The 235,457-nt window shown below is 42.6% G+C and overlaps 3 protein-coding genes across 3 annotated transcripts; 1 reads left to right on the top strand and 2 right to left on the bottom strand.

Annotated features, from left to right (window-relative positions):
• Positions 1-10,869: 10,869 nt before the first annotated feature.
• Positions 10,870-160,879, bottom strand: LOC139386878 (beta-1,4-galactosyltransferase 2-like). Its single transcript, XM_071132740.1, has 7 exons — positions 160,846-160,879; positions 133,908-134,331; positions 67,885-68,120; positions 36,990-37,177; positions 35,320-35,442; positions 26,307-26,411; positions 10,870-14,493 (listed from the first exon to the last, which is right to left on the bottom strand). Exons 2-7 carry the CDS (start codon positions 134,233-134,235, stop codon positions 14,343-14,345), a joined length of 1,131 nt encoding a protein of 376 aa, XP_070988841.1. The 5' UTR covers positions 134,236-134,331; positions 160,846-160,879; the 3' UTR covers positions 10,870-14,342.
• A 1,087-nt stretch (positions 160,880-161,966) lies between these two features.
• On the bottom strand, positions 161,967-171,201 carry LOC139386955 (V-type proton ATPase 21 kDa proteolipid subunit c''). The gene is made up of 8 exons (XM_071132863.1): positions 170,926-171,201; positions 170,115-170,163; positions 169,841-169,924; positions 169,179-169,256; positions 165,655-165,724; positions 164,697-164,748; positions 164,233-164,423; positions 161,967-164,087 (listed from the first exon to the last, which is right to left on the bottom strand). The coding sequence occupies exons 1-8, from the start codon at positions 170,990-170,992 to the stop codon at positions 164,061-164,063; spliced, it is 618 nt and encodes a 205-aa protein (XP_070988964.1). The 5' UTR covers positions 170,993-171,201; the 3' UTR covers positions 161,967-164,060.
• A 39,278-nt stretch (positions 171,202-210,479) lies between these two features.
• On the top strand, positions 210,480-233,491 carry LOC139387259 (G-protein coupled receptor 54). The gene is made up of 5 exons (XM_071133371.1): positions 210,480-210,711; positions 211,640-211,764; positions 231,335-231,470; positions 231,587-231,825; positions 232,071-233,491. Exons 1-5 carry the CDS (start codon positions 210,480-210,482, stop codon positions 232,443-232,445), a joined length of 1,107 nt encoding a protein of 368 aa, XP_070989472.1. The 3' UTR covers positions 232,446-233,491.
• The last annotated feature ends 1,966 nt before the right edge of the window (positions 233,492-235,457 follow it).

Here is a 235,457-nt window from a genome sequence, read left to right as displayed (position 1 = left end):
ACAAACATATAAATGCAACATATAAGAAAATCTGTCAATTTGAATAAATGTATTAGGCCCTAATCTATGGATTTCACATGACTGAGAATACAGATATGCATCTGTTGGTCACAGATACCTTAAAAAGGGTAGGGGTGTGGATCAGAAAACCAGTCAGCATCTGGTGTGACCACCATTTGCCTCATGCAGTGCAACTTCGCAAAGAGTTGATCAGGCTGTTAATTGTGGCCTGTGGAATGTTGTCCCACTCCTCTTCAATGGCTGTGCGAAGTGCTCAATGGGTGGCATCTCTGGTGAGTATGCAGGCCATGGAAAAACTGGGACATTTTCAGCTTCCAGGAATTGTGTACAGATCCTTGCGACATGGGGCCGTGCATTATCATGCTGAAACATGAGGTGATGGCAGCGGATGAATGGCACGACAATGGGCCTCAGGATCTTGTTACGGTATCTCTGTGCATTCAGATTTCCATTGATAAAATGCAATTGAGTTCTTTGTTCATAGCTTATGCCCTTCCATACCACAACCCCACCGCCACCATGGAGCACTCTGTTCACGTTGACGTCAGCAAACCCGCTCACCCACACAATGCCATACACGTGCTCTGCGGTTGTGAGGCCGGTTGGACATAATGCCAAATTCTCTAAAACGATGTTGGAGGCGGTTTATGGTAGAAAAATTAACATTAAATTATCTGGCAACAGCTCTGGTGGACATTCCTGCAGTCAGCATGCCAATTGCACACTCAATCAGAACTTGAGACATCTGTGGTGTTGTGTGACAAAACTGCGCATTTTAGATTGGCCTTTTATTGTCCCCAGCACAATGTTCACCTGTGTAATGATCATGCTGTTTAATCAGCTTCTTAATATGCCACACCTGTTAGGTGGATGGATTATCTTGGGAAATGAGAAATGCTCACTAACAGGGATGTTAGCAAATGTGTGCACAAAATATGAGATGAAGAATACTTTTGTGCATATGGGACATTTCTGGGGTCTTTTCTTTCAGCTTATGAAATATGGGACCAACACTTTACATGTTGGGTTACTATTTTTGTTCAGTGTTAATACAAATACAAACAAATTGGTATGAACATGAAAACTATACGCTGTTCACTTGCTTCCTTCACATCCATTTTGAAGGGACCATTGCATGGAAACCAAAAAAGGAGAGAAACTGTTCTTCTTCTGTATGTTTGTGTGCAGCATATTGGTCCATGCTGGCATGAATAGACTACATGGATAGACTACATGAATATACTAAATTGATAGACTATATGGATAGACTACATGAATAGACTACATGGATAGACTATATGGATAAACGACATGGAAAGACGACATGGATAGACTATATGGATAGACTACATGAATATACTACATGGATAGACTACATGGACAGACTACATGGATAGACTATATGGACAGACTACATGGATAGACTACATGGATAGACTACATGGATAGACTACATGAATATGCTACATGGATAGACTACATGGACAGACTACATGGATAGACTATATGGACAGACTACATGGATAGACTACATGGACAGACTACATGGATAGACTATATGGACAGACTACATGGATAGACTATATGGATAGACTACATGAATATACTACATGGATAGACTATATGGACAGACTACATGGATAGACTACATGGATAGACTATATGGGTAGACTATATGGATAGACTGCATGGATAGGCTACATGGATAGGCTATATGCATAGACTATATGGATAGATATATTATATGGATAGACTACATGGATAGACTATATGGATAGATAGATTATATGAATAGACTATATGGGTAGATTATATGAATAGACTACATGGATAGGCTATATGGATAGACTACATGGATAGACTACATGGATAGGCCATATGGATAGACTACATGGATAGACTATATGGGTTGACTATATGGGTAGACTACATGGATAGATAGATTATATGAATAGACTATATGAATAGACTATATGGGTGGATTATATGAATAGACTACATGGATAGGCTATATGGATAGACTACATGGATAGGCCATATGGATAGGCTATATGGATAGACTACATGGATAGACTATATGGATAGACTATATGGGTTGACTATATGGATAGACTACATGAATATACTATATAGATAGACTATATGGATAGATGTAGACTATATGGATAGTACCCCCCCTTGACACGCGGCTCCAGCAGTGCGCCGACACCGGCCTCGGGGACGACCCAGGGGGCGAGGTGCGGGGCGGTCCGGACGGAGACTGTGGAACTCCCACAGCATTGAAGGGTCCAACACTCCACCGGAACCCAGCACAAACCACCGACCAAGCTTCCGGCAGGGCAGGCGGAGGGGCAGGTTTCGGGTCGAGAGGCAGACCCGGTCCCCCGGTCACGGTCTGCGCTGGCGCAGCACGGCACGCTGAAGGTGAACATGGGCGGCGTCCCATGTCTCCTCCGCACACTGGAACCAGTTGTCCACCGCAGGAGCTTCGGTCTGACTCTGATGCCAAGGAGCTGGTACCCCAGTACGCACTAGAAGGGGGAGAGGTTAGTGGAGGAGTGGTGAAGCAAGTCCTGGGCCATCACTGCCGAGGGCACGAACGCTCCAGACCCTCGAAGTGAACTGGGGACCCCCGATCAGACACTATGTCCTCAGGCACCCCATAGTGCCGTAAGACGTGCGTAAACAAGGCCTCCGCAATCTGTAGGGCCGTAGGGAGACCGGGCAGAGGAAGGAGACGGCAGGACTTAGAGAAACGATCCACAACAATCAGGATCGTGGTGTTTCCCTGTGATGGTGGGAGATCGGTCAGGAAATCAATCGACAGGTGCGACCATGGCCATTGTGGAACGGGTAAGGGATGTAACTTACCTCTGGGCAGGTGCCTAGGAGCCTTACACTGCGCGCACACCGAGCAAGAGGAAACATAAACCCTCATGTCCTTAGCCAAGGTGGGCCACCAGTACTTCCCACTCAGACAGCACACCGTTCGACCGATGCCTGGCTGACCAGCGGTAGGTGACGTGTGGGCCCAAAAGATCAGCCGGTCACAGACAGCAGACGGAATGTACAGACGCCCAGCGGGACACTGGAGGGGAGCGGGCTCTGCACGTATCGTCTGCTCAATGTCCGCGTCCAGCTACCACACTACCGGTGCCACCAGGCAAGAGGCCGGGAGTATGGGGGTAGGATCCATGGGCTGCTCCTCTGTGTCATACAGCAGGGACAGTGCATCTGCCTTCACGTTCTGGGAACCTGGTCTGTACGAAAGGGTAAAAACAAAACGGGTGAAAGACATGGCCCACCTTGCCTGGCAAGGGTTCAGTCTCCTCGCTGCCCGGATGTACTCCAGATTGCGGTGGTCAGTCCAGATGAGAAAAGGGTGTTTAGCTCCCTCAAGCCAATGTCTACACGCCTTCAGAGCCTTGACGACAGCCAACAGCTCCCGGTCCCCTACGTCATAGTTTCGCTCTGCCGGGCTGAGCTTCCTCGAGAAGAAGGCACAGGGGCGGAGCTTTGGTGGTGTACCCGAGCGCTGACAGAGCACGGCTCCTATCCCAGCCTCGGACGCGTCCACCTCCACTATGAACGCCAAAGAGGGTTCCGGATGGGCCAGCACGGGAGCCGAGGTAGGGACCCTGGGCACAGGCTGGGGAATATCGCCGCCCCAAGGCAGAGCTGGAGGCAGCGAAAGCTGAGAGGCGGCGATATGAGGAGGCAGCACGGCAGCGCGGCTGGGACGAGAGGCAGACCCAAAAATGTATTGGGGGGGCACACGGGGAGTGTGGCTACGTCAGGTAGGAGACCTGCGCCAACTCCCCGTGCTTACCGTGGAGAGAGGTGGACCAGGTAGGCACCGTGTTATGCCGTGAGGCGCACGGTGTCCCCGGTGCGCAGGCATAGCCCGGTGCGTTACAGCGCAGCGCCTCGTATCGGCCGGGCTAGAGTGGGCATCGAGCCAGGTGCCATGAAGCCGGCTCAGCGCATCTGGTCTCCAGTGCGTCTCCTCGGACCGAGGTACATGGCACCAGACCTACGCAGGGTGTCCCCGGTTCACCAGCACAGCCCAGTGCGTTTTTTGTCCACCTCGCCGCACTGGCCTGGCTACGGGGAGTATCCAACCAAGTAGGGTTGTGCTGGCTCGGGGCTCGAGACCTCCAGTGTGCCTCCACGGTCCGGTCTATCCGGTGCCTCCTCCACGCACCAGACCTCCTCCACGCACCAAGCTGTCTCTCCGTCTCCTCCCTACAGGTGCTCCCGCCTGTCCAGCGCTGCCAGAGTCTCCCGTCTGTCCTGAGCTGCCAGAGTCTCCCGTCTGTCCTGAGCTGCCAGAGTCTCCCGTCTGTCCTGAGCTGCCAGAGTCTCCCGTCTGTCCTGAGCTGCCAGAGTCGCCCGTCTGTCCTGACCTGCCAGAGTCGCCCGTCTGTCCTGAGCTGCCAGAGTCGCCCGTCTGTCCTGAGCTGCCAGAGTCGCCCGTAGTCGCCCGTCTGTCCTGAGCTGCCAGAGTCGTCGGTCTGTCCTGAGCTGCCAGAATCGCCCTTCACTCCGGTGCTGCCGGAATCTCCCGTCCATTTGGAACCCATTGCTAGGGACTCCTAAGGTGCCACATAAGTGGGCCGAGACTATGATGGAGTGGGGTCCACGTCCCGCTCCAGAGCCGCCACCGCTGTAAATGCCCACCCAGACCCTCCCCTATAGGTTAAGGTTTTGCGGCCGGAGTCCGCACCTTTGCGGACTCCGGCTATCACGTTCTGACCTTAGTTCCTTTTTTATGTATTTATTTTAGTTGGTCAGGGCGTGAGTTGGGGTGGTCATTCTATGTTGTTTTTCTATGTTTTGTTCTGTTGTTATATTTCTATGTGTTTGGCCTAGTATGGTTCTCAATCAGAGGCAGGTTTCAGTCGTTGTCTCTGATTGGGAGCCATATTTAGGTAGCCTGTTTTCTATTGTGTTTTGTGGGTGGTTGTATCCTGTGTTAGTGTTTTCACCATACGGGACTGTTTCGGTTGTTTGTTTGTACTTTTGTTATTTTGTTCAGTGTTCTGTTGATTTATTAAATATATCATTATGGACACTTACCACGCTGCACATTGGTCTGATCCTTGCTACTCCTCCTCTGAAGAAGAGGAATGTCGTTACAGGAACAGAGGGTTATAAACACGTCTAATACTGAGGGAATTGAAACCAGGTGTGTAGGAAAACAAGATAAGACAAATGGAAAAATGAAAGGTAGATCAGCGATGGCTAGAAAGCCGGTGACGTCGACAACCGAATGCCGCCCGAACAAGGAGAGGAACCGATTTTGGCGGAAGTCATGACAGATAGACTACATGGATAGACTACATGGATAGACCATATGGATAGACTACATGGATAGACTATATGGATAGACTATATGGATAGATAGACTATATGGATAGACTACATGGATAGACTATATGGATAGACTACTTGGATAGAGTACATGGGTAGACTATATGGATAGACTATATGGATAGACTACATGGATAGACTATATGGATAGACTACATGGATAGACTATATGGATATAGTACATGGATAGACTATATGGATAGACTACATGGATAGATTATATGGATAGACTATATTGATAGACAATATGGATAGATAGACTATATAGATAGACTACATGGATAGACTATATGGATAGATAGACTATATGGATAGACTCCATGGATAGATAGACTATATGGATAGACTACTTGGAATAGACTATATGGATAGAGTACATGGGTAGACTATATGGATAGACTACATGGATAGACTATATGAATAGATAGACTATATGGATAGACTACTTGGAATAGACTATATGGATAGAGTACATGGGTAGACTATATGGATAGACTATATGGATAGACTACATGGATAGACTATATGGATAGAGTACATGGATAGACTATATGGATAGACTACATGGATAGATAGACTATATGGATAGATAGACTGTATGGATAGATAGACTACATGGTTAGATAGACTATGGATAGACTACATGGATAGATAGTCTACATGGATAGACTATATGGATAGATAGACTACATGGATAGACTACAAGGATAGATAGACTACTCGTATAGACTACATGGATAGACTATATGGATAGACTACATGGATAGACTACATGGATAGACTATATGGATAGACCTCATGGATAGACTACATGGACAGATAAACTATATTGATAGACTACATGGATAGACTATATGGATAGATAGACTACATGGATAGATAGACTACATGGATAGATATACTATATGGATAGACTACATGGATAGATAGACTACATGGATAGATATACTATATGGATAGACTACATGGATAGATAGACTACATGGATAGACTATATGGATAGACTACATGGATAGACTGCATGGATAGACTAGATGGATAGACTACATGGATAGACTGTATGGATAGAGTACATGGATGGACTATATGGAGATACTTCATGGATAGATTATATGGATAGATTATATGGATAGACAACATGGATAGACTTTATTGATAGACAATATGGATAGACTATATGGATAGATAGACTATATGGATAGACTACATGGATAGATAGATTACATGGAGAGACTATATGGATAGATAGCCTATATGGATAGATAGACGATATGGATAGACTACATGGATAGAGTATATGGATAGATATACTCTTTGGATAGACAGTATGGATAGATATACTATATGGATAGACTACATGGATAAATAGACTGTATGGATAGATATACTACATGGTTAGATAGACTATGGATAGACTACATGGATAGATAGTCTACATGGATAGACTATATGGATAGATAGACTACATGGATAGACTACAGGGATAGATAGACCAAATAGATAGACTACATGTATAGACTACTAGTATAGAATACATGGATAGACTATATGGATAGACTACATGGATAGACTACATGGATAGACTATATGGATAGACTACATGGATATATAGACTATATGGATAGACTACATGGATAGATAGACTATATGGATAGATAGACTACATGGATAGATAGACTACATGGATAGACTATATGGATAGATATACTATATGGATAGACTACATGGATAGATAGACTATATGGCTAGACTATATGGATAGATAGACTACATGGATAGACTATATGGATAGATAGACTACATGGATAGACTATATGTTTAGACTACATGGATATACTATATGGATAGACTACATGGATAGACTACATGGATAGATATACTATATGGATAGACTATATGGATAGACTACATGGATAGATAGACTATATGGCTAGACTATATAGATAGACTACATGGATAGATAGACTACATGGATAGATAGACTACATGGATAGATAGACTATATGGCTAGATATACTATATGGATAGACTATATGGATAGACTTCATGGATAGATCGACTATATGGATAGATAGACTACATGGATAGACTATATGGATAGATAGACTATATGGCTAGACTTTATGGATAGATAGACTACATGGATAGACTACATGGAATGACTACGTGGATAGACTATATGGCTAGACTATATGGATAGATATACTATATGGATAGACTACATGGATAGATAGACTACATGGATAGACTACATGGATAGGCTTTCTGTATAGACGACATGGATAGACTACATGGATAGATAGACTATATGGATAGATAGACTATATGGATAGAGTACATGGATAGATAGACTATATGGATAGACTCCATGGATAGATAGACTATATGGATAGATAGACTATATGGATAGACTCCATGGATAGATAGACTATATGGATAGATAGACTATATGGATAGATAGACTATATGGATAGACTCCATGGATAGATAGACTATATGGATAGATAGACTATATGGATAGAGTACATGGATAGATAGACTATATGGATAGATAGACTATATGGATAGATAGACTATATGGATAGACTCCATGGATAGATAGACTATATGGATAGACTACATGGATAGACTATATAGATAGACTACTTGGATAGACTATATGGATAGAGTACATGGATAGACTATATGGATAGACTACATGGATAGACTGCATGGATAAACTTTCTGTATAGACTACATGGATAGACTATATGGATAGACTACATGGATAGACTATATGGATAGAGTACATGGATGGACTATTTGGGTAGACCACATGGAGAGACTTCATGGATAGACTATATGGATAGACTATATGGATAGATTATATGGATAGACAACATGGATATACTTTTTTGATAGACAATATGGATAGACTACATGGATAGATAGATTACATGGAGACACTATATGGATATACTATATGGATAGATAGCCTATATGGATAGATAGATGATATGGATAGATAGACTATATGGATAGATAGACTCTTTGGATAGACAGTATGGATAGATAGACTACATGGATAGACTTAATGGATAGACTATATGGATAGACTACATGGATAGATAGACTACATGGATAGACTACATGGATAGATAGTCTACATGGATAGACTATATGGATAGATAGACTACATGGATAGACTATAATGATAGACTACATGTATAGACTACATGGATAGACTATATGGATAGACTACATGGATAGACTACATGGATAGACTATATGGATAGACTACATGGATAGACTACATGGATATATAGACTATATGGATAGACTGCATGTATAGACTACATGGATATACTATTTGTATAGACCTCATGGTTAGACTACATGGATATATAAACTATATGGATAGACTACATGGATAGATAGACTATATGGATAGACTGCATGTATAGACTACATGGATATACTATTTGTATAGACCTCATGGTTAGACTACATGGATAGACTATATGGATAGATATACTATATGGATAGACTACATGGATAGATAGACTATATGGCTAGACTATATGGATAGATAGACTACATGGATAGACTACATGGATAGACTATATGGATAGATAGACTACATGGATAGACTATATGGAATGACTACATGGATAGATAGACTATATGGATAGACTACATGGATAGACTATATGGATAGACTACATGGATATACTATATGGATAGACTACATCGAAAGACTACATGGATAGATAGACTATATGGATAGACTACATGGATAGACTATACGGATAGACTATATGGATAGACTACAGGGATAGACTATATGGATAGACTACATGTATAGACTATATTGATATACTACATGGATAGTCTACATGGATAGACTACATGGATAGATAGACAATATGGATAGACTACATGGATAGACTATATGGGTAGACTACATGGATAGATTGACTATATTGATAGACTATATTGATATATAGACTATATGGATAGATGTACTATATGGATAGACTACATGGATATACTTTATGGATAGATAGACTATATGGATAGACTACATGGATAGATAGACTATATGGATAGATTGACTGTATGGATAGATAGACTATATGGATTGACTATATGGATAGATAGAATATATGGATAGACTATATGGATAGACTTTATGGATAGATAGATTGTATGGATAGATAGACTATATGGATAGATAGACTGTATGGATAGATAGACTATATGGATAGACTATATGGATAGATCGACTGTATGGATAGATAGACTTTATAGATAGACTATATGGATAGATAGACTTTATGCCAACATCCAAGCCTTGTCATTTCAGGCTCTGATTACACCTCTCCAGTCGAATCTCCTAATGTCTCTTGATTATGTTATTGAATTGTTGTACATAGTTTGTCTTTTATCCATGCCTTTTGTAACTCCCTCCATCTGTCATTAAACACCCAATGTAAACTTACAGTAAGTGAAAATAAAGTGTCTTTGTATGTCCTTGTATGTCAATTAACTATACTGTCTACATTGTGTTGCCATTGTTGTGTAGAAGGATGTTTATTACACACTGGATGTCTTGTCAGTAAGGGGATGCCAGTGGTTCATTGTCCTATTTCCCCAAATCCCTGTTGTTGACAGTTTGGGGACAGTGCTGGCATCTCACCAATAACTGTTTGGTTTTCTGTTTAACCAAGGTGGTGTGGATTTCTCTCTGAGACAGTATGAACATAGTTCTAACACAACCTAGAAATGATCCTTTCTTTGTAATGCATCCACTGATGGGAGCGGGGCTTGGTACATACTGCTATTAGTAAATATTATATTGTTGATGATAATTCCAAAAATGTGCACCACATTATTAGAATTTGGCTAACACAAACAATTTGTAACCTAGGTATAGCCTCCCCTTAGAGGAGCAAAGTAGTTTTAGTGTTTAAATGTTTTGCCGCAATGCAGTGTGATGGTGTTTCTTAATCTCCCTCTAACAATAACACTTACTAGTCGAAAGAACAGCTCAACATTTATAATGACTGATTTATAAAAAATTAAAATACCATTTTTTTTTTTACCTCTACCAATTCCACTTTGTCTTTAAAAGCAGAAGGAGTTCTTTCTTCAGACTCAGCACATTTTCTATTTTCAATTACGCCCCAAAGACAGAGTGAATGAGAAATGTTTCAGAAGTTTCTTTGAATGCCATGGCAACTGGAAACAATGGAGGGAAAAAACTATTATCAGCCCCATTGTCAGGACCGTGGACAGATCCATCCCAATGGCACTACTATTCCCTACTTAGTGCACTACTTTTGCCTGAAGCCCTATGGGCCCTGGTCAAAAGGGGCACTGGACAAAAGTGCACTATAAAGGGAATATGGTGCAATTTGGGATGCAACTGACAACATGCATGTGAAATCTATTTTCTCATCTGGCAAGGAAAAACAAACCAATCACATAAGTGTATCTCATTTACCATCAGATTTATTGATTGTATAGAAAAAGTAGGTTTGATATGACATTATGCATTCTATATAAGATATAACATTTTCAACATTCAATGTACAAAACCTAGATAGATACAGTAAATCTTTAAAAATGCACTCAGGCTTGAAGACCTGAGGCAGTCAGTAGTTGATGTTGTTCTCCAATGCCCTCATCCTATCTTGTTCCTGTTTCAGTTACCCACCACTTCCTTTAAACAACTCTGACAATTATGGAAAAGATTGCTCAATGAGCAGTAGGTTGAAACGTATAAGGAGGAGGAAGCTGTGCAATGTCTGCCAACAGGAGATGGATGAAGAGAGAACTTCAGACACACTCCAAAGGCTGGATAGTACATTAGCATTCCACCTGTCAACTTTTCCTACTCAAGGCTGCTTCAAAAACATGGTCAACGAAAAAAGCTGATGCTCCGCAATTATACATTAGCAGGACAAACTGAAGATAATAATAGTTGACTGCAGGGAGGGTGGGAGCAAAGGGATGCAGCCAAAATGACACCCTATTGCCTACATAGTGCACTACTTTTGACCAGGGCCCATAGGGGCCCCGTAGTGCACTATGTGGGGAATGGGGTGCCATTTGGGATGCAGACAAAGAGTGCTGCTTTAGCACTGATTCATAGCTGGCGAGTTGTGAAAGAGAGAGATAGTCCTGGGAAGGATGTCTCTAAGCTTATGCTGAAAGGTCCACCTGTCAATACGCATCATATCAAATCTATATTATACAGTACCTACAATGTTATACCACAGTCACTATGTGTGGGGTAGTGGGGCAGAATACAGCCTATAGGCCAAACAAGATAATATCATGGATATACCAATATGATTCATGATTAGATTGATATAATAGAACCAATAGGATTTATTATTCCTGTTGTAGCCTACTTGGTTCATGATCTCCATATAGATATCAAGTCAACAGAGCAGACTGAGTTCTATTATACGTTTTCCTCTGTTCACAACACAAATTACATGATAATGCCTGTCCATGCACCTGTAATGATCGCTACTAGCTGTTGAGTGAGTCTACAAGTCTGATATGTACAGAAATCACATCCTGTAGTCTACCGTACACTAAACTAAATATGCAACAATTTCTTGGACTGGAGTTATGATAAAAAGCCATCATTGGCAAAAAAATAAAAATCAAGATTTACTTTAATGAAACCAGTGAATACAACTTCAGTACCAAGTTTTCTCGGGTTGTGTGCTGCATCAGTAGTGAATCTGTTAAACAGATTTTAGGCAATGAGGATGCTAGCTATATGTAAAAGCTCCTTCTCAAAGTTCCAAGTAGTATATTTAGCCTTTTGGAGAATTATTCCCTCAGCATTGAACATAAAAGCAGAAGCTTGGCAGCCTGATGAATCATACTATACTGGGACCATAGGCAGGAATATGTGAAATTCTAAATCCTGTGGTCCACAGTCATCAGAGAGCAGTGCATACACAGTACATCCATTTGACAGTTACATTTAAATAGAGTAGTGTAAAAGGACATCCGTCTCCAGTGTTGAATGGGGAGTAGAGTATTCACTTTGCGTGGTGCTCTCTTTTCCAAGGGCACAACAACTCACACCAGTAGTAACGAACTGAAAAATGAAAAAGCAGAATGAGAGAGAGAGGAGAGAAAAGAGAGAGGATTGTTGAAATCCCGCTGATATTTCTATAGAGGAGCACTGTGCTTCAGATACAGCTGTCTGTGTGTTCATCAGATGGCCAAGTACAGAGAAACATTGTGGTGTTCACAGACACACACGGCACAAAGAGAGAGATATGGCCTTGCCAGAGAGAGGAATAAAAGGCAGTGGAGGGTGTTGTCGAGAGAAAAAAGGGAAATGCACTCCATCTTTAAAAGACTCTTAAAAATAAACAGAGGGGAAACTGGTTGGTTGGAGCATCTCTAAATACTCACTGACTCAAGCCTGGCCAAGAAAACCATTGATAGTACAAAAAGATTTCCACGTCACTTCACACAAAAGGAACGTCATTAAAAAAAATCCCAAAATGCAGCATTCCTTATCATTGCCCCTCATAAAAATTCCGAAGGCATCAGTTTGGTGTTTAGGCAGTACAAAAAAAGGAGAAGAGAGTGAGAGAAGAAAAAGCTTACTTACTTAAGACGTTAAAAGGCTTTCATACACTGGTAGTGTTAATAGTAATACGATATTAGATTTGTTCTTACTGTATGTGGGCTAGTTTTCCATTTATTCTAGGGGAATCCACCCTGAGGAAATAACTAACTTCCGTTGTGTTCTTATCACCTCAGTGCAGTGTGCTTCTGCCTCGGAATGGATGGAATGAATGCTACAATGCAAATATTCACCATACTAGACTCTCCTTATCAACATCATTCACAATTCCCACCACTAGGTTATCAATGCCTTATCATTTTATTAAATTCTAAATGAAAACTAAAACAAAATGAGTAAAGAGTCTTGCATTTTGAGCAAGATATGATCCTCTTCTAAAACTGCCGGTATCCATTGTTAAACAGCAAAGGTTTAAACTCCCATCACTATCTACTATAACCTTTGTGAGTGAGAACACGTCAGAACACGTCTGATGATCACCTGTTAGAACCATGCCAGAAGTTCATCTTATGTTCATTTTACTGGACCTCTCTTCTCCACAAACAGGTCAAAACCAGTTCCTTAGATAGTCATACCCATCCACTACTAGGTCTTTATTCACTGTATGTCTCTCAAACTTGTTTCCATCCACAGATAGTAACAATTCTTTGTCACAAGCAAAAGAGACCAAAGAGAGACCGGAGTTGGTGCACTATGTCGCTCTGCTTCAGAACCATTTGTCAATGGCAGAGACATGGGAAATGGAGAAAGCCTGCGTTAGATGCAGGCACAAACAGTACACATTCATTTTGCGCCAATATAGTATGTTCTGATTGACAGATAGATTCTCACAGAGAGATCAGGGCTGCTCTTCTTGGTTCTGCTCCAGTACCTCTGAATCCCAAACCCAACCCCCAGCGTGTCAACGATCCAATGTCGATATGACTCCCCTTGAACCCTGGACATCCTCATCCCTATTGCTGTGTGTTTCATATACAGTATGCACATTTCCAGAACAGCACTGTGGCTCCAGCCAGGAGAATGAATCTGATCTAATACATCCCGCTTCTTCATCTATTCCTGAGAGTTAGTCCCCCCAGAGTCAGCTAGTCAGCATCCCAGGTTGGAGGCCTGCCGTAACCATTGAGCTGTGAGCAGTGTTGGACTGCAACAGGTGTGTATCTCCACTCAGAGTGGGCTGTGAGGGGTCTTGGCGGGCTCCTAGCCCAGGTCAGTGGGGGGTATCTGGGTCTGCGTCGGGCTGAGGGAGGTGGAGGCAGAGATGGAGGCTCTCTACTGTGCATTATCGTTCTCTGCCCCATCTCCCTCCCTCTCCATGTCCAGGCCGGGTCTCTCTATCTGTCTATCCCCTGAAAGGCCGGGGCGGGGGCTTGCCGATCTCCACAGAGATGTTGGTGTAGAGAGGGTACTTCTTAAACTGGAGCACGCGGTACGTTAACGTGCTGATCCCGTCTCTCTTCATAGTGTTCTTGGTGTTCTGGATCTTATTGAATCTGGAGAAGATGAAGGGAAAAGTCATTATTATTATTACAGGGAAATGTTATCATTGTAGAAAGCAGTGAAATGTTACTGTATGTTTTACTTTTTCATCATTGTGGCTAACATACTGTACAGGTTGGTTTTGCATGTTTCTTGTTATTCCCATATTGGACAATAGGTGGTGATATGGGCATGTATTGGAACTCAGAGGACACATACAGGAATCATACAGCTGTAACAGTCATCCATTGTCCAATGCCAAGGCCGCAATGCCCAATGGTTTTCTCAGATGTCCTTTTACTGTTTGAGAAAGCCATGGATAAACTGCCTCGGTAGCTGTGTGCAGCGCATATCCAATCTTCAAAGAAAAGTGAATGGCTCAAACAAGATGTATTTTTATGTGCTTTGACATTAGCCCACTACGACACAATCCAAGTCAACCTAAGAAGAACCCAGCAGCAGCAGCTGAACAGAGATTTCTATAGACACAGATCTATTTAGGAATCTACATTAAAGCTAAATTACTTTTAGGCTATGTGCCCTTTAAATGACAGGGTAAAGAGTGACAGAGAGAGAGGGGGGAGAGATTTATCTATAAAGCCTGACTGTGCTCTACTACTGTACTTAATCAGTCTCTCAATGATCTCACAATGAGGCCTGTGTTGGAGAGATCTGAGATATTCTCACATATTACTTAAATATGGACTGTAATAGTGGAAAACGGCATCTCTCAGAGTAAGGAGTCACACTAAAAGCTTCCCTAATTCATGTTTTGGTGCCTATTTATTTAGGCAAGGCAGCAGGCAAAAAAGCCATAAAACCACCACTTAACATGAGATGATTTATGATTGGATATTTGATGATGACGCTACTCTGGAAGGAGGAAGCCTTGTATCCACTGATTTAATATGCATGAGCCGCGGTGCACGGAGGTGTTAACTAATCTTTTGGACTTGAGATGAATGGTAGGCTTTCTTCTTTTGGCAAGCCTAATGTCTCATTACCATGTCTAAACCACATCTCCTACATCCTACTGACCAAACAGAGCAGGGTGGGGCCAGTAACAGAGCTGTAGAGGTAGGCAACATGAATCAACAAAAACATCCATGTTGGTAAACAGTAAACACTGGTCGTAGTAGGAGATTAGAACTACTCTCTCCTGGGTACACTGACGGATGCCCTGGAATGTGTGGAGGGTAAGATTGGTTTTCTAGCAGAATCTGCATAATTATGGTAAACAGGGCTAATTTGTTGAGCTAAGAGTAATTTTGGAGGCATAATGCTTTATCATGCGAGGACAGGTACAACATAATAATCAGAGTGCAAGGATAGAATAATTAGTTTTTTTCAGGAAATAAAACAGTTTTTAGAGACAGTGACTTAAAAAATATATATATATATATATTTTTTTTATTAGGATCCCCATTAGCTAACGCCATAACGCTAGCTAATCTTCCTGGGGTCCAACACCAATTAACAAGACATTACAAACAACCACAATCAAGACTTCACAAACATTTGACAAGTAGACAATACAGATAATTAAAAAACCTGACAGGAAACACATTTAACATTCAGTTGATGCTTTCTATTTCCTGTCCAGTCATATGGTCTATCACATTAGATGTTCTTTCTATTTCCTGTCCAGTCATATGGTCTATCACATTAGATGTTCTTTCTATTTGCTGTCCAGTCATATGGTCTATTACATTAGATGTTCTTTCTATTTCCTGTCCAGTCATATGGTCTATCACATTTGATGTTCTTTCTATTTCCTGTCCAGTCATATGGTCTATCACATTAGATGTTCTTTCTATTTGTTGTCCAGTCATATGGTCTATCACATTAGATGTTCTTTCTATTTCCTGTGCAGTCATATGGTCTATCACATTAGATGTTCTTTCTATTTCCTGTCCAGTCATATGGTCTATCACATTAGATGTTCTTTCTATTTCCTGTCCAGTCATATGGTCTATCACATTAGATGTTCTTTCTATTTGTTGTCCAGCCATATGGTCTATTACATTAGATGTTCTTTCTATTTCCTGTCCAGTCATATGGTCTATCACATTAGATGTTCTTTCTATTTCCTGTCCAGTCATATGGTCTATCACATTAGATGTTCTTTCTATTTCCTGTCCAGCCATATGGTCTATCACATTAGATGTTCTTTCTATTTCCTGTACAGTCATATGGTCTATCACATTAGATGTTCTTTCTATTTCCTGTCCAGTCATATGGTCTATCACATTAGATGTTCTTTCTATTTCCTGTCCAGTCATATGGTCTATCACATTAGATGTTCTTTCTATTTGTTGTCCAGTCATATGGTCTATCACATTAGATGTTCTTTCTATTTCCTGTCCAGCCATATGGTCTATCACATTAGATGTTCTTTCTATTTCCTGTCCAGTCATATGGTCTATCACATTAGATGTTCTTTCTATTTCCTGTCCAGTCATATGGTCTATCACATTAGATGTTCTTTCTATTTGTTGTCCAGTCATATGGTCTATCACATTAGATGTTCTTTCTATTTGTTGTCCAGTCATATGGTCTATCACATTAGATGTTCTTTCTATTTCCTGTCCAGCCATATGGTCTATCACATTAGATGTTCTTTCTATTTCCTGTCCAGTCATATGGTCTATCACATTAGATGTTCTTTCTATTTCCTGTCCAGTCATATGGTCTATCACATTAGATGTTCTTTCTATTTGTTGTCCAGTCATATGGTCTATCACATTAGATGTTCTTTCTATTTGTTGTCCAGTCATATGGTCTATCACATTAGATGTTCTTTCTATTTGTTGTCCAGTCATATGGTCTATTACATTAGATGTTCTTTTATTCTTTTCTTGAAGGTGGGTTTACTTTTTGCCTGAGAAATATGGATGGTAAAGAGTTCCATTCAGCTATGGCTCGATATAAGGCAATTTGTCCTTGGCTTGGGTTGTCTTAGATGCCCTGAATTTGCCTGTCTGGTTTGGTGGTTATGCGTGTTGCTAGTATGTACTAACCGGACTGAAAAATACTGTGTTTTTTTTAAAAATATAACATTCAGAAGAAAATCAGAAGACTGGATAGTAAATTGTTTTCAACGTGAAGCCATGAGAGATTCTGATGCATTTGGATAATATTCATGCGGTTAGAGCAATGAAGAGAATCTGGCAGCCCTGTTTTGAGCCATTTGGAGCTTTTTCATATCTTTCTATGCTGCAGATGACCATATAACTGGACAGTACTCTAAGTGTGATAGGACCAGGGATTGACCATATAACTGGACAGTACTCTAAGTGTGATCGGACCAGGGATTGACCATATAACCAGACAGTACTCTAAGTGTGATAGGACCAGGGATTGACCATATAACTGGACAGTACTCTGTGTGATAGGACCAGGGATTGACCATATAACTGGACAGTACTCTAAGTGTGATAGGACCAGGGATTGACCATATAACTGGACAGTACTCTAAGTGTGATCGGACCAGGGATTGACCATATAACCAGACAGTACTCTAAGTGTGATAGGACCAGGGATTGACCATATAACTGGACAGTACTCTGTGTGATAGGACCAGGGATTGACCATATAACTGGACAGTACTCTGTATGATAGGACCAGGGATTGACCATATAACTGGACAGTACTCTAAGTGTGATAGGACCAGGGATTGACCATATAACTGGACAGTACTCTAAGTGTGATAGGACCAGGGATTGAATCACCTGATTCAGTGTGCTAGATGTTACATACTCTGAAAATGTTCTTGTAACAGCAATTCCCTTACCCATCTTAATAACAATATTATCTATGTGTTCTGACCATGATAAAGCTGCGTCCTAGTAGTTTCGTTTTTCTCACTTGCTCTACATGCGTTCTATTCATCGACAAATTGAATTGGGGATCATCAGCAAGCATATATCTTGAACCAAATACAGTACATTGAGTTTTAGAAACAAGACACTGTTGTTCTTCTTGTGCATCCTTCCTCTATGTACTACACACCACAGGAGCTTGGTGGCACCTTAATTGGGGAGGACTGGCTCGTGTTAATGACTGGAGTGGAATCAGTGGAATGGTATGAAATACATCAAACACATGGTTTCAGGTGTTTGATGCCATTCCATTTGTGCCGTTCCTGCCATTATGACGAGCCGTCCTCCCCTCAGCAGCCACCTGTGCTACACACATCATAATTGACGAGTATATAGGCTTATTATGACCTTATTATTAAAACATCAGAGGCTTTAATATCTTAACTCCAGTGAACCGGGCTAAAGGCCCTAAACATACTGATCAAAGCACCTTAAAACTCCTCATTTAATACCCAAGAATAAAGAGGAAAACTTCAGCAGCACCAGCCCAGTAAATACGCTGTGTGCACCCTCTCTAAAAGGTTTGGCTATAAAAACCCAGGTCCTTTCAAGGCCTTTCTACTTTCCTCCATTTTAAAACCCAAACCTCTTATTATACGAATCAAAACACTCTTCAAATAATCCCCATAGCATTTTAATGAGGGACAAACATTTTTTGGGGGGTGGGGGGGGGGTTTCTCTAATAGGGCTTTCTCTGTCTCTCTTTCCTCTTCAAGACATGAATTAATAATTTATTAGCCCCAAACAAATTGTATACATGGCACCTGAACTTTCGCTAAATCCGAGGCTCATGGATCAGAACCAAGTCAGGCTGGAGAATAAATAAAGCTTTGTTAGAAATGCCAGTCAGCGGATGAAGGGCTGTCTGTCTGTCTGTCTGTCTGTCTGTCTGGCTGTCTGTCTCTGTCTGTCTGTCTGTCTGTCTGTCTGTCTGTCTGTCTGTCTGTCTGTCTGTCTGTCTGTCTGTCTGTCACACAGTACGTCAGTGACAGATTCAATCAACCTAGTCATTGTCCTGTTGGAAGGTGAACCTTCGCCCCAGTCTGAAGCAGGTTTTCATCAAGGATCTCTCTGTACTTTGCTCTGTTCATCTTTCCTCAAACCTGACTAGTCTCCCAGTCCCTGCCGCTGAAAAACATCTCCATAGCATGATGCTTCACAGTAGGGATGGTGCCAGGTTTCCTCCAGGTGTGACGCTTGGCATTCAGGCCAGAGAGTTCAATCTTGGTTTCATCAGACCAGATAATCTTGTTTCTCATGGTCTGAGCCGGCTGTCATGTGCCTTTTACTGAGAAGTGGCTCAGTCAGAGTGACCATCGGGTTCTTGGTCACCTCCCTGACCAAGGCCCTTTGGCCGGTCGGCCAGCTCTAGGAAGAGTCTTGGTGGATCCAAACTTCTTCCATTTACAGTTTTTCTCAGTCGCTTTGGTGCATTTCTTAGATCAAAAGTGCAATTCTTGATACTACTTGTACAAATTCCAAATCATCTAGTCACTTGTGCACATCATTAAAGCAATTTATTATTCCTTTGAACAAATTGCAATTGATAATGTACAAGTGTCAGCTTTTTTCTACATTATCAATTGCTCATGTCATGTTGATCAAAATATAGTAGATGGTTCTCTGTTGAACAGTCTTACCCCTCAAAACATCTAGGCATTAGTTCCTTGCATAAGCCTTTACATGCAAAATTGTTGAACTATTTGTCATAAACTGTCAAGCATAGTTTTACACATTTCTATTAGACCTTTTGTACAAAAACGTGAATTGATGAATCGTGCAGGTGAAATTGACCCTCACTCATGAAGGAATGTAAAGTGTTAGTTCAACCAACAATCAACCAGTTGTCTAAATTGCTCAAAGGTGCACCTCATGAAGAATCAATTGGCAAGCATATATAGACAGACCACAACACAGAGTTGCAATTTTCCAAAAATGGATGGACCAGGAAATGAACAGGGTCAACAGCCAAGAGGAGGAAGAAGAGGAGCAAGGATGCGTGGAAGGCAAAACACAGGAAGAGGTTGAAGAGGACATAGGCGCATATCTGATGACATAAGGGCCACTATTGTAGACCATGTTGTCAATCATGGCCTTACAATGGCTGAGGCGGTCGAATATTGGGAGATCAACCGTATCCTCAATAGTTCAAACGTTTTGAAGAGAGAACAGGTATGTCCACCAATGTACAGTGCACTGTTACTGTATATAAGCAGTATACTGTATACTTCTTACAATGCTTCATATTACAGTAGTCCACTTGTATTTCACAGCATACAGAAATATACTCTATACAGATACATACTGCACCTTACATGCACCCACCTGTATGTTTTACAGTAAAATGTGTGTTCGCATAGTTTTCGTCTATGTGAAAGTGTGCGATGCATCACTGCCTTTTCCCCCACATAGGACTGCAAGATTACCTCAAACCGGTGGCAGAGGACGCCTTTTCACACCTCAACAGGAGGCGGCTATTTGCACCATGGTCCTAGCAAACAATGCAATGAGACTAAGGGAAATACAAAGGACCATTATAGAAGACAACGATGTCTTTGAAAACATCCATACGGTTAGCATCTCAACCATCAACAGGGTGCTGCATAGAAACCAGATGAGTATGAAACAGCTGTACCGTGTACCATTCCAAAGGAATGAGGACAGAGTTAAGGAGCTACGGTACCAGAATGTACAGGTAAAACATATATCTATGTAATTTCTTTAGAGCAACATTTTATAGTGATACATAGTACAGTAAGCATAAACTGCACACATTTCCATTGCTGTGGAAGGAACATGCAATATATGTATATTTATGTCACTCTTCCTTACCAAAACAAATTCAACTGTGTGTTCTGGGATATAGCGTATAATGGAGTTGGAATCAAGTGAACCCTCTCACAACTTTGTATACGTGGATGAGGCTGGCTTCAACCTGACCAAATGCAGAAGTCGGGGTCGGAATATCGGGGAGGAAATATCACCATGTGTGCTGCTATTTCGGTGCATGGTGTCCTAACCCATATCCCCCTTATAGGGCCATACAACACCCAGCATCTACTCAACTTTTTAGAGGCTCTCTACAGGGCTCTCATCCCTGATGATGAGAGGGGTCTGTTTAGAGAGGATTTGCCAAAGTATGTGGTCATTTGTGATAATGTGAGTTTCCATCAATCAAACTTCATAAGGCAATGGTTTGTGACAAACCCGAGGATGCTCATAGAATTCCTCCCACCTTATTCACCATTCCTTAACCCAATTGAGGAGTTATTTTCAGCATGGAGGTGGAAGGTGTACGATCGTCAGCCACACACAGATGACCCTGCTGGCTGCAATGGATGCAGCATGTGAGGACATCACAGTACATGTCAGCAGAGGATGGATAAGGCATTCCAAAATATTCTTTCCACGTTGCATTGGAAGGGAAAATATCCGGTGTGATGTGGATGAGAATATGTGGGCTGACAGACAGGAACGTCTGGATGTGTAGAGACAGCACAACAGTGCTGCGGGCAAAGTTGTGCCTTAGGGGTGGTTTCCTGTGTTTCTTTCTAATTTAGTTTTTTTTTTCTTTGTGCCCCTTGGGTTGTCCAGTCTCTTTCAATCAATAACCCACATACAGTAATATGTAAATAGTACTGTTGAAATTGATATATGCCATAGAAGTGCAGCCTTGTGCATTTTCAATACAGTAACTGTCATCCAAACTGTAGCCTAAGTTTACATCAGGTAATACTGTCAAAGTACACAGTTACATTGACAACATGCCTAAACATTTTGACGACCTTGTTCGTGAACAATGACCCAGTGACTTATCATTCTGATGACACTGACATGATCATTGGCATGAATATTTACTTTTGAGAGATGTACTAAGGATTTTTAGTGACTGACTAGATTTAGAAATATATCTATTGTATATTGCAGTTTGTACAAGTTGTTCTGAGAAATGCACTTATTATTTTGCACATGTTAGGGATGATGTGAAAAATGCACCAAAGCGACTGAGAAAAACTGTAAGAACGATGGAGGCCACTGTGTTCTTGGGGACCTTCAATGCAGCAGACATTTTTTTGGTACCCTTCCCCAGATCTGTGCCTCGACACAATCCTGTCTCGGAGCTCTACGGACAACCCCAGGGCTTGGTTTCTGCTTTGACAAGCACTGTTAACTGTGGGAGTTTATACATTTTCAAATCATGTCCATTCAATTGAATTTACCACAGGTGAACTCCAATCAAGTTGTAGAAACATCTCAAGGATGATCAATGGAAACAGAATGCATGTGAGCTTAATTTCGAGTCTCATATCAAAGGAACTGAATAATTATGTAAATAAGGTTCTGTTTAGTCTGTTTTTTAACACATTTGCAAACATAAAAAAAAACAGTTTTCACATTGTCATTATGGGGTATTGTGTGGAGACTGATGAGGAAAAAAATAAATGTCATGCATTTTAGAATAAGGCTGTAACATAACAACATTTGGAAAAAGTATTTGCAAATGCACTGTACATACAATACACTACAAAAGTATGTGGACACCTGCTAGTCAAACATCTCATTCCAAAATCATGGGCATTACAGTAACACTGAGTTGGTCCCCACTTTGTTGCTATAACAGCCTGCACTCTTCTGGGAAGGCTTTCCGCTAGATGTTTTGAACATTGCTGCGGGGACTTGCTTCCATTCAGCCACAAGAGCTTTAGTAAGGTCGGGCACCACAACCCCAGGTGTTAGATGGAGTTGAGGTCAGGGCTCTGTGCAGGCCAATCAAGTTCTTCCACACCGATCTCGACAAACAATTTCTGTACGGACCTCGCTTGTGCATGGGGGCATTGTCATGCTGAAACAGGAAAGGGCCTTACCCAAACTGTTGCCACAAAGTTGGAAGCACAAAATCATCTACAATGTCTTTGTATACTGTAGCGTTAAGATTTCCCTTCACTGGAACTAAGGTGCCTAGCCCGAACCATGAAAAACAGCCCGAGACCATTATTCCTCCTGCACCAAACTTTACAGTTGGCCCTATGCATACGGGCAGGTAGAGTTCTCCTGGCATCCTCCAAACCCAGATTCATCGGTCGGACTACCAGATGGTGAAGCGTGATTCATCACTCCAGAGAATGCTTTTCCACTGCTCCAGAGTCAAATGGCGGTGAGCTTTACAGCCAATGCTTGGCATTGCATATGGTGATATTTGGCTTGTGTGCGTGCGGCTGCTCGGCTATGGAAACCCATTTCATGAAGCTCCCGACAACGTAGGCAATTTGGAACTCGGCAGGGAGTGTTGCAACCTAGGACAGACGATTTTTACGCACTTCGCGCATCAGCACTCGGCGGTCATGTTCTGTGAACTTGTGTGGCCTACCACTTCGCAGCTGAGCCTTTGTTGCTCCTAGACATTTCCACTTCACAATAACAGCATTGACAGTTGACCGGGGCAGCTCTAGCAAGGCAGAAATTTGACAAACTGACTTGTTGAAAAGGTGGAATCCTATGACGGTGCCATATTGAAAGTCACTGAGCTCTTCAGTAAGGCCATTCTACTGCCAATGTTTGTCTATGGAGATTGCATGGCTATGTTCTCGGTTTTATACACCTGTCAGCAACGGGTGTGGCTGAAACAGCCAAAACCACTCATTTGAAGTGGTTTCCACATACCTATGTGTGCAGGGTAGCAGGGTAGCAGGGTAGCTACATCTCTTATACATATGTTATAAGTAGGGTGACCACATGTCCTGGATTCAGTCGGACAGTCCCATATTTTGTCCCTTTGTCCTGCACCAAACAATCATGTCCCACATTTTATCAACACATTCAAACGCCACTCATTTACAAAAAAAGGTCGATATGTCCCGTATTTCAGTCAGACATTCTTACCTGCATCTTTTGCAGCAGGGAGGAAGAGGCAAAGCGAGAGGTTTCACTCTCACCAAAATTAGCCAAAATAAGCCCAACGTGTTTCTATGGGCTTATTTTGGACCTAAACTTGTCGCCTGCCTTCCCATCTTTGGGACAACCACTGCCATAGTTAGGGCGGAGACATGAGCATCTCCTCATAATAGATCTGTTTGCAGTCATGTTGCATTTTTTACAAGATGTATATCATGAGGATGTGGTACTGGGGATGTTAAACACTTCTCCAATCGTTGTTGAGATCTGATATTCTGCTCAGCGCAAGTTGAGACGTAGGCCAATGTAATATTGTCAATCAATCACATTTGTCAAATCCTTTCGGTCTAAATTCCAGCTAAACTTGGAAAGAACATTTAACTACTTACAAAAAGCCTGCTTCTGACGAAGAGCTACAAAGGTAAGTAAATAGCCGTATTATACTGAAAAGATATTAGGTGATTTCGTTCAACTTGTGTGGCTCTCCATGCTCATTAGTTGCTCATTCAACATATTTGCTGCTACTTCACTCAATCCCGGTTTCTGCATAACTACATTTTGCGCGAGGCAAAGGAGTAGCCTATAGTTGTGTTTCAACTAGCTTGTTTTGTGGGGGGGGGGGGGGGTCTGCCAAAAAATAAATATATAATGCTTTTGTCCCGCATTTGGCCAACCTAGTAATAAGTGATGGTATCAGATTAGGGACATTTGTTGCGTCAAATGGGACCCTATTCCTTATAAAGTACACCACTGTTGACCAGGGCCCTGAGCCCTATGGGCCCTGTTCAAAAGTAGTGCACCATGAAGGGGATAGGGTGCCATTCAAGATGCATCATGTTGATTGGGATTGCATGGTAAGTACTTTGATCATGTATCAACCCATCAACTTGTCACCACACAGCCACAAGCCAAACAGACAACAGCATGCTTCCCTGGCTCTGTCAGCACAGCAAACCCCTCTTACATCAACGTGTTTCAATACATTAGGCGCAGTCATAGCCGTGGGAAGTAGTTTGGGGGTGGGGGTGCTGCAATATTTTTTGGGTGTTGCTGCAGAGGAAGAGGTTTCGCTCTCGCCAAAATCACTACAAAATATATCGATCCTATTATTCTAAAAAACATGTATTACATATTTGTTTTATTCCTATTTTTTATGGTGTGCTGCAGCAACCTCAGCACTCCTACTTCCCACGGCTATAAGCGCAGTAACAACAAATTCCTTTTAATTCAGTTATTCTCTCATCTCCCATGGAAATGAGTTTATCACGCTCTCGAGCTTGCGATACAAGGGGTCTGCATTGGTTCATTATTCGTATGTATGAGGCACTCGTCAGAATGATTGTTGTTTTCTGTGGCTGTTATCTTCGCACACTGGGAGTCCTAGGGACTGGGAGTTCATGGAAAATGAAGAGTAGCCCAAGGATTAAATGGCTACCCGTGGTTTTTTGGCCTTTCTATCATGGTAAGAGCCAGCTAGGGGGTTAGATGTGATCAATAAAAGTCTGTACATTCTACAGTGAGTCCATTCATGCTATGCAATAACTGTTTTGCAAATTGCAGCTCAGCTCTGTAGGGTTCTGAGGTTTAGGAACAATCACAACTAACAGTGCTGCATATAGCCATGCTGTTATCGATCTGCTCTTTTTAGAGTCATTGATGGGTTGGCTATTCATGCATGAAAGAGCCCTCTTAGCAGTGAATAAACAGTGATGATCCATTTCTATGAGGTGTTATTTTCCTGCCAAATCTATGATATGGGGGATTTATCTTAGAGCAGCCTTCAATCGTAAGATGGTAGTATAATGTGTGAGTGTGAGACAACCTTTATCAAAAAGACAACTTTGGTAACTGAGCAAACAATAGCTAGAGAACCTACACTTTCTGTACATTCTATAGTTAGAATGAATGTTGTGTTTAGGGAGGAAAAGATAGCCTGGTCCTAGATCTGTTTGTGCTGTCTTGCCAACTTCTATGTCATTGTTCGCAAGACAGCACAAACTGATCTGGGGCCAGGCTAGTGTCTAGGGAGGAAAAGATAGGAATCAAAGGCAAACCTTTGTGGGTTGGGTTCATTGTGCTTGTCTCTTTCGTGTTTGATCATCCTGTAGCGGCCGATCCGGACGTCCGGTCGAACCACCTTCATCCCGTTGAGGGTGATCCTACAACAGAGGAGTCATGCTTTAGAAAGAATCAGTTAGAATGTGCATCCCAAATGGCAGCCTATTCCCTACATAGTGCACTACTTTTGCCCAGAGCCCTATGGGCCATGGTCAAAAGAAGTACACTACATAAGAAATACTGTCGGTTGCCAATTGGGAAGTCAGAACTGCTCCAAAGCAGCTGTAGCAATGCCAGCCATGACGAGACACTGTAATAGCAATCTCGAGTTAAGCTTCAGCTGTAATGCAACAAAAATGGGGTAAAGCAAGGCACTGACTGTAGACAACCAATCTGTACAAACTAAAGCCTATCCTAGACCTAGATGGAGGAAAATAAGAAATGATATTCATTCACGCAGCAACATGGAACCGTGTGTGTGTTTGGGTGTTTACAATGTTTGGTCCCCAAGATGGGATGAAATGGTTTTATTTCACTCTGTAATGCTCTGATTCATTCTAAATCTCCTGTGTTATTGGTGCAGCCAAGCCTGACAGTTTGTATCTGTGGGCCTCGCACTTACTGACTGACAAACAAACGGTAAAACACATTGCTTCTGCATCCCGCCATCAAAGCCTCATTAGCCCAGATGAAAAGAAAATGCCAAGCGAGTCAAAGAGAACATTTATGAAAACAAATTCAGTAGAACAGATTGAAGAGAATCCAGGCTCTTCCCATTAAGTGTCTCTTAGCTTTCCTGAAGAGACCAGCCTAAGCCTCCATGCTAACTGTCTTGGAAAACAAAGCCATTTGTTTGAGTAAAATGCTGCTTCCAGCTGCTTGATTGCTTGAAGAATGAGGTCATTATAATATCCCCCTTGCCTCTTTATCCGTGTGAAGCCCCTGGATAAAAGAAATGACCCTCCCTGCATTTGTCATTTGAGCATCACATTGCTCCAGCTGGGTCACTAAGCTAGCTTCTGCCTCTCTCTCTGAACCTCCCTCTTTCTCTGGAGTACTTGGAGATCAATAACATAAACACTGTGTGTTTGTGCGCACGTGAGTGCGTGTCTGTCTGTCTCTGTGTGTGTTTGTGTCCGTGTGTGTGTACAGTAAGGGTGTTTCTGTTGTGTTAGAGTTTGTGTGTTTTCTGCAAGTAACAACAGTGAGAAGGTTTGGTAATACATAATGCAGAGAGTGAATTCAAAATATTCCCCTTGTGTATTCTTGACCCAGAAACAATAGCACTAAGGATTGCCTGTTTAAAAAAATAGGTTCAAATCAAATGTTATTTGTCACATGCTTCAATAGGTGTAGACTAACAGTGAAATGCTAACTTACGGGTCTTTTTTCAACAACGCAGAGTTAAGATTTAAAAATAAATAAATAAAATAGATATAGTGAACCAGTGAATAACAAATAACAATGACGAGTAAAAATGACATGGATATTTACAGGGAGTACCAGTACCGAGTTGATGTATGAGGAATTTGAGGTAGTTATGTACATATAGTGGCGGCAGGTAGCCTAGTGGTTAGAGCGTTGGGCCAGTACCCGAAAGGTTGCTGGATCGAATCCCAGGTAAACATTTTGACAAGGTAAAAATCTGTCTTTCTGGCAGTTAACCCACTGTAGGGTTAAGACAGTAGCAGCAGTGGGTAGCTTGTTTAGAAGAACTGGATTGGGTGTCTGGGATGATGGTGATGGCCTTTTAAATAATTTAATGACTGTAGATGTGATTGCAACAGGGCAATAGTCATATAGGCAGGTTACCTAGGCGTTCTTGGGCACAGGGACTATGGTGGTAGGCTTGAAACAAGTTGGTATTACAGACCGGGTCAGGGATAGGTTGAAAATATCAGTGAAGTCACTTACCAGCTGGTCAGCGCATGCGCTTAGTACTCATTCTGGTATTCAGTCTGGCCCCCCGGCCTTGCAAATGTTAACCTGTTTAAAGGTCTTACTCACATACGCTACAGAGAGAGAGATCACACAGTCGTCCGGAACAGTTGGTGCTCTCATGCATGGTTCAGTGTTGCTTGTGCCACTGACTTAGTTTGGCCTTAATTCCAGTTTAGCTACAAATGAATAACTGATATGTTAGATTCACGTCTCCATCTCAATCAAAAATCTGAGTTAAAGAATAGCACTAAACCGATTCAAACTTTAAATGCACTTTAGATATTATTTAACTTATATTTTTGGTTGAGATGGAGACGTGCATCCAACTGGAATTAAAGGCACCTAAGTCAGTGGCACAGATGGAATTATCCAAGCAGAGGATACATCTCCTTCTAATGTTGATATTTGGTTGGGTTGACAAACACCATTCAATATCACTAAATATCATTACATTTGAAATCAACCAGAGCTTGAAACCCTAGGCATATTGTATTGTCTATTTTTAGTTGAATTCTGGGTTGATTTGAAACAATATTGATGACTTAGAAAATTCTATATAGGCCTAAATAGCATAATTTATGATATGAGTGATAAAATATGGTCACATTTAATGCTCTCTGTTAAACCTACCCTTTGGAATGACTTCGATAGAATCAGTGAATCTAATACATTTTTAAGTGGAGATCTCTCAACAATGATTCTCACGATAGCACAGTCAGGGACAAATATCATAGCTAAGCAGGGCTGGGTTTGGTTAAAACCCTGGATGAGAGACCAAAGGGTAGCTATAGATAGATCAATTCTCCAGTAAGAGGTGCTGCCCAGCCTATTGTATTTTGTTCTGATGGAGGATATAATGTTGAAGATCAGACATTGTTTTAAAGGTACAAATTCAACATATTTTAAACAAGGTTTGTTTATATTGAAATTTGGTTACCATGATGACATAATCCTGTGGTTGAAATTTCATCCTCAAAACAACCTGTTTACGTGGATTACTTTTTTTCAAATCCAATGTATTTTCCACGTAGATTCCATGTCACAATATGTTGACAAATTACATTAAAACAACATTGATTCAACCAGTTTGTGTCCAGTGGGATGGCTCTGGTCAAAATGAGTGTACTGTGTAGGGAATATGATGCCATTTGGGATGAAGCCTACTGTATGCAACAGGGTGGCATGTAGCCTAGTGGTTAGAGCGTTGTTCTGCCCTTGAACAAGGCAGTTAACCCACTGTTCCTAGGCAGTCATTGTAAATAAGAACTTGTTCTTAACTGACTTGCCTAGTCAAATAAAAATTCAACCAGAATAGGTATGTTTACCTTGCTCATTTAGTGCTTGGCAGAAGCTACTAAAACTAACTGGGTCTGTGTTAAATAACATATACCTACAGTACATGATGATCATTCAGTCCAGCTGGAAACTGAGCTATTCAGTGACTTATTTGGCTTCAGGACATTCTGTAGTGTTCACTGTGGTTTCAAGGTATCAGGTTGAAAAAGCTTCAACCATCTGCAATGATTTCAAGGAGATAAAGGGGCAGGCAGGGGGATGGGCACAGTCTCAGCTATATCTCCCAATCAATGGTTAGGCTTGGCTGGGTAATCCAGGTGTGAGTTAATCAATACTATGGTACTTAGTTTGCGGAGTAAGGTGAGAATGTTGGGTCCTTAAGGACCACCAAGTGTCTGAAAGAACTTTCAAAATAATTGATTTAACTAGATTATTTTCTACCAAAAGAAGAATGGACAGATCAGGAGGAGGTAAGGCATACATCCTTTTTTTTTTTAACCATTTCTTTACTTTAGTACAAGTTGAAGAGTAAATATTTGGACACGTTCTGGGAATAGTCTTCACCAGAGACCTTGAATGATTGCAAGATGTAGTGTCCATGACATGAGCTGTACTATATGAAACATGGGTCAACAACATGGGCCTCTGACAGGTCTTCTTTATAATTTACTGTTGTGTTTAGTCAAAAGCCATGGGGATCCATGTGCTGCTGCTGCACCCTTCGACTCATTAGCTTGACTTCTCTCCTCCATGCCTTCACATGCGGCTGTCTCAGCCCAGCGAGCACACAAAATTGGCTCAATCGTATTGAACAGCACTGTGCCAAGGATCTGTGGGCCCTTTCATTCTGAACCAGATTCCTTGAACTCCATCAAACCTTTTCAAAACTCTCAGAAGGGGCCATGATGAAGAGAGAGCATTGAGCGATATAATATAATAATATAATACAAAGCGTTTTTGGTAGAAAGGAAAAATGAAAGGAAAAACAACCTTTCAGGCACAATGGCATAAGATGTTCTTTGTTGAGAAGCAAAATATCTGTTTTCCTAAAATTAACATTGCCCTTGAAAGCAAAGTATTATTCAGGCTTAGAGAAAGGAGAAGAAACAGAAGTAGTAACATTATCAGTTGTGTGTATGGTTGATGTATGGTTGACATTCCTGCAAAATGGTTTCTCTCGCTCAACACATACACATTGCAATAGTTGTTCCTTTGTTGACTTCCTTTGTATTCTCACATTGCCACTGATATCATTCACTCTCTGTGTACCTGTTAAATATTGCAACAAAGAATAATTGTTTTCCTGAGGCACAGTGGTAATTTTGATACAGATGTCTGGACAGCTAATTTGGCCTTGCGTGCCCTTTTGATTGAATTAATGAAGAACTTCTCTAGCTTTTTTCCCATTTCTCTCCAGTCTTTCTTAAATGCATTAGACTCTTGGAGTCCGGGGGAATTAGAATCTGCGGCATTACCTCATCAGAACCGAAAGGAATGGAGTGCTGCAGAGAATGAAGCCATTGGGGAGAGATGAGGAGATGAGTGGAACGAACCTGAAATCGCTCATGTTGGATTGAGTGTGTGCTCTGTCTGTCTTGCTGACTGCGGTGGTTCAAGCTCTGCTGCCTGCCTGCCCACTCTCTATCCACTCCCTCCTGTCTCCCTCTAATTAGAAATAGCCACACAAGGGCAATCGAGAAATGAGAATCCTGCCAAAGCTGGCATTTTTCTCCTGTATCTCCCTCTCTCTATTAAAGACAGAACACAGTAGAGTGACACCGTGCACTATGTAAATGTAGAATAGATAGTGTCTGGACTGTTAGGTGTTTGTTAGGGAAAATCCTATGATAGTAAACGTATTAACGGACCACTTATGCCCATGAAATAGGCTATGACTTGTATATTTTTCAGTATCAGCCAGGTGTACGTCTAGGCCAGGGAGAGCACTTGCCACCAGACAGAGCCTGTCTGTCTGTCTGTCACAAGAGACAGTCGGAGCTCTGACAGTTAGTCACCTTGTAGTAGAAGTAAATATGAGGGAACTAACTGTCCCTCCAGGTCCCTGTTTCACTGCACAGATGCTGACAGCCAAGGAGTTGCCCATCCAAGACACTGGATGGATCTGCTGCTCTTCAGTTGTACGTACATGCCCAGGAGGGGTGATAGAGAGAGTTTTTTAAGTATCCTTCCATTCCAGTTGCTGGTCTCAGGGTGAATGGGCTCTACAGGAAGCAGGGAAAATAGTGTCATCTATCTGTTTCTCCAGTAATGCCACCATCACCTCCAGCTATTTCTGTCTACCCTTCCTTGCTTTACTGAATGAAACTGTATGGTGATGACGGAGCTCAGTGTCAACTATATCTCCCAATCAATGGTTAGCCTTGCATGGGTAATCCAGGTGTGAGATAATCAATACTATGGTACTTAGTAAACGGAGGATACTGGGCCCTTAAGGAACACCATAGAGTTCAATTAAGTGTCTGAATGTACATTCAAAATAATTTCATTATCTAGATTTTTTTCTAACAAAAGAAGGAGAATGGACAGACATCAGGAGGAGGTAAGCCCAAAACAGTCCATTAAAAAACGCCAGGAAAATAACCACCCTCTTCCCTTTAACTGTTTGTTTGAGTGGGGGTAAATCAACTCAGGCATTTTTCCTGAAGACCTATGATTATTTTTTTAAAGTTGGCACCGTCTGTAACATGAGGTATTCCCTCCAAGCAAATCATAAGGGATTTTCCCCTGCAGGTTCTGACAGCATGGCACAGTTCCAAAAAGCACTACAATAAACAAGGAACTCCCCACAATATTGTGCTACAGTTCACACAGCAAGGCTCTGAGTGCACTACCATGCATCACCACTAAGTGTGCTATGCTGTCACCGGAGTTACAGCACAGTATAGCCTCTGCAGTCTAACCAAGATATGATGTAAATAAATGACAAAATGGAAATGTCACAAAATGCACTTTGAGGTCTTAACACATGTTAATAGATTATGAATCATAGATTGGGGGCGGCAGGTAGCCTAGTGGTTGGAGTGTTGGGCCAGTAACCGAAAGGTTGCCAGATCAAATCCCTGAGCTGACAAGGTAAAAATCTTTCGTACTGCCCCTGAACAAGGCAGTTAACCCACTGTTCCTAGGCCGTCATAGAAAATAGAATGTGTTATTAACTGACTTGTCTAGTTAGATAAAGGTATGAAAAATCATGATTCATAAAATGTATGTTTTGTCTTTACTGCTCTAACATTAACTGTGGTTGTATTCTTGGTGACTGTGCTCTTCTGAACTACAATGTGTCAACACAGTAACACACTACTCCACTTAATCACACTAATCTGAGTTAGACTCTCTCATTGCTGGAAGATCTGTTGTGCTACATCACAGAGTGTGTGAGGCATCAGCTATTATTACAATACGGGATTGTGAGCCAGTATGCCAGTGCCACATAGTGCACTCCAGGCAGGTGCAGTCCCTGCTTTAGGCTGAACCCACTGAACCTTACTGTCACAAAGGAATCAATCACTCTCTCTCTTTCTCTACAAGTCATAGGAGTCATTCCATGTCATTTCAGCAAGCAATGACACCCACCATCTCAGATTGTTCTGAAATCATTTCTGTAGATACAAACAGGTAATATTGACATTCATTAAACATTATTTTGTTGAAATTTTATCTCATGGAAATGAAAGTTGCTACACATATTTTTAATATTTTTAATTTTAGCATTGTAATTTCAGATAATGTCCATAACATATCTAGCACTAATATTGGAATCATAGTGTTTCACAGTATTACTCACACGCCAGTGATTGTCTGTGATATTCGCCTATTGATTTCTCCCACCGGAGTGGCATTTGTTGCCAAATTGGGAAAGCTGTTATGACTTTGTGGCTGGGTTCTCTACATGACATGGTATGGAGAAGTAATACTACAAGCCATAGCTTCACACTACTTGTCAAACATAGAGAACTGGTATACTGGTTGTTGAGGTGGGATTGGCATAGGGTATGGGGTGGGTGGCTTTTGACATTTTGTTGCGATTCCTTCATGGCTTACTCATTGGTAGGAAGAAGTTAAGTCCAAATTGGATGTTGGGTACTATATTTATTGAATATTATCTGAATCCTACAAATTAAAATGGCAAATTTGGATGCAATCAATTAGTTTAATTTCTCAGAGATCAAATTATATTTAAACAAAATAATGTTTCAGGAATGCTAATTGTATCTGTCACTAACTACAAAAACGATTTCAGAACAATCTGAGATGGTAGGTGTCAAAATCCTCTTTCTTGTGTTTTTTTTTATGTGGAAGGACCCATATGCTAGCCTACAAAGAAGATGTGATTTTAAAGAGGGAAGAGTGCTGTCACTGACATCCCTTGGACCTCTGATCAACAGACTGTGGGCACGGCCTCAAAGCACTGAACAGGGACATGGATTCCCCCGAGCTGGGATTGTGTTGGCAGGCCCCAATTTGGGCTAGGATGCCATGTCCTGTAGCAGCTAGACCCAGGGAAAGGAGCCATCCCCACAGGGGCTGTAAGAGAGGGGGAGAGAAAGAGAGACACCAGCAACAGCCCAGGCCCCATCACTCACACATCACCATCTCGCTGAGTGCCTAGGGGAGAGACCAACAGCATCCCCCTAGGCACAGCACAGTCTGGGGCTGTATCCCAAATGGTACCCTATTCCCTATATAGTGCACTACTTTTAACCAGAGCCAAAAGTAGTACACTATATAGGGAATAGAGTGTCATTTGGGACGTAGCCTGAGTCTATTCACTCAGCTGCAAGCTAGCCTAACACCATCATCATCAGTCCCCTCTCTGCCTGGCCATGAGATCCAGTGTATATTCAAGGACATTTCAAATTGCTTTATATAAAATGATATTAAAACAAGTGAGCCCTGAAAATATTCTAGATTTCAATGAAAGACAACCTTTATGTTTTTTTTTATACATGCTTATTTTGGTGTCTACAACATTGAATGTAGCCTTTCACGCTCATGTATTGGCCTAAGCAGCAGCATGCAGGAGGATAACATCCCAGCGCATCCCACAACATCCACTGAAACAAAAATAGCTCTGTTGAAGGAAACATCTCAGGGGAAATCTTGATGCTTTAATGGATCAAATCTATTAAAGCTACTATCATGCTATTAAAGTTTTGACTGTCTGTGAGCTAGCAGCACTGCGAGAGAATGTGGTCGGGAAGGACAATGACATTCTATCTGGACATTCAGGAAAAAAGTATTTCAATGATAAAGTAAAGTGACAGGCCAGACATACATTTTGCGTTTAAAAAGACCTGTAGCTGTGCCTACTTCACTCTTTTAATACCTCATCTGTGCCTTTATCAGCGTTAAATCATTCAAAGCTGTTAAAGTACAGCTGTTAAAGTAGCAATGACTGATACTGCTCCCGAGTGGCGCAGCAGTCTAAGTCACTGCATCGCAGTGCAAGAGTGCATCATTACAGGCTGTATCACATCCGGCCGTGATTGTGAGTCCCACAGGGCGGCGCACAATTGGCCCAGCGTCGTCCAGGTGTGGCCAAAGTAGGCCGTCATTGTAAATAAGAATTTGTTCTTAATTAACTGACTTGCCTAGTTAAATAAAGGTTAAACTATTCTAACCAATATGCAAATTACTGTATCAGCTATGATCTAAGTGTCAAATAAAACGTCTGCACCATTCTTTTTCTGGTACTGTGCTGTGCTGGGATTGATGGGTGTTTTTTTAAATATTTCTGCCATGCAGTCCTACCTGTTATAGATATCGTCATCCTCTCCTCCCCAGCCCCAGTACTCGTTGGGGAAGCCATTGATCTTGAGAAACTGTTTTTTGCTCAGCCCAGAAACCCCGCCAAAGTACCCAGCGTAAGGAAGCCTGCAAGGGGAAAATAACTGTCAAAGCATTGAGGCGGTTGTCAGATTTGAGGTTCATTACAGATCCTGGCCTTTAAAAAAACAAGCCTGTCAAATATGGATACTCTACTGTATTGCATTCAAGACAACTGAAAATTACAACATAACACATACTATAAGAATGCGAGCAGAAGTAACAAAATAAAAATATATAAATGAACAATGTATTGTTTCTATAGCTACAGTAGCTCGGATTGCTTCAAAAGTTAAAGGGAAACAGTGTCACTTGATGTGAGGTGCTATTATTTATGCACATGACTTGAAGATATGGAGATGGAGAGAGAGCCTTTCTACAGAGCCCCATTGTAATGTTCCACGGTGCAGAAGGTTAGCCGAGTATCATGGCGGGTGCCTGGAGTCTGCCTCAGGCCAGTGGTGAGTGTGTGTGTGTTTGTGACGTCAGACAGACAGAGCCAGCGACAGGGAGCTTTATGTAAAAAGACAACAAGCAAAAAACTAATGAGGACATCTGCTGTAGCAGCAGCCTTCACACAAACAATATAGAGAAAATGTTGTGTGTGTGTGTGTCCTTGTATGCGTGCATCCGTGTCTGTGAGTGTGTGCTTGCGTGCATGTGTGTTTCTAAGCAGCCTATTTGCTGGAGGATGTGTGAGTCATTAGAGAAAGTAATGTTGTAGCCAGGAGAAAGCCCCTCTAGTGTGAATTCCATACAGTTTAGAAATGGGATTATCATCACAGTTTATTGATATTAGCAGTCAACGCTGGTGCATTGAGGGACTTGCATAAGATGTTTAGCAAAAAGGCTGCTTCGTCCACATGCACTGGATACAAAGCCTGGCTAGATGCTGAGGAATTGTGTTCAATCAATCTGTCACAAATTACACAGCAATTTTAATTGCATATCCAAGCAGGTAAAATGGCATTGGGGTGAATTTGTCTGTTAGGCATGAGTGTGTTCAGGGCTGTAACTATATTGCCAATTTGAAGGCTATCAAGTATGTGGATAGGGCTGAGTTAGATGTGAGAAAAAGCTCACTTTAACTGGCTGTGGGTGTCAGTGTACAGTAGGGGAAGGACACATTCACTGGATAAAGTTGTGGGTATTCAATTCGACATTAAAATGCTTGTGTTATCAACAGCAGGTAAAGTTATTCGTAAAATGATACCACCAAAAATATTTATTGACTGCTGACATTAACCAAAACGATATATAATAATGTGTTAGGATTGGGTTGCTCTTTGGCCCCATACAGAAAATTAAACATCAGAGAGCGCTGGGCGGATTCCAATGAAAGACAGAGGGAACGTTCATCTTAAAGTCAGTCAAATGAACTGGGGATGAGTCTCCAACAGTACTTTTGGTTACATCATCCTGTACAGATCACGTGTGCAGTCCCAAAACAATACATTCAAACTTCTATATGAGGACTATCCATTTCCAAATTAATAAGTTTAAGATGGTAGGAGAATAGGCTCAGAAAATGAATAACAGATTTATTTTAGAGTAAATATACATGGGAGTGAGAGTACACAATACAATTGACCTACCTAAAGCCAAACTTGTCCATAGCGATGGCAAAGTGTCGTGGCTGGTCGTAACAGTGGTAGAGGTTACGGTCGTCCATAGGGATGAGGTCCACGTCGCTGAAGATGAAGCAGTCATACTCTGCATCCTTCAGGGCCTCGGTGTAGCCCACGTTCAGGAGCTTGGCTCTGTTGAAGGTTTCCTCACCAAGCTGCAAGATAACACCGGGAAAAAAACTGGTCGGAAACTGATGGACACTGAGATTTAAGTGAATTCAGTTATATTTTTTGCCATTGTTCATAATGGGTTCTGAAGGATGAATTTGCAAGCCTCAATTGAACATGTTGATTGATGGTCCTGTCAGACCATGTTGTGCATAAGGACAGATTAGACAAAGGTCCATGTTGTGCATAAAGACAGATTAGACAAAGGTCCATGTTGTGCATAAGGACAGATTAGACAAAGGTCCATGTTGTGCATAAGGACAGTTTAGACAAAGGTCCATGTTGTGCATAAGGACAGATTAGACAAAGGTCCATGTTGTGCATAAAGACAGATTAGACAAAGGTCCATGTTGTGCATAAGGACAGATTAGACAAAGGTCCATGTTGTGCATAAGGACAGTTTAGACAAAGGTCCATGTTGTGCATAAGGACAGTTTAGACAAAGGTCCATGTTGTGCATAAGGACAGTTTAGAACCAGGTCCATGTTGTGCATAAGGACAGTTTAGACAAAGGTCCATGTTGTGCATAAGGACAGTTTAGACAAAGGTCCATGTTGTGCAGAAGGACAGTTTAGACAAAGGTCCATGTTGTGCATAAGGACAGATTAGACAAAGGTCCATGTTGTGCATAAGGACAGATTAGACAAAGATCCATGTTGTGCATAAAGACAGATTAGACAAAGGTCCATGTTGTGCATAAGGACAGATTAGACAAAGGTCCATGTTGTGCATAAGGACAGTTTAGACAAAGGTCCATGTTGTGCATAAGGACAGTTTAGACAAAGGTCCATGTTGTGCATAAGGACAGTTTAGACAAAGGTCCATGTTGTGCATAAGGACAGTTTAGACCAAGGTCCATGTTGTGCATAAGGACAGTTTGGACAAAGGTCCATGTTGTGCATAAGGACAGTTTAGACAAAGGTCCATGTTGTGCATAAGGACAGTTTAGACAAAGGTCCATGTTGTGCATAAGGACAGTTTAGACCAAGGTCCATGTTGTGCATAAGGACAGTTTAGAACCAGGTCCATGTTGTGCATAAGGACAGTTTAGACCAAGGTCCATGTTGTGCATAAGGACAGTTTAGACCAAGGTCCATGTTGTGCATAAGGACAGTTTAGACAAAGGTCCATGTTGTGCATAAGGACAGTTTAGACCAAGGTCCATGTTGTGCATAAGGACAGTTTAGAACCAGGTTCATGTTGTGCATAAGGACAGTTTAGACCAAGGTCCATGTTGTGCATAAGGACAGTTTAGACAAAGGTCCATGTTGTGCATAAGGACAGTTTAGACAAAGGTCCATGTTGTGCATAAGGACAGTTTAGACAAAGGTCCATGTTGTGCATAAGGACAGTTTAGACAAAGGTCCATGTTGTGCATAAGGACAGTTTAGACAAAGGTCCATGTTGTGCATAAGGACAGTTTAGACAAAGGTCCATGTTGTGCATAAGGACAGTTTAGACAAAGGTCCATGTTGTAAAGAACTCCACAGGAATAATGTCCGTCATTAAATGTCTGACAACTAAAAATAAACAATGTTAAGTAAAGAAAAATTACACATCACAACATGCTTCGCTTATTTTGATTACAGGTCCAATCAGAGTGTCGCAGGTCAAGTACCGTACCAGTTTGAACATTTGAACTCATAATCTAGTTCAACACATAATCCCTTGTAATCCTGTAATACCTGAGATGCAACCAAATAATCCTCAGGTAAAATCTATTGTTACAAATCCACTGGCACTGGCATTCCAAACACCGGGAGACATGAGGAGCACATTAACTTGGTACAAACATATCGCTGGGGACAGTTATCAGTAAAATGAGATCAACAAGGTCAACACCTTTGTTTATATATATTTGTTTGATAAGATTTCAACCTATATTGGCTTCATGAAAATCTGTTTTTAGATTTAACGTAGCTAAGAGCTGTATAATACATTAAAAACATATTGTACGTCATTAAAAAGTAGGAAACCTCCCAGGTGACGCAGTGGTCTAGGGCACTGCATCGCAGCGCAAGCTGTGCCACGGAGGACACATGGTTTTCGACCTTCGTCTCTCCCGAGCCCGTACGGGAGTTGTAGCGATGAGACAAGATAGTAATTACTAACAATTGGACACCACGAAATTGGGGAGAAAAGGGGGTAAATTAAAAAAATATATACATATATATATTTAAAGTAGGAAACAAAAACATTCTGTTACAAAAAGTTTATCCTCCCACTTCTTGCAGAGAAGATGATAGAGTGTCTCTCTTTTGCAGCCTCTGGTTCCAATCAATACTCATGTTCATTTTAATATTTTCAGTGGCACAAAAAATGGAACATTAGAGACTTGCGGCTTTATCCGACAGACAAAGACAGATAAGGTAATATATCTTTAAAATGCCAAATTGCCTTTTTTTCCCTCCAGTTGGTGAGCTCATTAAACATTATTGGAGTCATTTTTATTGCTTTAATAAGACACGTTCCCCCTGAACCACCAGGCATCGCAAACGGAGCTGTATATCTTATGTAATCACAAGGCTGTGAGGAACATTCACATCCATAACAGGGACGATAGGACTGCACACCCACCATTCTGCCACCACAGAAGAAGAGTGCTGGTGTTAGGATGATAGGGTCAGGAGACATGGGTTTTAAACAGATGGTTAGAGAGTCTGAATGGGACCTGCTAATCAAGCAAATCTCATCACTCAGCACAACAACAGAAAGTTCCTGACTAGGGTTATTCTGAAATATTAATTGTCCAATATTTCATGCATTTCAGCGTCAGATTCAGCTTCAGGTTGGAAAAGGTTTTCATGTTACTTCTTGTGCTTAAACTTCACCAGCAGACATGGATCTGTCTGTGTTGTCAATCTACAAAAAGTAACCTTCCTCGGATGAAAAGAGACTGGCAGCAGCCTTAAGGTGAGGGGATTCCTTAACTATTGACAGAACAAGGAGGAGGAGCTAGAAAATTATGTTGTTTTTTTATCATTCCAAAATTCTAACTATAGTACACCTAAATGACTGATGTTGGGGCATATGGTACTGTCCAATCCACCATTACCTTCAGCCCATACCGTAGAAACTCCACAACTTCCAAGAACAGGAGACAGAGAGATAACTTTCCCTTCCATCTTACAGTATTGTCCTGTCCTGCCTCTCTCTGGCAGCTCAATGGTGTTCTCTCTATACATGCCCTGTAAGAGGCAATCAACCCCATTATCTTTATCTGATAATCACCAGGATAACTCATCAGGGCTCTCCCTCTGTATCGCCACTGTGTTGCCACGTCGACGCTGTCTCCCACCAACTCTCCCAGCTGGCTGACCGACCGCAGTCACAGTCAGATGTACCTGGACAGTTGCTATGGAGATAGATTAGGTCCAACCCTCAGACCCAGCGATGCCTGGGTCATTCTTGAGTGATTGCATTCAGCGTTGTCGGACGGACTGCCGCTGTGCGCTGAGTTTATCAGTCCCCAGCAGACTGACCCTATCACCCATTGCTGCTATCAATGCAGGGTGAGGGAGGTCACCAGTGAGAACTAAACTAGATTGAGGGCCGTCGCTGACCGCGCGCGCGCTGTGTGTGTGTGTGTGTGTGTGTGTGTGTGTGTGTGTGTGTGTGTGTGTGTGTGTGTGTGTGTGTGTGTGTGTGTGTGTGTGTGTGTGTGTGTGTGTGTGTGTGTGTGTGTGTGTGTGTGTAAGGGAACAAGTGGCATAATAAGGTAAAGCATGACACTATCAGATAAAACTCAAATATGCACTCTGTTTTAAGATGATTCAATGTTCAATATCTAACAACTTGCTGATGTTGTTTTTGTAAACTACAGTATCTTTGATTTGGGGGCGTGATCTCCTCTTCACATCAACATCTAGAATTCTAGCACGCTCATTAAAGCCCCATTAGCATTTGCTTTCATAATAACCATATTCCACCATAGCATTGGCTTTATGAAAGGCTCTTACAAGGGAGAGGTGCTGGCTGGCGAAGGGCCAGGCTAACTCATTTCCAGTAATGAATCAGGGCTATTGAAGCAAAGACAATTCCCGTCATAATAAAGGCTACGCACTCCAGAGAATTCAATTGGAGGTTATCTTTGTCTCATCAATAGCTTTAGATCGCACATCACACTGGAGGAACATGACAAAACAGGCCATAAAATACTGTGCGAGACATAAGACATGGACAAGCACGCAATTATCTCACGAAGCCACTGAGGCACGCAGTACATGTACACACATCGATCCAACAGTATGCTCCACTCTGATGCTGTGCTGCTGCATAAGCTGCATAGCTGGTCGAATGTAAAGCAGAGAGATTAGAAGTAGCACCGGCATTCCAACATGAAAGTCAATATCAAATGGTTTGACATATTGGGCCTTTCTATCTTAAGATGAATGCATTAACTGCAAGTTGCTCTGGATAAGAGCATCTGCTAAATTACTCAAATGCAAAATGTAATTCAAAACCTCCCTTGAGGATTAAAGAGTTCATGGTACAAAACATAAAACATAGTGCATGCATTAAAGGAACTATGGCTAGGTACTGTGCAGCAGGAATGTACACTGATAAACAAGCAGACTGTAGCATTTGGAATGTTGTGACATGCCAGCATAGGTCACAGTAGCTTTATGGGAGGTTTGGTGGCATGTGTCACTCAGTGCAGATCAGCACACATCATCAGTCATCCAGGCAGCGACAGCCAACCAGGACTGTCCTTCACTCACTGTGTTGTTCTCAAATGGCTTCGGCCAACATGTCCCTGAATTAGACTGAGACAAGCAGCACTCAGGCCATGGGGAGCAGGTGGTAACTGCCACATCACAAAGGCAGGAGTCACAGGAGTCAGACGTGCCAAATGATCACGGAGGTGGAAAGAGAGGATTTACTGGACCACTCTCAACAGTTTGACAAGCTGAGCCAAGACATTCTACATTGTTGCATTATTAGGAGGATGTTCCATGTTAACTGGGCCAGGTGCCTGTGGATGACTCTCTGGGTGGGTGAGTCACGCATAGTGTTGATGGCTTCAAATCACTTTGTATTAGGAGCAATTGGGCACAAGCTGCCTCGCAATAATACTGACGGAGGCTCCTCAAATCCCCCTGTCACTGTGAGTTATACCCCCGTTCGTTGGTGTTATTGCTGCTAGGAGAAGAAAAAAACATTTGGGGCTTCTGCTGTGTAAGCATGCACGACAAGCCCTGCTAATTTGATTGCGATGTTCTCGTATCTGTCCGGATGCATTAAGCATACATGGCATGAAAAGACCGCTTATCCTGCCATTTACTTTTAAGGCAACTCTCTACATGCAACTAACTGGATCTCATGCGAGCATGCCACAAAACATTTGGAAATATCATTAACAACATCCCACAAAGAAGGACCTTTCTGCTGTAGTATTGATATACAAGAGATATTGAATGAAACAAACTACTAGCCTAGATGTGGTTCACATCAGCAAATAATTCATTTATTGGTTTTACTGTAGGTTTGTGTGAAAGCGCCTTTAATGACCTCGGATAGTCAACGAAACATGAAAAGGCTTCACCCCAATCAGAGAAACCAGCTAACATCTCTTTGATAGTTGATTAAAGAATAGATGTAACAGAACTGTAATCTCATATCCCTTTCCATTACCAACTGCAACATGATACACTAAGTATTATGAAAGAGCATATTCTACTCTTAGGGAAGAGAGAGAGAGAGAGAGAGAGAGAGAGAGAGAGAGAGAGAGAGAGAGAGACTGAGAAAGACTGAGAGAGAGAGAGAGAGAGAGAGAGAGAGAGAGAGAGAGAGAGTGGGAGACAGAGACAGACAGAGAGAGACAGAGAGAGACAGAGAGATAGAGAGAGAGAGAGAGAGAGAGAGAGAGAGAGAGAGAGAGAGAGAGAGAGAGACAGACAGACAGACAGACAGACAGACAGACAGAGAGACAGAGAGACAGAGAGACTGAGAGAGACTGAGAGAGAGAGAGAGAGAGAGAGAGAGAGTGGGAGACAGAGACAGACAGAGAGAGACAGAGAGAGACAGAGAGAGAGAGAGAGAGAGAGAGAGAGAGAGAGAGAGAGAGAGAGAGAGACAGACAGACAGACAGACAGACAGACAGACAGACAGACAGACAGAGAGAGAGACAGAGAGACTGAGAGAGACTGAGAGAGACTGTGAGAGACTGTGAGAGAGAGAGAGAGAGAGAGAGAGAGAGAGAGAGAGAGAGAGAGAGAGAGAGGGAGGGAAATTCTGTTTTGCATGGCCTCGTTGATCAACAGACACCATTATAGGATAAAGTATCTCATGGAAAAAAACTGGGGGAAAAAATGATCCAACAGGGAAAAACGACACAGGACAAGATACTCTTGAGAAGTACACAAGATGAGAGTTGTCAGGCGTTCCATTCCATTGGACATGTGATATGAATATCAATCCAAACTAATTAAACCTGTTAGTTATACATGGCCTGGTTTGAAATTGTAACAGACATTAGCAAAAAATGGAGCAGTCTCCAACTCATCGGCTGTAGTGTGATTAACACACCATGACTTCCACTTGGGCGTTCTCCCAAATGGCACCCTATTCCCTACAAAGTGCACTACTTTTGACCAGGGCCTATAAGGATCTGGTCAAAAGTAGTGCACTATATAGGGAATAGGATGCCATTTGGGACATACGCTTGGTTATTAACTGGTGCAGTGAGATACTGATAAGGCTTTTACTGGGCCGAGGGAACATAAATCACCTATTTGTAAATAAACGTGGTTGATAAAGAGATAGTGCCTGTATGATGTATTAGGAATTTTAAAACTGTTGTTTATTCATGACCATACATACAGGGTCAATACATTTTGAGACAGCAGCAGGGGCGTCATACACCCATGATTTTAGAGGGGTACAAAGTACGTAAGAACGAATGGGGTTGGAGAATTTTGCATTTTTCAAACACCTGAAACAGATTTTTCCTGCAATCTAGAGCCATAATCATAATACCTAATTGTATATAAAAAATATATGTATTTTACCTGTTCAAATGCCATTTTAATGAGGATGTCATTCTGACTGTTGTAAATCACACATTTCAATATAATGCACTAACATGCCTAGGATACTAGGCCAACCAAACAGGATGCTAGGCCAACCAAACAGGATGCTAGGCCAACCAAACAGGATGATAGGCCAACTACACAGGATACTAGGCCAACCAAACAGGATGATAGGCCAACCAAACAGGATGATAGGCCAACTACACAGGATACTAGGCCAACCAAACAGGATGATAGGCCAACCAAACAGGATGCTAGGCCAACCACACAGGATACTAGGCCAACCACACAGGATGCTAGGCGAACCAAACAGGATACTAGGCCAACCACACAGGATGCTAGGCCAACCACACAGGATACTAGGCCAACCACACAGGATGCTAGGCCAACCACACAGGATACTAGGCCAACCACACAGGATGCTAGGCCAACCACACAGGATGCTAGGCAAACCACACAGGATACTAGGCAAACCACACAGGATACTAGGCCAACCACACAGGATGCTAGGCCAACCACACAGGATGCTAGGCCAACCACACAGGATGCTAGGCCAACCACACAGGATGCTAGGCCAACCACACAGGATACTAGGCAAACCACACAGGATACTAGGCCAACCACACAGGATACTAGGCCAACCAAACAAGATACTAGGCAAACCACACATGATTTGTTTCTCTTCCAGGATGGAAGGTGGAGAGAGTTGATGGACTCCTCTCTCTGTGGTGGATGGATGGCTTGCTGTTAAACGACTGGATGGTTTACTTTCAACCATGTCCCCTGAGCCGGAAACAACTACTATGTTTTACTGTAGCATGTAGACTTGATCTATCTATCTGATGACATGCAAGTGTCTCTCTACTGTCTCTGTTTGACGAAGATGTCGGCAAAGGGATTTCCTCCCTATCTTTTCCATTTCCATTTTAGAGCATATTTTAACTATAACGTAGCTCCTCATGATACATGCATAACTCTGGATCAACTACAGTACAGTTGGTATTTTCAATTGTAATCTGTATCCCAAATGGCACCATATTCCCTAAATAGTGTACTACTTTTGATCAAGCTTTGGTAGCGCACTATGTAAGGAATATGGTGACATTTCTGACACAACCCTACTGCTAGTACTGTAGTATTCCATTTGTTAATTAAAATACTGTCCACAAGAGCTTTTATAAGAACTGCCTATTCATTCCCCTTCACAGAGATAGGAGAAATGGAATAGGGATGCCACTCTCTTAAATGAACATGTTAACTGGATAAAAAAAGGATGTTGTTATCCCCCACATTGACCACATTCACTCCCCCCCAAAAATATACAAATAGATATGTTTTGTCGTCACATAGGTGGAGTAAAATGTGTTGTTTTACAGGGTCAGCCTCCTTGCTCAAGGGCACATTGGCAGATTGAATAACTGTAGCACTCTTTTCACGTCAGTAAACCGGAGACTTGACTTTACAAATGAAACGTGGTTGGAAGATGTGTAACTATCCTCCTAGTACCTAGGGTTGCAAAGGGTCGGAAACTTTACGATACATTTCTGACATTTTTCATGGGAAGTTAAACCCTGGAATTTGGGGAATTCTGCTTAAATTCATCAGAAATGTTAGCTTACAACATTCAATCTTTTTTTGTGGGATACACATAAGGCAATTCTAGGTCTTGTGGCATATTTTGGATAAACTATCCCCAATTCAATGGAACTGCAACCCTCTGCATGCACAGTGCATTCTTCCATCACATGTACAGCTGATTCTCAAGATCTTGCAAACTAATGAGATGCTATTTAGCCCACACTACTACACTGTCTGAGCCAAGGACCACATGCTTTCTGGTAAGTTTTGATTACAATACTGGGTGGGGTGATTATACAGTGGGGCAAAAAAGTATTTCGTCAGCCACCAATTTGGCAAGTTCTCTCACTTAAAAAGATGAGAGAGGCCTGTAATTTCCATCATAGGTACACTTCAACTATGACAGACAAAATAAGAAAACAAATTCCAGAAAATCACATTGTAGGATTTTTAAATTATGGTGGATTTCTGGCTCTCACAGACCTGTAACTTCTTCTTTAAGAGGCTCCTCTGTCCTCCACTCGTTACCTGTATTAATGGCACCTGTTTGAACTTGTTATCAGTATAAAAGACACCTATCCACAACCTCAAACAGTCACACTCCAAACTCCACTATGGCCAAGACCAAAGAGCTGTCAAAGGACATCAGAAATAAAATTGTAGACCTGCACCAGGCTGGGAAGACTGAATCTGCAATAGGTAAGCAGCTTGGTTTGAAGAAATCAACTGTGGGAGCAATTATTAGGAAATGGAAGACATACAAGACCACTGATAATCTCCCTCGATCTGGGGCTCCACGTAAGATCTCACCCCGTGGGGTCAAAATGATCACAAGAACGGTGAGCAAAAATCCCAGAACCACACGGGGGGACCTAGTGAATGACCTGCAGAGACCTGGGACCAAAGTAACAAAGCCTAGCATCAGTAACACACTACGCTGCCAGGGACTCAAATCCTGCAGTGCCAGATGTGTCCCCCTGCTTAAGCCAGTACATGTCCAGGCCCGTCTGAAGTTTGCTAGAGAGCATTTGGATGATCCAGAAGAAGATTGGGAGAATGTCATATGGTCATATGGTAAAAAACTCAACTTGTCGTGTTTGGAGGACAAATAATGCTGAGTTGCATCCAAAGAACACCATACCTACTGTGAAGCATGGGGGTGGAAACATCATGCTTTGGGGCTGTTTTTTTTTTGCAAAGGGACCAGGACGACTGATCTGTGTAAAGGAAAGAATGAATGGGGCCATGTATCGTGAGATGTTGAGTGAAAACCTCCTTCCATCAGCAAGGGCATTGAAGATGAAACATGGCTGGGTCTTTCAGCATGACAATGATCCCAAACACACCGCCCAGGCAACAAAGGAGTGGTTTCATAAGAAGCATTTCAAGGTCCTGGAGTGGCCTAGCCAGTCTCCAGATCTCAACCCCATAGAAAATCTTTGGAGGGAGTTGAAAGTCCGTGTTGCCCAGCAACGGCCCCAAAACTTCACTGCTCTAGAGGAGATCTGCATGGAGGAATGGGCCAAAATACCAGCAACAGTGTGTGAAAACCTTGTGAAGACTTACAGAAAACGTTTGACCTCTGTCATTGCCAACAAAGGGTATATAACAAAGTATTGAGATAAACTTTTGTTATTGACCAAATACTTATTTTCCACCATAATTTGCAAATAAATTCATAAAAAATCCTACAATGTGATTTTCTGGATTTTTTTTCTCATTTTGTCTGTCATAGTTGAAGTGTACCTATGATGAAAATTACAGGCCTCTCTCATCTTTTTAAGTGGGAGAACTTGCACAATTGGTGGCTGACTAAATACTTTTTTGCCCCACTGTATTTTATATGACATACATTATATTTTGTTAACTAGTAAATAGTAGCCTACAGCAAAGTGTGTTTAAATCATTTCTAATTTGTTAACAATTTCTGATAGTTAGTTTTTGCTACCATGTGGGTTTTAGCTTACTTGAGCCTGCTAACTGAGGAGTGTTAATTCACCTGTTTCCATACATGTTTCATTTAAAAAAAAAACATCTTACAAAGGAGTTGTTTAGTTTAACCATTTAACTCGATCTGTACATGGAATTGTATTTGGGTTTTTTGAGACAAATTTTTCTCTAATCTTTACAGGAAAATGCCACAGGCACTATCTGATGTGTGGAGACATTTCACTGCAGCTAATGTAGAAGGAAAAGCTGTATACATTTGCAAATGCTGTGCAAAATCATATGTGAAGAATGCAAGAAAGATGTAGAATCATCTGGCCATGTGCATAAAGTTCCCTCAGTGCTCACAACAAGCAACCTCAATGGAGGAATGTAGTCAGAGAAATGCTGGTGAATGTCTTGCTCAAGCTGTGTATGGAACTGGTTCACCTCTGATGCTCACAGGCAATGTGTATTGGAAGAGATTTCTGAATGTTTTTTGCCCAGCATACACCCTTCCAACCAGACATGCTTTATCTACTCATTTGCTAGATGCAAAGTTCAATCAATTTAAAGTGAAGGTCAAGCAAATCATAGAGAAATCAGAATGTATTGCAATCATCTCTGTTGGGTGGTTGAATGTTTGTGGGCAAGGAATAATTAACTACATCATCTCCACCCCTCAACAAGTATTCTACAAGAGCACAGACACAAGGGACAACAGACACATCGGTCTCTACATTGCAGATGAGCTGAAGGTAGTCATCAATGACCTTGGATCACAGAAGGTATTTGCACTGGTGACAGACAATGCTGCAAACATGAAGGCTGCTTGGTCTAAAGTGAAGGAGTCCTACCCTCACATCACACCCATTGGCTGTGCTGCTCATGCATTGAATCTGCTCCTCAAGGACATCATGGCACTGAAAACAATGGATACACTCTACAAGAGAGCCAAGGAAATGGTTAGGTATGTGAAGGCTCATCAAGTTATAGCAGCAATCTACCTCACCAAGCAAAGTGAGAAGAATAAGAGCATCACATTGAAGCTGCCCAGCAACACCCGTTGGGGTGATGTTGTCATCATGTTTGACAGTCTCCTGGAGGGGAAGGAGTCTCTCCAAGAAAAGGCCATATCAGTCTGCCGATATGAACAGCCCCATCAAGAGGATCCCCTTGGATTATGCATTTCGGGAGAGAGTGGTAAACAGCCTGAAACTCCTGAAACCTATAGCAGTAGCCATTGCATGGATTGTGGGAGACAAATCCATCCTGTCTGATGTTCAGACTCTGCTTTCAGATGTAAGAGAAGAAATCCGTATTGCCCTGCCCACTTCACTGTTGCTCCAAGCAGAGGAAACTGCAGTTCTGAAATACATTAAAAAACCGTGAAGACTTCTGCTTGAAGCCCATACATGCCCCAGTGTACATGTTGGACCCCAAGTACTGTCTGCTTGCAAGAGCATCCTGTCTGGTGCAGAGATCAACAAGGCCTATGGTGTCATCACTACCGTGTCTCGCCACCTTGGCCTGGATGAGGGCAAGGTTCTTGGCAGTCTGGCGAAGTACACTTCTAAGCTAGGGCTTTGGGATGGATATGCAATATGGCAGTCTTGCCAACATATTTCTTCAGCCACCTGGTGGAAGAGACTTTGTGGATCTGAGGCTCTTTCCCCTGTTGCCTCCATCATCCTCCAAATCCCACCAACAATCAGCCGCCTCAGAGCGCAACTGGTCCTTGTTTGGGAACACACACACACACCAAAGCACGCAACAGGTTGACCAATACAAGGGTTGAAAAATTGGTGGGCACCCAGGCGAATTTGAGGCTTTTTGAGCCTGACAACGAGCCATCCTCAACAAGGTTGGGAAGTGACAGTGAAGATGAGGCCTCAGAGTCTGATGTTCAAGAGGTGGACATTGGTTCACAGAAGGTATTTGCACTGGTGACAGACAATGCTGCAAACATGAAGGCTGCTTGGTCTAAAGTGGAGGAGTCCTACCCTCACATCACACCCATTGGCTGTGCTGCTCATGCATTGAATCTGCTCCTCAAGGACATCATGGCACTGAAAACAATGGATACACTCTACAAGAGAGCCAAGGAAATGGTTAGGTATGTAAAGGCTCATCAAGTTATAGCAGCAATCTACCTCACCAAGCAAAGTGAGAAGAATAAAAGCACCCCATTAATTCTATTAACGACTAGAGAGAACATTGTATGAAATCATGTTCCTCATGATGTGTTCCAAGCACAAATCATCTCAATGTAGTCCAGGAAGAGAGTCCAGGGAGAGAGGAAGACAACCAAAGCTTTAGTTTCTAGATTATCATTTTACAGATGTATATTGAAAACGTTTTTGGGAGATGTGATGGATCTTTGGGGACCATTCAATATTCCTTTTATTTTGTTGTTCAGTGAAATCATCCCATGTGAAAAGTCAACTCATTTAATTAAAGTTAAATTCGTAACAAAATAGTAATTTTTTTATTTCTATTAGAAGGATTTAATCATTTGCAATTATGTCTACTTATGATAAGGTAAAATGTTTATGTTTCTGTCTCCATATGATATGGTAAATATATCCAATGCAAAAAAACATCTACATTTAATTGGTATTATTATTAATTTGCATATATTTCTGTTAATTCCCATATATTCCCATTAATTCCCATGGAAAGATTCCACCTCTGAATATTCCCCAAAATGTGCAACCCTACTAGTACCTTCAGGCCTATGCACAGATACATAATTAGAAATGCAGCTACATGTCTGTGAAAATCCTCACATTAGTCAAGATGAGAGCGTCTACACCTGGCGAGCAGCAGTCTTTGCAGGAGCACATGTAGCAGTACTATCAGAATGATACGAATGTAAATGAATACTGTACTTGGTCCCAGTGGTGAGCATTGGAACATGATCAAGAGCCTTCAGAATGCTCTCTTTCATTATTCCAAGAGCATCTGTCTCATGATGTCTTGTGTTGCTTTACACCATGTGTTGAGAATCATTGAAATAGAGAATCATCATTCTATTAACGACTAGAGAGAACATTGTATGAAATCATGTTCCTCATGATGTGTTCCAAGCACAAATCATCTCAATGTAGTCAAATGGTGTGCTGGTAAATATATCCTACCTGGGAAAATCTAAACACATTCTGTAAACTATATCATAATTGCTGTATGTTATTACTGTAAATCCAATATCGTACTGTTTATTGAATGTTTGAGCCTGGGTATTTAAACATTTTTTTTTTAATGGATTTACTCAGACTGGCAAAATATGTTTTGGTAAGGGTACAGAGTGGTGTATATAAAACAGAAACATTCTGTACTGAGTATTCTGGCTTCATACAGCACCCGTCATAAAATATTGGACATGTGAACATGAAGCTATTGATGCATTTGCTGGGTGGTTGAAGGGGGATCCTTGCATGGCAGGATTTGATTCCATTTCCTTTCTTTGTAAATTGATTCCACCTGAACTGTGTCAATTCTCAGTGCCCTGGCCAACAATGTGATTGGATGGGGGTAGCCTAAATCCTTTTATATATTTATCTCAGGTCAATCTATAATTAAAGCACGACAAAAGCTGACCAATTTACCACTGCTTTAAAGGTCAGCAATATGGAGAACAAACAATGGCTACGTCTCACATGTCATCCCAGTGCCTTTAAAGTGCACTACGTTTGACGAATCGAATGCGAAAGTGCACTTAAAGCTTCTTGTCTATGTCAACTTTGTAGTGCACTATAAAGGGAATAGGATGCCATTTGGGACACAGATCTCCTGCTGTGGCCCCTGCTGTCTATAGCAACTCTCAGTATGGACAGTTTAGATAGGTTAACCCCCAGTTCCATAGCCGCAGGAGCCCAGAGCAGTCTGCTGCCTGTGTGTCCACCTCGACAACCTCAGTGTCAGAATGGTAATAACGCAACGCCATTCTGTCCACCTACAGTAGACAAACTCACCGTCAGAATGGAGAGGCAACGGCCCTGCAGCCAAACATACTGCAGTATGGACACTTTACTACAAGCAATGGAAGGAGATGCCATCCATGGTTGGTGTTAACCCTTGTCAAATGTTATCACTTTGTTGGCATCATCATGTATGCTGCGTTTGCAGGATTTTCCTACTGATTTGTGTTTGACCAATCAAATATTTAAATACTAAATCCACTCTCTTCAGTTTAGCAGACCCCAGACATTTTTAGATGGTTCATTATTAATATCTTGCACATGAAAAAGACAAATAAACTGCATCCAACATGTGCATTAGACATTATTAACAACATCAATACATGTTCCAATAAACATGAGTGAATAAAGCTGTCTCACAATCTAAAATGTAATTTTGTAAATGTCAAAAGAAGCAACTTGATCATTCCCACATAATTGCTGTCAAACAATCACAAAAAATGGGGCACATACACTGAGTGCACAAAACATTAAGAACACTTTCCTATGTATGATTTGTCCCCCCCACTTCACTTTCAGAACAGCCTCAATTTGTCAGAGCATGGACTCTACAAGGTGTCGGAAGCCTTCGAAAAGTGATGCTGGCCACTGTTGACTCAAATGCTTTCCACAGTTTTGTCAAGTTGGCTGGATGTCCTTTGGGTGGTGGACCATTCTTGATACACACAGGAAAATGTTGAGCACAAAAAACCCAGCAGCGTGGCAGTTCTTGACACAAACCGGTGCACCTGGCATCTACTACCATACCCCATTCAAAGGCACTTCAATATTTATACTATCCATGTCTCAATTGTCTCAAGGCTTAACAATCCTTCTTTAACCTGTCTCCTCCCCTTCATCTACACTGATTGAAGTGGATTTATCAAGTGACATCAATAAGGGATCATAGCTTTCACCTAGATTCAGCTGGTCAGTCTATAACATGGTGTTCTTAATGTTTTGTACACTCAGTGTATAAAGAGAGAGGACATTAGGCAATTAAATAATTAGTCTTTGATTTCTAAATGGACCTCATTCTGCTCCAACCACCAGTAATAGGATTGTGTATTTAAACCCTGGTGTGTGTGTGTGTGTGTGTGTGTGTGTGTGTGTGTGTGTGTGTGTGTGTGTGTGTGTGTGTGTGTGTGTGTGTGTGTGTGTGTGTGTGTGTGTGTGTGTGTGTGTGTGAGAGAGAGAGAGAGAGTGTGAATAGCAGGATTTACAGTTAGATGACACTGCTTTTACACTTTAATTACCCATCCAATTACACTGAATAAAACAGGGAAGTGCACACACACAATTTAATAAATTGATGGCATGACTCCACTTCTATCCATAAATGACATGGATTCAAGAATGGCAAATGCCATTAGAAAAATCTAACAAATAAGACCCAAAGTAGTACTTAGGAGATAGAAGGATAGAAGATCCATCCGTTACAATGACACTAGGATTTCATTAATTACATGAATATGACGTAACTAGACCATTTTAGGTTTGAGCTAGTTAGATGTGTCCTTTGTTGTGGAAAAGAAACAGATCCTGATGAATTCAATGCTTAACATGGCTCCCCTTGGAGAGTATTGGAGCTCCAGATCAAATTGCTACTTCAAATCTAACATCAAACAACAAAGCATGTCAGGTATATCATAAAATACGTCTAGAAACTTGAATCATTAGTGCAGCTGTCTAGACAGAGACTATTGAAAACAAATTCATGGTCTAGGTTGTTTTGGGTTGTTTTGTATTCATCTCTGCCTTTAAAATAAGTATCTGGTGAGTTGTATTGGAAATACAGTCGTTATTTGTAGCTCATTGAGTGTGCAGACAACTGTCCTTGATATAGAGAGTGCATGGGTGATGTAAATACAAGCAGGTATGAGTAGACCCAAGTAGCCAATACTACATGAGGATACAATGCCTTGCGAAAGTATTCACCCCCTTGGCATTTTGTTGCCTTACAACCTGGAATTAAAACAGATTTTTTGGGGGTTTGTATCATTTGATTTACACAACATGGCTACCACTTTGAAGATGCAAAATATTTTATATTGTGAAACAAACAAGAAATATTAGAAAAAAACGGAAAACCCGAGAGTGCATAACTATTTACCCCCACAAAGTCAATACTTTGTAGAGCCACCTTTTGCAGCAACTACAGCTGCAAGTCTCTATAAGCTTGGCACATCTAGCCACTGGGATTTTTGCCCATTCTTCAAGGCAAAACTGCTCCAGCTCCTTCAAGTTGGATGGGTTCCTGCTGGTGTACAGCAATCTTTAAGTCATACCACAGATTCTCATTTGGATTGAGGTCTGGGCTATGACTAGGCCATTCCAAGACATTTAAATGTTTCCCCTTAAACCACTCGAGTGTTGCTTTAGCAGGATGCTTAGGATCATTGTCCTGCTGGAAGGTGAACCTCCGTCCCAGTCTCAAATCTCTGGAAGACTGAAACAGGTTTCCCTTAAGAATTTCCCTGTATTTAGCGCATTCCATCATTCCTTAAATTCTGACCAGTTTCCCAGTCCCTGCCGATGAAAAACATCCCCACAGCAAGATGCTGCCACCACCATGTTTCACTGTGGGGATGGTATTCTCGGGGGGATGAGAGGTGTTGGGTTGGTGCCAGACATAGTGTTTTCCTTGGTTGCCAAAAAGCTCAATTTAGTCTCATCTGACCAGAGTACCTTCTTCCATATGTTTGGGGAGTCTCCCACAAGCCTTTTGGAGAACACCAAACATGTGTGCTTATTTTTTTCTTTAAGCAATAGCTTTTTTCTGGCCACTCTTCCATAAAGCCCAGCTCTGTGGAGTGTACGGCTTAAAGTGGTTCTATGGACAGTGTCACATTCTGACCATAGTTCTTGTGTGTTTTCATTGTTTTAGTGTTGGTCAGGACGTGAGCTGGGTGGGCATTCTATGTTGTGTGTCTAGTTTGTCTGTTTCTGTGTTTGGCCTGATATGGTTCTCAATCAGAGGCAGGTGTTAGTCTTTGTATCTGATTGGGAACCATATTTAGGTAGCTTGTTTTGTGTTGGGGTTTGTGGGTGATTGTTTCCGTGTCAGTGTTTGTTTTCACCACACAGGACTGTTTCGGTTTTCACATTTATTGTTTTGTATTTTGTGTAGTGTTCTCGGTTATCGTCTTTATTAAAGATGTTTAACACTAATCACGCTGCGCTTTTGTCCTCTCCTTCCCAGGAAGAAAGCCGTTACAGACAGATCCTCCAATCTCCGCTGTGGAGCTTTGCAGCTCCTTCAGGGTTATCTTTGGTCTCTTTGTTGCCTCTCTGATTAATGCCCTTGCCTGGTCTGTGAGTTTTGGTGGGCGGCCCTCTCTTGGCAGTTTTGTTAGGGTGCCATATTCTTTCCATTTTTTAATAATGGATTTAATGGTGCTCCGTGGGATGTTCAAAGTTTCGGATATTTTTCTATAACCCAACCCTGATATGTACATCTCCACAACCTGTTTGAAGAGCTCCTTGGTCTTCATGGTGCCACTTGCTTGGTGGTGCCTCTTGCTTAGTGGTGTTGCAGAATCTGGGGCCTTTGACAACAGGTGCTGAGATCATGTGACACTTAGATTGCACACAGGTGGAGTTTATTTAATTAATTATGTGATTTCTGAAGGTAATTGTTTGCACCAGATCTTATTTAGGGGCTTCATAGCAAAGGGGGTGAATATACACTGCTCAAAAAAATAAAGGGAACACTTCAACAACACAATGTAACTCCAAGTCAATCACACTTCTGTGAAATCAAACTGTCCACTTAGGAAGCAACACTGATTGACAATACATTTCACATGCTGTTGTGCAAATGGAATAGACAGGTGGAAACTATAGGCAATTAGCAAGACACCCCCAATAAAGGAGTGGTTCTGCAGGTGGTGACCAGACCACTTCTCAGTTCCTATGCTTCCTGGCTGATGTTTTGGTCACTTTTGAATGCTGGCGGTGCTTTCACTCTAGTGGTAGCATGAGACGGAGTCTACAACCCACACAAGTGGCTCAGGTAGTGCAGCTCATCCAGGATGGCACGTCAATGCGAGCTGTGGCAAGAAGGTTTGCTGTGTCTGTCAGCGTAGTGTCCAGAGCATGGAGGCGCTACCAGGAGACAGGCCAGTACATCAGGAGACGTGGAGGAGGCCGTAGGAGGGCAACAACCCAGCAGAAGGACCGCTACCTCCGCCTTTGTGCAAGGAGGAGCAGGAGGAGCACTGCCAGAGCCCTGCAAAATGACCTCCAGCAGGCCACAAACGTGCATGTGTCTGCTCAAACGGTCAGAAACAGACTCCATGAGGGTGGTATGAGGGCCCGACGTCCACAGGTGGGGGTTGTGCTTACAGCCCAACACCATGCAGGACGTTTGGCATTTGCCAGAGAACACCAAGATTGGCAAATTCGCCACTGGCGCCCTGTGCTCTTCACAGATGAAAACAGGTTCACACTGAGCACGTGACAGACTTGACAGTCTGGAGACGCCGTGGAGAACGTTCTGCTGCCTGCAACATCCTCCAGCATGACCGGTTTGGCGGTGGGTCAGTCATGGTGTGGGGTGGCATTTCTTTGGGGGGCCGCACAGCCCATGTGCTCGCCAGAGGTAGCCTGACTGCCATTAGGTACCGAGATGAGATCCTCAGACCCCTTGTGAGACCATATGCTGGTGCGGTTGGCCCTGGGTTCCTCCTAATGCAAGACAATGCTAGACCTCATGTGGCTGGAGTGTGTCAGCAGTTCCTGCAAGAGGAAGGCATTGATGCTATGGACTGGCCCGCCCGTTCCCCAGACCTGAATCCAATTGAGCACATCTGGGACATCATGTCTCGCTCCATCCACCAATGCCACGTTGCACCACAGACTGTCCAGGAGTTGGCGGATGCTTTAGTCCAGGTCTGGGAGGAGATCCCTCAGGAGACCATCCGCCACCTCATCAGGAGCATGCACAGGCATTGTAGGGAGGTCATACAGGCACGTGGAGGCCACACACACTACTGAGCCTCATTTTGACTTGTTTTAAGGACATTACATCAAAGTTGGATCAGCCTGTAGTGTGGTTTTTCACTCAAAATTAGAGTGTGACTCCAAATTCAGACCTCCCTGGGTTGATAAATTTGATTTCCATTGATAATTTTTGTGTGATTTTGTTGTCAGCACATTCAACTATGTAAAGAAAAAAGTATTTAATAAGAATATTTCATTCATTCAGATCTAGGATGTGTTATTTTAGTGTATATGCACGCACCACTTTTCTGTAAAAAATAATATTTTTTATTAAACAAGTAGTTTTTTTAAATTTCACTTCACCTATTTGGACTATTTTGTGTATGTACATTACATGAAATCCAAATAAAAATCAATTTAAATTACAGGTTGTAATGCAACAAAACAGGAAAAATGCCAAGGGCGTGAAAACTTTTGCAAGGCACTGTATGCAATGGTTCCACTGAGGTTAGAGTCGGCATTTGAAAAGAGATGCTATTCTATTCTGCAGTAAAGCAAACAAGCTATTGAACTGATCTACCAAACAGTCAAGAGCAAATTCAGCCAATTCTGAGATCACATCTGAGTTCCAACCGTATCATCATCCTCATTCTCAATATCCACAAAGTCCAACAGACACCCTACAATCACAGTCAGTCATTGGTTATTCCTGACAGTCGTTTTCCATTACTGCTTGATATTTGTGACTCATGTTCTCATTTCAGGACTACCGACCATCAAGACAACAGCTGTGGCATAGCAGGCCAGATCCTGCTTCTGTCCCAAATAGCACCCTATTCCATACATAGTGCACTACTTTCGACCAGATCCCTATGGGTCCTGGTCAAAAGTAGTGCACTATAAAAGGAAATAGGGTGTCATTTGGGGGCACAGTCCCTGAGACCCTGAGAGTGTGATGAGTGAATAGAGTAAAGGGCTCTCCTCCTCTCTTCTGCTCTCCTCTCCCTTTCACCTCTGCTGGTGCATGATGGATTAGGAAGGCTGTGTTGGATCCAGGGGGCGAGTAGCCTTGTCCGTCCCTGATTGGCACTCCGATAAGCTCGGAGGCTGGCGCGGTGGAGAGGGAGAGGAGAGGGAGAGGAGGGAAAGAGAGAGGAGAGGAGGGAAACAGAGAGGAGAGGGAGATTAGGAGAGAGGAGAGAAAGGGGGACAAAGGGGGAGAGACACACCCACGGGACCTTTCTTCTTTGAAGGACAGCCCATTACATGGTCAGGGTTGAGCACTGCCGACTGGACCAGCCCTGCATACACAGTGATGTGATTGTGCTAACGCCCATAGCTCATCTCACCCCCACCCCCCTTGGTTGCATGGCGTGGACTAGCGTTAGCACCTAGCGGCTGATTGAACTGGCTTCAGGGGGTCAAGGTGCCAGACGTCCGTTACTCACGATTAGCCGTGTTCCACTCCAGCGGCTTGTAATTGCAGAGTCAGGTTTCATTGGGTTTGCAGGAGGCAGGCTCTCTATACCCCAGTGGTGAAGCCTCTAGACTGTCGTGGAAGTACAGTATATAGGTTGTGACCTGACACTCCCTCCATATTAAGAACATGTCAAGGAAGAGGATATTTGATAGAAACTTTAACACACTACTGCTCTACTAAGTTCTAGGTAGGTATGTCAAAGCCTGTTCAGGCTATGTTTTTAAAATGTAATCAATGAGGTGTAGTGGTCGAGGACAAATTGAGTTTCTCTACTGTATCTGTCTCCTGATGAAATGATTTAGATTTTATTGCCCAGAAACAAACTGTGTAATTTAGTATTAAGAGACCAGAGAGGTCACAGGGGTGTGAGGGAAGAAAGCTGAAAGGCATTGAGATTGAAGGACGTGTCGAACATCTTGACAAGATGCACTTCCCGGTGGTCTATTTAATTTTTCATGAGAGCCACATAGAGCTTCAGCCCTGAAAACAGAAACGCCAGGCTAGGGAGTCCTTGAGAATAACAATATCTGATACTACACCAATCAATGATATGAATCATTTCAGCTGAGAACTGAAAAGCTCTATTGACAGGAGAGCTTTTTCTCACAGATTAGATGTGGAGTTTTCTTTACCACTTCTACCATGAATTTAATTGTCTAACTCCACCGCTATACTGTACATTCTGTATATTATAACAAGAAGTGTTTGTTCAACACATGTGTTGATTTGAATGGAGGTTGTTTGGATGTTATTTATTTAAGGGCGCTGATAATGCACTGTATACAGGACATAGTTCTGACACTGCATTTGGCCTAGTTCCTTCCATGGAGTGTTTAACATATTATATGGGCTTTCTGCTGTTGGCAGGTCATTATTTCATCTCACTGTCGCTGCGATTCTAGAGTCCTCAAGCTTTAGCAGTGGTGCAGAAATACAATCCCGCACCACACCAGAGAGTGAGAGAGACGTCCTCCCAGCAAAGCACGCTGTGCTAAGGATTATTTTAGACATTCTCAGATAGAGGTGGGAGGGAAATACGGGAGAGAAAGAGAAAGAGAGGACGAGTCCCCTTCCAACAATACAAAGACAGCAGGAGTACCAGCCAGTATGCAATGTTTAATCTTGCCTATCCTTGGAATTACACTCCACAACCATTGGCATTACAGGGACGTAATATAATATGTTTCCTTCCATTATGTTTTATTTATGACAGGCTTAATACATTAACAATTGAGGAGGGATTGATTCAAGGCCTCGTCGTTGAAAGAGTGAGAGAATTGTTGGAAGGTTTATTACAGAATCAATTAAGTTTACCCCCGGCTTACACAAAGCCCCAGCACCATCAGCATGCTATGGTTTGCTGTCACTCCGAGTGGCTCCTATCCTGCCTCTGATAAGGATTGCTGGCTTGGCAGAGAACAACAGGCAACACAAATAATATTAATATTAGAAATTGGAGGCAGGAAGAATGAATCACCTTGGAATATGAATGACATTTTCACTAAGGTTTTACGGTGATTTGTCAATGTCATGGGAATTGGGCAGGATTTCCCTTGTCTCTTGAATAGCAAGGCTGTCAGACACAGAGAGAAGGGTGAGAGTATATAACAAAGGAGGCACTGTATAAATATCATGACATTTCAACCCAAAAGAGAGAAAGAGAGAACCTGAAATTCATAGTGCGAAGCGACAGGATTCGTTAAGAAATGTATGTAGTTAGCTAAATGGAAAACTCTAATACTTAGGCTGTCACACCCTGATCTGTTTCACCTGTCTGGTGCTTGTCTCTGCCCACCAGGTGTCTCACATTTCCCCCCATTATCCCCTGTGTCCTTATACCTGCGTTTTCTGTTGGTCTGTTGCCAGTTTGTCTCGTCTTGTCTTACCAGCGTGTTCTCCCATTTGCCATTTTTTCAAGTTTCTGTTTTCTAATCCTCCCGGTTCTGACCTCTGCCTGCCCTGACCCTGAGCCTGCCTGCCGTTCTGTCCCTTGTTGACGCTGTCTTGGATTACCGGCCTCTGCCTGTCCTGGACCTGCCGTTTGCCTGCCCCCTGTTCCTGCCTCCACTACCACTTTATGATCATCTACCATGTTCATTGAGCTCTAAGTCCATTTATTTTATGGTTGTCGACTAAACCTTGAGGACTGTTTTTCTTTCTCTCTGCGTTCTGCCTTTAATGGGACGAAGTGGTAAATAACACTCGGAGTCCTAATGGACACCTAAGAGAAAGGGAAAGGAAAGGGGGACACCTAGTCAGTTGCACAACTGAATGAATACAACTGAAATGTGTCTTCCGCATTTAACCCAACCGCACCGAATCAGAGAGTTTGGGACCTAAGTGCTCAGCCAATAAAATAAAACCTCAATTGCCTCTTTATTAATGCAGCATATGACAATAGTGTACATCAGCTCTCTTTGGGACTTTTTACAAGCAAATAAGTACCAACGTACATCATCATCAAGTCATTGGCCTTTTCTCTTCTTCTATACTAAAAGACTGATAGACATCCTCGGTCTTCAGTGTAGTAATATTGTGCTTGCTCCTACTCCAAGCCCACCAATCATTCCAAATGTTCGTTCCCTGTCATCTTTGAGAATGATTCACCTCTTTCCCCTCTCCTTCCTCTCTACTCTGAACAGAGACTTCTGTGTAATACTCTGCACTTCACTTATGAACAGCCCAGTTCAGAGTCAGACTGGCTGCTTGTTTCGCTGGGTCGGAGGGTGTAACGCAAGTAGCTTTACACTGTCTGCTCTCCGCTCTGCAAAACAGTACGAGTGGTTCTTAGAACACACAGTCACAGAGGGCCCGAAAGAGTTGCTCATAGGATCAATATCCTATTCCTTGGTCAATTGCACAAACCTCCTTTTCTGCTTTTTCAACCAGTGTGGGTTATTAGACCTGAGGAGGAAAACACACCAATAAAGAGAGGGGATAAGCCTTTCTTTAGTCTGAGCAGTTTATCAGGAGATTTCTTAAGTCTGCCTGAAGATAATGGTTACCTCTTATGGGGGTGGGGAAAAGATAAAAAGATATCTAAAAAGATATCTAAAGGCTCGTCAAATCAAATCAAATAACATTTTATTGGTCACATACACATGGTTAGCAGATTTTAATGTGATTTTTTGTGCTTCTAGTTCTGACCATGCAGTAATATCTAAAAAGTAATCTAACAATTTCACATCAACTACCTTATACTACAAGTCTAAAGGAATGAATAGGAATATGTACATGTAAATATATGGATGAGCGATGGCCGAACGGCATAGGCAAGATCCAGTAGATGGTATAGAGTACAGTATATACATACTGTACATATGATATGAGTAATGTAGGGTATGTAAACATTATATAAAGTGGCATTGTTTAAAGTGACTAGTGATACATTTATTACATCCTATTTTTAATTATTGAAGTGGCCAGAGATTTGAGTCAGTATGTTGGTAGCAGCCACTCAATGTTAGTAATGGCTGTTTAACATTCTGATGGCCTTGAGATAGAAGCTGTTTTTCAGTCTCTCGGTCCCAGCTTCGATGCACCTATACTGACCTCGCCTTCTGGATGATAGTGGGGTGAACAGGCAGTGGCTCGGGTGGTTGTTGTCCTTGATGATCTTTTTGGCCTTCCTGTGACATCGGGTGGTGTAGGTGTCATGGAGGGCAGGTAGTTTGCCCCCGGTGATGCGTTGTGCAGACCTCACTACCCTCTGGAGAGCCTTATGGTTGTGGACAGAGCAGTTGCCGTACCAGGCGGTGATACAGCCCGACAGGATGCTCTCGATTGTGCATCTGTAAAAGTTTGTGAGTGATTTTGGTGACAAGCCAAATTTCTTCAGCCTCCTGGCGTTGCCCCTTCTTCACCACGCTGTCTGTGTGGGTGGACCATTTCAGTTAGTCCGTGATGTGTACGCCGAGGAACTTAAAACTTTCCACCTTCTCCACTACTGTCCCGTCGATGGATAAGGGGGTGCTCCGTCTGCTGTTTCCTGAAGTCCACGATAATCTCCTTTGCTTTGTTGACGTTGAGTGTGAGGTTATTTTCCTGACACCACACTCCGAGGGCCCTCACCTCCTCCCTGTAGGCCGTCTTGTCGTTGTTGGTAATCAAGCCTACCACTGTAGTGTCGTCTACACAGTTGATGATTGAGTTGGAGGTGTGCATGGCCACGCAGACATGGGTGAACAGGGAATACAGGAGAGGGCTGAGAACGCACCCTTGTGGGGCCCCAGTGTTGAGGATCAGCGGGGTGAAGAAGTTGCCTCACCACCTGGGGGTGGCCCGTCAGAAAGTCCAGGACCCAGTTGCACATGGCGGGGTCGAGACCCAGGGTCTCCATCTTAATGACGAGTTTGGAGGGTACTATGGTGTTAAATGCTGAGCTGTAGTCGATGAACATCATTCTTACATAGGTATTCCTCTTGTCCAGATGGGTTAGGGCAGTGTGCAGTGTGATTGCGATTGCGTCTGTGGACCTATTGGGGCGGTAAGCAAATTGAAGTGGGTCTAGGGTGTCAGGTAGGGTGGAGGTGATATGATCCTTGACTAGTCTCTCAAAGCACTTCATGATGATGGAAGTGAGTGCTACAGGGTGATAGAGACTAGAGACAAAATAACTGACACTTTTTGTAATAGATGAGTTAGCTGACAATGCCACAAAAATGATGTGCAAGCTTCAATGGGTCAGCAGTCGTGTGTTGTGGTGATTCTGTGTGGCCAGATAGCTAGTGAAAATGACAAGAAGCTTCCGTGTGAGGAATCGTAGTTGGCTTGTTTCAGTTAGTTTCATATTGTTCTTGATACCATGACTTGTTTAGAGATGTTTTGACTGATGCCAGGTCTATGCTAATATGGCAAAAAAATCACTAGCTATCTAACCAACAACTGTAATGATGTATTTGCTCATTGTGCAAATCTATTTATGTTTTCAATAAACAATGAAGACCAAATATAATTTACATGTTGTCAACACTAAGCCAAACATGTCTGTTTTGCCACATAGTTGCGTGAACATGGGCTTTGATGCTAAACAACCTACCCGTTAATAAGGTTCCATTCTTTTGAAATGCTAAAAGTGTCAAGATCCATTCCATTAGGATACTGATATGAAGTAATCTGCCTCCAATGACCTCACCATCTCAGGGGGGAGAGATAACCATGTCATGTGTTGATAATCACAAGGAGTTCAGCCTATATCATCAGCTTATAACATAGAGGGCAGCAAACATAAAGCCCTCAGCAATTTGCAGTACTTGTAAATTGTAATTACTATGAATAATTTCCAAATCATGCAGGTAGTTAAAGCATACTTTGATTGTTCTAGCATGGGCACCATACTGTGTTTGTGGAAACGGGGATTTAAATGATATCATTCAAGTGACTATGCATGTCTTCTGATACAAGTATTGAAATGAATCCAAGGCTCTAAGCAATCTCCATGTCACCACTAGGACAAGCAGCACCCTCTGTGACTGCAGGCTTTAGTCTGTGTGACTAACACACACGTCCCAGCCAGCCAGCTAGTGCTGATCACGGAGGCATCAGATGAGACAGCACAGAATCAATCACTCCATCGCTGCTTTGTAGATCAGCTTTCACACTCTGTTCTGTCACGCATGTCGGTGATACTTAAAGACTATGATTAAACACTAATTATGATGTCATTATGTTACATCATATGGTATTGTTTCTAATCATCTAGTTGAAAATGGAATCTAACCTAACATATATTCTCCAGTGACTGTAGATAGCATCTTCCTTTCCTCTTGTCAACAGCATGTTAACAGCACCGCCAGCAATATTAAGTGTTCCTTTTTTAGTCCCTCAATCTGGGCCTCCTTCCAGTGAACATGATGAGCATCATGGGGGCGACAGGCAAACGTTGGCGTTGGTTCCTGGCAGGTGTTACAGCTCTGCAGTAGCTAGACTCAGACCCCACCAGAACCACGGACACCCCGTTCAGCCGCCCACGCAGAACATACTGTTATAACAGTAGCTATGGCTGTCCAATGGCTGGCTGTGCTTAGTGTCCTTGGTAAGTATGAATACACTGCTGAGTCTCTATCTGAGATCAGGTAGGAGTCCACTGGGTGAACAGAGAGGGTTATGTATCTGTCTGCCCGGCTTTCCCCCATTTGTTTTCCCACTGGTCATGTGACGTGTGATGCCATGTCATGTGATGTGTGATGCCATGATGTGATGCCTAAGCTCACTGCACAGTAACAGGGTTGAAGCTCTTCGCTGCACCACCTGTGTCTGTGCATCTCCTGGAAGAGTTCACATGTTCAGAATCAGATTAGGAGCAGAGCAGAGTAGACCCTCTCTTCTGCTGAGTGACAGAGCTGGTACTGAATCAGCACTAAGGCTGCTGGCCCGGGGTGTGGCAGCTGGAGAATATATCTCTCTGTCTCTGGTGAATTTCCCTCAAACAACTGTTTTGACTCATAGGACATGGCAGAAATGATCTGCAAGCATGATAAACTGGGAAATTATCCAATTTTCCTCCCTACTGTTCTGCTTCCTCCCCACCGCTCTGAGTAAAAGGCTCCGACTTACAATCATTTAACACTCTGGTGCGCGTGATGGATAAAGTGTCCTCCTACGAGAGAGGAGGATAAGAAATGGCAGCAGCAGAACGGTGTGGATGCGATTAGTGAGTCAAAATCCCTTGTATCCTTGGTCTCTGGTTGCCTTGTGATTGTCAAGGCTTCTCTCCCTCCTCCTCTGGTTGCGTTGTTGTGGGAGGGAGTAGATCCCAGTGCAGCCATGGTGTGAAGCCCCTATTATAGTAACAATTCTAGAGCAGCACTCACTATCTGACTGAGCCATATGTTGGGAGTTAACCTAGGAAATAAAACTGCCATGATGTGTATATTGGTTCCTCGTTTAAAAGTTGCGTCATACTACATATAGTGTGCGGTTTGATGCGTCAGCGAGTCGCCGTGCTTGACGTTAATGCTCATTTGAAGCACTAGAGGCATTTTCAGCACATCTACTTCACCTAGTCTTTTTATCATTATTTTATAAACAAAAACACAAAGATGTTGCTGAAAAAATTGTGTATATATGCTTCTTTCTACTGGCTATACTACTGGCTATACAGTATATAAATCATGACTTATTATAAGGTTGTTTTGAATATTATGCGGATTATAATAACTTGACATATTTGTAGGGGGTTGATGCATTTTCTTTAGGGCAAATCAGGTCTGTGATATTCAGTTAGATATTTCAAATGTTAGTATTGTGTCAGGTGAACCAGGTACCATAGTGTACCATTTTCTTTTTTTTAAACAATACGCTTTTACCATCAGTTGTCGTCAGTATTTACAGCATTCCCACACCTTGTTAGTGAAATGTGAACTGCTATTAGACTATCCTTTTGTAAATGAATGGAGGTGTGAATGTTTCTGTCTGAGTCTCTCTCCTCTTGCGCTATAGAGTCCAGCATCGGGCAAGAAAATCAGCTGGCAGGTGGTCCCAGAGTTGAGAGAGAACATGGGTAAATACAATGGCTCAATAAAACTTTATTTTCGAAAAACAAGATACTTCTGCCTTTACAGCCCTACGTTGTTTTAGCTTTTTTGGTTGGCTAATTGAGGCTTTCGTTCAAGTGATGAACGGAACATTTTTGCAAATGAAATCAAATGTAGGATTTTTGCAGCCTATATATGATTCTGGGAACTGTTTATTTGAGTTTCACTTAAACAATTGTATTATCAAAACAATATTGATTGTAAACATCTTGTTTGTTATGACGGCTATAGGCTTTCATTGGGTTATTAGAAGACTCTTTTAAAGGGATTTGAGTTGCAACCAACATAATAACCAATCACGACGAGGCGTCGCCAGCTGTGAACTCTACAGCATGTTTCAGACGACCAAGGTGAATGTGACTGTACATCAAATGTTACAATGGTAAAACATTTGAGAACTATTCTTTCGCCTGACACCATAACTTTGCCTACTCTTAATTCTAGCCTTATATGTTGACATGCATAACGTTATTTAACCAATTCTGATATTTTGAATGTTGTGATAGGTATTGCACTGAATCATACATCTATGTCGATTGAAAGCAGAATTCTGATAATATTACCATTATATCAACACACTCGTTACTCCCATTCAAAATCTCTTCTGCATGCGCTCCAAAGGAATAACTTGAAATAACATGATATAGGTTAATGAAATAATCGAAAGGAAAATGTGATTACTTCTTAGCCTAGTGGTTCTAAGTATTTTAGTACATGGTACACAGACACCATTTCCTAGCTCTCTCAGGCTCAATACTGAGCTTAGTCACATTGGTAATTGTGTTGCACAAAAACAAAAGTCAGATATGTCACAAAACACTCATTTGGAGGGACAGGTCATTTTAGGCTTTATTTAAAAAACACATAAAGTCACAAACCAGAGATGCAACTACACTCTTAGAAAAAAAGAGTTCCAAAAGGGTTCTTCGGCTGTCCCCATAGTAGAACCCTTTTTGGTTCCAGACCGAACCCTTTTGGGTTCCATGTAGGAACCTCTGTAGAAAGGAACCCAAAAGTGTTTTACCTGCAACCAAAAATGGTTCTTCAAATGGTTCCCCTATGGGGACAGCCGAAGAACCTTCTAGATAGCACGTTTTATTTAAGAGTGTACCAATAAATGAGTCTACAAAAATGTAATCAACAGAAAATGTAAAAAAGAATCAAAGCTTTTCCCTGCAGCTGCTGGTTGGTGTCTTGGTGAGTCAATCCTCTGGGAGTCAGGGACTTTACTTTGTCACTGTTGCTAATGGAAATGAACTCTATATGAAACTGATTACATTATATTTAATATACATATGCTGCTTGGATAATGTTATGTGCTTCCAGCATCTGACAGCTCAAATGGTGATCTGCACTTGATCTGCCACTTATTAGGCTAGATAAGAATTCCCACAATGCCTAAAACTAGTCCAAAACCAAACAGGCAGGTTACCCTTAATTATAGGTCAACAAACACAAGACTGTGAAAAGAACTCTGTTCTGCTCATCATCCAAACATTTGCATAGCCTAAATAATAGCCTTGCTTTTGAACAGTACAATAGCTACAGCTACAGTAGATGTTCAGGGAGAATAGACCGGATGGAAATGAAAGGGGAAACAAATGCATTGCATGCACGCACATACTCCTCGTTTCTACTTCTCTGTTCCCAGTGCAGAAGAAGAACCAGCGCAGCATTAATGATAGAGAAGATGAGGCCTCTGACATGGATAATAACGGAGATATGAGAGCCTGGGACATAAATCAAGAGACACGCTGGGCTGAGCTGAGCATGCGGAACCAAACCGCCTGTTCCACAGAGGGAGTAACTAGGGTGCTGCACCCACTGGAAGGACTGACGGAGGACATCAGAGCACATTACCCAACATCCTCCCCTGAATGGTGGAATTGTACGACACTTCTATTGTCTCATGGTGAACAGGGGTGGACATGGAGGGGCTGGGGCACTTGAAGTTGAACGATCCTGCCCCTACATGAATAAGAAGCTCCTTTGACCTCTCTTGAAGTGTTTTGGGAATGAAATGTGTCACTCAGTGGACGGACAAGGATAAAACAGCAGCGTATATTGGATTATCATTTATCTCGTACTGGAAAAGGTAGTGAGGCACAGCATTATAATTCCATAATATCTACGGTTCAATGGCCCACTTTGTTGTGTGGCTAATATCTATTGATAGTTAAAGTTACAGTAGGTCCAGGGTAGAAGAAGTGGATCCTAAATCAGTTGATCCTAAACACTAACCTGGGTTATGATATAGATGCCGTAGTCGATCTTCTGCCGTCGTAGGATGGGGTGCAGGTAGTGCAGCCAGTACTTGAGGTGGTTGTCTCTGTGTCTGAACGGGATAATGATAGCCACCTTCTGTTTGGCGCGGCAGTCCGGTGGGGTGTACTTGCCCCCCTCCGTCACGTTGGGGTTCTCCTTCTGCACTCGTTCCATCGTCATCTGGGAGGCAAACTCGATGAGGAGGCGGCCCACTGGAGAAAGAAAGAGGGGATGCATTGTCGACATCAAAGCCAACTGGAATGTGCAAATACGGGTAAATGCCTGTGGGAACGCAATGTTTACAGAATTCATGAGAAGGTTGCGTCTGAAAAGCAGTAGTACCAATAGCTTGAAATAAAAACACCTAAGACTTAACCTTCAAGTATTCTCTCCCTGGAGATGAAAATACATGGAAAGCAATTACAGAGCTGCAATGCCCATCTAGAGCCACAACAACAAACACTAAACTCTTAGCATTCTAATGATCAGTCTACTCCACAACAAACCATTCCTTTGTCTCTGGCCACCAAAGGGAGTGCTGCCTACCACAACTCCACCATATCATGAGGTAATCCACTTATAATTGATGTACAGGTAACTGCCCAAATAATGGAAACACTTGAGTAAATGAGGGATACTGAAAGCAGGTGCTTCAACACAGGTGTGGTTCCTGAGTTAAGGAAGATACATCCCATCATGCTTAGGGTCATGTATCAAAATGCTTGGCAGGCCATTATTTTGGTTACCATGGCTATGCCCCTATAGGATGACAATGCCCTCATCCACAGCACACGAGTGGTCACTGAATGGTTTGATAAGCATGACAATTATGTATTGGAGATTCTGGAGGGCTGCTTGAGACAGTTTTCCACCACCATCAACAAACACCAAATTATGGAATTTCTTGTGGAGGAACGGTGTCGCATCCCTCCAATAGAGTTCCAGACACTTGTAGAATCTATGCCAAGGTGCATTGAAGCTGTTCTGGGTTGTGGTGGCCAAACGCCCAATTAAGACACTTTATGTTGGTGTTTCCTTTATTTTGGAAGTTACCTGTATGTACTACGCGCTGAAAAGCATGATGCATTTGTTGAGAGCGTGAACAAAACTAACGGAATGTGGCTCCATATTATCTGAGTCATCGACAACGCAGGGTGAGTCAGATACCAAACTGTATCATTCTAGAGTGTAGCCTGTTATGCCTGAATCCACTGAACAAACATACAACTTGTATCTCAAATGGCACCCTGTCCCCTATATAGTGCACTACTCCATAGGCCTCTGGCCAAAAGTAGTGCACTACATAGGGAATAGGATGCAATTTAAGACACATGCCACAACAAGCCCTCATACCAGGTATGCTCCCTCTCCCTCCTCATATTTCCCACTGGGTGCCCTCCCTTCATCTACTCGTTAATGTTAGAGAACGATTCATTAATGTGTATAGTGGACATCGCAGGAGAGGACCTGAACCTCACTAATGGGATGATAATTGGAACACACACGGTGCGCACACACACATGGCACACTCTCTCCCTCGCTGCTAGCTAGGAGACTATTAAAAACAGGCATAAACAAAAACTAAGCGGAAACGCAGAGAGCAACACATCATCATCCTGCAACACTGAGCAACGGGTCTGTTTTTATTGGCCATGTTAGTTGTTGAATTATTGATGATGGTGATATCCCCACTGTTATCATCAACAGCATCAGTATTAGTGTAACATCACCGGTATCCTCTGTAAATGCTTGGTTAGATACTATTGTAACCATACCAGCATACAGCATAAACCACAACAATACTGTAACTGACAAAAAGAGTAGTTATTGTTGCATCACACCCCGCTACCATGCATTACATAGAGCACAAGGGACAGGTCAAATCAGTAATACAGTACAAGCTTAAAGAAACCTCCACATCTTCAGTGAATGGAAGCACTTGGACATTGGGATTTGCAACAGTACTTGCTAATTATGTGATTTAAAAAAGTTGTAAATTATAATCACAGTATATGATTCTGCTATCTGGGACATGGTCCAAACGTTGGAAGATCACTTGGTCTCAGAACAATATGGAAGTAGTAAGGGCACAAACTAGTATCAACACTGACCCAAAGCTGGTAGCATGCAGGCTATAGTTAGCCACAAACCACTATATAGTAGCCAATATAGCCACATTTGATGAGGATGCATGCTGTGCACAAATTGGACTTTGTAATTGGAAAGAAATGAGGTCAAGATTGTTTACAGGAGTTGAATGTGTGGCATCTATTTGCGGCAGTAGTCCTTTGCTGTTTCCTCCTCTCTAGCCTGTATTATTGAAATAACAAAATCTGCAGCCCCTGGGTCAGTTTGTGGGAAGCATATTTGGCTGTAATTGAGTTTTCTGCCTGGCCTTAGGATAATACCCATTTAATGAAGAAAGGTCTCATGTTCTCTGGCCATGCTCATTTCTCTGTCTTTCTCCATCTCCATTTACACCCATAGTACTATAGTCTCCATGACAATATACACATTTAGATGTTTGAATGTCATTACTCCTCCTTGACGATCCCACTAACAGTGCCCCCTCAGATCAGTTCCGTACACCCCGTCCTGTAATGGCCTATTCTTCAGACAGAGAGCAGAGCAGCGGCAGAGAGAGCAAAGGGTGCTTGTGTCCACTTTTTAGAAGATGCAGAGGCCAGCCACCTAATTACCAACCCTCTCGGCCTTCACCACACCACCGCTGTTCTCTGCTGTTCTCCCCACTGTGTCCCCATTCATTCTCTATCTCTCCAACTGGCGGCCCCTTTTGAAGAGATCCCACTACAAAGGCAGATTGGGATCCAGCAACTTTTAATTAGCTGCTTAATGTGGGAAAAAAGGCATGCTGTCAATGAGGCCACTGGCTGCTGCTGGAAAGGAATCAGTGCTCTCCCGCCTCCTGTTCCTCAGCTTGTGTGTGTGTGTGTGTGTTGTATTAGGAGCTGCCAGGGCAGTGTTAGTAAGCATTTTATTTTCCTCTGTGTGCTGCTGGGGGTAAATCTAATGCAGTGAAGTGAAGACTCTATAGCTACAGTAGATAAGGGTTTGGAGTGACTGTAACCTTCAGGCTGGTAAATCCCTATTCCAGACTACAGTTACAGTAAATTGATGTGACTGAAACCTGCATGCTGGTAAATCTCTGTACAGGCTTGATACAGTTACATTACAGTAGATTGATAGGGTTTGAAGTGACTGTAACCTGCAGCCTGGTACACCTTTATACAGGCTCTGTAAGTCTCTGTCTATACAGTTACTGTAGATATGGGTTCAGAGTGAGTACAGTCTGGTATAACTCTATACAGTTACTGTAGATATGGGTTCAGAGTGAGTACAGTCTGGTATAACTCTATACAGTTACTGTAGATATGGGTTCAGAGTGAGTACAGTCTGGTATAACTCTATACAGGCTCTATAAGTATCTGTCTATACAGTTACTGTAGATATGGGTTCAGAGTGAGTACAGTCTGGTATAACTCTATACAGGCTCTGTACAGGGTCTATCTATACAGTTACTGTAGATATGGGTTCAAAGTGAGTACAGTCTGGTATAACTCTATACAGGGTCTATCTATACAGTTACTGTAGATATGGGTTGAGAGTGAGTACAGTCTGGTATAACTCTATACAGGCTCTATACAGGGTCTATCTATACAGTTACTGTAGATATGGGTTCAGAGTGAGTACAGTCTGGTATAACTCTATACAGTTACTGTAGATATGGGTTCAGAGTGAGTACAGTCTGGTATAACTCTATACAGTTACTGTAGATATGGGTTCAGAGTGAGTACAGTCTGGTATAACTCCATACAGATACTGTAAATATGGGTTCAGAGTGAGTACAGTCTGGTATAGCTTTATACAGATACTGTAGATATGGGTTCAGAGTGAGTACAGTCTGGTATAACTCTAAACAGATACTGTAGATATGGGTTCAGAGTGAGTACAGTCTGGTATAACTCTATACAGATACTGTAGATATGGGTTGAGAGTGAGTACAGTCTGGTATAACTCTATACAGATACTGTAGATATGGGTTGAGAGTGAGTACAGCGTGGTGGCAGTGTGCTGCTCCTCCTGTGGTGCAGAGTACAGACCCCATCTCCTGAAAGCCAGCCAGGCAATAAGCACCAGCACCACCATGACTGTTCTGTTGTTAAGGCTCTAAGAGTGGGCTGATAGATTCCCAGCAGATCTGGATGGAGGGAGCAGCAGATAATAGTATCCTCTCCGGCCACCTGGGGAAAAGCCTCGACCCCAGTTAATAGATATCATGACATCAACTCAGGACTTAGTATCAGCAGAATTTAGGCTAGCGTGAAAGTGTTCAGTATTGTATTGTACTGTGATGTTTTGTACAGTATTGTTTTGCACTATATTGCACTATACATTAAAGTAGTGTACTTAACTGCACTGTAAGGTAATGTATTGTACTGTACCTGCCCTCTCCCTGTGCCCACAGCTCTTTCCCCCTCCCTGTGCCGTGCCGTGCTGGGGGTTGTGTTGGTCTGTTAGCCAGGAGCCATGCTGTTATATAACACCCACACAAATAATGCAGTGTGAGAGACAACACGCTGCGTGAGCAGAGGGAGACAAATCCTGCCTGAACACTACTGTGCTGCTGCTGAGAGCATGGCTCCTACCACTACTACTGTATCAGGGAAAGGTGCCGTGGCTGGGGCTGGGGAGAGGGACAAGGACAGGGACAGAGAAAGGTGCTGTGGCTGGGGCTGGGGAGAGGGACAAGGACAGGGACAGAGAAAGGTACTGTGGTTGGGGCTGGGGAGAGGGACAAGGACAAGGACAGAGAAAGGTGCCGTGGCTGGGGCTGGGGAGAGGGACAAGGACAGGGACAGAGAAAGGTACTGTGGTTGGGGCTGGGGAGAGGGACAAGGACAGGGACAGAGAAAGGTACTGTGGTTGGGGCTGGGGAGAGGGACAAGGACAAGGACAGAGAAAGGTGCCGTGGCTGGGGCTGGGGAGAGGGACAAGGACAAGGACAGAGAAAGGTACTGTGGTTGGGGCTGGGGAGAGGGACAAGGACAAGGACAGAGAAAGGTGCCGTGGCTGGGGCTGGGGAGAAGGACAAGGACAAGGACAGAGAAAGGTACTGTGGCTGGGGCTGGGGAGAGGGACAAGGACAAGGACAGAGAAAGGTACTGTGGTTGGGGCTGAGGAGAGGGACAAGGACAGGGACAGAGAAAGGTACTGTGGTTGGGGCTGGGGAGAGGGACAAGGACACGGACAGAGAAAGGTACTGTGGCTGGGGCTGGGGAGAGGGACAAGGACAGAGAAAGGTGCTGTGGCTGGGGCTGGGGAGAGGGACAAGGACAAGGACAGAGAAAGGTGCTGTGGCTGGGGCTGGGGAGAGGGACAAGGACAGGGACAGAGAAAGGTGCTGTGGCTGGGGCTGGGGAGAGGGACAAGGACAAGGACAGAGAAAGGTGCTGTGGCTGGGGCTGGGGAGAGGGACAAGGACAGGGACAGAGAAAGGTGCTGTGGCTGGGGCTGGGGAGACGGACAAGGACAAGGACAGATAAAGGTGCTGTTGCTGGGGCTGGGGAGAGGGACAAGGACAGAGAAAGGTGCCGTGGCTGGGGCTGGGGAGAGGGACAAGGACAAGGACAAGGACAGAGAAAGGTGCTGTGGCTGTGGCTGGGGAGAGGGACAAGGACAAGGACAGAGACAGAGAAAGGTGCTGTGGCTGGGGAGAGGGACAAGGACAAGGACAGAGAAAGGTGCTGTGGCTGGGGCTGGGGAGAGGGACAAGGACAGAGAAGGGTGCTGTGGCTGGGGAGAGGGACAATGGCAAGGACAGAGAAAGGTGCTGGGGAGAGGGACAGGGACAAGGACAGAGAAAGGTGCTGGGGCTGGGGAGAGGGACAAGAACAAGGACAGAGAAAGGTGTTGTGGCTGGGGCTGGGGAGAGGGACAAGGACAAGGACAAGGACAGAGAAAGGTGTTGTGGCTGGGGCTGGGGAGAGGGACAAGGACAAGGACAGAGAAAGGTGCTGTGGCTGGGAATGGGGAGAGGGACAAGGACAAGGACAGAGAAAGGTGCTGTGGCTGGGGCTGGGGATAGGTACAAGGACAGAGAAATGTGCTGTGGCTGGGATTGGGGAGAGGGACAAGGACAAGGAGAGAGAAAGGTGCTGTGGCTGGGGAGAGGGACAAGGACAAGGACATAGAAAGGTGCTGTGGCTGGGGCTGGGGAGAGGAATAAGGACAAGGACAGAGAAGGGTGCTATGGCTGGGGAGAGGGACAAGGACAAGGACAAGGACAGAGAAAGGTGCTGTGGCTGTGGCTGGGGAGAGGGACAAGGACAAGGACAGAGAAAGGTGATGTGGCTGGGGAGAGGGACAAGGACAAGGACAGAGAAAGGTGCTGTGGCTGGGGCTGGGGAGAGGGACAAGGACAAGGACAGAGAAGGGTGCTGTGGCTGGGGAGAGGGACAATGACAAGGACAGAGAAAGGTGCTGGTGCTGGGGAGAGGGACAGGGACAAGGACAGAGAAAGGTGCTGTGGCTGGGGCTGGGGAGAGGGACAAGAACAAGGACAGAGAAAGGTGTTGTGGCTGGGGCTGGGGAGAGGGACAAGGACAAGGACAGAGAAAGGTGCTGTGTCTGGGGCTGGGGAGAGGGACAAGGACAAGGACAAGGACAGAGAAAGGTGCTGTGGCTGGGAATGGGGAGAGGGACAAGGACAAGGACAGAGACAGGTGCTGTGTCTGGGGCTGGGGATAGGGACAAGGACAGAGAAAGGTGCTGTGGCTGGGATTGGGGAGAGGGACAAGGATAAGGAGAGGGAAAGATGCTGTGGCTGGGGAGAGGGACAAGGACAAGGACATAGAAAGGTGCTGTGGCTGGGGCTGGGGAGAGGAATAAGGACAAGGACAGAGAAGGGTGCTGTGGCTGGGGAGAGGGACAAGGACAAGGACAGAGAAAGGTGCTGGGGATGGGGATGGGGCTGGGGAGAGGGACAAGTACAAGGACAGAGAAAGGTGCTGTGGCTGGGGCTGGGGAGAGGGACAAGGACAAGGACATAGAAAGGTGCTGTGGCTGGGGCTGGGGAGAGGAATAAGGACAAGGACAGAGAAGGGTGCTGTGGCTGGGGAGAGGGACAAGGACAAGGACAGAGAAAGGTGCTGGGACTGGGGATAGGGACAAGGACAGGGAAAGGTGCTGGGGAGAGGGAGAGGGACAAGGACAGAGAAAGGTGCTGTGGCTGGGGCTGGGGAGAGGGACAAGGACAAGGACAGAGAAAGGTGCTGTGGCTGGGGCTGGGAGAGGGACAAGGACAAGGACAGGGAAAGGTGCTGGGCCTGGGGAGAGGGACACAGACAGGGAAAGGTGCTGTGGCTGGGGCAAGGGACAAGGACATGGAAAGGTGCTGGGGCCGGGGAGCGAGACAAGGACGGGGACAGAGAAAGGTGCTGTGGCTGGGGCTGGGGAGAGGGACAAGGACAAGGACAGAGAAAGGTGCTGTGCCTGGGGCTGGGGAGAGGGACAAGAACAGGGAAAGGTGCTGGGGTAGGGGACAAGGACGGGGAAAGGTACTGGGGAGAGAGACAAGGACGGGGAAAGGTGCTGGGGATGGGGAGAGGGACAAGGACAAGGACAGAGAAAGGTGCTGTGGCTGGGGAGAGGGATAAGGACAGGGAAAGGTGCTGGGACTGGGGAGAGGGACAAGGTCAGAGAAAGGTGCTGGGACTGGGGAGAGGGATAAGGACATGGAAAGGTGCTGGGGAAGGGGAGCGAGACAAGGACGGGGAAAGGTACTGGGGCTGGGGAGAGGGACATGGACAGGGAAAGGTACTGGGGCTGGGGAGAGGGACAAGGACAGGGAAAGGTGCTGGGGCTGGGAAACGGGACAAGGGCAGGGAATGGTACTGGGGCTAGGGAGAGGGACATGGACAGGGAAAGGTACTGGGGTTTGGGAGAGGGACAAGGACAGGGAAAGGTGCTGGTGCTAGGGAAAGAGACAAGGACATGGAAAGGTGCTGGGGCTGGGGAGCGAGACAAGGACGGGGAAAGGTAAGGACATGGAAAGGTAAGAACATGAAAAGGTGCTGGGGCTGGGGATAGAGACAAGGACATGGAAAGGTACTGGGGCTGGGGAGCGAGACAAGGACGGGGAAAGGTACTGGGGAAAGGGACAAGGACATGGAAAGGTACTGGGGTTGGGGAGCGAGACAAGAACGGGGAAAGGTACTGGGGAGAGGGACAAGGACATGGAAAGGTGTTGGGGCTGGGGAGAGGGACAAGGACAGGGAAAGGTGCTGTGGATGGGAAAACGGACAAGGACAGGGAACGGTACTGGGGATGGGGAGAGGGACAAGGACAGGGAAAGGTGCTGTGGATGGGAAAAGGGACAAGGACATGGAAAGGTGCTGTGGATGAGAAAAGGGACAAGGACAGGGAACGGTACTGGGGATGGGGAGAGATACAAGAACAGAGAAAGGTGCTGGGGCTGGGAAAAGGGACAAGGACAGGGAACGGTACTGGGGATGGGGAGAGATACAAGAACAGAGAAAGGTGCTGGGGCTGGGAAAAGGGACAAGGACATGGAAAGGTGCTGTGGATGGGAAAAGGGACAAGGACAGGGAACGGTACTGGGGATGGGGAGAGATACAAGAACAGAGAAAGGTGCTGGGGCTGGGAAAAGGGACAAGGACATGGAAAGGTGCTGGGATGGGAAAAGGGACAAGAACACGGAAAGGTGCTGTGGCTGGTGAGCGAGACAAGGACGGGGAAATGTGTTGGGGCTGGGGAGAGGGACAAGGACATGGAAAGGTGCTGGGATGGGAAAAGGGACAAGGACAGGGAACGGTACTGGGGATGGGGAGAGATACAAGAACAGAGAAAGGTGCTGGGGCTGGGAAAAGGGACAAGGACAGGGAACGGTACTGGGGATGGGGAGAGATACAAGAACAGAGAAAGGTGCTGGGGCTGGGAAAAGGGACAAGGACATGGAAAGGTGCTGTGGATGGGAAAAGGGACAAGGACAGGGAACGGTACTGGGGATGGGGAGAGATACAAGAACAGAGAAAGGTGCTGGGGCTGGGAAAAGGGACAAGGACATGGAAAGGTGCTGTGGCTGGTGAGCGAGACAAGGACGGGGAAAGGCACTAGGGAGATGGACAAGGATGGGTAAAGATACTGGGGAGAGGGACAAGGACATGGAAATGTGTTGGGGCTGGGGAGAGGGACAAGGACAGTGAAAGGTGCTGGGGCTGAGCAGAGGGACAAGGACAGGGAAAGGTGCTGTGGATGGGAAAAGGGACAAGGACAGGGAACGGTACTGGGGATGGGGAGAGATACAAGAACAGAGAAAGGTGCTGGGGCTGGGAAAAGGGACAAGGACATGGAAAGGTGCTGGGATGGGAAAAGGGACAAGAACACGGAAAGGTGCTGGGATGGGAAAAGGGACAAGAACACGGAAAGGTGCTGTGGTTGGTGAGCGAGACAAGGACGGGGAAAGGTACTAGGGAGATGGACAAGGATAGGTAAAGATACTGGGGAGAGGGACAAGGACATGGAAATGTGCTGGGGCTGGGGAGCGAGACAAGGACAGGGAAAGGTGCTGGGGCTGGGAAGAGAGACAAGGACAGGAAAGAGGCTGGAGCTGGGAAGAGGGCCTGGGACGGGTGAAGGAGAGGGGCAGGGATAGAGAAAGGGACAGGGGATGCTGGAAGCTGTTCTCTCTCTCCCCCTCTCTCTCTCTCTCTCTCTCTCTCTCTCTCTCTCTCTCTCTATCTCTCTCTCTCAAGGAGATTAGTAGTATCTGAAAATCTCCTTTACCCAGATCAAGATACAAGCAGGACAATCCAATCCTCCCTCCAAATATTTGGCACCCAGGGTGTTGTAGAAACCCAAACGGGGCCAGGAGACCCAATCCCTTCATCTACCTCCAAATGCAAATTAGATTTTTGTGCAGTACCAGAAGGGGGGGGGGGTTCATGGGTAGTGATTCTCCCTACTGAGGCAGTTCACAAGCCCAGAGCTGAGACCACTAGGCTTAGACTACCCGTTCCCCAGGTCGATAGTACACTGGTAAACAGTGCCCACAATGGCCCTTTTGGGGATAGTGCTACACTATTCTCACTAGGGTAGATATGTGCTGTGTACAGGGACATCCTGTAGGTACGGTGCAGGGTGGGACAGATAGAGCATGGCAGAGGGAGGAGGGACAGGAGGGAGGGATGGATGGATGGAAGGAGAACCAGATGGAGGAAGGGTGTAACACAATGCTGCACTCTGGCAGCCGGGGAACCAGAGGATAGACAGAACGAGAAAGAGAGGGGGGAGGACAGAGAGGAGTGTGTGATAAATCTGTTGTTTTGGCTACGCCTGATTAGACAGCTGAACTGTGACCTGTGGCGGGCAGAACTGGCCATGCCAGGCAGTACCCCTGGGAAAGGCTTTTCACGTTCTAATCTGCCCTGACCCCAAGGCCCAGGCAGGGCCAATGACAGGCGGGCAGCAGGGCACAGTGGCCAATAGCTAACCCCCAACAGTAGCTGCCATCCTAACACCACCCATGGTCACACCAGGGCACTACATGTGGAGTGAAGCTGGGGGTTAGACAGGCAGGGGTCTACTGGGATGATGGTTGTCTGCACTGACTACATTACAACCACCATCCAAATGATACTCATGAAAGTGGAGGTTGATACATTGGATTCTGACAATATGAGTTGAACCCTCTTTATCCCGACCAGAAAAAAAGGTGCCATTCCCATGATGTAATCTGTCTCTGCCCTGTGTCACCTCAATCCAAGGCAAATTATTCTCACACTCTTCTTTAATCCCCTCCTCCAACCAACCAACCAACCAACCAACCACTTAGACAGTGTTTTTTAATGCAAGGCTGTGCTTAAAGTTATTCAAAGTTTGAATTTCAACACACATCTAGTCCCCAAATGACTGACTACTTCAAAGGCTTGTGTTTAAGAACAAACTCCCATGGCAGTGGACCTGGAGTATTGGGTTATGGAGAGCTCGATAGATATCACATTGTTTAATTGAGCTGCTCTTTGAAAGAGGTGATGAGGCAGAGGTGAATGCAGCTCAGCTCATGCTGGATCTGATGTTTATAGCATTTCACTGAGTGCCTGCCTGGCAACCGGAACAGAGGACACTGTGTGCGTCCCAAATGGCACATTGTTCCCTATTTAGTGCACTACTTTAGACCAGGGCCCATAGGGAATAGGGTGCCATTTGGAATTCAGACACTGTGTCAGGACAGGACAGACAGTTATCTAAGAGGTTAGATGACATTTGAGAGTGTTAAGAGCCTTTGCTATGCCATAGACTGGGGCTAGATAGAATGAGGTGAGGTTACAGCCTTTGTCATCGTCAGCAGCATGACTCAAACCCATAGCCAACCGTAACCGACAGCACAGAGAGCACCGCAATCACTGCCAACATAGTATTGGCCTGAAGGGCATTGCCATTCAAGTAAAAGTGTGTGCTTATGCTTATTCTTAGCCCAATGTGGGATGCAGTAAAATATCAGGACACAGTACTCTACCAGAAAATCAGCAATGATGAGAGACAGAACAGCTGATCCCATTGACCAGAGAGAGAGAGAGAGAGAGAGAGAGAGAGTGAGCGAGAGAGAGAGACAGAGAGAAAGACAGAGAGAGAGACAGAAAGAGAGAGAGAGAGAGAGAGCGTGGCAGACAGACAGGTCTGAGAAACGAGGCGATATCCACCTGCTCACCAGGGGGTAAACTGACAGACTGGCTCTTCCATGGGAGAGTCTTCTGCACCTGGGGATCTACCACCACCACCTCCCTCATCATCCAGTACAGAGCAAACGATGCCTGAACCACTCCAATACTGCAACAGCAGGGGCAATTTCATCAAAATTATTCAATAACTGTCAGCATCATGGCAAATGATGATGTCCATCTGTTAATTACAGTGTGTGTTATTTATTTAGCGTTGGAATTGATTGTGGCACTTTTGAGGTAAACACTATCATTACATGTCTGATCATTTCTTTCAGCGTTTGTTGGAAAGACTCATGCCAAGGCAATGAAGGTACTTTTTCATTCCTAAAACAACCAGGGAAAAAGTGACTTGGCCTTAGAGAAAGTAGCATCAGCCGAGTGTCTGAGTCATAAAGATCCTATTACATATGTAATTCTATGGTCTGTGTAATGTAATTTACTAAAAAGAGAGAGGATGAGAGGAAGTGATAGCGGACTGGGCAGTAACAGTCATTAATGGCTGACCTGCTCATGCTGCTGTTGTTCCATGCTGAATTGATGTCTATCTGGAGTAATACGAACAGACACAACGTTGTGATTCGCTTCCACTCCGAGACAGCACGCATGCACGCACACACACATTCCGAAGACTTAAATTACAGAACAAACCACCTTATAAAAACACTGCCTTATGGGAAATATACCTATTCAAATATAGAACTCAAAATTAATCTAGGCCTACGTTTCAGGAGAAACATTGCTCTCATTAACACATGAATACAACTCAGCCTGGAAGAAAGCTAATTGAAAAACTTAACAGCTAATGTTTTCATGGTTTTGCATACCTACAAACAATTATTGTACTGTTTACTTTGATCATGTAGTGTACTGTGTAAGAGCACGCCATTCACAATCAATACTGAATGCAAAAGACTAAATAATTATTTTCGGTCTCCAATTTTCGGTCTACAAAACCAGCTTTTACATTTAATCTGAACACATTCCAGCCTGTATTGATGTAGATGGTGGTGATGATCGTGATGATGATGGTGACGGTCATGATGATGACAACAATAATGATAATGGTACTGATGTCTATGTTCATATCCGACAAACATCAGTCCCCGAACCACATATGTGGTTTTGAGAATACTGTACATTGGCATAAAATGTGTCAGTAAGCAGAAATATAAAGAGGTGATGTTGATGTTGAGGACAATGACAATAATGATGAAGATTTGACAAGCAGTGAATCTGGCCATCACAAATACATATTTGTCTTAGATAGAATAGAACTACATATGCCATCTTGAGAATACTGTATGTAAGCATAAATGTGACACATCGGGCCAAACAAGCTGTAGCTAGCTACAAACAAAATTGAAAAGACCCCGGACGTCTTACTTAGTTAAAGCCGTGAATCGTTCATGCATGTACGCGGGCCAGAGTCTACATAGCTACATTTGCAGATATTATAGGTTTATAATTTTGTCAGAAAGTCGTTTCATTGCAAGTTAAAGTGTACTGTTAGTTAGCTGGCGAACATTAGCTTGCTGACTCGCTAGCTAATGTTACGGGTATAATCTGTGTCGTAATATTATTTGTATCTCAGAAAGCAATTTGCATTGCTAGTTATAGCCTAATGTTAGCTACTTAACATTGAACCTAGTTGCTTAGCTTTAGCTACCTGCAGATTCATACCACAGTATTTCATGCACGGTGGCTAGCTATGACAATCTGTTTATACTGTAGCTATGGGTTAGGATTATGGTTCATTGTTTAGCTAGCTAGCTACATGTCCATCAAAATAATCCACTTTGCCAAAAAATTACATGACCCATCAAATAAATCAGGTGTATCTGGGGTTGATTACGGCCATCTATTGTATTTCATGAACATGTTTACATGTCTAGACAACAGTGACCCATCCACTTAGCTAGATGTGGCTGGGGGGTGGTTATTGCATTTCTTTCACAACCCATCAATTTTGACAAGTTTGTCTGGGTAAGCATCACCTAATTATATAATATTCATAAAATATTTTAATCTGGACATTTTCTATTTTGGATATTGCTACTATGCAAATATGCAAGTAACCATTTCACTGTACCGTTTACATCTTCTGTATTGGCCAAGGACTTGATCAAGTGTATATTTACCTGATTTTTTTCCTTATTGTAGGCTACTACTTTTACCACTTCCAGTCTTGAAATCTTTTGTTGTTTACTAAACTACTCATTCTGTTTAAGCACATGGCCTCACATGAATCCTTAAAGAGATGGGTGGGGCTTACGAGGGTGTGAATGAATTTTTATTAGTAAAACTTAGTATAATTAGTGTAATATCTTATGTTTGGCTGAACGACGACATTAAGAACACACAGCTGATGAGTTATACACTCTATCGGCATGACACGAATAGTAGCCTCTGGTAAGACATGGGGCGGGGGCCTATGCATTTATGTAAACAACAGCTGGTGCACGATATCTAAGGAAGTCTCAAGGTTTTTCTCGCCTGAGGTAGAGTATCTCATGATAAGCTGTAGACAATACTATCTACCTAGAGAGTTTTCATCTGTATTTTTCGTAGCTGACTACATACCACCACAGACCGCACTCAATGAGCTGTATACCGCCATAAGCAAACAGGAAAATGCTCAACCAGAGGCAGCGCTCCTAATGGCCGGGCACTTTAATGCAGGGAAACTTAAATCAGTTTTACCTCATTTCTATCAGCATATTAAATGTGCAACCAGTGGGGAAAAAAATTCTAGTTCACCTTTACTCTACACACAGAGGTGTACAAAGCTCTCCCTTGCCCTCCATTTGGCAAATCTGACCACAATGCTATCCTCCGGATTCCTGCTTACAAGCTAAAATTGAAGCAGGAAGGACCAGTGACTTGGTCAATAAAAAAAGTGGTAAGATGAAGCAGATGCTAAACTATAGGACTGTTTTGCTAGCACAGACTGGAATATGTTCCGGGATTCTTCCGATGGCATTGAGGAGTACACCACATCAGTCACTGGCTTTATCAATAAGTGCATCAAGGACGTCGTCCCCACAGTGACTGTACATATCCCAACCAGAATCCATGGATTACAGGCAACATTCACACTTAGCTAAATGGTAGAGTTGCCGCTTTCAAGGAGCGGGACTCTAACCCGGAAGCTTATAAGAAATCCCAATATGCCCTCCGACGAACCATTAAACAGGCGTCAATACAGGACTAAGATCGAAATGTACTACACCGGCTCCTACACTCGTCAGATGTGGCAGGGCCTGCGAACTATTACAGACTACAAGAGAAAGCACAGCCGAGAGCTTCCTAGCGACACGGGCCTACCAGACGAGCTAAACAACTTCTATGCTCGCTTCGAGGCAAGTAACACTGAAACATGCATGAGAGCACCAGCTGTTCCGGACAAAATGTAAACAGGTCAACAACATTTACAAGGCCACAGGGCCAGACAGATTACCAGGACGGGTACTCTGAACATGCGCTGACCAACTGGCTAGTGTCTTCACTGACATTTTCAACCTCTCCCTGACTGAGTCTGTACTACCTACATGTTTCAAGCAGACCACCATAGTCCCTGTGCCCAAGAACACTAAATGACTACCGACCCGTAGCACTCAGGTCTCAAGCCACTCACGCCATGAAATGCTTTGAAAGGCTGGTCATCGCTCACATCAACACCATTATCCCGGAAACCCTAGACCCAGTCCAATTTGCATACTGCACCAACAGATCCACAGATGATGCAATATCTATTGCACTCCACACTGCCCTTCCACACCTGGACAAAAGGAACACCTATGTGAGAATGATGTTCATTGACTACAGCTTAGCATTCAACACCATAGTGCCCTTAAAGCTCATCACTAAGCTAAGGACCCTGGGACTAAACACCTCACTCTGCAACTGGATCCTGGACTTCCTGAAGGGCTGCCCACAGGTGGTAAGGGAAGGTAACAACACATCCGCCATGCTGACCCCCCCTCAGGGGTGTGTGCTCAGTCCCCTCCTGTACTCCATGTTCACTCATGACTGCAAGGCCAGACACGACTCCAACACCATCATTAAGTTTGCTGATGACACAACAGTGGTAGGCCTGATCACCGACAACGATGAGACAGCCTATAGGGAGGAGGTTAGAGACCTGACCGTGTGGTGCAAGGACAACCTCAATGTGATCAAGACAAAGGACATGATTGTGGACTATTGGAAAAGGAGGACCGAGCACGCCCCTATTTTCATCAACAGGGCTGTAGTGGAGCAGATTGAGAGCTTCAAGTTCCGTGGCGTCCACATCACCAACGAACTAACATGGTCCAAGCACACCAAGACAGTCGTGAAGAGGGCAGGACAAAACCTACCTCAAGAGACTGAAAAGATTTGTCATGGGTCCTCAGACCCTCAAAAGGTTTTACAGCTGCACCATCGAGAGCATCCTGGCAGGTTGCATCACTGCCTGGTATGGCAACTGCTCGGCCTCCGACCACAAGGCACTACAGAGGGTAGTGCGTATGGCCCAGTACATCAGTGGGGCCAAGCTTCCTGCCATCCAGGACCTCTATACCAGGCGGTGTCAGAGGAAGGCCCTAAAAATTGTCAAAGACTCCAGCGATCCTAGTCATAGATTGTTCTCTCTACTACCGCACCCAAGCGGTACTGGAGCACCAAGTCTATGTACAAGAGGCTCCTAAATAGCTTCTACCCCCAAGCCATAAGACTCTTGAACAGCTAATCAAATGACTACCCAGACTATTTGCATTGCCCCCGCCCCCCCAGAACGTTGCTGCTCTCTGTTATTATCTATGCATAGTCACTTTAATAACTCTACCTACATGTACATATAACCTCAATTACCTCGACAACGGTGTCCCCCGCACATTGACTCTGTACCGGTACCCTCTGTATATACCCCCGCTATTGTTATTTATTGCCGCTCTTTAATAATTTGTTATTCTTATCTCTTACTTTTTTTTAGGTATTTTCTTAAAACTGCATTGTTGGTTAAGGGCTTGTAAGTAAGCATTTCACTGTAATCGGCGCATGCGATTAGATTTTTTTCTACCCCTTTTTCATGATATCAAATTTGTAGTTACAGTCTTGTCCCATCGCTGCAACTCCCGTACAGACATGGGAGAGGTGAAGGTTGAGAGCCATGCATCCTACGAAACACGTCCTTGCCAAGCCGCACTGCTTCTTGACACACTGCTCGCTTAACCCTGGAGCCAGCCGCACCAATGTGTCGGAGGAAACACTGTCCAACTGGTGACCGTGTCAGTGTGCATGCGCCCGGCATGCCACAGGATTAGCTACAGCGCGATGGGACAACGACATCCCGGTCGGCCAAACCCTCCCCTAACCCAGATGATGCTAGGCCAATTGTACGCTGCCTCATGGATCTCCTGGGCCCGAGATCAAAACTGGATCTGTAGTGACGCCTCTACCACTGCGATGCAGTGCCTTAGACCGCTGCGCCACTCGGGAGGCCCAAGGGTGTGAAAGATGCTCAATGGGTGGTGACAACGAAGAGCTCCCCAGTAGTTGTACCATTGCACCATTTTCTCAAAAGTGGTTTAGCAACTTTCAAAGCAGAATTACTTTCCCATTGTTCCTCAACAGCAGTGTATGATATATCATTTTCTAGCTCTGATTCTCTACATTTATCCAACACCATTTCAAATTTCTTTGCTACATAAGACCGATTTGAGGTCGATCGGTCACAAATGTGGATTCGGCTACAGACGGCGATTCGAATAAAGAAGCAGGAGACGGATGTCAGTCCAGGTGCATTGTGGGATTGAACTTTTGCCATGGGCCCTGATTCAGCTCCATCCTGCTTTAACTGAGTTTTTGCATTTTTCTACGATAAAACCTAGGCAACCGGATTCCATCTTCTCTATGGCCAGTAAGACAGATTTGATTTACAAACAGGCCGGAGCCCGGGCTATAAAAGAGACAGCTGAAAGAGAGACTAAGAGCAGCTAGAAGGCTCCTTTTGTTTCAGACCGCCAGCTGCCCTCTCTCCAGTCAACATGCTCTTTCATGTGGAGCCACAGACAGAGGGGTAGAGAGAATGTGTGAGAGAGATTTGGAGAGAGAGAGAGGTTTGGCAAGAGAGAGAGGGAAGGATAGAGAGAGAGGGATGGATGGATGGAAAGAGAGCGAGAGAGAAAAAGAAAGAGACAAAGAGAGACAAAGATAGAGGATAGAGATAAATCCACCTCTATAAGTAACATATCTGGATCTCATTCATCCTTGTCAAAAGTGTTTTTTTCCTTAATGAAAATGGCCTTTGACCATCTGCAGTTAAATCTCTCACAATAAGGCAACAATTCTGTTGCAAACATCTTAAAGTGGCAATATGTAACTTTTGGGGGCGACTCGACCACATTCACATAGAAATGTGAGTTATAGATCTATCATTCTACTTGAAAGCAAGTCTAAGAAGCGGTATATCTGTACTATCTAAGTGTGCTATTTCTATGCTTCCCGTTCTTCATTTTTGTTTTTGCATCTTTTCCTTCAGCTTCAAACAGCTGAAACAACAATATTTTTGGTTATAGAAATTATTTTCCACAGCGGTTTAAATGCTACAATGATTTTCTACACTATGCTAGCTTATCTTTATGTCACATAAACTGAAATTAAATAAACCATTAGAGATTTGGCCACCAGGAAATGACAGAGCGATTTCTGCAAAGTGCAACTTTGACACATGTGAGGTTGTCACGCCCTGAACTTAGTTATCTTTGTTTTCTTTATTATTTTGGTTAGGTCAGGGTGTGACGAGGGTGGTTTGTTTAGTTTTTATATTGTCTAGGGGTTTTTGTATGTCCAGGGGTTTATATGTCTATGGTTGCCTAGATTGGTTCTCAATCAGAGGCAGCTGTTTATCGTTGTCTCTGATTGGGGACCATATTTAGGTAGCCATGTTCATTGGGTATTTTGTGGGTTATTGTCTATGTGTAGTTGCCTGTCAGTACTCGTGTCTCATAGCGTCACGTTTGTTTTGTATAGTTTGTTCAGTGTTTATTCTTCATTAAAAGAAGTACGTATTCTTATCACGCTGCGCCTTGGTCTCCTCCATATGACGAATGTGACAGAATAACCCACCAAACCAGGACCAAGCAGCGTGAAAAGGAGGAACAGCAATTAATGGGGAAATGGACCTGGGAGGAGATATTAGATGGAGCAGGACCCTGGACACAGCCAGGAGAGTATCGCTGTCCTAAGGAGGAGATAGAGGCAGCGAAAGTGGAACGGCGATACTACGAGGAGAAATACAGGAGAATAGAGGAACAGCGATGATATGAAGGTACACGGCTAGCATGGAGGCCCGAGAGGCAGCCCCAAGATTTGTTTTGGCGGGGGCACACGAGGAGATTGGCTGAGTCAGGTAGGAGACCTGAGCCAACTCCTCGTGCTTACCGTGGGGAGCGTGTTACTGGTCAAGCACGTGTTATGCAGAGATGCTAGCGCACTGAAGACACCGGGGCATCCAGCCAGGACGTCCAGCCGGGACGTATTGAGCCAGCTCTATGTTCTGGATCTCCAATGCGTCTCCTAGGTCCAGTGTATCCTGTGCCTCCTCCCCGCACTCGCCCTGAGGTGAGTGTCACCAGCCCAGTAACACCAGTGCCAACACCACGCACCAGGCCTCCAGTGTGCCTCTAGGGTCCAGTACGCCCTGCTCCCCGCACTCGCCCTGAGGTGCGTATCCCCAGCCCGGTACCACCAGTGCCGGCACCACGCACCAGGCCTATAGTACGCCTCGGCAGTCCAGTACGCCCTGTTCCTGCTACTCGCACTCGCCCTGAGGTGCGTGTCCCCAGCCCGGTACCACCAGTGCCGGCACCACGCATCAGGCCTACAGTGCGCCTCGGCAGTCCAGAGCGTCCGGCTTCAGTACCCAGTCCAGAGCGTCCGGCGACAGTACCCAGTCCAGAGCGTCCGCTGACAGTACCCAGTCCGGAACCTCCAGCAACGGTCCCCAGCCCGGGGTCTCCAGTGACAATCCTCAGCCCGGGGCCTCCGGTGATGATCCATGCAGTGATGGTCCCCAGCCCGGGGTCTCCAGCGACGGTCCGGGGTCGCCAGCGATGATCCGCAGTAATGAGCCTCTGGCGATGATCCACGGGTCAGTGCTACAAGGGCGGAGGGCTAAATGTAAAGAAGGGGGGGCGGCGTCCAGAGCCAGAGCCGCCACCAAAGTTAGATGCCCACCCAGACCCTCCCATATATGTTTAGGTTTGCGGCCGGGAGTCCGCACCTTTAGGGGGGGGGGGGGTACTGTCACGCCCTGACCTTAGTTATCTTTGTTTTCTTTATTATTTTGGTTAGGTCAGGGTGTGACAAGGGTGGTTTATTTAGTTTTTGTATGTCTAGGGGTTTTTGTATGTCCAGGGGTTTATATGTCTATGGTTGCCTAGATTGGTTCTCAATCAGAGGCAGCTGTTTATCGTTGTCTCTGATTGGGGACCATATTTAGGTAGCCATGTTCATTGGGTATTTTGTGGGTTATTGTCTATGTGTAGTTGCCTGTCAGTACTCGTGTCTCATATCTTCACGGTCGTTTTGTATAGTTTGTTCAGTGTTTATTCTTCGTTAGAAGAAGTATGTATTCTTATCACGCTGCGCCTTGGTCTCCTCCATATGACGAATGTGACAGAGGTAGACTAGTCTTTCAGGTGGCCAACATGTCTGTGTTTTAAAAAGGATGAAAACATTCTGGTTAAGATGCAGTGTTCAGTTGGTAAATAAATCCCAAACTGGCTCATACTAGCTTGAAATAAAGTTCATAACAGAACTAAGATGCTGACTCAAGTTAGGGTGATATGGCCTAAAACTCTAAATGTTTTAAATTTTTTTCAAGCAATTCACAATATATCTAATTTTAAAAAAAAAGTTTTCTCTAAATTAAGATTGTTCTACAATTGAAGGTCAAATCCACTGCATTTAAAACAGTCATAAATAATCGAATGAATTCAAAGTTTGTGTAATTATACTTCGGCTGAATATATTCCTTCCACAACCATAAGACCCACTAATTAAGTACATTATTTTATCAAAATAGTTGTAACTGCTTTTTTGCAATCACTTTCAGGTCGGTCTATAAAAATGCCCTTTTAATTACAAATGTAACCAGAACCATGCAAAATGCACATTCACCAATAATGTAGCAGGCATTACAATCTCTCAAGCACAAGCCTAAGTGCTTTTCAAATCAAATCAAATTTTATTTGTCACATACACATGGTTAGCAGATGTTAATGCGAGTGTAGCGAAATGCTTGTGCTTCTAGTTCCGACAATGCAGTAATAACCAGCGAGTAATCTAACCTAACAATTCCACAACTACTACCATATACACACAAGTGTAAGGGGATAAATAATATGTACATAAAGATATATGAATGAGTGATGGTACAGAACGGCATAGGCAAGATGCAGTAGATGGTATCGAGTACAGTATATACATATGAGATGAGTTATGTAGGGTATGTAAACAAAGTGACTAGTGATACATGTATTACATAAAGATGCAGTCGATGATCTAGAGTACAGTATATACATATACATATGAGATTAGTAATGTAGGGTATGTAAACATTAAATTAAGTGGCATTGTTTAAAGTGGCTAGTGATACATTTTTACATCAATTTCCATTATTAAAGTGGCTGGAGTTGAGTCAGTATGTTGGCAGCAGCCACTTAATGTTAGTGGTGGCTGTTTAACAGTCTGATGGCCTTGAGATAGAAGCTGTTTTTCAGTCTCTCGGTCCCTGCTTTGATGCACCTGTACTGACCTCGCCTTCTGGATGATAGCGTGGTGAACAGGCAGTGGCTCGGGTGGTTGTTGTCCATGATGATCTTTTTGGCCTTCCTGTGGCATCGGGTGTGTAGGTGTCCTGGAGGGCAGGTAGTTTGCCCCCGGTGATGCGTTGTGCAGACCTCACTACCCTCTGGAGAGCCTTACGGTTGTGGGCAGAGCAGTTTCCGTACCAGGCGGTGATACAGCAAGACAGGATGCTCTCGATTGTGCATCTGTAGGAGTCTGTGAGTGCTTTTGGTGACAAGCCAAATTTCTTCAGCCTCCGGAGGTTGAAGAGGCCACCTTCACAACGCTGTCTGTGTGGGTGGACCAATTCAGTTTGTCCGTGATGTGTACGCCGAGGAACTTAAAACTTACTACCCCTTCCACTACTGTCCCGTCGATGTGGATAGGGAGGTGCTCTCTCTGCTGTTTCCTGAAGTCCACAATCATCTCCTTTGACACCACACTCCGAGGGCCCTCACCTCCTCCCTGTAGGCCGTCTCGTCGTTTTTGGTAATCAAGCCTACCACTGTAGTGTCATCCGCAAACTTGATGATTGAGTTGGAGGCGTGCGTGGCCACGCAGTCGTGGGTGAACAGGGAGTACAGGAGAGGGCTGAGAACGCACCCTTGTGGAGCCCCAGTGTTGAGGATAAGCGGGTTGGAGATGTTGTTACCTACCCTCACCACCTGGGGGCGGCCCGTCAGGAAGTCCAGTACCCAGTTGCACAGGGCGGGGTCGAGATCCAGGGTCTCAAGCTTGATGACGAGTTTGGAGGGAACTATGGTGTTAAATGCTGAGCTGTAGTCGATGAACAGCATTCTCACATAGGTATTCCTCTTGTCCAGATGGGTTAGGGCAGTGTGCATTGTGGTTGCGATTGCGTCGTCTGTGGACCTATTGGGGCGGTAAGCAGATTGGAGTGGGTCTAGGGTGTCAGGTAGGGTGGAGGTGATATGGTCCTTGACTAGTCTCTCAAAGCACTTCATGATGACGGAAGTGAGTGCTCGTTTAGCTCAGTTACCTTCGCTTTCTTGGGAACCGGAACAATGGTGGCCCTCTTGAAGCATGTGGGAACAGCAGACTGGGATAAGTTTTGATTGAATATGTCCGTAAACACACCAGCCAGCTGGTCTGCACATTCTCTGAGGACGCGGCTGGGGATGCCGTCTGGGCCTGCAGCCTTGCGAGGGTTAACACGTTTAAATGTTTTACTCACGTCGGCTGCAGTGAAGGAGAGTCCGCAGGTTTTGGTAGCGGACCATGTCAGTGGCACTGTATTGTCCTCAAAGCGAGCAAAAAAGTTATTAAGTCTGTCTGGGAGCAAGACATCCTGGTCCGCGACAGGGCTGGTTTTCTTTTTGTAATCCGTGATTGACTGTAGACCCTACCACATACCTCTTGTGTCTGAGCTGTTGAATTGCGACTCTACTTTGTCTCTATACTGACACTTAGCTTGTTTGATTGCCTTGCGGAGGGAATAGCTACACTGTTTGTATTCGGTCATGTTTCCGGTCACCTTGCACTGGTTAAAAGCAGTGGTTTGCGCTTTCAGTTTTGCGCAAATGTTGCCATCAATCCACGGTTTCTGGTTTGGGAATGTTTTAATAGTTTCTGTGGGTATAACATCGTCAATGCACTTTCTAATACGCTCACCGAATCAGCGTATTCATCAATGTTGTTGTTGGACACAATGCGGAACATATCCCAATCCGAGTGATCGAAGCAGTCTTGAAGCGTGGAATTAGATTGGTCGGACCAGCGTTGAACAGACCTGAACGCGGAAGCTTCTTGTCATAGTCTCTGTCTGTAGGCTGGAAGCAACAAACTGGAGTCGTGGTCGAGTTTGGAGGGCCTTATATGCGTCGCGGAAGTTAGAATAACAATGATCCAGGGTTTTACCAGCCCTGGTTACGCAATCGATATGCTGATAGAATTTAGGGAGTCTTGTTTTCAGATTATCCTTGTTAAAATCCCCAGCTACATTAATGCAGCATCAGGATATGTGGTTTCCAGTTTACAAAGAGTCAAATAAAGTTTGTTCAGGGCCATCGATGTGTCTGCTTGGGGGGAATATATATGGCTGTGATTATAATCAAAGAGAATTGCCTTGGTAGATAATGCAGTCGACATTTGATTGTGAGGAATTCTACGTCAGGTGAACAGAAGGACTTGAGTTCCTGTATGTTGTTATGATCCCACCACGTCTCATTAATCATAAGGCCTACCCCCCGCCCCTCTTCTTACCAGAAAGATGCTTGTTTCTGTCGGCGCGATACGTGAAGAAACCAGCTGGCTGCACCGACTCCGATAGAGTCTCTCGAGTGAGCCATGTTTCCGTGAAGCAAAGAACGTTACAGTATCTGATGTCTCTCTGGAATGCTACCCTTGCTCCGATTTCATCAACCTTGTTGTCAAGAGACTGGACATTGGCGCGTACTATGCTAGGGAGTGGTGCGCGATGTGCCCGTCTCCGGAGCCTGACCAGAAGACCGCTTTGTTTGCCCCTTTTACGACGTCGTTGTTTTGGGTCGCCGGCTGGGATCCGGTCCATTGTCCTGGGTGGAAGGCAGAACACAGGATCCGCTTCGGGAAAGTCATATTCTTGGTCGTACTGATGGTGAGTTGACGCTGCTCTTATATTCAGTAGTTCCTCCCGACTGTATGTAATGAAACCTAAGATGACCTGGGGTACCAATGTAAGAAATAACACGTAAAAAAACTAAAAACTGCATAGTTTCCTTGGAACGCGAAGCGAGGCGGCCATCTCTGCCGGCGCTGGAAGTTAGTGCTAGTGAGTAGTCAGCTAATATTCATATTTCAAGTTTAGCCAACTTGTATCTAGGTATAATTTCACTATCTCTTAATTCAGCTAATAAGGCAAAACAGTTGAATTGTTATGAACACAACCTTCTGTTCGTCTCCATCTGTTTGAACAGCATACAAACCTGTCCACTTTGTTCAGTGGCCTACCTTATTTCTTAGAACGAGAACGAGTTGCTATTTCCTTATATAATAGTTTTATGCTTATCACACATACATAAAACGCAGACTAAACAGCTTGAATAACAATCTTTATTTTACTAAAATGCTGCTTGCGATACGTGGTACCGTAATGCGCACGCGACAAACTGAGCATACATTTTCCAGAATTAATGCTCATTGGTACAGTACATCAGTTTTAGAAGTGTCTGCTCTGCTCAAAAGGTGAGAAGTTGAAACATAAACAGGGTATAGTTTGAAAGGATAATTTCTCCCCTATTACAGTAAAATAATGTCTCCATGTGTTTTGGTGTCCATATGACCGATTCTGTTGGGCCAAGCCTCAAATGCAAATAGCAAGTTGAAATCTCTTCAGAGAGGAAGAAGTGACCTCTGATCTTTGTTGTTGTGAGTGGTAGGGGGAGGGGCTTGGGAGAAAGAGGCAAAGCGAGAGGATTCACTCTCACCAAAATCTGTCCAAAATAAGCCCAATGTGTTTCTATGCGCTTATTTTGAACCTAATCTTCTCCTGCCTTCCCTTCTCCAGTCTCCTGCCTTCCCGCCTTTGAGATAACAACTCCCATTGTTAAGGCGGAGACATGAGCACCTCGTCATTATATACAGATCTTTGGTGTACATGGGAAGGTGCACAGCACAGAAGGAGTGAACGATACAAGACCAAAAAGACAACATGAGCTCAAGCGGACATAAACGCTCATAAAAATGAAAAATACAAAAAACCTACAATCTGTGATACTGGCATTTGGAATATCACGCAAAAACATCAATTCAAATTAATCAAATGAATTTGATATATCAGCCAGCCCTAACTCAGGTAATATACAGTATATAAAACAGTATTAAAATGGCATCTCATGCAAATACGCCTGGAAATTATTATAGTAAGAGAGGGGGCGGACAATGAAAGAAGTAGAAAATGCAGGATATAAAGACATCAGTTCCTGTTCCATATTTCAGGTGAGTGACAATCAAACAATTGCCATCCGCAATAAAACTAGACATACAATAACAACAATGGAGTTATTAACTGGTGGTGAGACTATTATGATTATATAGACTTTTAATCAAAGGTCTGACGTGTGTCAGGGTACTAGGCAAAGAACCATTTTTCTGCCAAGCCCTGGAAATAGTGAACTCTGACAGTGCTTATATTAGCATAACCGAAGCATTTATGAGGCCCCACATTGGAAATCTGCATGGGTGTATAGATTGATGAACAGCAGGGCAAACATTCTCGGTGATGGATTGACACAAAATGAGAGCAGCAGACTGGAAAGAAGAGGGGAGTAAGAGGAAAAACACAGGAAGTGATCCCATGTGTTTGTACACTCATCTCCTCCTCTCAGCACTGCCTTTCCTCTGGCCAGATAGGTACTTCTCTCGCAGGGCTGACTGTGAAACTATACAGCTTCCTTCTTGTGATCTCTCCCCCCTTTCCCCTCAATCTGTAGACTGTGTCTAGAGCATCACAGAGTGAATGCTCCCTACAACACCCCTAACGTTCACACAATTTTACATTCACACTTTAGTCATTTAGCAGAAGCTCTAATCCGGAGCGACGTACAGAACTGAGTGGACACATGTTCACACTTTTTCATACTGATCCGTGGGAATCAAACCCACATACATGCCGTTGCAAGCGCCATGCTCTACCAATTGCACCACACGGGACAATTCAATTGTTTGTGTTCCAAATGGCCCCCTATTCCCTATTCAGTGCAGGTGCCATAGGGCTCAGGTCAAAAGTAGTGCACTATACTGTTAGTATACTGTTTAGGGAATATGATGCCATTTGGGACACACACAATGACTGTACAGAGTGGACCAAGGACAGGCAAAACTAATAAAGAGAGTGATTATGACTGACTACTAGGCTGTTTGATTAAAACATATTTCACAACTGTGACAAACTTAGCTATAACCTATAGCCAATATTGGCTTAATATGATAGGACTATAGCAGGGTTCCCCAACTAACAGCCAGGGTTTCCCAATTTGTGATTTTATTTGGCTACCCTCCCAAAAAAATTTGGGGGGGGGGCTGTAAAAACACCAGAAAACCAGCTCCAAATTATATTTATTTTAGAAATCTGGTCCAAAGTATTCCCAAGCATAACAGAGAGATACACTACCACACCAAATGTATGTGGACACCTACTTATCAAACATCTCATTCCAAAACCATGGGTATTAATATGGAGTTGGTCCCCCTTTTGCTGCTATGACAGCCTCCACACTTCTTGGAAGGCTTTCCGCTAGATGTTGGAACATTGCTGTGGGGACTTACTTCCATTCAGCCACAAGAGCATGACTAGGGGGCAGTATTTTCATTTTTGGAAAAATAACGTTCCCGTAGTAAACAGGATATTTTGTCAGGACAAGATGCTAGAATATGCATATAATTGACAGCTTAGGATAGAAAACACTCTAAAGTTTCCAAAACTGTAAAAATATTGTCTGTGAGTATAACAGAACTGATGTTGCAGGCAAAACCCTGAGAAAAATCCAATCCGGAAGTGCCTCATGTTTTGAAAGCGCTGCGTTCCAATGCGTCCCTATTGAGCAGTGAATGTGCTATCAACCAGATTACTTTTTCTCCGTATTCCCCAAGGTGTCTACAGCATTGTGACGTAGTTTTACGCATTTATGTTGAAGAATACCAAGTTACCTGCTACTAGCTGGACAAAATGCTATGCTAGGCTATCGATAAACTTACACAAATGCTTGTCTAGCTTTGGCTGTAAAGCATATTTTGAAAATCTGAGATGACAGGGTAATTAACAAAAGGCTAAGCTGTGTCTCAATATATTTCACTTGTGATTTTCATGAATAGGAATATTTCCTAGGAATATTTATGTCCGTTGCGTTATGCTAATTAGTGTCAGTCGATGATTATGCTCCCTCATGCGGGATGGGGAGTCACTAGAGGTTAATGAGGTCGAGCACTGATGTTGGGCGATTAGACCTGGCTCACAGTCAGCATTCCAATTAATTCCAAAGGTGTTCGATAGGGTTTAGGTAAGGGCTCTGTGCAGACCAGTCAAGTTCTTCCACATCGGTTTCGACAAACCATTTCTGTACTGACCTTGCTTGTGTATCGTGGCATTGGCATGTTGAAACAGGAAAGGGCCTTCCCCAAACTGTTTCCACAAGCTGTTTGCAAGCACAGAATTGCCTAGAATGTCATTGTATGCTGTAGCGAACTTCTTATGGCTGGGGGCAGTATTGAGTAGCTTGGAGGAATAAGGTGCCCAGAGTAAACTGCCTGCTACTCAGTCCCAGAATATATGCATATTATTAGTATATTTGGATGGAAAACACTCTGAAGTTTCTAAAACTGTTTGAATGATGTCTGTGAGTATAACATAACTCATGTGGCAGGCAAAAACCTGAGAAAAAATCCAACCAGGAAGTGGGAAATCTGAGTTGTTGTTTTTCAACTCATTCCCTATTGAAGATACAGTGGGATATTGGTCATGTTGCACTTCCTAAGGCTTCCACTAGATGTCAACAGTCTTTAGAATCTTGTTTGATGCTTCTACTGTGAAGTGGGGGCTCATAAGGGCTGTTTGAGCCAGGTGTCTGGCAGAGTGCCATGAGCTCGTGACGCTCGTTCACGTGAGAGCGAGCTCTGTTCCATTGCATTTCTACAGACAAAGGAATTCTTCAGTTGGAACATTATTGAAGATTTAGGTTAAAAACATCCTAAAGATTGATTCTATACTTCGTTTGACATGTTTCTACGGACTGTAATGGAACGTTTTGACTTTTCGTCTGCTCGTGCGTCATGAATTTGGATTTGTGAACTGAACGCTGTCAGGATTTGGCCAGGATTGTTCTGGTTTTGGCCACTAGATGCCCCCATTGTGCTTTTTGACCCTTTTGTTTTCCTTTGTTTCCAGTTATTATTTGCACCTGTGCCTCGTTTCCCTTGAATGTATTTAAACCCTTAGTTTTTGTCAGTTCTTTGCTCTGTGTTTGAATTTTAGCACCCAGCCCCAACGATGCTGTGAACATTTGTTGCTCCAGTTGGACTCTCTTGTGGTACTCTGTTTTTGTTCTCGTTTATTTATTTTTGATTATCTTTTGAGGCTTTTTCCTGCTGTACCTACCACCTTGTGGATTTAACTTTTGACTTGGAGGATTACCTTTTTCTCTTGGAATTACTTTTGACGTTGTGGATTTATATTTTTGCCTGAAGAACTTTCCTTTTTACTTTATTAAAACACTGTCTCAAGTACTGCTGTGTCAGCCTCATCTTCTGGGTTCTGCCGACTATTAGTGGCTCAGTTTGCTAAGTGACTTTCTCACACCGGAGACCCAAGTTTGTACCGGGTCTTGACAGAAACACAGAGCCAAATTTACCCAGAGGCAGCCAGTTCCCAGGACCTTTTGCCCCGCTGTTCCACAACGAGGGGACTGTCCAACGCCACGAAGCCGCTCTGGTTCAGCAAGATGCCTTAATGGTTAAACATTCTCAACTTCTGTCGGAGATGCTGACAACCGCTCCCGCCCCAGTACCTCAGATTCAAGTGCCTGTTGCAGTTAACCCCCTGGCTGAACCTCGTCTTCCGCCTCCCCAACGGTTCTCAGATGCTTGTAAGGGGTTTTCCACACAATGTTCTCTCTCCTTCGAGCTGCAACCCTCGTCGTTTCCCACCAACCGGTCCAAGATCGCATATATGATCACCCTGCTGTCGGAAAAAGCCCTGGCCTGGGCTACTGCTATGTGGGCTGCCCAAAGTCCCTGCTGTGCCAGCTACTCTGCCTTTGCTGAGGAATTCAAGCGAGTGTTTCAAGGTCCTACCAGCGGCCCTGACTCAGCCAAACATATCCTGACTCTCCAACCAAGGTCAGCGCTGCGTAACGGACTATGCCATCCAGTTCCGCAGCAGCGAGTGGCTGGAGCGACGAGGCGCTCACAGTGTGCTTTCTGAAGGGTCTTTCCGACACCATCCAAGATGAACTGGCCACTCGGGAACCACCGGACAACCTCAAGTCCCTGATCAAGTTGGCCTCTCGCATAGACCAGCGTCTGAGAGAGAGAGAGAGCTCAACCATAGACCTCTCGCCCTAGCTCCTATCGGTCCCAGCTCCGAGGCCCCACCTTTATCCTCGCTCCTCTGGCTCCACCGGAACCCATACAGATTGGACGCATCTCCCAGGCTGAAAGAGACCGCCGGATGAGGGAGCGATGCTGTCTACATTGCGTCAAACCGGGCCATTTCCGCTCCACGTGTCCCGGGCTCCAGGGAAACGCACTTGGCCCTGTGCAGGCCTGGGGGGACTGTAACGGAAAACATAACCTCCTCCCATCCGTCCAACTCCCGTCTGCTCATTCCAGTCAACCTTTCCTGGGACAACCCCGAGCTTCCCCTTCAAGCCTTGGTAGACTCTGGAGCCGCAGGAAACTTCATGGATGGTATCTGGGTGAAGGAGAATGGCGTCCCCTCTGAACCTCTAAGGGACTCTATGAGGGTTACTACGTTGGATGGAAGCCCTCTGGGATCTGGACATGTCACTCACGTCACTACCCCCTTGCGACTTTCAGTTTCCCAACACCAGGAAGTGATGAACTTTCATCTGATCTCCTGTTCCGAGTTCCCTCTCGTCCTTGGCTACCCCTGGCTTCACAGCCATAACCCTCACATCGACTGGTCTGTGGGCACTGTCAAGCAGTGTGGTCCTACGTGCCAAGCCACTTGTATCTTCCAGAGTTCCCCGAGTTCTCCTCCCGAGTCTCTAGAATCCATCGATCTGTCTCGAGTTCCCGAGTGTTACCATGACCTCAAACCGGTATTTAGCAAACAGAGGGCCACAATGCTACCACCCCTTAGACCTTACGATTGCTCCATCGACCCGTTTCCGGGCACCTGTCCCCCCAGGGGTCGGATCTTTCCCTATCTCCCCCCGAACGAGCTGCTATGAATACCTATATCAAGGACGCTCTAGCAGCAGGCCTCATTCGTCCGTCCACCTCGCCCGAGCAGGGTTTTTCTTCATGGCCAAAAAAAGACGGTGGATTATGTCCTTGCATCCACTACCGGGGACTCAATGCCATAACCGTCCGTAACCGCTACCCCGCCAGATGGTGAAGCAAGATTCACTACTCCAGAGAACGCGTTTCCACGGCTTCAGAGTGCAATGGCGGCGAGCTTTACACCACTCCAGCCGACGTTTAGCATTATGCATGCTGATCTTAGGCATGACGCTCCCGACGAATAGTTATTGTGCAGACGTTGCTTCCAGAGGCAGTTTGGAACTCGCTAGTGAGTGTTGCAACCGAGGATAGATGATTTATATGCACTACCTGCTTCAGCACTCGCCGGTCCCATTCTGTGAGCTTGTGTGGCCTACCACTTTACGGTTGAGCCATTGTTGCTCCTAGACCTTTCCACTTTACAATAACAGCACTTACAGTTGACCGGGGCAGCTCTAGCAGGGCAGAAATTTTAAGAACTGACTTGTTAGAAAGGTGGCATCCTATGACGATGCCACTTTGAAAGTCATTGAGCTATTCAGTAAGGCCATTCTACTGCCAATGTTCGTCTACGGAGATTGCATGGCATTATTCTAAAATTGATTAAATAAATACAAATTCCTCATCAATCTACACACAATACCTCATAATGACAAAGCAAAAATAGTTTTTATTATATATTTGAAAAAAATCTGTAAATACCATATTCACATAAGTTTTCAGACCTTTAGCTAAAGACTCGAGCTCAGGTGCATCCTTTTTATCCATTGATCATCCTTGAGATGTTTCCGGCCAAACTGCGCAATCGGGGGAGAAGGGCCTTGGTCAAGGAGGTGATGAAGAACCCGATGGTCACTCTGACAGAGCTCCAGAGTTCCTCTGCGGAGATGGGAGAACCTTCCAGAAGGACAACCATCACTGCAGCACTCCACCAATCAGACCTTTATGGTAGAGTGGCCACTCTTCAGTAAAAGGCACATGACAGCGTGACCAAAAGGCACCTAAAGGATGCTGTGTGGATGTTTTTCCGTGGCAGGGTCTGGGAGGCAGGGATCAGGACAACGACCCTAAGCAGACAGCCAAGACATTGCAAGAGTGGCTTTGGGACAAGTCTCTGAATGTCCTTCAGTGGCCCAGCCAGAACCCGGACTTGAACCCAATCGGACATCTCTGGAAAGACCTGAAAATAGCTGTGCAGCGATAATCCCCATCCAACCTGACAGAGCTTGAGAGGATCTGCAGAGAAGAATGTGAGAAACTCTCCAAATACAGGTGTGCCAATCTTGTAGTGTCAAACCCAAGAAGACTCAAGGCTGTAATCGCTGCCAAAGGTGCTTCAACAAAGTACTGAGTAAAGGATCTGAATACTTATGTACATGTGATATCAGTTTTTATTTTAATAAATTAGCAAAAATGTCTAAACAGTTTTTGCTTTGTCATTATGAGGTATTGTATGTAGATTGATGAGGGGAAAAAAACATTTTAATACATTTTAGAATAAGGGTATAACGTAACAAAACGTGGAAAAAGTCAAGGGGTCTGAATACTTTCCAAATGCACTGTATATCTGTTTGGGCTTCTTGCAGGAAATTTGCAGTCTACAAATGATTTGTAATTATGTTCCGGCCCCCTGACCATCCGCGTAATAAAATAAATCGTCCCGCGGCTGAGTCTAGTTGATGATCCCTGGACTATAGTATTACTGTTCCAGTGATAGGTCAGTGTGGTTAAGTGTGTTTTTTCTGTTCTTTCCATATAAACGCCTTAATGGTAGCTGAGTGAGTTGGATGTCGTGCATCATTTTACTGCATTTCCCTCCTCCACTCTGAAATGTAGCTCCCTTGGTGTAGGTACGGCAGTCAAATGGTAAATTGGCACCAGAGGCAAAGATTAAGACAAGCCATTAGCTACGCGTACAACTTTGTCAGCTATTTGAGACTTTTCATCTCCTCCCAGCCCTTATCACAAGTGACAAAAAAGTAAGTTGGCGGGGAAACATCAAGTTTTCTTGGGAAGAGTTTTGTCATTAGTGGTTAGTTAGAAGGCCAGCACCAGTACTACAGCAGTGACATGGGGGTTTATGGCATGCTGTAGTACTGTATCTCTCATTCCGGAATATTCAGAGCCATATTGCCATACCTCGAAGCTAAAACTCTAGAGCACTTCTAATTAATACTTAGTGAGGCAACATTTGTCAGTTTAAAACATAATCCCAATTCCTCAGAGGAGGAAAAGGCCTTCCAAACTTCTGCTGTTCTATTTTGTATTGCATGTTATTTTTGTCTACCACCTATAATGTTTAAAGAAAAGCTAGGAGTTAAACCAAAAAAAGTCAGAAGGCAAACCTTTACTGCCTTACTATAGCAGACTGCTTCTTCAGTGGACAGCAGGCCTAATACTTGAGCAATCAGGAGTAATTTCATTAACATAGTGTAACACTTCAATATCTGCAAGTGTTTTGAATCGTAGAGCAATAAGTAGCCAATACAGACTCATTGTAGGGCACCCTAGTGAAAAATAGAAGCGAAACACTCAAATCCAATAAAAGTGAAAAGCACAGCCTTGATTAGCTTACATTTTTTGCCATCACACCGCACAGTATGCTAATCAGTAGCTGGTAGCTACAATGAAAAACCACTACCTCTTCATTAACTTCAAGAGCCTCTCTCTCAGAAACTATGAGTCAAACATTAGCATTGCAAAAAGGACAAATATGGCCAGGTGTGGTTTGGAAGCAAGGTGGATCGCTGCATCTACAGCAGAGTCAAAGGGAGAGAGAGACAGAGAAACAGAGAGAGCGAGAGAGAGAAAGACAGAGACAGAGAGACACAAAGAGAGACACAGAGAGAGAGAGAGAGAGAGAGAGAGAGAGAGAGAGAGAGAGAGAGAGAATATATATTTCCACCAGATTTGATAATGGCCTGACAGTGATAGAGGAGACTGTGGTCCCATCCCAAAGACGGGTGGCAGAACCAACCAGCCAGTCTCAGTCTAATTAGGTCAGAGGACATAAGGTTTGGGCCCTCAGTGGGCCAATCCCTATAAGCATGGCCATGGCAGACACGCAGGCAGACCAGGCAGCGCCAAATGTAGAACGGGGCCAAGTACAATCCCTGTACCTTACCAGCAGGATGGTTATCTGAGCAGAAAGGCATGTACAAGCAAATAGCTTGACTACCACCCCCAAACTGGACGCCTGGTACCAGCAGCAAATGAATCCAAAGCAGTATGTTTTACACAGAAGACTAAGGAGAGAGTGGGCTGTATGTCATTGAGTGACGCTAGAAAATGTACTGTAAGACTATCTATCCCTGAGTGTGATTGAAGTATACGGCCATAGACTAATGGATTAATTTCCAGTATACACTGAGTGTAATAAGCATTATGAACACCTTCTCTTTCCATGACATAGACTGACCAGGTGAAAGCTATGATCCCTTACTGATGTCACTTGTTAAATCCACCTCAATCAGTGTAGATGAAGGGGAGGAGACAGGTTAAAGAAGGATTTTTAAGCTTCTAGACAATTGAGACATGGATTGTGTATGTGTGCCATTGAGGGTGAATGGCCAAGACAAAATATTTAAGTGCCTTTGAACGGGATATGGTAGTAGGTGCCAGGTGCACCGATTTGTGTCAAGAACCGCAACGCTGCTAGTTTTTTTATGCTCAACAGTTTCCTGTGTGTATCAAGAACGGTCCACCACCCAAAGGACATCCAGTCAACTTGACAACTGTGGGAAGCATTAGTCAACATGGGCCCTTTCGACACCTTGTAGAGTCCATGCCCCGATGAATTGAGGCTGTTCTGAGGGCAAGAGGGGGGTTGCAACTCAATATTAGGAAGGTGTTCTTAATGTTTTGTACACTCAGTGTATACTATACATGTCCAATAGCAACAGTTGTATTCTGTTTCTGCAAATCAACTTTCATGTCAGATATCTAATTTCTAATATCTGACACTCAATGTATTCAGATGAATTCGATGGACGATGTCAGGAGCACTCAATAACATGATTACAGTAGTAAGATTAAGAAACCTCAACTTAACTTTTTTTCATTTCGTAAGTGCCTTGACAGATAGTATTTTTTTTTGTCTGGCACCTGCCAGCAGGAATTCTCAAACTAGTGCATCACCAAAAATTACTATAGGTCTATTAATTTATTGTGTGGAAGCAGAGTCTGCCACTGCCAGTGCAGTCTGTACAGAGTGTAGGCTAGCCTTACCACTGTGTGAGCATGATCAATACCATGGATACTGCTACTGCTGCTGGCTTTCTCTAAATCCAGCAGCGTTGGATGCTTCTCAAACGGCACCCTATTTTTTATTTTTTTATTTGAACTTTATTTAACTAGGCAAGTCAGTTAAGAACAAATTCTTATTTACAATGATGGCCTACCAAAAGGCAAAAGGCCTCCTTCGGGGATGGGGGCTGGGATTAAACATTTAAAATAAATACAATAGAAATATAGGACAAAACACACATCACAACAAGAGAGACAACACAACACTACATAAAGAGAGACCTAAGACAACATAGCAAGGCAGCAAAACAACATAACAACAACATGGTAGCAACACAACATGGTAGCAGCACAAAACATGGTACAAACATTATTGGGCACAGACAACAGCACAAAGGGCAAGAAGGTAGAGACAACAATACACCACGCAAAGCAGCCACAACTGTCAGTGATTGAGTGTCCATGATTGAGTCTTTGAATGAAGAGACTGAGATGAAACTGTCCAGTTTGAGTGTTTGTTGCAGCCCTATGTGCCCTCGTCAAAAGTAGTGCAGTAAAGATGGAATAGGGTGCCATTAGAGATGCAACTGTTGCCCTATTTCTACCTGGATATAGCCTAATGCTTGGTGGATCTGCCTCCACCCTTCTCTCTACGCAGGTGGACTATTGAGCTAGCCTCTCGTCACAAGACTGCTGGAGATTTGGTTGTGTGTTCCCGAGATCAACAACAATTAACAATTAAGTCACAATTTGTTACTGCCATTGTTTTAAGTCAATTCGTTTGTTAGTTATTGGATAGTATTGCCAACTTTGTTAGCAATACTGGGTCTTCTTTAAAAAAAAAAAGACAGTTAATGCTAAAAACATATATAATGTAATCTGCCAATACTTGTTGCCAACTGAATATATTTAGTAACAGCCTCCCAAATCTCTTGACCAAAAAGCAGGAGGTAGAGAAGGCACTTCGCGGGCAGGCAGAAGAGACGTGGGACATGTGTCGAACTGCTTTGCTTTATCTTGGCCAGGTCGCAATTGTAAATGAGAACTTGTTCTCAACTTGCCTACCTGGTTAAATAAAGGTGAAATCAATAAATAAATGGTGGTGAAGAGACGTGGGATCTGCTATATATATTGTACACTGAACAAAATATAAACACAACATTTAACAATTTCTAAGATTTTACTGAGTTACAGTTCATATAAGGAAATCAGTCAATTGAAGTAAATTCCTTAGGCCCTAATCTATTGATTTCACTGACTGGAGATACAGATATTCATCTGTTGGGCACGAATACCTTAAAAAAAAGGTAGGTGTGTGGATTAGAATACCAGTCAGCACAATTTGCCTCATCCAGCCCGACACATCTCCTTCTCATAGAGTTGATCAGGCTGTTGATTGTGGCCTGTGGAATGTTGTCCCACTCCTCTTCAATGGCTGTGCGAAGTTGCTGGATATTGGCGGGAACTGGAATACACTGTCGTACACGTCGATCCAAAGTATCCCAAACATACTCATTGGGTGACATGTCTGGTGAATATGCAGGCCATGGAAGAACTGGTACATTTTCAGCTTCCAGGAATTGTGTACAGACCCTTGTGACATGGGGCCGTGCATTATCATGCTGAAACATGAGGTGATGGCGGCGGAAGAATGGCATGACAATGGGCCTCAGGATTTCGTAATGGTATATATGTGCATTGAAATTGCCATAAATTAAATGCAATTGTGTTTGTTGTCCGTAGCTTATGCCTGCCCATAACATAACCTCACTGCCACCATAGGGCACTCAGCAAACCACTGGCACTCAGCAAAACGCTTGCCCACACGACGCCATTCACAACGCCATAGACACTGTCTGCCATCTACAAGATGAAACTGGGATTAATCCGCGAAGAGCATAAATCTCCAGTGTGCCAGTGGCCATCGAAGGTGAGCACTTGCCCACTGAAGTCGGTTACAACACCAAACTGCAGTCAGGTCAAGACCCTGGTGAGGATGACGAGCACGCAGATGAGCTTCCTTTAGACGGAGTCTGACAGTTTGTGCAGAAATTCTTCAGTTGTGCAAAGCCACAGTTTCATCAACTGTCTGGGTGGCTGGTCTCAGACGATCCCGCAGGTGAAGAAGCCCGGATGTGGAGGTCCTGGGCTGGCATGGTTACACTTGGTCTGCGGTTGTGAGGTCGGTTGGACGTACTGCCAAATTCTCTAAAACTATGTTGGACGTGGCTTATGGTAGAGAAATTAACATTAAATTATCTGGCAATAGTTCGTGGGCATTCCTACAGTCAGCATTCCAAACCTGGACATTTTAGAGTGGCCTTATTTTCCCCAGGTGCACCTGTTTAATGATCATGCTGTTTAATGGCTTCTTGACATGCCACTCCTGTATGGTGGATGGATTATTTTAGCAAAGGAGAAATGCTCACTAACAGGGATGTACACAAATTTGTGCACAAAACTTAAGAGAAATACACTTTTTGGGATTTCTGGGATGTTTTATTTCAGCTCACGACACATAGGACCAACACTTTACATGTTGTGTTTGTATATTCTTTCAGTATACATGTTTATTTATGTAGTTCTGTCCTTGAGCTGTTCTGTCCTTGAGCTGTTCGTGTCTATTATTGTTCAGTATGGCGTCCTGCATGATGTTTTTTTGTGGACCCTAGGAAGGGACAGCTAATGGGGATACCAAATATATAATGCACCACAATCAGAGAGAGCGAGAGAGAGAGAATATTTCTGTCACTAATGAGAAAGAAAAGTCAAGCCAACTCTCTGGCACATATAGCCAGGATGAATGGCTGTGTCGTCTACAGTTCAATACCAGCTGTAGGGAAAAATATGCATTAACCTTCATAACAGCTTGTCACGATGTTGCAGTTCCGGGAGTTCGGACACTCTTTGGCCACTTATTACAGAGCCGAAACCAATTGATCAATCCAAGGATACATCCATAGATATTGAGCATATTGATTTAGAAATATAATTGTATCTCTATGGATATACATCTTTGGCTTTTCCTGCTTTCTGGCAATCATTTCAGCGTAAAACGAATTGATCTATGTAAGTTATTTAGACACACCCAGAGCCATGATCAGTATATCTCTATCTATGCTCTGGATACACCACAAAAGATCATGCTTCCGCAGTGATTTTCTGCTAGGTTTTTGACTTTCGTCTTGGAATTACCCATTCTGTCCACATTCTGCTGTGCTATTCTAATGCCCAGCCTTAACAACCTTCCTCCCAGTCGACCAAAAGTCCAGATGATGTATGAGCTGGCTTGCTAACCGGTGGATGTCTTTCACTAGACTCTAAAGCGAATTACCGTAAACTGTTCAGCTGGAGCTGAAATTAACAAGCCCTGGCAATATTGCAGCCTGAGCACCCAGATAAAGCAACCAGTACAATAAAACATTCCCCTATTACTTTGATTGTGACCAAGGCAATACAGAGAGAGAATCACTTGTATAAGCTATTTTCTTATGCTTAACATTGAAGAAATGGCAAATCACAACAGCAGTGACAATCAGCTAAATTGTGCTGCTGCTACGATTGACAGGTGCAAAAATCAAATGGAGCAGCGAGGAATGGAAGGTATGTCAACAGCATCTGTATGGTTTTTGTTGGTTTCATTAGTCTCTAGATTTACGACTCTCGACAGCCCACTCAGAAATTCAGCCACATAATGAACAGAAGATATTCTCCAGATTCAACCTTCAACAATATTCAGTCTTTATCAGAAAGAAAAGGTAGCCCGTCACAAAATGAACTCAAAAGGTTAAAAAAGCATTTAATTATTCAGTTTCAAATGGCCCTAAATTTAATCGAATCTAAAGTTGATATTGAGCGATGTTGTTGTAATCCTTAAGCAGCTAATTAAGTGTTGTTACATGTTTTAGCTTGCATTAATTCTAATCAAATGAATGCTCCACAGCCTGGGTCCCCCACAAATATTGCTCATGATTACAGAAACAGTGTTTTAAATGTCAACACCATCTGTCAAACATATTAAGGACTAATTTCCAGATTAAACAATGTTCCAAATGTCAAAGGCAACTGTCAAGCAACTGTCAGTGATTATCCGTTGTGAAAACGTTGGATTATCCAAGACATGAGTCACAGCAGGGGCAGAGTAGAATTTTGGCATGCATGGGGTACTGAACATTTTGGGGCAGTTGGTACAGTATGCCTGCCTGCTCCATTCGTTACCTTTGGTCCATTCACTCTGGGCTAATGGTTCACATACACGCACACTGCTGTCAAGGCAAGATGGCGCCGCAACGAGGATAAATAATGACAGATTTGATACAGGATGAGATGTGGGATTAAAGCTACATTTAGATTTTGATTGAAAAAGACCACTAGCATCAGTAAATAGCCTTACATGACTCATCACATCTACAGTAAATGCACAATGTAGCCTATGCATTTAAAATAAACACTGTACTTCACTATTACATGGCCAATTGGGAAAACTTCAACAAAGAACCCAAATTTAATCAGCATCAAAATGTATATTTTCTGTGATTTATGGAACTGCTAAACATGAAATCCTTACAACTACTGGTGTTACACCACAGATAGTTTTTTACCCACTAGTGTCCCATGTGGTCACGTCAGAACGTAATTGAAGGAGCTAAGGAGTTGTAAGTGGGACTCTGGACCCATGAGTGAAGGAGTCAGAGGTTGTAGTCTCAGGTGGGTCTTTGCAACACTAGACACTTTATAGATGGAATGGCTCAGCTGTGGTTGAACCACTGATTGTACGGTAAATGAGACTGTCTTTCAACGAGGTTCGTCTGAGGCACTGTAATCACTGTATAGAAAGTGTTCTTTTAGATAGTCTTGCAGTCGGAATTCTGACTTTATCCAATACATATTACTGTACCACCCTTCCGCCCTACACACACTACACAACCTTATAAATCAATCATGCCATTTATTTTCTTTCAAAGGAGAAAACTGTTTACATTTCTGCTAGAACTGAGTAGATCTGTCTGTAAGACATGCCCATGATAGACAACCCCCCGTAGAGCATAGCATATTGAATATTCATTACTGTATTAAATCAGTAAAATGTTTACCTAATACATAATCTCTCATCAGCCCGGCAAAAAAAAACATTTCAAGAAGACAACTGGCTTTGGGGATATAATCAGATACAAACAATTCCACATTCCAAATAACATCCACATCATTGGTCTGTGTTGTCCACTACAGTTTACTACATAAAGCAGATACTAGATGATGTACATAGATGTAAATTCAAGATATGTAGATATGCTCCACCCAGATGTTCTACTCAGGCCCTGTGTCTGCGTTGCTCCATATTACCTTCTAAATGCTGCCATTTCCCCACAGGGCCTGAGACTCACCACTGATATACAGGCATTCTTCCTTTTCTCACATTAGGGCTGCTTCCCTCCCTCGCCCACTCCCACTCCCATCAAGCCCAAATTGCACCCTATTCCCTTTATAGTGCATTACTGTTAACCAGAGCCATATACACTATAAAGGGAAAAGGTCAAAAGGAGTGCACTATAAAGGGAATAGGGTGCTATTTGGGATTTATGTAGCCTCTGGCCTATATTTTAACAAACCTAACGCAATGATAAATCTAGCGGTAGAGTTATGTATTAAGGGGTGTGTGAGAAATATTTTTACTATTTTCATAACCGGAATTATGAGCGCAGAGGCTGGTGGTGGAACGAAAAGGACAGGTTTTGAAGAATAAACATGTTGTAGGTGTGTCGAGGCTCCCCCCTCACTGGCCAATCAGAACGTGCTCCATGGCTAAATACAGTGCCTTGCGAAAGTATTCGGCCCCCTTGAACTTTGCGACCTTTTGCCACATTTCAGGCTTCAAACATAAAGATATAAAACTGTATTTTTTTGTGAAGAATCAACAACAAGTGGGACACAATCATGAAGTGGAACAACATTTATTGGATATTTCAAACTTTTTTAACAAATCAAAAACTGAAAAATTGGGCGTGCAAAATTATTCAGCCCCTTTACTTTCAGTGCAGCAAACTCTCTCCAGAAGTTCAGTGAGGATCTCTGAATGATCCAATGTTGACCTAAATGACTAATGATGATAAATACAATCCACCTGTGTGTAATCAAGTCTCCGTATAAATGCACCTGCACTGTGATAGTCTCAGAGGTCCGTTAAAAGCGCAGAGAGCATCATGAAGAACAAGGAACACACCAGGCAGGTCCGAGATACTGTTGTGAAGAAGTTTAAAGCCGGATTTGGATACAAAAATATTTCCCAAGCTTTAAACATCCCAAGGAGCCCTGTGCAAGCGATAATATTGAAATGGAAGGAGTATCAGACCACTACAAATCTACCAAGACCTGGCCGTCCCTCTAAACGTTCAGCTCATACAAGGAGAAGACTGATCAGAGATGCAGCCAAGAGGCCCATGATCACTCTGGATGAACTGCAGAGATCTACAGCTGAGGTGGGAGACTCTGTCCATAGGACAACAATCAGTCTTATATTGCACAAATCTGGCCTTTATGGAAGAGTGGCAAGAAGAAAGCCATTTCTTAAAGATATCCATAAAAAGTGTCATTTAAAGTTTGCCACAAGCCACCTGGGAGACACACCAAACATGTGGAAGAAGGTGCTCTGGTCAGATGAAACCAAAATTGAACTTTTTGGCAACAATGCAAAACGTTATGTTTGGTGTAAAAGCAACACAGCTGAACACACCACCCCCACTGTCAAACATGGTGGTGGCAGCATCATGGTTTGGGCCTGCTTTTCTTCAGCAGGGACAGGGAAGATGGTTAAAATTGATGGGAAGATGGATGGAGCCAAATACAGGACCATTCTGGAAGAAAACCTGATGGAGTCTGCAAAAGACCTGAGACTGGGACGGAGATTTGTCTTCCAACAAGACAATGATCCAAAACATAAAGAAAAATCTACAATGGAATGGTTCAAAAATAAACATATCCAGGTGTTAGAATGGCCAAGTCAAAGTCCAGACCTGAATCCAATCGAGAATCTGTGGAAAGAACTGAAAACTGCTGTTCACAAATGCTCTCCATCCAACCTCACTGAGCTCGAGCTGTTTTGCAAGGAGGAATGGGAAAAAATTTCAGTCTCTCGATGTGCAAAACTGATAGAGACATACCCCAAGCGACTTACAGCTGTAATCGCAGCAAAAGGTGGCGCTACAAAGTATTAACTTAAGGGGGCTGAATAATTTTGCACGCCCAATTTTTCAGTTTTAGATTTGTTAAAAAGGTTTGAAATATCCTAAATGTCGTTCCACTTCATGATTGTGTCCCACTTGTTGTTGATTCTTCACAAAAAAAATACAGTTTTATATCTTTATGTTTGAAGCCTGAAATGTGGCAAAAGGTCGCAAAGTTCAAGGGGGCCGAATACTTTCGCAAGGCACTGTAGGTGGTTGCTTCAATTTTAGTATTTTATGTATTGTGTTGCAATCAACTCTAATTCTACCCAATTCTACCCAAGAATAGTAAAGCCCCCTTTACTGGATCAAATAGCCGACCAATCAGCCTGTTACCAACACTTAGTAAACTTCTGGAAAAAATTGTGTTTGACTAGAAACAATGCCATTTCACAGTAAACAAATTGACAGTGCAGCAGAAGCCTATCAAATATAATCCAGTTAGAATCAGGAATTCCCCAGGGTAGCTGTTTAGGTCCCTTGCTTTTTTCAATTTTTACTAATGACATGCCACTGACTTTGAGTAAAGCATGAGTGTCTATGTATGCGGATGACTCAACACTATACACGTCAGCTACTACAGCGACTGAAATGACTGCAACAATCAACAAAGAGCTGCAGTTAATTTCAGAGTGGGTGGCAAGGAATAAGTTAGCCCTAAATATTTCTAAAACTAAAAGCATTGTATTTGGAACAAAACATGTACTAAACCCGAAACCTCAACAAAATCTTGTAATAAATAATGTGGAAATTGAACAAGTTGAGATTACTAAATTGCTTGGAGTAACCCTAGATTGTAAACTGTCCTGGTCAAAACATATTGATGCAGTAGAAGCTAAGATGGGGAGAAGTCTCTCTATAATTAAGCGATGCTCTGCCTTCTTAATAACACTATCAAAAAGGCAGATCCTACAGGCCCGAGTTTTGTCGCACCTTGACTACTGTTCAGTCGTGTGGTCAGGTGCCACAAAAAAAAAGGACTTAGGAAAATTGCAATTGGCTCAGAACAGGACAGCACGGCTGGCCCTTGGAGGTACACAGAGAGCTAATATTAATAATATGCATGCCAATCTCTCCTGGCTGAAAGTGGAGGAGAGATTGACTTCATCGCTACTTTTATTTATGAGAGGTTGAATGCACCGAGCTGTCTGTCTAAACTACTGGCACACAGCTCGGTCACCCATGCATACCCCACAAGACATCCCACAAGAGGTCTCTTCACAGTCCCCAAGTCCAGAACAGACTATGGGAGGCAAACATTACTACATAGAGCAATGACTACATGGAACTCTATTCCACTTCAAGTAACTGACGCAAGCAGTAAAATTAGATTTAAAAACAGATAAAACACCTTATGGAACAGCGGGGCATGTGAAGCAACACAAACATCGGCACAGACACATGCACACACACACACACACACACACACACACTATACATACACATGGATGTAGATATGTACTGTAGATATGTAGTAGTGGTGGAGTAGGGGCTTGAGGGCACACAGTGTGTTGTGAAATCTGTGAATGTATTGTAATGTTTTTAAAATTGTATAAACTGCCTAAATTTTGCTGGACCCCAGGAAGGGGATCCATAATAAATACAAATTTGAATGTTAGTCCGTAATAGCCTAGTATGTTAAATAGCCTAAAACAACAAAATATTTGCTAAATATACATGGCTTTTATTTGGAAATATATTGTTAACATAGCATTCACACTGATATAGGCCTACTGTAAAACGTATTATGTCTGAGCCATGGACATGCCAAATGTCACTATTGATATGACCTAAAAGACTGTGAATAATTCTTATAAAATTCTAATTAAACGAAACATCAACTAGTTTTAAATAGGCTATGTGTAAATACAGTTACAGGCATCATTATTGCTCCTGTGGGCATATGATATTAGGCCTAAGACAATGTACACTATGGAGGGTTTAACGCACATCCAAACTTTTCACAGGAGCTGGAAAAATATCCAATATAAAGAGAATGGGGGAATGGTCAGACACCGTTACTGCTCCCAAATATATATAGCTACTGCCTACCATCGACGTTGATATGGCCAGTCGTGACTTTTCCACATGAAAGGTAAACAAACAAATATGCAAATATAGCCTACGAGAGGATTCAGCACCACAGACAGCGATTGGAATTCCAGCGATTTGACAGTAAGTCAAATCATTTTTGGACAAAATGATAAACAAAAGACAACAAGCAATCTTTTAAATAGCGTAATGTCCATAAACAGGCTTCCTACAGTCACAGACACCTTTCATGCAATGGGCATCGCACATAATGAGTCCAAACTGTTCATAAAAGCTGGACAAAAACCGGTTAATAATGTTATTTTACATTTTGTTTTTTCCAGTCCCCCAAAAATGTCAAGAGTCTTTGCAAAGCCCTCATTCTGTCCCTCAGAAGCGTATTCCAGCGTCTTCCTGACAGCTGGAAATCTTTGCCAATGGATGTGCGTGTGTGTAGGCTACCTGCCTCTGAAGCATAGGTTACTGTAGCCTACTGACAACATTAGAAGCATGAATCAGAATTTAGGGAGAGTTGTTTAAAAGAATGGATTAACTTTTTCAATTCAAGTTATCACATTTCACATTGGGTTTATTAACTACAAAAAGGTAAGATTAGTTTTAATTCTCGTGCTGCTCTGCACACACAAGCTTGTTAGCTAGCTAGCTAAAGTTTGCTCTGGTGGTCCAACGTTAAACCAACTTGGAAGTTCAAAGATATTCAAAGTTCCCACATAGAAGCCACTCCTTAGTAGGTATAATTCTGTGTTGTTATTTCAGATAATGCATGTCATAACCATTGCCAAACCTGGAGTAAGGGGTGGAAAATGCCGGTGTAACAGTTTTTACATGGCAAAATTGCAAACCAACATGCGTTTGACACTTGCGCCTCTTCACTGCCAACCAAAAATAAAGCCCTCTGTCTTTATTGCTACGCCCTACTGGCCAGAGGCAGCATGGCTCCTTCTATGGAGACCATCCTTGGCACACGATACAGATTTAATTTGTCGGAGTAGAAAACCTATGTGTTATTTTAGAATCTGAACTAAATTTCGAATCACACATTATGAATGTGACCAAAGTGCAGCCGTTTCTCTCTCAGGCTGATACAGAGAGACTCATCCATGCTTTTATTACAAGCAGGCTTGACTACTGTAATGCTCTCCTGTCTGGTCTACCCAAGAAAGCCATAGGTCAACTGCAAAACATATGGAATGCTGCAGCACGGAGACTGACCAAGACCAGACGGAGAGCACACATTACATTGGTTTTAAGGTCTCTGCACTGGCTGCCTGTGAGTTCTAGAATACATTTTAGGATTCTTATATTGGTTTTTTAAATCATTTCACAATTGAACACCTCAATACATGTCAGATATGCTTTTAAGTTATGTACCCAGTAGGTCCCTCAGGTCCTCTGGCACTGGCCTTTTATCCCAAAGCCTAGAACCAAGAGGCATTGAGAGGCAGATTTTAGTTACTATGCCCCCTGCCTCCGGAATAGCCTGCCAGATAACCTGAGGGGGGCCGAAACTGTGGACATATTTAAAATAGATCTTCAAACGCATATTTTTTACTTTGTTTTTCCATAGGGTGCTTTTTAGTCGTTCAGTTTTTGTCATTGTTTTGCTTTTTATCTTGTGTTTTTTTGTGTAGTAAATATTTAATAGTTTTTTTGTTGTTTTTTCCTGTGAAGCACATTGCATTGCATTCCATGTCTGAAATGTGCTGTATAAATAAAGCTTGATTTGATTTGGAAGAGAGTAGGATGGAAGAGAGGCAAGGTCTGTGGGGGGAGGGCTTAGTGTGTGTGTGTGTGTGTGTGTGTGTGCGTGTGTGTGTGTGTGTGTGTGTGTGTGTGTGTGTGTGTGTGTGTGTGTGTGTGTGTGTGTGTGTGTGTGTGTGCGTGACACATTGCGGGGACAAAATACTCTTCAAACCCTATCCATCCGAGAGCATAGTAACAGAAGTAATTATTTTTAACTAATCCATATTAAATCTTAAAATATGGTAATCCACTAGACATGATGTCCAATGGCACTTACCAGTAAACATTTCAGTTATACACCGTTATGACATGAATAATTGAATCCAATGGAAAAATCATTGCAGTATGCAGGGACAATAACTATTAACTATTGATGTGGTAAGGGGCTGTGGAAGCAGCACCTAGCTACAATACAGTACATTATGCATCTAGGGCTAACTGCCAAAATAAACATTAAGTGTCTTAATAGAGCGTTAGGCCACCACGACCCAGAACAGCTTCAATGCACCTTGGCATAGATTCTACAAGTGTCTGGAACTCTATTGGAGGGACGCGACACCAAGCCTTCAAGTTGAAATTCCATCATTTGGTGTTTTGTTTATGGTCGTGGAAAACATCGTCTCAGGCGCCGCTCCAGAATCTCCCATTAGTTTTCAATTGGGTTGAGATCTGGTGACAGACGGCAATGGCATATGGTTTACATCGTTTTCATGCTCATCCAACCATTCAATGACCACTCGTGCCCTATGGGTGGGGGCATTGTCATCCTATGGGGGCATAGCCATAGTAGCCAAAATAATGGCCTGCCCAACATTTTTATACATGACACTAAGCAGGATGGGATGTTAATTGCTTAATTCATTCAGGAACCACACCTGTGTGGAAGCACCTGTTTTCAATATTCTTTGTATCCCTCATTTACTCAAGTGTTTCCATTACTTTGGCAGTTACCTGTATTACAATGCACCAAACATAAACCTACTGTATGCTGCATACCACAGATGTGAGGTAAATAGTTAAAATACAGAAATATTGTCATGACCATGTCATATTATGAATCTAAGGATAAACTAGACTAGTAAACTATAAAGTGACTATAAAGAGAAATGTAGTCTAAACCTTGAACCCTTTGTAACTGGTATATAATAGTCTGCAGTATCCCTTCATTTTGAGGCAGAATGTCACTCAAACAATTCTTCATTTTCTTTTATGTAAATATGGGAGAAAAAAATTCAACTGAGGTTTCTATTTTTAGCTAGTTTGCCTGACTACCTTGTCCAAGTCTAACAGGATCATTTAATTGGAGGGAATATCTGCTATCACGTGATGGACAGAGAAACGGCTAATGACTGTATATCTTTCCTCTTGTCACTTAAAGCCATCTTGTTACAACATTCTTTGACGGTGATATGACATTTTATTTGACTTTCATAACCTTTTTTCCAGCTACCTTGACAGTTCACCCGTTTGTTAAAACTACACTAATCAGACAGTTGTCCGTTTTCGAAAGTACAGTGTTGAGGAGAATTTGTCAGAGCTGCCAGTCTGTCACACTATATCCTGTGGCATTTGTCTAGTGAGGAATGCTATAGCTAATTTGACAGACTGACTGAGTTTGTCACGTTCTGACCTCTATTTCCGTTGTTTTGTATTTATTTAGTATGGTCAGGGCGTGAGTTGGGTGGGCAGTCTATGTTTGTTTTTCTATGTTTTGGGGCATTTCTATGTTTTCGGCCTAGTATGGTTCTCAATCAGAGGCAGGTGTCATTAGTTGTCTCTGATTGAGAATCATACTTAGGTAGCCTGGGTTTCACTGTGTGTTGGTGGGTGATTGTTCCTGTCACTGTGTTTGTTGTCACAGGATAGGCTGTATAGGTTTTTTCACGTTCCGTTTGTTGTTTTGTAGATAAGTCATTTCATGTATCGTTCATTTTCCATTAAAGAACATGAGTAACCACCACGCTGCTTTTTGGTCCGCTTCTCCTCCTACAGACGAACGTCGTTACAGAATCACCCACCCACCAAGGACCAAGCGGTGTGGTAAACAGAGGCAGCAGCAACAGCAGCAGCAGGAGAAGCGACTGGTGCAGCAGGAGCAACAGCAGCAGCAGCAGGAGCAACAGCAGCAGCAGCAAAAGCAGCAGCAGGAGGAGCAACAGCAGCAGCAGCAAAAGCAGCAGTGGGAGAGGCTGCACTACTTGGAGAGATGGACTTGGGAGGAGATTCTAGACGGGAAAGGACCCTGGGCAGAGCGAGGAGAATATTGCCGCCCCAAGGCCGAGCTGGAGGCAGCAAAAGCAGAGAGGCGGAATTATGAGGAACTAGCACGGCAGAGCGGATGGAAGCCCGAGAGTCAGCCCCAAAAATTTCTTGGGGGGGGGCTAACAGGGAGTATGGCTACGCCAGGTAGGAGACCTGAGCCAACTTCCTGTGGTTACCGGGGGGCTAGAGAGACCGGGCAGGCACCGTGTTATGCGGTGGAGCGCACGGTGTCCCCAGTGCGGGTGCACAGCCCGGTGCGGTACATTCCAGCTCCGCGTATTGGCCGGGCTAGAGTGGGCATCGAGCCAAGTGCCATGAAGCCGGCTCTACGCATCTGGTCTCCAGTGCGTCTCCTTGGGCCGGCTTACATGGCACCAGCCTTGCGCACGGTGTCCCCGGTTCGCCTGCATAGCCCAGTGCGGGCTATTCCACCTCGCCGCACTGGCAGGGCGACCGGGACCATTCAACCGGGTAAGGTTGGGCAGGCTCGGTGCTCAAGAGCTCCAGTGCGCCTGCACGGCCCGGTCTATCCGTCACCACCTCCACGCACCAGCCCTCCGGTGGCAGCGCCCCGTACCAGGCTGTCTCTCCGGCCCATCCTTACAGGGGCTTCCTCCTCTCCAGCGCTGCCGGAGCCTCCCGCCTGTCCGGCGCCGCTGCCGGAGCCTCCCGCCTGTCCGGCGCCGCTGCCGGAGCCTCCCGCCTGTCCGGCGCCGCTGCCGGAGCCTCCCGCCTGTCCGGCGCCGCTGCCGGAGCCTCCCGCCTGTCCGGCGCCGCTGCCGGAGCCTTCCGCCTCTCCGGCGCTGCCGGAGCCTTCCTCCTCTCCGGCGCTGCCGGAGCCTTCCTCCTCTCCGGCGCTGCCGGAGCCTCCCTCCTCTCCAGCGCTGTCGGAGTCTCCCGCCTCTCCGGCGCTACCAGGGCCTTCCTCTTCTCCGGCACTGCCGGAGTCTCCCGCCTGTTCGGCGCTACGAGAGCTACTCAGTCCAGCGTTGCCGGAGCTTCCCGTCTGCCCAGCGCCATCTGAGCTTCCCGTCTGCCCAGCGCCATCTGAGCTTCCCGTCTGCCCAGCGCCATCTGAGCCTCCCGTCTGCCCAGCGCCGCCAGTGCCGCACGTCTGCCCAGCGCCGCCAGTGCCGCCCGTCTGCCCAGCGCCGCCAGTGCCGCCCGTCTGCCCAGCGCCGCCAGTGCCGCCCGTCTGCCCAGCGCCGCCAGTGCCGCCCGTCTGCCAGGAGCCGCCAGTGCCGCCCGTCTGCCAGGAGCCGCCAGTGCCGCCCGTCTGCCAGGAGCCGCCAGTGCCGCCCGTCTGCCAGGGGCCGCCAGTGCCGCCCGTCAGCCAGGGGCCGCCAGTCAGCCAGGGGCCGCCAGTGCCGCCAGTCAGCCAGGGGCCGCCAGTGCCGCCAGGCAACCAGGGGCCGCCAGTGCCGCCAGTCAGCCAGGTGCCGCCAGTCAGCCAGGGGCCGCCAGTCAGCCAGGGGCCGCCAGTGCCGCCAGTCAGCCAGGGGCCACCAGTAAGCCAGGGGCCGCCAGTGCCGCCAGTCAGCCAGGGGCCGCCAGTGCCGCCAGGCAACCAGGGGCCGCCAGTGCCGCCAGTCAGCCAGGTGCCGCCAGTCAGCCAGGGGCCGCCAGTCAGCCAGGGGCCGCCAGTGCCGCCAGTCAGCCAGGGGCCGCCAGTAAGCCAGGGGCCGCCAGTAAGCCAGGGGCCGCCAGTAAGCCAGGGGCCGCCAGTGCCGCCAGTCAGCCAGGGGCCGCCAGTAAGCCAGGGGCCGCCAGTGCCGCCAGTCAGCCAGGGGCCGCCAGTAAGCCAGGGGCCGCCAGTGCCGTCAGTCAGCCAGGGGCCGCCCGAGCAGCTGCCCCTCTGTCCAGAGCAGCTGTCGCCCCTCTGTCCCAAGCTGCTGTCGCCCCTCTGTCCCGAGCAGCTGTCCCTCTGTCCCGAGCAGCTGCCGCCCCTCTGTCCCGAGCAGCTGCCGCCCCTCTGTCCCGAGCTGCGATCGCCCCTCTGTCCCGAGCAGTTGTCCCTCTGTCCCGAGCAGCTACTTCACCTCTGTCCCGAGCTGCCCCTCTGTCCCAAGCAGTCCCTCTGTCCAGTGGGGTCATTGAGAGGGGTGGCCATGGTGAGTAAGCCACGGAGGCGGACAATAAGGCGGACTAAGACAATGGTGAAGTGGGGTCCGCGTCCCGCGCCAGAGCCGCCACCGCGGACAGACGCCCACCCAGACCCTCCCCTATAGGTCAAGGTTTTGCGGCCGGAGTCCGCACCTTTGGGCGGGGGGTACTGTCACGTTCTGACCTCTATTTCCGTTGTTTTGTATTTATTTAGTATGGTCAGGGCGTGAGTTGGGTGGGCAGTCTATGTTTGTTTTTCTATGTTTTGGGGCATTTCTATGTTTTCGGCCTAGTATGGTTCTCAATCAGAGGCAGGTGTCATTAGTTGTCTCTGATTGAGAATCATACTTAGGTAGCCTGGGTTTCACTGTGTGTTGGTGGGTGATTGTTCCTGTCACTGTGTTTGTTGTCACAGGATAGGCTGTATAGGTTTTTTCACGTTCCGTTTGTTGTTTTGTAGATAAGTCATTTCATGTATCGTTCATTTTCCATTAAAGAACATGAGTAACCACCACGCTGCTTTTTGGTCCGCTTCTCCTCCTACAGACGAACGTCGTTACAAAGTTATAGCTCTCAACCAAAGAAAGTATTAAAAAAACATATCTTAAAACACTTTGATGAAGCAATATTAGAGATGAGTCATGAGTGGTAGTGGAGGGTAGCTATTGCTATACATGATCTAGGATAGATATACAATATGAAACATATCCACATAGGAATCCTCGGGTCATAAGTGAACAAAATAAATTGATCATGGTTATTTGGCCTTCTAAAATGTCAAAGAGTTGCAACATCAAACTACAATGCATCATAACATCTGTACACTACTAGCCAAACCCCTCATCCTATTATGTATCGTTCATGACCATCCGACAAAGCTTATTGTATGAATAGGTCCAGGGCTAAATCAATTGGGCTGTCTCAAATCCTTTGATATTTTCAAGGCTCACATGTGCAATGTACGTACAGTACAGGTTAAAACCCTGTGACACTGCATACCTCCGCATGCATTAGAGACAATGCATCATAAATAAATTGATAAATTATAAAGCGAAGCGTGTTTCTACAATTCCTCTTATTGCGAACAATCCACATGCGGTATGGTATTCTATATGAAGTAATGCAGGCAGCAAGATGCTAAGAGTAGTAAATATACTGTATGTGGAGACCTTTGTGCCTTTTCTGTATTTTCATTCTGTTGCTGTGGCTTGCTGAGTGAGAGAGAGAGAGAGAGACAGAGAGAGAGAGAGAGGAAAACAATTCTGTAGCCTTGCAGATGACAATATCAAGCCTGTTTTGTCATTTATCATTTAGAGAGCTAGAGGTTCATCTAGTTAGGCCAGGCATATCTTAATGGTTGCCTGGGAGTGGAGGAGGAACGAAAGGGACGGAAGCAATTTTCTTTCCCCGCTAGACGCACAAACCCGGAGCCTTGCTTTGGCGTTCATTGATTCTGTGTCCACTATTCTCCCAAGACGTTGACCTGATGTGACAATCTTAATACCGACACCCCATTAAATATCTGAAATATATATTTACAGAATCCACAAAGCATCTGGGCAGGCCAAAAGTTCATCCCAACAAGATTGTCCTTTGGATGCAATAGGATGAGGATAGGAAACCATCTAATTTATATGCAGTTAAAGTGCCTATTATGCTATTATGGTGTCCAGAGCACTTTAGTGTCATTGTCGGGCTGGTTTTGTATGTCTCGCTGGGTAATTGAAGCTGGTCGTCTATATCTGAAGGGACAGTCACAGTATTATTGAACACATTGCAGTTTGAGCTGAGATAATGAACTGTTCTCTTTTCAGAGCCTGGTCGTTTCTCTTACATACTGTATGTCATAACATGTCCGTTTCCTAATTCACCATCTGGGCTGAGATCGATGACGGTCATAGTTTGCTCCAGGAAGCACTCACAAAACGTTACAGTATTCACTCATAGGGAATGTGAGCGGATAGAACAGAGGAATAGATTAAAAATGTACTTTGACTCTCTGGTAAAACTCATAACAGCCCCATACTTCCACTATTCCCTGTTCTAGGAAGAGAGAGCACCCTAAACGGAGACCACAGTCCCAAAGAGACCACACTGCTAAAAACACAAAGTGTTCTCTCTAGCCGCCCAGAACATGCCATTGTTCATAACACAATAACAATGTCAGCCAGTAAGATGAGCCAATGAACCTACTCCTATGACACTGTCAGGCGGGAGGCTGGGGGTTGAAGGGGTGGTGAGGGCTGGTGAAGACTCTCCTCTAGATCAAGGTTTCACAACCCTTTCCTCGGGGACCACCAGACGTTTCACATATTTGCTGTAGCCCTAAACTAGCACACCTGATTCAACTATAACCAAACCCTTGACTAATTGAATCAGATGTGCCAATTCAGGGCTACAACAACTATGTGAAACGTCTGGTGGTCCCCGAGGAGAGGGTTGTGAAACCCTTATCTAGATAACGCTACAAAAATCTTCCTCATAGAGAGAAGCCCCTCTGCCCTCTGCCCTCCCCCAGTGCCGGTCCCAGACAGGGAAACATGAATAAATACAAAACCACAGTGTCAGGCCACCATTATAACGGAAAAGACACACATTTAAAAAGTGGAAATGGGGGAGGGGAAAGAGGCAGGAAAAGTTTTAGGATAAATAAGTAAAGAGAGTGCTCTCCTTTTCCTGGGGGGGGGGGGGGGATTCACAACATATACAGTACCAGTCAAAGGTTTGGACGCACCTACTCATTCAAGGGTTTTTCTTTGTTTTTACTATTTTCTACGTTGTAGAAAGATAGTGAAGCAGTGGTGGAAAAGGTACAAAATTGTCATACTTGAGTAAAAGTAAAGATACCTTAATTGAAAATGACTCTAAATTATTAAGTATTTGGTTTTAAATATGCTTAAGTATCAAAAGTATATGGAATTGCTAAAATGTACTTAAGTATAAACCATTTAAAATTCCTTATATTAAGCAAACCAGGCGGCACAAGTTTATTTAAAAAATGTAATTGATGGATAGCCATGGCAACACTCAGACATAATTTACAAACAAAGCATTTGTGTTTAGAGATTCCGCCAGATCAGAGGCAGTAGGGATGACCAGGGATGTTCTGTTGATAAGTGTGTGAATCAAAACCATTTTCCTGACAAAATGTAACGAGTACTTTTGGGTGTCAGGGAAAATGTAAGGAGTAAATAGTACATTATTTTCTTTAGGAATGTAGCGTTGTCAAGTAAAAGTTGTCAAAAATATAAATAGTAAAGTTAAAGACTTAGGTAGAACTTTCAAGTATTTTTCTTTACACCACTGTAGTGAATATATCAAAACTATGAAATAACACATATGGAATCATGTAGTAACCAAAAAAGTGTTAAACAAATCTAAATATATTTTATATTTGAGATTCTTCAAAGTAGCCACCCTTTGCCTTGATGACAGTTTTGCACACTCTTGGCATTCTCTCAACCAGCTTCATGAGGTAGTCACCTGGAATGCTTTTCTAACAGTTTTGAAAGAGTTCCCAGATACCGTTGCAAGAAAAGTATGTGAACCCTTTGGAATTACATGGATTTCTATATAAATTGGTACATGTGATCTGATCTTCCTGTCACAACAATAGACAAACACAGTGTGCTTCAACTAATAACACACAAACTATTGTATTTTTGTTGTCTATATTGAATACATAATTTAAACATTCACAGTGTAGGCTGGAAAAAGTATGTGAACCTCTAGGCTAATGACTTCTCCAAAAGCTAATTGGAGTCAGGACACAGCTAACTTGGAGTCCAATCAATGAGACGAGATTGGAGATGTTGGTTAGAGCTGCCCTGCAATATAAAAACCACTTACAAAAAGGGAGTTTGCTATTTACATGAAGCATTGCCTGATGTGAACCATGCATCTAACAAAAGAGATCTCAGAAGACCTAAGATTAAGAACAGTTGACTTGCAAAAAGCTGGAAAGAGTTACACAAGTATCTCTAAAAGCCTTGATGTTCATCAGTCTATTAATGGAGCAAGTTCAGCACTGTTGCTACTCTCGCTAGGAGTGGCCGGGTGGCAAAGATGACTGCAAGAGCACAACGCTCAATGAGGTTAAGAAGAATCCTAGAGTGTCAGCTAAAGACTTACAGAAATCTTTGGAACATGCTAACATCTCTTGACGAGTCTACAATACGTCAAACACTAAACAAGAATGGTGTTCATGGGAGGACACCACGGAAGAAGCCACTGCTGTCCAAAAAAACATTGCTGCACGTCTGAAGTTTGCAAAAGTGCACATGGATATTACAAAATATTCTGTGGACAGATTAAACTAAAGTTGAGTTGTTTGGAAGGAACACACAACACTAAGTGTGGAGAAAAAAAGGAACAGCACACCAACTGCAAAACCTCATCTCAACTGTAAAATATGGTGGAGGGAGCATCATGGTTTGGGGCTGCTTTGCTCCCTCAGGGCCTGGACAGCTTGCTATCATCGAAGGAAAAATGAATTCCCATGTTTATCAAGACATTTTGCAGGATAATGTAAGACTATCTGCCCGCCAATTGAAGCGCAACAGAAGTTGGGTGATGCAACAGGACAACGACCCACAACACAGAAGTAAATCAACAACAGAATAGCTTCAACAGAAGAAAATACAGCTTCTGGAGTGGCCCAGTCAGAGTCCTGATCTCAACCTGTGGTACAACCTTGAGAGCGGTTCACACCAGACATCCCAATAATATTGCTAAACTGAAACAGTTTTGTGAAGAGGAATGGTCCAACATTCCTCTTGACCATTGTGCAGTTCTGATACGCAACTACAGAAAATGTTTGGTTGAGGTTAATGCTGCCAAAGGAGGGTCAACCCGTTATTAAATCCAAAGGTTCACATACTTTTCCCACCCTGCCCTGTGAATTATTACACAGTGTGTTCAATAAAGACATGAAAACGTATAATTGTTTGTGTGTTATAAGTTTAAGCAGACTGTGTTTATCATGACACAAGGCGAGACCCAGATGCAGACACAGGAGGCAGATGGTTGGAGTCTTAAAATATTTATTAATCCAATAGGGTAAGGCAAGACAATGGTCGTCGACAGGCAAAAAGGTCAAAACAAATTCAGAGTCCAAATGGTACCGAAGGCAGGCAGAATCAAGGATGATCAGGCAGGTGGGAAGGTAGTCCAGAGTCAGGCAGGGGTCAAAACCGGGAAGACTATCAAAAAGTGAATAACAAAAGGAGTATGGGAAAAATACGCTGATTGACTTGACTAACATACAAGACGAACTGGCACAGAGAGACAGGAAACACAGGGATAAATACACTGGGGAAAATAAGCGACACCGGTAGGGGGTGTCGACAATCACAGGAACAGGTTGGCGTCGAACCTGGGTCCATACCTGGCTGACCGGGGTGTCGGCGGTGGAAATCGGCGATGAGGGCCGGGTCCAAGATGTCTTTAGCAGGGACCCAGCACCTCTCCTCCGGGCCATAACCCTCCCAGTCAACCAGGTACTGGAAACCCCTGCCCCATGGTCAAACCTTCAGGACGCGTCTCACTGTATACGCTGGCTGGCCACCGATAACCCGGGGGGAGGGATGGGCCTGGAGACAGAAGACAAAGGACAGTGAGACACAGACTTAATCCTAGACAAATGGAAGGTAGGGTGAATACGAAGGGTACGGGGTAACACAAGATGGACAGCAGTGGAACTCAGGACTCTGGAGATGGGAAAAGGACCAATGAACCGGGGAGACAGCTTGCGGGACTCTCTCCGAAGGGGCAGATCCCGAGTGGAAAGCCATAGCCTCTGCCCAATGCGGTAGCGGGGAGCTGGGGTCCGGCGAGGGTCCGCTTGTTGACGATACCTGGAGTTGGTCTTGAGAATAGCCGCCCTTCGTACCTGGCTCTTCTCCAGGTAAGTCAACAGCGGTGGACAAACATCTGTGCATAGGGTACGCTGACCTCCTGCTCTTGTTCAGGGAAGAGCGGAGGCTGATACCCCGGCTCCAGGTAGTGGGATTGGTTGAGACCAGCCACCTTAAGGTGGTATCCAGAGTTTGGTTGGCTTGCTTCGACTGACCGTTAGTTTGGGGATGGAATCAAGGTGACAGGCTGACCGACAAACCAATAAGGGTGCAGAATGCCTTCCAGAACTGAGACGAGAACTGAGGACCCCGATTGGAGCCCATGTCAACCGGAAGTCCGTGGATCTGGAAGACATGCTGCACCATAAGCTGGGCCATCTCCTTGGCAAAAGGTAGTTTGGGGAGAGGGATAAAATGGGCAGCCTTGGAGAACCGGTCGACTACCATCAGAATGACAGTGTTTCCGTCAGACGGAGGGTGCCCAGTGACAAAGTCCAGAGATATATGAGACCAGGGACGATGAGGAACCGGTAGTGGCTGCAGGAGGCCAGAAGGAGCTTGTCATGGAGTCTTGTTTTGAGCACACACAGTGACAAAGGCAGGGACGTCAGGGACCATTGTGGGCCACCAGAAACGTTGTAGAAGGAAAGCTAGTGTACGACGGGACCCTGGATGACAGGTCAGCCTGTAGGAATGAGCCTTTTCCAGGACCCGGGACCGGACTGGGTTAGGGACAAACAGCCAGTTAGCAGGGCCCCCTTCAGGTCCAGGCTGGGAGTGTTGCGCCACGTGAACCAGGTTCTCAATATCCCAATCCACAGTGGCAGCAAGGCATGAGGTAGGGATAATGGTTTCGGAAGTCGAGGGTGTGGCAGAGGAACTGTATAGGCGGGAGAGAGCATCAGGATTCACATTTTTAGACCCTGGACAGTAGGAAATTGTCAAGTTGAATCTGGTAAACAGGAGGGCCCACCGGGCCTGCCTTGAGTTGAGGCGCTTGGCTGAACGGAGATATTCCAAGTTTTTATGGTCAGTCCAGACCAGGAATGGCTGTTCTGCTCCTTCCAGCCAGTGCCTCCACTTCTTCAACACCATCTTCACCGCCAGGAGTTCTTGCTTGCCAACATCGTAGTTCCTCTCAGCAGGAACTACGATGGGACAGGAAAGCACAGGGATGAAGCTTCTGGTCCTGGGCAGATCGCCAGGACAGGATGGCCCCCACTCGAACATCCGAAGCATCCACTTTCACCAAAAATTGACACGAGGGGTCCGTATGGATGAGGACGGGTGCTGTTGTGAACCGATGCTTCAGGTCCACAAAGGCTTTGTCGACAGCTGGAGACCATTTGAACGATACCTTGGGGGAGGTGAGTGCCGAGAGGGGGGCCGCTAGGGTGCTGTAATCCCGAATGAAACGGCGGTAGAAGTTTGCAAAACCAAGAAACCGTTGCAACTGCAACTGTTGGTTGAGGCCAATCCACCACTGCTTTCACCTTTCCAGGATCCATCTGAACATTTCCCTCAAGCAATGACATATCCAAGAAAGGTGATAGAAGAGTGATGGAACTCACACTTCTAGGCTTTCACAAACAGTTGGTTCTCCAGGAGGCGCTGAAGGACCTGTCTGACATGGAGTACAAAACAGAATGTCGTCCAGATAGACGAACACAAAAAGGTTTAGCATGTCCCGAAGCACATCATTGACCAAAGCCTGGAAGACAGTGGGGGCGTTGGTGAGTCCAAATGGCATGACCTCGTACTTATAATGTCCACTGGCTGTGTTGAAGGCTGTCTTCCACTCATCCCCTTTGCGTATCCGAACCTGGTGGTAGGTATTCCGAAGGTCCAACTTGGAAAACATGGTATACCCCTGGAGAGGTTCAAACGCCGAGGAAAGGAGAGGTAGGGGGTAACGATTTTTTGACAGTGATATCGTTACGTCCCCGGTAGTCAATGCACGGGTGCAGGGTCTTGTCCTTCTTCTCCACATAGAAAAACCCTGTGCCGGCAGGAGATGCAGACGGACGGCCCCAGTGTCCAGAGACTTCTATGTATTCCTCCATAGCAATGGTCTCTGGACCGGACAGAGAGTACAACTGACCCTGAGGTGGTGTAGTGCCTGGGAGAAGATCAATGGCACAATCATAAGGACGGTGCGGGGGAAGGGAAGTAGCATGTGCCTTGCTAAACACTTCCAGGAGGTCATGGTATTCCGTGGGGATAATAGAGACATCCACAGTCTTGCTAACCTCCTGAGGAAGACGACTAGTGGAAGGCTGTGCTGCTTGAAGGCAGTGAGAATGGCAAAATTAGTTTGGGAAAAACACGCTGGTTGACTTGACTAACATACAAGTCGAACTGGCACAGAGAGACAGGAAACACAGGGATAAATACACCGGGGAAAATAAGCGATACCTGGAGGGGGTGGAGACAATCACAGGAATTTTATAAACAATTTATAGAGAAATCCATGTAATTACAAAGGGCTCACGTACTCTTTCTTGCCACTGTATGCTGAACACTTGTTGGCTGCTTTTCCTTCACTCTGCGGTCCAACTTAACCCAAACCATCTTATTTGGGTTGAGGTCGGGTGATTGTGGAGGCCAGGTCATCTAATGCAGCACTCCATCAAAATCAAATCAAATGTATTTATAAAGCTGATATCTCAAAGTGCTGTACAGAAACCCAGCCTAAAGCCCCAAACAGCAAGCATTGCAGGTGTAGAAGCATCACTCTCCTTCTTGGTCAAATAGCCCTTACACAGCCTGGAGGTGTGCTGGGTCATTGTCCTGTTGAAAAACAAATGATAGTCCCACTAAGAAATCACAGACAGTGTCACCAGCAAAGCACCCCCACACCACCTCCTCCATGCTTCATGATGGGAACTACATATGCAGAGATAATCCGTTCACTTACTCTTCGTCTCACAAAGACACGGCGGTTGGAACCAGAAATCTCAAATTTGGACTCATCAGACCAAAGGACAAATTTCCACCGGTCTAATGTCCATTGCTTGTGTTTCTTAGCCCAACCAAACCTCTTCTTATTATTCGTGTCCTTTAGTAGTGGTTTCTATGCAGCAATTTGACAATGAAGACCTGATTCACGCAGTCTTCACACAGTTGATGTTGAGATGTGTCTGTTACTTGAACTCTGTGAAGCATTTATTTGGGCTGCAATTTGAGGTGCAGTTAATTGCCGATTTCTGAGGCTGGTAACTCTAATGAACTTATCCTTTCTAGCAGAGGTAACTCTGGGTCTTCCTCTCCAGTGGCGGTCCTCATGAGAGCCAGTTTCATCATAGCAATTGATGGTTTTTGTGACTGCACTTGAAGAAGCTTTCAAAGTTCTTGAAATGTTGACATTTTCTGGATTGTCTGACCTTCATGTCTTAAAGTAATGATGGACTGTCATCTCTCTTTGCTTATTTGAGCTGTTATTGCCATAATATGGGCTTGGTCTTTTACCAAATAGGGCTATCTTCTGTATACCAACCCTACCTTGTCACAACACAACTGATTGGCTGAAACACATTAAGAAGTTAAGAAGTCACACCTGTTCATTGAAATGCATTCCAGGTGCATTCCCTCTTGAGAGAGTGTGCCAAGAGTGTGCAAAGCTGTCATCAAGGCAAAGGTTGGTTACTTGGAAGAATCTCAAATATAAAATATATTTGGATTTGTTTAACCCTTTTTTGGTTACTACATGATGCCATATGTGTTATTTCATAGTTTTGATGTCTTCACTATAATTGTACAATGTAGAAAATAGTCCAAATAAAGAAAAACCCTGGAATGAGTAGGTGTGTCCAAACTTTTGACTGGTCCTGTATATCTAAAAATATGTTTTCTTGAAATAAGAGTTGTACAATTAAAGGTTAAATACACTGCATTTCTGGCTTTCAAGTCAGTCTACAAATTGAACTAGAACCATGCATAATGCACATTCACAAAACTTCTTGTGTCAGGCTTTCGGCTATAGAAATTGAACACAGGTCTCATCAAAAATCTCTCAAGCCCATGTGCTAGTGATTAGCCAGCTAATCTTTATATTTCAAGTTTAACCAACTTGGATCTATTTGCTCTTGTAGTAGTGTCTGCTCTCAATCTGAGGAGTTGAGACATAAAAAGGGTATATTTAGAACTTCAACTCTTTTACAGTAAAATCATCTCAATGTCCCTATGACCGATTCTGTTGAAACCACTCGTAAGAGAAGAAGATGTGATCTCTCAACTTTGTTGGCGTGAGAGGCAGGTGGAGGGGCTTGGTATGTGTAAACCATAGAGGAAGAGGCAAAGCCTAAAATCTGTCCAGAATAAGCCCAATGCATTTATATGGGCTTATTTTGGATATAAACTGGTCACCTGCCTTCCCGCGTTTGGGACAACGACTCCCATTGTTAGGGCTGAGATGTGAAACTCTTCATTATATATGGATCTCTGGTGTAAATGGGGAGGTGCACACAGCACAGAAGGAACGAAAGAGACGAGACCAAAAATACAACATGAAAACAAGTGGACAAAAACGGTCATAAAAACAAAAAATAGGCCTCCCGGGTGGCGCAGTGGTTAAGGGCGCTGTACTGCAGCGTCAGCTGTGCCATCAGAGTCACTGGGTTCGCGCCCAGGCTCTGTCGTAACCGGCCGTGACCGGGAGGTCCGTGGGGCGACGCACAATTGGCCTAGCGTCGTCCGGGTTAGGGAGGGCTTGGTCGGTAGGGATGTCCTTTTCTCATTGCGCACCAGCGACTCCTGTGGCGGGCCGGGCGCAGTGCTAACCAAGGTTGCCAGGTGCACGGTGTATCCTCCGACACATTGGTGCGGCTGGCTTCCGGGTTGGATGCGCGCTGTGTTAAGAAGCAGTGCGGCTGGTTGGGTTGTGTATCGGAGGACGCATGACTTTCAACCTTCGTCTCTCCCGAGCCCGTACGGGAGTTGTAGCGATGAGACAAGATAGTAGCTACTACAACAATTGGATACCACGAAAAAGGGGTACAATTAAATTAAATAAAATAACATTTAAAAAATAACACAACCTTGATTCTTGCGATACAGGCATTTGGAATATCGCGCAAAAACATACATATGAATTAATATTGCCCAGCCCTAGGTCACTACAACCTATACTGAGCTTTAGTGGTGGATCTACTGTATTGGTGGCTATGCTTGACATACAGTTGAAGTCAGAAGTTTACATACACTTAGGTTGGAGTCATTAAAACTAATTTTTCAACCATTCCACAAATTTCTTGTTAACAAACTATAGTTTTGGCAAATCGGTTAGGACATCTACTTTGTGCATGAAACAAGTAATTTTTCCAACAATTGTTTACAGACAGATTATTTCACTTATAATTCACTGTATCACAATTCCAGTGGGTCAGAAGTTTACATACACTAAGTTGACTGTGCCTTTAAACAGCTTGGAAAATTCCAGAAAATTATGTCATGGCTTTAGAAGCTTCTGATAGGCTAATTTAAATCATTTGAGTCAATCGGAGGTGTACCTGTGGATGTATTTCAAGGCCTACCTTCAATCTCAGTGCCTCTTTGCTTGACATCATGGGAAAATCAAAAGAAATCAGCCAAGACCTCAGAAAAAAAATTGTAGACCTCCACAAGTCTGGTTCATCCTTGGGAGCAATTTCCAAATGCCTGAAGGTACCACGTTCATCTGTACAACCAATAGTATGAAAGTACAAACACCATGGGACCACGCAGCCGCCATAGCGCTCAGTAAGGAGACTCGTTCTGTCTGCTAGAGATGAACGTACTTTGGTGCGAAAAGTGCAAATCAATCCCAGAACAACAGCAAATGACCTTGTGAAAATGCTGGAGGAAACAGGTACAAAAGTATCTATATCCACAGTAAAACAAGTCCTGTATTGACATAACCTGAAAGGCCGCTCAGCAAGGAAGAAGTCACTGCTCCAAAACCGCCATAAAAAAGCCAGACTATGGTTTGCAACTGCACATGGGGACAAAGATTGTACTTTTTGGAGAAATATCCTCTGGTCTGATGAAACAAAAATAGAACTGTTTGGCCATAAAGACCATCGTTATTTTTGGAGGAAAAAGGGGCAGGCTTGCAAGCCGAAGAACACCATCCCAACCATTATACACAGGGGTAGCAGCATCATGTTGTGGGGATGCTTTGCTATAGGAGCCACTGATGCACTTCACAAAATAGATGGTATCATGAGGAAAGAAAATTATGTGTATATATTGAAGCAACATCTCAAGACATCAGTCAGGAAGTTAAAGCTTGGTCGCAAATGGGTCTTCCAAATGGACAATGACCCCAAGCATACTTCCAAAGTTGTGGCAAAATGGCTTAAGGATAACAAAGTCAAGGTATTGGAGTGGCCATCACAAAGTCCTGACCTCAATCCCATAGAAAAAATGTGGGCAGAACTGAAAAAGCCTATGTGAGCAAGGAGCCCTACAAACCTGACTCAATTCAGGAGCTCTGTCGGGAGTAATGGGCCAAAATTCACCCAATTTATTGTGGGAAGCTTGTGGAAGGCTAACCAAAACATTTGACCCAAGTTAAACAATTTAAAGACAATGCTACCAAATACTAATTGAGTATATGTAAACTTCTGACCCACTGGGAATGTGATGAAGGAAATAAAAGCTGAAATAAATCATTCTCTGGATTAAATGTCAGGAATTATGAAAAACTGAGTTTAAATGTATTTGGCTAAGTTGTATTTCAACTTCAACTGTACATGCACTGGACCCCAAACTACTGCACTTTGACACATTTTGGCCTGGAAGATAAATTCAGATGTAGAGGCCTTCAGGATCTGAAACATTACTGTGTAAGTACAGAAAAGGTCAAGATTTGTATTTTGATTTGATGGAGCCAGGTAGACATTCCGAACAGTGTCATTTCTCAAAGCAGTGTAATGGCTTTGTTCAGCTGACCTACAGTAGTAGATGTATAACCCCAGACCTGGTAATTACGTGCTGAGCAAACAGCCATCCATCAACTTTTCACTCTCTCTGAGCGATGCTCCTGCTTCAGAAAGCAACACTACCACAGCAGTGATTGGTGTAATCCCACGGGGAGAAATACCAATGACAAGCCAGGGAGAAAGACTGGAGCTGTCTCCTCTGATGGAGACAGTCACCTCAGACTGAACTGAAAACCCAGCAGAATTCGGCATTAGGGTTGGTTCAGTGCCCGGCACCCAACGGCATAGGATTGGCTTTAGTATTAGTGCAGCAGGGAAGTTAAAAAGACTGAAATCAATAAACCTATGGACACCAACTCCAATATAGGCAACAACAAAAGATGTGTGTGCCTAAAGAGTTCTAAATGACATTATTTGTTGGAAGTGATAACACCAGCACTGCACCAGCACAGTCCTCCTGTCTGGCTCAGTTGGTAGAGCACAGCTGGAAATACAGTATTTTAGGTTACTGAACATATATTTCACACCAGTTTAGATGGTACAATGATTCTCTACACGATACATTGCTTGTTTTGTCATATAAACTGTTATTAGGCAAACTATTCAAATTTTAACAGACAGAAAATGGTCAAGCGATTTCTGCATATTTCACCTTTAAGGAAGGGAGGGAGAGGGGGGGGAGGGAGAGAGCGAGAGAAGAGTGTGAGAGAAAGGGAGATGGAGAGAGAGAAAGCTGCAATGGAATGGAAGCCCACCGCAAGTCCAAACACAAGCAGCACCTGTCAGCTGGGTTGGGAGTCTCCCACGTCTCCCCCTGGCCAAGGCCTCCTCTCCCTGGGGCCTCCCTCCTTCTCCCTTCCACCATCATCTATCTATCTGCACCTGGCTGTGACTAACACAGAGGCATTCTCAGTCTCTGACTCTGTCTGCAATTCATTACCACCCCAGGCACCTCCTCCATCATTGAGAGAAGAGGCAAGGAGGGAGGAAGGCTAGGCAGCTAGCTACCTGGGCTGGCCATGATGCACCAGACCATGCAGCCTCCTCTCCCTCCATGCTAGGGAAAGAGAAGGCAGTGGCAGTCACAGAGTCATACCAAATCTAATTCAATTGAAATAGCTTAATTACAGAAATCAAATCAATTTTTATTTGTCACATACACATGGTTAGCAGATGTTAATGCGAGTGTAGCGAAATGCTTGTGCTTCTAGTTCCGTACAGTATCATGTACTCGATACCATCTACTGCATCTTGCCTATGCCGTTCTGTACCATCACTCATTCATATATTTTTATGCACATATTCTTCATCCCTTTACACTTGTGTGTATCAGGTAGTTGTTGTGGAATTGTTAGGTTAGATTACTCGTTGGTTATTACTGCATTGTCAGAACTAAAAGCACAAGCATTTCGCTACACTCGCATTAACATCCGCAAACCATGTGTATGTGACAAATAAAATAAAATTTGATATGATTTGATAACATTCATTATGTACTCTATGAAAAGTGGATTCACATTAATCTGGATAATGAATCGTTATTCTGATTTGGGATTTTGACATTGTAGATAATTGGTCGACAACAGCAACAAAAATGTATCAAATGGACTAATTTACTGATATGGAATGGTTCAACTACCATAATGTGCCTAACAACACTAATTCATACACACACTTCAGATCTATCTACATGGTCAAGAGAAGTGGCAGGTTCAAAGTGTTCATTTCTTCCACTTTGAACCTGTCATAGTGGGGTCATTAAAACAGCTCCATCAAGCCACCCAGACAACAGCAGATAAGCTACTTAAGCCTTCCTACAGCAGTTTCCACAGGCAGACATCTCTGTAGGAAAGACAGTGATTATCTGAGAATACCCTACACACAGAGAGACGCTGAGATAAACAGAATTACACAACGCACCTCGCTGCCTGCATCTATTCTAGCTAGATAAAATACGAGGTCATGAATGAAAGTTAAAGCTGGAGCTCTGTTCTTTGCAATCACACAAGGCACTTACGGATCCTGGTAAAGCCCATGCTTTGTAACAAGCTTTAGAGCCAGTGCATCAACCACTCATTGAGGGCAGGAGGGAGGGATGGTGTGTTTGTGTGTGTGTGTGTGTGTGCCAAGTGTGTGGGGGGGGTCTAACAGTAAACAACCACTCAGTGCTGATGTGTCTCCTAAAGACATGCAGTCAACAACTGTAAAGTCAGTGGAAACCTCAATCAAGAGAAATAAAGAGGGGAACAGATGCATAGGAGTGGAGGGTCATGAGACAAAGAGTTGGTTCCCCCACAACTCCCTCAAGACCTCTACTTAAAACTCATTAGCAGGAGCTGAGTGGCAAAGGCCTTGTGCTCGCAGGCATATCTAATGGCATAATGAGCAAGAAAAGCCTCGCAATGACAAGGAAGTTAATGAGGTTTTCTGCTGATGAAGGGAATTCTTACAAAGGTAACTGGGATTTCCCTATCGCAGCAGCTTTAAATTGAGTTAGCTGAAAGCCTCAAATGCCACACAGCTACATATCTTAGTTGACTGTATTTTCCAGTATTTGAAAGAATACTGTTGTGTTAGTCTTTCCAACGCCGCATTGGACTAGTGGTGTTTCTTTGGATGAAATATATATTACAGCCCAGAGTGCTGACATTAAATCCATTTTATGTTTCACCTGGGCAGCCCAGAAAACACACAGAAACACTAGCTTTTACAGTAATTGGAGTAAACATTCCATCCACTACATTTTAGAATAGAAAGTGGTTGCCAGAGAGCCTGCTGCTCGAACACATGCAGGCCTCTATCTCGCTGACATCTATTTTCAAATTACAACACACTATACTAATTAGAGTAATGAACTATTACCAAATCCCCTTGTTCAGATTTCCTAATGATGATAGTATCTGAGCTGTGCTATAATAACTGCTCTGGTTTGGTTACGCATCAACCACAGTAGTATCTGAGCCAGCACAGTATAGTTCGGGTCGGCATGGTAATATAAACAGGGTACTATTTCATTAGTCATTAGTGTAAAAGGAGGTCCTCAACTACCTAGACCAGGGGGTATCTCCGGGCAAGGTGGTATGGGCTTGGTAGTGGGCGGCGTGTGGTTTCCCTCGGGTCGTACGGTGGGCAGCAGCTGGTCTGCGGTGGCCAGGTAGCTGGCGTAGGTGGCGTTGGGCCGGCTGAGGTTGTAGTAGTAGTGGTGTCCGTTGCGGCTGGCGTTGCGGCCGTTGTTGAAGCGGCTGAAGATCTGGTCGAAGCGCTGGCTGTAGACGTCGAAGTAGAGGATCATCATGATGACGAAGTGCACCAGGCAGAGCAGCAGGACAGCCTTGCAGATGCGCTCCAGTGTTCGGCCAAGCATCAGCCGAGTCATGGTCGAGACTGTCGCCCCTGCCGCACAGCCTGGGGCATCCACTCGGTCGATCCCTCCCCTGGGCCTGGACTGCTGCACACTGGCTCCCACTATCACCTATGGAAGGACCAGGGAAAAACATGATGTTCAAATTAAATATATATTTTGTTGCCATTCAAGTGAATTAGGCCTAACACAGGAAAAGAGCAGTAGCCTTATCGAATTGTGTCTGTCCATCCTTTCTACAGTATATGTACAGTATATTATATGTCATTTACATGTTGAAAAGAAAAAACAAATCAAGGAATAAACCAAGAGCACCCAATTTGGTAGTAAAATCCAATGTAGCCAATAGTCCATTCCAGCCAACAATGTGATTTGAAAAACACATAAATATATCTGCCAGTAGCAATGAACATGGTTCACAGGATGACAGAAAGGAGATCAGTTGGATAACAAAGCAAGCACCATCATGTAGGAGCTATCTTCTCTATGTATAATCAGTGAAAACATGACCATGTTTATTAAAGACTGATGTAATGAGTCTCAAAACAACATCTGTGGTGAATCTGATGTGTGGTTCATGAGGAGAAGATGATCGCAGATGATTTTGAGCATTAGTGTTACATATGCAAAGAATGAGTTCAGTGTTGTCCATCTTAAGGACGTCTATTACATTTTAATCATTTAGCAGATGCTCTTATCGAGACATACAGGAGCAATTAGGGTTAAGTACCTTGCTCTAGGGCACGTGAACAGATTTCTCACCAAGTGCATGATAGTGATGACAAGTTTCAAGTTGATAGACCACTGTGAAGTGGATTTGCAGTGGTTTAAATGGACAAATAAAATCAAATCCAAACATGGTGTCATTTGGTCCTATAGTTTATGAGAATGTGTTTTGCATATGCTAATATAAATCTACTGGTTTAGTGTGGCAAACTTTGAATGCATCATCGTTATTTTCTCAAACTCTTTAATGACTATTACGATGAGTCCAAAGACCAAATTTGGAGTGAATCTGACTTTTAGTCCAAAAAGGCAGATAGTTCTTATTATTTAGTTATTTTTATTTTAAGCATGAGCTTTACATAGTCAAAAAAGTTCACTGTTAACATTTTTAAGATGTCAAGGCCAAACTTGACACGGTTCTTCATGGGAATGTCTTTGATGACCATAAGTTTCAAGTTGATAGGCCATAGTGGAGCAGTGGTGGGGAAAGTACCCAACTGTCATACTTGAGTAAAAGTAAAGATACCTTAACAGAAAATAACTCAAGTAAAAGTGAAAGAACACCCAGTAAAAAACTACCAAGTAAAAGTTTTAATGTATTTGGTTTTAAATACGTAAGTATCAAAAGTTGGCACGCCCTGACCAGAGAGCCCTTGGGGTTCTCTGTGGTGCAATAGGTCAGCGCGTGACTAGGGGGTGTTCTAGTCTAGAATTTCTATGTTGGTGCGAGTATGGTTCCCAATTGGAGGCAGCTGATGATCGTTGCCTCTAATTTGTGGGATATTGTTTGTTTTGGTTTAGTGCTACGTGCGCGATGAACTTCACGTTAGTTTATTCTTTGTTGTTTTTTGAAGGTTCACTTTAATAAATATGTGGAACTCTACTCATGCTGCGCCTTGGTCCGCTCATTATGTATACGACGAACGTAATAAAAGTAAATGTACAAGTATAAATCGTTTCAAATTCCTTATATTAGGCAAAGCAGACGGCCACATTTACTAGGTTTTATTTATTTACGGATAGCCAGGGGCACGCTCCAACTCTCAGACATAATTTACAAATGAAGCATGTATTTAGTGAGTCCGCCAGTTTAGAGGCAGTAGGGATGACCAGGGATGTTCTCTTGATGAGTGTGAATTAGACCATTTTCTCTCCTGTTAAACACTCAAAACGTAACGGGAACTTTTGGGTGTCAGGGAAAATGTATAGATTAAAAAGTACATAATTTTCTTTAGGAATGTAGTGAAGTAAAAGTTAAGTATAATCTGATTTCCTGATTTATCAAAAAGCCTTATCTTAACCAATCCCTTAGCTTTTTTCAATCTATGTGAAGAGAAGTACCATGGGCCTGCCTACACACTTGAATTTGGAGTTATTTTCCAAAATGTCCAAGACGGAGGAAAATATATCCTGGTGGACCTTATGGGTTTGATCAGCATGAGGAAAGACATCTACATACAAAGTTTCAACTCTCTGGGTCAACAAGGTGGTGGATATGAGGATTTAAGTGAGACTACGTGTAACAGAGCCACCTATAGGTCAATCGGTGCCAGTCCTTTTGACCAAATTATTCACGGCTTCTAGTTTCTGTGTGCCAAATTACCAATCTATTCTTGAGTTATTTGACCATGTCAAGAAGATAAAAAAGATATAATATAAGAATAACAATAGATTTCACAGCTTCGCTGTCAATTTGTTTTTTCTATCAAGCAGAGAGAGAATTGTGTGAGCCAAGCAGAGAGGTGGGTGGTTTGTATGTAAACAGACTGAGCCTTTAGCCTGAGGGCTAACACCCTATGCACTGCTCGATCCCCTGGCGGGATCACAGGTGGAAACATTAAGGGGAAAGCACCTGATATCACAGATTACTGCTTGGCTCAAGCGTGGCAGATAAATAGATGTCCAAGCTGCAATGTAAAATCAAATCGAATTTGATTAGTCACATGTGCCGAATACAACAGTGAAATGCTTACTTATGAGCCCCTATCCAACAATGCAGTTTAAAAAAATATGGATAAGAATAATAAATAAAAGTAACAAGTAATTCAAAAGCAGCAGTAAAATAACAATAGCGAGACTATCTATATACAGGGGGGTACCGGTACAGAGTCAATGTGCAGGGGCACCGGTTAGTTGAGGTAATATGCACACATAGGTAGAGTTATTAAAATTACTATGCATAGATGATAACAACAGAGAGTAGCAGCGGTGTAAAAGAGGGGGGCAATGCAACTAGTCTGGGTAGCCATTTGATTAGATGTTCAGGAGTCGATATTAATAACAATAACGAGGCTATATACAGGGGGTACCGATACCGAGTCAATATACAGGTACAGGTTGTTCGGGTTAATTTGTACATATTAGGTAGGGTTAAATGGACTATGCATATATAATAAACAGCGAATAGCAACATTTTAAAAACAAAGGGGGGAGGGGGGAGGTGTGAATGTAAATAGTCGAGGTGGCAATTTGATTAATTGTTCAGCAGTCTTATGGCTTGGGAGTAGAAGCTATTAAGGAGCCTTTTGGACCTAGACTTGGTGCTCCGGTACCGCTTGCCGTGCGGTAGCAGAGAGAACAGTCTATGACTTGAGTGACTGGAGTCTTTGACAATTTTTTGGGCCTTCCTCTGACACCGCCTATTATTTAGGTCTTGGATGGCAGGAAGCTTGGCCGCAGTGATGTACTGGGCCGTACACACTACCCTCTGTAGCACCTTACGGTCGGATGCCGAGCAGTTGCCATACCAGGTGGTGATGCAACCGGTAAAGATGCTCTTGATGGTGCAGCTGTAGAACTTTTTGAGGAACTGGGGAACCATACCAAATATTTTCATTCTCCTGAGGGAGAAAAGGCGTTGTCATGCCCTGTTCACGACTGTCTTGGTGTGTTTGGACACCAAGGAACTTGAAACTCTCAACCCGCTCCACTACAGCCCTATCGATGTGAATGGGGGCGTGTTCGGCCCTCCTTTTTCTGTAGTCCACGATCAGCTCATTTGTCTTGCCTACGTTGAGGGAGAGGTTGTTGTCCTGGCACCACACTGCCAGGTCTCTGACCTCTTCCCTATTGGCTGTCTCATCATTATCAGTGATCAGGCCTACCACTATTGTGTCGTCAGCAAACTTAATGATGGTGTTGGAGTCGTGCTTGGCCATGCGGTCGTGGGTGAACAGGGAGTACAGGAAGGGACTAAGCACGCACCCCTGAGGGGCCCCAGTGTTGAGGATCAGCTTGGCAGATGTGTTGTTGCCTATCCTTACCACCTGGGTGTGGCCCGTCAAAGTGTAGGATCCAGTTGCAGAGGGGGGTGTTTAGTCCCAGGGTCCTTAGCTTAGTGATTAACTTTGTGGGCACTATGGTGTTGAACACTGAGCTGTAGTCAATGAACAGCATTCTCACATAGGTGTTCCTTTTGTCCAGGTGGGAAAGGGCAGCGTGGAGTGCGAGTGAGATTTCGTCATCTGTCGATCTGTAGGAGCAGTATGTGAATTGGAGTGGATCTAGGGTTTCCGGGATGATTGTGTTGATGTGAGCCAAGACCAGCCTTTCAAAGCACTTCATGGCTACCGATGTATGTGCTATGGGGTGGTTTATGCAGGTTACCTTTGGTTTCTTGGGCACACGTCTGCTTGTAGGTATTACAGACTCGGTCAGGGAGAGGTTGAAAATGTCAGCGAAGACGCTTGCCATTTGATCCGCGCATGCTCTGAGTACAAATCCTGGTAATCTGTCTGGCCCCGCGGCCTTGTGAATGTTGACCTGTTTAAAGGTCTTGCTCACATCGGCTCTGGAGAGCGTGATTACACTGTCGTCCAGAACAGCTGGTGCTCTCATGCATGCTTCAGTGTTGCTTGCCTCGAAGCGAGCATAAAAGGCATTTAGCCCATCTGGTAGGCTCACGTCACTGGGCAGTCTATATATTTTTTTTACTCTGGTTGTTTCTCTGCATTAAAGTTCCAGGCCACTAGGAGCGGAGCTTCTGGAATAGCATTTTCATGTTTGCTTATGGACTTATACAGGTCGTGCGGTCTTAGTGCCAGGAGGGCAGTGGAAGGAGTGTAGTGGGATGGAACACCACTATCAACGTCAGAACCAACTCTCTCTCACCCAGTCTGGACTCACTCATTGGTTGTCTCGCAGACTTGCACACAAAAACAATACAGTGATGCTGTCTATTTGATGAGGAAGCTATAAATGATGTACCAAACATTCTGCTATTGCTGTAACTCCCTAGTAGTTTACAGCCAATATGACAGACTTCTAAGGCAAACTTCAAATATTGTAACATATTGACTGACCTGTAGTTGTAAGTTCAGTAATAAATTGACTTGGCGAAGATCCTCTGTATTTCAATCGGAATGCCAAATGCTGTCTCAAAGAACAATTTTGTACATCCAACAGTACAGTTGTAATTCTTGTCAAATATTCACCAGAGCAAGACTGACCTCATGGAGGAGTAGGCTAGTTGGTGAAAGCTTTAGAAGTCTTATCATCTCTACATTAAGAATAAGCCACTCTAGACGGCTGCAACACCACACTGTTAACCAGCATGAGGTCAAACAAAGACAGATTAACCTTTAGAAAGCCCACACAAGTTTAGCACTTCTCTCACTAACATTAAAGGCAAGGCAACATCATTTGGAATAAAAAATAATGCAGGCTTTTTTTTACAATAACATGTCTAAGCTAAAAAGAACACAGTAGCCTATATGTGAAGTCGAACCAGGCTTTAGCACTAGAGAACGTCAACACGGGATCAAGATAATGGTTTAGAAGCCAGTGTCTAATGAATAGTTAATTCCATACCCTTGGACACTAAATGGATGCTGATAACTCTTTTAGGCTTTCAGATTTAACCAACACACCAGTAAAGTCCTACAAATGTGCTGGCAACAAATGTCTACATCATGTGTATGTTCAAATTTGAATAGCGTGTTGGCTCTTGATGTGGCTCCTAGTTAATCTTTCAGTGAATAATTCATGATAAAATAGCTAGTTAGTCTCTCTACCAAAACCATATATTAAGACTAAATGTCGTAAACAACAATGATACTGGCCAGTACAAGTTATTTACCACCTTATTGGCATCGGCCGGCTATTGCTGCAGCGATGATGAGTAATATGTTCAATCCCTGTTATTTTGTTTGTGGTGTCACCTCCGCTCTGCACAGATTACTGTTATCACTCAAAGCTGTCAATTAGGAGTCTTACACTTACGCAGTAATGTTACAATGGATGTGTTTAAACTCCAAACAACCCTAATAACAGTGAGAGCGAACAGTACCCCCAAAATCAATGGCAGTTCATGTGCCTTATTGGGTGAGTCATCATCTGTAGAGTTTGAGATTTGACATAAACCAAGGATTTGTGGCTGACCTACTATTAAAGTGCCTTCAGAAATTATTCATACCCCTTGACTTATTCCACATTTTGTTGTGTTAAAGTCTAAATTCAATATGCATTTTAAAAAAAAGTAAAAATCTCTCACCCATCCATACACACAATAGCCCATAATGACAGTGAAAATGTGTTTTTTATATTTTGGCAAATGTATTGAAAATTAAATATCCAATTTACATAAGTATATACACCCCTGAGTCAATTCTTTGTATAAACACCTTTGGCGGCAATTACAGCTGAGTCTTTTGGGGTAAGTCTCTAATAGTTTTGCACACCTGGATTGTACAATATTTGCCCATTATCTTCAAAATATTCTTCAAGCTCTGTCAATTTGATTGTTGATCATTGCTAGACAGCCATTTTCATGTCTTGCCATAGATTTCCAAGACGATTTAAGTCAAAACCGTAACTAGGCCACTCAGGAACATTCAATGTCGTCTTGGTAAGCAACTCCAATGTAGATTTGGCCTTGTGTTTTAGATTACTGTCCTGTTGAAAGGTGAATGTCTCCCAGTGTGTCACGCTCTGACCATAGAGAGCCCTTGTTTCTCTATGGTGTAGTAGGTCAGGGTGTGACTAGGGGGTATTCTAGTTTATAATTTCTATGTTGTGTTCTAGTTTATATTTTCTATGTTGGTGTTTTGTATGATTCCCAATTAGAGGCAGCTGGTAATCGTTGTCTCTAATTGGGGATCATATTTAAGTAGCTATTGTCACGATGTTCGTAATAATGATGGTCGGACCAAGGCGCAGCGTACTTCGAGTTCCACATATTTTAATGAAAGTGAAACTTAAGCTAAATACAAAACAAAATAAAGAATAAACGAACCGTGATGACAATGCAGTGCGAGCAGGCAACTAAACATAAACAATATCCCATAACCCACAGGTGGAAAAAATTCAACTTAAGTATGATCCCCAATTAGAAACAACGATTACCAGCTGCCTCTAATTGGAATCATACACAAACACCAACATAGAAAAATAAACCTAGAACCCCACATAGAAATAATAAACTAGACTAAACACCCCTAGTCATGCCCTGACCTACTCTACCATAGAAAATACAGGCTTTCTATGGTCAGGAGGCGACAGCTATTTTTCCCACCTGTGTTTGTGGGATATTGTTTTGTGTTTGTGCATGTGCACCACGTAGTCACGTTTAGTTGTTAGTTTATTGATATATTTAGTTTTGTTTAAGTTTCTCTTTGTATTAAATATGTGGAACTCAACATCCGCTGCGCCTTGGTCCCATTCTTACGACAGCTGTGACAGTGTCTGTTGGAAAACAGACTGAACCAGGTTTTCCTCTAGGATTTTTGCTGTGCTATATTTTGTATCTTTTTATCCTAAAAAACTCCCTAGTCTTTGACAGTGACAAGCATACCCATAACATGATGCATCCACCACCATGCTTCAAAATATGAAGAGTGGTACTCAGTGATGTGTTGAGTTGGATTTGCCCCAAACATAAAGCTTTGTATTCAGGACTAGAAGTACCTTTTTTAGCTAATCTTCTTTGCAGTATTACTTAAGTGCATTGTTCCAAACAGGATGGATGTTTTGGACTACTTTTATTTTGTACAGGCTTCATTCTTTGTCATTTAAGTTAGTATTGTGGCGTAACTACAATGATCCATCCCCAGTTTTCTCATACACAACCATTAAACTCACCATTGGCCTCTTGGTAAAATCCCTGAGCAGTTTCCTTCCTCTCCGGCAACTGAGTTAGGAAGGACGCTTTTATCTTTGTATTGACTGGGTGCATTGATACACCATCCAAAACCTAATTAACAACTTCACCATCAAGGGATATTCAGCATTTTTGTATATATACATATATGTTTATATACTGTAGCTACCAATTGGCCCTTCTTTGCAAGGCATTGAAAATCCTTCCCGTTCTTTGTGCTTGAATCTCTTGTTTGAAATTCACTACTCCATTGAGGGACCTTACTGATAATTGTATCATGTTAATCACTATTACTGAACACGGAATCAGTCCATGCAACTTATTATGTGATTTGTTAAGCACATTTTTACTCCTGAACTTATTCAGGCTTGCTATAACAAAGGGATTGAATATTTATCGACTCAAGACATTTCAGCTTGACATTTTTTATACATTTCTAAAATGTTCTACAAACAAAATTCCAATTTGACATTATGGGGTATAGATATAGTAGAGGTCAATGGAACTTGACCAAAACAATGGAAATGCCATGGAAACTCGTGAGGGAAAGATGCCATGGGGGAAAGATCCCAAATCTCCAAATTGCCCCCAGCAAAATACCCTACATTTAGGCTATTGTTTATGTGTGTATTTCACACTATGCTGAGGTGAAAATTGGAGTATAATGCTTGTATAGATGTCAACCCCAATACATGTTCATATCATCGTCACCAATCAACTCCACTACAGTTAAAAACAACTTTGACTACCACCACTGATTTCTTTATGCTAATATAGCTATGCTACCAGCTTACACGGACTGGAGTTAGAATTTAGAAGTAATTTCTTCTAAACCTGAAAAGGGACTACTTCTAAATCAAAAACAGCCAAATACATGTATATCCAAATCAGACTTTAGTAACAACATTGTGGGCCTCTTATAATACATAAATCATGACGGATTTGACTAATATCCACTTTGTTAGATCAGTTTGTTGAATGTGCGCCAATCCGTCGTCCTTCTTCTAACCCCCACGGTCTGCGTTCCCCGTTGACCTCTTTACCACATCTATTGCATGTAGATCAGTGACAACATTTTAATTTCATCTATTTTAAATTCAGGCTGTAACAACAACATTTGGAAAAAGTAAAGGGGTGTGAATACTTTCTGAAGACACTGTAGATTACAAAGTACTCATTAGTGAATCGTTTACATACTGTTAAAGAGCAAAAGCAAATTCAGAGCAGCAGTGAGAGATGGTTAAGTAGTAGGTTAGATATTTAGAGTATAGCCCTTAAGCAATAGTACTCCACTGTTAAATTGTTTTTGTCAACACAGCTGGGGGAATGCCGATGTGAAATAAAAAAATATAAACTCCAGATGTGAATAACTTTGTTATTTCTGTCTTTATATTATTATTTGTTATGTTACTATTTCATTATTACCCAATAATGAGCAGTTGTCAGACAGAGAAATGTGTTAACAGCCTCCCTGCTGTGATGAAGGAGATGTCCAAAAATGTGGCGTTTTAAAAGGGAAAACGTTGGGTAGGATTCTAGCCTCTCCCTGCTCTGCTCCGCTCCAAGGCCCCGGGCCCTAGTGCATCCCACCACCCAGCCCTCATGGCCTCATCAAATATGCATTAGACATGGTACACTTGATAACATTGGGCAAAAGTGTAGCATTTGAGCATTTCCAGCACTAATGTAGTAAGCATTGGCTTCTCTTTAGTTTGACACCTCAAAAACATACAAACAATGCAGTGCTATATCATTTACATCGTCATGACAAAGTATACTGAACATAAATATCAATCCAACATGTAAAGTGTTGGTCCCATTTTCTATGAACTGAAATAAAATAAGCTGATTAAACAGCATGATCATTACACAGGTGCACCTTGTGCTGGGGACAATCATTTTAGAGAATTTGGCTGTACGTCCAACCGGCCTCATAACCTTAGATCACACGTAGCCCTGGATCTCCACATCCGGCTTCTTCACCTGCGGGATCATCTGAGTTATCACTTTAAAACCACTCTCAGAGGGTATGTCAGTGGGAGTTGAATGGCTCACATACATAATCCATGTCTCAATTGTCTCAAGGATTAAAAATTCTTCTTTAACCTGTCTCCTTCCCTTCATCTACACTGATTGAAGAGGATTTAACAAGTGACATCAATAGCAATCATAGCTTTCACCTGGATTCACCTGGTCAGTTTGTCATGGAAAGAGCAGGTGTTCCTAATGTTGTGTATACTCAGTGTAAGCACCCACCTAATTATTTGACTAGAAAAAAAGAATAACTAACTTGTGCCATATGCCAGTTTCCAACAAACAAGTCCTCATGCATGTACGAGGGGCATTATTCATGGTTAATGTATACTGTGTGCTCAGTGAGGGAGGGACATGTAATGATGGCTGAATTTATGTCCTTCTGGTGCGACCTGTAGGTATGTACTTCACAGAATCTGGTTTTACGTTGATAGGAGTGCTGAGGTCCTTTCTCTCACATGATCTGTGCAATAAAATAGGGAGCATGTAATGTATGTGTCGTGTGACATTGAGGACTGATTATCATGTTCATAGCATAGTGAAGATAATAGCAATTCTGTAATGTATTGTATTAATTAACTTCATAATGCAGTATAATTGAACAAATAAATCACATGTACACCCGCTCAGAAAGGCTAGCTGTACTTACAGCACTTTCCACACAATGATTTTCACAATTCCCTATATCATTCAAAATGTGTTGGCAGGAGTAATGCCTAAACATAGCCCTGGTCATCCTGTAAACATGCTGTGTAGAAAACACACTGATGAGTTGCTCCCTTGATAACACAGCCACTGTTGCCTGTCACCCCTGTATGTACACGCTGTTTTGGTAACACATCAAAACACACTCGCTGCAGAGCAGATCTGGGTCACCCAAAATAGTGTGACAACACAACACTGAGCTTGGTGACATGTCCATTGTCAAAATGAGCAGATGCAATAGAAATGTTCATTGTCCACATGCTTCTGCTTACTTGCATATTCTAAGATACTATGTAGATTTAGGCCTATTTATAGATTTATGTTGAAAATGTATCACACCATTATGCAGATAATTGCCACCTGATAAGGGTGTAAATGGAATAGAATAAATTAGAAGCTGTCGGCCTACAAAATGTACAACATGTTCAAAATGCAAAGGAGGCATGGGGATATTCTAATGCAGCGTTTAACTAGGGGTCGCCTGATTTGAAAATGGGGTCGCGAAAGAACTCAAATAAAATAGATACAATTGCGCTTGGTTCATAGAACCGGGGTTATGTCAGTAACCTCCGGTAACCGCTAGATGCGGTTGTAACAGTTTTCCTACAAATGTGGCTCTATCTTTTGAATCGTTTAAAGTACAAAATAATATGACACCATCACTGAAAGACTCACAGAAACACGCATGTCCCTCTACAATACCCACAAGCCTCATCAGAACAGAGTGGACAAGACCAGGCATTAAATCGGACTGGGGGGAAAAGAACATAACCAATGACAACGTTCTTTTCTACACAGAAGATCATACAAAATTATTTAACTTCCCAATACCTTTCTGATGCATTTTACTCACTTCAAGAGATACTTCCTACAGATTGAAATATTGATTGTAATAGACCGTTGTAATAGACCGTTTTAGGCCCAACTAAAAAAGTAAACATTGCCCGTTGATTACATCACTTTTTTCAAATGGCGGGGTCACAATTTTTTTGTATTGTATCACAGTGGGGTTGTGGGCCAAAAATGTAAGGAAACCCCTGTTGTAATGAATAACACACTGCACCTTGTCTGTTATATCAATGTAATCGCATTCCTCAATTTGAACTGTGATATGCCATCAGCACATTTCTAAAGACCTGTTTTTGCTTGGTCATTATGGAGTATTGTGTGTAGATTGATGAGGAAAAAAATCTATTTAATACATTTTAGAATAAGGCTGCAACTTACATTCCAAATGCAGTGTATATGCATTATACACATACGCACTATACATCAGCATTCAGCATACATACAGGCATACAAAAACAAACATTATTAAAAGCGATGCCTTGCAAGGAGACATCACATTAACAAAACAATTTCAAGGATATATAATAAAACAAATGCTCCAATTAGCATGGGTTTTTGTAAAATGTAACATTACACAGTCGGCTCAAGACGTCTTTCAGTCCCAGGGAGTCCTACAAGGAGTCAAAGGTGTTTCTTGTCAAATGACTACGAGACTAAAGACCAGATAAACAGAGACAGTGCGGGGTGTGAAGGGCAAGCTGTGGGTCACTGCCCTCTTGTCTGGAATCTCATCTTGCTCATGCCAACCACTCTGGGGAGGGAACATCCCTCACCTTCTGACTGGCACAAACACTCCTCTCTGCCGCTCCCCTGGGGGAAAGTTAGGCCTGCTTTATACAGTATAGGAGCTGTAAACAAACAGCTCGCTTATTAGCCAGAATTAGGTGACCGCCTATGGCAACAGATTGACGAAGGGGGCATTTTCTGAGCTAAACTGACCAAGACACACCTCCAACAACAACACATAAAACATCACATAATTCTTCCCAAAAACAATTACAATCTCTCTCAACCAGTGGCATATGGGATGATTTTTAGGTGAGCGCTGATGACGGCCCTTTGATAAGCAGTGGCCACTTTGTCAAAAGCAGGGGCGCAAAATATTCCCAGCGCGCCTCTGTTGGAGAGATGTATCTCTGTAGTGCTCCAACAACGTTTCGTCCCCAAAAAATATCTTACACAAATCATGTAGCAGATATAGGATATAGTAGAAAGCGTATGTGGCCTTTTCTGTAGCCTAAAGGCTAGAGATAAAATGTATGACAATGTAATGAGACAGACACGTTTTACATCATGCAGGTTTCTCCCATCAAATAGCCTAACTTAAATGGCGCTCAATCAAAAAAAATGCGCTGTCATGTTAACAAACAATGCCTTAAAATGGACAATATGGAATGGACAGTCACAACTGCTGTTATAAATGGACAATCACAACTGTCATCTGTAAATTAAGTGAAAAGGAAAATACTTCTACATTTCCTGCTGTGTAAACACATCGCAAATAGGCATGCGATAACTCCTGATGTTGGGTAGCTGATATTCAGAGCTTAAATACCCTAATTGTCACAGGAATCAGGAATAATAAAGACAATGCAATGGCCTGTTTTACAAACGGTGGGCCTACCACATGCCTGGTCAGTCTTTAAAAGTAACTTCCTCACCATCTTAGACAAGCATGCTCCATTCAAAAAATGCAGAACTAAGAACAGATATAGCCCTTGGTTCACTCCAGACCTGACTGCCCTCGGCCAGCACAAAAACATCCTGTGGCGGACTGCAATACCATCGAATAGTCCCCGCGATATGCAACTGTTCAGGAAAGTCAGGAACCAATACACGCAAAAGCAAAGGCCAGCTTTTTCAAGCAGAAATTTGCATCCTGTAGCTCTAACTCCAAAAAGTTCTGGGACACTGTAAAGTCCATGGAGAACAAGAGCACCTCCTCCCAGCTGCCCACTGCACTGAGGCTAGGTAACACGGTCACCACCGATAAATCCGTATTAATCGAAAACTTCAACAAGCATTTCTCAACAGCTGGCCATGCCTTCCTCCTGGCTACTCCAACCTCGGCCAACAGCCCCCCACCCCCCCCGCAGCTACTCGCCCACGTCTCCCCAGCTTCTCCTTTACCCAAATCCAGATAGCAGATGTTCTGAAAGAGCTGCAAAACCTGGACCCATACAAATCAGCTGGGCTTGACAATCTGGACCCTCTATTTCTGAAACTGTCTGTCGCCATTGTCGCAACCCCTATACCAGCCTGTTCAACCTCTCCTTCGTATCATCTGAGATCCCCAAGGATTGGAAAGCTGCCGCGGTCATCCCCCTCTTCAAAGGGGGAGACACCCTGGACCCAAACTGTTACAGACCTATATCCATCCTGCCCTGCCTATCTAAGGTCCTCGAAAGCCAAGTCAATAAACAGATCACTGACCATCTCGAATCCCACCATACCTTCTCCGCTGTGCAATCTGGTTTCCGAGCCGGTCACAACTCAGCCACGCTCAAGGTATTAAACAATATCATAACCGCCATCGATAACAGACAGTACTGTGCAGCCGTCTTCATCGACCTGGCCAAGGCTCTCGACTCTGTCAATCACCGTATTCTTATCGGCAAACTCAGTAGCCTCGGTTTTTCTAATGACTGCCTTGCCTGGTTCACCAACTACTTTGCAGACAGAGTTCAGTGTGTCAAATCGGAGGGCATGTTGTCCGGTTCTCTGGCAGTCTCTATGGGGGTACCACAGGGTTCAATTCTCGGGCCGACTCTTTTATCTGTATATATCAATGATGTTGCTCTTGCTGCGGGCGATTCCCTGATCCACCTCTACGCAGACGACATCATTCTGTATACTTCTGGCCCTTCCTTGGACACTGTGCTATCTAACCTCCAAACAAGCTTCAATGCCATACAACACTCCTTCCGTGGCCTCCAACTGCTCTTAAACGCTAGTAAAACCAAATGCATGCTTTTCAACCGTTCGCTGCCTGCACCCGCACACCCGACTAGCATCACCACCCTGGATGGTTCCGACATAGAATATGTGGACATCTATAAGTACCTAGGTGTCTGGCTAGACTGTAAACTCTCCTTCCAGACTCATATCAAACATCTCCAATCCAAAATCAAATCTAGAGTTGGCTTTCTATTTCGCAACAAAGCCTCCTTCACTCACGCCGCAAAACTTACCCTAGTAAAACTGACTATCCTACCGATCCTCGACTTCGGCGACGTCATCTACAAAATAGCTTCCAATACTCTACTCAGCAAACTGGATGCAGTTTATCACAGTGCCATCCGTTTTGTTACTAAAGAACCTTATACCACCCACCACTGCGACCTGTATGCTCTATTCGGCTGGCCCTCGCTACATGTTCGTCGCCAGACCCACTGGCTCCAGGTCATCTACAAGTCTATGCTAGGTAAAGCTCCGCCTTATCTCAGTTCACTGGTCATGATGGTAACACCCGTAGCACGCGCTCCAGCAGGTGTATCTCACTGATCATCCTTAAAGCCAAAACCTCATTTGGCCGCCTTTCCTTCCAGTTCTCTGCTGCCTGCGACTGGAACGAATTGCAAAAATCTCTGAAGTTGGAGACTTTTATCTCCCTCACCAACTTCAAACATCTGCTATCTGAGCAGCTAACCGATCGCTGTAGCTGTACATAGTCCATCGGTATATAGCCCACCCAATTGACCTACCTCATCCCCATACTGTTTCTATTTTATTTACTTTTCTGCTCTTTTGCACACCAGTATCTCTACCTGCACATGTTCATCTGATAATTTATCACTCCAGTGTTAATCTGCTAAATTGTAATTATTCACTCCTATGGCCTATTTATTGCCTACCTCCTCATGCCTTTTGCACACAATGTATATAGATTTTTTTTTTCTACTACGTTATTGACTTGTTTATTGTTTACTCCATGTGTAACTCTGTGTTGTCTGTTCACACTGCTATGCTTTATCTTGGCCAGGTCGCAGTTGCAAATGAGAACTTGTTCTCAACTAGCCTACCTGGTTAAATAAAGGTGAAATAAAAAATACATAAATAAAAATAAAATTCACAAAATTCCATTGTGGACGTGTTTTGGTGCTTTACAAATGGTAGGCTTACCACATAGATGGGCATTCATAAAATAAAATGTCAGGCAACACTGTAGGCTACACCTCAGTAAGTACGACCTGAGCCGACACCTTTTGGACGTCTTTTGTTGGTGCAGTTCCGGACCAGCCTTGATTTACACATCCACGGACATTGGATTTTGGTCCGGACCAAATATGAACCAATCATAGACGCCGATGTTTGATTCAGATTTTGTCTGGTGAGACCAGATTTGATTTGACACAAACATAGACGTCTGTAAATTATTTATTTTCAACTTTCATTCAGAACCAAAAATGGGCCTGAGTTCAATATCTGGAAAATACGTATTTTCAACTCAACCAAAAATTAACCTGATTTCAATGTCGGGAAAAAACGTGTTTTTTGTATTTCTATTATTTACCCCATTTTTGTGATATCCAATAGGTAGTTACAGTCTTGTCCTATCTCTGCAACTCCAGTACGGACTCGGGAGCGGCGATGGTCGAGAGCCATGCGTCCTCCGAAACGCGACCCTGCCAAGCCGCACTGCTTCTTGACACACTGCTGGCTTAACCCGGAAGCCAGTCGCACCAATGTGTTGGAGGAAACAACTGGCGACCGTGTCAGCGTGCAGGCACCCGGCCCACCACAAGAGTCGGAGTCGGCGTTAGAGCGCAATGGGACAAGGACATCCCGGCCGGCCAAGCACTGCAGTACCTTAGACCGCTGCGCCACTCGGGAGGCCCAAATACATATTTTTGTTATGTCTGGAAAAATATGCCTTTTCAACATTATGGAAAACATTATGGAAAATATGTATTTTCAACATTATGGAAAACATTATGGAAAATATGTATTTTAAACATTATGGAAAACATTATGGAAAATATGTATTTTAAACATTATGGAAAACATTATGGAAAATATGTATTTTAAACATTATGGAAAACATTATGGAAAATATGTATTTTAAACATTATGGAAAACATTATGGAAAATATGTATTTTAAACATTATGGAAAACATTATGGAAAATATGTATTTTAAACATACGGAAAATACCTTTTCAAAACCTAAATTGAACTTCAACTTCTGGTAAATACATATTTTAGATGTCTATTCAACATAATTTTGCTTACTGGGAACGATTCTAGTTTTGCGGGGGGCGGTATTTTTTGGTCTCGCCTATGGCGGCAGAACGGCAAGGACCGGCCCTGAGAACAAAATACATTCCAGAAATGACCTGGCACTATTTCTAGGAAGCAAACGTGTGTGAATACTTGGGCTTGAGATACTACTAGCATTTAGGGATGGACAGATATGGAAATTATAAGCTGATTTTGATAACCAATATTGTCTTCTTGGCCATTATGGCCAATGCACTGATTCAGAAAATTTGTAAACAAACAATTATCTTTCACCTGCACCCATACAGAATAACACAGAGGGCTAAAACAAAACAAAAAAAGTGGTGCAATTTGAAGGGGAAGAACTATTGATAATGCATGTTGTGTAACATCACAAACAGAGATGTTCTCACAGCTGGAGGACTGGAGATGATCCCAGATATCAGAATTCACACTCACACCCGATTACCATCAACACTGTGTAACACTGAGCACACGCACAGTTCAGCCTGTTGACTCATGTCATAAGCAATGCATGTTTCACATTTCAACGAATGGAAAACGGACTGACACTCTTGTCAAGGAAGGTCTGTCGTGCTTCTACTAAGAAATCCAGATAAAAAATAATTCAGGCTAAATGCCAAATATTCGTTTCAAATATTTGACTAGTGAACTAATCTATTTATACATCATTCACGCTCTAACATTGTAGTGCAATGATCCCATGATGTTCTCCCACCAAGGTTCTCATGATAATACAGTACTGTACAGTACTGCTGGATTTGACTCACGGGACATTACATTAATCTACAATGACAGAGGAGCTGACAGCAGGATTCCACAGAACTCTGTACAAGCGGGTATCACATTATCACTGTGCTTCCTTTCATGTGATAGGTCTACACTCTGAAGAGCACTGGTTATGACAAGTTTATCATATAGTATATGACATTGTAAGCATTTCTTTCATATTTTTGTTGAGATTGCCATCAACAAAACACCAGGATGTAGCCAAGTCTATTTCAATACATACACAGGTCTCTTTGGCCATGCTCCAGAGTTGCTAAGCTCTAAAATAGAGGTCGACCGATTATGATTTTTCAACGCCGATGCTGATACCGATTATTGGAGGACCAAAGAAGCCGATACCGTTTAATCGGCCGATTTTTTTTACGACAATACTGAATTAACACTTATTTTAACTTAATATAAAACATCAATAAAATCAATTTAGCCTCAAATAAATAATGAAACATGTTCAATTTGGTTTAAATAATGCAAAAACAAAGTGTTGGAGAAGAAAGTAATATGTGCCATGTAAAAATGTGTGCCATGTAAAATATGTGCCATGTAAAGAAGCTAACGTTTAAGTTCCTTGCTCAGAACATGAGAACATATGAAAGTTGGTGGTTTCTTTTAACATGAGACTTCATTATTCCAAGGTAAGAGGTTTTAGGTTGTAGTTAATATCGTATTTATAGGACTATTTCTCTCTATACCATTTGTATTTCATATACCTTTGACTATTGGATGTTCTTATAGGCACTATAGTATTGCCAGTGTAGCAGTATAGCTTCCATCCCCCTCCTTGCCCCTACCTGGGCTCGAACCAGGAACACATAGACAACAGCCACACTCGAAGCATTGTTACCCATCGCTCCACAAAAGCCGCGGCCCTTGCAGCGCAAGGGGAATAACTACACCATATCTAAAAGCGAGTGACGTTTGAAACAGTATTAGCGCACACCCAGCTAACTAGTTAGCCATTTCACATTGGTTACACCAGCCATTAGGCTGATAGGCTTGAAGTCATAAACAGTGCTGTGCTTGCGAAGAGCTCCTGGCAAAACGCACAAAAGTGCTGTTTGAATGAATGATTACGGGCCTGCTGGTGCTCAGTCAGACTGCGCTATCAAATCAGACTTAATTATAACATAATAACACACAAAAATACGAGCCTTTGGTCATTAATATGATCGAATCCGGAAACTATCATTTCGAAAACAAAACGTTTATTATATCAGTGAAATACGGATACGAAACCGTTCGGTATTTTATCTAACGGGTGGCATCCCTAAGTCTAAATATTCTTGTTACATTGCACAACCTTCAATGTACAGTATGTCATAATTACGTAACATTCCTGCGAATTAGTTCGCTATGAGCCAGGCAGCCCAAACTGTTGCATATACCCTGACTCTGCGTGCAATGAACACAAGAGAAATGACACAATTTCACCTGGTTAATATTGCCTGCTAAACTGGATCAGTAGTTATAACTAGTGATTATGATTGATTGTTTTTTTATAAGATAAGTTTAATGCTTGCTAGCAATTTACCTTGGCTTCTACTACATTCGCGTAACAGGCAGGCTACTCGTGGGGTGCAATGGTTAGAGCGTTGGACTAGTTAACTGTGCGGTTTGGAACCCCTGAGCTGATTGGAACACCTGAGCTGACAAGGTGAAAATCTGTCGTTCTGCCCCTGAACAAGGCAGTTAACCCACAGTTCCTAGGCAGTCATTGGAAATAAGAATGTGTTCTTATCTGACTTGCCTAGTTAAATAAAAGGTATTTTTTTAAATAACTAAAAAAAAAAATAATAATAATCGGAAATCGGCGCCCAAAAATAGCGATTTCCGATTGTTATAAAAACTTGAAATCGGCCCTAATTAATCAGCCATTCCGATTAATCGGTCGACCGCTACTCTAAAATCTTCACCATCAAATATAGACCTGCCTTGCCTCACTTTCTGCCTCTTCAGATCCAGCTTCTTATTTGGCCACAAAGCCCCCCCAAAAAAATTAAGTGCTTGGGTGGAAGGAAGGTTTCATTGGGACAGCCTAGGAGTCAGGGTAGGGTTTGGACCATCTCAGACATAATTCTCTGTTTTTTGCCTTAATGACTAGCTGTATTGTTATAATGAGCAAAAGGGGTTTTGTTACAAACCATTTCACATCAAGAACTATCATTGTATGTATATTGTGCCATGCCGTCATTAATGCAATTGATGATTACTCCTATCTGCATTGATCCATAGAAACCTAATTTTAAAGTGTACCTCTCGCTTTCGGACTGTTAATTAATCAATGTATGCAAGGACACATCCTTTGAGATTTTGAAAGAAACTCACAATTTACAGCTCTGAATAGCCTACTTGGCTTTTTACAAAACACCAAGTCAATGCATAGAGCGAAACAATCTTCTCTAACTGCACCTTTGTTGCTCAGGTCTGGCTGTTGCCATGGCAACACATCTCAACATTGAATGTTGTATCAACATTTCAATTGCCGTCATCCTAGGAACAAAGCACTGGTTTATTCTATTTCCTTAATTTAAACTTCAAAACGTGCAAGGTCATTTGCTCAAGTATTCTTTGATGAATGAGAGACAGTCGTAAATCCAGTGATTAAACAAAGAACCAGATTCTGTGAAGATATGTGGCTCTCCAGTTGTGTAAGAAACAAGTGGCAAGTCCATTAAGTGAATGGCAGTGCTAAGTAAGTAGTTACCCCCAGGGCCGGTTTAATGCTAGGGACTTACCGGGGATGAAGCCCCTGGGTCCAGGCCTGTGAGGGGCCCAAAAGGCAGCAATAAATTAGTAAAATAACACAATTAAGGAAATATATACTTTATATATTATATATACAGTATATATTATACAGTGCCTTGCGAAAGTATTCGGCCCCCTTGAACTTTGCGACCTTTTGCCACATTTCAGGCTTCAAACATAAAGATATAAAACTGTATTTTTTTGTTAAGAATCAACAACAAGTGGGACACAATCATGAAGTGGAACGACATTTCTTGGATATTTCAAACTTTTTTAACAAATCAAAACTGAAAAATTGGGCGTGCAAAATTATTCAGCCTCCTTAAGTTAATACTTTGTAGCGCCACCTTTTGCTGCGATTACAGCTGTAGGTCGCTTGGGGTATGTCTCTATCAGTTTTGCACATCGAGAGACTGAAATGTTTTCCCATTCCTCCTTGCAAAACAGCTCGAGCTCAGTGAGGTTGGATGGAGAGCATTTGTGAACAGCAGTTTTCAGTTCTTTCCACAGATTCTCGATTGGATTCAGGTCTGGACTTTGACTTGGCCATTCTAACACCTGGATATGTTTATTTTTGAACCATTCCATTGTAGATTTTGCTTTATGTTTTGGATCATTGTCTTGTTGGAAGACAAATCTCCGTCCCAGTCTCAGGTCTTTTGCAGACTCCATCAGGTTTTCTTCCAGAATGGTCCTGTATTTGGCTCCATCCATCTTCCCATCAATTTTAACCATCTTCCCTGTCCCTGCTGAAGAAAAGCAGGCCCAAACCATGATGCTGCCACCACCATGTTTGACAGTGGGGATGAGCTGTGTTGCTTTTACGCCAAACATAACATTTTGCATTGTTTCCAAAAAGTTCAATTTTGGTTTCATCTGACCAGAGCACCTTCTTCCACATGTTTGGTGTGTCTCCCAGGTGGCTTGTGGCAAACTTTAAACAACACTTTTTATGGATATCTTTAAGAAATGGCTTTCTTCTTGCCACTCTTCCATAAAGGCCAGATTTGTGCAATATACGACTGATTGTTGTCCTATGGACAGAGTCTCCCACCTCAGCTGTAGATCTCTGCAGTTCATCCAGAGTGATCATGGGCCTCTTGGCTGCATCTCTGATCAAATCAAATCAAATGTATTTATATAGCCCTTCGTACATCAGCTGATATCTCAAAGTGCTGTACAGAAACCCAGCCTAAAACCCCAAACAGCAAGCAATGCAGGTGTAGAAGCACGGTGGCTAGGAAAAACTCCCTAGAAAGGCCAAAACCTAGGAAGAAACCTAGAGAGGAACCAGGCTATGTGGGGTGGAGATTATAACAGAACATGGTCAAGATGTTCAAATGTTCATAAATGACCAGCATGGTCGAATAATAATAAGGCAGAACAGTTGAAACTGGAGCAGCAGCACAGTCAGGTGGACTGGGGACAGCAAGGAGTCATCATGTCAGGTATTCCTGGGGCATGGTCCTAGGGCTCAGGTCCTCCGAGAGAGAGAAAGAAAGAGAGAAAGAGAGAATTAGAGAGAGCATATGTGGGATGGCCAGTCCTCTTCAGTCTTCTCCTTGTATGAGCTGAAAGTTTAGAGGGACGGCCAGGTCTTGGTAGATTTGCAGTGGTCTGATACTCCTTCCATTTCAATATTATCGCTTGCACAGTGCTCCTTGGGATGTTTAAAGCTTGGGAAATATTTTTGTATCCAAATCCGGCTTTAAACTTCTTCACAACAGTATCTCGGACCTGCCTGGTGTGTTCCTTGTTCTTCATGATGCTCTCTGCGCTTTTAACGGACCTCTGAGACTATCACAGTGCAGGTGCATTTATACGGAGACTTGATTACACACAGGTGGATTGTATTTATCATCATTAGTCATTTAGGTCAACATTGGATCATTCAGAGATCCTCACTGAACTTCTGGAGAGAGTTTGCTGCACTGAAAGTAAAGGGGCTGAATAATTTTGCACGCCCAATTTTTCAGTTTTTGATTTGTTAAAAAAGTTTGAAATATCCAATAAATGTTGTTCCACTTCATGATTGTGTCCCACTTGTTGTTGATTCTTCACAAAAAAATACAGTTTTATATCTTTATGTTTGAAGCCTGAAATGTGGCAAAAGGTCGCAAAGTTCAAGGGGGCCGAATACTTTCGCAAGGCACTGTATGTAGTATAGATTTTATATGTTTTTTTCACTGCAACCGCCAACCACAGGAAAACTCAGGAGCCAACTCTCAATGAGTGTAAACAGCCTGCCGCTCTGCTAATCATCAGATGGGGGATGAGAGGAGTTAGGGGGCCCACGTGGGTAACTGGGGGGGCATGCCTTGATTGGGTAAAAAAAAAGTTTTTTAAAGAATCAAAAACTGCATAATAAATAAATGTGACTGGTCAATTGTGTGATTCAGGGCCTCTCAATGTTCAAAATACACCAGAGAGCATAATTTAGCCACAGAGGATCAATAGCTTAGACAAAATAACCATGGATAAAGTTTGATCACAAGCACATACAGGTATCTGCCAAAATTAAGGAAACACCAACATAGAGTGTCTTAAAAGGGTGTTGCTCCTCCACCAGCTACCAGAACAGCTTCAATGTTCCTTGGCATAGATTCTACAAGTGGACCTAAACCTATGAAAAAAAACTAAAACAAAGGGCCTATGATTTCTTAAAATCAGGCCCTGGTCACCCCACACCTGCTTTGACCACCCTGAGGGGGCTCTCAGGCTATGGACCACAATCATTGGAATGCACGAAGGCCACTTGCCTCAAAAGCTCCAGACAACAGTATCCGTCCAGCAAGGTTCTCCATCAAATGTAATCCTACGGGGAAGCCATGCATTGTGAATGATAAGAGATTTAAAATTGGGACTGTTGCCATCAGATTGAATAGGTTAATGAGTACTCATGTAAACAACTTGGTGGTGTTGCCCTACAAAAAATAAATGAGTTACATATGAGGAGCTAAAATGATTTGAAAGCAAATGTGAGAGCAAGTTCCAGGTTCATAAATAGTATTGTTGTGTTGGCAGCCTACAGATAGCCTATGCTTACCTTTTTTACAGGGAGCCCATGTACACTTAAATTGATCAATGTAGGCGCACACAAAGACATTTTGGACCACAATGAAAAATATTTGAGGTAACAAGACGTTTTCTTTGTAGTAGTGGTGGCGGTCATGCATAGTGGGGCAAGTGGGGCTCCCGAGTGGTGCAGCGGTCTAAGGCACTGCATCTCAGGTGTCACTACAGACCCTGGTTCAATCCCGGGCTGTATTACAACTGGCTGTGATTGAGAGTCCCATAGGGTGGCACACAATTGGCCCAGCGTTGTTTGGGGTAGGCAGTCACTGTAAAATAAGAATTTGTTCTTAACTGACTTGCCTCATAAATTAAGAATTTGTACTCAGTGTCTTCTCCATAGCACTTAGGGGCTGCAGTGAAGTAATCATTGCAAAATATATGATATGGGTGATTTTTTTTTTGTAGGCACACTGGTGCTCCTACATTTTGAATCCAGGTCACACAGCAACATATTTAGGTGCATATGCAAGTAAAATGGTAGCACTGTAGAGCCCTGCCACATTGCTAGAGTGCACAAACTAAAATCAAGTAGTTCTCAACATATTATTCCTAAATAGTTTGTGATCAGGCGGGATATAATTAGCGTGAGACTTCAGTGGATAGAATTCATCTCTGATAAGTTTGGCCCTACAAACCCTATCACATCAATGCACAAAATGACACAGTGGGTAAATGTTACATGGACAACTAAGATGAGGAACAATTGCAATGATGTGACATCCAGATTCTGATCAAGAGATAGTGATATCTATTTGTGTCGCCTATAATTTCAGCATATTCAGCAAACAATGTTACATCTATATGATTACATATACAGTACCAATAAAAAGTTTGGACACACCTACTCACTCAAGGGTTATTCTTTATTTTTACTATTTTCTACATTGTAGAATAATAGTGAAGACATCAAAACTATGAAATAACACATATGGAATCATGTAGTAACCAAAAAAAGTGTGAAACAAATATATTTTATGTTTTAGATTCTTAAAAGTAGCCACCCTTTGTCGTGATGACATCTTTGCATATTATTGGTATTCTCTCAACCAGCTTCATGAGGAATGTTTTTCCAACAGTCTGAAGGAGTTCCCACATATGCTGAGCACTTGTTGGCTGCTTTTCCTTCACTCCTGTCCAACTCATCCGAAATCATCTCAATTGGGTTGAGGTCGGATGATTGTGGAGGCCAGGTCATCTGATGCAGCAACATCACTCTCCTTCTTGGTCAAATAGCCCTTACAGAGCCTGGAGGTGTGTTGGGTAATCATTCTGTTGAAAAACAAGTGATAGTCCCACCACGCACAAACCAGATGGGATGGTGTATCGTTGCTGAATGCTATGGTAGCCATGCTGGTTAAGTGTGCCTTGAATTCTAAATAAATCAGTGACAGTGTCACCAGCGAAGCACCACCGTTTTTCTTGGCCAAAGCAAGTCTCTTCTTCGTATTGCTATCCTTAGTAGTGATTTCTTTGCAGCAATTCGACCATGAAGGCCTGATTCACACAGTCTCCTCTGAACAGTTGATGTTGCGATGTGTTTGTTACTTGAACTCTGTGAAGCATTTATTTGGGCTGCAATCTGAGATGCAGTTAACTCTAATGAACTTATCCTCTGCAGCGGAGGTAACTCTGAGTCTTCATTTCCCGTGTCGGTCCTCATGAGAGCCAGTTTCATCAGCTTGATGGTTTTTGTGACTGCACTCAAAGTTCTTGAAATTTTCCAGATTGACTGACCTTCATGTCTTTGAGTAATGACGGACTGTCGTTTCTCTTTGCTTATTTGAGCTGTTCATTCCATAATATGGACCTGGTCTTTTACCAAATAAGGCAATCTTCTGTATAACACCCCTACCTTGTCACAACACAACTGATTGCCTCAAACGCATTGAGAAGGAAAGAAATTCCACAAATTAACTTTTAACAAGGCATACCTGTTAATTGAAATGCATTCCAGGTGACTACCTCATGAAGCTAGTTGAGAGAATGCCAAGAGTGTGCAAAGCTGACATCAAGGCAAAGGGTGGCTACTTTGAAGAATCTCAAATATAAAATATATTTTGATTTGTTTAACACTTTCTTGGTTACTACATAATTCCACATGGTTACTACATGATTCCATATGTTATTTCATAGTTTTGATGTCTTCACTATTATTCTACAATGTAGAAAATAGTAAAAATAACCCTTTAATGAGTAGGTGTGTCCAAACTTTTGACAGGTTCTGCACACACACACACACACACACACACACACACACACACACACACACACACACACACACACACACACGTCTCTATTTCATGAGTTAGTTGCTATAGCCTATCTACACAATTATCATTTCAGCTACATCTTCTTATAACTACACTGAACAAAAATATAAATGCAACATGGAACAATTTCAAACATTTTACTGAATTACATGTATAAGGAAATCAGTCAATTTAAATGAATTCATTAGGCCCTAATCTATGTATTTCACATGACTGGGAATACAGATACTTTAAAAACAATGGGCCTCATAATGAGCCTCAGGATCTTATCACAGTATTTTTGTGCATTCAAATTGCCAATCGATAAAATGCAATTGTGTTCGTTGTCCGTAGCTTATGCCTGCCCATACCATAACCCTAACACCACCATGGGGCACTCTGTTCACAACACAATTAACATTAAATTCTGGCAAGAGCTCTGGTGGTCATTCCTGCAGTCAACATGTCAATTGCACGCTCCCTCAAAACTTGAGCCATCTGTGGCATAGTGTTGTGTGACAAAAGTTGTGAGTGGCCTTTTATTGTCCCCAGCACAAGGTGCACCTGTGTAATTATCATGCTGTTTTATCAGCTTCTTGACCTGGCACACCTGTCAGGTAGATGGATTATATTGGCAAAGGAGAAATGCCCACTAACAGGGATGTAAACAAATTTGTGGACAAAATTAGAGAAATAAGCTTTTTGTGCTCATAGAACAGTTCATGAGACATGGGACCAACACTTTACATTTTGCATTTATATTTTTGTTCAGTGTTGATACCAGCGGACAGCGCAGGATGGATCTTTCCACCGCTGCTTCCAAGGACCGTTCTGCTTATTTAAATAATGTTGTTGAACGTGTGGGTCTCTTGTAAAAAAAAAAAAAAAAGGACGTTGCAAATGCATGTAGAATCGCGGGTCTAGGATGCTTCAGCATGACACCAAAGCAAATTGCATAACAAAAACATCAATAACCACAATTAAACATATTAAACATATACATGTTGATAAATGGAGATGTTTGGGATAATAAAGAATCAAAACGGCAGGCTAAATTAAAAAAATACAAGGTAAACAAAAGAACGAAATGTGATGAACAAATTAAATAGAATAGTCTTACCTTGAGGTGGCAAGCAATCCTCCTCTCTTCTATGAATGCATTTCCTTTTTGTTGCACCAAGCTTTTATATGAAATCTGTAAATGTCATTTAAAAAAAACTAAAATAACAAAAAAAAACTCACAAAAAAATGCACGTAATAAAGCATGGAGCCCGTTTTATTTCTGATGATAAAATCGGTCATTTCATTTTTCGTGCAGATACTGTTAAAAACGTTTTTCCATATAAAAGACATGGTAGATATGAATGCCTCATTTTGTTTGATCATTTACGGAGGGCAATATGCCAAATATAGTGTAGTAAATCTTCTATCTACATAATTCAGTCAATCCGTTAGGTTTGGTGTTGATATGAAGCAAAAAGGAGACTCTAGCAGGTTCATCTCTCTCTCTTCAGTACGGAGTCTCAGTTGGTCCAAACTCTCGGGTATTCTGCCACCAGAGGGAGCTTACACTAGGTCCTATCAGCATGGCACATCTCTAGTAGTTTGCAGCTAAAAAGACAGGACTACAGTAAGTGTAATATCGTCACTTTTGTAGGGTACAATTTGATGTCAATAAAAGTCAATTAATTCATATAGCAAATGTTGCTGCCCCCACTTTTGTAAATGTAATTAAGCAATAAGGCAGAGGCATAAGGTGTGATAGGTCCCCAGTAAATGTGCAAATGATTTAATATATAGCGCCATCTATCGAAATTATAGAGTGGGACTGGGACATAAGGAAGATCATTACAGAAACAAAATGTTAAAAAACGACTTACATCCAGAAGAGGATGGGTCATACCTCTGAGCCAGGTTCCTAAGTTTTTTTTCCTTTTAGGGAGTTTTTCTTGGACACTGATTTCTCCTCAGCTTGCTCTGTGGTCTAGGCCAGGCTGCCCTACCAAGTAAAAAGGCAGTAACTGCTCATTTGGTCAAAAAAAAGTTAATGTCATTTTTGATACATGAAATACATGCTTAATCATGGGGACAAGTATCCTGCCTCTATTGTATTTTGGAGAAAATGGGGGTCATGCTGTGAAACCAAGGTAAATAAGAGCCCTTTCTCTCAGTTCCACACTATGAGCAGTTGGTGCCTTTTTGACAACAGCTGACACAAAAAGCTTCATAAAATACATTTGATTGAACGGTCAGTTTGGTCTATTTTATTCTTTCAAGGACAATTAAGTCAAGAGGACCCACTTTTACACATGACAAAACAATGGATTCACCACAACATATTAAACACAGTCACTAAAGCCAGAGGCATGGTCTAGAGATCTTCATTTACATGACACACCACTACAGTACAGGTGGCCAACCAAGGACCTAGTCTCTCAAAGTAAGACATGAGCATTCACGGCCCTCTCTCAAGCAGCATACTTTGAAACCAACAACAGTTGGGACTTACAGTCCAAATGTTATCCATTGAAGTAAAATGGTTCAGTACAGAGGTTCTCCAGGACCAGGATGGTCACCCTTGTATTACACCGAAGGTCATTAAGGAATGTTCAAAAGCAAGGAATGAACACCGCTGAATCATTTAAATCAAATGGTTGGTAAGGAGAGGATGGGGACTCAGTGGGAGCCCTCCATAAGTGCATCTCAAATGGCACCCTATGTCCTATATATAGTGCACTACTGTTGACCGGTCCTGGTCAACAGTAGTGCACTATATATAGGAAATAGTGCTCTAGTCAAACTTAGAGCACTGTGTAGGGAATAGGGCGAAATTTGGGACAAACACAGTCACAGCAAATTGGATGTTATGAATATTAAAATGGATGCCAGTTTATGACAATAGACACAAGGATTGTATTTAACATTTAAGGGCTCAATCTAAGTCTTAAAATCAGTAGCACTGGTGGACATGGATGTTGCAGCTAATTCATTAAATTAAAAAAAAAAATTAAACGAAAGCACGACTAAGAAAAAGGCCAACCGGTCTGAAGAAGTTCTTATCGATGTTCTGCTCGAGTACCATCTCTCCAAAATAATACATGTCAGTCCATTTACAAGACAAGGAGCTTGGCGTATTCAAGCTCAAAGTTACACAAAAATAGAGGAAAGCAGAATGTACAAGGGCAAATGGTCTTGAAGAAAACCGCTACCTTTCTCACTCTCCACAGATAGGTCTGTAAACCCCCTGTTAACTATCTGAGAAGGAAAGAACAAAACCAAAAAAAATAGGTGGTCACTTAAAATCATATACATGTATATTCAGCCACAGCTCATTCACTGTGGACAAAGACCACTTAGATCAACAACAAAAAATCTTACAACCCAAGCTAAGGTACATAGAATGGTAAACACCCTCAGTTCACAAAACAGACCCTTTATATACACAAACAAATTTACTATTCTCATTTTTAACCAATCAGAACCGAAGAGTGCCAACCAAAAAGGTATGCATACATCCACACAAATTAAATGAATGACAGCTGACTAATGTAAAAAAAAACAATTACCATTTCAGAGTAATATCTCTTTAGATCACCTTTGTATGAATACATTTTGATTCATTTAGTGTTACTATAGTACTGATTAATTACACCAGTCATTGATAAATATATAGTAACTGAAACTAGTGAAAAACATTATGGATTACATTAGTCATATATATAATAATTTGCTTTGTTATACCATGACTTTTGCATACAAATATTTCAATACTTCAAACCAATTGTTTACAGGCATTTATCACAATTCCATGTAATGAACAGAACAGCTCTTTACGGATTTGCGATGGCTCATGAAACTCTAAATTTCTTCTACCTGAACACAGATTCCAGAAAAGGGCATCCATGAGTTTCTGACTATGGGGAAGTAGACAGGGCCTCATTGCCAAAATATGGCTTTAAAGAAACCCAATAATAAAAAATGTCCCTACTACTGACTAATAAATTTGATACAACAGTAAAAGTATGTGGGGAATGCCAAGAAGCTTGCTAGAGATGAATTACTTTTTTCCTACAACTGCAGTAATACGAACATGAATTTTATTCAAAAGGGATAGGATTTTGTCTTAAATACCTGCAATTTAATCTAACCTTTCGGTTGCATTCCTTTAAGACAAAATGGTGCAAATATGTCACTCTTCAGCAAATGGTTAAAAACAATCACAGACAAAAAAGACATTTCAATAATTTACTATGTATTTACACAATCCATCTGCTTCTCCAGCTTCGTCTTCCATTGATCTTGTCATCGTGATCTTATGTCTTGCGGATACATCTTCTAGTCACCCATTTTTACTTTCGACGTCTACAAGAAAATACATGTATTTGATTATGTAATAAGAAAAACAAGAAGAAGCAAACCTATATTCAGTTCATGCAATCAGCTACAGAAAGATTGTGCTATTCAACCAATCAAAGGATGAAAACTGTGGCAAAAGAATGTCAGTTACCTGCAAGATGGCTACAATCACTCCAAATAGCCCAATCGCACTGCCAAAGATTTCCACAATAAGGATTTTGACGAAGAGGCTGCCGTTCTGGGCATCAGCCAGGGCGGCTCCACTCCCAACGATGCCAACACAGATGCCACAGAAGAGGTTGGAGAAGCCCACAGTAAGACCAGCACCAAACATGGAGTAGCCTGTCAGGAAAGAACACAATCAGCACAGTCTTTACTTTATTGCCTGAAATTGTATTTTATCATTTGAGCTATTGAAGCCAATGGCAAAATGTGCCTACTTTACATCTAATGTTGAGCCTGCCTCTATATCATTGGAAATTAAGAACGCGTTCAGCTTCCAATCAACAACTAGCCTGAGTGCCAGTCTGTTAGTGCCATCATGCCAACTCCTTGTCACTCATGGTCATGCAAAACAGGCTAATTAACACCCAATGTCAGCAATTATCTTCTTACCTGCTTGGTAGTTCCTTGCCCCAATGGTCTCTGGTGTAGTGCCGCTAAAACTCTATAAAGGGAAAGATGGTGTGTAAAGAAATAGAATGATGTCTAATAAAATTGGAGTGGTCTACTACAGTGTCACACATCAGTAAGCCTGAAGAAAGATTCAAGGCTGTTCTCCAAGAAGTTCCTTCCTGAGGCTACGGCTAGTTACCACATGTTCAGTCCCAAATGGTACCCTATTTTCTATTCATTGCACTACTTTTGACCAAAAGGAGTACACTATATAGGGAATAGGGTGCCATTTGGGATAAAGCCATCTTAATACTATAATCACCATAGTCATAGTGATAAGTACTTTACAACACTGCTTTAAGTAAAAATACATTAAAGTACTATTTAAGTAATTTTTTTTGGGGGGGGGGTTCTGTACTTTACGATTTCTATATTTGACAACTTTTACTTCAATACATTCTTAAAGAAAATAATGTACTTTTTACTCCATACATTTTCCCTGACACCCAAAAGTACTCTTTACATTTTGAATGCTGAGCACGACAGAAAATGGTCCAATTCACACACTCCAGAGAACAACCCTGGTCATCCCTACTGCCTCTGATCTGACGGACTCACTAAACACAAATGCTTCATTTATAAATTATGTCCGAGTGTTGGAGTGCGCCCCTGGCTATCTGTAAACTTTAAAAACAAGACAATTATACCATCTGGTTCTCTTACTTTTGATAAGTAAAAATATTTTTGCAATTACATTTACTTTTGATATTTAAGTATATTTTAAACTAAATACCTTAAGACATTTACTCAAGCAGTATTTAACTGGGTGACTATCACTTGAGTCATTTTCGATTAAGGAATATTTACTTTTACTCAAGTATGATAATTGGGTACTTTTTCCCACCACTGTTAAAGGACACAAATGATTATCATATCATAAGTCACCTCTCATGCTTACCTCAGCCATGTTACTTATCACAATTGCCATGATGATCCCATATATAGCTACGGCCTCACAGAAGATAATGCTGTGGACAGGACAACAATAGCATTTAACACAAAACATTGATGGGAAAGACTGGTCTTATCAATACAAAACATACATAGTTGAAGTCGGAAGTTTACATACACCTTAGCCAAATACATGTAAACTCAGGTTTCACAATTCCTGACATTTAATCTGAGTAAAAATGCACCGTCTTAAATCAGATAGGATCACCACTTTATTTTAATAATGTGAAATGTCCGAATAATAGTAGAAAGAATGATTTATTTCAGTTTTTATTTCTTTCATCACATTCCCAGTGGGTCAGAAGTTTACATACTGATTGAGTGTATTTGGTAGCATTGCCTTTAAATTGTTTAACTTGGGTCAAACATTTCAGGTAGCCATCCACAAGCTTCCCACAATAAGTTGGGTGAATTTTGACCCATTCCTCCTGACAGAGCTGGTATAACTGAGTCTGGGATGTAGACCTCCTTGCTCGCACAAGCTTTTTCAGTTCTGCCCACACATTTTCTATAGGATTGAGGTCAGGGCTTGTGATGGCCACTCCAATACCTTGACTTTTGTTGTCCTTAAGCCATTTTGACAACTATGGAAGTATGCTTGGGGTCATTGTCCATTTGGAAGACCCATTTGCGACCAAGCTTTAACTTCCTGACTGATATCTTGAGCTGTTGCTTCAATATATCCACATCATTTTCCTCCTCATGATGCCATCTATTTTGTGAAGTGCACCAGTCCCTCCTGCAGCAAAGCACCCCATAACACGATGCTGCCACTCCCGTGCTTCACGGTTGGGATGGTGTTCTTTGGCTTGCAAGCCTCCCCATTTTTCATCCAAACATAACGATGGTCATTATGGCCAAACAGTTCTATTTGTTTCATCAAACCAGAGGACATTTCACCAAAAAGTATGATCTTTGACCCCATGTGCAGTTGCAAACCGTAGTCTGGCTTGATTATGGCAGTTTGGGAGCAATGGCTTCTTCCTTGCTGAATGGCCTTTCAGGTTATGTCGATACTGGACTCGTTTTACTGTGGATATAGATACTTTTCTACCTTTTTCCTCCAGCATCTTCACAAGGTCCTTTGCTGTTGTTCTGGGATTGCCTTGCACTTTTCGCACCAAAGTACGTTCATCTCTAGGAGACAGAACGCATCTCCCTCCTGAGCGGTATGACGGCTGCGTAGTCCCATGGTGTTTATACATGCATACTATTGTATGTACAGATGAACGTGGTACCTTCAGGCATTTGGACATTGCTCCCAAGGATGAACCAGACTTGTGGAGGTCTACAATTTTCTTTGAGGTCTTGGCTGATTTCTTTTGGTTTTCCCATGTCAAGCAAAGAGGCACTGAGATTGAAGGTAGGCCTTGAAATACATCCACAGGTACACCTCCGATTGACTCAAATTATGTCAATTAGCCTATCAGAAGCTTCTAAATCCATGACATAATTCTGATATTTTCCAAGCTATTTAAAGGCACAGTCAACTTAGTGTATGTAAACTTCTGACCCACTGGAATTATGATACAGTGAATTATAAGTGAAATAATCTGTCTGTAAACAGTTGTTGGAAAAATGACTTGTGTCATGCACAAAGTAGATGTCCTAACCGACTTGCCAGAACTATAGTTTGTTAACAAGAAATTTGTAGAGTGGTTGAAAACGAGTTAATGACTCGTTTTCACATCAAAGCGGATTCCAACTTCAACATACAAATCTAGAATAGTGAAGACATCAAAACTGAAATAACACATATGGAATCATGTAGTAAAACAATTAATGAAAGTAAAACAAATCAAAATATATTTGAGATTTTTCAAAGTAGCCACCAGTTGCTACTATTTCCACTAAGCATAAACCAGATGGGATGGTGTATCGCTGCAGAATTCTGTGGTAGCCATACAGGTTGTGTGCCTTGAATTCAAAATAAATCATTGAGTGTGACCAGCAAGGCACCCTCACACCTTCATGCTTCACAGTGGGAACCACACATGCAGAGATCATCCGTACACCTACTCTGTGTCTCAGACACAGCGGTTGGAATAAATACTCTCAAATTTGGACACATCAGACAAAAGGACAGATTTCGACCAGTCTAATGTCCATTGCTCATGTTTCTTGGCCCAAGCAAGTCTATTATTCTTACTAGAGTACTTTAGTAGTTTCCTTGCAGCAATTTGACCATGAAGGCCTGATTCCCACAGTCTCCTCCGAGGCAAATCTTATGTCACATTCACCGAATACAACAGGCAGACCATACAGTGAAAAGCTTACTTACAAGCCCTTAACCAACAATGCTGTTTTAAAAAATATACCCGCCCCAAAAAATAAGGAAAAAAAGTTACAAATAATTAAAGAGCAGCAGTGAAATAACAATAGCGAGGCTATATAAAGAGGGTACAGGTACAGAGTCAATGTGTGCGGGCACCGGTTAGTCGAGGTTGAGATGTCTGTTACTTGAACTCTGAAGCTTTTATTTGGGCTGCAATTTGAGGCTAGTAACTCTAACCTATTCTCTGTAGCAGAGGTAACTCTGGGTCTTCCTTTCCTGTGGCAGTGCTCACGAGAGCCAGTTTCATCATAGCGCTTGATGTTTTTTGCGGCGGCACTTCAAAGTCCTTGAAATGTTCCGGATTGACTGACCTTCTTGTCTTAAAGTAATGATGGACTGTCGTTTCTCTATTCTTGTTTGAGCTGTTCTTGCCATAATATGGACTTGGTCTTTTACCAAATAGGGCTATCTTCTGTATACCACCCCTACCTTGTCACATCACAATTAACAGGCTCAAACGCATTAAGGAAAGAAACTCCACAAATTAACTTTTAACATGGCACACCTGTTAATTGAAATGACTACCTCATGACGCTGGTTGAGAGAATGCGAAGTGTGCAAAGCTGTCATCAAGGCAAAGGGTGGCTACTTTGAAGAATCTCAAATATATTTTGATTATCACTTGTGGTTACACATAATTCCATATTTTTATTTTAACCTTTATTTAACTAGGCAAGTCAGTTAAGAACAAATTCTTATTTCACAATGACGGCCTACACCGGCCAAATCCTCCCCTAACCTGGATGACGCTGGGCCAATTGTGCGCCGCCCTATGGGACACCCAATCACGGCCGGTTGTGATACAGCCCGGGATCGAATCAGGGTCTGTAGTGATGCCTCTAGCACTGAGATGTAGTGCCCTAAACCGCTGCGGCACTCGGGGACCATATGTGTAATTTCATAGTTTTGATGTCTTCACTATTATTCTACAATGTAGAAGATAGTAAAAAAAGAAAGAAAAACCCTGGAATGAATAGGTGTCCCCAAACTTTTGAATGTACGCAAATATAGACAAAAATTAAGCCTAGATTTGGACTAAAAAGCATTTTTAAATTGTGATTTTAGTCCAGGGGTAAACTTAATCTGGGTCTGAGAAACCGGCCCATAATGACACATTTTCACTTTGAATATCTTACCTGACCAAATTCTTTGTTTTAATCCGTGGTGCTTTTACACCACCTCCTATGATGCTGGAACCTGTGATGTAAATGCCCCTGTAAAACAAGGAAAACAAAATTCATTATGAACATAAAACTAGGTTTGGGATGATACCTGGGGGACCTCTTCTACAATGTTACTCCAAATATTGCAATATCCGATATAATCGTGTTGCGCCGTTAATGACTAGATAATTCCAGACTGTGTAATTTGCATTTCTTTTCAATATTATTGTCGCATTCTCACTTAATCTTAGTTTGGTGAAAAACTAAGGCTTAGTTAATTAAATGTAGACATCATTTAACATATTGATACCGCCTAACTAATAAAACTGCAGTTTTGATTTGTAAAGTATAGTCTAGCACGTCACAATATATCGTCAATGTCAAATCAAGACATTCGATTTAATCATAAAAATCAGACCAACCCTACATAAAGCAGAACATAAAAACAGTGATACACTAAAATAATACTCCTGCCATCCACGAGTAGTAATTTAGCCTGCTGAAATAGGGAAGAGGATGGGGACAAGACACTAGTTGCTATTTGAATTTTCAAATCTAATTTCAGAACTTCCCTATTCATATTGGACAATCTCTTCTGATGCAACACTCAAAAGGGGGAAATTAAGAATACTCACCAAGCTGCTCCGACAACAGAGAGCGAGATGGCCAAGCCAATCCCAAGGTTTGCCCACATAAAGGGCGACGTTTCTGTCAAGAACCTGAGTGAGAGAGTATCATTTTACCACGGAAATCAAACATTCTAAGCTTTAGTCTAGGTCAACACTTCTGAAATACCACCTGACTGGAATTCTATTAGTAATCAGCACCAGACTCAAGAATATAGGCTAAAATTCTATGCCTATGATATATCCTACTATTCTAACTAAGACAAGAGACTGTCATACTAACCATGCCACATCAAAGCGGAATCCAAGGTCGAAGATTGTGTAGCAGATACCTGAAAAATATCACCAACGCAGAAAAAAAGTGGAAACGTTTTCATGAGTTTATGCATGTGTGTGTACACTGTATGTAGATGTGTGTTGCAGTACAGAACAGTTATGTACAGTACATGCAATGTCAAGCCACTGAGTTACAGAACCAAATTGTGCCCGAGAAATTATGAAATGTCAGAAGGCAAGCGTGATAGCTCACCCTCACACGAGAAGTGCTTAGGTTCCTATTTTTCTGACTGTAGAAACTAAGCTAGCTTGATTTATTTAGCTATGTTGTGGTATATACGTTTTCTATAGTAAAGTTATGCTGTTAGTGCAGGGCCTTATATTATGCAGTCGAACATTAGTTAGTTAATCGCTTGCTAGCTAACGTTAACTAGTTAGTTAGCTACGTTACTTCCTGTAAGCAGTTTGTCAAATTCTTACAAACAAATGGCTAAACAAGTTGACGGCAGTGCCACAAGCGTAAATAACAACATACAATGCAAATAAGCTATAAAGCTAAATAACTAGGGATCTTGAAACATTATGACATATGTGAACAAGCCATCACATCACTGCAGAGACAACTTAATTACTACTAACTAGCAGCGCAGCGGGATAACGTCACGTTAGTTAACAAGTCAGCACAGTATCTGTCAAGCAGACAGTCACAATCAATAAATACAAATGAGTGTTGTTTTTTAAAATCAAGTATTTTTTGCCATCATCATTAGCTAACTAAACCCATTACATTAGCTAGCAAATATACAACGTTTTCTTACCAACGATGAGAATAGTACTCCAGAAGGCCAAAGTGACCCCGGTGTAGAGAATGGCGTGTCCGTTCATGATCCACTCAATCACCCAAACCGCGATATTTTACGGGAAATCTCACAACACTACCTTCAGGTTGGTGTTTACAATTGACACCAAACGGTCTGAATAATATAAATACTGTTAATCACCCCCCGAAAGCGTTCAATTGGAGAAGAAAAGTCGAACCATCAAAAAGGGAAGGAATGCAGTCAGCTGATCGAGCTTGACTTGAGCATGTGACTGTGATAACAAACGTCATTCTACTTCCTGTTTTCCACAGCCGCGGGAGCTTCAAAGCAGCCTCCGCTGGTCATGTCTAGAAGGGACACCGATTTTGTCAAATTGATTAATGAAATGTTATTTTCGTGTCAAATAGCCAATTGGCAACCCATCCCTTATGGAATTAATTGACACATAAACAAACATTACAATAATTCACTATGGTAATTAAATGCTAATTCTTATTCCGGTGTTCTCTGCATTGTATAAAGAGTGAAAACAATTATAATAATCTATACATAATAGTAAATAAGGTTATCCAAACAATAATTACGTCCCTAGAGCAGTAAAATAATATACATACATATATACATTCATTTACGACAGACAAATAAATACAGAAATAAAAAGAAACAGAAGTCACTTGAAACCAGTCTGGCAAAAAAATAAGATTCATATGGGAGACAAGCCTATACACAGTCTATATACACACATGCCATTTACCACATAGAAGCAAAATATTTTTACAATTTAATTGTAGGTAGCGATTTTTCTTTTATTCCACGATTTATCTAAATATTCCGCAAACGGAAATACACAATGGACAAAAAAACACTTACATTTCTCCTCATCACTCAGCCACATAATGCCAGTATATATCTGGTGTGCTTTCTGGAATAAGAGAAAGCGTATATCGTAGAGGATAAACTGAGTTTCACTCTCTATTTTTTAAAGGTTACATAGTCTTTCCTCTTCCATTTCACCACAATACCGACCTGTTTCAATACGCAGACGCAATATCCCTGATCTTACCTGTTTCAATACGCAGACGCAATATCCCTGATCTTACCTGTTTCAATACGCAGAGACAATATCCCTGATCTTACCTGTTTCAATACGCAGAGACAATATCCCTGATCTTACCTGTTTCAATACACAGAGACAATATCCCTGATCTTACCTGTACACATAGTGATCTCTTGCTTTTAGCTAGGTTATACATAATATACCGCTCACACACAAATTCACCCTTAATCAAACAAAAGGTTCTCAATTTGGGTTTATGATTAATCTCCTCCATTTGTTGTTGTTGTATTGCATCAGTTGTTTTTTAATCATATTTATGTCTCCCTTAAATTGTTTTTTGTACAGATGTCAGACTGTTGAAAAAGGTCAGACATTTCAGTTGTCCAGGCTGTCTCTATGGATAGATCCCATAAAAATGTTTTACTAGCTATTCTGGCAGTTGGCATATCCAACAGTCTATTCCAAAGTCTCACCATACACGCCTTCCATCTCACCTTACAGGGTTCCCAGCCCATGTCCCCAGTTATTGCAAGTATGGGTGCAAACTTGTGGACACCTAAAAAGTCATATACATCTCTCTGTTATGGACATTTTCCTTTCTAAAATACATCTTAGCACTCCACACTCCTGATGAATAGTCCAGAACAGGACACACGCATGTCTGATACAGTTTGAAATACGTAGCATAACCAATAACTTTGAGTGTGTTTTGTTTTTCCTTTAACTCCCCCAAGATCTCTACTTGCCGAGTCATCAATAAAAATACCCAAATATGTATAAATGCTTGTAAACTCAAGAATGTCTCACCAAAACAAAACTGAAAAACATTTCTCTCAGCACCTGGTTTTCTAAAATGCATTATCTGTGTTTTTGTCTGGTTGATCATGGGTCTCCATCTTTTACACCAATTGACTGCACATAATAACATTTTCTGCAGGTCTTGTTCAGTTTCTGCCATCAAAATAATATAATCAGGATATAAAAGGATACTTAGCATTTCATCATCATATCTTACTCCAATATTTAACTGTTTCATTTGTTTTGCCAAATCATTTATAAACAAAGAAAAACAGTACAACGAGAGTGTGTATTGCACAACGTCGAGTTCTACAGCAGACTGGACTTGATTTCCATAGAATCACTTGATGGCTAGCTACAATTCGCCAGTAAATATACTTTCTACTGAGCACTACATTCATTACATGATGTCATAACTATAACTATAGCAATGGGAATATGGCATGAGAGATGGAAATAAATAACAAAGTAATTGGCTGCTTAGATTTAGTTTGTATTATTTTTTACTTTAAAAAACAACAAAAACAACAAATAAGTGGAACTCATGCTAGAACGGGCCAATAGGATCTCTCTAGCTTGTGCTTGGCTCTTCCCACCTCCTTGCTTGTTCTGCCTACCATGACTAATTTGTTCGCATTGGAAAGGACAGGCTGTGGTCCATCTTGGTTTTGATAAAAAAAATCTTTGGCCAAATGCTCACTGGCGTCCCTTGCAGTCAATGCTACTGCAATGTCATACTCTTTTGGAGCAGACAGCATCAGATAGATGGCCTACACATACAGAGACAGATGGGCACTGTTTCGCGGCCTCAGATGCTTTCTCCGATGAGATACAGTACATTCAGCCTCTTGTGAATTGAAGAAAAATTATGAAACACAGAGATGAAAAATACATATTTTTTTCTTGGTCCATTTTTTGCGGAACCCTTGCTTCCCTTGGCATCCATGAATACACGCCACTGGGCTGTTACAATGTACTGATATAAGTGGAAGCATGTGGCATTCGGCAACTTTCAGAAAAATTACTTAGTTGTATCTGTTGGTCACATGCATATCTGCCCTATCATTGGCTAGAATGGACCCACCTGATCTCGCCACCTCCCACCTGCCTTCCATCTTTGTTGGGTCCTTGCTATCTGGAAACCTTGGGATGTCCCCACCCCATTGAAGTTTACATTTAAAATGGTTAAGGTAAGGGTTTGGTAAGGGTTATGGTTACGTTTAGGGTTAGGGTTAGGATAGGGGTTGAGGTTAGGGTTTAGGGTATAAAATCAAATCAAGCTTTATTTATACAAGATATTTCAGACAGAATGCCACACAATGTGCTCCACAGGAAGAAAAAAAACTGAAGAATAACAATAAAAACTGAACAACTAAAAAGAACCCTAAGAAAAGTCAAGCTAAAAAGGGGTGTTTTAAGATCTCTTTTAAATATGTCCACAGTTTTGCCCCCCTGGGGGTTCTCTGGGCAGGCTATTCCAGATCCTGGGAGCATATTAACTAAAGGTTGACTCTCCATATTATTCACCTTGGAAGATAGGCTAGCCGGCCGTGTCGATGGTTCCCATTGGTGATAAGAGTAGTAGAATACGGTGATTTGAGAAGAGTGGTAGAACAGGATGGTTTGAAGAGTAGTAGAATGGTCCCACTTAAATGAGCTTTTCTGGTTACTTTACTTAGGATGGCTAATCAGCCATACCAGGGATTGTCCGGGAGGTGAGCTTCTCACCTCTACCTCGTGTTGATATTCAGAGTTCGAACCTCTTTGGACGTGAGCTGCAGCTCGATGCCTTTCTGGTCTCAATGTTATTTTTTTTACCAATCGTTTTATGCACTCTGGTCGAAAGGGACGTTTCTGTCAGGCTGACACGCTCTCTGACCTCATTTGGGGCGTGGCTACTTACTGTGCAAAGTTTATGAGACAAATGATCTCTTTTGGCTCCTAAAATCACATTATTATCTTAGCAAAAATACTTTCATCATTGTTTATGTTTCATGCACAACGTAAAGGATGGAGACTTTGTACATGTAGTGTATATACTTTTCAAGTTACAGTTTTTCCTTTATAACACTTTTAATGACATCACAAAATAACAACCCATATTAAATTATTATTCTTTAGATATCTGACCATTCTCCACATTTCTATGTTAGAAATATTTTTCCAGCTTTAGAACGTGTTAGAGTTTTGGAGGGAAATGTCTGTGAACAAAGGAGTATTCCTGTGTAAATTTGGAGAGGGATGTTCTCTCTCCTTGATTGACAACAGGGCATGAGGTGTCATCCCCCCATCAGCTCCCTCCTCCCCTCTGTGGGTGAGCGAGGGTCTGGTTACTGTCATCCATTGTCAAACTGATCTGACCCATTCGGATCCTCACAGGTCAGTCATGACAAAAACAATTTAGCTCTTTGAAAATGTATTTATCCAGAATTTTGCTTTTAGTGCAGTAGGAAAAGTACCTGTGATCAGGGAGTGTTTAACAATAGCTTGCAATTCTTCAGATATGCAATTCAAAACTGTTTTGAAGAAGGTGGTGGGGATAGGATCAAGACGGCACATAGAAGGCTTGAGTTGCGATATCACTTTCCTGAGCATGTCTGTGTCAACCAGGGAAAATAAATCAATAATGACTTTGCATGGTAGACTAGGGCACATATCAAACTTCTCATCAGGTCTTGCTTGTCTGATACCCAGCCTAATGTTTTATCTTATCTCGGAAATATGCTGCAAACTCACCACATTTAGATGTGAGGGAAAGTTCACATAGGTTTGTGGGGGTAGGATTTATCAACAGTCTAGAAGAGCACTCTTGAATTATTCTGATTATAAGTGGTCAAGTTAGAAAAATTAGCCCATCTTTCATTTCTAATTGCCAAGTTGCCATCTCAGAATATCACAATGGACCTGCAACTATGACTTTCTCCACTTTCACTCTGCCTTTCTGCAATTTCTCTTTAATTGATTAGTTTCCTCACTCATCCAAGGGGCTCTCCATTTGGATATGGCCTTTATCAACCTTACTGGAGCTATGGTATCAATGGTTGCCCTTAATTCACTATTCAAGTCATCAACTAAATCATCACAAGAGGATGGCAGAATAGGTGGTGTTCATACACTCAATAAAATCTGTAGCAACTTCAGAGGTAAGAAAGCGTTTCTTAATAATGCGTTCAGTGTTACCCTCTGCTATAAGCAACAAGGTAGTGGTGATCAGACAAAGCAACATCAACAATAGATGATGTGTCAATAGAAAGCCCCTTGGTAATAACCAGGTTCAGAGTATGGCCGCAGTTATGGTTGGGCCCTGTAACGTGTTGGATAAAGTCCATAGAACTCAAAAGATAATAATACATTCAATAGTCTTGGAGTCAGGCTCTTTGTCAACATCAATATTTAAATCACCTAACACAATGATTTTATCATAGTTCTCAAGGACAATAGACAATAGTTCAGAGAAATCAGTAAAGAATGTGGAGCAGCGCTTTGGTGGCCGTTACAGGGTTATGTCCCACACTGGTGGCTGACATTTAAACAGCATAGCATGATGCTCAAAATACCCAAAGTAGCCAAACGCAAAGTTTACCCAAAGTAGCCAACTGAGTGCAGTTGGCTACTAATGCAAATTAATTACTTAAAAATCATACAATGTGATTTTCTGCATTTTTGTTTTAGATTCCGTCTCTCACAGTTGAAGTGTACCTATGATAACAATTACAGACCTCTACATGCTTTGTAAGTAGGGAAAACCTGCAAAATCGAATACTTGTTCTCCCCACTGTACATGCAGTCAACTTTGCGCTCAGTAATGAGGTCATTCACAAGAAATGTTTTACGAGTGATTGCTCTAACATTTAAAAGCACCATATTCCATGAGTGTGGGCCACTCTGCCTCGAGGTAACCAGTGGAGTAAGAACCTAATTATTAATGTTACAACCACGTTTTCCAATCTATCAGAATGGTAGGAGATGATAGTTTGTGTAAACTCACTAGAAGGTGTAGTTAAAATAACATAAATTAGGTTACTCACAATAACCATATTGCCATTTCTACAGTAGTTGATATGCTTTCCAAGTCCTCTGTTGCGTATTCTGACAGAGAGAGGTGGAGCACTACCACCTGGTCAGAACACGGCCATTCTCTTGTCTTTTATAAAATAGGGTTATTCTATTTTTATTCTCTTTTACTGCAGCTACTTTTTGTATGATATTTACTTCCCTCCTCAAACAAAATGCATTTCATGTTTATTACAGCAAGTAGAAAAAAACTGTACAGAGGCATTGTCGAAAAAGGAAATAGCCTAAGCATGTTGGTCTCATGATGAAAGTGTCACGAACGTCGTCAGAGAAATGACTGGACCAAAGTGTAGCGTGGTGAGTGCACATTCTTTTTATTTAAAATGTCGCCAACAAACGATAGTGAATCTTACTAGGGATATACAGGCCACTAACAAAGTCAACTACCCACAACTAAGGTGGAAAAACAGGCTACCTAAGTATAATTCCCAATCAGAGACAGCGATAGGCAGCTGTCCCTGATTGAGAACCATACCCGGCCAAAACATAGAAACAGAAAACATAGAAATAAAGAAACTAGAAAGCCCACCCTAGTCACACCCTGGCTTAACCAAAATAGAGAATAAAAGCCTCTCTATGGCCAGGGCGTGACAGAAAGCTAAATTCCATCAAATAAACTTTCTGGGTTATATTTTTCAACAATCGTAAATAAAGACAAAATTTCAAGCAAAGATTTTGCTATACTGAGACTTTGCCTCTTCCACTCTGTTTCCTGTAAGCAAAAACTGTGTAGGAATCGTTCATACATGTCAAGTCGGAAGTTTACATACACCTAGGTTGGAGCCATTAAAACTTGTTTTCAACCACTCCACAAATTTCTTGTTAACAAACTATAGTTCTGGCAAGTCGGTTAGGACATCTACTTTGTGCATGACACAAGTAATTTTTCCAATAATTGTTTACAGACAGATTATTTCACTTATAATTCACTGTATCACAATTCCAGTGGGTCAGAAGTTTACATACACTAAGTTGACTGTGCCTTTAAACAGCTTGGAAAATTCCATAAGCTTTAGAAGCTTCTGATGGGCTAATAGAAATCATTTGAGTCAATTGGAGGTGTACCTGTGGATGTATTTCAAGGCCTACCTTCAAACTCAGTGCCTCTTTGCTTGACATCATGGGAAAATCAAAAGAAATCATCCAAGACCTCAGAAAGAAAATTGTAGACCTCCACAAGTCTGGTACATCCTTGGGAGCAATTTCCAAACGCCTGAAGGTACCACCTTCACCTGAACAAACAATAGTACGCATGTATAAACACCATGGGACTACGCAGCCGTTATAACGTACTTTGGTGCGAAAAGTGCAAATCAATCCCAGAACAACAGCAAAGGACCTTGTGAAGATGCTGGAGGAAACAGGTATAAAAGTATCTATATCCACAGTAATACGAGTCCTATATCGACATAACTAGAAAGGCCGCTCAGCAAGGAAGAAGCCACTGCTCCAAAACCGCCACAAAAAAAGCCAGTCAGGAAGTTAAAGCTTGTTCGCAAATGGGTCTTCCAAATGGACAATGACCCCAAGCATACTTCCAAAGTTGTAGCAAAATGGCTTAAGCACAACAAAGTCAAGGTATTGGAGTAGCCATCACAAAGCCCTGACCTCAATCCTATAGAAAATGTGTGGGCAGAACTGAAAAAATTGTGGGCTGTGCTTCGATTACGAAAGGTTTTTTCACCTGGTCACATACAGCTGATGTGTTGTGCATTGAAGTCCACAAGTGAAGGGAAAAGGTGAGAGGAGGAAAGCACAGATATGCAAGAAGGAATGCAACGTGGCTGCTATGAAAGTGAACTGTGTTTACGCATGTTCAGGGGTGTATTAATTCTGCCTATTGTGTTGAAAAACGTTTTTAAACGGAAGCAAAGGAACGAATTGGGAATAAACATAACTGAATTTGTCCAATAAAAACTATTGTTTGCAACTTTTGGACTTATGATTACTCTGTCCATGTGTCACTGTCACCTTCATTTTTTCTCTTGACCTGTGTGCACCTACTTTTTAAACTTTAATTCATAGGCTATATTGTAGCAAACTCATGGTGGGTATAGTATAGGCAAAATTAGAGTATATTGTAATAGCCTAAACCTATCAGTGTTACATTGAACTGGATGAATGGAATATGAAGCAGTACCAGAGCGCCAAGTCTAGGTCCAAAAGTCTCCTTAACAGCTTCTACCCCCAATCCATAAGACTGCTGAACAATTAATCAAATGGCCACCCAGACTATTTACATTGAACCCCCCCCCCCCCCCCCCCCACCCATTTGTTTTTACACTGCTGCTACCCCCTGTAAATAGCCTCATTATTGTTATTTTATTGTGTTATTTTTTATTTAAAAAATGTACTTTCGTTTATTCTGTAAATATTTTCTTCACTCTATTTCTTGAACTGCATTGTTGGTTAAGGGCTTGTAAAGCATTTCGGTGCATGTGACAAATAAAATTGATTTGAATGACAGTCATCCAATATGCTGTAATAGAAATAAGGCCATTAAACAAACTGTCCCCCCTTGTCTTAAATGGCATGACAATGACTGCTGTAGCTCAATGTTAGGAATAATAAGTAGCAAATTACAGGTGTAAGTTATTCAGTGCCTTTCTGTGTTGTTCAATAACCACTTGATGGCGCTAAATCCCTGGTTGAATGTGCAAATGACTTGACCAGATGGACTGGTGGTTTTCTGAACCATAAAATTGCATGTTATGTTCAGAAATGGATCTGTTTAGAAGTGATGCATTATTATTTGTACATTTCAAATTCAGTCTGGATTCAGTAAAATGTATCATTCGAACGTTCAACCCATTACGTAGCCCTACGTAAAATAAATTAATGAATTGTATGATGTTCTTGCCTTCCAATATCATTGAAAGCTCACCATCAGACTGATGTCACATTGACTTCCACAGCCAGAAAGAGACAAGAGCATGCACAAAATCCAGGGTTTGTCAAGGGAAAATGTCCGTAGTTTTATCCTTTAAAAACCCTGCAATCCATGAAACCTTTTATTCATTCCATTCGCCTGCCATTTTTAAATAGACATTTGCTTTGATATCCAGTCGAAGAGGCACCACGCAGCCTGAAATTGATATTTTGAAGTTACTTTTTTTATACTGGTTGTTGGATTTTTCTTTCAAAATGACTTTTATATAAAACAACATTCTTGGTTCAGTATAATAGCCTACATAGCTGGATAGATCCATTTAGATTGCTAAGCACGAGAGAAAAAAGAGAGACATTGAATTGGAATCAGTGCATAAGTTAGCTTTATTCATTCAGAGCACACTAAAAGCTCAGATCCATAAAGCAAAAATGAATCTGACATTTTGCAGATGGAAGTCAATGAGTGCCATAACCAGACCAACATTATAAACTGGGAATAGAACTAAATAAACAAAGAATGCTGCCTATATGGAAGAACATAATGTGTTATGGTGATACGTATCAACAGACAGAGGGAGTGAACACCTGTATTCAGATTTACAGAAACTGTAGCTAGGTTACTGACAGGGCCACTGTTGCCATCTAGCTGACATTATGTTATTTTCCAAGTCATCACGTATTGTTAGAGTCTCCTTGTGTTCTGTTCTCAATTGGTAATGTAAGATTCAAACACAGATGCATGAGCTCGCATGTGCCACAAACATCAGTGGGTATATGCCTGTCAGACTGCAAATTGTAATTGAGAGAACATGTCCCTTAGACTAATTAACCTACTCTGAAAGGGTGATGTGAGCAGTAAACCTTCCAATCATTCCATTTTCCACCCAAATATATAATACAAAATGTAAATGAGCTCAGCCTAGAAAAGGGTCAAATGTAGAACAGAATACATGTCATAGCTGGAATTATACAGTTTTATAGCAGAAAAAAAGATAACCGAATAAAAATTCAATCTTAGCTCTGAAATCTTAGAAGAAAAGCATTAACAAATGTCAGACTTGATTTGAAGCATCAGTTGAATTAATTTAGTGATATCTACATTTCAGTTCCTATGTAACTACAAGGTTATTACTACATTTGTTACTGTAGTAACACACTGTAGGTGTTACAAAACAACTTATTCGCAATCTTTTTATTGTATGATGCACTTCCCCACTTATGTTATTTTCTTTTAAGATGAAAAATTAGTTATGACGCAGCAGCATTCTACCAGAAGAATTGGCAATATATCAAGGTTGTCCCCATTGAAAGTGAATAATGGTCTTTTTCAGCTTGGTCCAGCACAATATATTTTTTTTATTGTGCTTTCCATGCTGTAGGAGGAGTATGCGTCCACGGAACACAACATTTTGACTAAAACAAACTAGAAACAAAACAATTCATGATGTTCAAAACCCTGTGAATGGTACAGAGTTATGGTATAGTTAGGGCCTTTTGTATCATCAAACATACAATGGATAATTACATTTTACAATACACTTACAACCGTAGGCCTATGGCAAATATGTATTGTGGGTGGTGAGGTTACTGAACCTTGCTATATCTTAATATAATCAAAACAATTCTTTTTTTCTCGATCCAAACCTTTGTGAGGCAGATAGATAACACCTCAGAGGTGTTGATCCTTTCCTATCGTACCTGACGGCCTTCTTTCATCCTTCCTGCAGTCTAGTCTCCTTTAATGCCGCATTCACAGCCTGGCCTTCGGGAATTGACAATAGTTTTGTATAGATAACACTGTGTAGGTTTTATCTTCTACTGTATATCATGTCCGTAACTCGTTTGTGGATAGAGGCCTGTAAAGAGCCTGGAAGGAGGTCAGCAAAGAGTCGGTGTATGTGTGATTTGAAAATCTTTGTGTAGAAATCGGTAGCAAGTCCTCAGCCTAACACAAGATTCACATGCTAGATGGTGAACTATGATAAAGTATTTGATAAAGGCTCTATGTAATATGACATGGAAGCAGGCCTAGGAGTTTTGTTGAATTACATTTCTATGAAAATATGAATACATGCCTGTCTAGGGCACTGCTACAGTAGGGTGGTTTTAAAATCCTTTCCTTAGCTTGCTGAATAGCTAAATGCATTAGTGGACTACTCGGCACTAATACCAGTAAGGTAGAAATTGTAGCTGTCACTTCAAACTTAGTTCTTCTTTTTGTCATTACTGCCATTTCCTATACTGTGGGCCTACTTCACTCCACTGTACTGCACTGTACCTATCCTTGGTCATTGTGATAGCGTATGATGATTGTCATCAAAGGCAAGTATATGTCTATTAGAATCAATCTTTATTCAAATCTATTTAATAAACACCCACCTGCAGGCAGGTTTGTTTGTGAACGTTTTTTGCCCAGTATCTTTATTTCAGGTTAAGATCTGACCTCGTGCTAAGATAATATATTCACTGAGTGTACAAAACATCATGCTCTTTCCATGACAGACTCACCAGGTGAATCCAGGTGAAGGCTATGAATCCTTATTGATGTCACCTGTTAATTCCACTTCAAACATTGTAGATGAAGGGGAAGAGACAGGTTAAAGAAGGGGTTTTAAGCCTTGAGACTATTGAGACATGGATTGTGTATGTGTGCCATTCAGATGGTGAATGGACAAGACCAAATATTTAAGGGGGAATGGTTGTAGGTGCCAGGCGCACTGGTTTGAGTGTGTCAAGAACTGCAATGCTGTCGGGTTTTTCATGCTCAACAGTTTCCCGTGTGTATCAAGAATGGTCCACCACCCAAAGGACATCCAGCCAACTTGACTTTAGAGCATTAGAGTCAACATGAGCCCTTGTGGGATGCATTAGAGTCAACATGGGCCCACATCCCTGTGGAATGCTTTCGACACCTTGTAAAGTCCATGCCCCAACATATTGAGGCTGTTCTGAGGGCAAAAGGGGGTGTAACTCAATATTAGGAAGATGTTCCTAATGTTTTGTACACTCAGTGTAAATAAATTGTTCTTCTACCTGTTTCACGTGCGTCTTTGGAAAGTGAAGTCGGTAGACAATTTTAGCAATGCTTCATTTCAACTTCTACTTCAGGGATATATTTAAGCACATTCATAATATACTGTTTTAATTGCATATAATGTGTTCATCCACTGCAGCACTCCCACTCTATCTTCTGTCTTTATCAATCCTTTCTCTGCAGACCAAGCTGAGATGAAGCTGCTTAATGAACAGAGCTGCCATTATAGGATGTTGTTGTACTCTCATTCTTTTAAAAATGATTGGATATATTTGTTAAACTGTTGATGTTGAAGAAATGTGCTGCAATCAGGGTTGGGATTTGTACTGTGAAAAAGTAATTCAATATTATTTGTTACATTTCACAAAAGTAATCTTGTTACGTGACAGTATTTCTTTGCATGAAAAGTACATATTGCTCGCTGTCCATCCAGCACGGAGCGCCACTATGGGCCTACCTGTATGCGATCAGATGAGCAAAGGTGTAGATTTTCCTTTAGTACTTTGTGATTTCCGCCATTGTTTGGTTGATTTTGTTAGACTTACATGCGTCCTTGATGATTAGTAATCCCTTTTGATTATATGCCTTTTATTTCAATGCATTATTATGTGTAGGATTTCACTCACTGAAAATAGTAACATAATTTTCAATTCTACTGTATGCAGGCTATTTAGTGAATAATAATGCATTTCCTTGTGATGTAATATTGTTATTATAGATCTAATATTTGGCCCATTCCACAAAATGAGTGCCTTTTGATATTTTTTGTTTAAATTGTGCACCAATATGGAATTTGAACAGCCTATTATATTAAATGAAGTGCCCTTTAATATAGACCACATAGAGAATTCAATAAATCAGATTTTTTTATATGAATGAAGACTTGCGAAAGTGCCCGTCCATGCACCCTCTGTGACTTCTAGGAAGATTTTTTAACCCACTTATTTTAAGTAATAAAAAAAACTGTCCCTCATCAGCCATCAAATAACTACCGTGGTAGGTTTTGTGGGATTTTACACTCTTATGTAGGTGTCATAACCAGCCATAAAATAACTACCGTGGTAGGTTTTGTGGGTTTTACACTCTTATATAGGTGTCATAACCAGCCATAAAATAACTACCGTGGTAGGTTTTGTGGGATTTTACACTTTTATATAGGTGTCATAACCAGCCATAAAATAACTATCGTGGTAGGTTTTGTGGGATTTTACACTTTTTTTATATGTGTCATAACCAGCCATAAAATAACTATCGTGGTAGGTTTTGTGGGATTTTATACTTTTATATAGGTGTCATAACCAGCCATAAAATAACTACCTTGGTAGGTTTTGTGGGTTTTTACACTCTTATGTAGGTGTCACAACCAGCCATAAAATAACGCAGTAGATGTCACAACAGGTGTAAGTAAATATATGGGTCACGACAGTGTTATGGACCATGTTATGACAAGTTATTTCAGCTGTAATGCCATTATGACATTGTTATGACCATTTCATAAAGTCTTATGACACTGGGTGTCAAGTAAAGTGTTACCTAAACTTCTATAGCGCTTTTTATGATAGAAATCTCAAAGCGCTTCATTAGCAAAAAACAAACAAACAAACAAGCAATATATAATGACAGGTCAACCAATAGAGACCATGTTTTTAAAAGCTGCATCCTTTGCAGATGGAGAGGGTCAGTTCATGGCTTGAGCAGAGGGAGCTGGTCAGAGTCTGGTAAATGATGGTGATGGAGTCTGCTGATGATCTTATAGAGGGAAAGTCTGGGAAGCAGCCTATGTCATATAGACACTGAACCTCTCCTCTTGCACTCTGTGAAGCACCCACTTGGGTGATGCCACAACAAATCTGGGCGCCAGAAAGCTCACCACACAAAGTTAAAAATCGTACTCAGTCTTCCTGACAACGAGCCCTCTGCCTCAGCACAGCTGTATTCCTCCATCTCCCATTTATGGCTGATTTAAGATGAAATCGTCAACCCTGCTACGGTCAACCATGTACATTATTTGTCACTTAATGGCCACCCACTATAGTATTTTTTTTGTTTATTTAACCTCTTGAGTTGGGAATATATACAGTTGAATGCGGAAGTTTACATACACCTTAGCCAAATATATTTGAACTCAGTTTTTCACAATTCCTGACATTTAATCTGAGTAAAAAATTCCTGTTTTAGGTCAGATAGGATCACCACTTTATTTTAAAAATGTGAAATCAGAATAATAGTAGAGAGAATGATTTATTTCAGCTTTTATTTCTTTCATCACATTCCCAGTGGGTCAGAAGTTTACATATACTCAATTAGTATTTGGTAGCATTGCCTTTAAATTGTTTAACTTTGGTCAAACATTTCGGGTAGCCTTCCACAAGCTTCCCACAATAGGTTGGGTGAATTGTGACCCATTCCTCCTGACAGAACTAGTGTAACTGAGTCAGGCTTGTAGGCCTCCTTGCTCGCACACGCTTTTTCAGTTCTGCCCGCACATTTTCTATAGGATTGAGGTCAAGGCTTTGTGATGGCCACTCCAATACCTTGACTATGTTGTCCTTAAGACATTTTGCTACAACTTTGGAAGTATGCTTGGGGTCATTGTCCCTTTGGAAGACCCATTTGTGAGCAAGCTTTAACTGATGTCTGAGATGTTGCTTCAATATATCCACATAATTTTCTTTCCTCATGGTGCCATCTATTTTGTGAAGTGCACCAGTCCCTCTTGCAGCAAAGCACCCCCACAACATGATGCTGCCACTGGGATGGTGTTCTTCGGCTTGCAAGCCTCCCCCTTTTTCCTCCAAACATAATGATGGTCAATATTGCCAAACAGTTCTATTTTCGTTTCATCAGACCAGAGGACATTTCTCCAAAAAGTACGATCTTTGTCCTCGTGTGCAGTTGCAAACCGTAGTCTGGCTTTTTTATGGCGGTTTTGGAGCAGTGGCTTCTTCCTTGCTGAATGGCCTTTCAGGTTATGTCGATATAGGACTCGTTTAACTGTGGATAGATACTTTTGTACCTGTTTCCTCCAGCATCTTCACAAGGTCCTTTGCTGTTGTTCTGGGATTGATTTGCACTTTTCGCACCAAAGTACGTTCATCTCTAGGAGACAAAACGCATCTCCTTCCTGAGCGGTATGATGGCTGCGTGTTCCCATGGTGTTTATACATGCATACTATTGTTTGTACAGATGAGCGTGGTACCTTCAGGCATTTGGAAATTGCTCCCAAGGATGAAACAGACTTGTAGAGGTCTACAATTGTTTTTCTGAGGTCTTGGCTGATTTCTTTATACTCAGTGCCTCTTTCCAAGCAAAGAGGCACTGAGTTTGAAGGTAGGCATTGAAATACATCCACAGGTACACCTCCACTTGACTAAAATTATGTAAATCAGCCTATCAAAAGCTTCTAAAGCCATGACATCATTTTATGGAATTTTCCAAGCTGTTTAAAGGCACAGTCAACTTAGTGTATGTAAACTTTTGACCCACTGGAATTATGATACAGTGAATTATAAGTGAAATAATCTGTCTGTAAACAATTGTTGGAAAATTACTTGTGTCATGCACAAAGTAGTTGTCCTAACCGACTTGCCAAAACCATAATTTGTTAGTTGTTGAAAAAGGAGTTTTAATGACTCCAACCTAAGTGCATAAACTAAACTTCCGACTTCAACTGTATCTATTTTTTTTATAAAGTTGAACATGTACTCTTTATGACAGAGTGTTAAAATCAGGTGAAATCCAACGTTTTTTGTTTGTTTGCCAAGTTACGACCCATTTAACATTTGGGGGTGGTTTCCCAGAAATGGATTAAGCCTTGTCCTGGACTAAAAAGCATGTTCAATGGAGAATTTCTGGGAATGTCTTTTCATGTCTGGGAAACCAGCCCTTAATATTGTCTCCACTCTATCTGTAAATAAATTAGATGTGTCCACATGCTATAACAGCAGCTCTTGGAAGCATATACATTAAAACCAGCTTGGAAGGTGCTTTACCCTCAGAGAGAGAGGCTAACACTTCCATTACCTAATTTTCCCATTCCCTAAAATGTATTCCACCATGTTGGCAGCAAGTCTGAATATATTACAGAGCAATTTTTATCTCAAGGACTGTTGTCATATGACACATTTGTTTTAATGGGCTCACTCAACATTACTCTCTGTACATGATCAAGGCTTCTTCCCCAGTCTTTTCCCATCCAAAGGCCAAGGGCACTCGTGATGTAGTATAAAAGGTTTAAACTCACGGAGACAGAGACAGTCACAGATTTGCTCTCTTTACACTCCAAAGGGAATTTAATCTCTCTTTCTCAAACCAACCGGACCAATAGGTTATCATCATCATAGATTGCCTTTGACATACCCAATGGGAAAAGAGAGAGAGGACACTTCCTACTGAAACAGAAATAGAGGACACTTGCTTGATAATAATTTAAATGTGTGAGGGGAAGATAGTTTTTGAATTGCCATAGATATGAGGCACCAGCTGGAAAAAGAGATACAATGAAAATATGTTATCACATTGTCCATGCAGACTCTAGAACCTGAACATTATAAACCAGCGTTTCCCCAGACTCGGTACTGGGTACCCCAAGGGGTGCACATTTTGGTTTATTCCCTAGCACTACACGGCTGATTCAAATAATCAATATTGATGCTTAATTGATTATTTGAATCAGCTGTGTAATGCAAGGGTAAAAAATAAAAATGTGCACCCCTTGGGGACCCGAGGACCGAGTTTGGGAAACACTGCTTTAAGCAATGAACATGATAAACCTTCATCCTCATTGAGTCTTCTTTGTTACCTCTATCTCTTCTTCACAGAAGCGTCTTGGAACATAAATAATTTGATGTGAAAGATGACCTGAAACAATGAGAAAAATTATATTAAAGTTCAAAAAGCAATTTTGATGTGAAGCCTCATTAAACATTCCCAACAGCTACTGTTTGCTTTTGAAATATGACCGTACATCCTCATAATTTATGACTAGCATAACCCTCCAGCTTTCTTGTACTGCATTCAGTGGCAATTTCAGCATATATATATTCGTGGGGCAAACTCCCCCAGAATTTTGGGGGATGGATGCCAGCAAAGCCACTACAAACACAACACTAAATAAATCAAATCAAATCAAATCAAATCAAATTTTATTTGTCACATACACATGGTTAGCAGATGTTAATGCGAGTGTAGCGAAATGCTTGTGCTTCTAGTTCCGACAATGCAGTAATAACCAACAAGTAATCTAACTAACAATTCCAAAACTACTGTCTTGTACACAGTGTGAGGGGATAAAGAATATGTACATAAGGATATATGAATGAGTGATGGTACAGAGCAGCATAGGCAGATACAGTAGATTGTATCGAGTACAGTATATACATATGAGATGAGTATGTAAACAAAGTGGCATAGTTAAAGTGGCTAGTGATACATGTATTACATAAGGATACAGTCGATGATATAGAGTACAGTATATACGTATGCATATGAGATGAATAATGTAGGGTAAGTAACATTATATAAGGTAGCATTGTTTAAAGTGGCTAGTGATATATTTACATCATTTCCCATCAATTCCCATTATTAAAGTGGCTGGAGTTGAGTCAGTGTCAGTGTGTTGGCAGCTGCCACTCAATGTTAGTGGTGGCTGTTTAACAGTCTGATAGCCTTGAGATAGAAGCTGTTTTTCAGTCTCTCGGTCCCAGCTTTGATGCACCTGTACTGACCTCGCCTTCTGGATGATAGCGGGGTGAACAGGCACTGGCTCGGGTGGTTGATGTCCTTGATGATCTTTATGGCCTTCCTGTGACATCGGGTGGTGTAGGTGTCCTGGAGGGCAGGTAGTTTGCCCCCGGTGATGCGTTGTGCAGACCTCACTACCCTCTGGAGAGCCTTACGGTTGAGGGCGGAGCAGTTGCCGTACCAGGCGGTGATACAGCCCGCCAGGATGCTCTCGATTGTGCATCTGTAGAAGTTTGTGAGTGCTTTTGGTGACAAGCCGAATTTCTTCAGCCTCCTGAGGTTGAAGAGGCGCTGCTGCGCCTTCTTCACAATGCTGTCTGTGTGAGTGGACCAATTCAGTTTGTCTGTGATGTGTATGCCGAGGAACTTAAAACTTGCTACCCTCTCCACTACTGTTCCATCGATGTGGATAGGGGGGTGTTCCCTCTGCTGTTTCCTGAAGTCCACAATCATCTCCTTAGTTTTGTTGACGTTGAGTGTGAGGTTATTTTCCTGACACCACACTCCGAGGGCCCTCACCTCCTCCCTGTAGGCCGTCTCGTCGTTGTTGGTAATCAAGCCTACCACTGTTGTGTCGTCCGCAAACTTGATGATTGAGTTGGAGGCGTGCGTGGCCACGCAGTCGTGGGTGAACAGGGAGTACAGGAGAGGACTCAGAACGCACCCTTGTGGGGCCCCAGTGTTGAGGATCAGCGGGGAGGAGATGTTGTTGCCTACCCTCACCACCTGGGGGCGGCCCGTCAGGAAGTCCAGTACCCAGTTGCACAGGGCGGGGTCGAGACCCAGGGTCTCGAGCTTGATGACAAGTTTGGAGGGTGCTATGGTGTTAAATGCTGAGCTGTAGTCAATGAACAGCATTCTCACATAGGTATTCCTCTTGTCCAGATGGGTTAGGGCAGTGTGCAGTGTGGTTGAGATTGCATCGTCTGTGGACCTATTTGGGCGGTAAGCAAATTGGAGTGGGTCTAGGGTGTCAGGTAGGGTGGAGGTGATATGGTCCTTGACTAGTCTCTCAAAGCACTTCATGATGACGGAAGTGAGTGCTACGGGGCGGTAGTCGTTTAGCTCAGTTACCTTAGCTTTCTTGGGAACAGGAACAATGGTGGCCCTCTTGAAGCATGTGGGAACAGCAGACTGGTATAGGGATTGATTGAATATGTCCGTAAACACACCGGCCAGCTGGTCTGCGCATGCTCTGAGGGCGCGGCTGGGGATGCCGTCTGGGCCTGCAGCCTTGCGAGGGTTAACACGTTTAAATGTCTTACTCACCTGGCTGCAGTGAAGGAGAGACCGCAAGTTTTCGTTGCAGGCCGTGTCAGTGGCACTATATTGTCCTCAAAGCGGGCAAAAAAGTTATTTAGTCTGCCTGGGAGCAGGACATCCTGGTCCGTGACTGGGCTGGATTTCTTCCTGTAGTCCGTGATTGACTGTAGACCCTGCCACATGCCTCTTGTGTCTGAGCCGTTGAATTGAGATTCTACTTTGTCTCTGTACTGACGCTTAGCTTGTTTGATAGCCTTGCGGAGGGAATAGCTGCACTGTTTGTATTCGGTCATGTTACCAGACACCTTGCCCTGATTAAAAGCAGTGGTTCGCGCTTTCAGTTTCACACGAATGCTGCCATCAATCCACGGTTTCTGGTTAGGGAATGTTTTAATCGTTGCTATGGGAACGACATCTTCAACGCACGTTCTAATGAACTCGCACACCGAATCAGCGTAAATAATACATGAATTGTACTATAACGGTGACAAACGGTGGCCGCAAACTGTTAGGGCCTACATAAAGCTGTTCCAACAGCAGAGCTTTCTTTTCAGCACCATGGAGTAAATCCTTACCAGCACTGCACCTGGTTAATGTCAGTTTATTCATTTACTGCCTTTAAAAAAAATCATAGCTGATATTTTTTTTAACTAGGCAAGTCAGTTGAGAACAAATACTTATTTTCAGTGACGGCCTAGGAACAGTGGGTTAACTGCCTGTTCAGGGACATAAAGACAGATTTGTACCTTGTCACCTCGGGGATTCTGAACTTGCAACCTTCCGGTTACTAACCCAACACTCTAACCACTAGGCTACCCTGCCGCCCCAGGGTAACTGACTAGCTTAAACAAATGTGGTTTCTACTGACAATTGAGATGTACAAACTATGGCATAAGGGAACGATGAGCGTTCCCTTATTTTACCATCCGTAATTACCATCCGTAATTTCGATTAAGACAATGAGCGAGCTAAGATGGACGTAGTCAATATAACTATTTGTTCAGCACTTTTAAAATGTACAGCGACAGAATTCAGAACATGGGCCGTTCTTACTGTACACCAAGTCAGAACTGTAGGATAAATAAATGGGACATATAAGCAGACAATGAAAGCTCTTTAAATATTTGATGATAACATTTCTCAAAAACAGGCTATAGGTTACATGTGCACCGCCATGTCAGAACAGTTGGCTAAATTATGAGGGGGAAAGGGATCAAATTATTAGGGTGAGGCACATGGGCTACTAACAGCTTACTACACAACATACACTTAGTATTACTTTCTTAGCTACAGTAAACACATCTCCATGGAATATTACATAATTAATGCAGCAGCATACAAGACATTTTTGGACTCAGCGTTGTGCTGTGCTCACTTGAACAGGAAGGTGGCTTGGCGGTCCTTCTTGTGCACCACCTGCCCTGAATGACTGGTCGCCAATGACTGTACGGTAGATTTTGGAAGTAAGTTACTACAGCATACAGACACACTCATTAAAAAGGGTTCCAAAAGGGTCCTTTGACTGTCCCCATTGGAGAACCTTTTTTGTTTCCAGGTAGAGCCCTTTTGAGTTCATTGTAGAACCCCCTGTGGAAAATATTCTACTTGGAACCCAAAAGGTATCTATCTGGAACCAAAAGTGTCCTACCTGAAACCAAAAAGTGTTCTTCAAAGGGTTCTATGGGGACAGCCGAAGAACCCTTTTAGGTTCTAGATAGCAACTTTTTTTCTAAGAGTGTACTATAAATACCTATATTATTATTCATGTTCAGGCCTTGTTTTGAACCAGCATGTGCTGTTTAGTACTCAGCATGTGCGCTGTTGCACATGAGTGTGATGTTCATATATTGATGTTGGCAGATGAGAATTGTAACGGCAGTCGTGGGAAGAAGGTGAGGACCAATGCGCAGCGTGGTACGTGTTCATCTTTTTAATAAAGTAAACTGAACACTGATTAACAAAACAACAAAGAAACAACCGGAACAGTTCTGTCTGATGTAGACACACAAAGACTGAAAACAACCACCCACCAAACACAACTGAAAACAGGCTACCTAAATATGGTTCTCAATCAGGGACAACGATTGACAGCTGCCTCTGATTGAGAACCATACCAGGCCAAACACAGAAATAGAAAATCATAGAAAAACTGACATAGACAACCCACACAACTCACGCCCTGACCATATTAAAACAAAAGACAAAACAAAGGAACTAAGGTCAAAACGTGACAAGAATTACGTGCATATATTGCTTCATATTATGTCTGACCCATATTTGATCCACAAATCCACAAAAATCTGTCCATGAATTTGAAAAAAAAAGTTCCGTACTATATCTGACAACAACAGCCTCTGAAAACATATATTTTTTATAAAAAACAACAAACTTAAGATCAATATGTTGTGTAATGTATTACTCTTATACCCATCATAAGGGGACAATAGAATCCTGGTCAGATCAAAAAAATTGAGGCAGGAATGGATGCAAACTAGTTCGTCAGCACATACAATACTTGCAGAAATGCAACTTCTCTTATCTGTTTGCAAATGGTTGATATGAAAGCTGAAAAGTGAAGTTCTCACTGCTTAAGTGGCACTGGAGTGTTCCCAATATGAGATGTGTTGATCAGGCCTTCTTGTACTTACATGCTTTGCGTTGCGTTTATTTGGGATGGCTCTTGAAATAAGACGCGGATCCCAGATGCAGTTTGTACATCATGTTTTGTCCACTGATATGCACCTGTTGTCATATGACACACTTGTTTCAATGGTATCACTTAACATTACTCTCTGTGCATGATCAAGGCTTCATCCACAGTCTTTTCCTATCCAGAGGCCAAGGGCATTCAGTGATGTAGTATAAAAGGTTTAAACTCACGGAGACAGAGACAGTGACAGATGCACGTACGGCGTACGGCGTACGCTGCACATTTGATGTCTTTACACTCAAAGGGAATTGAATCTCTCTTTCTCAAATAGAGAACCAATCGAACCAATAGGTTAGGAAATTAAAAACAAAAAGCTATGGTTTAAGTGAGAGTAGATATTGGTCTGAAGCCGAAAAATAAATGAAATTCACAAGCACCACAATGCCTATTCCACCCCATGCTCTACCAAGGTTTTCCAGCACACAGCTTTGACCTACTACAGTAGCTATGTTGTTATTCTACTTCAAACTATGTGTAGGCAGGTTGCTTAGGATTCAAACCTTCTCAAACAGCCTAATTCATGCTCTTAGAGTGAGGTAAAGTATTTGATTCTTCACACAGCACAGTAAGACATTATCCCATTACGCTCTCCTTTCATGCTTTTTTTATTAAATGAATGCAAGCTTTGCTTTTAAGACCATCAGGCTTGATTGAGCTGCTTTGTCAAATAGTAATGTGGTGCATGCCTGTATTTCCTTAATTCTTTATTTTAGTAAAACATGTAATAAAATAGAAAAAATTCTGCGGTGTTCATTTGAATTTCCTTTATTTTTTGGCTTCAGACCAATGCCTATTCTCACTTAAAACATTGTTTTTTGTTTTTAATTTCCTGGGATTTACACCGGAAGGTGATTATGCAGAATTATTATGCCACATTATAATTATGCAATAAGGCCCCAGGGGGTGTGGTATATAGCCAATATACCACGGCTAATATACCCTGCCCTTGTTTAGCATTATCTAGTCCAAATATGGCATGATTCCACTATTTGTATCAGTTTTAATCACTTTCAATGGGGTGTCATGTCATTGGCATGATGGGGGAGGTTTATGACCCCCATAAATACCTTTCCCCTTTTTCCTCTCTCTACTCTACCGATGTGACTCGAGTAAAGCCTTTGTTAACATTGAGAGAGAGTCTGGTGACATCAAAAGATGGGAAACGGAACCAACCAGTAATCCAACCAGTTGAAAATATGCGTTGGGACTTAATGGATATGATGTCAGTTCAGTTGGCATCTGAGACATGATTACTGATGATAGGACGACATAAACTGTATCTTGGAAAGTCTACACATTCTAGTTATCAGATTCACATGGAATTGTTGTGCAATTTAAATGTTTAAATGTGAAACTATTTGTGAAAAGATTAAATGTAATTTTAGCTCCTAAATGAGAGAATTGGTTTTCATGAGTGAACTATGCTCAACTCAGTGGACCCGCCCATGTGAACACACAGTGGTTGCAAACTATGAAACACGGCCCTCTCTCCCAACCCTATATAAGCCCCTTTTGAGAAAACGTTCTGTTCCGAGGACATTAGGGCGACGGTCCTATGTTAAAAGGGTTCAGATAATAACCTACTTAAATTAGCATCGAATTTCAACGTGAAGATGATTGTCAACACGCCGAAAGGATGAATTTCGACTATACCAGCCAGAATATAGCATGAGCTTAAAAGTATGGCAACATGGTATGAACTTTGAACTCTTATTCACTCCAGAAGTGATACCTCCTAGCCGTTGAGTTAGCAGCAGTCGCTGTAAACGTGGGCTAGGAAAGGACGGACGACGTATCCAGTTTAACACACACAACGATACTACAACGTAACCAGTTTACCACCAGAGACATTCTTCAGAGGACCAGAGATCTATGCTGGACCAACCCGCCTTCAATTGATGACCAATCTACCGAAGCGCAGCTCAGAGTAAATATTTATTGCATTCTCCTCTTTAAAATGGGCGGTTATTTAGAATGCATAAGATACTGTATTTGCGATAGCATAGCTGCCTACGGCCCGATAGAGACACAAAACATTTTTGCTCCTCCGTCTTCCCGCTCTTTCACTCAAACCCAACTCCCCTTTCTTTGTGTAACAAGCTGTCATATCTGTTACGTCCGCTAGGGATGTTTTCCTTTATGACAATTTGTAATCAATGTATGATCCATTCTGTGTAGATGTAATTCTGTTTGATTATTTAGGTATTTAGTAAATAAATAATTAAACCACATTTTGTATTGCTGTTTCAACTTGTTAGCCAGGGTTCGTGAAGATAACCAAGAATTTACAACTTTCAGATGAGACTGAATAAGGTGACAATTGAATGTTGACTGCAATTGATGTAAAAGTATTTTAGAGTTTATTCAAAAGATAACAGCTCTATAAACATTATTTTGTGGTGCCCCGACTTTCTAGTTAATTACATTTACCTGATTTTAAAAAAGTATAATTTTAAACTAGGCAAGTAAGTTAAGAACAAATTCTTATTTTCAATGACTGCCTAGAAACAGTGGGTTAACTGCCTATTCAGGAGCAGAACGACAGATTTGTGCCTTGTCAGCTCGGGGGTTTGAACTTGCAACCTTCCGGTTACTAGTCCAAAGCTCTAACCACTAGGCTACCCTGCTGCCCCATTAGACTAATCAGGAAATATTAATTACAGATAAATTATCTTATAGAATAGCATGTCATATCACTTAATCCGGCAAAGCCAAAGACACGGCAGGGGGATTTTTATTTTGAAGGCAAACCGCAAATTCTGCTATTGTGCCTAATCATTATTGTGACTGGTTTCACACAGGTGTTCACAGCGGGGCGTCGGCGGTAAGACAGGAAATAAAGTGCGCCCTTGCCTTTTGGCGGATCCATTTGTGGTTTCAGGTTGGGTGAGAAAAGTTGGATGCAGTTGAATCAGTGAAGGTAACCGGTATGGGACTTGTGATATTTGCTTTTTTCTCTTCTGATCAGAGGGAGCAGGCACTCCGTGTCACACAACTTGGGTCAAGATCTGTTTCTTGCAGTATTCTTCAGAAAAGGGCACCATTGAAAGGAGTGATTTCTGGGGTAGCGTTATGAGTGGAGATTGAACAATTGAAGTTGGAGATTCCTGGTGTTTGTGACACCCGTCATTTTGGTTCGTCACCGACCTGGGGGGGAGCGTGGTGAAACAGAGGGCTCACTCTTTAACCTTAACTCTGTTAGAGTTAAAGTAGTGGAATGGGAAGGATCTGCCCCTAACTGCCTGTAGCTCAGGCCCTGAAGCAAGGATATGCATATTCTTGGTACCATTTGAAAGGAAACACGTTGATGTTTGTGGAAATGTGAAAGGAATGTAGGAGAATACAACATAATAGATCTGGTAAAAGTTAATACAAAGAAAAAACCAACCGTTCCTTTTGAGTTTTGAGACAGTCTTTACCCGACAAAGTCATTTTAGGATATATCAGTTATCCCGTTAGAGCTTTTTTTACGAATCCACTGCATTGGTTCAGGTGCAACATTTATAGTCATTTTGCAGCAGTATGTAGGAAGTAGATTCCAAGATAGTGAGCAGGAGGGCATGGGACAGAAGATTGTGTCGTTTCAGTGGATAAAGTTGTGTGTGTAAACTGTAGGGCTGCCCATGTTACTGGGGATCGGAAGTGTACAGTGCGTGAGAGGCAGGTTGAAGTGGCCAGAGTCAGAGTAGTGCAGAAGGTGTTGTATGCTGAGGCAGTGAAGAAAGTAGAGGAGGATGGGTCAGGGGTGAGGGATGCTGAGAGGATTCCAGTTAGTAGTACATTTGTGCGAGCACAGAGGGATAGGCTAACGAGTGATTTATGCTTCATTAAGGTTGGCTTCTAAGCGTTCATAGCAATGATTATCAACTGTACTGCAGAAATGGAACGTGAATCACAGGAAATATATGTTGTGGTGGCAGCTGCGGAGATGCATTTGGGTATACAATAGTTGACTTCAGAAGAATTAGAGTGTGTGTTGAGGGGTGGTGTCCCATCCTCCCAGGCCGTTGGCACAGTGCAGGAGTAGTTAGGGTTAAAGTAGTGGAATGGGAAGGATCCGCCCCTAACTGCCTGTAGCTCAGGCCCTGAAGCAAGGACATGCATATTCTTGGTACCATTTGAAAGGAAACACGTTCATGTTTGTGGAAATGTGAAAGGAATGTAGGAGAATACAACATAATAGATCTGGTAAAAGTTAATACAAAGAAAAAAACCAACCGTTCTTTTGTAAAAAAAATGTTGTACCATCATCTTTGAAATGCAAGAGAAAGGCCATAAAGTATTATTCCAGCCCAGGTGCAATTTAGATTTTGTGTTTACAGCGTATGTAAAAAGTTTTAGACTGATCCAATGAACCATTGCATTGCTTTTCAAAATGTTGTACCAAATGTGCCTAATTTTTTTATTAATATCTTTTCATATTCAAAATTGTGCACTCTCCTCAAACATTAGCATGGTATTCTTTCACTGTAATAGCTACTGTAAATTGGACAGTGCAGTTAGATTAAGAATAATTTAAGCTTTCTGCCAATACCAGATATGTCTATGTCCTGGGAAATGTTCTTGTTACTTACAACCTCATGCTAATCGCACTAGCCTTTGTTAGCTCAACTGTCCCGTGGAAGGGACACCAATCCCGAAGAAGTTTTAATGAGTGTAGGTGGTGGTGTCTAGGGCTACATTGTCTGCAGAAAGTATTCAGACCCCTTGACCTTTTCCACATTTTGCTTCATTAAACCCTTATTCTAAAATTGATTAAATTGTTTTTTTCTCCTCATCAATCTACACACAATACCCCATAATCCAAAAACAGGTTTTGGTACCCTTCCCCAGATATGTGCATCGACACAATCCTGTCTCGGAGCTGTACGGACAATTCCTTCGACCTCATGGCTTGGTTTTTGCTCAGACACGCACCACCAACTGTGGGACCTTATATAGACAGATGTGTGCCTTTCCAAATCATATCCAATCAATTGAATTTAACAGCTGAATACTTATGTAAATAAGGTATTTCTGTTTTTTAAAAACCCTTTTTTCACTTTGTCATTATGGGGTATTGTGTGTAGATTGCTGAGGGAAAACTATTATTTAATAATTGTCCTCTTGAAGAGTCAAGAGGACAGACTCTCCTGTTGTTCACACTTAGGCACAAATACTTTGCTCCAACTGTTTTTGCCTCCGTGTGTCCTCAATATTAGCATGTTTGGTCATTTCACGATGCAGATATTCTATCAATCACAGAAGTAGCAGAAACACAATAAACCAATTATTATCCACGAGTGACATATGGTATCAAGGGCCATTGCTTACTGAACTGTCACTGAACTGTTGTTGATGAACAAGTTGTTGATGAACAATTTGAGATGTTACAATGAACAACTTCTCACCAGTGATATAATTGTGTCTATCACAAACCTTTTCAGTTTGGGGTTTCCATCAAGGTGCCATAACGAGTTTGGTCCAGCAACACGGTATGACCTTCTATGCAGCCTCTGCGACATGGCTCTGAGGGCAGCCGCCCTCGGGTTAACACGGAGCATGCTGTCCCTCACTCTCTCCACCCAGAGCCCTGAATTGTGATTGAACAGCCTCCGGTCCACGTTTGTCGTTCCCAGCCACCAAGTCCTTAATATTTCTATCCAGAGCCAAGTCTGACTTGTCAGAATATAACAGTACATGTGACAGATTGTTACTTTTTTCCCAGACACTTCAATGGACAGGGATGAGGTAATGCATATCATCATCATTTTAAAGTCCTGTCTTGATTGTAGTCATTATACATGGTTTGATTGGTAAGAAACTGGAAACCATGCATCTAAAGTCTGTAGTTTATAGCATTACTCCCAAGCACAACTGACCTTAGATGACATTTGACTGTCGATCAGGACACATGTAGAATATCTGCCATTGAGACACACTGAAAGCACAGGACATCAGATACCTCAGTTGCTCTTGAGTGATGGCATAACAAGGTGCACCTCTAGCTCCTCTCCAAGTCCGTGGAGCCCGGTAACTGGAACTGGTTGTAACAATAATACACTGTGTTTAGGCTACTTAATGTATTGTGACCCAGCCCAACCCCCATTCCAAAAACACTTTTAAATTATAGTAACTGTCACAAATTGTGGCCAAGTAATGTTTGTATAATAATAGATTTTAAAGCCTAGACTTAAATAGAAATGGACTTAAATAGAAATGTTGACCAAGAACGAATAGAATGGGCAGCAGGAGAACGAACAGTGGGGAAAAAAAATAAAAAATGTAGTTTTTTTCACTATTTGTTCTCCTGCTGCCCATTTTATTTGTTCTTGGTCAACAGTAAACCCAACCACACCCAACATTTATCAGCCTCCCCCTAGCCCACTCATGGCTCCTCTGCATGGTTTCCATTCTGCAAGATGACCGTTTTGTGAAAATAGAGACCATGAATGGGACTGAGATTCCTATTCGAACAGTGTCATAGGACTAATGTTAACGTCCCTGGTTTATGTTTGAAGTTGTTCATTTCTACATCATAGGCTTAGACGAAATATTCATATTTCCAAGAGTATTCAAAATTAATATCTGTGCTGTTGGAAAGCTGATATATTGTAGATATTAGCAAAGTTTTTACAGGGTTGTCCTAGGTCAAATGAGCTTTGTGAGCTTTGTAAATGTTTTCATGCTAATCGCGAGCTAGCGCGGCTAAGGCTAGGTAGCATTGAAATTATAGCTAGCCAGCCAGCCTGCCTAAAGTGTTAGACCGTCAGTTGTTGTTTTGCCTAAAAATACAAAAACACGTTTGACGTCAGTACTCCTTCATAATAAATCACCTTTATGTAACTAGTAGGGCTGTAAAAATGTAAAGACGGCGCAGTTCACTGTGGCTATGGCCGGGGTGTGCGGCTAAGGAACGTTTACAAGCGAATGAGTAGCTAATTTAGCAATCCAGCCATTTAAATACAAACATTCATTACAACGAAATCAAGTCCAGGATTATTGGAGAGCAGAAGCCGAGTGCAGTCATTTAGGGTTTGTTTGCAGCGGATATGGAAGTTCCTTCTCGCCATCTTCAATTGTGGTATTGTTGCATCAATCTGACTGTACACCGATTTAATGAAAGGAGGAGCTAGGGAAATTGGCTGGTGAAATTAGCATATTAAAGAACTCGTTAAGTTAGCGTGTGTAGGTGTATATTTAGCAGCTGTAGGGGTTAATTTGACATGTGCAGGACCACTTGCAGCCGTTTATTTAGCACATGTTGAACGCGCTTATTTGGCGCGTGTACGGGTTAATTTAGTGCCTGAACGCGTTAATTGAGCACCTGCACTTACTTGCTTTACTAACGCAGCATTAAATATATTGCGTTTTGACCACATGCTTTAAGACCCAAACGGAGTTCCATACTCCCACACCATAACACCTCGTCCTCCATGCGTTACGATGGGAAATACACATGCAGAGATCATCCGTTCACCCACACCGCGTCTCATAAAGACACTGCAGTTGGAACCAAACTGATCCAATTTGGACTCCAGACCAAAGGACAAATGTCCACCTGTCTAATGTCCATTGCTCGTGTTTCTTCGCCCAAGAAAGTCTCTTATTATTCGTGTCCTTAAGTAGTGGTATCTTTGCAGCAATTCAACCATGAAGGCCTGATTCACGCAGTCTCCGCTGAACAGTTGATGTTGAGATGTGTCTGTTACTTGAACTCTGTGAAGCATTTATTTGGGCTGCAATTTCTGAGGCTGGTAACTCAAATGAACTTATCCTCTGCAGCATGAGGACATGTGGCGGTCCTCATGAGAGCAAGTTTCATCATAGCGCTTGATGGTTTATGTGACTGCACTTGAAGAAACATTCAAAGTTCTGGAAATGTTCCAGACTGACTGACCTTCATGTCTTAAAATAATGACGGACTGTCATATTTGAGCTGTTCTTGCCATAATATGTACTTGGTCTTTTACCAACTAGAGCTATTTTCTGTATACCCCCTCTTCCTTGTCACAACATAAATGATTGGCTCAAAGGCATGACGAAGGAAAAAAATCCACAAATTAACTTTTAACAAGGCACACCTGTTAATTTAAACGCATTCCAGGTGACTACCTCATGAAGCTGGTTGAGAGAATGCCAAGAGCATGCAAAGCTGTCATGAAGGCAAAGGGTGGCTATTTGAAGCCTATAAAATCTAAAATATATTTGGATTTGTTTAACATTTTTTTTGGTTACTACATGAACAGTGGGTTAACTGCCTTGCTCAGGGGCAGGACGACAGATTTTTACCTGGTCATCTCTGGGATTCGATCCAGCAACCTTTCGGTTACTGGCCCAACGCTCTAAGCACCAGGTAGCTAGGTAAAGTCAGCTAACTAGCTACCTAGCTAATCTAAATATCTGTTAGCATTTTTTGAGTAACGTCAGCTTGAATACCACTATATAGCTAGATATCTACAGTAGCCTATGTTTGTTCACATACAGTGCATTCGGAAAGTATTCAGACCCCTTGACTTTTTCCACATTTTGTTACATTACAGCCTTATTCCAAAATATAGTCACTCTACACAAATACCCCATAATGACAAAGCAAAAACAGATTTGTAAACATTTTTGCTAATTTATTGCAAATAGACCCTTTGCTATGAGACTTGAAATTCAGCTCAGGTACATCCTGTTTCCATTGATTATCCTTGAGATGTTTCTACAACTTGGAGTCCACCTGTGGTAAATTAAATTGATTGGACATTATGGAAAGGCACACACCTGTCTACATAAGATCCCACAGTTGACAGTTCATGTCAGAGCAAAAACCAAGCAATGAGGTTGAAGGAATTGTCCGTAGAGCTCCGAGACAGGATTATGTCGAGGGGAAGGGTACCAAAACATTTCTGCAGCATTGAAGGTCTCTAAGTACACAGTGGCCTCCATCATTCTTAAATGGAAGAAGTTTGGAACCACCAAGACTCTTCCTAGAGCTGGCCTCCTGGCCAAACTGAGCAATCGGGGGAGAAGGACCTTGGTCAGGGAGGTGACCAAGAACCCAATGACAGAGCTCTGGAGTTCCTCTGTGGAGATGGGAAAACCTTCCAGAAGGACAAGCATCTCTGCAGCACTCCACCAATCAGGCCTTTATGGTAGAGTGTCCAGATGGAAGCCACTTCTCAGTAAAAAGCACATTACAGCCCACTTGGAGTTTACCAAAAAGCACAAAATGACTCTCAGATCATGAGAAACAAGATTCTCATGAAACCAAGTTTGAACTCTTTGGCCTGAATGCCAAGTGTCACGTCTGGAGGAAACCTGGCACCATCCTCACGGTGAAGCATGGGTGAGGCAGCATCATGTTGTGGGGATGTTTTTCAGCGGCAGGGACTGGAAGACTAGTCAGGAATGAGGGAAAGATGAACAGAGCAACGTACAGCGAGATCTTTTATGAAGACATGCTCCCGAGCGCTCAGGACCTCAGACTGGGGCGAAGGTTCATCTTCCATCAGGTCAACGACCCTAAGCACACAGCCAAGACAATGCAGGAGTGGCTTCGGGACAAGTCTCTGAATGTCCTTGAGTGGCCCAGCCAGAGCCCGGACTTGAACCGGATCTAACATCTCTGGAGAGACCTGAAAATTGCTGTACAGCGACGCTCCCCATCCAAACTGACAGAGCTTGAGAGGATCTGCAGAGAAGAATGGGAGAAACTCCCCAAATACAGGTGTGCCAAGTTTGCAGTGTCATACCCAAGAAGACTTGAAGCTGTAATCACTGCCAAAGGTGCTTCAACAAAGTACTGAGTAAAGGGTCTGAATACTTATGCAAATGTAATATTTCAGTTTTTATTTTCAAAAAATTTGCAAACATTTCAGAAAAACTGTTTTTGCTTTGTCATTATGGGGTTATGTGTGTAGATTGATGAGGGAAAAAATTTGATTTAGCAAATTTTATAATGAGGCTGTAACGTAGTAAAATTTGGAATATGTTAAAGGGTCTGAATAATTAAACTTATTCTGACTGGCAGCATGGTGCAAGCAGCTCTGTTGTTGCTAAGCAACCGACCAGTGTTAAAAAAATATGTCAGCATTGTCAGAAATTCTACGAAAAGGTAGCACATTGTTGGTTTCTTAACGGACAGAAATGAGCACGTGAGAACGATAAATTATACGTTTAATAAACTGTTGCACCTACAAATTTGGTCAATCTGACAAGTCTAATTAATGGTCACATTAATGACGCTATAGTCTTATTTTAATAGAATTTGATCTAGGTAGGCGCAAGAAATACTCTTTAAAATCAATTGCTAATGAACCTGTTAAAAAATCTGGTATGTGGTTCTCTAACAGCCGGACTGTTCATGACGAGAGGTGGGGAGTGTGTTGTGTACCCCCAATCAAGTTGATTTGCGAATTTTCATCGAGATTGGTGTCATATTGGCTTAGATGTGATGGCAGGGTGATTTTAATTTAACACTGAGCTTCAACCAATGTCTATAATAGCCGCGACTATCTATAATCATCATCATCATATCACTTGCTTGACAAAAAATGTGTGAGTGGAAGAGTTTTTGACCTGTCATTGATATGAGACAACGACACCAGCTGGAAAAAGAGATTTCCATGCAAACTCTAGAACCTGAACATTATAAACCTTCCCCTTCTTTAAGTCTTGTTTGTTAACGATATCTCTTATTCACAGAAGCATATTGGAACATAAACACTACGATGTGAAGGACGACCTGAAACAATGAGGAAAAGCCATTTTGATATGAAGCCTCATTAAACATTCCCAATAGCTACCGTTTGCTTTTGAAATATGACCATGGGGTCTGAGTACATCCTCTACATTATTTATGGCTAGCATAACCCCCCAGCTTTCATGTTCTGTACTGTAGATTTCGGAAGTAAGTTACTACAGCGTACAGATACAGTGTCCCCATTGGAGAACCTTTTTTGGTTCCAGGTATCCCTTTTGAGTTCAATGTAGAACCCTCTGTGAAAAGGGTTCTGCATGGAACCCAAAAAGGTTTTTTCAAAGTATCTATGGGGACAGCCGAAGAACCTTTTTAGGTTCTAGATAGCAACTTTTTTTCTAAGAGTGTAGTATAAATACCTATATTATTATTCATTTTTAGGCCTTGTTTTGTACCAGCATGTGCTGTTCAGTCCCCAGCATGTGCGCTGTTGCACATGAGTATGATGTTCATATATTGATGTTGGCAGATGAGAATGATGTCCATATATTGCTTCATATTTTGTCCGTCCCTTAATTAATCCACAAATATTCTCCCATGAATTTGAAGAAATGAATAAACTGCTTCATGCCATATCTGAGACCAACAGCCTCTGAAAACATGTTTTATTATAAAAACCACAAGCATAAGACCAATCTGTTGTGTAATGTATTAGTCTTATACTTATCATAATGAATGCAGAGGGGACAATAGAATCCTGGTCAGATCAAATAAATGAGGCAGTTCGTCAACACACGGTATTTACAGACATGCAACTTCTCTTACCTGTGTGCAAACTGCTAATATGAAAGCTGAAAAGTGAAGTTCTCACTGCTTAAGTGGCACTGTAGTGTTCCCAATATGAGATGTGTTGATCAGGCCTTCTTGTACTTACATGCTTTGCTTTGTGTTTATTTAGGGACGGCTCTTGAAATAAGAAGAGGATCCCAGATGCAGTTTGTACATGTTTTGTCCTCTGACTTGCACCTGCTTAAATGTTGAGAACATGAGGGCCTTGAACAATCATTTTCTATTGGAAATAGTTAGTCTACTTACTTGACATCTCCTAAATGCTTCACTGAGTAAAATAACATGTTATCTAATTTCCCCCATGTTTACTAATTTCACTTTACTTAATTAGTCATCATGATGTACTATTAAACTGTATGCTAAAGTAATAGTTCACTAATTGTTCTTCTCCTCAATGAACTTCCTTAAGAGCTCTTTCTTCCATGTCAGTGGGAGATTTTGAAAACACACATCTCAATTATAGCAATTGGATGGCTCTGTGTCATGTGATTGCCCAATATTTTTTGTTGCAAAGGCAAATCACTAGTTGAAAACTCATCCAATTATATGCCATGTTATATTTTGTCTACATTTATTTTCTGTTCACTCATGTCACGATCGTCGTCAGGGTGGAAATGACCGGACCAAGGTGCAGCATGGTGAGCGTACATTTCTTTTTATTTATAAATGTCGCCAACAAAACAAAGAATAAGGAAACGACCATGAAGCTTACTTCAAATCAAATTTATTTATATAGCCCTTCGTACATCAGCTGTTATCTCAAAGTGCTGTACAGAAACCCAGCCTAAAACCCCAAACAATGCACGTGTTGAAGCATGTTGGCTAGGAAAAACTACCTAGAAAGGCCAGAACCTAGGAAGAAACCAGGCTATGAGGGGTGGCCAGTCCTCTTCTGGCTGTGCCGGGTGGAGATTATAACAGAACATGGCCAAGATGTTCAAATGTTCATAAATGACCAGCATGGTCAAATAATAGGTCTGGGACAGGTAGCACGTCCGGTGAACAGGTCAGGATTCCATAGCCGCAGGCAGAACAGTTGAAACTGGAGCAGCAGCATAGCCAGGTGGCCTGGGGACAGCAAGGAGTCATCATGCCAGGTAGTCCTGAGGCATGGTCCTAGGGCTCAGGTCCCCCGAGAGAGAGAAAGAAAGAGAGCGCATACTTAAATTCACACAGGACACCGGATAAGACAGGAGAAGTACAAACTGACCCTAGCCCCCCCCGACACAAACTACTGCAGCATAAATACTGGAGGCTGAGACAGGCGGGGTCAGGAGACACTTCGGCTTTACAGGCCACTGACAAAGACAACTACCCACCACTAAGGTGGCAAAACAGACTGCCTAAGTATGATTCCCAATCAGCGACAACAATAGACAGCTGCCTCTAATTGGGAACCACACTCGGCCAAACACACAGAAATACAAATCATAGAATGCCCACCCCACATCACACCCTGACCTAACCAAATTCAGAAATAAAATGGCTCTCTAATGTCAGGTTGTGACAACTCATCTTGAATGAGGAGTTTGCAATTCAGTCTCCATTTGTATTTGGACAAAACACATGCACTGACAGTATAGAAGAGCAGATGATACATTTCAAACCTACTCTGCTAGAATGGGATTAATTGTGTCCCCTCGGTTTGTTTGACCTATTAGCATTCAGGTCTGACCCAGTGGCGGTCGGTTCCATTTAAGATGAGAGAGGATGTTGTTGTTTTTTCATGAGCATAGGCTTATGTCTATTACAGCATATTGGATAACTGTCATTCATATTTCATTCACCCAGTTCAATGCAGCATCGATAGGTTTAGGCTACTACATGATCCGTGGCGATTTTAGCATGTAAATCTTGGTGGGGCAAACTCATTATTTTTACATGCATGCCAGCAAAGCCACTACACAACACCACACTAAAGAATAGATTAATTGCACTATAACAGTGAAAAACAGTGCCCACAAACTGTTAGGGCCTACATAAAGCTGTTCCAACAGCAGAGCTTTCTTTTCAGCACCATGAAGTGAATCCTTACCAACGCTGCACCTGGCTATTATCGGAGCCTTGTCTGGCAGGGAAACAGTTCATCCAGCCTCATTTTCTGCCTTCTCAAAAAACATAGCGTATATGGCGGACTTGCTTAAACAAATGTGGTTTCTGCAATTGAGATGTACAAACTATGGCATAAGGGAACGATGAGCGGATAATTTCGATGAAGATATTAATGATGGACGTAGTCAATGTAACTATTTGTTCAGCACTTTTGAAATGTACAGCGACAGAATTCAGAACATGGAGCTGTTCTTACTGTACACCAAGTCAGAACTGTAGGATAAATAAAGGGGGCATATAAGCAGACAGTAAAAGCTCTTTCTCTTAGACGATGATGATATTTCTCTAAAACAGGCTATAGGCTACATGTGCACCACCAAGTCAGAACAGGAGGCTAAATTATGAGGGGGAAAGGGACCAAATTATTAGGGTGAGGCACATGGGCTACTAACAGCTTACTACACAACATACACTTAGTATTACTTATTTAGATGCACTATAAATATCTCTCTGGCATATTACATCATTTATGCAGCAGCAAACAATACATTTTTGGAATCGGTGGACTCATCGTTGTTGTGCTGTGGATTTGCCAGTAGATTGCCAATGTAATTCATGGCGATGACTGCTTGTCTAGCTTGCTAGCTAAGATTTTGAAAATATGTCCAGTCCAATCAAAGCTACGGTAGATATAACGTGATTTAATGTAATTTGATCTGTGGCCAATGACCTTGAGCCTTCTTGGATAGGCACTTCTAATGTAAATTTTGGACTTGCCTTACTCAAGAAAGCAAAAAAGAGACCATGTTTGTATGCAGCTTTATAAACTCAATACATCATCTTTTATGTACGTATTAATACGAGTGGCACGTATTAATGCCAAAATAACATGCAAAACAGGCAACAAGAAAAAATATATACCATGTATATACTGTGTATATATATATATTTTTTTTTATCTAAACAGGTGGGGCTCAAAACAGGTGGGGCTCTTCAAATCTGCCCTTAATGACGGATCGCCACTGTACATGATACTCAAATTTTCTCTAGAGGTTGCTACAACCTAACCTATGAATTAAAGTTTACAGTGTAGGTGCACATAGGTTGAGAGAAAGAAATAGTGTGTAAACATTAGTCCAACAGTTGCAAATGAGAGTTTATTTTTTACAAATTCAGGTATGTTTTGTCCCGTTTGATTCTGTTTAAGAAACTTTTTTTTTAACAGAATCAGCTGAATGAATACACCCCTGATCACTTGTAAACACAGTTCACTTTCATAGCAGTCACGTTGTATTCCTTCTCGCATCTATGCACTCTCTTCCTCTGACCTTTTCTCTTTGCTTATGGACTTCAGTGCACAACACATCAGCTTCATGTGACCAGGCGAAAAAACCTTTCCAAGCCAAACAATATCATAACTGCTACACACAGCCTATATTGAATGTCACTATATCAGTTAACGTAACGTCATTGTCAATATAGCTAATAGAACTAACACGTTAGTAAACCTGATACAATCATTCAGTAACGTTACAGTGTACAGTCAGTAAGCAATTTAGCAGTTACTCGGGTGGCAATAAATTAGTAAAACCAAAAGCTTACCTTGACTTGGAAGAGTTCCAGTGTTGTGTTGGATAGTCATACCCAGCTAGCCAATATAGCATCCCTCTGTTTGAGCCGGCTGTTTGAGTAGGCTAAACTAGCCTGCTGCACTTATAGCTCTCTCTCTCTCTCTCTCTCTCTGTTACTTCTCCTTAATTTCTGAATAAATTAATTTGTTCAAAAATGTTCAAGTATTGTCTTTCACTCTCTTTGCTTCAACTACTCACCACATTTTATGCACTGCAGTGCTAGCTAGCTGTAGCTTAGGCTTTCAGTACTAGATTCATTCTCTGATCCTTTGATTGGGTGGACAACATGGCAGTTCATGCTGCAAGAGCTCTCATTGGTTGGAGGATGTCCTCTGGAAGTTGTCATAATTACTGGGTAAGTCTAGGGAAGGGGTTGAGAACCATGAACCTCCTTGGTTTTGTATTGAAGTCAATGTACCCAGAGGAAGACGGAAGCTAGCTGTCCTCTGGCTACACCATGGTGCTACCTTACAGTGCTGCTGAGGCTACGGTAGACCTTAATTGCAAACAGTGTGTTCTAATCAATTATTTCGGAACGTGGATATATTTAGTGTAGTTTTATCTAAAAAGGATAACTTTAAAATGTTTGGCAATTTTTATTTGTATGAAATTACCTGAGGAGGATGGTCCTCCCCTTCCTCCTCTGAGGTGCACTGGTCTGAACACAGATGTCCATGGGTGTATTGAGAGAAGAATAGCAGTCAATGCTTTGTTGATCCAGCACAATTATAACATGGTTATTAAAGGACACCGTTGGACTATAAGTAAGGAAAATACAGTACATTGATTTTGGAGCTCTTCACATTTTGTCATCAAACACATCATTCTCCATGTAGACTATCAACACACATACCCACTTACATTGGTTGCTAAGTGACTGTATGAAGCTTCCCACACACATTCTCTGAGTTTTCACTTTACTTATGCTCCACTGAGACAGTTGAGTCACATTTTCTTTATTTTTAACACAGTTATATTTGTTTTATAAGCTGTGAGACTGGGTTTATAGTTTTGGTTTCATGCTAACAAAGCCAATTGAATGTTGCTGGAGAGAAGAAAGATTTCACAGTATGTTAATGAAATCAGACTTCATTAAAGAACAACATGCTGAGAGATGATTGTTATCCAACATCATGAGTAGTTTCAACTCTTATACACGATGGGGCAAAATATGTCCCCACAATCACAAATCGTTCATGTCTGACAGGAGAGAAATTGAGAACATTTATATTTCCCTGTCATTGAAAACATAAAACTTTTTTGCTTATGAGAAACCGAACAAAAAGTGGAATTAAAGAGAAAAAAATCACCTTTTCACAGTATTATTTTTCACACCATTGTGCATTTAACCAATTGTATTATATGTTTTAGTGCTATATCAAAATAATTCCCCAAAAATAGGCCAGAGTGTTCTTGCTGTAAATTAACAGTGACTGTGGGTTTTTGTTTCAGCTCCCTGAGGATTGTGAACCCCAGGCAGCCTTGTTAACACCAAGGCTGTGCTCCCTGTATCTTAAAGTTTAACCACCTACTGCATTCTAGATGTTGACAAGGATCAGGCGCTATGACAGAACATGAACACAAACATGTTTCAGCTTCTGGTAACCTTCAGAACAGCTCAGCACCTTAAACTCGGGTTAACTATTTTTAAAACCGATCGCTGCCTGCACCTGCCCACCTGTCCAACATCACTACTCTGGACGGCTCTGACTTAGAATACGTGGACAACTACAAATACCTAGGTGTCTGGTTAGACTGTAAACTCTCCTTCAAGACCCACATCAAACATCTCCAATCCAAAGTTAAATCTAGAATTGGCTTCCTATTTCGCAACAAAGCATCCTTCACTCATGCTGCCAAACATACCCTTGTAAAATGACCATCTTACCAATCCTCGACTTCGGCGATGTCATTTACAAAATAGCCTCCAATATCCTACTCAACAAATTGGATGCAGTCTATCACAGTGCAATCCGTTTTGTCACCAAAGCCCCATATACTACCCACCATTGCGACCTGTACGCTCTCGTTGGCTGGCCCTCGCTTCATACTCGTCGCCAAACCCACTGGCTCCATGTCATCTACAAGACCCTGCTAGGTAAAGTCCCCCCTTATCTCAGCTCTCTGGTCACCATAGCATCACCCACCTGTAGCACGCGCTCTAGCAGGTATATCTCTCTGGTCACCCCCAAAACCAATTCTTTCTTTGGCCGCCTCTCCTTCCAGTAACTGTAAGTGCTGCTTATCCATGATTCAAATGCTTTTTTTGGCTGTGAATTTAACTTGATGCACGCTGAATGCATTTTCACAGAACACGTCATTTGTATTTCTTATATTTACTATGGATATGATCGATATCATATGATAAGACAGCTTCCGACTGCATTGAAAGCAGAGTGTATGAGGTACCAAACTCTGGATAGGGAAAATGTTGCTAGGAGACCTGACATCACCTATTTATTCGACAATCAGGCAGTTGCCACGTGCGCCCCTGCTCAGTATAAAGCCAACGGGATTTTGTCCTTGAGTAGAAGCAGTTTAGGAGGCAGCTGTGAGCTCAACAGAAGTCTACGCTACAGTCAGACTCATTCTAACCATAGACATTCTTACCATAGACAGATCTAGGGACTCCTAAGAACACATCACCACCTGAGCCTTTATGACTCCCCAATGTTATCGGGACAGATATAATTTTCCTTTTCAGTAGTTAAAAGGGATTTATTATACACAAGTTATCACCCCAAGGCTACATTTGAAGATCTTCGACTTCTTTTCACACATCAAGATGTTCCCTCCAGACGTGTGGAATTCTACAGTCCTGATGTGGTTCAATGCGTCTGAGCTGAATGCTTCTCTGGAGAATCCGGAGGAGGGGGAGCACCCATTCCTGACGGACGCCTGGCTGGTGCCTCTCTTCTTCGCTCTCATCATGCTGGTGGGGCTCATCGGGAACTCTCTGGTAATCTATGTAATCTCCAAACACAGGCAGATGAGGACTGCCACCAACTTCTACATAGGTAAGCAAGACCAAACGTTTTCCCTCACAGTTACAAAGGTTTTTCCATTTATAATACCCTGAACATCATTATTCTTGTGGATTGTCGTGAAACTTGTTCTTTGTGTGTTACTGTCACAATCAATGTTATGTTATGTATGTTGCCCAGATAAATAATTTATTTTCACTGTAAACTAGGACTAATGATGCCTGTATAATCATTCAGCCTTAATGACTGTATTTGTCTTTTTATGTGGATAACTGTAAATGTATATTGTCGATAGTAACCTTAACCATAGTCTGGTGAATGTACCTATACAGTACTGTATACATACAGACTAAATATTAAATATAGGGATCCTGTGTCTATACTAAATAATGGATCTTGTTTGACATTGGAAATGCATGTGTGGAGTGGAGACGTGATACATCAATGGAGTTCATGTAGAGATATGATGAATTAACCATGAATGTGGACAGCATTATTATCTCTGTGCTTATAAATAACAATGGCATCAACATGCATGTTTGTGTGAGTGCACGTGATGTGCGCAAATATCTGTGTGTGTGTTTGTGCGTGTGTATTTGACATGACTGACTAATATCTCCATGGGTGGCAACATTCAAGCCCAGCAGGTCCTGTCCACCTGCAGTGATAAGACTACTCCATGGCAGTGAAACAATGATATCGCTCATCATTTCAGAAAGAAATACTGCAGTACGCCCGACCCATGTGTATTTAGCTTTCTGATTTTTGTGAAATAAATTAGCTCTTTGATGCCAATGCCAAAATACTTGGTGACATGCCTTTGACTCTTTAACACAACGAGGTATTTATTAAAATTAATAGCTTCATGACTCAAATGTTCAAATGGTTATTTTATGTTGCAAAAGTATGTTAATCAGTAAGAAATGAATGAGTTCCCTCCTAACTGAGCTTATTTCTACAGCTAACTTGGCTGCCACAGACATCATCTTCCTGGTGTGTTGTGTCCCGTTCACAGCCACTCTCTACCCACTTCCTGGGTGGGTATTTGGGGACTTCATGTGCAAATTTGTTGCCTTTCTACAACAGGTAAATCATTTCAATAAAACACATTGCCTCTGGTCACAAACTTATATCAGTTTTAAAAATTAGATAACAAACAGCCAAAATATATTTGCTGTGCATGCAATGATGGAATTTCTCACCATAATGTCATTTGGGTAGCATTCCCCTCGACTGGACCCCTGAGGTACTTGTCCTATTAGTCTGAATAATAAAAAAAATTCATCTGGTGCCAGGTGTAGTCAATTAAATTACATAACTGCAATATTGAATTTGCAGTGCAATTTCATTTACCTGGTGAGAGGTTCATGCTCATTTTTCAACATAGTGTTTTTAAATGCAATTTGAATACCAATATGTTTTTTTATTGTTTTATATTAAAGCAATCAGGTTGATAAATGAAATCAAAATGCCCGGCTTATCTGATCATATTTATATGCTCCTACTCCATTTGGATACAGATTGGTTAAAGGGGAATTTCACCCTGGCTTCACCACGGCATATAGTCATTACTATATTTAACAACATTACGTTTTTATCATAAACATTACGTTTTTATCATAAACATCACAATTATGCAAACCTGGTAGAATCAGGAAGTTTCGACTTCCCCCTGTGTATTTGTCTGCTCATGGTAAACCACGAAGTCATAGTAAACCGCCCGCTAAAGTAGATTGGGGCATGCCGACAAAACCAAAAAATGATGGCATTGTGTACTGACGAACAACACAGCAATCTCAGAACTTCCATAGACCTGTTTTTCACTTACGTTTGTCATTACGCCTGTGTGGTGTTCTGTGCTCATTACAAACGAGCGAAAATGAGTCATCTTTCACTGTGCTACCTACCAGAGATTTCCCCGGATGCTGTCAGTGGCTTGCGGCTATCGAGAATGATGGCGCGCATTACGGTGACCAAAGATTATCAGAGGGGTTTTCAGGCTGAACTGTTGGGGAATCCATTTCGACGACAGCTGAGAAGTGATGCGATACCATCGATTTTTTATTTTTTATTTCCTTCACAACAAAATGGAAGATTCTCGATAAGAGGTAACCTAATATTAACTAGCCTTGCTGGACTAGCTAAATTAGCTGGCTGACGTTACAGTACTGTAAACTATAGGACTCCGCAAGCCATCAGCTAAATCATAACGTTAGCTATCTTTTTTAGTATGCGCACTGTCAATCAATTTCGCCTATGCCATGGTAGTCACTGCTAGACTGTTAACTACCTTCAGCAGAGTAAACATGTTTCTTATAAATTTGACCAACGTAAACATCATTTTAGCTAATAAGATTAGCGCAATCGGGTAGCAATCTATTCCCCCTTGCCTGGAAAACACTCCTTTAGTAAGAATAGAATTGTCGACAAAGCTAACTCACTCTGTGTGTTGATAACGTTAGCAGTATTGAATATGTGTAATCGTCTATGGTTGGTTGTCATCTAGTCTTAGCTGGATATACATTTTGCTGACAAACTTAATGAAGCTAGATAGCAGACTATTGAAATGTCCATGTTCGGTTACGTAAACTAGCCAGGCTAATAGAGATCAGTACAATTAGTGGGGTGGTTAAATTGTGTATTGTTGTGCATTTTGTTGTAGGTGGTACAGAATCGGCTTCCAACCCCAACTCTGCAGGTGAAGGCAAGTTGGCAAAAAATATTTACAAGCTGACGACTAAGAGAGCTCAATTTAAAGTACACATGGCATTAACATGAATTGGGTAGTTTTTGTTTTGTTTGTGTTATGGGGTTACAGGTGGTTAAAGGTAACCAGAGGACCACAGAGTACCTTCCAGACCATGCAATTAATAATATTTTATTATTTTTACCTTTTTAACTAGGCAAGTCGGTTAAGAACAAAGTCTTATTTACAATGACGGCCTACTGGAGAACAGTGGGGTAACTGCCTTGTTCAAGGGCAGAACAGATGTTTACCTTGTCAGCTTGGGCGATCCAATCTTGCAACCTTACAGTTAACTAGTCCAACGCAATAACGACCTGCCTCTCTCGTTCTCCACACTGCCTGTTACGCGAATGCAGTAAGCCAAGGTAAGTTGCTAGCTAGCATTAAACTTATCTTATAAAAAACAATCATAATCACTAGTTAACTACACATGGTTGATGATATTACTAGATATTATCTAGCGTGTCCTGCGTTGCATATAATCTGACTGAGCATACAGGTATCTGATTGAGCGGTGGTAGGCAGAAGCAGGCGCGTAAACATTCATTCAAACAGCTCTTTAGTGCATTTTGCCAGCAGCTCTTCGTTGTGCGTCAAGCATTGCACTGTTTATGACTTCAAGCCTATCAATTCCCGAGATGAGGCTGGTGTAACCGATGTGAAATGGCTTGCTAGTTAGCTCGCGCTAATAGTATTTCAAACGTCACTCGCTCTGAGCCTGTGGTTGTTTCAAATCAAATCAAATCAAATTTTATTTGTCACATACACATGGTTAGCAGATGTTAATGCGAGTGTAGCGAAATGCTTGTGCTTCTAGTTCCGACAATGCAGTAATAACAAGTAATCTAACTAACAATTCCAAAACTACTGTCTTGTACACAGTGTAAGGGGATAAAGAATATGTACATAAGGATATATGAATGAGTGATGGTACAGAGCAGCATAGGCAAGATACAGTAGATGGTATCGGGTACAGTATGTACAAATGAGATGAGTATGTAAACAAAGTGGCATAGTATAGTATAAAGTGGCTAGTGATACATGTATTACATAAGGATACCGTCGATGATATAGAGTACAGTATATACGTATGCGTATGAGATGAATAATGTAGGGTAAGTAACATTTATATAAGGTAGCATTGTTTAAAGTGGCTAGTGATATATTTACATCATTTCCCATCAATTCCCATTATTAAAGTGGCTGGAGTTGAGTCAGTGTCAGTGTGTTGGCAGCAGCCACTCAGTGTTAGTGGTGGCTGTTTAACAGTCTGATGGCCTTGAGATAGAAGCTGTTTTTCAGTCTCTCGGTCCCAGCTTTGATGCACCTGTACTGACCTCGCCTTCTGGATGATAGCGGGGTGAACAGGCAGTGGCTCGGGTGGTTGATGTCCTTGATGATCTTTATGGCCTTCCTGTGACATCGGGTGGTGTAGGTGTCCTGGAGGGCAGGTAGTTTGCCCCCGGTGATGCGTTGTGCAGACCTCACTACCCTCTGGAGAGCCTTACGGTTGAGGGCGGTGCAGTTGCCATACCAGGCGGTGATACAGCCCGCCAGGATGCTCTCGATTGTGCATCTGTAGAAGTTTGTGAGTGCTTTTGGTGACAAGCCGAATTTCTTCAGCCTCCTGAGGTTGAAGAGGCGCTGCTGCGCCTTCTTCACGATGCTGTCTGTGTGAGTGGACCAATTCAGTTTGTCTGTGATGTGTATGCCGAGGAACTTAAAACTTGCTACCCTCTCCACTACTGTTCCATCGATGTGGATAGGGGGGTGTTCCCTCTGCTGTTTCCTGAAGTCCACAATTCCCTTGCTCTGCATGGGTAACGCTGCTTTGAGTGTGGCTGTTGTTGATGTGTTCCTGGTTCGAGCCGAGGGAGGAGCGAGGAGAGGGACGGAAGCTATACTGTTACACTGGCAATACTAAAGTGCCTATAAGAACATCCAATAGTCAAAGGTTAATGAAATACAAATGGTATAGAGGGAAATAGTCCTATAATTCCTATAGTAACTACAACCTAAAACTTCTTACCTGGGAATATTGAAGACTCATGTTAAAAGGAACCACCAGCTTTCATATGTTCTCATGTTCTGAGCAAGGAACATAAACGTTAGCTTTCTTACATAGCACATATTGCACTTTTACTTACTTCTCCAACACTTTGTTTTTGCATTATTTAAACCAAATTGAACGTTTCATTATTTACTTGAGGCTAAATTGATTTTATTGATGTATTATATTAAGTTAAAATAAGTGTTCATTCAGTATGGTTGTAATTGTCATTATTACAAATAAATAAATATTGGCCTTTTTGGTCCTCCAATAATCGGTATCGGCGTTGAAAAATCATAATCGGTCGACCTCTAATCTGGAGTTATTCTATGGTGCCCTGCTGAAGCATACCCCCCAAAGTGTTGTCATTTTGAGTACACAAGCATGAGGGAGCAGACACACCTTAAGGTTATGGAGCACAACAAGATTTTGGGACAGCAACCAGCAAGGGACACTGAAAGGTATAAAATCAAGACTACAACAGTAATAACACAACCACTTCATTCTTCTCTCAGCAGGTTCTCAAAACACAGTACACAGACATGTCTACAAAAAGCCCCTGCAAAGGGCTACTATTGACCAGAATGATCTGTCAATGGGCTGGGGGAGGTTTACAGACAGTACTTTGAGATGAGGAAGGGTTTTTTGGTTTTGCAGGGTCGTGCTTAGACCATCGTTTCCTAAACTTGGTCCTGGGGATCCCAGGGGGTGCATGTTTTTGTTGTTGCCTTAGCAATACACAAGTGATTCAAATAATGAAATCTTAATCAAGCTTTGGTTATTTTAATCAGCTGTGTCATGCTATGGCAAAAACCAAAATACACTCCTTCGGGTTCCCAGGACTGAGTTTGGAAATCCTGGCTTAGAAAGTAAATGTATTGTTGTGTATCAGCGATTGAGGTGCCATTTCTCCTCAAACTCCCTGTGTAAGAATTGCCCTCCTAAGACTTTTCACACATTCTTTAGCCCCCCAGCCTATTCACTTGGTTGACTGATCTTTCCTCTCAAAAGCAGCTCCCAATGTTCCCTCATTGGCCCTTAACAATACGCTAGCCGGTCCCATTTGGTTGACACCTTTACCAACAAAGGCGTGTTACCCTACGTTCCTTCCAAAAATAAAAAATGCTAACATCACAACCATGTCTTAACAGGAGACTTGCAGTACCAGCAAATATTCTGCAAGAGGACCAAACATGTGTTTAAGAAGCCCTCCGCCACTTTCGTCAGAGTCTTATCCAGCTGACCGTTCACCGCAGACAGGACAAGGCCATTCGCCATAAGAGTCTCAGCTTCCCCAGCCCACCATGCTGAACACCACTGCCAGTGTACCGAAGCCAGATAAAGGACTATGGCTGCGTTTACACAGGTAGCCTAATTCTGATTTTTTTTCCCACAAATTGTTATTTTGACTAATCAGATCAGTTCTGAAAAGGCCAATTCATGGGAAGAATATCAGAATTGGTCTGCCTTTGTAAATGCAGTTTGTGTGGCGCAGCATAAGACCATGTAGAACCACTGTAAAATAAATATGGATATTTTATATCAGTCTTCTAAATTTGTCTGCCTTTATGGATTCACAGAATATATTTATATAAGCTGTACAGGGCTCTATAGCATAAAACATGCTTGGCATCCAGATATGTCAAAATCAAAAATACAGGGTAGTGTACACTATTTAATGCTACTGGGTATTCAACAGCAATGTTATATGGTAAATGTAACATCCATTTTTTTTAATTAACAGTGTGGCACAGTTCAGTGCAGGAGTGGCTTCGGGACAAGTCTCTAAATGTCCTTGAGTGGCCCAGCCAGAGCCTGGACTTGAACCCAATCCAATATCTCTGTAAGAGACCTGAAAATAGCTGTCCAGCAATGCTACCCATCCAACCTGACAGTGCTTGACGGGATCTGCAGAGAAGAATGGGGGGAAAACTCCCCAAAATACAGGTGTGCCATGCTTGTACCATCATACCCAAGAAGACCCTATGCTGTAATTGCTGCCAAAGGTGCTTCAACAAAGTACTGAGTAAAGGATCTTTAATACTTACAGTGCCTTGCGAAAGTATTCGGCCCCCTTGAACTTTGCGACCTTTTGCCACATTTCAGGCTTCAAACATAAAGATATAAAACTGTATTTTTTTGTGAAAAATCAACAAGTGGGACACAATCATGAAGTGGAACGACATTTATTGGATATTTCAAACTTTTTTAACAAATCAAAAACGGATAAATTGGCCGTGCAAAATTATTCAGCCCCTTTACTTTCAGTGCAGCAAACTCTCTCCAGAAGTTCAGTGAGGATCTCTGAATGATCCAATGTTGACCTAAATGACTAATGATGATAAATACAATCCACCTGTGTGTAATCAAGTCTCCGATATAAATGCACCTGTACTGTGATAGTCTCAGAGGTCCGTTAAAAGCGCACAGAGCATCATGAAGAACAAGGAACACACCAGGCAGGTCCGAGATATTGTTGTGAAGAAGTTTAAAGCCGGATTTGGATACAAAAAGATTTCCCAAGCTTTAAACATCCCAAGGAGCACTGTGCAAGCGATAATATTGAAATGGAAGGAGTATCAGACCACTGCAAATCTACCAAGACCTGGCCGTCCCTCTAAACTTTCAGCTCATACAAGGAGAAGACTGATCAGAGATGCAGCCAAGAGGCCCATGATCACTCTGGATGAACTGCAGAGATCTACAGCTGAGGTGGGAGACTCTGTCCATAGGACAACAATCAGTCGTATATTGCACAAATCTGGCCTTTATGGAAGAGTGGCAAGAAGAAAGCCATTTCTTAAAGATATCCATAAAAAGTGTTGTTTAAAGTTTGCCACAAGCCACCTGGGAGACACACCAAACATGTGGAAGAAGGTGCTCTGGTCAGATGAAACCAAAATTTAACTTTTTGGCAACAATGCAAAACGTTATGTTTGGCGTAAAAGCAACACAGCTGAACACACCATCCCCACTGTGTAACGGTTTTGACTTGAGGTAATTTTTTTATAGGGGTGCCAGGTAGGTTGTGCCTACCAGAGAAAACCTTGGTTTCTCCTTTTAGTTTGGGAGGGAATGAGTCCCATCTGGTCCGTCAAGTCTACACCATGCAAAGGACTTATGTAAACGTCAGAAGGGAAATCAACTTTTCATAAACCCTTAAAACATTGAAAGAACTTCAAAAACAACTATTCTTTTGCGTGGGTTGTATTAGCAACATCAATGGATTACACACACATAATAATATAATACAATGAGTTCTGGTTCCTCCAGAAATGTCCTGTACCTCGGGCCTAAAAAGAGTCCCGCCCGGTAAGGAGTTCAGTGAACTCAAGTGACTTGTCACGCAATGTTGGTCCGTTCATTCCGTGTAGCGTAAACCCAGTATTAAATCATACAATCAATATAACCATTTTACCACAGAACTTTAAAGCGTATCTGCTCTTACTAATTCCTCAACTACATCTAACTACATAACTCATCACCGTATACATCATATCAAAACAAATGAAATACCGTATACAAAAAAGGTGGTAGTCAGTCGGTCAGTCAGACAATCCAATCCGCCACCAGATCTCCAGCGGAGAAAGGCCACGAAGAATAGAGAGGAGTAGTCCACGGACGCAAAGAGTGGATCCGATCCTGGGTAAACTCTCAGGCTACAAAACACACGTTTAACAGCAACAAAACAACCGGAATAGAGAAGCTTCGGGAACACATCCTCAGTCACGTCTCCATCACAAACGCCACTTTTGCGCAGCTGATGCTGGCTATTTAATTGGGAATTAAAGGGCAAGCACCCTATTGGAAGGAGAAGCACTGAGACGGCTCAAAATAATTCAGGGCCGTCACACACCCCCTCCCCTGGAAAAAGCCGACCATTGCCCTGGAAGGCACATCTTGGTCGGGGTAACCGAGAAAGGTCTCCTCATCACTTTCCTCTACAAAAATTCTCATGACTTTTTGGAGCTCACGCTCCTCAGCTGAGGGGTCACAGGCCTTAAGGTGTGAGACTTCTGGGTCTGGGAATCCGAGAAAAGTCTCCTCACTTTCCTCTTCAAAGATATCCAAGATCTTGCGGCGCTCAATCGCCTCCAATTCCTCAGCCGAGGGGTAACAGGCCTTAAGGCGTGAGACATGGACAACGCGCATATCTTCACCTGTGTCCTCTTTCACCACTCGGTAGTTCAAAGGGCCCATCTGCTCCACAATCCTATATGGTCCTTGCCATTTAGGAGCGAGCTTGGCAGAGAAGAATTGTTCAGCTTTCGAGTAAGGATGAGAGCGAAGCCACACCCGATCACGAAGCTGAAACTGCATGTCTCGTCTGTTCTTATCATAATTTCTCTTCTGCTTGAGTCGAGCCTGGGTCATGTTCTTTGAGACAAGAGCTCTCAAGTCATGGAGATGGACTACCTGGTCATAGCAAGCAGCGTCTGGAGTAATCTGCTGGGGCTGTAGCACCATATCCAAGGGTCCTCGGAGGGGACGACTTAGGTTCAGCTCTGCAGGTGTGACTCCAGTGGACTCTTGCACAGCAGAATTCAGGGCAAATCGAAACTCGTGAAGGTGCTTGTCCCAGTGTTTGTGCTGGGTCCCTACATAGGAAGCAATCATTGTCTTCAAGGTTCGATTTACTCTCTCAGTGAGATTGGTCTGTGGGTGATAGGCCGTGGTCAACTTCTGTCTCAGGTTCCATCTTTGGCAGGTCTCCTCAAAGAGATCAGAGACAAATTGGGAACCTCGATCAGACAGGATGTAATCAGGCACTCCCCAGCGAGTCAGGATCTCTTTCGTAAGGATGTTAGAGACGGTCCTTGCTGTGGCCTGACGCAGGGAAAAGAGTTCCACCCACTTTGAATAATAATCAACAAACACAAGCATGTACACATTCTGATTGGAGCTTCTAGGAAATGGACCCATCAAATCCACTCCTAGCATTTCCCAAGGTCGGGTAACCACCGTTTGCTGCAACTTGCCAGCAGGCTTTCTACCTTCTGGTTTGTACATTTGACAAACCTGACAGTTTCGGATGTGTGACTTCACATCCATGCTCAGATGTGGCCAGTACAGTAACGCTTGCAACCGCTTGTAGGTTTTGAACCTGCCCAAATGACCAGCTAATGGGTCTTCATGGAAATGTTGAAGCAGTTGTAGGCGTAGAGTTTCAGGTATGTACAATTGGTAGAGGGTTCTGTGTGGTAGTTGTACAACACGGTAGACTTTGTCTTCCAGGATGGTCAGCTTTGTGGTAGGATGGACCATCTTTTCTCCATCTTCCAGGATAGTCTGGTACAAAGCCTGTACTTCTGGATCATCCTGTTGGGCTTTCCATATGGTCTCATCAGAGATGGGAAAGTCTGCTTTGGGCGAGTCTCGACTGCTTGACAGGACAGTAGCACATGTAAGATGAGGGCCACCGTTGCCACAAGCAGGAGCTCTGGATAAGGCATCTGGAACAGTGTTGTATTTTCCTTTCCTGTATTCTACTGCAAAGGTGAACTCTTGCAACCGTAGAGCCCATCTTATGAGTCTGGTGCTTGGTTTGTTGGTCTTGAACACCCACACAAGGGAGGAATGGTCAGTGACCACAGTGAAGTGTCTTCCCTCCAGGTAGTACCTCCACTTTTCCAAAGCCCAGACAACTGCAAGGCACTCTTGCTCGGTTGTGGAGTAGTTCCGTTCTGCTCCATTCAATGTCCGACTGGCGAACGCTAGCACTTCTTCAGTGCCAAGTCCAGTCTGTTGGACTAGGACAGCACCAAGTCCAACATCACTTGCATCAGTGTAAACAACAAAAGGGGAATCAAAGTTGGGATGACCTAAAATGGGAGGTGTGACGAGGTGTCGTTTCAGGGTTTCAAAGGATGTCTGGCACTCTGCCGTCCATAGGAATTTCACTCCTTTTCGCTTCAACGCGTTGAGGGGTTCTGCCACCTGGGAGAAGTTCGACACAAACCGATGGTACCATCCAGCCATCCCAAGGAACCGTTGAAGGGCCTTGAGTGTGGTTGGCACAGGAAAATCTTGTACCGCCTTGGTCTTTTCAGGATCCACATGAATGCCGTCGAAAGACACAATATGGCCAAGGAACTTCAGGGAAGTTTGGCAGAAGTTGCTCTTCTTCATATTCACGGTCAGACCAGCTTCTCTTAGCTTGTCCAACACTGCTTGAAGATCTTGAAAGTGTTGTTCTCTGTTCTGGGAGTAGATAATTATATCGTCCAGGTAGACGAAACAGATCTTCCCTTTGAGCTCACCTAACGCAATCTCCATCAGTCTTTGGAAAGTGGCAGGTGCATTCTTTAATCCAAAAGGCATCACCTTAAAGGAAAACAAGCCCTCAGCACAGACAAAAGCAGTCTTGTCCTTGCTTTCCTGGTCCATCTCAACTTGCCAATAACCACTATTGAGGTCAAGGGTAGTGAACACAACAGCGCCAGACAATGACTCCAGGATCTCGTGGATGGTAGGAAAAGGATAGGCATCAGTCTGGGAAACATTGTTGGTCTTCCTATAGTCCACACAAAATCTAAGACCACCAGTCTTTTTTGGGATGAGGACAACAGGAGCAGCCCAAGGAGAGGAGGAACGTTCTATTATATCTTGTGTTAACATATCATTAATGAGTCCCTTTTGGATGATTAGCTTCGCTGGGGACAAACGATATGGCTTTTGCTTGATCGGCATTTCCTGTGTAAGGAATATTTTGTGCTTCAGGAGCCCGGTGCGTCCTAGCCTTGAAGTACATACATCAGCATTATTCTGCAGCTGTTCCAACAGCCTTACCTCCTCTGGATGTTCCAGCTGAGCTCTTCTTACAGCCTGTAAAAGGAGATCGTCAGAAGGATTATCAAGGGTTAGTGGTAACGGAGCAACGGCAGAGAAGACTGCCCCATTTGAACCCCAATCATGTAACTTCGTAGCTTCTGATTGGAAGAAATGCTTCTTGCTCGGATTGTATGGAAACCAGTAGCAATTGTGTGCGATATCAATCTGGACACCACTGAAGTACATGAAATCAATTCCCAACACGACAGGAAAAGCAAGGTTCTTGGTTTGTAGGATAACTGAAGGAATCATATAGGAGCGGTTACACAGGCGGAACTCTACCTCACTCCATCCAAGTGGTCGTTTAGCCTCACCATCAGCCAGATAGAGTGGACCTTCTGTCCACGGCTTCAAGTTGTATTGCGGACCTTTAACCTCCTTCCACAGTTTCTCATTGAGCAGTGTGTAGGATGACCCGGTGTCCAGGATGGCTCTTCCTGTCCATGGGCCTATGGACAGGGGTAACACCAGTTGGTGCGGTATGAACTGAAAGGAAGGGGATGTCGATGGGGGGGCGTAGGCAGTGACTCTTGGGATTTCAGCTCTGGTTAAAGCACCCAGAGAAGGATGGTCATTCCTGCGAAGAGAGTTAGGTGTGTTGGCCTGTTGTGATTTGTGGTTTCTGGAAGGGTTTTCTTGATACGGTCTTGGACATGTAGCTGAAGAATGTCCCTTTTGGCTACATCTCCAACAGAACATGAGAGGGGTCATGGCTTGAGACTCTGGCTGTTGTTGATGGTCTGTCTTGGGTAACGGTTTGGGTGTCTGTTTCTTTCTTTGGTCATATTGCTGTTGGCATTCTCTGTCCTTCTCAAACTGCTGTCCCAAGCGAACCAGTCCATCGACAGTGGTGACTCGTTCTCGGAGTTGACTGGCTAGTAGTGGGTTGATGTTCTTCAAAATCAATTTAATGACCTCTTCCTCCTCAATGCCAGGTTTCCACCTTCTGCACAGGGAGTGGTAACCGTATGCAAAGTCACGGATACTCTCTTTCTCTCTTTGTACTCGATTCCTGACTCTGTCTGCCAACTCATCTGTGTAGTCCTCAGACAGAAATGCAGAGGAAAACTTGGCCTCAAAGTCAGCCCAGGAGGTAGTGGTGAGACGTGCCACATCCCACCAGTCTCGAGCTGTCCCATGCAACACATTCCTCAATGTGGCAAGGAGTTCTTCGTCAGCCAGGGGATTGAGGGCAAGAAAGTCACGACATCTTTCTAGGTACATTAGCGGATCAGGACTGTCATCTTTTTTCCCAAAGGTGGGAAATTGCAATTTAATGGGCATCGCCCCCACATGACGTCTACTCAATTCACCATGAACAAACGAGCTAGGAGGGATTGAGGAAGTAGAGGGGGAGGGCGTTATCGGACAATGAAAATGAACACCAGGATGCATGGTGGATTGCATCCTGCAAGGGGTGGCTGTAGCATGGCCTTGTCTTGGCTCTTCAGAGGTGCCAGCTTGGCCCTCAGTGGTCTGAACAGAAGTGGACACCAGAGAAACTCTGTGTAAGGAGTTGTGCCTAATGGAGGCCATGTCCACAGACACGTCATCCAACATTTTAACACAATTAGAGAGCTCTGTTTGCAAGTGGTCTACAGTGTTAACCATGGGAGAAAAAACAGAATTAACGTCCTTGAGGACCTCAGTGTGATGATGTTGCAGGCGCCATTGGAGAGTGGCAGTGAGTTGGTTTCGTTGGTAGTCAAACTGCCTGTCCATGGCACCAGTAATTTCCCGTCTTCCACTCTCACTGAGCTCTGTCAGTGTGTGGGTTAGAGTGCTCAGTGAGTTTCTGAATTCCATGGCACTCTGTTGTTGCTCTTCCCTCAGACATTTAAATTTATCGTGGATAAGAGTTTGGAGATGTTGTTGAGTCCGACGAATATCAAGGATGTCACCTTGAAGTTGTAAGACTCCCACCTCTGGAGATAAACCAGACAATGGAAGAAGGTTGGGTGTCAGAGGGAGGGCTAGCTCAGTACTTCCACACAGATCCATGTCAATAAGTGAGTAACTGGTTAGACCTCCTGTGGCCTGTGGTTCAGACCGAGCATTCAGATTCCCAGGGCTCTGGCCCAAATCAACTCCATTATCTCCATTCACATTATGATTTGTATTGTCAGCTTGATGGTCAGAATGGCCCTGTATATTCCCATTGACAGGTATGACATGGATGAGCACATTATCTTGGGGTGAATCCATTGTTTTAATTCCACACAAAAGATTTGCTTTGGTTAGTTCTCAATGTTGTGCTGTCCCATCTGGGGTGCCATTTTTTATGTAACGGTTTTGACTTGAGGTAATTTTTTTATAGGGGTGCCAGGTAGGTTGTGCCTACCAGAGAAAACCTTGGTTTCTCCTTTTAGTTTGGGAGGGAATGAGTCCCATCTGGTCCGTCAAGTCTACACCATACAAAGGACTTATGTAAACGTCAGAAGGGAAATCAACTTTTCATAAACCCTTAAAACATTGAAAGAACTTCAAAAACAACTATTCTTTTGCGTGGGTTGTATTAGCAACATCAATGGATTACACACACATAATAATATAATACAATGAGTTCTGGTTCCTCCAGAAATGTCCTGTACCTCGGGCCTAAAAAGAGTCCCGCCCGGTAAGGAGTTCAGTGAACTCAAGTGACTTGTCACGCAATGTTGGTCCGTTCATTCCGTGTAGCGTAAACCCAGTATTAAATCATACAATCAATATAACCATTTTACCACAGAACTTTAAAGCGTATCTGCTCTTACTAATTCCTCAACTACATCTAACTACATAACTCATCACCGTATACATCATATCAAAACAAATGAAATACCGTATACAAAAAAGGTGGTAGTCAGTCGGTCAGTCAGACAATCCAATCCGCCACCAGATCTCCAGCGGAGAAAGGCCACGAAGAATAGAGAGGAGTAGTCCACGGACGCAAAGAGTGGATCCGATCCTGGGTAAACTCTCAGGCTACAAAACACACGTTTAACAGCAACAAAACAACCGGAATAGAGAAGCTTCGGGAACACATCCTCAGTCACGTCTCCATCACAAACGCCACTTTTGCGCAGCTGATGCTGGCTATTTAATTGGGAATTAAAGGGCAAGCACCCTATTGGAAGGAGAAGCACTGAGACGGCTCAAAATAATTCAGGGCCGTCACAACTGTCAAACATGGTGGTGGCAGCATCATGGTTTGGGCCTGCTTTTCTTCAGCAGGGACAGGGAAGATGGTTAAAATTGATGGGAAGATGGATGGAGCCAAATACAGGACTATTCTGGAAGAAAACCTGATGGAGTCTGCAAAAGACCTGAGACTGGGATGGAGATTTGTCTTCCAACAAGACAATGATCCAAAACATAAAGCAAAATCTACAATGGAATGGTTCAAAAATAAACATATCCAGGTGTTAGAATGGCCAAGTCAAAGTCCAGACCTGAATCCAATCGAGAATCTGTGGAAAGAACTGAAAACTGCTGTTCACAAATGCTCTCCATCCAACCTCACTGAGCTCGAGCTGTTTTGCAAGGAGGAATGGGAAAAAATGTCAGTCTCTCGATGTGCAAAACTGATGGAGACATACCCCAAGCGACTTACAGCTGTAATCGCAGCAAAAGGTGGCGCTACAAAGTATTAACTTAAGGGGGCTGAATAATTTTGCACGCCCAATTTTTCAGTTTTTGATTTGTTAAAAAAGTTTGAAATATCCAATAAATGTCGTTCCACTTCATGATTGTGTCCCACTTGTTGTTGATTCTTCACAAAAAAATACAGTTTTATATCTTTATATTTGAAGCCTGAAATGTGGCAAAAGGTCGCAAAGTTCAAGGGGCCGAATACTTTCGCAAGGCACTGTATGTAAATGTGATATTTCTGTTAGTTTTTTTGTAAATTAGCAACAACAACAAAAAATAAACTTTGCTTTGTCATGGGATATTGAGGTGGGAAAAACGATTGAATTCATTTTAGCATTAGGCTGTAACAAAATGTGGAAAAAGTCGAGGGGTCTGAATACTTTGCAGAGGCACTGTAGATATAGCCACCGGTAGTCGTTTACCCAACTTAGCTAGCTACCTAGCTAAGTTAGCAAGCATAAAAATAATTGTATTTCCCCCACCACTGTAACACAATAGTATGTTAGCCAGCAACACACAATAAACTAAAGTTAGCCAGTGGGCTAACTTTATTAATTAGGCACCATATCGGTCATCTGCCCTCTTGGTTCTGGCATCGGCTGTAGCTGAGCTTCTAACATTAGCAAAGTCCAACTCTTTGTCTCGAATCCTTTTCTCTATATTCCGGTTGAAACATGTATGGTTGAATGTCACCATGTAGCTGATATAAACTATCAAAATAAAGTTGCACACTCCATGTGTAATCTCCCAGCAATGTAATGGGTATTAACCAACGTTTCAGCATCACTGTGCCTTCTTCGGGGTCACCCAGGGTCAACCTGAAGAAGGCACAGTGATGCCGAAATGTTGGTTAATACCCATTAAATGGCTGGGAGATTACACATGGAGTGTGCGACTTTCTTTATTTTGATAGTTTGTTCGCTGTTAGTCAGCACCTCCACGCAAACTATTATTCTGGGTGTGCGCCAGCTCATGTTTTTTTAATCTACCATGTAGCTGATACACAAGTTGTAGTCCTTCAGAGACTGGAAAAAGGTATTGTATATTTAGCAATGAATCGCTAAAAGATGTCCAATAGCTCTATCAAACAAGGACAACCATATGTACACGCACAAATGTATAGTGCGATCAGTATAACATAAGACTGGTTGGTTATGAATCATGACTTAATTTGGGCAAGTGAATGATGAATCACTGTCTATATAAAGAATGTCCTTTCTCCATTTAAAAAAAATTGAGACAAACAGTCCATCAGACTTCTTGCGGTTAACCACAGCTTCAAGCAGGTTTGCATGATTAAAACTAATCTGTTGGATTGTCAAATTACTAAAGTTCCGAGCATAGATGGACAGAGACACCTATCCTAGGATCCAATCTCAGCTGTCAGTGTAGAGTGTTTAATTTTCACCACAGTACAGAGTATTGATCTTTTATAGACACAGAAGTCTGTCAAAAACACAGCACAAAAGTGAAGGTGCAAAAATGCAATGATGAGCAAGGTAGAGGTTTTAGCAGCATGCACCACACTATTGTCAGTCAGACATCACATGAACCGTCATCAGCCACCAGGGGGTTCCTGTGAGCTTTGTCAATCCCAAACATCTCATTAAACCAGGGCTTTCACTGAATGACCTTGGCTTTACAAGTCAGCAAGCCACAGGATGTTATCAACACATTTCATTGTGTTGAACTGAACTATATTGAACCAGGGACATTCCATTGGAAATATATCTGAAATGTCTCAATTTAAGGAGTGCGAAACATAATGTGTCTGTGGGTATCTTGGAAGGCGCAAATAAATGTATTATTATTATTATGTGAAGGTTTGAAAATCATGACTAATGCTCAAAAAAACTTCTACATAGACTCTATCAAATCTTATTAGTCACATGCGCTGAATACAACAGGTGTAGGTAGACCTTACCGTAAAAATGCTTACTTTACAAGCCCTTAACCATCAATGCAGTTCAAGAAGTAGAGTTAAACTATTTACTAAATAAACAAGAAAAGGACACAACAATAACGAGGCTATATACAGGCGGTCAATGTGCAAGGGTACAGGTTAGTCGATGTAATTTGTAAAGTGAGAGAGAACAGTCTATGACTTGGGGGACTGGAGTCTTTGACCATTTTTTTTGGGCCTTCCTCTGACACCGCCCTAGTATATAGGTCCTGGATGTCAGGAAGCTTCACCCCAGTGAGGTACTGGGCACTACGGTCAGATGCCGAGCAGTTGCCACACCAGTGTAACCGGTATGAAATGGTTAGCGGGGTGCACGCTAAAAGCATTTCAATCAGTGAGGTCACTCGCTCTTGAGACCTTGAAGTAGTTGTTTCCCTTGCTCTGCAAGGGCTATGGCTTTTGTGGAGCGATAGTTAACGATGCTTTGTGGGAGGCAGTTGTTGATGTGTGCAGTGGGTTTCTGGTTTGAGCCCAGGTAGGGGCGAGGAGAGGGACGGAAGCAAAACTGTCACACCAGGGCAGTGATGCAACCGCTCTCAATTTGTACAGCTGTAGAACTTTTTGAGGATCTGGGGACCCATGCCAAATCTTTTCAGTCTCATGAGTCCTTTGTTAAGCTTTTTCTTCGTTATCAAAAGGACCAGCTCTCTCCATGATGTATATTTTTGGCAGTCTAATCGATAATTTACTCCCCCACAAATGCTAATATCCCTGCTGCTGTACACCCACATAAAAAATTACTATAGTATACTACGGTATAAATACACTGAACAAAAATATAAACGCAATATGCAATAATTTCTAAAATGTTGGAGTTAGAGTTCATATAAAGAAATCAGTCAATTTAAATAAATTCATTAGGCCCTAATCTATGGATTTCACATGAATGGGAATTACAGATATGATAGGGGCGTGGATCAGATAGTGGCGCGGATCAGAAAACCAGTCAGTATCTGGTGTGACCACCATTTGCCTCATGCAGTGTGACACATCTCATAGAGTTGATCAGGCTGTTGATTGTGGCCTGTGGAATGTTGTCCCACTCTTCAATGGCTGTGTGAAGTTGGTGGACATTGGGGGGGAACTGTAACACGCTGGCGTACATGTCGATCCAGAGCATCCAAAACATGCTCAATGGGTGGCATGTCTGGTGAGTAAGGAGGCCATGGCAAAACTGGGACATTTTCAGCTTCCAGGAATTATGTACAGATCCTTGCGACATGGGGCCATGCATTATCATGCTGAAACATGAGTTGATGGTGGAGGATGAATGGCATGGCAATGGGCCTCAGGATTTTGTCATGGTATCTCTGCATTCAAATTGACATTGATAAACTGCAATTGTGTTTGTTGTCTGTAGTTTATGCCTGCCCATACCATAACCCCACCGCCATCATGGGGCACTCTGTTCACAACATTGACGTTAGCAAACCACACACACACACACACACACATCTGCCATCTGCTCGGTACAGTTGAAATCGGGATTAATCTGTGAAGAACAGCTTGCCAGTGGTCATCGAAGGTGAACACTTGCCCACTGAAGTTGGTTACGACGCCGAACTGCAGTCAGGTCAAGACCCTATTGAGGACAATCCCTCAGATGAGCTCCCTGAGATGGTGTCTGACAATTTGTACAGAAATTCTTTGGTTGTGCAAACCCACAGTTTCATCAACTGTCCGGGTGGCTGGTCTCAAGCCGGATGTGGAGGTCCTGGGCTGGTGTGGTTACACCTGGTCTGCGATTGTGAGGCCGGTTGGACGTACTGCCAAATTTGTTAAAATGACATTGGAGGTTGCTTATGGTAGAGAAATGAACGTTAAATTCTTTGACCTAAACTGGTGGATATTCCTGCAGTCAGTACGCTCACTCAAAACTTGAGACATCTGTGACATTGTGTTGTGTGACAAAACTACATGGCATTTATGAGTGGCCTTTTATTGTCCCCAGCACAAGGTGCACCTGTGTAATGGTCGTGCTGTTTAATCAGCTTCTGGATATGGCACTCCTGTCAGGTGGATGGATTATCTTGGCAAAGGAGAAATGCTCACTGACAGGGATGTAAACATTTGTGCACAACATTTTTTAGAAATAAGCTTTTTGTGCATAATATCGAACATTTCTGGGATCTTCTATTTCAGCTTATGAAACAAGGGACCAACACTTTACATGTTGTGTTTATATTTTTGTTCAGTCTAATATAATATTCACTGTAGTGTTTTTGCAGTGAATACTGTAATATTTACTGTAGTACACTAGTCTTTACAGTTAACTATATAATAAATGCAGTAGTAAAATAACTAGTATATACTATGGTAATTCATGTAATGTTTTTGCGGATTGTATTATACTGTTGTATTTACTGTAGTGTTTTTGCAGACTAGTATTCTGTAGTACTTACTGTAGTGATTATTGTAGTAATATCACTGTAGTGATATTACTGATGTATTTCCTACAGTGTTTTTGTTTTATCATCTTTGACATGCAATTGGAGGTGTTCTCCTTGAGGAAACCTACTGGAGAAATGTTCCATAACCTGTAGGCAGGGAGGTAAGACTAGGGTCTGAACAGATAGTTCAGAGCTTTTGCTCTTTTCTATAATCTGTAGAGAACACTATATAGGGTCTATATTTGGCATGTAGGTTTCTCCCTTATGGGTGGCACGAATTGGGATATGGGGTTAGGGGAATGGTGCAGTGTATATGCAAAGGAAATACTTTTTTTTGTGGGCAGTGTGTAAGTGGAAGGTACGTGGGAGGATTAATTAATGCAAACGTTTTTGAAACCATTTTAATATCAATTGGAATTCTTTGCTGTTTTGTGTTAATATGTTGATTGTAAATGTTTTATTTTTTTTTATATTTTTCAACCCACATGCAGTGGTTCTCTTTGTTCAGGAGGCTAATGTATTCTGTCCCAACATTATGATAAGTGTAGGGCACTTATCTTCGGATCAAAGATGAACACCGGAACAGGCCCCCTTTTGCTCTTCAATGAAAAACAAGGGCGCTAGATAGATCAAGTACTGTAGTTACACTGAACTAGGTCACAACTCCCACTCTGAGTGATGTGTAACAACAATACATTGTTTAGAACCTGCTTATCTGTTAACACAGATTGTCACCGACCCTCGAAGGCATCATGCACCATTTAAGTTTTATTATGGGGAACTGATGTCCAAATTATTTGATTAATTCTGTGTGAAAGAAACTAGATTGTTTTTACTTTTATCCTATACATTCATAAAATAATGTGAATGATACTTAACCGAGGAGGATGAGTTAATAATGATTTGAGATGCATTTCTTCGTAAAGTAAAATGTTCTCATTATATGCTCATCATTTTCATTACTTCCCAGTGTGAGGGCAGGCAGATGTAAAATACTTGTTTCACCTGCAAACAGCCAAGATTATTTTGTTACTTTCTTTTCTCAGGTGACTGTTCAAGCCACCTGCATTACACTCACTGCTATGAGTGGGGACCGCTGCTATGTCACAGTCTACCCCCTGAAGTCCTTACGCCATCGCACTACACGAGTCGCCATGATAGTTAGCATCTGCATATGGATCGGTAAGTCAGATGCTACCCTACCTGAACTTATAGCAAACCATGGATTTTTGGTTCAACGCATTGTGAACACTAACATTTTCTACAAAATTCAACTAATGAAATGTTGTTTTTTAAAGGTTCCTTCATTCTATCCACCCCGATTTTCATGTACCAGAGAATTGAGGAGGGCTACTGGTATGGACCAAGACACTACTGCATGGAGAGGTTTCCCTCAAAGACCCAGGAGAGGGCTTTCATCCTGTACCAGTTCATAGCTGCCTACCTACTACCTGTCATCACCATCTCCTTCTGCTACACACTCATGCTGAAGAGGGTGGGCCAGCCGTCAGTGGAACCAGTAGACAATAATTACCAGGTATGGAAAGAACATTACTTTGGGTGTTCCTTTATGACAGTTTACAACTTTAATAGGTGCACTCCTTTGTCAAGGTTACACAATGAAAGCATGAGTTCATATTTGGATCCCTTCCAATTTGCAGGTATTCTACAGTATGGTCATATAGACCCTTAGCCTGTGGCCATGATTTGAACTACATACAGTTTAGGTCATTTCTAAGCCCATCACAGTGGTAGTGAGGTAACTTAACATTTCTACCACAGGTCCACCTGTTGTCTGAGAGGACTGTCACTCTGAGGAGTAAGATCTCCAAGATGGTGGTGGTGATTGTCCTGCTATTCACCATCTGCTGGGGGCCTATCCAGCTCTTTGCCCTGTTCCAGTCCTTCTACCCCAACTACAGGGTCAACTACGCCACCTATAAGATCAAGACCTGGGCTAACTGCATGTCCTACGCTAACTCCTCCATCAACCCAATCGTTTACGGCTTCATGGGAGCCAGTTTCCGCAAGTCTTTCAAGAAGACTTTCCCCTTCCTGTTCAAACACAAAGTTAGAGACAGCAGTGTCATGTCACGCGTGGCTAATGCAGAAATCAAGTTAGTTGCTGCAGAGGAAGGCAACAACGATGGGAAATGAAATGAGCCATGGTCAGAGTGAGCTTCCGGGGGACAGAGCTGCTGGAGATTCAGTTCACTGTGCACACAAACAAACATACACATGACAGACTGCTGTGAATGCACACTGCTCAACATAGCCTGCTGTGAAATCACACTGTTCTGAAGGCAAACACCTGGTGGAACCAGCATTTTAAAATGGTACTTGATGTGTTTGTTTGCAATTCTACAAAATCTGACTGATCCTGCTCTGTTCTGATATCACAGACTTGAAAGGACATTAAAGGTCCCGAAACAGTCATTCTGGTTCCCATATAAAATAACAACACCCATAATATTTTTTCCTGATAAAAATGCTCAAATTTCTCTCGTCAAACCAGGAAGTCTGAAAAGACATACTGAATGGAGCTAGTAGGCTGAGTGGGCGGGGAGCTCACCTTGACTGACTGTTCTTTGAAAAAGTCTAGCAACATGGATGCAGTGACATTATCTCAAGCATATTTGCTGATACACAAAACAACTCAAACATCATTGAAATTGCATGCAACTTCCAATCCTGTCATACATCACGGTGTCATTCCTGCTCCCTCCCCCCAGTGCTCGACGTCGCTGGTCAACAAACCACCGGTCCTGGCAACTCACATTGCGCACACCTGGCAACCACACACCTGCTCATCATTTGCTCCTTGATTACTCCCCCTTTACTTAGCTCTCACTTGTCATCAGTCATTAGGTGGTATTGTTCTCTCGCACGGTCAGTATGTGGCTTATGTTTGTTCTTGTTTATAATTGTATTATTAAACTCACCTCCCGTTACTCACGCTGTATACGTTACACACGTTACACATGGTTTCACAAATTATTTGTTTATCCAACTGTTTGGTTATTGTAACAGCGTCAATATAGACAAAATGTTGGCTGTATAATTTAACTAGCTAGCCCAAATTGAATTGTCAGCACTGTTTATCAAGCTAGCTAGCTAGTTCATCTTGGACATTTTCAGTTGAATCTGTACAGGGTGAGGTCTGGGTAACTTTCATTATATATACAGTCTGTGCAAACATTTTGGGTAGGTGTGAAAATGCTGTAAAGTAAGAATGCTTTAAAAAAAAATATATATATATATATATATATATATATATATGTTAATAGATTATATTTATCAATTAATAAAATGCAAAGTGAGTGAATAAATCAAATCCATATTTGGTGTGACCACCCTTTGCCTTCAAAACAGCATCAATTCTTCTAGGTACACTTGCACAAAGTCAGTGAGTTTGTAGGCATATAGTCAGGTGTTTGATTAAACAATCATACCAACAATTATACCAAACAAGTGCTAATAATCATCAATTCAATATGTAGGTTGAAACACAATCATTAAGTGAAACAGAAACAGCTGTGTAAGAGGAATAAAACTGGGTGAGGAACAGCCAAACTCAGTTAACAAGGTGAGGTTGTTGAAGACAGTTTACTGTCAAAAGTCATACACCATGGCAAGACTAAGCACAGGAACAAGACACAAGGTAGTTATACTGCATCAGCAAGGTCTCTCCCAGACAGACATTTCAAGGCAGACAGGGGTTTCCAGATTTGCTGTCCAAGCTCTTTTGATAGAAGCACAAAGAAACGGGCAACGTTGAGGACCGTAGACGCAGTGGTCGGCCAAGGAAACTTACTGCAACAGATGAGACACATCATGCTTGCTTCCCTTCGCTATCTGAAGATGTCCAGCCGTGCCATCAGCTCAGAATTGGCAGAAAACAGTGGGACCCTGGTACACCCATCTACTGTCTGGAGAAGTCTGCTCAGAAGTGACCATGGAAGACTTGCAGCCAAAAAGCCATACCTCCGACGTGGAAACAAGGCCAAGCGAATCAACTATGCACAAAAACACAGGAACTGGGGTGCAGAAAAATGGCAGCAGGTACTCTGGACTGATGAGTCAGATATTTGGCTGTAGCAGAAGGCAGTTTGTTCGCCAAAGGGCTGTAGAGCGGTGCATGAATGAGTGTCTGCAGGCAACAGTGAAGCATGGTGGAGGTTTCTTGCAAGTTTGGGGCTGCATTTCTGTAAATGGAGTTGGCCATTTGGTCAGAATTAATGGTCTCTTCAATGCTAAGAAGTACGGGCAGTTACTTATCTATCATGCAATACCATCAGGGAGGCATCTGTTTGGCCCAACATTTATTCTACAGCATGACAATGACCCCAAATACACAGCGAACGTCATTAAGAACTATCTTCAGTGTAAAGAAGAAAAAGGAGCCCTGGAAGTGATAGTATGGCCCTCACAGAGCCCTGATCTCAACATCAAGTCTGTCTGGGATTATGTGAAGAGAGAGAAGCACCTGAGGCTGCCTAAATCCACAGAAGAACTGTGGTTAGTTCTCCAAGATGTTTGGGGCAACCTACCTGCCGAGTTCCTTCGAACTGTGTACCAAGAATAATTAATGCTGTTTTGAAGGCAAAGGGTGGTCACCCCAAATAATGATTTGATGTCAATTTTTCTTCTGTTCACTCACTCACTCGATTTTGTTAATCGATACATATAATCTATTAACATGTCTATTTTTGAACGCATTCTTACTTTACAGCATTTTCACATCTGCCTAGTAACTTTTGCACAGTACTGTGTGTGTAAAGTATTCAGACCCCTTGACTTTTTCCACATTTTGTTACGTTACAGCCTTATTTTAAAATAGTTTTTTTTAAATTCCCGCTCACCAATCTACACACCCCACAATGACAAAGCAAAAACAAGTTTTTCGACATTTTAGCAACAAAAAAAAAAGCAAGTGTTTTAGACCCTATGCTATGACACTCAAAATTGAGCTCAGGTGCAGCCTGTTTCCATTAATGATCCTTGAGATGTTTCTACAACTTGATTAGAGTCCACCTCTGGTAAATGCAAATGATTGGGCATTATTTGTAAAGACACACCTGTCTATAAGGTTCCACAGTCGACAGTGCAAAAACCAAACCTTGAGGTCAAAGGAATTGTCTGTGGAGCTCCGAGACCGGATTGTGTAGA

The sequence above is a fragment of the Oncorhynchus clarkii genome, chromosome 28 (assembly GCF_045791955.1).
Source record: "Oncorhynchus clarkii lewisi isolate Uvic-CL-2024 chromosome 28, UVic_Ocla_1.0, whole genome shotgun sequence".
Classification (NCBI taxonomy): domain Eukaryota; kingdom Metazoa; phylum Chordata; class Actinopteri; order Salmoniformes; family Salmonidae; genus Oncorhynchus; species Oncorhynchus clarkii.
This window is presented reverse-complemented; position numbering and strand designations above follow the sequence as displayed.

Coding starts and splice junctions, on each gene's coding strand:
- LOC139386878 (XM_071132740.1), bottom strand. CDS start 134,235: ATGACTCGGCTGATGCTTGGCCGAACACTGGAGCGCATCTGCAAGGCT. Junction 26,412..35,319: donor GATGACGATATCTATAACAG/GTAGGACTGCAT, acceptor CCTCTGTTGTAG/GATCACCCTCAACGGGATGA. Junction 14,494..26,306: donor AATGAACCCAACCCACAAAG/GTTTGCCTTTGA, acceptor CATCTTCTCCAG/ATTCAATAAGATCCAGAACA.
- LOC139386955 (XM_071132863.1), bottom strand. CDS start 170,992: ATGAACGGACACGCCATTCTCTACACCGGGGTCACTTTGGCCTTCTGG. Junction 170,164..170,925: donor GAGTACTATTCTCATCGTTG/GTAAGAAAACGT, acceptor GATATTTTTCAG/GTATCTGCTACACAATCTTC. Junction 165,725..169,178: donor AAAACAAAGAATTTGGTCAG/GTAAGATATTCA, acceptor TCCTGTCCACAG/CATTATCTTCTGTGAGGCCG.
- LOC139387259 (XM_071133371.1), top strand. CDS start 210,480: ATGTTCCCTCCAGACGTGTGGAATTCTACAGTCCTGATGTGGTTCAAT. Junction 231,471..231,586: donor TAGCATCTGCATATGGATCG/GTAAGTCAGATG, acceptor TGTTTTTTAAAG/GTTCCTTCATTCTATCCACC. Junction 231,826..232,070: donor CAGTAGACAATAATTACCAG/GTATGGAAAGAA, acceptor TTTCTACCACAG/GTCCACCTGTTGTCTGAGAG.